General features: G+C 41.5%; 1 protein-coding gene across 1 annotated transcript; it reads left to right on the top strand.

The window, feature by feature from the left end:
* Positions 1 to 106,609: 106,609 nt before the first annotated feature.
* clvs2 (clavesin 2) lies at positions 106,610 to 237,882 on the top strand. The gene is made up of 5 exons (XM_060821199.1): positions 106,610 to 106,998; positions 165,361 to 165,535; positions 229,048 to 229,158; positions 231,566 to 231,786; positions 237,798 to 237,882. The coding sequence occupies exons 1-5, from the start codon at positions 106,610 to 106,612 to the stop codon at positions 237,880 to 237,882; spliced, it is 981 nt and encodes a 326-aa protein (XP_060677182.1).
* The last annotated feature ends 50,476 nt before the right edge of the window (positions 237,883 to 288,358 follow it).

The following is a 288,358-nucleotide window of genomic DNA, read 5'->3' on the forward strand; positions in this document are numbered from 1 at the left end:
AAAACCAGAAATACATGGGTTTGAGTAAGAAAATAAATGCTTCACACCTGAACACTGCACGCCACCAGTTCGCATGGTACAAACATGCCAATGTTTTTGCCACTATCTTCACTGCAGAATGTGCAACAGGCATTCCACCAAAAATGGTGAACCAATGGATGTATCAGAATTCGGATCTTAAAGGAAGTAGTATCACTAACTAATCAGTTTTGGAGAAATGAACAGGACTAAAAGCCAATAAATCTCCCAGAAACCTACACCCTAAGGTTTTAAAAGAGGTGTTACAGTGATAACGCTTTTGATTTTGATCTTCCAAATTTCTGTTTTCTAGAATGGTATCTATGGATTAGAATGTAGAAATTGTAACCTTGTTACAAGGAAGATTAAAAAAATAATCAGAACCATTAGTCAATTAAGACATCAACACTGGGAGCTACTAGAATTTATGAGACTATTTTTCCTTATTGTTTCATATAATTCTCTGGTCACTAGTGAGCTGCAAGGGTCTATTTTCACGCATAAGTATTTTATTCTTGTCTAAACTGGCCTGATTTATATGCAGGTTGGTGTCCTCCCAGGTAATGGTGAGAAACTAGTCAGCACCAGTTCCCAACTTGAAAGTCTGAGTGGCAACCTGGCAACTACAGTTCACTAGCAATTTTTCCAGGAATCCGACTTGGCTATCATTCCGCAACATCTTAGGGCATGCTCCATGGGCACTGATCACCTACACCCTCTAACCACAGAAGAGTAAAAAGTGAGGTCTGCAGATGCTGGAGATCAGAGCTGAAAATGTGTTGCTGGTTAAAACGCAGCAGGTTAGGCAGCATCCAAGGAACAGGAAATTTGACGTTTCGGGCCAGAGCCTCCTAATGAAGGGCTCTGGCCCGAAACGTCGAATTTCCTGTTCCTTGGATGCTGCCTAACCTGCTGTGCTTTAACCAGCAACACATTTTCAGCTCTAACCACAGAAGTCAACATCAGTAAATTATCAGCCTTATCACATCATTATGGCACATTTTGGACTAACTGGCATAATCCAGTTCAGCATTTCAATAATGCACTTTGCAGTTTACTGACACCTTACTTTGTAATGCTGTTGCCAGGTTGTGTTGCATTCTAGGTCACAGACCTAACTCATCCACCCATACACAAGGCACCTCAAGACTGTTAGCATGCTTTCTTCAAGTTCAGTCACTTTGTGTTTATCTGGATGCTCACAGCATCTTTGCCTTGTCTTGCTTTTTAGCACAGACATAAAGCCAGGCAGCTTGCCATGTTTGCCAAAACTGAGCAATGGAGTAGGTATTCATTTGGACATGTTGCTGTATTGCACTGTGCTGCTTCAGTATCTTACCTACACTGTGTCAGCAGCTAACGTGGCGAACTCACTGCATTTACTTCACCCAAATGGTCATTGTTGCTAGTTTAAAGGGAAAAGTTGGAGAAATTTGGAAAGAGAAGAGTCAGGAATTGGAGCCAGTGTGCTGGGATGTAGAGGATACCCACTGGGAAAGGGAGTAATTCTAGAGGTAAACGTGGGTGCTAAAATAACATGGGGGAGCACGGGTTACTGTGGGAGGACACCCGCCACTGAAGGAGGGACAGTGGATCACAACATTAGGCTATGCAATCGAAGGTAAATCGGAGAGGTAAGTAGTTAACTAAAAGTAGTGGGTTGGAATGTGAGGAGCCTTAAATTTGATGGGGTTGAGCAGGATTACTACACCGCTGAAGTTTAAATGTGGAACCCAAAAAGTAAACACTGGTAGGTCCCAGCACCAGTGAATTGACCTCTCCCACTTTCCTGAACACAAGATTGAATGAGAGAGTTGCCATGGAGACAAAACACATAATTAATGAGGTAAGCAACAGAGAATTGCGACAGAAAAATCACCAGGTCTTAACAAAAATATGGGAAAATTCAACCCATGGTCACCAGACTAGTTTTTAAAAATATGGGAAAATTCAACCCATGGTCATCAGACTAGTTTTTAATTCCAAATTTAATAAGTTTACCATCTGCTATAGTGGTATTTAATCTCATGACCCCAAAGCCAAAGCCTAGGTCTCTGGATTATTCATCCAGTAGCAAATACCATAGTGTACCAATACCTCCATCTCAGCATCCAGGGTCCCAAAATAATACTCTGTAGATGTGTTCAAATCCAACCTCAGCAGCCAAGGGGGATTTAAATTCAATTGATTAATCTTCAACATAAACTTATTTTCAATAATGGTGACCAAAAATACTACCATTGACTGTTGTAAACCCCATTGGGTTCAGTAAAATCCTTTAGCAATCCTTACTTTTTCACCAATACCCAACAAATCTGCCATCCCAGGAATCATTCTGGTGAACCGTTGCTGCAGTCTCTCAGTGGCAAGTATATCTTTTGTTGGATATGATTTGGAGGAGCTGGTGTTGGACTGGGGGGGCAAAGTTAAAAATCACACAACACCAGGTTATAGTCCAAAAGGTTTATTTGGAAATACTAGCTTTCGGAGCACTGCTCATTCATCAGGTGGTTGTGAAGCAGGACCATTATCTTAAAAGCTAACCTATAAGGATTATTGCAGTACACGGATGAGGAAGTCAAAGACAACACAATTCAAAATATGGCTACTTATGTGAATAAATGAGTCATTTCTGTATGTTCAGAAGCCAATAACTAGTCAAAGATTTTGATCCTAAAGTACTGTGTATTCACAAGCTCATTGTTCTGATGTACACTGAATGTTTCATTCATCAGATAATACAAAACGTTAATCAAATACCATTTGTTGTCATAAGCAACAACATAAGATTTAATGTCTCTCCCACCAAAACCTCTCACATCCCCTCCCCCACCCAGCTGCCACCATGCCCCTCACATCCCCCACTCATTTTGGTCCCTCTGTTCACTGCCTTTTTTCCGTCAATGAACTGATGTAACCCCAACTAACTGGCCATGCCCAGTAATCCTCATTAGCAAAGATTGCTATAGATTTGCTCTGCTGCAAATCCTGATTAATTAAATACTGAAGGGTCAAATTCTGATTCGTATTTTAAATTCAGACAATTTGGCATAGCTCAGTGAAGCAACCAAGTACATAGTAACCAGCCAAAATTTTGACTGTCAGAATTTCTGCCTTGTTCTGCCTTGTTTCCCTCTGTACTTTTATTTTATACTGTTATTTGCCAGCCAGGGAAGAGAAGACAGATTGATGAATTAAATGATTCAGTCTATTGTAACTGTGTACACAAGGAATGTTGATTTGTTTCCCACATGATGTCATTGAAGAGTAGGCAAAGACTGCACACTTGGTGGGATATCCTTGAGTCTCATGCTTCACTGCAGATCTGACAGTCTATGAATACTTTCCTTCAGCTTGCTTTGTTTGCAAGGCCTTTAGCTGGGCTCTGATTTAGTCCTAAGCGGATTGTACCTCAAGTAGACTGAGCATGACCAGTTTGGATGTAGCCACTCAGTGTGTGTTTTGCCAGTTACATCACCATCAGACGATGGATCTATACAGTAGTTACCACCTCTTTATTCTTTACGATTAGCACTGAGGAAGCCTGGGAAAAATGCAGTCTCGGCCACTTTGAGACTGTTGTGAACATGGATTGCATTCTAATGAACACAACTGAAAGCGAGCTTTCTTCAAGAAGGCACTGTAGCAAAGCTTTCAGGTCCACCCACTTGAAGTGACTTGTTCGGTGTATTTTTAACTGGTTAAAGCCTTGGAATGAGTACCCTGTAAAACTCCAAACATTACATTAGCTGGAAAATCATCAAAATCTCAATTTAAAAAATAACATATTAATTTGATTAATTTTTGATACTAATTTTGCATATTCTTTTTGAAGTATGCAGACAGCAGAGCAGTCTGTTTTATCTATGCAGGTAAAGTGGGAAAGTAAATTTGAATACAAGATTTGCAGAAAACAGAAATTCAGCTTGTACAGAAATATAACTTACAGGAAAGAAAGGATTTCCTAAAGTACAGACAAAAGGGAAAACTGCAAATCTGAAATAAGAGAAGTATTGGAATTCCAAACATCCATCAATGTCTGAAAGGGAAGAGATATATTTGGTGGGATGCCCATCAGAAAACTTGAAACATGGACTAGAATTTAACTGTAGCAGTGAGTGACACAACATTGGAAACAGAGGTAAGGGAACCTCTGCTCAGAAATAAGTTGGCTGGCTATAAGCAATCACATGGTGACCAGACCATTAGATATTGATAGTCTAGGGGTCCAGTCAATTACACAGTAGGGCAGGCAGCAGGTCTGTTAAATCACAGCATCAATGATCTGTGTGACATAGTTAAACAGCATCAATCTGCCCATCTGAGAGGAGGATTTTGAAGTGGAGTTGTCACTACCTGCCGATCTGTGGATCACGAGCTGCTGCCACAACATTCACTAATGGATACATGACTCAGTGTTGCCTCAAGATTAGCAATGCCAGCCATTAAGTTCTCCTCCAGACCACATGGGAATGAGAGGTGGTCCTGCCTCACCATCGCCCCCTGCCCTCCCCCCGTCCCCCCAGCAGAAGCAGCAGGAGAACCTCCCAACCTGAGTGAGATAGCCTCGGCAAAGAGTACGGAGGAGACTAGCAGCTGTGACGTCCACAGGTGAACGCTGCAAAGGGCATAAGAACATCCTGCACTCTTGCAAGGATGAGTGATACAATGTAGTCATTGCAAAGTTGCACTAATCTTATCACTAAGCAATGTAAAAGTGCCAGCAGAGAGTTATGCCAGAGAGATATCTGGGCCTTCAGGGGTCATTGTAGTGGAATGAACATGCAGTGCCAGTTCATGCTGTGAAATTGCAGGAAACAGCATGTGTGGAATGTTTACTTGTGAGGTGACACCAACTGTCATAGCCCTGTATGCTCTTAAGTGTCCTCTGCCTTTGTCAGGTGGGAGTCTGTCCCACCACTCTTCCTGGGAAGCAGGACCTTCCAGTGTTTTCAGATGCTTTGCTATCCATTGAGATGATACTTAATTTATTTGCCTGAAGAACAAGATGGTGCATAACACTTGAAGCCTGATGGTGTTCCTGACTCTTGCATATTGGCTCCTACAGAAGAGAAGGCATTGGAATTAATTAGGAATTGGGGCAGAGGCTGAGTTGAGCACCATAGAATCATAGAATCTCTGTAGTGTGGAAGCAGGCCATTCAGCCCATTGAGTGCACGCTGACCCACCGAAAAGCATCCCACTCAGCCGCATCCCCTACCCTATCCTTGTAATCCTGTATTTCCCATGGCTAACCCATCTAGCCTGCATATCAATGAGACACTCATGGACAATTTAGTATGGCCAATTCACCTAAACAACACACCTTTGCTCTGGATAAACCTTTGGTGCTGAATCAAGTGTATCACAGGATGTTGAGGTAGGAAGGCTTGAAGTAGGAGACAGGAAAGAAATTGGGGTGCCCCTAGATTTCTATCATCGACTGCCATGAGTGAGGTGTCCAAGGAGTGGAAAGAGGCTAATGTTGTGCATTTATTTAATAAGGGCTGTAAGGAGAAGGCTGGAAACAGGTGAGTCTTTGGAGCGGATTCTGAGATGTAGGATCTACATGTATTTGGCGAGGCAAGAACTGGTTACAAATAATCGGCATGTCTTTGTGCGTGGGAAATCCTGGGAAACTTGATTGCATTTTTTGACCAAACAGATAGATGAGGGCAGAGCAATATACGTTGTCTACTAGTAAAACCTTTGACAAGGCTCCGTATGGTCAACTGGTGAGTTAAGTTAGATCACATGGGATTCAGGGAGAGCTTGCCAATTGGATACAAGATTGGCTTGAAGGTAGGAGACAGAAAGTGGTGGTAGAGGGTTGTTTTTCAGACTGGAAGTCTGTGACCAATGATGTTCTGCAGTGATTGTTGCTATGTCCACTTTTGTTTGTCATTTAGATGAGAATTTAGGATGTATGGTTAATAAGTTAGTGAATGACACCAAAATTGGTGGTGTAGTGGTCAGTGAAGAAGCTTATTAATGGTTACAAAGAGATCTTGATCAATTGGACCAATGGACTGAGGACTGGCAGATAGAGTTTAATTTGGATAAATGTAAAGTATTGCATTTTGGTAAAGTGAACAAGGGTAGGACTTCTACAATTAATGGTAGGGCCCTGGGTAGGGGTTCAAGTTCATAGTTCTTTGAAAGTCGTGTCACAGGTAGGCAGGGTGGTTAAGAAGGCATTTAGCACACTTGCCTTCATTGCTCAAACTCAAAAAATGTGGTGCTGGTCAGGCAGCATCTGAGGAGCAGGAGAGTCAATGTTTCGGGCATAAGCTCTTCATCAGGAAACACTTTTTGACTCTGATCTCCAGCATCTGCAGTCATCACTTCCTTCATTGCTCAGACTATTGAGTATAGGAGTTGGGATGTCACATTGAGATTGTACAGGACATTGGTGACAATATGTTTGGAGTACCGAATGGGGTGGCACGGTGGCTCAGTGGTTAGCACTACTGCCTTATAGCACCAGGGTCCCAGGTTTGATTCCAGCCTCGGGCAACTGTCTGTTTGGAGTTTGCACATTCCCCCTCTGTCTGCATGGGTTTCCTCCCACAGTCTGGGTGGGTTACTCTTCAGAGGGTTGGTGTGGACTTGTTGGGCTGAAGGGCATGTATGGAATCTAATCTAATCTACTGTGTACAGTTCTGGTCATTCTTCTATGGGAAGGATATCATTAAATTGGAAAGGGTTCAGATAAGATTTACCAGGGTTGTTGCTGGGACTGAAGGGTTTGAGTTATTGAGGAGAGACTGAATAGACTGGGACTTTATTCCACTGGAGCAAAGGAGGTTGAGGGGTGACTGAATGTTGGTTTACAAAATCATGAGGGGCATAGACAAAGGCAATAGCATAGCTCACTTCCCGAATGTAGGTGGGTTTGCAACTAGGAGGCATATTTTTAAGGTGAGAGGAATAATATTTAAAAGGGGCCTGAGGGGCAACTTTTTCACACAGAGGGTGGTTTGTGTGTGGAATGAACTGCCAAAGGAAGTGGTAGATGCAGGTACAGTTATAATATTTAAAAGACATTCTGACAGATACATGAACAGGAAAGGTTTAGTGGGATATGGGCCAGATGCAGGCAAGTGGGACTATATTAGTTTGGAAAACTTGGGTCAGTGTTGACAAGTTGGATCAAAGGTTCTGATTCGATGCTGCATGAATCTATGCCTCTATAAGTGGGATTAGGCTGCGGGGCTAATTGATTCAGTTGGCACAGGCAAGATGGGCTGAATTGCCTCTTTCTAAATTTTCAATGGCATCTGTGGGTTCTAACTATCCCTCCTGGTGAATGGAATTACCAAAACTGAATCTCCAACCATTCATATCCTTGCAGTTAACATTTACAAGAAACTTACACAAATCAGCCAAAGTAACACTGCAGCTACATCACCAGGTCAGAGACTTGGAATTCTGCGGTAAATTAGCTCACCTCCTGATTTCCTAATGTTGGCCCAATATTCACAAGTGTTATGGACAACAGCTACTCACGATACATATTAACAATCTGGACAAAAGACATGAGGGCATTGTTGCTAGGCTTGCAAATGGCACAAAGGTAAGTGGAGGGACAGGTAGTGTTCAGGAAGCAACAAGGCTCTATAAAGACTTTGATAGGCTAGGGGAGTGGGCAAAGAAGTGGCAGGTGGAATACAATGTGGGAAAATATGAGATTATGCACATTGCTAGGAAGAATAGAGATGTAGACTGTTTTCTAAATGGGAAAAGGCTTCAGAAATCTGAAGCTCAAAGGGGTTCGGAAGTCCTAATTCAGGATTCTCTTACAGTTAACATGTAGATTCAGATGGTAGTTAGGAAGCTAAATGTAATGTTAGCATTCATTTTGAGAGTGCAAGAATGAAAGAGCAGAGATGTACTGCGGAAGCTGTCTAAGGCTCTGGACAGACTGCATTTGGTAGTTTATGAGCAGTTTTTGCCCCTGTATCTAAGGAAGGATGTGCTGGCCTTGAAGGGGATCCAGAGGAGGTTTTCAAGATTGATCCCAAACATAAAGGACTTGTCATAAGAGATGTAGCTGAGGACTCTCAGTCTGTATTCATAGTCACAGAGTCATAGAGATAGCACAGAGACAGACCTTTTGGTCCAACTCATCCATGCCAACCAGATATCTTAAACTAATCTAGCTCATTTGCCAGCACTTGGCTCATATTTCCTCTAAACCCCTCGTATTCATATACCCATCCAGATGTCTTTTAATGTTGTACCACCACCAGCACTTCCTCTGGCAGCTCATTTCAGAAATGTACCACCCTCTGTGTGAAAAGGTTGCTCCTGAGTTCACTTTCAAATCTTTCCCCTCTCACCTTAACATAAGCCCTGTAGTTCTGGATTCCCCCACTCAGGGAGAAGACTTTGTCCATTTATCCTATCCATTCCCCTCATGATTTCATAAATCTCTATAAGATCACCCCTCAGCCTCCAACGCTCCAGGGAAAACAGCTCCAGCCTATTCAGCCTCTCATTATATCTCAAATTCTCCAACCTTGGCAAGTCCTTTCCCTGGGATTGGGGATTCAGAACTAGAGAGCATAGGTATAGGGTGAGAGGGGAAAGATATAGAGACCTAAGGGGCAACTTTTTCACGCAGAGGGTGGTACATGTATGGAAAGAGCTGCCAGAGGATGTGGTGGAGACTGGTACAATTACAACATTTAAGAGGCATTTGGATGGGTATATGAATAGGAAGGGTTTGGAGGGATATGGGCTGGGTGCTGGCAGGTGGGACTAGATTGGGTTGGGATATCTGGTCGGCGTAGACAGGTTAGACCAAAGGGTCAATTTCCAAGCTGTACATCTCTATGACTCTATGACTTTATTTCTCAGTTCCACTCAAATAGCTTCCCTGGATGTATTCCCAGGAATATCCTCCCTAAGCACAGTCAAAAATGCCAATCCCCCTCCTCTCTTGCCCCGCACTTTCTATCTTTCTTATAGCATTTGTATCCTGGAACATTAAGCTGCCAGTCCTGTCCATCCATGAGCCACGTGCTCTGTAATTGCTATGTTACCCCAGTCCCATGTTCCTAACCATGTGAAAGAGTTGAGAAGGATTTAAGGTGAACTTCATTGTAATTTACAGAATACTGTGAGCCCTGTACAGAACAGACATGGACAAGATGTTTCTATTCATAGGAGGGACTAGGTCCTGAAGTCACAGACTCAGAGTGAAAGGATGATCATTTAGAACTGAGATGAGGACAAATTTCTTTAGCAAGAGGATGGTGAATCTTTGAAACTCATTCCTCCAGAGGACCATGGAGGCCAAGACACACAGGTAGATAGGTTCTGGATTGGCAAGAGGATCAAGGCTTACAGGGAGAAGGCAGGAGAATAGAGTTGAGAAATGGTCAAATGGCAGTACAGACCCAAGGGGCCAAAGGGCCTAGTTTTGCTCCTAAACCTTACAGTCCTGTAGTCTTAAATTCGTGCTGAATATGCAAAGTCAGATAATTCTAGGCTAGGCACCCAAAACAAAGGAAGAACATCTTACCTGCATCTACCCTGTCTATCCATTTAAGTATTGTGTAATTTTCAATGAGATTATCTCTCATTCTTTGCAACTCTAGGTAATGGAAGGCCCATCTTGTGCAAACCCCATTGATTAGGAAGTCCTGTCATCGCATGATAGAATAAATCTGGCGAACTTTCATTGCACTCTCTCTGCAGCAATAACATCTTTCCTAATGGATGGAGATCAAATCTGTACACAATACCCCAGGTGAGTCTAACAAAGCTTCCATACATTTGAAGTATGACTTCACTACTCCTCTACTCAAATCCTCTTGCCCTGAAGTCCAACATTCCATTAGCCTTCCTAAAAGCTTGCTGTACCTGCATGAAGGCCTTCAGTGACTTATTCACAAAGACAACCAAGTCCCTTTGCACATCTACATTTTCCAACCTCTCACCATTTAAAAAATACTCTGCACTTCTGCTCCTCCAACCAAAATAGATAATTTCATAATTTTTCCACATTATATTCCATCTGTCATGTTATTGCCCCATTAACTAAGTCCAAATCCTCTTGAAACCATCTCCTATTGGAAAGATGTTGTGAAACGTGAAAGGGTTCAGAAAAGATTTACAAGGATGTTGCCAGGGTTGGAGGATTTGAGCTATAGGGAGAGGCTGAATAGGCTGGGGCTGTTTGCCCAGGAGCGGCAGAGTCTTCGGAGAAACTTTATAGAGGTTTATAAAATTATGATGGGCGTGGATAGGCTAAATTTTCCCTGGGGTGGGGGATTCCAGAACTAGAGGGCATAAGTTTAGGGTGAGAGGAGAAAGATTTAAAAGGAACCTAAGGGGCAACTTTTTCACACAGAGTATGGTGCGTGTTTGGAGTGAGCTGCCAGAGGAAGTGGTGAAGGCTAGTACAATTGCAAAATTTAAAAGGTGCCTGAATAGGTGTATGAATAGGAAGTGTTTAGAGGGATTTGGGGCAAATGGAACTAGATTAGGTTAGGATATTTGGTTGGCATGGACGAATTGGACCGAGGGGTCTATTTCTGTGCAGTACATCTCTATGACTCTATGACCCAACGACATCTTTCTAACGAGATACCTTCCTGATTAGCATTATATCATCTGCAAATCTGGAAATATCTGTACTTGGTTTGGTTTTTGCATTAAAATCTCTGAACAAGTGAAGCTCAAGTACTACCCCTAAACTTGCCAATGTGAGAATGACTCATTTATTCCTGCTCTCTGTCTTCTAGCCAATCATTGATCCATGCACGTTTCTGCTATTGCATATGTTTTTGTTTTGCTAATAAGCCTCCTGTGCTGACATTATCAAAAGCCTTCTGCAAATCCAAATATAATGCATACATTGACTCCCCTTCATTAATCTTATGCATAACATACTCAAAAAAATTCAAAATGTTTGTAAACATGATATTTCCATACACAAATCAATGCTGAATATGCCAAGTCCGATATTTTTTATCGAAGGGTCCATTTATCATATTCTTTCTGACAGATGCTAGTATTTTCCCTATTACTGATGTAAAACTGATAGCTCTGTAGTTCCCTGTCTTCTCTCTTGCTCCTTTCTTAAATGGGGTGGCATTTGTTCCCTTTCAATCTGCAGCAATTATTCCAGAATCAGTGGAAGATGATCACCCATACATCGATCATATCTATAGCCACCTATATTGACTTAAGAACTAATATATTTCCTTCATCCATTACACTGGTCATTTGTGCAAATAAAATTTATCAGGCATTTCAATTAGCGTCAATTTTCCTGCAGTCATGTTAGCTAATTATTTCTCCATGAAAATATTCAACAATTTTAATTTAAATTAAAGATCCCAAAAGTTACCCTCATGACTTGAACTAACTGGTTTTGATTTATTTAGGTGCATTGTTTCGTTTTTAAGAAAAGAATTATATTACTTCAAGCATTCTCCAATCTTTCAACACACATTCACTCTTTATGGAACTCTGAAGTATAATTTCCAGTGTCTCTGTTATTTCTGTCTTTTGGATTAATCATTTTTCTAATATTTTCCTTTTTCCAACATAAAATCTCACTTTTAACCAATTCTGAAGTTAGTTTCTCATATATACCCTTCTCTTCTATAAAGTAATGCAAAACACTTGCTAAGTATCTGTCTACCAATTTCCACTTATCCTTCACTAACTCACTATTCTCCTCCTGGAGTTCTCACTTCACAGTTAACATTTCACATAGTTGGTTAAATTCTTGTTTCTCCTCAATTAAATAAATTTAAAAAGTGCAGTAAATGTGCTGAACGAGAATGGTTGTCAACTTATCAATACCCTACAGTGTTGTCATTCAGAAATTCAGCTCTGCTGTCAATGCCAGCATTGTAAAGCTATCACTTTCTGTATTCCTGACAAGAGTACACTGGATATTTTTGTAATTAGGAACCTTGTAATCTTTAACATGACCCATTTTTCTGAATAAGGAAGCCATTTTTATTGTTGCTAATAGTCTTTTTACAGCAACACATGAAAGTACTATGAATATTTTATCTTGGGAGTCCAGGACTCTCATTTGATGTGCTTTTGATGAATGATGTGGAGGATATAATATGATGTCTGTGTTTGCAATTGACATCAATTTGGATACTGTGACTAATGACATTAAGCAATGTACAATTCCTGAATGTGATTTGTACAGATTAAGTTAACAGGCAGAGAAATGGCAAATGGAATTCAATAGAGATAAATGTAAATTATGAGATTTTGGCCAAGATGTTAGAACATGAATTAAATAATAGGCAGACAGGATTTAACTTGGTAGTAAGCAGATGTCATGACTTTGGAATGGAAAGCTGTTAAAACTGTCATTGTGGCTGGTGAATAAATTAAATGAAATATTCTGAGGAGGTGATGTTGGAGATTAATTTACTCTTCCTGGGACCCTGTCTGGAATACTGTGTACAGTTGTGGTTGAGTTACATGGAATGATTGTCCATCCGTGGACTTTCTGTAGATGAGGAGGATAGGACCAGATATGATAAATGTCTTTAAGATTTTAACTGGAATAGAACATTTGAATCAGAGAGTGTTTTTTTAAAGTGCAAAGAGAAACATGCATAGCTTAACACAAATTGCATCAGGAAAATAAAAAGATCAGGCAACATTTTATGAGTAAGTGTATTACAGATAAACAGAAAATCATCATAAGCTTTAAAAGCCTGGACAAATTCTTGTTGGAAAAGGAAATTTGGGGCTATTAAATCAAAGGATTACGTAGTGAAAATGATAAAGTGAACTTTAGAACAGCAAACTAGATATGTGTTTATCGATGCATAGAAACACATGAAATTATATCAAGAAAACAAATCACTTGGACCACAGTCCATGCTAATCTTTTACCCTCAAAGTGAACAAATAGTTTATTCACATTTACCAGCTCTGGTCCCATATTGTGCCAACCTACCAAGCTAACTTTGAATATCAATACAGTTCTTGCTTCAATCACTGATCTGGAAATGAATTCCTTAGTCTACATACTATAAAGACAAAAAACAGTATATGTTGGAAATCTGAAACATAGACAACAACTGTTGGAGAAACATTGTGGGTCTCACAGCATCTGTATAGAGAGAGACAGAGACAGAGACAGGGAGTTTCCTCCCACAATCCAAAGATGTGCAGGTTAGGTGAATAGGCCATGCTATAGTGACCATGGATTTGCAGTTGAGGTGGATTAGTGACAAGAAATGCGGAATGGGTGGGACTGGGTGGTATGTCCTTTGGAGGGTTGGTGTGACCTTGATAAGCAAAATGGCCTTCTTCCACATTGTAGGGATTATGTGAAAGAAGCAGAGTTAATATTTTGAGTCCCGTGACCTTCATTAAAGTTTATCAAGCACTTTTTGTTGGTTTGTCCTTAGGTATACAGCTTTCTGTTTAAAAACATATTTTCTCCTCTTATTGAAACATTGAACTATATTGTACAGAAAGCAGCCCCCTCCCCACCCCACAATGTGTCCATTGTGCCTGCTCTTTGAAAAGCTAGTCCTGCTCCCTGATACTTCCCCGTATTCATGGATATTTTTTCAGATTTATTATATACCTAGTTTTTTTTTAACATTACAATATTATTTGATTCCAGTAATAAATTCCAGGTCATGACATATAGTTTTGTGGGAAACAAAATCACCTCATTTTTGCTTCCTAACTTTAAATCTGTTACAACTAATCTTTTATTTATATCCACCCTCATTCTAGCCCTTTCAAGTATGGAAAAGTCTGGTCTACTTTACTAATTGCATACTTTCACAATTAAATACATCTATCATATTGACAAGTAAACTGTGCTCTAACAAAAGGAGTTGCAATTTTGCAATATTTTTTCATATTTGCATTTGGTCATGGCCTCTTCAAAGCATCGATATGTTTCCAATGGCAGAAAGCTCAATACTATGCATAGTACTCTAAATGACTTCTTGTTCTACTAGCTCACTGTTATTTCCTGGTTTTACTTTTTACTCTAAATGTAGAATTCCAGCAGCTTTTCTTAATATAGCTATCAAACTGAATATCTGCTCTTAATGTCCTGTGAAGCTACCCCTCATAAATCTCCAAACTCTCCCACAGCACCACCTGAACTTACTTTCAGAATAAAGCTATTATTTTTAATCAAAATGTAGCCCTACCATTTATTGACAATAACCTGAAGTAACAGCACAAAGGCATCAATGTAGCTGTTAAAAACTATAAGTTACAGTATTATAGAAGGAAATTACAGTTCCCCATTTTTAGTGACTCATCAAAATTTGACTGTGATAACTGGAAGAATTGTGTTGCAGTTTCTGTTTTCTTAGTGCAAAAATATAATTAGCTGAAATCTCTCTCTCTCTCTCCCTCTATATATGTATTTATATATATAGATGCAAAAATTAGAATAAGAGCATTTCATGAAGAGGAGCCAAATGGGACTAGTTTGGTTTAGGAAACTTGGTCAGCATGGTATGATGTTAAAAGACTTCCTACAGTATGGAATCAGACCCAACCTCCTATATTTACGCCTGATTAATGTACCTAACACAATGGGCAATTTAGCATGGTCCGTTCACCTGACCTGAACATCTTTGGATTGTGGGAGGAAACCAGAGTACCTGGAGGAAGCCCACACAGACACCATGAGAATGTGCAAACTCCACACAGACAGTCACCCAAGGTGAGAATTGAACCTGGGTCCCTGGTTCTGTGAGACAGCAGCACTAACCACTGAGCCACCTTGTTGACCAAAAGCTTACTTCACATTTTGATAAGTGGGTTCTGAAGAAGAGTCATATTGGACTCAAAACATTAATCTCATTTCTACATATGTTGCCAGACTTGTGAAGTTTCTCCAGCATTTTCTATGTTTGTTTCACATTTCAATAAGTGAAACCCACTGAATCACTCTTTCACCATTGTACTTCTTGCTCGTCATCACAAAACACCACAAAACAAATGCTTGAAACAAAATCCAGCTAAATGTTTTAGAATTCTATTTATACTTCTCATTTTGAAAGTTGTTGATTTGTTTCAGGATAAATACATAACAGTTAATGTTTGTGGGACCTGAAATCCCTAACCTTTCTGGAATATTAATAGCTTAGCTCCATGGGTTTGCAGGTGAAGGGCTGGGAATTAGGTTGGGACTCAATCGTGGGAAGTTGTTTATCAATATACAGTGCAATGTTTTGAAGGCTTTCAAGCAAGTAACAACACTAATATATTTAATCTTCTTTGAAATTTTGCATTCCTGCATTAACCTTTCATAGCCCTTCTAGCCACTGATGAAACTGTTGCTGTAACAATTCCTTTCATTTATTGTTTCATTTTTAAGTCAAACTCCCTAATCCTCCAGCTCCACAATCCTCTGAGATATTTATGCTTTTATTCTGGTCCTTTTTGTGCTCCCAATTTTAATTATTCCACTATTGATAACTGCGCCTTCAGTTGCAAGGACCCTAAGTTCTGGAATTCCCTTCAGAAATTTGTCTGTCCACTTCATTTTTCTGTTTTAAGACACTGCTTAAAACCTACCTCTTTGACCAGATTTTGGTCATCTGGTCTATAATTCCTTTGCGGCTTAATGTCACAATGTTCCAGTGAAACATCTTAATTGGGACACTTTATTATAATACGCAGGATAGTGTATAACTGCATTTTTGATGTTGTAGTTGTAAAAAAGAGAAACCTGTGTGGGTGGGATGGGAATGTCATAATTCGCTGCAGGAGTGAAAGCCCTTTATTCAAATTTTGTAAGCAGCATTCTCCACATATTGAGAACTTTTGTTGTTACTATGACTCTTTGGTGCCACCTACACAACCTTCTGACATCCTGTGCTGTTAAACTAAATAAAACAAATTTCAGGAGTTATTGGCACAACAGAAATATAATGCTTCAGTCCAGAGGAGGAAGATCAGCCCTCAAAATCCAACACACCATACTCCTATCAATTACAATAAAGCATGGTAGGGCTGCTATATGCAGTACGAAGCTGATTTTAGTTATTTATAACCATGTTTAAATCATAACAAATTGCTAATGTTATGTCTCAGAAGCAGAATAATAATTGTCCCAGATTTGTCTCTTCACAGTTTTCTCACAATTCTTACCACAGTCTGATATTAAGAACAAAGCAAAGTTCTCCTTTGCCAAAGAATAAGGTATTAGGTAGGCAGTGGATAAAATGTTTAAACATTTTGAATGCAGTGCAAAGTTACAGATACATATTCCACTATTGCTGACCAGTATATCCTGTTCCCTCTTTGCTTAGAATTATTGAACCATACACACTGAAAGAGGCCATTCAGTCCAGTGTACATGTACTAGGTTTTTGAAAGGGTTGTTCAAATAATCTCCCTCCTCTGCTCTTATCTTTCAACTCTGAATATATTTCCCCAAACTTTATTTGTCTAATTACAATATGATGCCCTTTGTTAATGTTAATTCAGATTTATATCCTTGTTGAGATAGATGTCTTGAAGTTTACTAATAACACTAACTATTACTATAGCTACGATATTACAGACTTACAAACAAACAATTAACTTTGTTTTCACAGCACTTTATGAACTGGCACTCTCAATAAACTGGCAAAAATTATATACCTGAACTACTGGAAGGTCACTGTGTTATCACAACCTCCGTGAAGTCTGAGTAGTCAGTTGAGGATGAGAGTGCGAAGGCTCTCTGCCGTTTAGTAAGCTTCATTACTATTTAAGTGATTTATGCTATAAATAAAGTATGATAGTGATGTGTATATCCCTGACATTATATTTCTAATAGTTAGTGTTGTTTTTACATTGATTATGTAGATCTCTTGATCATCTGGAATATTTGATCAAAAGGCACAGTCCTGGTCCCATAGGTGCCGGTTAATAAAACATTTGCCGTATTTCAGGATCCATGCTTACCGACATTACATACACATAGCTCACTGTCCAAAAAAAAACACACTAAACTATAGTACACAGATAGTGACTGGGGGTCAGGCAAGTATTGTGAGATTTGACCTTACATGTCCTGATGTCATATAGCTGTCTTGAATCTGCAGACCTATCTTGTCTGGGACCTATGCCATATTTTAACACCTTTTCAATGATATTACCAAAACTTCTGCCACCCACCTTCCAAGCAATGCATTCCATTTTACAACAGCTTTGCATTATTTATTTTTCTTCATACCATTTTTGGTTATATTGTTGCTTATCCTAAAATTGTACTCTCTAACCAATATATCTCCCATCGTGGGATACTGTTCAATTTTATTTATACTTTGTGATTTAAACCATCTGAGGTGCTAGCATTGCTAAATGCTGATTTATTAAATTTATGAATGCTGAATATATTAAATGTATCACCTAAAGAGCAAATAAAAACACTGGGATAGCAGTGTAATTATACCAAATATACATGACCTTTGATTCTTTCCAAATTGCAAATTGTATCTATATAAAAAAAAGTTGTAACCTTTTCTGATAGGTAATTATTCATGTTTTTTTTAATCCATGCTCAGTAAGAGTACCTGATTCTTTTCTCATCTCTTACTGTCTCTAAATTATTGTTTCTGCTGTCATTCCTGATTTGACTGAACAGGTCACTGCTCAGCCTGCTGATCTAGAGCACGTGGTGTAGTATGTTCCCAGTGGGTAGTGGGGACAACAGCTCAGTATTCACTGACTTCCTGTAGCCACTCTGCCTAATTGTTAAAATGTTTTAACTCAAAGTCTGGTGCAGCTTGACAGACAAATGTTGCACAAGTGATAGCAAGCTCCTTGTGGTCAAGATGGCAGTCTCAGCATGTTAAGTAGTGTTTGGGCTTGCAAGCCTATCCACTCCAGGCCGGTTGCATCCTTCTTTCTCTCTCTCTCTTTCTCTCACTCTCTCCTTTTAATTTTCTTTTTTCTGTTATTCATCTTCGGACATCACAGGGAAGCCAGAATGGTATCGGCAGGGCGTCGACTGCAGCAGTGGCAGTGCCTGAAGGAAGGACTCTTGGCAGTGGGAGACCCGGAGTGTGGACTCAGTGGGTTGTTGGTTGCAGCAATTGCGGTGCCCAGAGCGGGCACTCCGGGAGGGTGTAATATACCTGAAGCATGGTTGTTGTTGCAGCACTTGGAGCAGAAAATCCTTGAGGCCTAAGAAACCTGCAGAGACCTCATGGAAGCCTTGGAGCTGTGTTCTAAGACTCCTTGTACAGAAGATGTACACTATGGAAGTAACTTTTTTTTATGCTCTTTGGCGGCACGGTGGCACAGTGGTTAGCACTGCTGCCTCACAGCGCCAGGGACCTGGGTTCAATTCCCACCTCAGGTGACTGACTGTGTGGAGTTTGCACATTCTCCCCGTGTCTGCGTGGGTTTCCTCCGGGTGCTCCGGTTTCCTCCCACAGTCCAAAGATGTGCGGGTTAGGTGAATTGGCCATGCTAAATTGCCCGTAGTGTTAGGTAAGGGGTAAATGTAGGGGTATGGGTGGATTGCGCTTCGGCGGGTCGGTGTGGACTTGTTGGGCCGAAGGGCCTATTTCCACACTGTAAGTAATCTAATCTAATCTTGTCACTCAAAATGGCATCAGATTGCAGTGACAAAACATTTTTAACTGTATCTTCAAACTATAGGTGATAACAAATAACTCAATAAATAAATACCTCAATATTGAGATTTCTATTACCAATGATTTCTTATTCTTAGGTGTTAAGCTCCAAATGTTGATACATAATCTTCTTTCTCTTGTATTCTCAGTCTTAAAATTATTGCATCATATCTTACTCCAATTCATTCTTTGTAAACCTCTCCTTATCTCACTCAGCTTCAATTCTCCTAAAGAGTTTTAGATCCAAGCCTGGCATCATCTAAACTTCAATTTCTGATTTTCCTTGCTCTCTTTCTTCATATTATTTAACTGTGTTGACGCTTTGCATTGTTAGCCATGCCTTTCATTCAGTCTCCTCAACGGAAAAAGAAGGACAAAATAAGACTGAAAATAAACTGAAGAAAAAATTACAGCCAAGTAATCATAGAATAGTATCTCTTTAACGTGGAAGCATTGAATATGGGATCTCCATATTCCTATCCATCTCCATATCTTGTTGACTGAGTATCATTATATTCTTGACCAACAATATATAAAGTTTTGGCAAAGTAAAACAAGTTTGTTAAGCTTGGATAGGCATTGATAGGTTACTGATGGCACTACATTTATTTTGACAGTACACCATACACTTGTCATAGCTTCTACTAAATGCCACATTGGGAATATTTATATTTTTTGAAAATTGAAATGCAGTCTGTAGAAAACTCATTTGTAATATTTTCTGAAACAGGGAAAGAATTAATATTATCTTGTTGACAGAGTTGTACATTAAACAAATAGTTAACCCATCTTATTATTAAGCACAGCCTCGTAATTCTGTATGCCAGAAACATCAGAGGATGCACAAATATTGTTTGAGATGTTGGCGCCCTTTACTGGTTCAATGTGTGCATTGCAACTTGGTGTGCCATTTTATATGTTTTCAGCATTTCAGCTGACTTAAATGAACACAAGAATGAAGTATTAGAAAGTATACTTTAGTGTAGAAATAATCAGCTCTGGCTAGAGTAGCATAAATGTTCCACACAGCAAAGATATCCCTGTAATTTTGAAATACCATCTTCGATCTTTGTTACTTCCCTCCACTTGGGAGTCTGAATGTGGTGCAATGGTCATTCTGCTGAATTGCACCAATAAGAATTACAAAAAATTATGAAGTGTCATTAACAGATGCAAACTATATAAGAAAGACTTCCTGTTCTACTGCATAGTCACAAAGCTTGTGGATACTACAAAAATGCTTTTATAAAATAGGTTATGTGGGTCAAAGTTATCAGGAAGTGCACTGTGTTTTCATACTGGTTATTTGTACATGAGATCATTTTGGCTGGTTCATGATCTTAGCCCGTACCTCATTGACATGTGATCCCTATTACTAAATTTCCTAACGGTCTTTGAGATTTGAATTTTGCAAGTGTTTATATTTTACTTTTATATGTAATGGCATTAATCTCTTGGCTGAACTTTATCAAAAATCAACTGTCAATATTGGGCATTTTTATGAAGGGATTCTCTCTGTGAGCTCTAGCGAGTTATTTCACACAATTATTTGCCTCATTATATATGTATTATGCCTTAAGATCCACCTCAAGGAGCTGCCTGGGATTCCTAGGACAGGCACCATCTTTAAATTGCAGCTGTGCACCAGGTCATGTGCTGCCAGTCAGGAGCTGTCCATCACAGTTGCAATATTGGAACAATTGCCCTGGAGATGGCCAACAGAGACAAGGTGGCTTATGAAATTGCTGGCTAGGACCTCTAGATTCTGGCGGAGGGAGTGGTGCAGAAGAGTCTGTCCTGCTTCTTCAGGTCCTTGAGGGGAGACCATAGCACCAGACCCTGCAAGCTTGGTCTCAGGTTAGTAGAGAGTCCCAAGTCCAGAGGAACTCCTAGCAGTGTAGGAAGAAGGTTAATGACCAATTGTCCTCTTCAAAAGTAAGTGCCCTATGTCCTCTTTGCTACCTCATACTCACTCTGACATTCCTTCTGTACCTATCTCCTACCAAGTCTCATTGTCTACCATCTCTTTATTGTGTGCAGCATCTTCCATCGCTCACTGTCACCCCCTAACAACTCCCCCACCCAACTTGTTTGCTACCTGCTCCAGCACTAATGGCTATGCTATTAACTTCTATTTCATTCAATTCCTCCCTTTCTCTCATTCCAGGAAAGAAACATCCCACAACAGAACAGACAGAACCAAGGCTCACTCAACTCCTCACTCTGAGGGTCCTTGCCTCAGCAGGAAAGTGCTGTGACTGCTCATGTGATGATACCAATAGCTCCCTGTACTGGCAACCAAGTCAGACTCATTATCAAATGCTATGCTGCACTCCCATTACTGCCACTGTGAATGTATTCTTAACATGCTCAAACTTCTGTCACTATTTTACAACTCATTGTCTCTCTGCATTGGCAGCTGCACTGTTTCTGCCCTAAAACAGAGGCTTCCCTCTGAATGTCATCTCTCTCCTCCATCACCTTTGAGGAAGAAGCCACAGATGCCTCAGTGGATACAATAGTAAGGCTGCATCCTGCAGCCTCCACCAGCTCAGATATTGACACTTACTTTAGCAAGGTTAGAATTGTGATTCCATGCTGGTTATGTCTCCACAGCTGATCGAGGAAGAACCAGCTCAGGTTGCTGACACTTAGAGAACTGCCGTTGACCAGCTCAGGCCCAAGTGGGAGAAGAGACCTTAGGCTTGACCGCTTATAACTTCATCCAGATGCACAAGCAGACCCAAGGCAGGGGACTGGATAAACTGGCTCAGAGGTTGGATAAGTACACCAATATTGTCTTTCCCTTGTTACCTCTAGGGTGTGTGAGTTGCCTCCATGGACAGGTTGGTAGTTGCCATGGGCAGCCAGGTCCAGTACATTCAGACTCTGCTGGTTACACACACAGTTCCAATCATCCCATTTATTTAATGTCTCGTCTCCCCACTTTACCCCTCGAGACCCAAGCATATAGCTTAGTCATGGAGTCAGAGATAGAGACCTCTCATCTCATTGTGGTCATGCCAAATATAATTGTGCTTCCACCCCCACGGTGATGATGACTGTTGATGACACCCCAGCTGTAGCACCCTTTTCTTTCTCGTGCTCTATCATCCCCACACTAATGTATTAATTTATTCTCTCACACAATTATTATCCTCTCTGCATCCTAGCTTGCTGCTTCTAATCCCCACAACTGATTTGTCCAGTATTCCCACCACAGCGGTGGTTCCAACATAGCCCTTTTAGATAACTCCTCAGCATTTAGTGAACAGAACCCCTTGGACTCAAATGGCCCATGTCCCCTGAGTAAGACAGCTTCAACTGGTGAATGACCAAAGCCTTGACTGATTCCTGTCTGAGACACCAATAGCCCTCGGATTGGCTGAACTCATAGTACATAGTGCAGATGTGATATTAACATAGTATGGTGCTGTAAACATTATGTACACTACCTCTCCTAATCATTGATGCTAACCAAGTCAACCTCTGTGGCCATACTACAGTGCAAGGCAAGGCAGAAGTATTACAAACCTATAAGTTCTGAATGAGGTGGCAAAACACCAGAAGACCAGGCAAGATGGGGCAGAGATGCTGTGATCGTCAAAGTAGATGCAAAAGTCAGTGCTAACAGAGCAAGTGTCAGCATCTCTCGTGCAGCTTGTTCCAATCCACCCCTGTACTCAAATCTGGTCTGGTGGCAGCATTATCATGAAAAGTGCTGGTGAGCTGCAAAGTGTGGCATTGATGTGGAGAACTCTAAGTAAGTTGGAGATGTACCACGAGGATGTGGTGAGGACAATGTCCGTTGATGGGGAGGAGGGGGAGACAGGCAGTCACTGCCCGTGGAGAGAAAGCTGAGATATATCCCTGACAAGCAAATAGTGAATTTCAGTCTCGAGGTACCTGGCCTGTCAGGGATTATCACTGTCCAGTTTCTCTCAGGAAGAATAAATAACTGAATATAAAAGAGGTGAGATTAGTACTATTGAGATGTAAATACATGCAAAGAGGCCTCTTGCAACTCACTAACAAGATTCTTGTCTCACAGTTGAAAACATGGTTGTAGAATCTGTAGAATTTTCTCATAGAAGTTTTTGTCTCAATGTTGAGAATCTTGTTTTTCTGATCTTCATAGAATCCCATAGAATCCAAACAGTGTGGAAGCAGACCATTCAGCCAATCGAGTCCATAATGACCCTTCAAAGAGCATCTCACTTAGACCCACCACCCTACCCTATCCCTGTAACTCCACATTTCCCATGGCTTACTCACCTAGCCTGCACATCACTGGACACTATGGGCTAATTTAGCACGGCCAATCCACCTAACCTCCACATCTTTGTCATATTTTCCCCAAAAGACTTGCTAGTGCTCATGTTGTTCAGAGGCTGGGAAAGGTCTGCACTATATATTCATGGATTACAATCAGGTGAGATGAGACAAATCAACTTACCACTCACTGACCTACACAACTTGCAATAACACAAGTTTAAAATTCTATTGAGCATGGGGCTATACCTCACTCCAATTTAAATAAAGTTAATTCATTCACAAAAAATAAATAAGGATTCAATTTGAAGGTTTCATGTGTAAAAGGAAGCATGATTTAATTTCTTGCTAACACTGAGAAAAATCATAAAGAGGCAACATCAGTCACCCACAAACCTGGGTTACATGAAGTTAAAAAGGAATAGCGCTGGCACTCCATTTCACTGTAGCGTGCTGGTCCTGAAGTGATTATCTGCTTTAAACTCAGTAGTTTAAAGTAGATACTGAGATAGAAGCTCAATGAATAATTGTAAGCCCGCAGCAGCAGTAAACCCCCAGGGAAACCAACGTGCACTCAGCACAGAGAGAGATCACTGGCACTGGGCCCTGCATGGTCCACAGCAGACCCAGAGCTTTATGGCCTGTATTCTGTTTCCTGGAGATGAGTGACATGCAGTGTTAATGCAGACTGCCTATGTCCTGTGACACAGCAATGGATCTCTGCAGGTCCTGAGGACTGCTGGAGTGGGTGGCTCTCCTCTTTTGGTGGCTGTGAAGGTCACAGCTGCCCTGAGCTCCTTTATGATTGGCTCCTTCCAGAGAGTGACATGTGACCAGTGTGGGATCCCTCAGCCATGTACCCACAACAGCATCAGTCAGTGATCAATGCCAACTATGCATAGTCACACCAACTTGGTTCACCCCAACAAAGTCAGTGCTGTAGCCCAGGCAGTAGGAATCGGAAACATAGTTGGATTCTCCAAGGGAAGGCTACCGTTGACTGCACATACGTGAGTCTGAGAGGGCCATATCACAAAACTGCACAATTCATCAACACAAACGGGTTCCTTTCCATATCGTTCAGGCCATCTTTGATCATTGTTACCACTTCCAGGAGGTGCCATGACTCCTCTATTCTGGTGTGCTCTCATGTACCTTATGCTCTTGGGAATCCAAGTCCCTTACAAGTCTGGTTACAGGGGGACCAGGGCTAACCACTGCGACCTCAGGTCATGACACCACTGCACACATCTCTAGCTGGTGCAGAGCACAATGTGCTGCATCACCCTGGTGTATTGGACTCCCAACAATTACAGCAGGCATCACAGTAATGTGCTGGATGCTAAGGAACTGGGAAAATGTGGGAGTCTTCCTAAGAGGAAACGTTGGGCAGGAGAATATTCTCCTCATCCACAATAGAGCTGAGTTACACTGGGTCCTATTAGGGAAACAGGACCTCATTAACAGCTCGTTCCAGTGACTGACCATAGTGGAATATGAAATAGTCATTGGCCATGATGCAGAAATTTGTGGCGATGAATTGTAGCCTATATTTGTTTTATTTGTGTTCCCTTTTGTTTTCTGTAAATAAAAACTCCTGTTTGAAATTGCTTGTATGTTTGTGATGTTCCCTGACAGGACAATGACAATAATGTGGGTAATCAGTAGGCCTGGGTCAAATTAACGGTGAGGCCGAGAGAGTGTTAGCTAATGAGCTGAGCTGTGTAGCCTGGTGGTTAATCAATGGTTAGGCTGAGAGGATGGGGAGTTGTACTTGTGAGATGGTGCCAGCCGTGTTGTCGATGTGGCATGAGCAGCACAGTTTTATAACTGCTCTGTCATTACAGTGCTGGTGACGGACAATGCTGGATTTCCAATTCATGCCAGGGTGCACAGCAGCCTTTCAAGAAAGGCATGCCAATCTTTTTCCACATACCAGCTGAGCGACGAGTTATTCCCAGAACGGCACATGTAAGGTAGGGATGGAATCAGATATTTGTAATACCAAAGGAATGGGGTAGTTAATTAATGAGGAGCAATTGGTAAGATGTATTGAGAAAGCTCAGTAGGCCTTTTGGTGAACAACTCTCCAAAAAACTCCAATGCAGCTTGCACTTCACCAATAACACATAAGATTCAGTCTCTAAGTTTTCTCATGAGTGCTGAGATGGTAGAATAATGGTTATATTACGGGAATATAATCGAGAAACACAGGTTAGTTCTGTAGGGACATGGATTCAAATCTCAACATAATATCTGGTAGAATTCATATTCATTTAATATATCATGAACAGCCTCAGTACTGTGAAGAGGAGGAATTTCTTCAGCCAGACAGTAGGGAATCTGTGGAACTCATTGCCATGTGGAGACCATGTCAATGGGTTTAAGATAGAGATAAACAGGTTCTTGGTGAGTAAGGGGATCAAAGATTACAAGGAAAACGCATGAGAATGGGGTTAATACACATCAGATGTGATCAAATGGTAGAGCAGACTCAATGGGCCTAATAGCCTAATTCCACTCCTACATCTTATGGTCATACAAGACCAGTCTCAGTATAACAACTATCATTAATTGTTATTTAACCCCCCCATCTGGTCCACTACTGTCCTTTCAGGAAGGTATTCCGTTGTCCCTACCTGGTCTAGCCCACATTTGACACTGGACCTACAGCAATATCTTGACTCTTAACTGATCATTGAAATGGCCTAAAATGCTGCTCTTTTCAAAGGCTATTTTGGGGGAGGGTGACAACTGCTGACATTAGCAGCTCACCCACAAACCATGAAGGATTAAAAGCAAGTTCTCCCATGACCTATTCTAGGCATTCAACACAGCATACCACTTGATGATTCTCATTCTTTTCTCTTGATTCCTTTCTTTCTGATCTTTATGACATTGTATACACTTGGTTCCATTTTTGTGTTTATCATTGCAACCTGTCAGTTTTTCATCTTGTTCTTATTTGGTCACACTTGCTGTGGGAAAGGCTCCATCCTTGGCCCCTTTCTTATCTTTATCTGTATTCAGCTTCTTGCCAACGGTATTGTCAGATGGGGGTGATAAGGTGGTGGGGGGGGGGAAGTAGCTGTGCATGCGTGCTGATAGTTACCAATTGTGCTGTTCTGTCCAGTTCTTAAATATTTTTTCCATCTTTTTGCTCTCTAAAATCGCCAACATCAACTCTGAGACCAGGAATAAGTTTCTTTATATGAACATCATAAAGACCAAAACATTGTTTTCAGTATTTGCCTAAAAATTCAGGCTGAACAGCCATCCACTCGCTTACATCTTGCTTATACATTATGCAATTTCAGCATCCTGTTTTGTTTCTGATCTGAGCTTTCAGTTCTCTATATTTGCCACTATGGGGCAGCAGTGGACAATATTGTCCTTACAAATACTTAATCCAAAAAAACTATAAAAATTATTTCATAACTCAATTAATTATGATTAATTGTTTGGTGAAATAGAAAACATGTAAAACATTAAAAATGTACAATTCATTTATAAAAATGTACATATGTTGAAAGATATTGCTGTTGGGAAAGTAATGCATACTTTGCACATCTAATCACTACCCAACAATATGGAAAATTGCCCAGATATGTCTGTCCACAAAAAGCAGGATAAATCCAACCCAGCCCATCAGTATTCTATCAGTTAACTGCCAGTCATCAGCAAAGTGATGGATGGAGTGGTGATGGTAATATCAAACAGCACTTGCAATGCAGTAACTTGCTCAGTGATGCTCAGTTTGAGTTCTGCCAGGGCCACACAGCTCCTGACCACATTACAGCCACAGTTCAAACATAGAAAAAAGAGTTGAACTCAAGAATGGATGTGAGGGGAAAACCCTTGACAATAAAGCAACATTTGACTGCAAGTGGCATCAAAATACCCTAGATTTCAACCAATCAGAAGCAGGGATAGTTCTCCACAAGTTGGAATTGTAGATAGTACAAGGAATATGTTTATGGGCTGTTGGAAGTTATTTATTTCAGTCCTAGTTTCTTAGGGTAATGTCCTAGGCCCAACCAGCTGTAGTTGCTTCATCAATAATCTTCACTCCAAAAGTGGGATGTTCACTAATGAGTAGCATAATGTTCAGTACCATTCATGACTCCTCAGATGGAGAAGCAGAAGCAGTCCATGATCATATTGAGCAGGATCTGGACAAAATCCATGTTTGGTACGCTTGGCTTTAATGGCCAGTGCATTGAGTATAGGAGTTAGGGGGTCATGTTGCGGCTGCACAGATCTTGGTTAAGCCACTTTTGGAATGCTGTATTCAATTCTGCTCTTCCTGCTATAAGAAGCATATTGTGAAACTTGAAATGGTTCAGAAAGATGTTACTAGGGTTAGAGAGTTTGAACTATAGGGAGAGCCTGGATAGGCTGAGGCTATTTTCCCTGGAATGTCGGAGGCTGAGGGGTGATCTTATAGAAGTTTATAAATCATGACGGGCATAGATAGTCTTTTTCCCAGGACCAAGGAGTTCAAACTTAGCATAGGTTTAAGGTGAGAGGGATAAAATTTAAAAGGGGCCTGTAGCAATTTCGGGCAACACAGTAGCGGGGAGCAAGCAGTGGAACCTGGGAAAAACAGCTAAAATGGACAGAGCAGCCACCTTGTGTTGCCCTCCTCTGCTATGTTGATACGGTCCGAGCAAGTCTGGACTTATCGAAGGGGCAACTGTAGCAATTTCGGGCAACACAGAAGCAGGGAGCAAGCAGTGGAACCTGGGAAAAGCAGCTAAAATGGACAGAGCAGCCACCTTTTTCTGAAAGCTTGACATGATTTCCCAGCAGGCTCAGCTGGCTGCTATCTCTGTGCCTGTACAAAAGAGAGCCCAGCCCCCAAGGTGTTCTGGCAGGAATCGGCCAGACACCTAAGTGTATTGGAGGGGGGAAGTGGCCACTATGCAGGCCTGATAAGCCAACAAAGCCTGGAGTCACGATGTCTGGGCTAGGCTCAGGAGAACAGAAGAGAGCCATTAGCACCTACGTGTTAGCAAACGGAGAGATTATGAAACAATGGACACAGCCACCGAGGTCATTTCACCTGCACAGTAGGGAGGTGTAAAACACATCGGACATTGCCAGTGCCCTGGGGGCATTTCCAGACTATAACTGCAGAGGTACCTGGGCTCTCTCGGGGGGGCTCTCCTGACTGCTGGGACAGATCTCTCTCTCCCTCTCTCTTTGCTGGCTGCTGGGACAGGTCTGCTGTTCACCCTCGCACTCAATTTCAAGCCTGGCTGTAAGTTTCTTACCCAGAAGCGTGGCGTTTTCCGAGAACCATATCAGTGGTTGAGGCTTTGTGGGAAAGGGGGTTCTCCACTGTCATAGTTATAAGCATTGCTAACTTGTGTAAAGTAAGGCCTTACGTTGTGTGCGTTAGCATCTTGTTCCCATAGTCATAGTAAACTGTATAGTGTCTAATGTTTGTCTTTCTTACGGGTTCTGGTGGGTGTTGATAATAAAATGGTGTTGGACTGTCGCTCTGCGTCTTGTTTGCTCCATTGCACCCTCACCACGGACCTCTGGTAAAGTCACGGTGTTTCAAAAGGCCTTGCCATAATTCCGGAGTCAAGAATCTAGGGTTTTTCCTGGGACACCTCGAAGCCGTCCACTCAGGACTGGGTCTGGTCAGGCATAAACAGCCCAGTCCTTTTCTCTCTTCCGGGGAAACTGCCCGAGTGGGTAGACAACGGGGTGGCCATTAAACCACTGACGGAAGGGAGAATCGCCTGAGTATTGGTGGCAGTGGGTTACCTGGGTGATATAAGGGTCAGACTTGCTGTGCAGCCTGCAGCAGTTTTGACTCAGCGCTCTCCCCAGAGGGAATCCCATAGTGTGGGATTTCCCCGGTTCCTAGAACCAGCTGGTGCGAGACACGCGCAGGTGGCCACCCTGCCAGACACCGACTCAGCGCGGAGTAAAGCAGGAACAGGACCCGCTACAGGCCTAAGGGGCAACGTTTTCATGCAGAGGGTGGTGGGTGTATGGAATGAGCTGCCAGAAGGAGTGGTGGGGGCTGGGACAATTACAACATTTAAACTGCATCTGGATGGGTATATGAATGGTAAGGTTTTAGAGAGATACAGGCCAAATGCTGGCAAATGGGACTAGATTAATTTAGGATATCTGATGGGCTGGAAGGAGTTGGATGGAAGGGTCTGCTTCGATGTTGTACATCTCTATGACTCCATGACTCTAAGCTGCAAATATTCTGTACCACACAAGTGCCAGGCAATGGCCATCTCCAACAAGAGGGAATCTAATATTCACCACTTCACATTCAGTGACATTGCCATTACTGAATCCCCTGCTGGCAATATCTGGGGTCTACCACTGACCAGAAATTGAACTGGACTAGGTGTGTGTCCCACATTCGTCTGCCTGATTACCTTCTCCTCTCTCAATTCATGAATCAGTTGCTCTGTGCTTCCTGCATGAGAAGGGATCTTATTTAAACTATATCCCTAGGCGGCAAGCCTAGAACAAAACGATGCAGCCTCAAGATACTGGATAGGCCATTTTGACCTGAGATGAGGAAACATTTCTTCGCTCAAAGGGTGGTGCACTTGTGCAATTCTTTACCACAGAAGGCTATGGAAATAAAGTCACTGAGTATATTCAAGAATGGGATACATTTTCTCTTTTAGATTTTAAAGGCATAAATGGATATAGGGAGAAAATGGAATTATGGCATTAAGATAGAGGATAAGACATGATACAATTGAATGGTGGAGCAGGCTCAAAGGGCAAAAGGCCCATTTCTGCTCCTAGCTTCTATGTTTCTAATCATAGGTATCATTGATAGCACTGTTCTTTTGGGAATCCAGCAAAACGATAAAACTGTATGGATTTTTCAATGCTCTGTTGTATCAGCCCATGTTCAATTCCCCAGCATTTCTAAAATGTTATCTTTATTTAACAAATTTACACTAGATGAGCACCTTATACAATAGACAATTCAATGTCACAAACAGAAAATCAGCAGCAACTGTGACACCAGAGCTGAACAGACTGACTTAATCTCAAACTGTTGCCAAGTAAAGGGATACAGTCAGTTGCTAGGAAACCAAATTTATACAAGTGTGGTTTTCCCAATATCTAATTGGAGGAAATTTCAAAACCAAAACAAATGCTGGATAATGGAAGTGTCACAGGAGGTAGTGGTGAGGTAGAGCTAGGTGTTGTCAACGTACATTTGAAAACTAATGCGATGCTTTTGAAAGATGATGATGTGGAGATGCCAGCATTAGACTAGGTTGGACAAGTTCAAAAATCACATGACACCCAGGTTATAGCCCAACAGGTTTATTTGAAAATACTACCTTTCGCAATGTGCTCCTTCATTAGGTGCTAGTGAGAGAGGATGACCTTAGACACATGTCTAAGGTCATCCTCTCTCACCAGCACCTGATGACAGAGCATGCTCTGAAAGCTAGTGTTTTCAAATAAACCTGTTGGATTAAAACCTAGTGTTATGTGATCTTTGACCTTGAAAGGTGATGAATGTCGGCTAATGTGAGATCCAATGGGTAACCTGGATTCTTAGCAGTTTAGTGGGAACAGGGTTGTGGGAATAGGAGATAAGTCCTATGTCATGGAAAAGAGGCATAAGGAAGATAGAAGAGAAGCTATAGAAAGATGTGAGTTCAGGGTTATGGGGTTAGGTCAGTAGGGAGCATTAGAGAAAGTTTGGTCGGGTGGGCTAGTAGAAAGGAGGCATGAGGCACAGGCAAGTGATTAGACAGCCTCAGTGACAAATACATCCATGAGTTCCTTGCACCTTTAGGAGGTGAGGATGGAGCAGATGGCATTTCAGGTTAATGATAAAGTCTGGAGCTGAGAAAAGAAGCCAGGATTCTCTTCTATCTACAAAATCCTTGAAAAAAGTTTCAACAGATGTGAGCAAATGGGGAAAAGTTTTGTGTAGTCCAGCCAGATGTAGTAGTGGATGGCTTAATGAGTTGTCCGCCATACCCTTTCAAATCTGTCTCCCTTAATTTTAATTGGGTGAAGATAAGGCTCTCAATGGGAACATGCATGGCAAAATGGAAGAATAATTTAATTGAAGATGGGGACATCAAAATGGAGTTGAAGTTGTAATTGAACAGATTTGTAGCCTGATTTGACAAAAGATGGATCAATAAAACAGGAAATTATTTTACACAAGCCAAAATAAAAAAAATAGAGTCCTCTAAATGTAGCACAAGTGGATTGATAAAAGATTATGACAGATGATGTTGCACATTGCTAATCTCATGTCATCATGTGAAAGCAGTGAGAAAATCATTAGGTCTGCAGTTGTCATAGCTGCAAGTATAAAGAACATTTTTAACTTTCGTCTCCTCTTCACTGATGTTAATCTGGTTGCCAGGGGAACAGTTAGTTCTAGCACAGATTTTCTGTATTTTGTGGACAAAATGAAAACAGCTGTTGAGTTTAAAGATTCAGCATCTTCTCTGATGTTCATGTAAGACATTTGAATGCTTCTAAAAAAATCATGTTGAATGTTGCTTCTTAGGCAACTTATAATGGAAGACCAAATTTCGCGAATAAAATAGCATAACAATCAAGTCTATCATTTAGAATTTCCTGTATTATCAGCAGAAAACATTGTTCGACTGTCTTTTGGTCAGTTTTTTTTAACAAATTTAAAGTAAATGTTTAATACCTCACTCAATTAATCCATTGAAATGCCATATGAAGAAGTTGAGCTTTTGTATGTTAGTAATTGTGAATGGAAATTATTAGGTGTATGAGTCCCATCATAAAAGTGACTTCATAGGAAGTCTACAAGTTCATTGGCTGGTATTGAAAAGGGAGCATTTGAAGGCAGGAAGGACAAATACCTCAAGAAGGAATATTTACCAGTGGGATTCAGGAAGTTTGAAGCTAAAATGTGAGGGGACTAGGAGCTGATGCAGGGAGATAGTAGAGAGGAAACAGGAGCTCAAAACAAAAAACAGAATCAGAAATAAGATTCTGGATGCTGCCTGAACTGCTGTGCTCTTCCAGCACCACTAATCCAGAATCTAGATTCCAGCATCTGCAGTCATTGTTTTTTACCTAGAATCAGAAATAAGAAAAGTGATTGGCAGAAATTTCAAGCAAAATAATGTGAACAAGACAAAAATGTTAAGAAAACAACACTTGAGGCTTTATGTCTTAATGCATTGAGCATTCACAATAAAATGGATGATTTAGTTATGCAAATGGACATAATTAGGTCTGATATAGTTGGGATTATGGAGACGTGGTTGCAGGGTGACCAGGGATAGGAACTGAATATCCAGGGACATTCAGTTTTTAGGAAGGACAGACAAAGAAAAAGAGGTGATATGGCAAGGCCATTAAAGAAAACATTAAAGCAACAAGGAGAAAGAATATTAACTCTGGTGAAGTGAAATCTGTCTCAATAAAGCTTCAAAACACCAATGGGAAGAAAATTATAGTGGAGGTCATATATTGACCCCTAAACTGTAGTAATGTATTAAGTTGGAAAAGGAATTAAAAAGGTAATTAGAGATGTATGCAACAAACCTGTGGCTGCAATTATGGGTGATTTTGATCTGCATATAGATTAGGCTAAACAAATCAGGAAGGATACAATTGGAGAATCCATGGAGTATGAGTGGGATGATTTTCTGGTCAATATATTCTGGAATCAGCTAGCAGACGGACAATGTGTAATGAGAAAGGAATAATTAGCAATCCATCTGTACAAGTTCCTTTGTGGAAAATTAACCATAATATGATAGAATTCTTTATTGAGGTAGAAAGTGACATAGTTGATGCAGAGATTCCAGGTCCTTATGATGATAGATTGGGAAAGGGGTTGATGCAGTAAACCTGGGTGTCCTTGTAACCAGTCACTGAATGAACGCATGCAGGCACAGCAGGTGGTGAAGAAGAGAAAACTTCTGTTGGCTTTCATGGCAAAAGAATTTAGATACTGGAGAAGGGATGTTGTGCTGCAATTATAGAGTGCCTTGGTGAGTATTGTGTTTTTTTTTGTCTCCTTATCTGAAGAAGGATGCATTGGCTATGGAGGGAGTGTAACAAAGATTTACCAGACTGATTCTTGCATTGGGAGGATCTGATGAATAAAAAGAGACTGGATCACATAAAACTACATTCACTGGGGTTTAGAAGAAAGAGACAGGAGTTTCATAGAAACCTATGAAGTGCTAACAGAACTAGGCATGTAAATCCAGGAAAAATGTTCCTGTTAGTTGAAGAATCCCAGATCAGGGATCACAGCTTAAGGATGTGGGGTTGGCCATTTCAGACTGAGATGAGAAATGTCTTCACCCTGTCAAATTCTCCGCCACAGAAAACAGTTGAGGCCAAAATGTTGAATGTTTTGAAGGAGGAGATCAAAATGATTCTTATGTCAAGGGACCAAAGGTTATGGGACAAAAGTAGGATTAGGATAATGAGAAGGATGACCATCCACCCTCATAATGAATGGTGGAAGAAACTCAAAGGCTGAACAGTCTAATCCTGCTCACATTTTCTAAGTTTCTTTCCTTATGGATTGTCAGGGATCAAATGCCATGAACACAACCAGATAGATGGACATTTGACAATAAAGGTCACCAATTAAAGAGATGGTTCTTGGCATCAACCTGGTATCCATGTTCTTAGGCTGATCAATGACATGATGTGAGCCATGCTTCAATAGAGAAAGGGAAGGCTGGTAGGTACAGGGAATGCTGGATGACTAAAGAAATTGAGGGTTTGGTTAAGGAAAAGAAGGAAACATAATAGATCGAATGAATCCTTAAAAGAGTATAAAGAAAGTAGGAGTATACTTAAGAGGGAAATCAGGAGGACATGAGATAGCTTTGGCAAATAGAATTAAGGAGAATCCAAAGGGTTTTATATTAAGGACAAAAGGGCAACTAGGGAGAGATTAGGGCCCCTCAAAGATCAGCAAGGCGAACTTTGTGCGGAGCCACAGAAAATGGGGGAGATACTAAATGAATATTTTGCATCAGAATGTGGAAAAGGATATGGAAGCTATAGACTGTAGGGAAATAGAAGTTGACACCTTGCAAAATGTCCAGATTACAGAGGAGGAAGTGCTGAATGTCTTGAAATGGTTAAAAGTGGATAAATCTCCAAGGCCTGATCAGGTGTACCAAAGAACTCTGTGGGAGGCTAGAGAAGTGATTGCTGGGCCTCTTGCTGAGATATTTGTATCATCGATAGTCACAGGTGAGGTGCCGGAAGACCGGAGGTTGGCAAACATGGTGCCACTGTTTAAGAAGGGTGGTTAAGACAAGCCAGGGTACTATAGATCGGAGAGCCTGACCTCGGTGGTGGGCAAGTTGTTGGAGGGAATCCTAAGGGACAGGATTACATGTATTTGGAAATGTAAGGACTGATTAGGGAAAGTCAACATGGCTTTGTGTGTGGGAAATCATGTCTCACAAACTTGATTGAGTTTTTTGAAGGAGTAACAAAGAAGATTGATGAGTGCAAAGCAGTAGATGTGATCTATATGGACTTCAGTAAGGCATTCGACAAGGTTCCCCATGGGAGACTGATTAGCAAGGTTAGATCTCATGGAATACAGGGAGAACTAACCATTTGGATACAGAACTGGCTCAAAGGGAGAAGACAGAGGGTGGTGGTGGAGGGTTGTTTTTCAGACTTGTGACAAGTGGAGTGCTACAGGGATCGGTGCTGGGCCCTCTGCTTTTTGTCATTTACATAAATGATTTAGATGCGAGCATAAGAGGTACAGTTAGTAAGTTTGCAGATGACACCAAAATTGGAGGTGTAGTGGACAGTAAGAGGGTTACCTCAGATTACAAGAGGACCTGGACCAGATGGGCCAATGGGCTGAGAAGTGGCAGATGGAGTTTGATTCAGATAAATGCGAGTGCTGCATTTTGGGAAAGCAAATCTTAGCAGGACTTATACACTTAATGGTAAGGTCCTAGGGAGTGTTGCTGAACAAAGAGACCTTGAAGTGCAAGATCATAGCTCCTTGAAAGTGGAGTTGCAGGTAGATAGGAGAGTGAAGAAGGCGTTTGGTATGCTTTCCGTTATTGGTCAGAGTATTGAGTACAGGAGCTAGGAGGTCATGTTGCAGCTGTACAGGACATTGGTTAGGCCACTGTTGGAATATTGCATGCAATTCTGGTCTCCTTCCTATTGGAAAGATGTTGTGAAACTTGAAAGGGTTCAGAAAAGATTTACAAGGATGTTGCCAGGGTTGGAGGATTTGAGCTATAGGAAGAGGCTGAACAGGCTGGGGCTGTTTTCCTGGAGCGTTGGAGGCTGAGGGGTGACCTTATAGAGGTTTACAAAATTATGAGGGGCATGGATAGGATAAATAGACAAAGTCTTTTCCCTGGGGTCAGGGAGTCCACAACTAGAGGGCCTAGGTTTAGGGTGAGAGAGGAAAGATATAAAAGAGATCTAAGGGGCAATGTTTTCACACAGAGGTTGGTACGTGTATGGAATGAACTGCCAGAGGATGTGGTGGAGGCTGGTACAATTGCAACATTTAAGGGGCATTTGGATGGGTATAGGAAGGGTTTGATATGGGCCAGGTGTTGGACTAGATTGGGTTGGGATATCTGGTAGGCATGGATGGGTTAGATTGAAGTGTCTGTTTCCATGCTGTACATCTCTATAACTCTATGACTCTATGACCATTGGGCTTTTGCAAGTGAGATTTCAATGCCTAGACAAAGTGCTGATCCCTTGCAGTGCGTTTTCACTTCAGTCTGCCTGTTTGTTGTTGCTTGCTTTGTACTGCATAATCAAGAGCTGTGGAACTACAAGATGACATCATCATGGAGGAATTCAATGATGACAGTACTGCATAATATGAGGACTAACTAAGTTGGGCCACCTGTGAGCAAATACTACCTCAATGCTAAACGGGAAGGTATTGCATGTCAATACCATATCTCGCTTGGAATCATTATGTGGCAACATCTTAGATGATAATAGCTAGATTTGAGCTGTAGGGAAAGGCTGAGTAGGCTGGGGCTGTTTTCCCTGGAGCATCGAAGATTGAGGGGTGACCTTATCGAGGTTTACAAAATCATGAGGGGCATGGATAGGATAAATAGTCAAGGTCTTTTCCTTGGGGTGGGGGAGTCCAGAACTGAAGACATGGGTTTAGGGTGAGAGGGGAAAGTTATACAAGAGACCTAAGGGGCAACTTTTTCATGCAGAGGGTGGTGCATGAGGTTGGTACAATTACCGCATTTAAAAAGCATCTGGATGGAAATATGAATAGGAAGGGTTTAGAGGGGTATGGGCTAAGTGCTGGCAAATGGGACTAGATTAGATTAGAATATCTAGTCGGTATGGACAAGTTGGTCTGAAGGGTCAGTTTCTGTGTTGCACATCTCTGTGACTATATGATTCAATGATTCCCTGAAAGCTATGGCTTGGCCACATGACCATTTACAAGGCTAACCCACTTTTAAGAGTTGATGCAAAAGTGCCAGTTTGGAGACGAAGTTATTCTCCAATCTTCTTAATAATTTATTAGTCCAAAGACAAACCTAAGATCCGGTATATTAGTGGGAAGTGAGGCACCTTTGGTAGTCCTCATTTTATCTTCCAATGGATGTAACCTGGTCTTGTTGACTCTGTAGCACACACATTTTGTCTGGGTGCTGGAACACACAGTTTTTCCTTCTGAGGTTTGTGCCAACCTGGGAAAAACATCTAAGGGCTATGTCCAAATTCTCCACGTGCTCCTTAATGGTCTTCCCTGTTATTAGCACATCATCTAAATAGATGGCAATCTGGGGTAGACCTTGTAAAATGTTCTCCATCATCCACTGAAAAATTGTATAGGCCAGCGATACCCTCAATGGCGGTCTCATATATTGGTGCAAACCTTTATGGGTATCAATTATAGCATACTTCTGGGAATCCTCATCTAACTGCAATTGCAAGTGTTACGACACAGGGTAAACTCCCTCTGTTAATTTAAACCAGCAACACAGAAAAGATTTATCCCGTGCAGTAATCCGTTAAAATAAAAAGTAACAACTTTATTTCTTAAAATATAACAGAGAATAACTAACTAATAACTATTTACAACTCCTATCTTTACTTTACCTTCTATAATACTCATCCGATAAAACCCCTGAATTTACCAAAATTCAAATTTCAAAACCAGGCAGCTATTGAATCTTCCCTTTGTATCTTTGTTTGCAGATTTTCTTCTCCTTGGGATTTCTCTTTCACAGGTGGTTGATAGGTTAATGTATCTTGAAGAGACCTATTCTGTGGGCAGTCTGCATTTGTTGGTGGCTTGGCTGTTCTCTCTCAACTGTGTACGTTTTCCCAGTCCTATACCCCAAAGCATGGGATTGTGTCATTGGTTTTTAATATTATCAATATACTCAATTCGACCTCGAATGGACTTTGGTATTTTTTGGGGATATAATTTAAACTGATTGGCCTATTCAAATTTGTTTTTGACTCCAATCAATCAACTACACTAGCTGCTTAAATCAAAAGGTTACACTGTATCTTGTTCAGAACACTTGGCGCTGTCAGGCATTTTTGCTAGCTTTTAACCCCGTTAAAGGTACAGTACATCCACATCTTCATAACACCAGACTCTCCTGAGAACTCAAACAATCCAGTTCTGATTAAATACTTATAAATATTTCCTGCATTCTCTCCAACTTAATAATATCTTTCTTACTTTTATGTTTTGATAGGTCACTTTTTTCTGTAAGGTACAGTACACTTCTTCACCTTCATAACACCAGTACGCACAGCTCATGTCCAGCTTCGTGAAGTTCAGACCCCGCCCCCAGCTTTGCATATAAATCCTGTAAGCGAGGGATTGTTTATTTATTCAGCTGCAAAAAGAGGTTTACCATTTGTTTAAAATCTCTATAAAAGTCAACCAACCGGCTGGTCTTCACAATCAATAAAACCAGCGCTGCCCATTCACCAACTGTATTGGTTTGATGATTCCTTCACTTTCCAGCTTTCTGATCTCTACCAAGGCACTGGGTGGGCCTTTCACTATTGTGGAATTGCTTCCTTGTCAGCTGGCAAGGTTGCCTTGGCTCTAGGCCTTGATTGTCCTTAGACCTTACTGAAAATGTCTGGGTATTTAATTAAGACTTTACTCAAGCAGCCATTTTTTAAATCAAAACGTATTGAGCCCAATTTTTCTCAACCAATTACATCCCATCAAGCTTGGGCCTGAGCCTTTTACTACAATCAGTGGGAACTTACACAGCTGCTTCTCGTAAGAAACTGGAACCAAAGTTGTGCCCTTAATCTGTCAAGGCTCCCTAGTATAGGTTCTCAATCTAGCCAAGGTCTTGCACTAATTTAAGATTGGAGTCCAGTGAGAACCTTGTTAAAGACTATTGTGATCATTGAAATGGCTATGCCAATATTGACCTCCATTAGGACTGGATGACCTTTTAACCAGACATTTATTTTGATTGGTTCTGATTTGGATGTACTAAGCTATTTAACTGTTCCAAACTAGATGTAAGTGAACTTTCCATGGTGTACACTCTCCTGGATATCAACTGATGCGTTCTCTTACTCAATTTAGATTGAGTGGAACTCTACTGCAGTCTTGAGCCCAAGTACCAGCAGCAACTGCAAAGGCTTGTTGGCCCAGATCCTCAAGAAAATTTTAACCATTTGGCCAAGGCAGGGCTTTCTTTTGGTGTTTTGCTGACCTAGAGTCCCTCTGTTCAGGGTATGTCCTGAGTGAGACTGTATAATTGCCTTCACTTAAGTCATGTTCCCCAAGCTTAGTCAGACAGGTGAGGGTGTGCACTTGCATCAGAGTACCCTGCAACTCATATTAAGTCATAGTGATGTACAGCATGGAAACAGACCTTTCGGTCCAATCTGTCCATGCCGACCAGATATCCCAACTCAATCTAGTCCCACCTGCCAGCACCCGACTCATATCCCTCCAAACCCTTCCCATTCATATACCCATCCAAATGCCTCTTAAATGTTGCAATTGTACCAGCCTCCACCACATCCTCAGGCAGTTCATTCCATATACGTTCCACCCTCTGCGTGAAAATGTTGTCCCTTAGGTCTCTTTTGTATCTTTCCCCTCTCACCCTAAGTCTAGGTCCTCTAGTTCTGGACTCCCCAACCCCAGGGAAAAGACTTTGTCTGTTTATTCTATCTATGCCCCTCATAATTTTGTAAACCTCTATAAGGTCACCCCTCAGCCTCCAATGCTCCAGGGAAAACAGCCCCAGCTTGTTCAGTCTCTTCCTATAGCTCAAATCCCCCAACCCTGGCAATGTCCTTGTAAATCTTTTCTGAACCCTTTCAGGTTTCACAACATCTTTCCAATAGGAAGGAGACGAGAATTGCATGCAATATCCCAACAGTGGCCTAACCAATGTCCTATACAGTCTCAACATGACCTCTGAAATCCTGTATTCAATACGCTGACCAATGAAGGAAAGCATACCATACGCCTTCTTCACTCTCCTGTCTACCTACGACTCCACTTTCAAGGAGCTATGATCCTGCACTCCAAGGTCTCTTTGTTCAGCAACACTCCCGAGGACCTTACCATTAAGTGCATAAGTCCTGCTACGATTTGCTTTTCCAAAATGCAGCACCTTGCATTTATCTGAATTAAACTCGATCAGCCACTTCTCAGCCCATTGGCCTATCTGGTCCAGATCCTGTTGTAATCTGAGGTAACCCTCTTCGCTGTCCACTATACCTCAAATTTTGGTGTCATCTGCAAACTTACTAACTGTACTTCTCATGCTTGCAACCAAATCATTTATGTAAATGACAAAAAGTAGAGGGCCCATCACGGATCCTTGTGGCGCTCCACTTGTTACAGGCCACCAGTCTGAAAAATAACCCTCCACCACCACCCTCTGTCTTCTACCTTTGAGCCAGTTCTGTATCCAAATGGTTAGTTCTCCCTGTATTCCATGAGATCTAACCTTGCTAATCAGTCTCCCATGGGGAACCTTGTCGAACGCTTTACTGAAGTCCATGTAGATCACATCTACTGCTTTGCACTCATCAATCTTCTTTGTTACTCCTTCAAACAACTCAATCAAGTTTGTGAGACATGTTTTCCCACACACAAAGCCATGTTGACTATCCCGAATCAGTCCTTGCCTTTCCAAATACATGTACATCTTGTCCCTCAGAATTCCCTCCAACAACTTGTCCAACACTGAGGTCAGGCTCACCAGACTATAATTCTCTGGCTTGTCTTTATCGCCCTTCTTAAACAGTGGCACCATGTTTGCCAACCTCCGGTCTTCCGGCACTTCAGCTGTGACTATCGATGATACAAATATCTCAGCAAGAGACCCAGCAATCACTTCTCTAGCTTCTCAGAGTTCTCGGGTACACCTGATCAGGTCCTGGAGATTTATCCACCTTTACCCATTTCAAGACATCCAGCACTTCCTCCTCTGTAATCTGGACATTTTGCAAGGTGTCACCATCTATTTCCCTACTGTCAATATCTTCCATATCCTTTTCCACAGTAAAAACTGATGCAAAATACTCATTTAGTATCTCCCCCATTTTCTGTGGCTCCACACAAAGGCCACCTTGCTGATCTTTGAGGGGCCCTATTCTCTCCCTAGTTACCCTTTTGTCCTTAATATATTTGTAAGAACCCTTTGGATTCTCTTTAATTCTATTTGCCAAAGCTATCTCATGTCCCCTTTTTGCTCTCTTGATTTCCCTCTTAAGTAAACTCCTACTTCCTTTATACTGTACTAAGGATTCACTCAGTAAAGGATTCACTCCTTTATTCCTCATGAAGGGCTTTTGCCCGAAATATCGATTTTACTACTCGTTGGATGCTGCCTGAACTGCTGTGCTCTTCCAGAATAAGGATTCACTCGATCTATCTAGTTGGGCTTCAGCTAGTAGGAAATTTTGCATAGTTACATTATTAATTCCACATGCCAACCGGTCTCTCAGCATCTCATTAAGGGTAAACCAAATTGGCATATGCTTCCTTCTTTTCCTTAACCAAACTCTCAATTTCTTTAGTCATCCAGCATTCCTTATACCTAGCTATCACTCTGACAGGAATATACTTTCTCTGGATTCTTGTTATCTCATTTCTGAAGGCTTCCCATTTTCCAGCCCTCCCTTTACCTGCGAATATCTGCCTCCAATCAGCTTTTGAAAAGTCTTGCCTAATACCGTCAAAATCGGCCTTTCTCCAATTTAGAACTTCAACTTTTAGATCTGGTCTATCCTTTTCCATCACTATTTTAAAATGAATAGAATTATGGTCACTGGCCCCAAAGTGCTCCCCCACTGATATGTTCCACTTGCTGCATTTTCCAACAAGAAAGCCTGTTGTAGTGCCTGTTTGAAGTCTAGTTTGCATAGTTACATTATTAATCCCACATGCCAAACAGTCTCTCAGCATCTCATTAAGGGTAAACCAAATTGACATGCCTCTGCCAGTTATTCTTAACTTCATCAAAAACCCGATAAAGATTCCCCTGGTACTTGATTTTCTGAGTTAAATCAATAAATCTGTGAACTCTTGAAACATTTTAGTATCTGGTGCCTCAGGAAATATTAGCTTCCTAACAACTGAAAAATGCTGTGGGTCCACCAGCTGTCAGGAGAATTACTTGCCACCTTTCATCTACCCCAATGTAAATTGTCCAGAAAAAATAATGCATTCTTTCCTCATACTGGTCCCAATCTTTCAAGCAGGATCAAACAAGTCAAGCTCCCCAAATGAGAGCATGATGCCAGAAATGCTTACTCCAACTCAATAACCACTGTTTTGAGAAGTCACTGAACGTGAAACATTAACTCTGATTTCTCTTCACAGATGCTGCCAGTCTTGCTGAGCTTTCCATCAATTTCTGTTTTAGTGTCAATAACTACTGTTGCGAGTGAATTTCTTCAGGAACTTGCTTTATTCTCATTGGTACTGAAATAACTCCACAGAGGCCAGTATCGTGTCACCAAAACACCCTTCATTTACATGTGGAAAGTCCTTGACATTGATCTAGTTTCCTCATAGCCACCTCTCAAAGAGGACAGGATGTATGTTTTTATCTGTTAGCCAAGGCTCCCTAACTGGACTGGATTAACAGCTCCAATCAGGGAACTGATATTCTACAAGGTCAACCTGACTGACCTCATTACAATCGCGACAGTCTCTTTTTCCCACTCCATACAAGGAGAAGTTGCTGTTGTTCAATTATCGAATGTAGGAGGCCATGCATGCAGTTATCGTCGAAGTGTGGCAACGCCCATGATGGGTCCTCTGCAACTGTTCATTTTGCTTTTCTCAATCAATACAGGTGAGTGAAGATTTGGAGAATAATGGGAACACCGCAGCAAGATTGAAATTGACATGCCTCTCTCTGCAACAAATTTTTAATGCATTTCCCTGCATTGTGGCTTGTCGTCCTAAGCAATCCCTGCATTGTTCTGGAGCACATTGCAAGCTGTTCTTTAACTCACCCAATGGTGGCTGTTCCCTGCTATGTGCCCACCCCTGTTGCAGCCTGATGACCTGCCCTAGGCTTACAATTTGTCCACAGTCCCACTGGTCATCTACTAGTTGGCTGACTAGCACTTAATCACAGCCAGAGCACAGATATAGTGAGTGTGCCCTCCACTGCTTCTGTTTTTGCCAATATCATCTCCTCCTGGTATAAAATTCTGCCCATGAGAAGAGCCAAGGTGACAGTAAGTGTAGAATGGGAAGTATGAAAAATTGACAAATGGAGCAGGGTTTAGCAGAATGACAATGTGTATTTTCCCAAATTAAAGTGTAGGATCAACTATATTTTGGGTGAGCATTTCTTCCTGTCCTTTTCTTTTCCACGTGAGTCATCTCAGTAATTTGTTTTACACTTTGTGAAATGCAAATAAAGTGTACCCCATCATATTATGATTTTGATTTTTTAAATTCTGGTTTACTCTCTTGTCTTCCTTATCAGGTTTTTTTTGCCTTTTATCAGCATCAGAGAATAAGGGCAAGAGTGAGGACTTACAATGACTTTGAGTATGTATTGCGTCGGCCTGAATAAATACCACAAAATTGCTCTTGTCAGCAATATAAATACTTCCTATTTCATATCTGGGGCAACTTGCTCTTCATTTGTCCTTAGTTGCCACATTGATTTCTCTTGATGGTCTGTCGTGACCATTACCTGTATTCAATCTGCTCATTTTCAAACACTAGTAATTTAAAGTGCATATCATGTCTTTTTTTTGGGGACAGCTGTCAGCACTTTTATTCTGCCTGTCGAATGCAGAATACGCTTCAGTGTTTTTGTATTAGAAAAGGCTACCCTTTGGCCGTGAATAAATCTATAAAAGTTTCTGATGCAAACCCATCTTACATGATGCTAAGCTTTTATTCCATGAGGTATTATAGATCTAATAAGCACAGTACACAGTATGACACATAGTCATAAAGTCATACAGCATAGAAATAGGCCCTTCCTTTCACTGTGAATGTGCCTGCCAACAAACTACCATTTACTTGCACTTGGCCGTAGCCTATTATGATCTGGCATTTTAAGTTCTCATCCAGATGCTTCTTAAATGTTGCAAGTGTACTTGCCCCTACCACCCTCTCAGGTAGCAAATTCCATATTTCTACTAGCCTCTGGATAAAAAAAAAATTTCAGAGTGCCTCTGTACCTAGTCCCTAGTCTTGGCCACACCTGCCATGGGAAAGATATTCTCATGATTTAGTCTGTCTGTAACTCTCATAATTCTGTATCGCTCAATCAGATTCCTCCCTCAGCCTCCTTTGCTGCAAGGAGAACAAGCCCTTCCCTTCCAGTTTCTCCTCATAACTGAGACTTTTCATCATAGGCAATATCCTGGTGAAACTCTTCACCTTCCCCAGTGCAATCACATCCTTCCAATAGTGTATAGTGATCAGAACTGTACACAGTGTTTCATCAGTGGCCTAACCAATGTTTTATGAAGTTGTAACAGAACTTTCTTCCTCCTTTATTCTGCATCCTGAAGAAGGTCTTATGCACAAAACGTCGATTCTCCTGCTCCTTGGATGCTGCCTGACCTGCTGCGCTTTTCCAGCAACACATTTTCAATCCTACTAATGAAGGCAGGCATCCCATATGCGTTCTTTACCATCCAGTCTGCCTGTGCTGTTGCCTTCAGGGATCTATGGACTTGTATGCCAAGGTCCCTTTTCCCTTCTGTATCCCCGAGGGATCTACAATTATTGAATATACCCTTCCTTTATTAGACCTCCCAAAATGCATCAACTGATATTTATCAGGATTAAAATCTGCCATTGCTCTGCCCTGTTGACCGACAGCAGACTGTAGTCTAATACCATTCTCCTCAGTATCAACAACAACAACAATTATCATATCACCAGCAAACTTACTACATTCACATCCAAGTCATTAGTGTACATTACAAACAGCAACGGTCCCCGTTCTGAGCTCTATGGTACACCATTGTTCACAGGCTTCCAATTGTAAAAACAATCCTGCAGCATCATTCCTATTCGAAAGCCAATTTTGGATCCAGTTTGCTAGTTTGCCTTGGATCCCATGGACTCTTACCATTTGGACCAGTCTTCCATATAAGACCTTGTCAAAGGCCTTACTGAAGTCCATGAAAACCATATCAATATACTCAAAACTCAATTTAATTATTTAGACAGGATCTTCCTTGAACAAATCTATGCTGACTATTTCTGATCAATCTCTGCTTTTTCAAGTGTTGATTAATTCTGTCCTTCAGAATTTTTTCCAATCATTTCTCTGCCACTGACGTCAAACTAACGGATTTGTAATTACTTGTCCTCTCCCAGCAGGGGGGGAGGGGGGGGAGTAGGGGACACACTGGAAATTTAAGAAGGAAGTTAAAGGGAAAGTGAGAATAAGATACGTTAAGAAAGACAACAGAATCAATGGAACAGAAGACACAAGAAGGGATCATTTGGTATGGTCAAGTGAAATAGGGATTGCTAGAAAGGGTGAGGGGAGTAACAAATTAAGAATATTATATATGAATGCACAAAGCATAAGAAATAAGGTGGATGAGCTTGAGGCTCAGTTGGAAATTGGTAGGTACGATGTTGTGGGGATAACTGAGACATGGCTTCAAGTAGACTGTGCCTGGGAAATGAATAGTCAAGGCTATACAAGCCATTGAAAGGACAGACTGACGGGCAGAGGGGGTGGAGTAGCCCTGTTGGTGAGGAATGATATTCAGTCCCTTGCAAGGGGGGACATAAAATCAGGTGATGTAGAGTCAGTATGGATAAAGCTAAGAAATTCTAAGGATAGAAAGTCCCTGTTGGAATTATCTACAGGTCCCCAAACAGTAGTCTGGATGTAGGGTGTAAGTTGAATAAGGAGTTGAAATTGGCCAGTCGCAAAGGTATTGCTACAGTTGTTATGGGGGATTTCAACATGCAGTTGGACTGGGAGAATCAGGGTGGTACTGGACGCCAAGAAAGGGAATTTGTGGAGAGCCTTCAAGATGGATTCTTAGAACAGCTTGTACTGGAGCCTACTAGGGAGAAGACAATTCTGGATCTGGTGTTGTGCAATGAACCGGATTTGATCAGGGACCTTGAAGTAAAAGAGCATTAAGAAGTAGTGATCATAATATGATAAGTTTTAATCTGCAATTTGAGAGGGAGAAGTGAGAATCAGGAGTGTCAGTATTGCAGTTGAACAAAGGGGACTATGGAGCTATGTGTGAGGAACTGGCCAAATTTCAATTGTTCAGTACCCTAGCAGGGATGGCAGTGGAACAACAATGGCAGGTATTTCTGGATATAATGCAGAAGGTGCAGGATGGGTTCATTCCAAAGAGGAAGAAAGATCCTAAGGAGAGGTAGGGGCAGCCGTGGCTGACAACAGAAGTTAAGGCCAGTATAAAGATAAAAGAGAAGAAGTATAACATAGCAAAGATGAGTGGGAAGCTGGAGGACTGGGAAACTTTTAAAGAGAAACAGAGGATAACTAAAAGGCAATATGCAGAGAAAATATGAGGTACAAAGGCAAACTGGCCAAAAATATAAAGGAGGATAGTAAAAGATTTTTTAGGTTATGTGAAAAGAAAAAAATGGTTAAGACTAAAATTGGGCCCTTGAAGACAGAAACGGGTGAATTTATTAATAGGAACAAGGAAATGGTGGAAGAGTTGAATAGGTACTTTGAATCTGTCTTCACTGGGGAAGATACAAGCAATCTCCCAGGTGTAATAGTGGCTGAAAGACCTAGGGTAATGGATGAACTAAAGGGAATTGATATTAAGCAGGAAATGGTGTTGGATAAACTGTTAGGTCTGAAAGTTGATAAGTCCCTGGGACCTGATGGAATGCATACCGGTGTACTTAAGAAGGTGGCTCTAGATATCGTGGACACATTGGTAATCATTTTCCAATGTCCTATCAATTCAGGATCAATTCCTGCGGATTGGAGGGTGGCTAATGTTGTCCCACTTTTCAAGAAGGAAGGGAGAGAGAGAACAGGGAATTATAGACCAGTTAGCCTGACATCAGTGGTAGAAAAGATGCTGGAGTCAATTATAAAAGATTAAATTATGACTCATTTGGATAGCAATAACAGGACAAGTCAGAGTCAGCATGGATTTATGAAGGGGAAATCAGTGCTTGACCAATCATCTGGAATCTTTTGAGAATGTAACTATGAAGATGGACAAGGGAGAGCCAGTGGGGATGTAGTGTACCTGGACTTTGAGAAAGTCTTTGATAATGTCCCACATAGGAGATTAGTGAGCAAAATTAGGCCACATGGTATAGGGGGCAAGGTTTTAACTTGGATTGAAAATTGGCTGACTGACAGGAAGCAAGGAGTAATGATAAACGGGTCCCTTTCGGAACGGCAGGCGGTGACCAGTGGGGTACCACAAGGTTCGGTGCTGGGACCACAGCTGTTTACAATATACATCAATGATATAGATGAAGGCATTAAAAGTATATTAGCAAATGTGCTCATGACACAAAGCTGGGTGGCGGGATGAAATGTCAGGAGTGTGTTATGAGAATAGAGGGTGACTTGGACAGGCTAGGCGAGTGGACAGATGCAGGGCAGATGCAGTTTAATGTGGATAAATGTGTGGTTATCCACTTTGATGGTAAGAACAGGAGGGCAGATTACTATCTAAATGGAGTCAAGTTAGGTAAAGGGAAAGTACAAAGAGATCTAGGTGTTCTTGTACATCAGTCAATGAAAGCAAGCATGCAGGTACAGCAGGCAGTGAAGAAAGCTAAAGGCATGCTGGCCTTCATAACAAGAGGAACTGAGTATAGAAGCAAAGAGGTCCTTCTGAAGCTGTACAGGGCCCTGGTGAGACTGCACCTGGAGTATTCTGTGCAGTTTTGGTCTCCAAATTTGAAGAAGGACATTCTGGCTATTGAGGGAGTGCAATGTAGGTTCATGAGGTCAATTCCCAGAATGGCAGGACTATCATATATTGAAAGGGAAGAGCGACGGGCTTGTATACATTTGAGTTTAAAAGGATGAGAGGAGATCTGATTGAGATGTATAAGATTATTAATGGACTGGAGGCACGAAGCATGTTTCCACTGATGGGTGAGTCCAGAACCAGAGGATACAATTTAAAAATAATGGGTAGGCCATTTAGAACAGAGTTGAGGAGAAACTTCTTCATCCAGAGAGTAGTGGATATATGGAATGCTCTGCCTCAGGAGGCAGTGGAGGCCAACTCTCTGGATACTTTCAAGAAAGAAATGGATAGATCTCTTAAAGATAGTGGAATCAAGGGTTATGGGGATAAAGCAAGAACAGGATACTGATTGTGGATGATCATAATGAATGGTGGTGCTGGCTCGAAGGGCCGAATGACCTACTCCTGCATCTATTGTCTATTGTCTGTAATCTCACTTTCCAAATGGCGACTTACCTAAAAGTAGCTGCACCCAGTCTATGTTTGCCAGATCCTGTCTACTGACATTGAAATCGGCCTTTCCACAATTTAGACATTTCACTTGTGCACTGTCCTTATCCCTTTCCATAGTAACTTTGAAACTTACAGAATTATGGTCACTATGTCCAAAATTCTTGCCACTAAAACATCCAATACATGGCCAGCCTCATTCCCTAGGATTAAATCTATAACTGCCCCATCTCTAGTTGAACTATCTGCATACTGGCACAACAAGTACTCCTGGCTATACATAAAAATCCCATCCCAGCTAATCCTTTCACACTAAGGTGATCTCAGTTAATGTTAGTAAAATTGAAGTCCTCTACAACAATAACCCTGTTTCTCTCACACCTTTCTATGATTTGCCTACCTATCTGCTGCTCTATCTCCCTCTGACTGTTGGGAGGCCTGTAGCATAGTCCCAGCAAGGAAATCATCCCTTACATTTCTGAACTCTATCCAGAGGGCCTCATTTGAAGATCCTCTCGGGCATCCTCCCTTATTGCAGCAGTGATGATTTCCTTTATCAATAATGCAATGCCCCACCTCTTTTACTTCCCTCTTATTGTGTCTGACATTTCCATACCCTGGAATGTTGAACAGACCTGTCCTTCCTTCAACCATATCTCTTCAACCAATCAGTGATTGCAACAATATCACATTCCCATATGTTAATCAGTGCTCTAAGTTCATCTGCCTTACCGGTCAAACTCTGTGCATCAAAATACATATAACTTAGCTTTCTAGACCTGCCATATGCTTTATCCTGCCTATGTCTTCTCCACCTACTGGACTATCCTAGCATTCCTTCTACATCTGATTGTACCTTGTTCTTGACTTTACATCTACTCTGTGCCCCACCACTCCCTCCCAGAACAGTATAAATCCTCCCCACCAGCATGAGCAAGCCACCCAGCAAGGATATTGAATCATTCCAGTTCAGGTTCAACCCTTCCAGCTTATACAGGTTTCACCTATCCTACTGCCGCAGGACCTCTTCTTTTTTAACCCATATTGTTGGTACCACGACTACTGGCTGTTCACCCTTCCCCTTCAGTCGTCTTGCAGACATTCTGAGACATCTCTGACTCTACCACTTGAAAAGTAACATACCATTCAAGAGTTTGATAGAATATACTCAGTAAGTATCTGTTAAACCCTGCTGAGAGACATTGTCAGTCCTGCAGCAAATAACGCACCAGCGAGTACCTCAAAGCATTTCCACTTCAAGACACAAGTGGGACTATTTTGTACCTACAGTAATTGCTTTGTATTTGAATCATACATCAACAACAAATAATTTAAGTACAAAGTTATTGTTCACATTTCTGAGTAGTTCATGATACAAAACATTCAGGTGATTGATAAAGCAGTGATGCAATAGAAATGTTAACCAAACCAAATCTCAATGTACCACATTTGAAAATGGTGCATATTGTTTAGTGCCTGGTTTGTGATACCTATTTACCTTAAATGCCAGATCACTAATGGAAGAATTTATGGACCAAGGCAGGTTTAAAAACAGGATGAAAGGAAAGTAGGAAAGGAGCCCTTCGGTTGTCCCAAAATGGGCAGATCAGCCTGGAATTTACAAGTTCCGTCCCTGAACATGGGACTTCCTATTTTTATAGGGGCGGCAGTGAAGACTTTTGGAATTTGTGCACGTACAGTTCACGGATGTAGTTGCCAATTAAATCATCCATTCAATTCAGAGTTTGGCAGCTCAGGAGAGTGAAACCCAAAATATGCAGGATAAACCTACTATAAACAGACCAGAAGTTTATTTTATTGAATAATCAGTGAACATCTCTGGATTTGATCCAGAGACACCTTTAGAAGAGGTGTCATTTGGAGAGTTACGGTACTCTTTGGTGCAAAAACCATGCACTTTGAAATGGTTAAAAATAGACATGAATGTGTATAAATATGAATAAACTCATTAACTGTCAAATACATTGGAACTGTCAACACGTACATCATATTCAACTGTCAAAAGCAACTGACAAGGGATCTGTTAAAGGGAGCTGCCAAACTGTCAAGGCTAAAAGTCTTATTCTTTAAATCTTTTAAAATAGATCTCTCCAGTGTTTCAGTAAATAAAAACATAATTGCCAATTAACTCTGTGTGTCGACATAAGCCCGAGGGTTTTCATGACTGGTTTGCCACTGCATTATTGATTTCACAAATGTCTCTTATCATTGTAAGGTGCCTACTATTTCACAGTTTGACAGACAGGTTTAAGTGTCATAGCCAAAGTCATAGAGTTGTATAGCATTGAAACAGACCCTTCAGTCTAACTTGTCCATGCCAACCAGATATCTTAAATTAATCTAGTCCCATTTGCCAGCATTTGGCTGCAATCTCTCTATTCATATTCATATACCCATCCAGATGCCTTTTAAATATTGTGATTGTACCAGCCACCACCACTTCTACCAGCCACTGCATGAAAAAGTTGCCCCTTAGCTCCCTTTTATATTTTTCCCCTCTTACCCTAAACCTATGCCATCTAATTTTGGATTCCCCTATCCTGAGAAAAATGCCTTGATTATTCACCCTATCCATGTCCCTCATGATTTTATAAACCTCTATAAGGTCACCTCTCAGCCTCCAACACTCCAGGGAAAATAGCCCCAGTCTTTTCAGCCTCACCCTATAGCTCTCCAACTCTCCAACCCCAGCAATATACATGTAAATCTTTTCTGAACCCTTTCAGGTTTCACAATATCTTCTCAACAGCAGAGACACCAGAATTGAATGCAATATTCCAATAATGATTTAACCAATGTCCTGAACAGCCATAACATAACATCCCAACCACTACAGTCAATGCACCGACTAATAAAGGCGATTGTACCAAATGCCTTCTTCACCACTCTGTCTACCTGTAAGTCCACCTTCAAGGAGCTATGAACTTGCAGCCCAAGGCCTCTTTATTTGGCAATACTCCCCAGGAGTGTATTATTAAGTGAATACATCCTGTCCTGATTTGACTTATTAACATACAAAACCTCACATTTAACTAATTATACTTCTTTGGCCATTCCTCGGCCCAATTGCCCATATGATCAAATAGTTATAGATTTATTGTGATGGAACTATAAATGAATTTCAGTGATTGTTATCATAAGTGATTCTGCATTTGAATTAAATATGTTTTCTAACAGAGCATTATGTGATTGAAAGAATGCAAGCATAGTAAAAGCTTTTTTTGTTAAGAATATAGCGAAATCTAAATATAAACCTAAAATTTTACTTATTGGAATCCTATCTCATCTCTATTTGATACTGAGGTCTACCCCTAGCATATACTAGGTGGGTTGGTGTAGGAACGGTGGTGGTGGGGAACCATAATTGTTCTCAGATTTGCATAGCGGCTATAAAGAGCCTTGGGGTGAATAATGTGGCATTGATTAACTTGGAGAATGTGAGGGCTTCTAGGTTTTGGAAAAGAGACATAATTATGTAATGGGTCAAGGGGATAGGTACGGGAACATAGATTGGCATGGAGGTTGTGAAGAGATCACTGGTAGAGGAGCACAAGTTGGCAAGGTGGATATGAGGAAACATATGGATGGGTGCAGGGGATAGTTTGGAATGAAGGATATGAGGCAAAATTTGAAATACCAATTATTTTTAGAAATTAACTGAACTGCTGCAATGTTTTGTACTGGTTTTAAAATGTTACATTAGAATTAAGTCCTGTGACAAAACTGGCCATGCCCCACTAGGTGAATGTAGGACACTAGGGTACAGTACTTGGAAGAGGGGCTGAGATGAGTAAAAATAATTTCACTCAAAAGGTTATGATGCTTTGGAATTTTCTACCCCAGAGTTTAATGTTGCTCTATGTTGAAAAAATCTGGAGCATTTTGATGGGTTTGATTTCCTTTCTCGAAAAATCATGTAATCTTTTTAAAGGTGATAGGTGGCTGTTAGGTGGAATAGGTCTACATCCATTGGAGTTTGCAAGAATTAGAGGTGACCCATCAAAATGTATATGTAGGAAGGATATTATTAAATTGGAGAGAATGTAGGAATGATTTATAAGGATGTTCCCAGAACTGTATGGTTTGATTTATAAGGAGAGGCTGGATAAGCGAGGTCCTTTTCATTGGAGCATAGGAGGCTGAGGAGTGCTTCATAGAGGTTTATAAAATCATTAGTGGCATAGATAAGGTGAATAGCAAAAGTCTCTTCCCTAATGTGGAGGAGTTCAAAGCTAGAGGGCACATTTTTAAAGTGAGAGGAGAAAGATTTAAAGGGGACCTAACTGGCAACTTTTTCAACAGAGTGTGGTTCGTTTGTGGAGCGAACTGCAAGATGAAATTGTAGATGCATGTACAGTCACAACATTTAAAAGAAACTTGGATAGGTACATGAATAGTAAAGGTATAGGGGGATATGGGTCAAATGCAGGCAACTGGGGCTAGTTTAGTTTGGGAGACTTGGTTGTCATGGACCAGATGACTGGAAGGGTCTGTTCCATGTTGTATGACTCTATGATTCTATATAACATATTGAGTGAACTGGATAAAGTTGATACCTGGAGGATATTTTCTTGTAGGGGAGCCTTAAACTAACATAGTTCAAGAGGTCTCCTTTTTAAGCCAGAGATGAAGAGAATTTCTTTCTCTCAGAAAGTCATTAGTTTGTGGGAATCTCTTCCCCACAAGATAGTGGAGAATGAGTCTTTGATTTTATTTAAGGCTGTATAAGATAGATTTTGATAGACTATGGAATCAAGGGTTATGGGGCACAGAAAGGAAAATGGGGAATTGGGCTAGAACAGCTGTGATCTCATTGAATAGTGGAGTATGATTTTCCTGCTCCTCGGATGCTGCCTGACCTGTTGTGCTTTTCTAGCACCACTCTGATCTTAACTCAAAGGATCAAATAGTCTAGACCTGCCCTCAAGATCAATATTCCTACAGATTTATTTAATTCTACAAACCAAAGTTCATTCTGGCTGTAGTGAGGAGTCTCTGTCATCCTGAAGTCAAGATTGTCACTACCTTTCTTTTCAATTAAGGCTGGTTCTAGCCATAAAAGCAAAATAAATATATCACAGAAAATGCTGAGAACTGGAGAGTGGCTTGCTTTAATCTGTTCTTTGCATTTGCAGACACAGGTCACAGGGGTGAAATGAATCGCTTCTTATACCTGGGGAAAACTCAGTTTCATGTGTTTTTTTAAATATACGATCTTGCAAACCAATGCTGTTGCTGCTAACTGGGAAATAATCTGAGGATGTGAGTCTCTTGCATAAAAGCGCAGTAATCCTTGGTGCATTCATGGACAATGAACTGAATGAGATGACAGAAGTTCCTTTAAATAATTTAGAACTATAATAATTGAGTGCCTCATAGACCTTTATGTCCCTGGCAGGATGGTCCAGAATGTAAACTTATTGGAAGATCCTCTTGTCCAAGATGGTACCGGTTATTCTCCCTCTTCAGTAATTAAGCTGAGTATTTTTCACCCACTCACAGTGTAGAATAATTCCTGGGCAGTCCAATTTTGGTATCACTTAACATCTCTGAAATTTCAAATCTGTTTTTTTTCTCAAGTGTGCAGGATAGGGTGTGGCATAGTTCTAACCCACATTGTGTTGTGTACAGTGCAAGAAAGCAACAATGCCTAGAAATTCAAATAAATTGTATTTAACTATTCAATCTCTTCTATAGCTGACAAGAGTTATTAAATGGATGAAAGGAATACATTAGATGTGGAGCATGGAAGTTCTGCAATACAATGCATTCAATCCCAAGTTATTTCCCTGTTGTGTCAATATTACTAAGCTTAATTAGCCCAGTATGCATATAAGGGGGAGTTTTATTTTAATCTCTGCATAAAAAGCTGATGAATACAGTACCAGCAAGTGTAAAATGGGCTATGGATTTTTGATAGGTTTGTTTTATTTTATAGAATCCCCACAATGTGGAAAGAGACCATTCAGCCCATCGAATGGACAACAGCCTTCCGAGGAATATCTCACACAGATCCATCCCCCTATCCTATCCCTGTAACTCTGCATTTTCCATGGCTAACTCACGTATTCAAAACATCCCTGAACACTATGAAAATTTGGCATGGCCAACTCACCCAACTTGCACATCATTGGACTAAGGGAGGAAATCAGAGCACCCAACGGGAACCCATGCAGACATGGCGAGAACATGCAAACTCCATACAGATAGTCGTCTGAGGCTGGAATTGAACTCGGGTCCCTGGTGCTGTGAGGCAGCAGCACAACAGGATATAAGAGTTTGATTCTCTCAGTGTGTACTTTAGAACATAGAATGCTCCATTTATAGCCAGCTATATTGAATACTCCTGACACTGATCAGGTCATGTGAGGCACATTTCAGACTTTGCTGCTCTTATTATGCTGCATTACTGTCTGACTAAGTTTCTATACTCGTCGCAATATCTATGTTATGTACAATTTTCATGGTGTCTGCTACTTTGAGGTTCACACATGTTCTACATTTACAAAAGGACATTGTTTTCCACATCATGCTACACTTCATGTTTTGATTCACTTCAGTTGCTTATTCAGCAAACCATTACTCAATTTTGAAGTAAAGCAGCCGAACGTCTGGAGATGCAGCAAAGCAGAATATGTTCTGAGATGAAGTCTGAATAATAATATCTTGCAGTTGCCATCAGTAGACTTCACAAAGTCTTTGCACTAGTTTTCCAGGATAGCTGACTATGTAGGCTACGATTTGGAGATGCTGGTGTTGGACTGGGGTGTACAAAGTTAAAAATCACACAACGCCAATTTGTAGTCCAACAGGTTTAATTGGAAGCACACTAGCTTTCGGAGCGACGCTCCTTCATCAGGAGATAGTGGAGGGCTCAACCCTAACACACAGAATGCAGCTGTTAGCTTGGCAGTCTGAGCACTCATTTTATCGGGGTGCTTTAGCACTACCTCTATTAGGGTTTCTCTATGATTCTCCACATACATCACATCCTATCTTTCAGTGTCCATCCTCCAGCGTAGAATATTCTGACTGTAATATTCTGTTCCACAGGCTCCCTCGGGTCTTCCCCTATCTTGTTTTGCCACAAATGGTCCACAGATTCAAGAACAGCTTCTTCCCCTTTGTTATCAGATATTTGAATGGACCTCATCGAGTCATAGAGATGTCCAGCACAGAAACAGTCCTTTTGGACCAGCTAGTCCATGCCACACGGATATCCTAAATTAATCTAGTCCCATTTGCCAGCATTTGGCCCGTCTCCCTCTAAACCCTTACTATTCAAATATCCATTCAGATGCCATTTCAATGTTGTGATTATACCGGCCTCCACCACTTCATCTGGCAGATCATTTTAAACACAAACTCTCAAATGTTAATTCTGATCTCTCCCTCTGCACGGTGGCTGTAACACTAAATTCTGCACTCTGTTCTGCCACCCTCATGCACTTTGTATGGTACAATCTGCAGTACCAGAAGAACACTTTTCGCTGTATCTCGGGTGTCAACAATATGTCAATCAAATGATCCCTTGGGGACATTTATTGCCACTACCAGACATTCATGGGATTCTCCTCCATAGTTCAAATTGTCAGTTAGGAAGACAGGCGCTTTGATATATTTGACCGGACTGTCATGATCATATAACATTTGAGTCCAGTGTGCTATGTGGTTTTGGCTGACTGTACTGTCTTTAATCTTGCTGAGCAGCAAAAGTTGAATGAGGGTTTGCTCTGTCAGAATGGTTCGGTGATTCTGGTTAATAATGTTGACAGAATGGTGCATTTCCCAGAACATGGCTTTCTGACATGGAAAGAAGTCCTGCCCTACTGGTGAGAGAGTTTAGGGGGCATAGGCTACTGGTCTGCTTTTATTGTGCTTTTTTGAAGTACAGCTGCCAGTATGGCTTCTGTGGCTACAACTTCGAAGGCGAAGGAAAAGTTGAGTACTTGCAATACAGGGGCCTGTGCTAGGCCCTGTTTTAATTCAGCAATGACAACCCACTAATATTCTTTTTTGGGATGGGAAATCTGTTGTCCTTGCCTGTGACTCCAGATCAATGGCAATGTGTCTGACTCTGAATTGCCCTCTGAAATGATCTAGCAACTCAATTGGTTCAAGACCAACTAAGTCAGGCCAGCTTTACTAGCATTGGCTACATTGCAATGCCTCCATGGGAGGATTCACCCCAGGGGTTGCTGGGACCTGCCTGCCTGCCAAGCCCTGACACAACATTTTTTAACCAGCTCTTTAATCTGCCGTGATAGCCTGTTAATTGACCATTGTTGGTTAAATCGTTTTACCACTTCCTCCATCTACCCATGTGTACTTGCAACTTATATTGGTTTCAATGGCAGGAGATGCTGCTTCTCAGTAAGGCTTTTAATTCCATTTTATTGCAGTCTTCCTTAATATATCAATCCTGTCAGCCGAACATCCATCCTGCCGCCCGTGTATGGAAAGACTAATCGGTTAACACTATATCACTGGGGTTCAGAAGAATGGGGGAGAGATCCTATGGAAAACAATAAAACTCTTAACAGGACTAGAAAGGATAAATTCAGGAAAGATGTTCTCATCTTCTTTCCAAATCTCTCCAATGCATTGCCCTTTTGAAATTTCCTCCAACCATTAAAACCAGAGATCCTCAAAATCTGGCCCTTGCACATTTCTGGTTTTTATCCCTTCACCAATGGAGGGAACTGCATTCAGCAACTAAAGCCCTGTGCTTTGAAACTCTCCCCTTCAATATGTCTATCTTTTTCCTCCTTTAAGGTGCACATGAAAACCTCTCTCAAAACTAATTTATTATTAATGTGCTCATTGTAAGTTTGTTTAGAACCATTTGTGTGCACATATTGCCTTAAAGGAAAAGTTAATAGAGTATTTTAGAGTGTGTGCTTCATCTTTAAATTACCTCTATTTAGTTTTAACATGTTTTAAGATCCAAGGTCAATAAGACCCTGGAGATATTTTGTTTATTTCCTTCCCACAGTCTGTTTTTGAACACTTTTAAAACAGAAAGTGTACATAAAAAAAAGTGGTGGAGATCCTATCTTTATTAGTCACTGATTATTAATTATTATAGTTCAATTAAAATAAAATTAAGTTATTGTTTCTTATCAATTATCCATTGTTGGGTTTAGCTACTTTATGATACTAGTGGTAGGCCTATTGTGGTAGAATGGCAATGCCCCTACTTCTGAGCTGGAGCCTGCATGTAACTCCCACCAGCTCCAGAAGTATGTAATAACATTTCTAAACACATTAATTAAAAATACCAATAAAACCCATGATCATGAGGTGCTGCATTTTGAGAAAGCAAATCTTAGCAGGAATTGTACACTTAATGGTAAGGTCATAGGGAATGATGCTGAACAAACAGACCTTGGAGTGTAGGTTCATAGCTCCTTGAAAGTGGAGTCACAGGTAGATAGGATCGTGAAGAAGGTGTTTGGTATGCTTTCTTTCACTGGTCAGCGAATTGAGTATAGGAGTTTGGATGTCATGTCGTGGCTGCACAGGACATTGGTTAGGCCACTGTTGGAGTATTGCATGCAATTCTAGTCTTCATCATATTGGAAAGATGTTGTGAAACTTGAAAGGGTTCAGAAAAGACTTACAATGGTATTGCCAGGGTTGGGGGATTTGAGCTATAGGGAGAGGTTGAATAGATCAGGGCTGTTTTCCCTGGAGCGTTGGATTCTGAGGGGTGACTTTACAGAGGTTTATAATATCATGAGGGGTATTGATAGGATAAATAGTCAAAGTTTTTCCCTTGGGTGGAAGAGTCCAGAACTAAAGGGCATAGGTTTATGGTGAGAGGGCAAAGATATAAAAGAGACCTAAGGGGCAATTTTTCACGCAGAGGGTGGTAAGTGTATGGAATGAGCTGCCAGAGGAAGTGGCGGAGGCTAGTACAACTGCAACATTTAAAATGCATCTGTTTGGGTATATGAATAGGAAGGGTTTGGAGGGATAGGAGCTAGGTGCTGGCAGGTGGGACTAGATTGGGTTGGGATATCTGGTCGGCATGGACATGTTGGACCAAAGGGTCTGTTTCTGTACTGTACATCTCTATGACTCTGTGACTCTATGACTCTAATATAGATAAATGTGATCATTGCATACATTGTAAGGTCCCACAATCAGCTTTGAAGTAAATGACCATTTTAAAGACTTTTAATCTTTTTTATCTTTAAGGAAAAGATTTAGGAAACAGAATTTATGCATGATTAAAAACAGTTGTAGGTTCTGGGCATTGAAGATGCATCAGGGGCAATTTCTTTACAGAGAGTGGTTTGTGTGTGGAATAAACTTCCAGAGAAAATGATAGCTGCAGCTACAACATTTAAAAGACATTTAGATAAGTATGAATAAGAAATGTTTGAAGAGAAATTGGCTGGTGGGACTAGTTTAACTGAGGATTATAGTCGGCCTAAAGGGTCTGTTTCTGTGCTGTATGACTCTATGTTGAAGCCAAATAAACCAATCTGCTATAACAGTTATTATTATTGCCTTTGTCAACCCACTAAGCCTGGATGGTCATTGTTTATCTTGAAAATAGCGAAAGCTATTTTATTTAAAGCCATAGTCCAAGATAGTGGCCACATTTATTAACAGACTTAGTACTAGATATCTGATAAGAGGAAAATGGATAAGTAGAACAGCAGAATTGGAGTTAATTCTCATCATTAACAGAATAGAGAAACATCGACAAATCCTAGAATTGATGCTAAGCTCCCTGGATTATTGATCACAAAAAATACACATAAGAATGCTGGCACACAGCTCCCTTTCTCATGGAGGCTCTGGATAGACTTGCAGTGTGGAGTGAACATGAGGCTTAGTCTTTAACAGAGGTGTAGAATGTAAAGCTCATGTTCAGGTGGGTTGTCTCCTGCTGTTGGTTGCAGAAAGATACTGGGTGGTATCTTGTAGGGGTCTATTTGATTGACATGGGCTGTTGCGAGACTTGTAATAGAATCAGATGAGAAGTCTGGGAAGACCTATATTAATGTCAATAATGCCTTGCTCTATCATTTAATTTTTGACAAGCTGCCTAGTGAGTTTCTCTCTTGGCAGTAGCAAGTTGCCAAATGGGGGACAATGTTGATTGTTAAGGGGCTTGTTAATGGCCCGATTTGTCTTATTAATGCTAAGATTCCCATCTAACCAAATATGACAAACAAGCTAGATATTGAGAAAACCCAACATAGAAATTGAGCCAGTGCCTGTCCACTTCAGCTTGCTGCTTACTCTGAGGGACTGTGTGGCTTATGATCACTTTGCCATCTCATGACCATCATGATATTTTTTCAATATTTTTAGAGGATGCTTAGCAAGAACAGATTTGCATTGAAAGACATTGGAGAAACAAATACCCAATGAACACAGTGCCCCGATTTCTCAGCAACAAACCCAAACAAGCAGACAAAATGCATCCGGCAATCCTAGCCACACTCCCCTACATCAAAGACATCTTGGAAATGACTGCCAGACTACTCAGACCCCATGGCATCATGGTAGCCCACAAACTCAGCAACACACTAAAACAGCAGCTAATGGACTTGAAAGATCCTATACAGACAACAAGCAAAACTAATGTCATTCACAAAATACCATGCAAGAACTGCAACAAACACTACATTGGACAAACAGGCAGAAACCTAGCCACCAGGATACATGAACTACAACTAGCCAGAAAACGACATGACCTTATGTCACTCGTATCCTTACATACAGATAAGGAAGGACACCACTTCGAATGGGACAACACATCCATCTTAGGACAAGCCAAACAGAGACACGCAGGAGTATTCCTAGAAGCATGGCATCCAACCAGAACTCTATCAACAACCACATCAAGTTAGACCCCATCTACTATCCCCTGAGAGAAAGAACAGGAAATGACATCACCACAGGAAACGATATCCCGGACCTAAAGAAACCCAAGCATATAAATAGAAAGCAGGAATCATGCACACTACTTCGCCTGAGGCCCACTGACATTCTTACCTTGTACGGTGACAAAATGTCTTGAATGAACCTCCCAGCTCAGCCATCCTCTCCCAGAGACTGTGAAAGTCAGTGTTGCCACTGGCCCCTTCCAGGGACTGACGGGTGGCCTGTGTGGAATCCTTCAGCCTTGCACCTGCAGATGTATCAGGACAGTGAGATTAAACTGGTTCTTTTGTTCCCCCATGTGGAGGTCAGTGCCGCAGCCCAGGCATTAAGATTCAGAAAGATAGCTGCCTTGTCCCAAATATAAGGTGCTATCAATCACACCCATATGTGGTTCTGACAGGGACATATCGAAACATTAATGAGAAAGGTTTCCACTAGTTTAACATTTGGGTAATGTGTGATCACCATTACAACTTCCTGGAGATGTGTGCCCACTACCCTGGCATCTGCTATAATTGCTACATCCTGGAGCACTCTCAAGTACCTGGTGCACTTGGGAGTCTAGGTCCCTTACAACTGGTTACTGGGGGACAAGGTAAAAACAATGACTGCAGATGCTGAAAACCAGATTCTGGATTAGTGGTGCTAGAAGAGCACAGCAGTTCAGGCAGCATCCGAGGAGCAGTAAAATTGATGTTTCGGGCAAAAGCCCTTCATCAGGAATACAGGAACACTGGGGGACAAGAGCTAACCACTGTAACTATGACTCAAGACCCCTTTGTGTAACGCCCTAACTGCTGCTGAGTGCAGATACAATGCGGCCCATGCCATGACTAGGACTGGGGTGGGCAGTAGGACTACTGAAGGTGTGGTTGCACTGCTCGGGCTCTGCAGTATACTCCAGGCAGAGTGTGCCACATCCTCTCGCCATGCTGTGCTCTGGACAATTGGAGCGGGCAGTGAGGCAATACACTGGATGCTGAGGAACTGGGGTAATGGGAGTAGTGTTATGAGGATACTGGGGAGGAAGAAGCTCTTTTTATCCATGAGAGAGCTCGGATTGGGTACTAGAAGCCAGATGGAACCTGATTAACACCTATTCCAGTAGATGACAAATGGGTGCAGCAGACAATAATGGTCACTAAAATAGTCATTGGCAATGGTGGTGCATTCTGGTTTGCATCATGCAGGGGTGGGGGGGCCGGGGGTGAACTGCAGCCTCTACCAGCTTTGCGTTTCCTTTCACTGTCTGTAAATAAATGGGAGAATAAGGTCATATGTGCAAGGGAGTGTCAGCCATGCTGGCTATGTGTTGTGGGCAGTGTAGCTCTGTGGCTGCTGTGCAATTACTGTCTGGTGGGTGGCGGGGGGGTGTAACATGGATTGCCAACCCTTGTCTAACAGTGGTCATTCAATGATTAGAAGGCACAAGGGATGCCAGTCTTTCAGCGAAGTATCTCTTGAGTGATAACTTGTTCTGGAAAAGGAATGTGGCAAGATGGATCTGGAATCAGAAGTAATGGATAACGTAGGGATGGGATAAATGACTGATGAGGCAAGTTTAATATGACAAGAAAAATCTCACCTCTAAAAATTTTCAATGTAACTCAAATTCAACCAAAAGACATTAGATTCAGTCCAATAAGTTGCTGGCGGCCATAAATACAACATAGTAAAAGAGAAATATTGTATAGAACTTGTGGCAAAAGTGGCAGAAAGATGTCAGAAGGGCATTATAAGGATAATTGCTGCCTCCAAGGGATTAATTAAATATTCTTATAATACTCTACCCTGGAGATTTCAGGGCTTCATTTGGACTATTTGAGATATTTCATTTCAGACTGTTTGTTCAAATGAGCCAGTGCTGCAAATAGGTTCCATGGAGTGGTTACAGATGTTGCCTTTACATATGGCTGCATGATCTAGAATCTCTGTCACTAGTATAAAAAGTTGCTAGTGGCCTGAGGCATATAGATAATGAATGGAAAGGTGACCTGATATTGATACGATATCAATGAAAAAAACATTACTGAGATGAATGCTCCCTCAATCACTGAGGAATGTAACAATGCTACACCTGACCACCCTCTGATTTCCCTAGCTAAAAATGGAAAGAACTGTGGATGGTGTAAATCAGAAGCAAAAACAGAAACTGCTGGAAAAGCTCAGCAGGTCTGGCAGCATTTGGGGAGATAAATCAACAGTAACATTTCAAATTCTGAGGAAAGGTCACTCGATCTGAAATGTTAACTCTGATTTCTTTCCACTGATGTTGCCAGACCTGCTGAGCTGTTTTCGCTTCAGAATTTCCAAGTCTTGAGATAGCTATAGGAGTAAGAGATTAGGCCCATGAAGTGACAGGAAATAATAGTAAGACATAATGAATAGAGAATCAGGAGACCTCCAGCAAATTGATGGGTTTTAGGCATTCAATTGACTTTAATTTCTTGAGGGCAAACAATAAATGTGGCTATGTCGCATGTTTAGTTTAATGAATATTTACATTTTCTGAATGGTCACATGGAAAATTGCACAGGTATACCTTATCCACAATGAGCAGACAAAATCCAACTCAGTCAGTTTATGCCCCACTAGTCCATTCTCAAACATCATATTTGGACTAACAGTTAAGTTTGAAAAGCAATCTGATAGCAGACAACTTGCATGGACTCATTTTGTTTTTGATATCTCTCTCTATCCAATATTTTTTGATACAGAGAAGATAATTTCTCAGTCTCTTCTGTGACAGTCTATTGAAGAGACATTGTTGCAGAGCAAACAATTATCAACAAAGCATGCTGTAGGCAAAATTTTCACTGATTGTCCATCACATAATCATTTCTCTCAATGCTTGATAAATACGTAGTCATATCTAATCATAGCTGTTACTTCTATGAGCACAATTGCCTCTGCAACTGATGTGTTTTAAACTACTCTTTTAGCTTATTTAGATAATCAGCAATATTTATGGCGTTTTCCAATTAAATTCATGCTGAAGTTGAATAAGGGAAGATTAACATAAGGCATCATTAAAAGTGAATAATTTCATTCTTTCTGGGTCTTCCCAAAGCAGAATTCTGAATGTATACTGTAATAAACTTAATTTCTTCAATATTTTATTTGGGGTTGAGTCAGTGGCAAAGTATTAACACAACTGAACTAGTCATCCAGAATTGCAGTCTAACAGTTTGGGGCCTTGGGTTTGAATCTCATCATGACAAATGATGAAATTTGAATGCAATAAAAATCTAGAAAGCAAAAAAATTTGTGAGCCTAATGTCAACCATGTAAGAACTGTAGATTGTCGTTAGTAGAAAACATCTAGGTTCATTAATGCTATTTAGGGATACCTGTCATCCTTGTCTGGCCTACATGTGACTCCAGACCCACAGAAAAGTGGTTGACTCTTAACTGTCCTGTGGGCAGTTAAGGATGGACGACTAATACTGGCTTAGCCAATAAGACCCTCATCCCATGAACAAATAATTAATACAAAAAATGCCTTCTCCAACAGTAGCATACTTCAACATTACGGCATGCATCGGGCCCAGTTTTTGTGCATAGCTAGTTCAATTGCCTAATTAAACTTCAAAATTGATCTTCTTCTTTTATTGGAGAGTTTTTCTTTCTGATGTGGCTTTTGATAGATGTGTTGGGCTTCTATTAACATTCTGTAAGTAAAACTGTTGATTAAGGGTATTCCCAACTCAGCATGTTTTATGTCCTATCCTATCCATCTAAAAGCTCCCAAAGCCTCAAGTTGAATTTTGCATTTCTTAATAATTGTACCTACTATTAGTTTTTCAAATGCCTCAGATCCTCCCAACAGGAAATCATCAACATGCACTTAAAAGATGACTTTTCTTCACTGTTCCATTAAAAGTAAAAGCAAAGTCACCATAGTCTTATCAGACCATAGAGTTGTTGTCTCATTAGAGACAGATGACTGACAGTGGTTTAATCTGAGAGTCACTGTACCTCAGTTAAGGGGCAAGGTTAAGTAGGAGAATCTTCAAAGTAATCTCAGCTGTTTTGGGAATTGAGCCCATGCTGTTTGTGTCACGTGACATTGCAAATCAACTAACTAACCCCCTGCTATTTGAAATTGTTCCTCTTGCAAAAATGCAGTTTTGACATCAAAGGATTGACATAGTCATTAGTGTAAAAGTGATAGGAAAATCCTCAAACACACTTTTCCAGCTTTTGGGGCATCATCTCTCACTTCTTCATCACATGGTTGTTCCTCAACCCCCAAGTAATGAATCTTGCCTTCGCTTCATATGTGTCATCAGGAAGTACTTTCTCTGCACATATCCACCATGGGACAATGGTGGTTGTGTTTTTGTGGCTTTTCTGCGTTTACCCTAAACTATCCCCAATCATCAAGCTCTTTTTGTTTTGCTCCCTTCACCAATTTCCTATCAAACTTTTGATAGCTATTAGATTTTTTTTACACTTTGTTTCAGTAATTTGTTTTACACTTTGTGAAATGCAAATAAAGTGTACCCCATCATATTATGATTTTGATTTTTTAAATTCTGGTTTACTCTCTTGTCTTCCTTATCAGGTTTTTTTTGCCTTTTATCAGCATCAGAGAATAAGGGCAAGAGTGAGGACTTACAATGACTTTGAGTATGTATTGCGTCGGCCTGAATAAATACCACAAAATTGCTCTTGTCAGCAATATAAATACTTCCTATTTCATATCTGGGGCAACTTGCTCTTCATTTGTCCTTAGTTGCCACATTGATTTCTCTTGATGGTCTGTCGTGACCATTACCTGTATTCAATCTGCTCATTTTCAAACACTAGTAATTTAAAGTGCATATCATGTCTTTTTTTTGGGGACAGCTGTCAGCACTTTTATTCTGCCTGTCGAATGCAGAATACGCTTCAGTGTTTTTGTATTAGAAAAGGCTACCCTTTGGCCGTGAATAAATCTATAAAAGTTTCTGATGCAAACCCATCTTACATGATGCTAAGCTTTTATTCCATGAGGTATTATAGATCTAATAAGCACAGTACACAGTATGACACATAGTCATAAAGTCATACAGCATAGAAATAGGCCCTTCCTTTCACTGTGAATGTGCCTGCCAACAAACTACCATTTACTTGCACTTGGCCGTAGCCTATTATGATCTGGCATTTTAAGTTCTCATCCAGATGCTTCTTAAATGTTGCAAGTGTACTTGCCCCTACCACCCTCTCAGGTAGCAAATTCCATATTTCTACTAGCCTCTGGATAAAAAAAAAATTTCAGAGTGCCTCTGTACCTAGTCCCTAGTCTTGGCCACACCTGCCATGGGAAAGATATTCTCATGATTTAGTCTGTCTGTAACTCTCATAATTCTGTATCGCTCAATCAGATTCCTCCCTCAGCCTCCTTTGCTGCAAGGAGAACAAGCCCTTCCCTTCCAGTTTCTCCTCATAACTGAGACTTTTCATCATAGGCAATATCCTGGTGAAACTCTTCACCTTCCCCAGTGCAATCACATCCTTCCAATAGTGTATAGTGATCAGAACTGTACACAGTGTTTCATCAGTGGCCTAACCAATGTTTTATGAAGTTGTAACAGAACTTTCTTCCTCCTTTATTCTGCATCCTGAAGAAGGTCTTATGCACAAAACGTCGATTCTCCTGCTCCTTGGATGCTGCCTGACCTGCTGCGCTTTTCCAGCAACACATTTTCAATCCTACTAATGAAGGCAGGCATCCCATATGCGTTCTTTACCATCCAGTCTGCCTGTGCTGTTGCCTTCAGGGATCTATGGACTTGTATGCCAAGGTCCCTTTTCCCTTCTGTATCCCCGAGGGATCTACAATTATTGAATATACCCTTCCTTTATTAGACCTCCCAAAATGCATCAACTGATATTTATCAGGATTAAAATCTGCCATTGCTCTGCCCTGTTGACCGACAGCAGACTGTAGTCTAATACCATTCTCCTCAGTATCAACAACAACAACAATTATCATATCACCAGCAAACTTACTACATTCACATCCAAGTCATTAGTGTACATTACAAACAGCAACGGTCCCCGTTCTGAGCTCTATGGTACACCATTGTTCACAGGCTTCCAATTGTAAAAACAATCCTGCAGCATCATTCCTATTCGAAAGCCAATTTTGGATCCAGTTTGCTAGTTTGCCTTGGATCCCATGGACTCTTACCATTTGGACCAGTCTTCCATATAAGACCTTGTCAAAGGCCTTACTGAAGTCCATGAAAACCATATCAATATACTCAAAACTCAATTTAATTATTTAGACAGGATCTTCCTTGAACAAATCTATGCTGACTATTTCTGATCAATCTCTGCTTTTTCAAGTGTTGATTAATTCTGTCCTTCAGAATTTTTTCCAATCATTTCTCTGCCACTGACGTCAAACTAACGGATTTGTAATTACTTGTCCTCTCCCAGCAGGGGGGGAGGGGGGGGAGTAGGGGACACACTGGAAATTTAAGAAGGAAGTTAAAGGGAAAGTGAGAATAAGATACGTTAAGAAAGACAACAGAATCAATGGAACAGAAGACACAAGAAGGGATCATTTGGTATGGTCAAGTGAAATAGGGATTGCTAGAAAGGGTGAGGGGAGTAACAAATTAAGAATATTATATATGAATGCACAAAGCATAAGAAATAAGGTGGATGAGCTTGAGGCTCAGTTGGAAATTGGTAGGTACGATGTTGTGGGGATAACTGAGACATGGCTTCAAGTAGACTGTGCCTGGGAAATGAATAGTCAAGGCTATACAAGCCATTGAAAGGACAGACTGACGGGCAGAGGGGGTGGAGTAGCCCTGTTGGTGAGGAATGATATTCAGTCCCTTGCAAGGGGGGACATAAAATCAGGTGATGTAGAGTCAGTATGGATAAAGCTAAGAAATTCTAAGGATAGAAAGTCCCTGTTGGAATTATCTACAGGTCCCCAAACAGTAGTCTGGATGTAGGGTGTAAGTTGAATAAGGAGTTGAAATTGGCCAGTCGCAAAGGTATTGCTACAGTTGTTATGGGGGATTTCAACATGCAGTTGGACTGGGAGAATCAGGGTGGTACTGGACGCCAAGAAAGGGAATTTGTGGAGAGCCTTCAAGATGGATTCTTAGAACAGCTTGTACTGGAGCCTACTAGGGAGAAGACAATTCTGGATCTGGTGTTGTGCAATGAACCGGATTTGATCAGGGACCTTGAAGTAAAAGAGCATTAAGAAGTAGTGATCATAATATGATAAGTTTTAATCTGCAATTTGAGAGGGAGAAGTGAGAATCAGGAGTGTCAGTATTGCAGTTGAACAAAGGGGACTATGGAGCTATGTGTGAGGAACTGGCCAAATTTCAATTGTTCAGTACCCTAGCAGGGATGGCAGTGGAACAACAATGGCAGGTATTTCTGGATATAATGCAGAAGGTGCAGGATGGGTTCATTCCAAAGAGGAAGAAAGATCCTAAGGAGAGGTAGGGGCAGCCGTGGCTGACAACAGAAGTTAAGGCCAGTATAAAGATAAAAGAGAAGAAGTATAACATAGCAAAGATGAGTGGGAAGCTGGAGGACTGGGAAACTTTTAAAGAGAAACAGAGGATAACTAAAAGGCAATATGCAGAGAAAATATGAGGTACAAAGGCAAACTGGCCAAAAATATAAAGGAGGATAGTAAAAGATTTTTTAGGTTATGTGAAAAGAAAAAAATGGTTAAGACTAAAATTGGGCCCTTGAAGACAGAAACGGGTGAATTTATTAATAGGAACAAGGAAATGGTGGAAGAGTTGAATAGGTACTTTGAATCTGTCTTCACTGGGGAAGATACAAGCAATCTCCCAGGTGTAATAGTGGCTGAAAGACCTAGGGTAATGGATGAACTAAAGGGAATTGATATTAAGCAGGAAATGGTGTTGGATAAACTGTTAGGTCTGAAAGTTGATAAGTCCCTGGGACCTGATGGAATGCATACCGGTGTACTTAAGAAGGTGGCTCTAGATATCGTGGACACATTGGTAATCATTTTCCAATGTCCTATCAATTCAGGATCAATTCCTGCGGATTGGAGGGTGGCTAATGTTGTCCCACTTTTCAAGAAGGAAGGGAGAGAGAGAACAGGGAATTATAGACCAGTTAGCCTGACATCAGTGGTAGAAAAGATGCTGGAGTCAATTATAAAAGATTAAATTATGACTCATTTGGATAGCAATAACAGGACAAGTCAGAGTCAGCATGGATTTATGAAGGGGAAATCAGTGCTTGACCAATCATCTGGAATCTTTTGAGAATGTAACTATGAAGATGGACAAGGGAGAGCCAGTGGGGATGTAGTGTACCTGGACTTTGAGAAAGTCTTTGATAATGTCCCACATAGGAGATTAGTGAGCAAAATTAGGCCACATGGTATAGGGGGCAAGGTTTTAACTTGGATTGAAAATTGGCTGACTGACAGGAAGCAAGGAGTAATGATAAACGGGTCCCTTTCGGAACGGCAGGCGGTGACCAGTGGGGTACCACAAGGTTCGGTGCTGGGACCACAGCTGTTTACAATATACATCAATGATATAGATGAAGGCATTAAAAGTATATTAGCAAATGTGCTCATGACACAAAGCTGGGTGGCGGGATGAAATGTCAGGAGTGTGTTATGAGAATAGAGGGTGACTTGGACAGGCTAGGCGAGTGGACAGATGCAGGGCAGATGCAGTTTAATGTGGATAAATGTGTGGTTATCCACTTTGATGGTAAGAACAGGAGGGCAGATTACTATCTAAATGGAGTCAAGTTAGGTAAAGGGAAAGTACAAAGAGATCTAGGTGTTCTTGTACATCAGTCAATGAAAGCAAGCATGCAGGTACAGCAGGCAGTGAAGAAAGCTAAAGGCATGCTGGCCTTCATAACAAGAGGAACTGAGTATAGAAGCAAAGAGGTCCTTCTGAAGCTGTACAGGGCCCTGGTGAGACTGCACCTGGAGTATTCTGTGCAGTTTTGGTCTCCAAATTTGAAGAAGGACATTCTGGCTATTGAGGGAGTGCAATGTAGGTTCATGAGGTCAATTCCCAGAATGGCAGGACTATCATATATTGAAAGGGAAGAGCGACGGGCTTGTATACATTTGAGTTTAAAAGGATGAGAGGAGATCTGATTGAGATGTATAAGATTATTAATGGACTGGAGGCACGAAGCATGTTTCCACTGATGGGTGAGTCCAGAACCAGAGGATACAATTTAAAAATAATGGGTAGGCCATTTAGAACAGAGTTGAGGAGAAACTTCTTCATCCAGAGAGTAGTGGATATATGGAATGCTCTGCCTCAGGAGGCAGTGGAGGCCAACTCTCTGGATACTTTCAAGAAAGAAATGGATAGATCTCTTAAAGATAGTGGAATCAAGGGTTATGGGGATAAAGCAAGAACAGGATACTGATTGTGGATGATCATAATGAATGGTGGTGCTGGCTCGAAGGGCCGAATGACCTACTCCTGCATCTATTGTCTATTGTCTGTAATCTCACTTTCCAAATGGCGACTTACCTAAAAGTAGCTGCACCCAGTCTATGTTTGCCAGATCCTGTCTACTGACATTGAAATCGGCCTTTCCACAATTTAGACATTTCACTTGTGCACTGTCCTTATCCCTTTCCATAGTAACTTTGAAACTTACAGAATTATGGTCACTATGTCCAAAATTCTTGCCACTAAAACATCCAATACATGGCCAGCCTCATTCCCTAGGATTAAATCTATAACTGCCCCATCTCTAGTTGAACTATCTGCATACTGGCACAACAAGTACTCCTGGCTATACATAAAAATCCCATCCCAGCTAATCCTTTCACACTAAGGTGATCTCAGTTAATGTTAGTAAAATTGAAGTCCTCTACAACAATAACCCTGTTTCTCTCACACCTTTCTATGATTTGCCTACCTATCTGCTGCTCTATCTCCCTCTGACTGTTGGGAGGCCTGTAGCATAGTCCCAGCAAGGAAATCATCCCTTACATTTCTGAACTCTATCCAGAGGGCCTCATTTGAAGATCCTCTCGGGCATCCTCCCTTATTGCAGCAGTGATGATTTCCTTTATCAATAATGCAATGCCCCACCTCTTTTACTTCCCTCTTATTGTGTCTGACATTTCCATACCCTGGAATGTTGAACAGACCTGTCCTTCCTTCAACCATATCTCTTCAACCAATCAGTGATTGCAACAATATCACATTCCCATATGTTAATCAGTGCTCTAAGTTCATCTGCCTTACCGGTCAAACTCTGTGCATCAAAATACATATAACTTAGCTTTCTAGACCTGCCATATGCTTTATCCTGCCTATGTCTTCTCCACCTACTGGACTATCCTAGCATTCCTTCTACATCTGATTGTACCTTGTTCTTGACTTTACATCTACTCTGTGCCCCACCACTCCCTCCCAGAACAGTATAAATCCTCCCCACCAGCATGAGCAAGCCACCCAGCAAGGATATTGAATCATTCCAGTTCAGGTTCAACCCTTCCAGCTTATACAGGTTTCACCTATCCTACTGCCGCAGGACCTCTTCTTTTTTAACCCATATTGTTGGTACCACGACTACTGGCTGTTCACCCTTCCCCTTCAGTCGTCTTGCAGACATTCTGAGACATCTCTGACTCTACCACTTGAAAAGTAACATACCATTCAAGAGTTTGATAGAATATACTCAGTAAGTATCTGTTAAACCCTGCTGAGAGACATTGTCAGTCCTGCAGCAAATAACGCACCAGCGAGTACCTCAAAGCATTTCCACTTCAAGACACAAGTGGGACTATTTTGTACCTACAGTAATTGCTTTGTATTTGAATCATACATCAACAACAAATAATTTAAGTACAAAGTTATTGTTCACATTTCTGAGTAGTTCATGATACAAAACATTCAGGTGATTGATAAAGCAGTGATGCAATAGAAATGTTAACCAAACCAAATCTCAATGTACCACATTTGAAAATGGTGCATATTGTTTAGTGCCTGGTTTGTGATACCTATTTACCTTAAATGCCAGATCACTAATGGAAGAATTTATGGACCAAGGCAGGTTTAAAAACAGGATGAAAGGAAAGTAGGAAAGGAGCCCTTCGGTTGTCCCAAAATGGGCAGATCAGCCTGGAATTTACAAGTTCCGTCCCTGAACATGGGACTTCCTATTTTTATAGGGGCGGCAGTGAAGACTTTTGGAATTTGTGCACGTACAGTTCACGGATGTAGTTGCCAATTAAATCATCCATTCAATTCAGAGTTTGGCAGCTCAGGAGAGTGAAACCCAAAATATGCAGGATAAACCTACTATAAACAGACCAGAAGTTTATTTTATTGAATAATCAGTGAACATCTCTGGATTTGATCCAGAGACACCTTTAGAAGAGGTGTCATTTGGAGAGTTACGGTACTCTTTGGTGCAAAAACCATGCACTTTGAAATGGTTAAAAATAGACATGAATGTGTATAAATATGAATAAACTCATTAACTGTCAAATACATTGGAACTGTCAACACGTACATCATATTCAACTGTCAAAAGCAACTGACAAGGGATCTGTTAAAGGGAGCTGCCAAACTGTCAAGGCTAAAAGTCTTATTCTTTAAATCTTTTAAAATAGATCTCTCCAGTGTTTCAGTAAATAAAAACATAATTGCCAATTAACTCTGTGTGTCGACATAAGCCCGAGGGTTTTCATGACTGGTTTGCCACTGCATTATTGATTTCACAAATGTCTCTTATCATTGTAAGGTGCCTACTATTTCACAGTTTGACAGACAGGTTTAAGTGTCATAGCCAAAGTCATAGAGTTGTATAGCATTGAAACAGACCCTTCAGTCTAACTTGTCCATGCCAACCAGATATCTTAAATTAATCTAGTCCCATTTGCCAGCATTTGGCTGCAATCTCTCTATTCATATTCATATACCCATCCAGATGCCTTTTAAATATTGTGATTGTACCAGCCACCACCACTTCTACCAGCCACTGCATGAAAAAGTTGCCCCTTAGCTCCCTTTTATATTTTTCCCCTCTTACCCTAAACCTATGCCATCTAATTTTGGATTCCCCTATCCTGAGAAAAATGCCTTGATTATTCACCCTATCCATGTCCCTCATGATTTTATAAACCTCTATAAGGTCACCTCTCAGCCTCCAACACTCCAGGGAAAATAGCCCCAGTCTTTTCAGCCTCACCCTATAGCTCTCCAACTCTCCAACCCCAGCAATATACATGTAAATCTTTTCTGAACCCTTTCAGGTTTCACAATATCTTCTCAACAGCAGAGACACCAGAATTGAATGCAATATTCCAATAATGATTTAACCAATGTCCTGAACAGCCATAACATAACATCCCAACCACTACAGTCAATGCACCGACTAATAAAGGCGATTGTACCAAATGCCTTCTTCACCACTCTGTCTACCTGTAAGTCCACCTTCAAGGAGCTATGAACTTGCAGCCCAAGGCCTCTTTATTTGGCAATACTCCCCAGGAGTGTATTATTAAGTGAATACATCCTGTCCTGATTTGACTTATTAACATACAAAACCTCACATTTAACTAATTATACTTCTTTGGCCATTCCTCGGCCCAATTGCCCATATGATCAAATAGTTATAGATTTATTGTGATGGAACTATAAATGAATTTCAGTGATTGTTATCATAAGTGATTCTGCATTTGAATTAAATATGTTTTCTAACAGAGCATTATGTGATTGAAAGAATGCAAGCATAGTAAAAGCTTTTTTTGTTAAGAATATAGCGAAATCTAAATATAAACCTAAAATTTTACTTATTGGAATCCTATCTCATCTCTATTTGATACTGAGGTCTACCCCTAGCATATACTAGGTGGGTTGGTGTAGGAACGGTGGTGGTGGGGAACCATAATTGTTCTCAGATTTGCATAGCGGCTATAAAGAGCCTTGGGGTGAATAATGTGGCATTGATTAACTTGGAGAATGTGAGGGCTTCTAGGTTTTGGAAAAGAGACATAATTATGTAATGGGTCAAGGGGATAGGTACGGGAACATAGATTGGCATGGAGGTTGTGAAGAGATCACTGGTAGAGGAGCACAAGTTGGCAAGGTGGATATGAGGAAACATATGGATGGGTGCAGGGGATAGTTTGGAATGAAGGATATGAGGCAAAATTTGAAATACCAATTATTTTTAGAAATTAACTGAACTGCTGCAATGTTTTGTACTGGTTTTAAAATGTTACATTAGAATTAAGTCCTGTGACAAAACTGGCCATGCCCCACTAGGTGAATGTAGGACACTAGGGTACAGTACTTGGAAGAGGGGCTGAGATGAGTAAAAATAATTTCACTCAAAAGGTTATGATGCTTTGGAATTTTCTACCCCAGAGTTTAATGTTGCTCTATGTTGAAAAAATCTGGAGCATTTTGATGGGTTTGATTTCCTTTCTCGAAAAATCATGTAATCTTTTTAAAGGTGATAGGTGGCTGTTAGGTGGAATAGGTCTACATCCATTGGAGTTTGCAAGAATTAGAGGTGACCCATCAAAATGTATATGTAGGAAGGATATTATTAAATTGGAGAGAATGTAGGAATGATTTATAAGGATGTTCCCAGAACTGTATGGTTTGATTTATAAGGAGAGGCTGGATAAGCGAGGTCCTTTTCATTGGAGCATAGGAGGCTGAGGAGTGCTTCATAGAGGTTTATAAAATCATTAGTGGCATAGATAAGGTGAATAGCAAAAGTCTCTTCCCTAATGTGGAGGAGTTCAAAGCTAGAGGGCACATTTTTAAAGTGAGAGGAGAAAGATTTAAAGGGGACCTAACTGGCAACTTTTTCAACAGAGTGTGGTTCGTTTGTGGAGCGAACTGCAAGATGAAATTGTAGATGCATGTACAGTCACAACATTTAAAAGAAACTTGGATAGGTACATGAATAGTAAAGGTATAGGGGGATATGGGTCAAATGCAGGCAACTGGGGCTAGTTTAGTTTGGGAGACTTGGTTGTCATGGACCAGATGACTGGAAGGGTCTGTTCCATGTTGTATGACTCTATGATTCTATATAACATATTGAGTGAACTGGATAAAGTTGATACCTGGAGGATATTTTCTTGTAGGGGAGCCTTAAACTAACATAGTTCAAGAGGTCTCCTTTTTAAGCCAGAGATGAAGAGAATTTCTTTCTCTCAGAAAGTCATTAGTTTGTGGGAATCTCTTCCCCACAAGATAGTGGAGAATGAGTCTTTGATTTTATTTAAGGCTGTATAAGATAGATTTTGATAGACTATGGAATCAAGGGTTATGGGGCACAGAAAGGAAAATGGGGAATTGGGCTAGAACAGCTGTGATCTCATTGAATAGTGGAGTATGATTTTCCTGCTCCTCGGATGCTGCCTGACCTGTTGTGCTTTTCTAGCACCACTCTGATCTTAACTCAAAGGATCAAATAGTCTAGACCTGCCCTCAAGATCAATATTCCTACAGATTTATTTAATTCTACAAACCAAAGTTCATTCTGGCTGTAGTGAGGAGTCTCTGTCATCCTGAAGTCAAGATTGTCACTACCTTTCTTTTCAATTAAGGCTGGTTCTAGCCATAAAAGCAAAATAAATATATCACAGAAAATGCTGAGAACTGGAGAGTGGCTTGCTTTAATCTGTTCTTTGCATTTGCAGACACAGGTCACAGGGGTGAAATGAATCGCTTCTTATACCTGGGGAAAACTCAGTTTCATGTGTTTTTTTAAATATACGATCTTGCAAACCAATGCTGTTGCTGCTAACTGGGAAATAATCTGAGGATGTGAGTCTCTTGCATAAAAGCGCAGTAATCCTTGGTGCATTCATGGACAATGAACTGAATGAGATGACAGAAGTTCCTTTAAATAATTTAGAACTATAATAATTGAGTGCCTCATAGACCTTTATGTCCCTGGCAGGATGGTCCAGAATGTAAACTTATTGGAAGATCCTCTTGTCCAAGATGGTACCGGTTATTCTCCCTCTTCAGTAATTAAGCTGAGTATTTTTCACCCACTCACAGTGTAGAATAATTCCTGGGCAGTCCAATTTTGGTATCACTTAACATCTCTGAAATTTCAAATCTGTTTTTTTTCTCAAGTGTGCAGGATAGGGTGTGGCATAGTTCTAACCCACATTGTGTTGTGTACAGTGCAAGAAAGCAACAATGCCTAGAAATTCAAATAAATTGTATTTAACTATTCAATCTCTTCTATAGCTGACAAGAGTTATTAAATGGATGAAAGGAATACATTAGATGTGGAGCATGGAAGTTCTGCAATACAATGCATTCAATCCCAAGTTATTTCCCTGTTGTGTCAATATTACTAAGCTTAATTAGCCCAGTATGCATATAAGGGGGAGTTTTATTTTAATCTCTGCATAAAAAGCTGATGAATACAGTACCAGCAAGTGTAAAATGGGCTATGGATTTTTGATAGGTTTGTTTTATTTTATAGAATCCCCACAATGTGGAAAGAGACCATTCAGCCCATCGAATGGACAACAGCCTTCCGAGGAATATCTCACACAGATCCATCCCCCTATCCTATCCCTGTAACTCTGCATTTTCCATGGCTAACTCACGTATTCAAAACATCCCTGAACACTATGAAAATTTGGCATGGCCAACTCACCCAACTTGCACATCATTGGACTAAGGGAGGAAATCAGAGCACCCAACGGGAACCCATGCAGACATGGCGAGAACATGCAAACTCCATACAGATAGTCGTCTGAGGCTGGAATTGAACTCGGGTCCCTGGTGCTGTGAGGCAGCAGCACAACAGGATATAAGAGTTTGATTCTCTCAGTGTGTACTTTAGAACATAGAATGCTCCATTTATAGCCAGCTATATTGAATACTCCTGACACTGATCAGGTCATGTGAGGCACATTTCAGACTTTGCTGCTCTTATTATGCTGCATTACTGTCTGACTAAGTTTCTATACTCGTCGCAATATCTATGTTATGTACAATTTTCATGGTGTCTGCTACTTTGAGGTTCACACATGTTCTACATTTACAAAAGGACATTGTTTTCCACATCATGCTACACTTCATGTTTTGATTCACTTCAGTTGCTTATTCAGCAAACCATTACTCAATTTTGAAGTAAAGCAGCCGAACGTCTGGAGATGCAGCAAAGCAGAATATGTTCTGAGATGAAGTCTGAATAATAATATCTTGCAGTTGCCATCAGTAGACTTCACAAAGTCTTTGCACTAGTTTTCCAGGATAGCTGACTATGTAGGCTACGATTTGGAGATGCTGGTGTTGGACTGGGGTGTACAAAGTTAAAAATCACACAACGCCAATTTGTAGTCCAACAGGTTTAATTGGAAGCACACTAGCTTTCGGAGCGACGCTCCTTCATCAGGAGATAGTGGAGGGCTCAACCCTAACACACAGAATGCAGCTGTTAGCTTGGCAGTCTGAGCACTCATTTTATCGGGGTGCTTTAGCACTACCTCTATTAGGGTTTCTCTATGATTCTCCACATACATCACATCCTATCTTTCAGTGTCCATCCTCCAGCGTAGAATATTCTGACTGTAATATTCTGTTCCACAGGCTCCCTCGGGTCTTCCCCTATCTTGTTTTGCCACAAATGGTCCACAGATTCAAGAACAGCTTCTTCCCCTTTGTTATCAGATATTTGAATGGACCTCATCGAGTCATAGAGATGTCCAGCACAGAAACAGTCCTTTTGGACCAGCTAGTCCATGCCACACGGATATCCTAAATTAATCTAGTCCCATTTGCCAGCATTTGGCCCGTCTCCCTCTAAACCCTTACTATTCAAATATCCATTCAGATGCCATTTCAATGTTGTGATTATACCGGCCTCCACCACTTCATCTGGCAGATCATTTTAAACACAAACTCTCAAATGTTAATTCTGATCTCTCCCTCTGCACGGTGGCTGTAACACTAAATTCTGCACTCTGTTCTGCCACCCTCATGCACTTTGTATGGTACAATCTGCAGTACCAGAAGAACACTTTTCGCTGTATCTCGGGTGTCAACAATATGTCAATCAAATGATCCCTTGGGGACATTTATTGCCACTACCAGACATTCATGGGATTCTCCTCCATAGTTCAAATTGTCAGTTAGGAAGACAGGCGCTTTGATATATTTGACCGGACTGTCATGATCATATAACATTTGAGTCCAGTGTGCTATGTGGTTTTGGCTGACTGTACTGTCTTTAATCTTGCTGAGCAGCAAAAGTTGAATGAGGGTTTGCTCTGTCAGAATGGTTCGGTGATTCTGGTTAATAATGTTGACAGAATGGTGCATTTCCCAGAACATGGCTTTCTGACATGGAAAGAAGTCCTGCCCTACTGGTGAGAGAGTTTAGGGGGCATAGGCTACTGGTCTGCTTTTATTGTGCTTTTTTGAAGTACAGCTGCCAGTATGGCTTCTGTGGCTACAACTTCGAAGGCGAAGGAAAAGTTGAGTACTTGCAATACAGGGGCCTGTGCTAGGCCCTGTTTTAATTCAGCAATGACAACCCACTAATATTCTTTTTTGGGATGGGAAATCTGTTGTCCTTGCCTGTGACTCCAGATCAATGGCAATGTGTCTGACTCTGAATTGCCCTCTGAAATGATCTAGCAACTCAATTGGTTCAAGACCAACTAAGTCAGGCCAGCTTTACTAGCATTGGCTACATTGCAATGCCTCCATGGGAGGATTCACCCCAGGGGTTGCTGGGACCTGCCTGCCTGCCAAGCCCTGACACAACATTTTTTAACCAGCTCTTTAATCTGCCGTGATAGCCTGTTAATTGACCATTGTTGGTTAAATCGTTTTACCACTTCCTCCATCTACCCATGTGTACTTGCAACTTATATTGGTTTCAATGGCAGGAGATGCTGCTTCTCAGTAAGGCTTTTAATTCCATTTTATTGCAGTCTTCCTTAATATATCAATCCTGTCAGCCGAACATCCATCCTGCCGCCCGTGTATGGAAAGACTAATCGGTTAACACTATATCACTGGGGTTCAGAAGAATGGGGGAGAGATCCTATGGAAAACAATAAAACTCTTAACAGGACTAGAAAGGATAAATTCAGGAAAGATGTTCTCATCTTCTTTCCAAATCTCTCCAATGCATTGCCCTTTTGAAATTTCCTCCAACCATTAAAACCAGAGATCCTCAAAATCTGGCCCTTGCACATTTCTGGTTTTTATCCCTTCACCAATGGAGGGAACTGCATTCAGCAACTAAAGCCCTGTGCTTTGAAACTCTCCCCTTCAATATGTCTATCTTTTTCCTCCTTTAAGGTGCACATGAAAACCTCTCTCAAAACTAATTTATTATTAATGTGCTCATTGTAAGTTTGTTTAGAACCATTTGTGTGCACATATTGCCTTAAAGGAAAAGTTAATAGAGTATTTTAGAGTGTGTGCTTCATCTTTAAATTACCTCTATTTAGTTTTAACATGTTTTAAGATCCAAGGTCAATAAGACCCTGGAGATATTTTGTTTATTTCCTTCCCACAGTCTGTTTTTGAACACTTTTAAAACAGAAAGTGTACATAAAAAAAAGTGGTGGAGATCCTATCTTTATTAGTCACTGATTATTAATTATTATAGTTCAATTAAAATAAAATTAAGTTATTGTTTCTTATCAATTATCCATTGTTGGGTTTAGCTACTTTATGATACTAGTGGTAGGCCTATTGTGGTAGAATGGCAATGCCCCTACTTCTGAGCTGGAGCCTGCATGTAACTCCCACCAGCTCCAGAAGTATGTAATAACATTTCTAAACACATTAATTAAAAATACCAATAAAACCCATGATCATGAGGTGCTGCATTTTGAGAAAGCAAATCTTAGCAGGAATTGTACACTTAATGGTAAGGTCATAGGGAATGATGCTGAACAAACAGACCTTGGAGTGTAGGTTCATAGCTCCTTGAAAGTGGAGTCACAGGTAGATAGGATCGTGAAGAAGGTGTTTGGTATGCTTTCTTTCACTGGTCAGCGAATTGAGTATAGGAGTTTGGATGTCATGTCGTGGCTGCACAGGACATTGGTTAGGCCACTGTTGGAGTATTGCATGCAATTCTAGTCTTCATCATATTGGAAAGATGTTGTGAAACTTGAAAGGGTTCAGAAAAGACTTACAATGGTATTGCCAGGGTTGGGGGATTTGAGCTATAGGGAGAGGTTGAATAGATCAGGGCTGTTTTCCCTGGAGCGTTGGATTCTGAGGGGTGACTTTACAGAGGTTTATAATATCATGAGGGGTATTGATAGGATAAATAGTCAAAGTTTTTCCCTTGGGTGGAAGAGTCCAGAACTAAAGGGCATAGGTTTATGGTGAGAGGGCAAAGATATAAAAGAGACCTAAGGGGCAATTTTTCACGCAGAGGGTGGTAAGTGTATGGAATGAGCTGCCAGAGGAAGTGGCGGAGGCTAGTACAACTGCAACATTTAAAATGCATCTGTTTGGGTATATGAATAGGAAGGGTTTGGAGGGATAGGAGCTAGGTGCTGGCAGGTGGGACTAGATTGGGTTGGGATATCTGGTCGGCATGGACATGTTGGACCAAAGGGTCTGTTTCTGTACTGTACATCTCTATGACTCTGTGACTCTATGACTCTAATATAGATAAATGTGATCATTGCATACATTGTAAGGTCCCACAATCAGCTTTGAAGTAAATGACCATTTTAAAGACTTTTAATCTTTTTTATCTTTAAGGAAAAGATTTAGGAAACAGAATTTATGCATGATTAAAAACAGTTGTAGGTTCTGGGCATTGAAGATGCATCAGGGGCAATTTCTTTACAGAGAGTGGTTTGTGTGTGGAATAAACTTCCAGAGAAAATGATAGCTGCAGCTACAACATTTAAAAGACATTTAGATAAGTATGAATAAGAAATGTTTGAAGAGAAATTGGCTGGTGGGACTAGTTTAACTGAGGATTATAGTCGGCCTAAAGGGTCTGTTTCTGTGCTGTATGACTCTATGTTGAAGCCAAATAAACCAATCTGCTATAACAGTTATTATTATTGCCTTTGTCAACCCACTAAGCCTGGATGGTCATTGTTTATCTTGAAAATAGCGAAAGCTATTTTATTTAAAGCCATAGTCCAAGATAGTGGCCACATTTATTAACAGACTTAGTACTAGATATCTGATAAGAGGAAAATGGATAAGTAGAACAGCAGAATTGGAGTTAATTCTCATCATTAACAGAATAGAGAAACATCGACAAATCCTAGAATTGATGCTAAGCTCCCTGGATTATTGATCACAAAAAATACACATAAGAATGCTGGCACACAGCTCCCTTTCTCATGGAGGCTCTGGATAGACTTGCAGTGTGGAGTGAACATGAGGCTTAGTCTTTAACAGAGGTGTAGAATGTAAAGCTCATGTTCAGGTGGGTTGTCTCCTGCTGTTGGTTGCAGAAAGATACTGGGTGGTATCTTGTAGGGGTCTATTTGATTGACATGGGCTGTTGCGAGACTTGTAATAGAATCAGATGAGAAGTCTGGGAAGACCTATATTAATGTCAATAATGCCTTGCTCTATCATTTAATTTTTGACAAGCTGCCTAGTGAGTTTCTCTCTTGGCAGTAGCAAGTTGCCAAATGGGGGACAATGTTGATTGTTAAGGGGCTTGTTAATGGCCCGATTTGTCTTATTAATGCTAAGATTCCCATCTAACCAAATATGACAAACAAGCTAGATATTGAGAAAACCCAACATAGAAATTGAGCCAGTGCCTGTCCACTTCAGCTTGCTGCTTACTCTGAGGGACTGTGTGGCTTATGATCACTTTGCCATCTCATGACCATCATGATATTTTTTCAATATTTTTAGAGGATGCTTAGCAAGAACAGATTTGCATTGAAAGACATTGGAGAAACAAATACCCAATGAACACAGTGCCCCGATTTCTCAGCAACAAACCCAAACAAGCAGACAAAATGCATCCGGCAATCCTAGCCACACTCCCCTACATCAAAGACATCTTGGAAATGACTGCCAGACTACTCAGACCCCATGGCATCATGGTAGCCCACAAACTCAGCAACACACTAAAACAGCAGCTAATGGACTTGAAAGATCCTATACAGACAACAAGCAAAACTAATGTCATTCACAAAATACCATGCAAGAACTGCAACAAACACTACATTGGACAAACAGGCAGAAACCTAGCCACCAGGATACATGAACTACAACTAGCCAGAAAACGACATGACCTTATGTCACTCGTATCCTTACATACAGATAAGGAAGGACACCACTTCGAATGGGACAACACATCCATCTTAGGACAAGCCAAACAGAGACACGCAGGAGTATTCCTAGAAGCATGGCATCCAACCAGAACTCTATCAACAACCACATCAAGTTAGACCCCATCTACTATCCCCTGAGAGAAAGAACAGGAAATGACATCACCACAGGAAACGATATCCCGGACCTAAAGAAACCCAAGCATATAAATAGAAAGCAGGAATCATGCACACTACTTCGCCTGAGGCCCACTGACATTCTTACCTTGTACGGTGACAAAATGTCTTGAATGAACCTCCCAGCTCAGCCATCCTCTCCCAGAGACTGTGAAAGTCAGTGTTGCCACTGGCCCCTTCCAGGGACTGACGGGTGGCCTGTGTGGAATCCTTCAGCCTTGCACCTGCAGATGTATCAGGACAGTGAGATTAAACTGGTTCTTTTGTTCCCCCATGTGGAGGTCAGTGCCGCAGCCCAGGCATTAAGATTCAGAAAGATAGCTGCCTTGTCCCAAATATAAGGTGCTATCAATCACACCCATATGTGGTTCTGACAGGGACATATCGAAACATTAATGAGAAAGGTTTCCACTAGTTTAACATTTGGGTAATGTGTGATCACCATTACAACTTCCTGGAGATGTGTGCCCACTACCCTGGCATCTGCTATAATTGCTACATCCTGGAGCACTCTCAAGTACCTGGTGCACTTGGGAGTCTAGGTCCCTTACAACTGGTTACTGGGGGACAAGGTAAAAACAATGACTGCAGATGCTGAAAACCAGATTCTGGATTAGTGGTGCTAGAAGAGCACAGCAGTTCAGGCAGCATCCGAGGAGCAGTAAAATTGATGTTTCGGGCAAAAGCCCTTCATCAGGAATACAGGAACACTGGGGGACAAGAGCTAACCACTGTAACTATGACTCAAGACCCCTTTGTGTAACGCCCTAACTGCTGCTGAGTGCAGATACAATGCGGCCCATGCCATGACTAGGACTGGGGTGGGCAGTAGGACTACTGAAGGTGTGGTTGCACTGCTCGGGCTCTGCAGTATACTCCAGGCAGAGTGTGCCACATCCTCTCGCCATGCTGTGCTCTGGACAATTGGAGCGGGCAGTGAGGCAATACACTGGATGCTGAGGAACTGGGGTAATGGGAGTAGTGTTATGAGGATACTGGGGAGGAAGAAGCTCTTTTTATCCATGAGAGAGCTCGGATTGGGTACTAGAAGCCAGATGGAACCTGATTAACACCTATTCCAGTAGATGACAAATGGGTGCAGCAGACAATAATGGTCACTAAAATAGTCATTGGCAATGGTGGTGCATTCTGGTTTGCATCATGCAGGGGTGGGGGGGCCGGGGGTGAACTGCAGCCTCTACCAGCTTTGCGTTTCCTTTCACTGTCTGTAAATAAATGGGAGAATAAGGTCATATGTGCAAGGGAGTGTCAGCCATGCTGGCTATGTGTTGTGGGCAGTGTAGCTCTGTGGCTGCTGTGCAATTACTGTCTGGTGGGTGGCGGGGGGGTGTAACATGGATTGCCAACCCTTGTCTAACAGTGGTCATTCAATGATTAGAAGGCACAAGGGATGCCAGTCTTTCAGCGAAGTATCTCTTGAGTGATAACTTGTTCTGGAAAAGGAATGTGGCAAGATGGATCTGGAATCAGAAGTAATGGATAACGTAGGGATGGGATAAATGACTGATGAGGCAAGTTTAATATGACAAGAAAAATCTCACCTCTAAAAATTTTCAATGTAACTCAAATTCAACCAAAAGACATTAGATTCAGTCCAATAAGTTGCTGGCGGCCATAAATACAACATAGTAAAAGAGAAATATTGTATAGAACTTGTGGCAAAAGTGGCAGAAAGATGTCAGAAGGGCATTATAAGGATAATTGCTGCCTCCAAGGGATTAATTAAATATTCTTATAATACTCTACCCTGGAGATTTCAGGGCTTCATTTGGACTATTTGAGATATTTCATTTCAGACTGTTTGTTCAAATGAGCCAGTGCTGCAAATAGGTTCCATGGAGTGGTTACAGATGTTGCCTTTACATATGGCTGCATGATCTAGAATCTCTGTCACTAGTATAAAAAGTTGCTAGTGGCCTGAGGCATATAGATAATGAATGGAAAGGTGACCTGATATTGATACGATATCAATGAAAAAAACATTACTGAGATGAATGCTCCCTCAATCACTGAGGAATGTAACAATGCTACACCTGACCACCCTCTGATTTCCCTAGCTAAAAATGGAAAGAACTGTGGATGGTGTAAATCAGAAGCAAAAACAGAAACTGCTGGAAAAGCTCAGCAGGTCTGGCAGCATTTGGGGAGATAAATCAACAGTAACATTTCAAATTCTGAGGAAAGGTCACTCGATCTGAAATGTTAACTCTGATTTCTTTCCACTGATGTTGCCAGACCTGCTGAGCTGTTTTCGCTTCAGAATTTCCAAGTCTTGAGATAGCTATAGGAGTAAGAGATTAGGCCCATGAAGTGACAGGAAATAATAGTAAGACATAATGAATAGAGAATCAGGAGACCTCCAGCAAATTGATGGGTTTTAGGCATTCAATTGACTTTAATTTCTTGAGGGCAAACAATAAATGTGGCTATGTCGCATGTTTAGTTTAATGAATATTTACATTTTCTGAATGGTCACATGGAAAATTGCACAGGTATACCTTATCCACAATGAGCAGACAAAATCCAACTCAGTCAGTTTATGCCCCACTAGTCCATTCTCAAACATCATATTTGGACTAACAGTTAAGTTTGAAAAGCAATCTGATAGCAGACAACTTGCATGGACTCATTTTGTTTTTGATATCTCTCTCTATCCAATATTTTTTGATACAGAGAAGATAATTTCTCAGTCTCTTCTGTGACAGTCTATTGAAGAGACATTGTTGCAGAGCAAACAATTATCAACAAAGCATGCTGTAGGCAAAATTTTCACTGATTGTCCATCACATAATCATTTCTCTCAATGCTTGATAAATACGTAGTCATATCTAATCATAGCTGTTACTTCTATGAGCACAATTGCCTCTGCAACTGATGTGTTTTAAACTACTCTTTTAGCTTATTTAGATAATCAGCAATATTTATGGCGTTTTCCAATTAAATTCATGCTGAAGTTGAATAAGGGAAGATTAACATAAGGCATCATTAAAAGTGAATAATTTCATTCTTTCTGGGTCTTCCCAAAGCAGAATTCTGAATGTATACTGTAATAAACTTAATTTCTTCAATATTTTATTTGGGGTTGAGTCAGTGGCAAAGTATTAACACAACTGAACTAGTCATCCAGAATTGCAGTCTAACAGTTTGGGGCCTTGGGTTTGAATCTCATCATGACAAATGATGAAATTTGAATGCAATAAAAATCTAGAAAGCAAAAAAATTTGTGAGCCTAATGTCAACCATGTAAGAACTGTAGATTGTCGTTAGTAGAAAACATCTAGGTTCATTAATGCTATTTAGGGATACCTGTCATCCTTGTCTGGCCTACATGTGACTCCAGACCCACAGAAAAGTGGTTGACTCTTAACTGTCCTGTGGGCAGTTAAGGATGGACGACTAATACTGGCTTAGCCAATAAGACCCTCATCCCATGAACAAATAATTAATACAAAAAATGCCTTCTCCAACAGTAGCATACTTCAACATTACGGCATGCATCGGGCCCAGTTTTTGTGCATAGCTAGTTCAATTGCCTAATTAAACTTCAAAATTGATCTTCTTCTTTTATTGGAGAGTTTTTCTTTCTGATGTGGCTTTTGATAGATGTGTTGGGCTTCTATTAACATTCTGTAAGTAAAACTGTTGATTAAGGGTATTCCCAACTCAGCATGTTTTATGTCCTATCCTATCCATCTAAAAGCTCCCAAAGCCTCAAGTTGAATTTTGCATTTCTTAATAATTGTACCTACTATTAGTTTTTCAAATGCCTCAGATCCTCCCAACAGGAAATCATCAACATGCACTTAAAAGATGACTTTTCTTCACTGTTCCATTAAAAGTAAAAGCAAAGTCACCATAGTCTTATCAGACCATAGAGTTGTTGTCTCATTAGAGACAGATGACTGACAGTGGTTTAATCTGAGAGTCACTGTACCTCAGTTAAGGGGCAAGGTTAAGTAGGAGAATCTTCAAAGTAATCTCAGCTGTTTTGGGAATTGAGCCCATGCTGTTTGTGTCACGTGACATTGCAAATCAACTAACTAACCCCCTGCTATTTGAAATTGTTCCTCTTGCAAAAATGCAGTTTTGACATCAAAGGATTGACATAGTCATTAGTGTAAAAGTGATAGGAAAATCCTCAAACACACTTTTCCAGCTTTTGGGGCATCATCTCTCACTTCTTCATCACATGGTTGTTCCTCAACCCCCAAGTAATGAATCTTGCCTTCGCTTCATATGTGTCATCAGGAAGTACTTTCTCTGCACATATCCACCATGGGACAATGGTGGTTGTGTTTTTGTGGCTTTTCTGCGTTTACCCTAAACTATCCCCAATCATCAAGCTCTTTTTGTTTTGCTCCCTTCACCAATTTCCTATCAAACTTTTGATAGCTATTAGATTTTTTAAATTGTAAATGATCCAATGTCTTCTGTTGCTCTTCACTTGTTCTTTGGTCTTTGTTCTCATTAAATGATACCCCTGACTAGGTCTCCAGTCCCTATCTGGACTCCTGCTACTCAATCTACCATTCCTGCTATGAAACTTCCTTTCAGAAGTTATTGACTTTTAACTTGATCTAAGATCAGCATTAGATTCTTTGTTGCAAATGTGTTGCTGGTCAAAGCACAGCAGGCCAGGCAGCATCTCAGGAATAGAGAATTCGACGTTTCGAGCATAAGCCCTTCATCAGGAATAAGAGAGAGAGAGCCAAGCAGGCTAAGATAAAAGGTAGGGAGGAGGGACTAGGGGGAGGGGCGATGGAGGTGGGATAGGTGGAAGGAGGTCAAGGTGAGGGTGATAGGCCGGAGTGGGGTGGGGGCGGAGAGGTCAGGAGGAGGATTGCAGGTTAGGAGGGCGGTGCTGAGTTGAGGGAACCGACTGAGACAAGGTGGGGGGAGGGGAAATGAGGAAACTGGAGAAATCTGAATTCATACCTTGTGGTTGGAGGGTTCCCAGGCGGAAGATGAGGCGCTCCTCCTCCAGCCGTCGTGTAGTTGTGTTCTGCCGGTGGAGGAGTCCAAGGACCTGCATGTCCTCGGTGGAGTGGGAGGGGGAGTTAAAGTGTTGAGCCACGGGGTGATTGGGTTGGTTGGTTCGGGCGGCCCGGAGGTGTTCTCTGAAGCGTTCCGCAAGTAAGCGGCCTGTCTCACCAATATAGAGGAGGCCACATCGGGTGCAGCGGATGCAATAGATGATGTGTGTGGAGGTACAGGTGAACTTGTGGCGGATATGGAAGGATCCCTTGGGGCCTTGGAGGGAAGTGAGTGTGGAGGTGTGGGCACAAGTTTTACATTTCCTGCGGTTGCAGGGGAAGGTGCCGGGGGTGGAGGTTGGGATTCTTTGTGTCAGTTTACACTAATTTTCCTGACTTTCCACATTTTCACTTCTTTCTTCCAATTATAAAACTCATATTGCATGTCTACAAAATTTCTTTATCTCACATATAAAGGCCCATTGCTATGTTTTCTTTAAAACCTCTTGTTAATGGAGTCTTACTATTTGTTTTGATGGCATTCCTGTGTACTTCCTACCAATGTCACAACTTTCATTTGTTATGGACTAGGCAAGACCACTCAAAACATTCTTAAGCAGGCAGCCCAGACCATAAGTTCGCAATTTGTTTCGGTAAGTATACAGTGAAAATTACCTGGAGTAAGTTAGCTAGGATGACTACTAGATTTTAAAACAAGCAAAAATTTATTCACAAAATTACACAATCAAACACAAAGAACAGAATAAAGAACCCCTACAGGAACCAGTCTATCCAAACTACACTTAATTATGTTGTTCCAAATATACACAACCGCCCCAGTAAGCAAACTCCCTTTAAAAAACAGTATAAATGGAACACATGCCAACAGGTTGAAGTTGAAGGGCAGAAAGGCACAGCGAGAGAGAGTTTCCACACAGCTCACTGTTGAACTCCTCACCAGTTCAGGACTGAACTAACCTCTCAGCTAGACAGCTGACCACTCCCCTTTCATTATACAGGTCACTTCTAAAACATGACCACTTCCGCCTGAAGTCTCATCTGTTTACATATAAACAAAAGGCCTCTCAAAATCCTTTTCATTCCTGTACCAAGCCAGACTGATCAGAGCCCGGCCTGGTTTATTACACCTCTGAGAGAAATCAAGGACAGAGAATCCTTGAGCCAAGGAACAGCTTTTAGAAAGAAATGGATTAGTTTTGTGATACATTTGTATCCCTGATAGGATTAGTGTGGTCCTCATTTAGTACTCCTGTAAGCTTTTACTGAATTTTAAATTTGTAATGTGATGACATGTAAACTGTTAAAGCAGTTTGGAAAAATTCTGTTTCTTCCCTTTAAATCCTTATTCCCTGATGCTATCAATATTTCCTTAACATTTGGTTTAGAAAAGGTGGATCTCATTAAAGGAATGTCTCAAAATCCTGACTATGTAAATTGAAAATCTACAGATAACTCAAAAACATTTGCTTTATTATGTTCCACATCTAATTTCATTTGGGCTTTTTTCATTAAAGATTTATTTAATAAAGTTGATATTCACTTGATATTACATCAGTAATTATGAAGTGATTTAGCCTTGTTACTTTCCACGGAATTACCACTCTTTCTAATAATGTCCATGCATTGCCATCACAAAATCTTTAATGAGTGGCACCATCATATTTTGTGAAGTTGTTTTGGCCCCCCCCCTACTTAAAGAATATACGTGGCAGTTTACCCAATCCACTTTACATGTTATGAGTGTTCTCTCACTGTCTGAAATTGTGCAATTGAACAAATTTACTTTAGGACATGCATTAACGGATTAAATACTCTAGTGACCAATGTGATTCCTTCTATTCATCAGTATTGTCCTTCGCTCCTTCTGTATCTATATGTTATTTCAATGTTTTAAAACATTCTGTTTGGGCAATTCCATGCATAATGTATTAACTAGCCCCGCGATTATTCATGCGGTTCATCCATTTTGCACAAGTGCCCAACCCCTGCTGCAGTTATATCTGTCAAAAGGGTGTCTTTCATCATTCTTTGTAGGAGTGATTCTTCTTTAATACAAGCTTTGAGCCCTATCTTTCACTGGGATCAAATTCTGCTCACATTGTATCCTCCATTTTTGCTGCCACTGCTGATGAGTCTGTTTGTGCCATGAAAGTGACCAGAAATGACAGCTTTCCCAAAAATTTCTTATAGAGCTGCAGACAGCTGATCTAAAATCAAACTGCAGTTAAGACCAAGGACCTATCCATGTTTGATGTTATTGCACAATGCAACAACTTGAAGGGAGTGGGATCATTGTAATCTCTCAGACAATCAATTAAACTCCATGATGTACTCTTTGATGAAAACATTATCCAAGTCATCTTTCCTTTTATCTGTAAAGGTTAAGAGAATTTTCAAATCTTCTTCCCTTACAAACTGCTCAGCTTCTCATTCCAAAAGTAATTTGCAGCTGTACTTCCAGCAGGATTTAAAATTGCTAAGGCTATTGCTTGCTTTTCCTTTGATACAAATGGAACCCATACATTGACTTTATCCTTCCATTGGTTAGAAGGGTCTGTGCCACAAAACAGTGCTGGAAAATCATATTCTGATATCTGATTTCCATCACCATCCTTCGAAGACTTTCCTTTAACTGTCTTATCAAATGAAAGATCAATTCAAAACTTTTATCTGAAATTAAATTTGTCTTTCAGCTTCACTTTTAAGCAAACATCGTCTTGATAGAGATTTTCAAGATCATGAGTGCACTGGAGGGAGGTGACAAGGAGGAGCAGTTTCTGCTTGTAAAAGAACAAGAATGAGAGGGCATAGTTTTAAAGTGATATGTAAAAGATGCAAATGTGATGTGAGATAAGCAAAATCTTCTCATGCAGCAAGTAATTAGGTTATAGAATGCACTGCCTGGAAATGTGGTGGAAGCAGTCCAACTGAGGCATTCAAGAGACCATTGGATGATGGTTTGGCTAGAAATAAGGAGATGGGAAGAAAGCAGGAGATTGGCACAAGGAAATTATGCTTGTTTGAAGAGCCAGTGCAGACATAATGAACCAAATGATCTCCTTCTAACTATTACAATTCTATGATTCTGTGCTACCAACTTTCAGGTACATTGAGCCTATTTGGAAGCACATGCAAAACCAACATACTTCACAAGAGTTTCCATGTTTCTCTACAATTAGCTTGCTACTGCATTCAAATGCACTCAGCCTCTCTCTTGTTTAGCTCTTCTGTAAATACATTTTTATCCAAATGTCTAATTACTTCCTAATTTCCAGATTAGCTTTAATTCCAAGGTATTCTGTATCCTATTAACAAAATTAGATGTTCGTATTGGGTACCATTCACATCACTTCAAATAATGAAAATGATACTGTGCCCAAAATCAACACAATCTGGGTAACATTCAGGCTTCAACTTGAAAGTGACAAATGGAAATTGGGTTACATGAAGAAAATGCTTCTTTTTGGCATTAGGTGTCATTATCATTATCAACTACACAGCATCACTATTCTGGGGGTAACTAAAGATCAAGAGCCCAACTGGATCAGCTATGTAAATAGCCACAAGCGAGCTCAGAGACTGGGAACTCTGTTATCAGTGATTCACTACCTAAATTCCAAAAGCTTTTTGACCAACCACAAGACACAGATCAGTAATGATGGAACACTGAAACCAAAACAGAAATTGATGGAGAAACTCAGCAGGTGTGGAGACAGCTGTAAAGAGAGAAAGCAGAGCTAACATTTCAGGGTTAGTGATCTTTCTCATTCAATCATGAAAACTCTTCACTTTCCTGGATGAATTCAGAGCTCAACATTCTTAAGAGCCATAACATTGTGTCACAAAATGATAGACGGGCATCCTACAGCTGGAAACCATGTTCAAATGCAAGAACAACTGAATTAATCCCATTAATCTTCTTTTTCCCTCTTGCACATAAATATGATTTCTTCAGATAATTATCCAATTCCATTTTGAAAGTCAAAGTTGAATCTAACTCCATTGTATTTTAATATATCACAGACCAGATCCTAACTACATACTGTATAAAAATATTTTACCTTAATATACTTCTGGTTCTTTTGCCAATGATTTTAAACTGATGTGCTCTGGTTTCCAATTCTTGTTATTTCAGTAGGATTCATTTCTCTCCCTTTACAGTGTCTCAAAACTTCTGATTTGGAACAGCTCTACTAAGTCTCCTCTCCACCTTCTCTTGAATAGCCCATTTCTCCAAGTTGTTCACAAAGTTAAGGTCCATAAGACCATAAGATATAGGAACACTCTTCTAAAACTGCTCTGCACCCCTTCCAACACCAGCACATCATTCTTTAGATACCAGGTCCAAAACTGCCACAATATTGCAAATGCACTCTGACCAATGCTTTATACAGCCTCCGCAGTGCTTCTCTGCTCTTGTATTCTAGCCCACTTGAAATTAATGCTAACATTGCTTTGGCCTTCCTAACTGTCAACTGACTCTGCATGCTAACTTTAAGACAATCCCAAACTAGGAATCCCAAGTCCCTTTGTGCTTCTAATTTCTGAAGCCCTTCCTCATTTAGAAAATAGTTTACACCTCTATTTTGTCTTCCAAAGTGCATAAGGTCCCATACATTCCCACATTGCATCATACCTGCCATTTCGTTGCTCACTCTGCTAGCCTTTCCAAGTCCTTCCCACTTCTTCAACACTACTTGTTCCTCCAACTATCTTTGTGTCCTCTTCAAACTTAGCAACAGTGTCCTCAGTTCCTTCATTCAGACCATTAATGTATTACATGAATTCTTGTAACACTGACCCCTGAGGAACTCCACTTGGCTCCAGCTGCCATCCTGAAAAAGACCCTATTATCACTACTCTCTGCCTTCAGCCAGTCAACCAATCCTCTAACCATGCCAATGTTGCCCTGAACAACATGGGCTCTCATCTTTTCCTGTGCAACACCTTGTCAAAAACCTTGCTCATCACCTCCTCAAAGAATACTAACAGATTCGCCAGGCATAACTGCCCCTTGATGAAGCCTTATTAATTCAGCTCTATTTTACCATGTACTTCCAAGTACTCTGCAATGTCAATCTTAATAATTGATTCTAAAGTCTTATCAATGGCCAAGATTAGGTCAACCAGTCTATAATTCTGTCCTCTGCCTCCCTCCCTTCTTAAACGAGGTGTCACATTAGCCATTTTCTAATCCTCTGGGATCCTTCCTAACTCCAATGATTCCTGGAATCAATGCCACTACAATCAGCTAACTCCTTCAGACCCTTGGCCTGGACTTCTTCTGGTATAAATATTCTGCATCCCTTCTGCAAAGCCTTCACATTCTTTCTAAAATGTGTGCCTGGATACTCAATCCTCAATAAACAGGATACTCAATTTGAGGCTATATTAATGCTTGCAAATGTTCCTTAAAACTTTCTTTTGCACTCTGTGCCTTAATCCAGAAAACTAAGAGCCTGGATGTCTTTCTCAACTTGGCTCGCCACCTTGAATAATTTGTACACATGTCCATACTTCATGTCTCTCTGCTCCTGCACCTCCTTTAGACTTGTATCCTTTACTTTATATTGTCTCATCTCGCATTCCCCTCATCAAAACTGATCAAATTGCACATTTCTGCTTTACACCAAATCTGCCACTTGCTCACCCATTCCTCTAACCCGTCTATGCACTCTCGATGAGTCATAGCATTCTCCTTACATTTCAAGGTGGAAAGAATGAATTTAGTGCCAGAGCCATACCTCCTGCCTCATACAAAGATTCCTTTTTGGTTCCTAAATAGCTTTACCCCTTTTCTTACTACCGTTTTGATATTGATATGTTGCTGGGAGATGCTTGGATTTGTTTTTATATAATAGTTGCTGTCTTCTCTCATTGTCTTCTCTCTTCTTTATCTCCTTTTCTTCTTCAAATAAATTAACAGGCTGACATCAGGTATACACATCATTTTTTCTGCTTGATCTTGATCTCTACCTTTTACACCAAACATGGAGCTCTAACTTTGGCTGTCCTATTTACCCTCTTGGGAATGTACCTTGGTGGAACTTGCATCATCTCCTCTTTAAAGGCAGCCCTATTTTTTAATCTGTTTGACTGACATTCAGTCGCTGCACCACAGATGTACTATGTCTGCAGCACGTCATCTATAATGTGAATTCGAACAATTTACAAAGAAGAACTAGGACAGGAGATAGATGGGAATGAACATCTTTAGGACCTGATAAAACACACAGAGCACCCTAACTTGAACATATATATAGCCATTCTTTTATGGATCGATATCCTAGAACTCCCACATGAACAGCACCGTGTCTTATTTTGTATTTCACTTTTGAGATTAGATCAATTTAACACTGAACTTTTTGCTTTCTTAATATTTTGGAACAATTTGCCAATTAACTCACTCTGAGTAGTTTGGGAACCTAGTGACCTCCTGGACCTTTTCATTGCCTTCTATCCCAGTACATTAGATATTTTCCTAATCCACCTGTTCAGAGCTATTGCTACCTCAGGAGCAGGTAGGAGTTGAACCTTGGCCTCTGGGCTCAGAGACAGGGACACTACCATTGTATTAAAAAAGCCCACGAACAGCACTGAGTGTACCTTCACTATTCAGACCATTTGCCATTCACCATCACCATCTCAAGGCCAGTTAAGGATGCGTAATAAATGTTTGCTTTATCCTGTGAGCAAATTTAAAGCATTTTAGTGTAATCATGTATAAGCAGCATAGAGCTCAGCTTCAATATCACATTTCATATTATTGTGGATTTTTGCTGTGAATTTTAAATTGTTAAGGATTCTATTGTGGAATTATTCCAAATGAAGTCACTAGACATTAATTTTGAATCCTATTGGCTGTTTGTTACCATGCTTTCTTCACTAAATTGAGGAATTAGGATGATGTAGTGATTTCATACAAAAGAAAAGCATAGAAAAATGGCCAGATTTACAAGAAGCACATTGAATTTGCCTATAAAATAGACTTCAATATGCATCTTTAGGCAGTCTCCTGTGTAATTCCAACATGTATTTTCAGGCCTGGAGGAAAATTGAATCGAGTGGATCTTGGTGACAAAAGTAATACCTTCCAAATTATGAATTGGTAGCTATCAATTTTTGAGGTGAGTAAAGAGCAGATAATGGTATGGAATTATTCTAAATATGTTACTTGAACCCTGTCCTCAACTTGGTGAAAGTTTGCTCCGTGCATCAAAATGGATCTTTTCTAAACATGCACTCCCGACCTCTCTGCCCCCACCCTCTCTCCGGCCTATCACCCTCACCCTCACCTCCTTCCACCTATCGTATTCCCAGCACCCCTCCCCCAAATCCCCTCCCCCCTACCTTTTATCTCAGCCCACCTGGCACACCAGCCTCATTCCTGAAAAAGGGCTTGTGCCTGAAACATCAATTCTCCTGCTCCTCGGATGCTGCCTGACCTGCTGTGTTTTTCCAGCATCACATTTTTCAACATGTATTTTTACAAACCAAATGGAGAAAATCAAAAACAAATTCCCCTTCTCCACTTAAACACACCATTCATTCAGAAATCACAAAGTAGTGATATGCTGGGACATATTGTGTTTTTTTTCTCCACTCTCCCTAACCCAGGGAACACTGGAAGCTATTGCAGTCCTACACTGACTGCCCCAGCTGAGACTTGGCATAAATCTGGTATTGAAGTTGGGAACTCTGGTGTTTTGGGCCTTGTATCCAAATAGGTGGTAGTTATCTGTATTGACCAGGAGATTAAATAAATAAAACACTGAAACCCAGCTGGTCCGCCTGTATCTCTGCAGAGAGAGAGAATGGTAGACATAATGTTGCAGGTCAATGCTGTCTGTTTTGCAACATATTGTGAGTATGTTCTTTTGTGATTTCAGCTTTCTAGCATCTGCAATATGTTTCTTCTACAGTAGGCTGTCAAAAAAGCTTGATCATCATTGTTAAAGAACCCTTGTTTGTTTTTATTGTTAATTGTTGTTCAGGTAATTTTTTTAACATACTCAAATTATTGACTGACTTGTAAGGGATTTAAAGAGCAGATTTTGGGAGATTGCACAAAAATTGCACAATTTTAAGAGAAAGGACACACAATCGGGCTGCTGGAGCCCAATTGTTGTGATTGTAATCACATCAGCCAGATAGACCTTATAAAATGTGAGCTCCCTGACTGAGGCTGTAAACCTGGTCCAGTCAGGGAGTCCTGGCTGACATATAAGAACAGGAGTGTCAGACATGCTGCTTACTCTGAGAGCTGACTCGGAGGGAGTTTGATTAGTATAAATAAAGGGTGATTTGGTGAAGGAATGTTAGCCTCTATGGAATTATTTCACCAATGTATTATCTTCATTTGAAACATCAGGAGTATTTCCCAGGTTCGATCTCCACCAGAATAAGACATTGAGCAACAGAGCATATCCTCAGGGATGCAGCCAACTACGATGCTATCTCAATTTGAATGAATGATTTATTTATTGTTACTTGCACTTTATAATACAATGTAAAGCTTCAACAGTCACTGCAATCCAGTGCCATTTTGAATAGTTCAAAAATAAAAAGGATAAAAGACATAACTAAAAGCGTGACCTGAGCCAGCTCCCAAATGACATCAGTGTTGCCACCCCTTTTCCACTGCTTCATGGCCGCCTGCGCCAGACTAACCCAATGCCACTCTTTTGGTGACATCTCTTCACCTCTGGGCCCATTTTGCCGATGCCGCAACAGTGCTGAATCCACACTCATCCAGCAACCAGGAGTCCCTGGCTTCACTGCCGTCTCAATGTCACCATGAACGCCAGTGACTTTCACTGATCAATTCATAGTAGCAGATGGAATCAGGAGGTGGGCCAAAGTTGGAAGTCTATTGAAAGTGGGACTGGCAATCTGCTCTGTATCTAGAAATAGCATAAAAATGCTGTCCAAGTGGTATGCCCAAGAAAAGCAGAGTTGAAGGCATGCATGGAACAGCAATCTCACAATTTACTGACAGCTATCTCAGCCATTGTTACCTGGCCTGGCCTACATGTGATTCCAGACCCAAAGCAATGTGATTGATTGTTAAATGCCCTGGAAGTCACTCAGTGCAAGATACCACTACAAGTTCTATAGAAAGGAATGAAACTGTACAGGCCTTTGGATAAAACTAGATACCAGAAATGACAACCGAAAACCCAGCACTGCTAACTCTGCAAAGTCCTTACTAACTTCCGAGGTTTAAGCTAAAGGTGGGAGGACTATCTCACAGATTGATCAAACCATAGGCAGACAGAGGTTAATTCTGGTTGTTTGACATACAGAACATGTATATTGCTAAATAATAAATACATTTTGTTAAAGCTTTTTACCTTGTACTCAATAGGACAATTTGCATGAAAAGAAATTAAAGAAATTTATACTGTATGAGGGGTGAATGCTGATTCATTGGCAAGTGGACTATGATTAGTAGAGTCATTACTATGGAGAATGCACCAGTTAGCAATAATTGAGAGTTAACTGCCAGGCTTCACTTCGATTCTCAACCAGACAGGCTTACTTTGATTAGTCAAAACATTGCCCTGAGATATGAAACAGCAAATGGTTTTCACCTATTTTATTGATTTGGAGCAGATGCAGAGTGTGTACATGTTTTTTTCTGTCTGCAAATAACAGGGCACTGTCTATTAATTTCTGTAGCTTCCAGTATAAGCTGTTATTGGAAAACAGTGTGAGTTCCACTGATGATGCTAACTTGGTTGTGAGCACAGTTTTTGACAGAGTCAGGATTATCCACCAGCTCAATCACAGCTACTCTTGGACATCGTGTTGAACATTTTGCTATCTTCACTGTCAGATATAGCTTTGATGATTGTTCAATGTTCATAACATCCCAGGTGATGAAGCACACGCCAGGCAATGATCATGTCCAATAGAAGAGATTCTAACAATAATCCTAAGACATTCAAAGCATTGCCATCAGTAAATCCTCCACCATCAACATGCTGGGGTTTACTGCTGCACAGAAACTTAATTTGATGAGCTAAATAGAAAATGTTGCTACAACAGTAAGTAAGAAACTAATAATTCTTCAGTTGAACAATTCACTTCTTGACATATCAATTCAGTCCAGCAAGTCTCCAGTCAGTAGTTTGATAGAATGGTCTTTGCTTGCCAGGACAAAAGTAGCTTCAAAGCTACCCAGGCCAAAGTAGCCTGCTTGATCCACACCCTATCCACCACCGAGTATATTCTCTCTTTGCCTCACCTTTGCACTACAGTGAATACCACCAGCAATATAACATGGTTCTTTCATATTCACTGGATGAAGATTCCAGAATTTGCCCCTTGACAGTTCTTCAAATGTTTAATTGAAGGAAATTTCAACTCACTTTGGATTAGATATTGGATAATTCTCTCCAAGTATCTGCCTTTGAGCCTATCTTCAAATTTAACCTACTTTAAACTGGAAGTTAATCTAGTGGATTTCCACTGTACCCTATCTGAAGCCTCAATATTCTTTAGTATGTGTGGAAACCAAAGTTGGAAGCAGTTTCTAAGACCTAACTGAGGCCTTGTGCAATTAGATTTTGTTTTAAAATGAATTGTTCTGTAAAACATTTGGGATTGATGAACTGAAGCATATAGATCTATTTCTTTCAACATTGAATTTAATTATGTTTCTAACATTAATGTATATAATTTAATTTCCTTACTTGTAAACAAAATTGCACTTTGGAAGTTAAATGCCATTTTCTGATATAATCTTCACATTTTATCACCACCTGTTTGTATTAGTTAAACACTTTCTACAGATTCACATATATTGTAGTTTTGTACTCAAGTCTAAAGATCATTACTAAAAAATTACACTGACATAACTGATAAAAAATAATGAATGACAAAAGCCATAACATTGATTGCTGTAGAATCAACGGATAATCAGTCTCCAAATTGATCTAAGCCTACTGATCACTATTTTTGCCTATTGGTATTCAACTAATTCTCAATCTCCCACAGCAGATTACCACTAACACCATCGAATTCCCCTCTGTATGGAAACCTCTTAGACTGCATTTAATCAAAAAAATTATAAAAATCCAGGTGTACAGTATTTACCCCCAGGTTGCCTTCATTCATTAGCTAGATGACATCTTCAAAATATTCATAAACGTGCGAAACGTGGAAGCCAAATTGGATGTCCCAAAAACAATCTCTGTCTAAAAACTATATAGTGCATGCTCTGTGATTCTGTCTCACATGTAATCTTGCTGATGTTGCATGAATGGGTCTATAGATATATTTCTGCTTTACTTGTATTTCAGAATAAAATATTACTATGTTAGCCTTCAGCCTAAAGGAACCAATCTCCACACCAGCAAATTATTAGCAACTTAGGCAAGGAGCATGCACCCCATCTATCCCCTTTCCTAAAGGATCGTTAGGTGGACATCTTCTGTGTTACCATTCAGGTTAAGATGCTGTATTATTTATAAAAGCATCACAGTCTTCCATTTTCTTGTCAACAACCTTATATTAACAACAGTATACTATGATGTCAGTTGTACATCATCTTCACTTAGTATCTCTGCCACTCACGAGTATCTTTTCTGACCTGTCCTTGAGCATCTTTCAATGGATCAGAAAAAGTCTTTGATAGCTCTCAGACAATTCATAAAGCTTTAAAAAATGATCGCTACACTGCCACAGTTGTTTGTAATGCTGATTTCAATTACCTTTTAGCCAATCTTATACCAGCCAATTATTTCTAACCACAGTTGGGTAGGTTTTTGTTTTGCTCTTTATTATGTATTTCTTAATGTTGGAAGACATGAGCCACAAGGCGAGAGAAACTTGAATTATTCAGCATGGTACAGAGACATCTTAAAGTTGTTAATGAAAAGGATTATTAGATATGTTAAACAATTGGAAACAATAAATTGTCTTATTTAATTTTATAAATGATGTAACTTAAAGTTTAATGGTGAAAATTGGACAAGAGGGTATATATTTCATACAAAGAAAACTCAGAATTAATGACGGGAATAGTTTATTTGCACTTGAATAAAGTGTCCAGGGTAGAAAAGTTGTACTATCTGAAACCTTTTAAGGAAGGTCATGAAATGGATGAACGATAAGAACTGAAACAAAAAGAAATTGCTGGAGAAAATTCTGATGAGGAGTCACTTGACATGAAATGTTTACTCTGCTTTCTTCCCATAAATGCTGCCAGACCTGCCAAGTCGCTACAGTAATTTCTATTTTTGTTTCAAATATCCAGAATCTGGAGTTATTTCTTTTACTCGAGAATTATAAGAACTGCCTGGCCTTGTGAATGAAGAAATAAGATGTGATTGACGTTTTTTTTTCTGGTCTATAATTATTTTATACTGTTGAGCATTGCATAGCATATATATAAAAAAACCTTTTTTTTATTATTAGATTGGAGATGAAAATGGGAAAAGGGCAATGCTTTAAGTCAAGGAAACTAGACAAAGGAGATGTTGTAGTTTTAAGGCAAGATACTGGAACTCATTATGAGTTGTTTTCACCCTAGTGCTTTGAGCAAGCTGGAGGTCAAGATCACTGGACTTGTTGGCATCATGAGGGCTGTTTTACTCAGAAAGAATGTGTTGATTTTTTTTTTAATCAAGCCCAGTTGTGTTCAGCATGACAACAACTATCTGATTGGCTCCTGTAAAGATGCACAGTCTGTGAGAGAACAATACTGGGGCAAAATTGGAAATGGTGAAATTAGGTTAGTGACAGCTGTTTGAGGGTAAATCCACATCTGACATATGGGAGTCTTTCAAACCCAGTTGATCAGAGTTCAGGACCAGCATGTTGCTGTAAGGATGGCAGGATTCAGGAACCCTGGATGACAAGTGATATTGCTTATTCAAAAAGAATACTAAAGGTTGAGGAAACCAAAATCAGACAAGGCTCTTGAGGAATACAAAGGAAGCATGAAAGAACTGAAACAAGGAATTAGCAGAGTGAAAATAGGCTATAAAATGCCCTTGGCGAGTTCAATTAAGGAGAATCCCAAAACATTTTATACACATTTTAGAATCAAGAGGGTAGATAGGAAAGGGCAGGTCCTCTCAAGGTCCAAGGAGGGTATTTATACATGATGCAAGAAGAAATAGGTGAGGTCCTTAATGAGCACTTTGCGTCAGTATTCACCAAGAAGAGGCATGCTGATATTCTGGTGGGTGCCAATATTAATAAGAACAAGGTGTTGCTAATAAGTGAAATCATTAAGATAGATCAGTACCCAAAATCTGATGGGATCTATCCCAAGATTCTGAGGGATGAAAAGGAGACATTTGCTGGTGCCTTGACAGAGATCTTTGTATCCTTTTTAGCCTCAGATGAGATCCTAGATGAATGGAGAATAGCCAATGTTGTTTCTTTCTTTAAGAAGAGAATCAGAGACTTGTGAGCCATATTGAAAGAGATTATTAGGGACAACATTTACTTGTATTTGGAAAAGAATTGACTTAATAGAGATGGTCAGAATGGCTTTATGCAGGGAAGATCTTGTCTCACAAATTTGATTGAGTTTTTTGAGGAAGTTAAGATCATTGGTGAAGGTTGGGCAGTAGAAATTGTATGCATGAATTGCACTAAAGCATTTGACAAGGTCCCTCATGGTAATCTGGTTCAGAAGATTAAATGGGATCTATGGTGAGTTGGTAAGTTGGATGCAAAATTAGCTTAGTCATAGAAGACAGAGGGTAGTTTGGTCTGTGCTTAGTAGTGTTCTGCATTGGAATCTCTGAAATTTGTAATATATATAAATGATTTGAATGGAAATGCAGGTGGTCTGAGTGGTAAGTTTGCAGATGACATGAAAATAGATAGTGGAGCTATAGATAGTAAGAAAGGTTGTCAAATGATACAGCAAGATAAAGATCAGTTTGAAAGTTGGGCAGAGAGATGGCAAATAGGCTTTAATCTGGATGAGTATGAGGTGATGCATTTTCAGAGCTCAAATGCCAGAGGAATGTTTACAATAAATGGCAAGAGCCTTATAAGCATTGATATACAGAGGCAAGTTGGGGTGCAAGGCCATTGCTCCTGAAAAGTGTTAACTCAAGTGGATAAAGTGGCAAAGAAGATGTACAGCATGCTTGCCTACACCATTTGAGGCAGAGGAGAAAGTGAGGACTGTAGATACTGGAGATCAGAGTCAGAAAGTGTGGCACTGGAAAAGCATAGCTGGTCAGGCAGCATCCAAGGAGCAGGACCATTGTCATTTTGAGCATAAGCTCTTCATCACAGTTATTGACTCTACACCATTTGAGGTATTGAGTACAAAAGTTGGCAAGTCATTTGGCAGTTGTATATGACTTCAGTCCAGTCACACTTAGACTGCTACACACACTACCAGAATGTTGCCTGGATTAGACCGTAATAGTTGTAACAAAACGTTGGACAAACTTGGATTATTTTCCTACAGTCTTACAGCATGGAAACAGACCCTTCAGTCCCACTAGTCTATGCCAACAAAGTTTACCAAGCTAAACTAACCCCAGTTGCCTGCATTTGGCCCATATCCCTCCAAACCTTTCCTACTTACGTACCTGACCAAATGTCTTTTAAATGTTTGGAACTGTAGCTGCATCTGTTATGAATGAACCACCTTCTGTGCTAAGAAGTTGCACCTCAGGTCCCTTGTAAATCTTTCTCCCCCATGCTAAAAATATGGTCCCTAGTTTTGAACTTCCCCACACTAGGGCAAAGACTTAACTATTCATCTTATCTTTGCCCTTCATGATAGTATAAACCTTTATAAGGTCACCCCTCCCTCTCTGAGACTGGAGGTTTTGAGTTATTGGGAGAGACTAGATTGGCTGGGACTTTTTTCCCTGGAGCATCAGAAGTTGAGGAGCGACCCTACAGAGGTTTACAAAATCATGAGGGGCATAAATAACGTCAATAGCCAAGGTCTTTTCACCAGGGTAGGGGAGTCCAAAACTGAAGGCGTAAAGTGACAGGGTAAAGATTTAAAAGGTGCTGGAGGGGTAACTTTTCTCACAGAGGATGGTGTGTAAATGGAACGAGCTGTCAGAGAAATTAGTAGGTGCAGGTACAATTACAACATTTAGGAGACGTTTGCACGGGTAGGAAAGGTTTAGATGGATATCGGCGAAATGCAAGCAAATGGGACTAGTTCAGTTTCAGAAATCTGTTGGCATGGATGAGTTGGGCTGAAGGGTCTGTTTCTGTGTTGTATGATTCTCTGACAATGATGCTATGACTTCTACACTCCAGTGATTCATCAGCCTATCCAGCCCAACCTGATGAATCAAATCTTCCAGTCCCAGCAAGGTCCTGGTAAAACTTTTCTGAACTGTCTCCAATTTATTAATATCCTTCCTATAGCAAGCAACTAAAACTGTACATTAAACTCCAAAAATGTCCTCACCAACATTTTGTACAACATCAACATAATGTCCCTACTCCTTTACTCAATGGTCTGAGCAATGAAGGCAAGCATGCTAAAGCATACTTCTTAATTACCCTGTCTACCTGTAATGCCACTTTCATAGAACTATGTAACTGAACCCCTCGCTCGCTCTGTTCAACAATCCAGGGACCTGCCAATATCAGTATAAGTCCTGCCCTTATCTGTTTTACCAAAATGCAATATCTCACATTTATCCAAATTCAGCTCCATCTACCACTTCTCAGTCCATTGGCCCAAATTATCAAGATACCTTTGGAATCTTAGACAGCCTTCTACTCTATCTACTATACCATCAATTTTGATGCCATCTGTAAATTTACTAACCATGCCACCTAGCTTCTCATCCAAATCATTTGCATAAATGACAAACAAAAGTGGACCCAGCACTGATTCCTGTAGAACACCGCTTCTCAGGCCTCCAGATGGAAAAACCAACAGTCCACCATCACCCCTCGACTCCTTCCGTCAAGCCAATTTTGTATCCAGTTGGCAAGCTCTCCCTGAGTCCCACATGATTTAACTTTACTAATTATTCTACCATGTGGCACCTTATCAAAGACTTTACTAAAGTCAACGTGGGCAATGTTTACCACTCTACCCTCTTCAATCTTTTTTGGTTACATCCTCAGAAAACTCAATCATGTTTGAGACATATTTCCCACACTAAAAGCCATGCTGATTATCCCTAACACTCCTTGCCTTTCCAAATGCATGCAAATCCTATCTCTCTCAGAATCTCGTCCTACAACTTACATACCACTGATGTCAAACTCACAGGTTTTATATTTCCCAAGCTTCTCCTTACAACCTTTCTTACATAAAGCAACAGCATTAGCTAACCTCAAGTCCTCTAGTACCTCACCGGTGGCTGTGATGACACAAAAAACACTGCTAGGAGCCCTGCAACCTCTTCCCTAACTTCCCACATCACCCTGGGATATACTTGATCAAGTCTCGGAGAGTAATCTACCTTTATGTTTTTTAAAACCTCCAGCACCTCCTCTTCTGTAATTGTGAACTGTTTTCAAGGGATCAATATTTAATTTGCCAAGTTCCTTTGCCTCCATTTCTTTGTCCACAGTAAAAACTGATACAATATATTGGTTTAGTATCTCTCCCATCTCCAGTTGTTGCACACATACATAACCACACTGATCTTTAAGGGGCTCTATTCCTTCCTTAGTTGCTGTTTTGTTTTTAATGCACTTGTAGAATCCATTTGGATTATCCTTAACCTTATCTCTCAAGGCTTTCCCATGTCCCCTTTTTGTCCTTCTGATTTCCCTCTTAAGAACGCCCCTACACCCATTATACTCTTCAAGGGATGCACTTGATCTCAGTTGTCTATACCTAACATATGCTTCTTTCTTATTCTTGCCAAGAGCTTCAGTTTATTTATTTATGTTATTCCCTACTCTTACAGAATTACCCTTCACTTTAATAGAATCATAATGCCTCTGAACTCATGTTATTTTACTTTTGCTGGTCGTCTCTTTACTTTCAAAATCCTGTGTCAAAATTTGTCTTACTCCAGTTAAGAACTTTAACTTTTATACAAGGCCTATCATTTTCCATAACTATTTAAAAACAAATAGAATTATGATCACTGATCCCATAGTCCTCCTCCACTTACACTTCAATCATTTGCCCTGCCTTATTTCCCAAGCAAAGGTCAAATTTTGCTCCTTCTTTAGTATTGATGTAAAGAAAAAAACTCCTGAACATAAGTTAACAAATTCCTCACCATCTAAGCCCTGAACACTATGGCAGGCCCAGTCAACAGTTGGAAAGTTAAAATCCCCTACTGTTACACCTCTATTATTCTTACATATAACTGAGATCTCCCCACATATTTGCTCCTGAATTTTCCTCTGACTGTTGGCGGGGCGGGGCGGGGGGTGTCTATTGTACAATCCCATCAAGGTAATCATCCCCTTCTTATTTCTGAGTTCTGTCTTTACAGCTTCACTGAATGACCCCTCAGAAATATCCTTTCTCAGTACAGCAGTGATGCTTTCCTTAATCAAAAATGCCATTTCCACCCTCTCTTGTTTCCCTTTCTATCCTTCCTATAGCATTTCTACCTACCCAGTGACAAACCTTCCTAAACCCTAGAACATTGAACTGCCAGTCCTGTCCCTCCCTCAGCCATGTTTCTGCAATAGTCTAATGTCCAGTCCCAAGTCTTGATTCATCTGCCTGACCTGTAAAAGCCCTTTACAATGAAAGAAATGCAGTTCCGTTCTTCAGATTTACCTCCTTCTCTGATTTGCTTTTCTCTCTTTCCTTACTAATTTTATTTTCTTCACACGAGAGCATCAGAGGCAGAGGAGTGACCTGAAACAAGTACATAAAATTATGAGAGGCATTAATAGGGTGGATATTCAATGTATCTTTCCCATGGTTTAAATGTCAAATACTGGGGAGCAAAGCTTTAAGGTGAGAGGTGGAAAATTTAACAGAGATGTGCAAGACAATTTTTTAATACAGAGGGCGGTAGGTGCCTGGAATGCTAGGTAGAAGCAGATACAATAACAAAGTTTAAGAGGCATTTAGACAGACACATGAACAGACAAGCAATAGAAGGATACAGACTATGCACAGCTAGCGAGGATTAGTTTAGAATGATATCATGGCCAGTGCAGACATAATGGGCCAAAGACTCTGTTCCTTTGTTGTCCTATTTAATGTTCTGAGTTCAAAAGCCTCTGGACTCTTAAAAAAAAGACATCAGATCTGAAGAGGGGTCACTGGATCCAGAACGTTAACTCTGCTTTCTCTCCACAGATGCTAACCTGCTGAGTTTTTCCAGAATGTTCTTACTTTTGTTTCTGAGTTCCAGCATCTGCAGTTCTTTTTTTTACTAAAAAGCCATCATGTCTCTCTGTTGAGAAGTAATAGGAGGGTACCTTGCTATTCTCATTCATCATTTGTCCATAAGCTACTGCCTCTTAACTAATAACTGATAGATTGAACCATTAGTGTGCCTACAGCCCTGTGTTGCAGAAAACAAAATCGAAGGGACTTGGAAATTAAGAAAATCAGAGTTCAGAATGACTTAAAAAAGCAAAAGGACATCTAATTGAATCCGGAAAGCTGGTGCTATTGAACTGTGTTCCCCTATTTTCTCCATATATAAAATCTGTTTTATTTTTATCCATATCTGTCAGTATGTGCATGTAGAGATTTAGCAAAGTTTAGTTATAAATTGGCAATTAATATTCTGTTTGCTTGTGGTTAAAACTGATTTTGTTGTTGTCAATGTTTGTTTCCAGTTAAGTACAGAAAGCTGGTCAATACTTCCAATCAACCTGAGTGCATCAGGAATATTGAGGATTTTCAGTAATTTGATTAAATCTCTCAGGTTTGTGATGACCCGGGGGTGGTGGGCTCCAGTATCAACGCATTTTCCTAAGTGTCCTTGTCCCAAGAGAACGATTTGGTCCATCGACTCTATGGGCTCTTTCGAAGGGGAACATTAGTTTATTGCTGCCTTGCAGTCATGACAACTGGAAACCATGATATATATTTTTTAATAAATGGTGTTTCTGGCAAGAGGCCGGAGCTCAATGTTAGCTCACGTTGGATTATGTTCAATTGCGCCTTATAAGTAACACCTAACGCGTTGCATTGATTTAAACCGAATGGATGTGATCCAACCGCAAACGTTTGCAGGTGCATCTAGTGCTCCGTGGTACAGTCCAGGGCGCCGGCTCTGATCCGGACTTCATCCTCGAAAGCAGAAATCACGCTTTCAACTATTGGGAATGTTCCAACTTCAGCTTCATTGCTGAGATTTTATTGGAATTATGTGACCGTCAAAGAAAAAAGTCCGCAATTTGAATATTAAACGCACGCAATGAAATGCTGGTAATGTATTCGACTGCACCAGGGAGGGGCACCTGTTCTATGGAAGATATAGGTCATTAGGGTTAAACATTTCTTTCGCTGCAATAAAATCCATCCGTAATAAAAATGTCTGGAAACGATTATAATTGATAGCCATCGCGTTCATTAAGAGAAACCAGGTATTTAAGCCAAGGAGGAGTGAGGAATGAAATGTATTTTTGAACCCAGATCTGTGTCAAATTGATCAACATGAATAATAGCAAAAGCTTTACCGCCCGCGAAAGGTCACCCTGTCATTAAATCGCAGATTCATTTTCCAAGTGGGAACCTGTCACTCCTGACTGAGTTGATTTTTTTTCTGGTGGTGAGGATGTAAAAACAAAACAAGGGAGGGGATTGGGCTCTTCGCTTTAAGCAATAAACGAGATGAGCAGTGGGGCTGCTGGCGGTGAGAGCAGGTGCTGAGCATCTGATATCCTGCTCGCTTTCTGTCTCCAGCCATTGTGTCCGCCCAGCTTTCCGATCCTCACTTTCCCCAGCACCTCCAGCACTGACGTAAAGCCGATAGGACGCAGCAGCAGGACGCCGAGTCATTCAAACAAAACAACAGAAAACACACACACACACATGCACACACTGGTGAAGATGTACAGCACGAGTGAACCGCTGAAAGTCGACGTTAAGCTGTGAGCAGCCACCGTGTGAGCAGCTTGTGATAACACAGTGGCTGGGAATTGAAATGACTCTTGCTGCAGGGTGCCGCATTGCCTGGATAATGGTAGGAACCGTATTCTGCAATTTGAAGCTTGTTATATTGATCTGAGTTACATCCAGTAACACCACATGCGTGGGACTGCGCCTGGGGTTTTAGCCTTGGGTTAACGCGACTACTGGGGAACCGAGTACCGTTATTTTTTTTGGACATTTCGATCGGATCCACTCGTTTACCAAATCAAAAATAAAAGGACAAGAAATGATCATCGGAAGCTGAAAAGGCAGATTGGCTCGCCGCTCGCTCCCCGCATCAGGAAAGCTCTAACCCTGCACATCTCACAAAGGGAATAGGAGAACAATGACTCATTTGCAAGCCGGGCTGTCTCCAGAAACTCTGGAAAAAGCTAAGGTGGAGCTGAATGAGAATCCAGACACCTTACATCAGGATATCCAGGAAGTAAGAGATATGATTATCACCCGGCCGGACATCGGCTTCCTTCGGACTGATGATGCTTTCATCTTAAGGTTCCTCAGAGCTCGAAAGTTTAACCATTTCGAGGCATTCCGCCTCCTTGCTCAGTATTTTGAGTATCGTCAGCAGAACCTGGACATGTTCAAGAACTTCAAAGCCACCGACCCAGGGATCAAACAGGCGCTGAAGGATGGCTTCCCTGGAGTGCTTTCTAACCTGGATCATTTTGGCAGGAAAATCTTGGTCCTCTTCGCTTCCAACTGGGACCAGAGCAGGTACAAGGCTGAATAGAAGATTCTGATCACCCTGAACGAGCACTATTGGGTGTGACTTAGTTCCAGTTCAGCTTGAATGACATTAAAAATTTCCCAGTTAATATTAGGCTTTTGTACAAATGTGTATCACCGCTACCTCTGGCCTACCTCCAGTCGAATTGTGACAGGGTAAAACAAATCATTAAATAACCGCCCTTTAACGATTATATAAAGGGAAAAAACCTCCCAAAATCCTGATAAAAAAATTCGAGGTGTAAGTTACTAAAAAAAAACGTATGTATTACTGAACTCAACCTATTAATAGCAAATGATGCTCATATGAAATAATACAGTACAATAGACTTGGCAAGGAAAATGTACCTGGGTGATTTAAAATCCAGTCGTCAAATTAGTTAGAATGCTTTATTATATGACATCAGCAAACCTGTATTAATCATCACTCTCATACTAACATTCCCTCTCCTCCACCCTCATTCTATCACCCACACTCTCTCCACCCTCATTCTATCACTCTCCTTCTCTCCACCCTCATTCTATAAACCAACACACTGTCCCTCCACCCTCATTCTATCACCGACACTCTCTCCCCACCCTCATTCTATCACCAACTTCCTTCCACTCTTATTCTATCACCAACACTCTCTCTCCACCCTCATCTATCACCAACACTCTCTCCACTCTCATTCTATCACCGACATTCTCTCACTATCCTCATTCTATCACCAACACACTCTCAATCTTCATTCTATCACCATCACTCTTTCCCCACCCTCATTCTATCACCAACTCTCCCTCCACTCTTATTCTATCACCAACACACTCTCTCCACCCTCATTCAATCACTGACATTCTCTCTCAACCCTTATTCTATCACCAAGGGACTCACCAACCTCATTCTATTACCGACACTCTCTCCCTCCACACTCATTCTTTCACCAACACTGTCTCCACTCTCATTCTATCACCGACACTCTCTCGCAACCCTCATTCTATCACCAATGCACTCTCTACCCACATTCTATCACTGACACTCTCTCTCCACCCTCATTATATCAGCAACACTCTCTCCACCCTCATTCTATCACCAATACTCTCTCCCTCCACCCACATTCTATCACCAACAATCTCTCTCTCCACCCTCATTCTATCACCAACACACTCTCCACTCTCATTCTTTTACCGATACTCTCTCTCCACCCTCATTCTATCACCGACACTCTCTCCACGCTCATTTCATCACCAACACACTCTTCACCCTCATTATATCACCGACACTCTCCCTCTCCACCCTCGTTCTATCACCGACACTCACACCACTCTCATTATATCACCGACACACCCCCTCCACCCTCATTCTATCACCAACACACTCTCTCTCCACACCCATTCTATAACCAACACTCTCTCCACTTTCTTCTATCACCGACAATCTGCCTCCACTCTCATTCTATCACCAACACACTCTCCAACCTCAATCTATCACCAACATTCTCTCTCTCCACCCTCATTCTATCAAAGACACTCTCACAAATCTTACACTATCACTGACACTCTCTCCACCCTCATATCACCAACACTCTCTCCACTCTCATTCTGTCACCAACACTCTCTCTCCATCCTCATTCTATCACTAACACTCTTTCTCCACCCTCATTCTATCACCAACACGCTCTCTCCACCCTCATCATATCACCAACACTCTCTCCGTGCTTATTCTAACACTGCCATTCTCTCTCTCCACACACATTCTATCACCAACACTCTCTCCACCCTCATTATATCATCAACACTCTCTCTCCACCCACATTTGATCACCAACACTCTTTCCACCCTTATTCTATCACTGACACTCTCTTTCTCTCCACCCTCATTCTATCACCAACTCTCCCTCCACTCTTATTCTATCACCAACACACTCTCTCTCCACCCTCATTCTATCACTGACATTCTCTCTCAACCCTTATTCTATCACCAATGGACACTCTCTCCCTCCACCCTCATTCTTTCACCAACACTGTCTCCACTCACATTCTATCACCGACACTCTCTCGCAACCCTCATTCTATCACCAATGCACTCTCTACCCACATTCTATCACTGACACTCTCTCTCCACCCTCATTATATCAGCAACACTCTCTCCACCCTCATTCTATCACCAATACTCTCTCCCTCCACCCACATTCTATCACCAACAATCTCTCTCTCCACCCTCATTCTATCACCAACACTCTCTCCACTCTCATTCTTTTACCGATACTCTCTCTCCACCCTCATTCTATCACCAAAACCATCTCTCCACCCTCATTCTATCACCAACACACTCTCTTCACCCTCATTCTACGATCAACACACTCTCTCTCCATCCTCATTTTATCACCAACACACTCTCCACCTTCATTCTATCGCCAACACTCTCTCCACTTTCTTCTATCACTGACACTCTCCCTCCACTCTCATTCTATCACCAACACACTCTGCAACCTCATTCTATCACCAACACTCTCTCCACCCTCAATCTATCACCAACATTCTCTCTCTCCACCCTCATTCTATCAAAGACACTCTCACAAATCTTACACTATCACCAACACTCTCTCCACCCTCATTATATCACCAACACTCTCTCCACTCTCATTCTGTCACCAACACTCTCTCTCCACCATCATTCCATCATGGACCTTCTCTCTCCACCCTCATTCTATCACCAACACTCTCTCTCCATCCTCATTCTATCACCAACACTCTCTATCCACCCTCATTCTATCACCAACATACTCTCTCAACTCTCATTATATCATCAACACGCTCTCTCCACCCTCATCATATCACCAACACTCTCTCCGCCCTTATTCTAACACCGACATTCTCTCTCTCCACACACATTCTATCACCAACATGACCTCCACCTTCATTATATCATCAACACTCTCTCCACCCTCATTATATCACCAACACTCTCTCTCCACCCACATTTGATCACCAACACTCTTTCCACCCTTATTCTATCACCGATACTCTCTCTCTCCACACTCATTCTGTCACCAGCACTCTCTCCACCCTCATTATATCACCAACACTCTCTCTCCACCCTCATCATATCACCAACACTCTCTCCACCCTTATTCTAACACCAACACTCTCTCCACCCTCATTTGATCACCAACACTCTCTCTACCCTTATTCTATCACCGACACTCTCTCTCTCCACTCTCATTCTGTCACCAACACTGTCTCCACCCTCATTATATCACCAACACTCTCTCTCCATCCTCATTCTATCACCAACACACTCTCTCCATCCTCATTTTATCACCAACACTCTCTCTCCATCTTCATTCTATCACCAATATTCTCTCTCCACCGTCATCATATCACCAACACTCTCTCCACCCTAATTCTAACACCAACACTCTCTCTCCACCCTCATTATATCACCAACACTCTCTCCACACTCATTCTATCACTGACACTCTCTTTCTCCAAACCTCATTATATCAGTGACATTCTCCCTCTCCACCCTCATTCTTGCACCGACACTCTCTCCACCCTCATTCTATCACCAACTCTCTCCATCCTCATTATATCACCAACACTCTCTCCAAACCTAAATCTATTACCAAACTCTCCATCCTCATTATATCACCAACACTCTCTCTCCAGCCTCATTCTATCACCAACACACTCTCTACCCCCATTATATCACCGACACTCTCCCTCTGCAACCTCATTCTATCATCAACACTCTCTCCACGCTCATTTCATCACCAGCAGTCTCTCCACCCTCATTCTATCACCGACACTCTCCCTCCACCCTCATTCTATCACCAACACTCCCGCCACCTCATTATAACACCGACTCTCTCTCCAAACCTAATTATAATACCAAACTTACCACCCTCATTATATCACCAACACTCTCTCCACCCTCATTCTATCACCGACACTCTCTCTCCACCCTCATTCTATCACCGACACTCTCTCTCCACCCTCATTCTATCACGGACACTCTCTCTCCATCCTCATTCTATCACCAACTCTCCCTCCACTCACATTCGCTCACCGATATACTCTCTCCACCCTCATTCTATCACCAACACGTTCTCTCCACCCTCATTAGAACACCGACACTCTCCCCAAAACCTCATTCTATCACCAACACTCTCTCCACCCTCAGTCTATCACCAACACTCTCTCCACCCTCAGTCTATCACCAACACTCTGTCCACCCTCATTATATCACCGACACTCTCTCCACGCTCATTTCATCACCAACACACTCTTCACCCTCATTATATCACCGACACTTCCCTCCACCCTCATTCTATCACCAACACACTCTCTCTCCACATCCATTCTATAACCAATACTCTCTCCACTTTCTTCTATCACCGACAATCTCCCTCCACTCTCATTCTATCACCAACACACTCTCCAACCTCAATCTATCACCAACATTCTCTCTCTCCACCCTCAATCTATCAAAGACACTCTCACAAATCTTACACTATCACTGACACTCTCTCCACCCTCATATCACCAACACTCTCTCCACTCTCATTCTGTCACCAACACTCTCTCCACCCTCATTATATCACCAACACACTCTCTCTCCACCCTCATTCTATCACTGACATTCTCCCTCCACCCTCATTCTTTCACCAACACTGTCTCCACTCTCATTCTATCACCGACACTCTCTCGCAACCCTCATTCTATCACCAATGCACTCTCTACCACATTCTATCACTGACACCCTCTCTCTACCCTCATTATATCAGCAACACTCTCTCCACCCTCATTCTATCACCAATACTCTCTCCCTCCACCCACATTCTATCACCAACAATCTCTCTCTCCACCCTCATTCTATCACCAACACTCTCTCCACCTTCATTCTATCACCAAATCCATCTCTCCACCCTCATTCTACGACCAACACACTCTCTCTCCATCCTCATTCTATCACCAACACACTCTCCACCTTCATTCTATCACCAACACTCTCTCCACTTTCTTCTATCACCGACACTCTCCCTCCACTCTCATTCTATCACCAACACACTCTCCAACCTCATTCTATCACCAACATTCTCTCTCTCCACCCTCATTCTATCAAAGGCACTCTCACAAATCTTACACTATCACCAACACTCTCTCCACCCTCATTATATCACCAACACTCTCTCCACTCCCAATCTGTCACCAACACTCTCTCTCCAGCATCATTCCATCACGGACCTTCTCTCTCCACCCTCATTCTATCACCAACACTCTCTCTCCACCCTCATTCTATCACCAACATGCTCTCTCAACCCTCATTATATCATCAACACGCTCTCTCCACCCTGATCATATCACCAACACTCTCTCCGCCCTTATTCTAACACCGACATTCTCTCTCTCCACACACATTCTATCACCAACACGACCTCCACCTTCATTATATCATCAACACTCTCTCCACCCTCATTATATCACCAACACTCTCTCTCCACCCACATTTGATCACCAACACTCTTTCCACCCTTATTCTATCACCGACACACTCTCTCTCCACACTCATTCTGTCACCAGCACTCTCTCCACCCTCATTATATCACGAACACTCTCTCTCCACCCTCATTTTATCACCAACACTCTCTCTCCATCCTCATTCTATCACCAACACTCTCTCTCCACCCTCATCATATCACCAACACTCTCTCTCAACCCTCATTTTATCACCAACATTCTCTCTCCACCATCATTCCATCACGGACCTTCTCTCTCCACCCTCATTCTATCACCAACACACTCTCTTCACCCTCGTTCTACGACCAACACACTCTCTCTCCATCCTCATTCTATCACCAACACTCTCTCCACTTTCTACTATCACCGACACTCTCCCTCCACTCTCATTCTATCACCAACACACTCTCCAACCTCATTCTATCACCAACACTCTCTCCACCCTCAATCTATCACCAACATTCTCTCTCTCCACCCTCATTCTATCAAAGACACTCTCACAAATCTTACACTATCACCAACCTTACACTATCACCAACACTCTCTCCACCCTCATATCACCAACACTCTCTCCACTCTCATTCTGTCACCAACACTCTCTCTCCACCATCATTCCATCACGGACCTTCTCTCTCCACCCTCATTGTATCACCAACACTCTCTCCACCCTCATTATATCACCAACACTCTCTCCACACTCATTCTATCACTGACACTCTCTTTCTCCAAACCTCATTATATCAGCGACATTCTCCCTCTCCACCCGCATTCTTGCACCGACACTCTCTCCACCCTCATTCCATCACCAACTCTCTCCACCCTCATTATATCACCGACACTCTCTCCAAACCTAAATCTATTACCAAACTCTCCATCCTCATTATATCACCAACACTCTCTCTCCAGCCTCATTCTATCACCAACACTCTCTCTACCCCCATTATATCACCAACACTCTCCCTCTACACCCTCATTCTATCATCGACATTCTCTCTCCACCTTCATTATATCACCGACACTCTCTCCACGCTCATTTCATCACCAGCAGTCTCTCCACCCTCATTATATCACCAACACTCCCCCCACCTCATTATAACACCGACTCTCTCTCCAAACCTAATTATATCACCAAACTCTCCACCCTCATTATATCACCAACACTCTCTCCACCCTCATTCTATCACCGACACTCTCTCTCCATCCTCATTCTATCACCAACTCTCCCTCCACTCACATTCGCTCACTAACATACTCTCTCCACCCTCATTCTATCACCAACACGTTCTCTCCACCCTCATTAGAACACCGACACTCTCCCCAAAACCTCATTCTATCACCAACACTCTCTCCACCCTCAGTCTATCACCGACACTCTCTCCACGCTCATTTCATCACCAACACACTCTTCACCCTCATTATATCACCGACACTCTCCCTCTCCACCCTCGTTCTATCACCGACACTCACTCCACCCTCATTATATCACCGACACTCCCCCTCCACCCTCATTCTATCACCAACACACTCTCTCTCCACACCCATTCTATAACCAACACTCTCTCCACTTTCTTCTATCACCGACACTCTCCCTCCACTCTCATTCTATCACCAACACACTCTCCAACCTCATTCTATCTCCAACACTCTCCCCACCCTCAATCTATCACCAACATACTCCCTCTCCACCCTCATTCTATCAAAGACACTCTCACAAATCTTACACTGTCACCAACACTCTCTCCACCCTCATATCACCAACACTCTCTCCACTCTAATTCTGTCACCAACACTCTCTCTCCACCATCATTCCATCATGGACCTTCTCTCTCCATCCTCATCATATCACCAACACTCTCTCTGCGCTTATTCTAACACCGACATTCTCTCTCTCCACACACATTCTATCACCAACACTCTATCCACCCTCATTATATCATCAACACTCTCTCTCCACCCACATTTGATCACCAACACTCTTTCCACCCTTATTCTATCACTGACACTCTCTTTCTCTCCACACTCATTCTGTCACCAACACGCTCTCCACCCTCTTTCTTTCACCATCTCTCCCTCCACTCTTATTCTATCACCAACACACACTCCACCCTCATTCTATCACTGACATTCTCTCTCAACCCTTATTCTATCACCAATGGACACTCTCTCCCTCCACCCTCATTCTTTCACCAACACTCTCCACTCTCATTCTATCACCGACACTCTCTCGCAACCCTCATTCTATCACCAATGCCCTCTCTACCCACATTCTATCACTGACACTCTCTCTCCACCCTCATTATATCAGCAACACTCTCTCCACCCTCATTCTATCTCCAATACTCTCTCCCTCCACCCACATTCTATCACCAACAATCTCTCTCTCCACCCTCATTCTATCACCAACACACTCTCCACTCTCATTCTTTTACCGATACTCTCTCTCCACCCTCATTCTATCACCAAAACCATCTCTCCACTTTCATTCTACGACCAACACACACTCTCTCCATCCTCATTATATCACCAACACTTTCTCTCCACTCACATTTGATCACCAACACTCTTTCCACCCTTATTCTATCACCGACACACTCTCTCTCCACACTCATTCTGTCACCAGCACTCTCTCCACCCTCATTTTATCACCAACATTCTCTCTCCACCATCATTCCATCACGGTCCTTCTCTCTCCACCCTCATTCTATCACCAACACACTCTCTTCACCCTCGTTCTACGACCAACACACTCTCTCTCCATCCTCATTCTATCACCAACACACTCTCCACCTTCATTCTATCACCAACACTCTCTCCACTTTCTACTATCACCGACACTCTCCCTCCACTCTCATTCTATCACCAACACTCTCTCCACTTTCTTCTATCACCGACACTCTCCCTCCACTCTCATTCTATCACCAACACTCTCTCCACCCTCAATCTATCACCAACATTCTCTCTCTCCACCCTCATTCTATCAAAGACACTCTCACAAATCTTACACTATCACCAACCTTACACTATCACCAACACTCTCTCCACCCTCATTATATCACCAACACTCTCTCCACCCTTATTCTATCACCGACACTCTCTCTCTCCACCCTCATTGTATCACCAACACTCTCTCCACCCTCATTATATCACCAACACTCTCTCCACACTCATTCTATCACTGACACTCTCTTTCTCCAAACCTCATTATATCAGCGACATTCTCCCTCTCCACCCGCATTCTTGCACCGACACTCTCTCCACCCTCATTCCATCACCAACTCTCTCCACCCTCATTATATCACCGACACTCTCTCCAAACCTAAATCTATTACCAAACTCTCCATCCTCATTATATCACCAACACTCTCTCTCCAGCCTCATTCTATCACCAACACACTCTCTACCCCCATTATATCACCAACACTCTCCCTCTACACCCTCATTCTATCATCGACATTCTCTCTCCACCTTCATTATATCACCGACACTCTCTCCACGCTCATTTCATCACCAGCAGTCTCTCCACCCTCATTATATCACCAACACTCCCCCCACCTCATTATAACACCGACTCTCTCCAAACCTAATTATATCACCAAACTCTCCACCCTCATTATATCACCAACACTCTCTCCACCCTCATTCTATCACCGACACTCTCTCTCCACCCTCATTCTATCACCAACACGTTCTCTCCACCCTCATTAGAACACCGACACTCTCCCCAAAACCTCATTCTATCACCAACAGTCTCTCCACCCTCAGTCTATCACCAACACTCTCTCCACCCTCATTATATCACCGACACACTCTCCACGCTCATTTCATCACCAACACACTCTTCACCCTCATTATATCACCGACACTCTCCCTCTCCACCCTCGTTCTATCACCGACACTCACTCCACCCTCATTATATCACCGACACTCCCCCTCCACCCTCATTCTATCACCAACACACACTCTCTCCACACCCATTCTATAACCAACACTCTCTCCACTTTCTTCTATCACCGACACTCTCCCTCCACTCTCATTCTATCACCAACACTCTCTCCATCCTCATTCTATCACCAATATTCTCTCTCCACCCTCATTCTATCACCAACACACTCTCTTCACCCTCATTCTACGACCAACACACTCTGTTTCCATCCTCATTCTATCACCAACACACTCTCCACCTTCATTCTATCACGAACACTCTCTCCACTTTCTTCTATCACTGACACTCTCCCTCCACTCTCATTCTACCACCAACACTCTCTCCACTTTCTTCTATCACCGACACTCTCCCTCCACTCTCATTCTATCACCAACACACTCTCCAACCTCATTATATCACCGACACTCTTTCCACCCTTATTCTATCACCGATACTCTCGCTCTCCACACTCATTCTGTCACCAGCACTCTCTCCACCCTCATTATAACACCAACACTCTCTCTCCACCCTCATTTTATCACCAACACTCTCTCTCCATCCTCATTCTATAACCAATATTCTCTCTCCACCCTCATCATATCACGAACACTCTCTCCACCCTTATTCTATCACCGACACACTCTCTCTCCACCCTCATTGTATCACCAACACTCTCTCCACCCTCATTATATCACCAACACTCTCTCCACACTCATTCTATCACTGACACTCTCTTTCTCCAAACCTCATTATATCAGCGACATTCTCCCTCTCCACCCGCATTCTTGCACCGACACTCTCTCCACCCTCATTCCATCACCAACTCTCTCCACCCTCATTATATCACCGACACTCTCTCCAAACCTAAATCTATTACCAAACTCTCCATCCTCATTATATCACCAACACTCTCTCTCCAGCCTCATTCTATCACCAACACACTCTCTACCCCCATTATATCACCAACACTCTCCCTCTGCACCCTCATTCTATCATCGACATTCTCTCTCCACCTTCATTATATCACCGACACTCTCTCCACGCTCATTTCATCACCAGCAATCTCTCCACCCTCATTATATCACCGACACTCTCTGTCCACTCTCATTCTATCACCGACACTCTCCCTCCACCCTCATTCTATCACCAACACTCCCCCCACCTCATTTTAACACCGACTCTCTCTCCAAACCTAATTATATCACCAAACTCTCCACCCTCATTATATCACCAACACTCTCTCCACCCTCATTCTATCACCGACACTCTCTCTCCATCCTCATTCTATCACCAACTCTCCCTCCACTCACATTCGCTCACCAACATACTCTCTCCACCCTCATTCTATCACCAACACGTTCTCTCCACCCTCATTAGAACACCGACACTCTCCCCAAAACCTCATTCTATCACCAACACTCTCTCCACCCTCAGTCTATCACCAACACTCTCTCTACCCTCATTACATCACCGACACTCTCTCCACGCTCATTTCATCACCAACACACTCTTCACCCTCATTATATCACCGACACTCTCCCTCTCCACCCTCGTTCTATCACCGACACTCACTCCACCCTCATTATATCACCGACACTCCCCCTCCACCCTTATTCTATCACCAACACACTCTCTCTCCACACCCATTCTATAACCAACACTCTCTCCACTTTCTTCTATCACCGACACTCTCCCTCCACTCTCATTCTATCACCAACACACTCTCCAACCTCATTCTATCTCCAACACTCTCCCCACCCTCAATCTATCACCAACATTCTCTCTCTCCACCCTCATTCTATCAGAGACACTCTCACAAATCTTACACTGTCACTGACACTCTCTCCACCCTCATATCACCAACACTCTCTCCACTCTAATTCTGTCACCAACACTCTCTCTCCACCATCATTCCATCATGGACCTTCTCTCTCCACCCTCATTCTATCACCAACACTCTCTCTCCATCCACATTCTATCACTAACACTCTCTCTCCACCCTCATTCTATCACCAACACGCTCTCTCCACCCTCATCATATCACCAACACTCTCTCCGCGCTTATTCTAACACCGACATTCTCTCTCTCCACACACATTCTATCACCAACACTCTCTCCACCCTCATTATATCATCAACACTCTCTCTCCACCCACATTTGATCACCAACACTCTTTCCACCCTTATTCTATCACCGACACTCTCTTTCTCTCCACACTCATTCTGTCACCAACACGCTCTCCACCCTCATTCTTTCACCAACTCTCCCTCCACTCTTATTCTATCACCAACACACTCTCTCTCCACCCTCATTCTATCACTGACATTCTCTCTCAACCCTTATTCTATCACCAATGCACTCTCTACCCACATTCTATCACTGACACTCTCTCTCCACCCTCATTATATCAGCAACACTCTCTCCACCCTCATTCTATCACCAATACTCTCTCCCTCCACCCACATTCTATCACCAACAATCTCTCTCTCCACCCTCATTCTATCACCAACACTCTCTCCACTCTCATTCTTTTACCGATACTCTCTCTCCACCCTCATTCTATCACCAAAACCATCTCTCCACCCTCATTCTACGACCAACACACTCTCTCTCCATCCTCATTCTATCACCAACACACTCTCCACCTTCATTCTATCACCAACACTCTCTCCACTTTCTTCTATCACCGACACTCTCCCTCCACTCTCATTCTATCACCAACACACTCTCCAACCTCATTCTATCACCAACACTCTCTCCACCCTCAATCTATCACCAACATTCTCTCTCTCCACCCTCATTCTATCAAAGACACTCTCACAAATCTTACACTATCACCAACACTCTCTCCATCCTCATTATATCGCCAACACTCTCTCCACTCTCTTTCTATCACCAACACTCTCTCTCCACCTTCATGCTATCACCAACATTCTCTCTCAACCCTCATTATATCATCAACACGCTCTCTCCACCCGCATCATATCACCAACACTCTCTCCGCCCTTATTCTAACACCGACATTCTCTCTCTCCACACACATTCTATCACCAACATGACCTCCACCTTCATTATATCACCAACACTCTCTCTCCACCGACATTTGATCACCAACACTCTTTCCACCCTTATTCTATCACCGATACTCTCTCTCTCTCCACACTCATTCTGTCACCAGCACTCTCTCCACCCTCATTATATCACCAACACTCTCTCTCCATCCTCATTCTATCACCAATATTCTCTCTCCATCCTCATCATATCACCAACACTCTCTCCACCCTTATTCTAACACCAACACTCTCTCCACCCTCATTTGATTACCAACACTCTCTCTTCCCTTATTCTATCACCGACACTCTCTCTCTCCACCCTCATTCTGTCACCAACACTGTCTCCACCCTCATTCTATCACCAACACTCTCTCTCCATCCTCATTCTTTCACCAACACACTCTCTCCATCCTCATTTTATCACCAACATACTCTCTCCATCTTCATTCTATCACCAATATTCTCTCTCCACCATCATTATATCACCAACACTCTCTCCACATTCATTCTATCACTGACACTCTCTTTCTCCAAACCTCATTATATCAGTGACATTCTCCCTCTCCACCCTCATTCTTGCACCGATACTCTCTCCACCCTCATTATATCATCAACACTCTCTCCAAACCTAAATCTATTACCAAACTCTCCATCCTCTTTCTATCACCGACACACTCTCTCCATCCTCATTCTATCACCAACTCTCCCTCCACTCACATTCTATCACCAACATACTCTCTCCACCCTCATTCTATCACCAACACGTTCTCTCCACCCTCATTAGAACACCGACACTCTCCCCAAAACCTCATTCAATCACCAACACTCTCTCCACCCTCAGTCTATCACCAACACACTCTTCACCCTCATTATATCACCGACACTCTCCCTCTCCACCCTTGTTCTATCACCGACACTCACTCCACCCTCATTATATCACCGACACTCCCCCTCCACCCTCATTCTATCACCAACACACTCTCTCTCCACGCCCATTCTATCACCGACACTCTCTCAACCCTCATTATATCACCGACACTCTCTGTCCACCCTCATTCTATCACCAACACTCCCCCCACCTCATAACACCGACTCTCTCTCCAAACCTAATTATATCACCAAACTCTCCACCCTCATTCTATCACCAACACGTTCTCTCCACCCTCATTATATCACTGACACTCTCTCCCAAACCTCAGTCTATCACCGACACTCTCTGTCCACCCTCATTCTATCACCAACACTCTCCCCACCTCATTATAACACCAACTCTCTCTCCGAACCTAATTATGTCACCAAACTCTCCACCCTCATTATATCTCCAACACTCCCTTCACCCTCATTCTATCACCAACACACTCTCTCCACCTTCATTCTATCACCAACACTCTCTCCACCCTCAGTCTATCACCAACACTCTCTCCACCCTCATTCTATCACTGACACTCTCTCCACCCTCATTATATCGCCGACACTCTCCCTCTCCACCCTCATTCTATCACTGACACTCTCTCTCCACCTTCAGTATATCACCGACACTCTCTCCACGCTCATTTCATCACCAACAGTCTCTCCACCCTCATTATATCACCGACACTCTCTCTCCACCCTCATTCTATCACGAGTACACTTAGATTGAAAGTAGACAATCATCAAAACTCTCTCTCCAACCTCATTATATCACCAACTCTCCCTCCAGCCTCATTCTATCACTGACATTCCCTTTTGCAAACCTCATTCTATCACCAACACACTGTTCACCCTGATATCACCAACACTCTCTCTCTCCAAAACTCATTGTATTACCAACACAGTCTCCACCCTCATTATATCACCGACACTCTCTTCACCCTCATTCTATCACCAACACAATCTCCACCCTCATTATATCACTGACACTCTCTCTCTCCACCCTCATTCTATCACTGACACTCTCCCTCCACACTCATTATATCACCACACCCTCCACACTCAGTATATCACCAACATTCTCTCCACCCTCATTCTATCACCGACACTCTCTCTCTCCACCCTCATTCTAACAGCAACAGGCTCTTTTCACCCTCATTCTATCACCAACACTCCCCCCACCTCATTACAACACCGACTCTCTCTCCAAACGTACTTATATCACCAAACTCTCCATCCTCATTGTATCACCAACACTCCCTTCACCCTCATTCTATCACCGACACTCTCTCTCCACCCTCATTCTATCACCAACACACTCTCTGCAACCACATTCTATCACCAACACGTTCTCTACACCCTCATTATAACACCGACACTCTCCCCAAAACCTCATTGTATCACCAACACTCTCTCCACCCTCAGTCTATCACCAACACTCTCTCCACCCTCTTTCTATCATGACACTCTATCCACCCTCATTCTACCACTGACACTCTCTTCACCCTTATTCTCCCACCGACACTCTCCCTCTCCACCCTCATTCTATCACCGACATCTCTCCACCCTCATTCTATCACCGACACTCTCTCTCCTCCTTCATTCTATCACCGACACTCTCTCTCCACCCTCATTCTATCACCAACTCTCCTTCCACCCTCATTCTATTACCAACACACTCTTTCTCCACCCACAATCTATCACCAACACGTTCTCTCCACCCTCATTATAACACCGATATTCTCCCCAAAACCTCATTCTATCACCAACACTCACTCCACCCTCATTCTATCACTGACACTCTCTCTCTCCACTCTCATTCTATCACCGACACTCTCTCCACCCTCATTCTATCACCGACACTCTCTGTCCACCCTCATTCTATCACCGACACTCTCTGTCCACCCTCATTCTATCACCAACATTCCCCCCAACTCAATATAACACCGACTCTCTCTCCAAACCTAATTATATCACCAAACTCTCCACCCTCATTATATCACCAACACTCTCTCCACCCTCATTCTATCACCGACACTCTCTCTCCACCCTCATTCTATCACCAACTCTCCCTCCACTCTCATTCTATCACCAACATACTCTCCCCACCCTCATTCTATCACCAACATGTTCTCTCCACCCTCATTCTATCACCAACACTCTCTCCAGCCTCATTCTATCACTGACACTCTCTCCACCGTTATTATCCCACCAAGACACTCTCTCCACCCTCATTATATCACCAACACTCTTTCCACCCTCATTCTATCACCGACACTCTCTCTCCATCCTCATTCTATCACCAACTCTTTCTCCACCCTCATTCTATCACCAACACGTTCTCTCCACCCTCATTAGAACACAAACACTCTCCCCAAAACCTCATTCTATCACCAACACTCTCTCCACGCTCATTTCATCACCAACACTCTCTTCACCTTCATTATATCACCGACACTCTCCCTCTCCACCCTCATTCTATCACCGACACTCACTCCACCCTCATTATATCAACGACACTCTCTCTCCACCTTCATTATAACAGCAACAGGCTCTTTTCACCCTCATTCTATCACCAACACTCCCCCCACCTCATTATAACACCAACTCTCTCTCCACCCTCTTTCTATCACTGACACTCTATCCACCCTCATTCTACTACTGACACTCTCTCCAACCTTATTATCCCACCGAGACACTCTCTCCACCCTCATTATATCACCGACACTCTCTCCACGGTTATTTCATGACTGACACTCTCTCCACCCTTATTCTCCCACCGACACTCTCCCTCTCCACCCTCATTCTATCACCGTCATCTCTCCACCCTCATTCTATCACCGACACTCTCTCTCCACCCTCATTCTATCACCAACTCTCCTTCTGCTCTCATTCTATCACCAACACACTCTCTCTACACCCACATTCTATCACCAACACGTTCTCTCCACCCTCATTATAACACCGACACTCTCCCCAAAACCTCATTCTATCACCAACACTCTCTCCACCCTCAGTCTATCACCAACACTCTCTCCACCCTCAGTCTATCACCAACACTCTCTCCACCCTCATTCTATCACTGACACATCTCTCCACCCTCATTATATCACCGACACTCTCTGTCCACCCTCATTCTATCACCAACACTCCCCCCACCTCATAACACCGACTCTCTCTCCAAACCTAATTATATCACCAAACTCTCCACCCTCATTCTATCACCGACACTCTCTCTCCACCCTCATTCTATCACCAACTCTCCCTCCACTCTCATTCTATCACCAACATACTCTCTCCACCCTCATTCTATCACCAACACGTTCTCTCCACCCTCATTATATCACTGACACTCTCTCCCAAACCTCAGTCTATCACCGACACTCTTTGTCCACCCTCATTCTATCACCAACACTCTCCCCACCTCATTATAACACCAACTCTCTCTCCGAACCTAATTATGTCACCAAACTCTCCACCCTCATTATATCACCAACACTCCCTTCACCCTCATTCTATCACCAACACACTCTCTCCACCTTCATTCTATCACCAACACTCTCTCCACCCTCAGTCTATCACCAACACTCTCTCCACCCTCATTCTATCAATGACACTTTATCCACCCTCATTCTATCACCGACACTCTCTCCACCCTCATTATATCGCCGACACTCTCCCTCTCCACCCTCATTCTATCACTGACACTCTCTCTCCACCTTCAGTATATCAACGACACTCTCTCCACGCTCATTTCATCACCAACAGACTCTCCACCCTCATTATATCACCGACACTCTCTGTCCACCCTCATTCTATCACCGACACTCTCTGTCCACCCTCATTTTATCACCAACACTCTCCCCACCTCATTATAACACCGACACTCTCTTCAAACCTAATTATATCACCAAACTCTACACCCACATTCTATCACCAACACGTTCTCTCCACCCTCATTATAACACCGACACTCTCCCCAAAACCTCATTCTATCACCAACACTCTCTCCACCCTCAGTCTATCACCAACACTCTCTCCACCCTCATTCTATCACTGACACATCTCTCCACCCTCATTATATCACCGACACTCTCTGTCCACCCTCATTCTATCACCAACACTCCCCCCACCTCATAACACCGACTCTCTCTCCAAACCTAATTATATCACCAAACTCTCCACCCTCATTCTATCACCGACACTCTCTCTCCACCCTCATTCTATCACCAACTCTCCCTCCACTCTCATTCTATCACCAACATACTCTCTCCACCCTCATTCTATCACCAACACGTTCTCTCCACCCTCATTATATCACTGACACTCTCCCACTCCACCCTCATTCTATCACCGACACTCTCCCCACCCTCAGTCCATCACCAACACACTCTCCACCCTCATTCTATCACCAACACTCTCTCCACCCTCAGTCCATCACCAACACACTCTCCACCCTCATTCTATCACCAACACTCTCTCCACCCACATTCTATCACCAACTCTCCCTCCACTCTCATTCTATCACCAACACGTTCTCTCCACCCTCATTATATCACTGACACTCTCCCCAAAACCTCATTCTATAACCAACACTCTCTCCACCCTCAGTCCATCACCAACACACTCTCCACCCTCATTCTATCACTGACACACTATCCACCCTCATTCTATCACTGACACTCTCTCCACCCTCATTCTATCACCGACACTCTCCCTCTCCACCCTCATTCTATCACCGACACTCTCTCCACGCTCATTTCATCACCAACAGTCTCTCCACCCTTATTATATCACCGACACTCTCCCACTCCACCCTCATTCTATCACCGACACTCTCCCCACCTCATTATAACACCGACTCTCTCTCCAAACCTAATTATATCACCAAACTCTCCACCCTCATTCTATCACCAACACACTCTCTCTCCACACCCATTCTATAACCAACACTCTCTCCACTTTCTTCTATCACCGACAATCTCCCTCCACTCTCATTCTATCACCAACACACTCTCCAACCTCAATCTATCACCAACATTCTCTCTCTCCACCCTCATTCTATCAAAGACACTCTCACAAATCTTACACTATCACCAACACTCTCTCCACCCTCATATCACCAACACTCTCTCCACCCTCATTATATCACCAACACTCTCTCTCCATCCACATTCTATCACTAACACTCTCTCTCCACCCTCATTCTATCACCAACACGCTCTCTCCACCCTCATCATATCACCAACACTCTCTCCGCCCTTATTCTAACACCGACATTCTCTCTCTCCACACACATTCTATCACCAACCCTCTCTCCACCCTCATTATACCATCAACACTCTCTCTCCACCCACATTTGATCACCAGCACTCTTTCCACCCTTATTCTATCACCGACACTCTCTTTCTCTCCACACTCATTCTGTCACCAACACTCTCTCCACCCTCATTATATCACCAACACTCTCTCCACCCTCATTCTATCACCAACACTCTCTCTACCCTCATTCTATCACTGACACTCTCTCCACCCTCATTCTATCACTGACACTCTCTCCACCCTTATTATCCCACCGAGACACTCTCTCCACCCTCATTCTATCATCGACACTCTGTCTCCATCCTCATTCAATCACCAACTCTCCCTCCACTCACATTCTATCACCAACACGTTCTCTCCACCCTCATTATAACACCGACACTCTCCCCAAAACCTCATTCTATCACCAACACTCTCTCCACCCTCAGTCTATCAGCAACACTCTCTCCACCCTCATTCTATCACCAACACTCCCCCCACCTCATTATAACACCAACTCTCTCTCCAAACGTACTTATATCACCAAACTCTCCACCCTCATTATATCACCAACACTCCCTTCACCCTCATTCTATCACCGACACTCTCGCTCCACCCTCATTCTATCACCAACACACACTCTCCAACCACATTCTATCACCAACACGTTCTCTACACCCTCATTATAACACTGACACTCTCCCCAAAACCTCATTCTATCACCAACACTCTCTCCACCCTCTTTCTATCACTGACACTCTATCCACCCTCATTCTACCACTGACACTCTCTCCAACCTTATTATCCCACCGAGACTCTCTCTCCACCCTCATTATATCACCGACACTCTCTCCACGCTTATTTCATCACTGACACTCTCTCCACCCTTATTCTTCCGCCGACACTCTCCCTCTCCACCCTCATTCTATCACCGTCATCTCTCCACCCTCATTCTATCACCGACACTCTCTCTCCTCCTTCATTCTATCACCTACACTCTCTCTCCACCCTCATTCTATCACCAACTCTCCTTCTGCTCTCATTCTATCACCAACACACTCTCTCTCCACCCACATTCTATCACCAACACGTTCTCTCCACCCTCATTATAACACCGACACTCTCCCCAAAACCTCATTCTATCACCAACACTCTCTCCACCCTCAGTCTATCACCAACACTCTCTCCACCCTCATTCTATCACTGACACATCTCTCTCTCCACTCTCATTCTATCACTGACACTCTCTCCACCCTCATTATATCACCGACACTCTCTGTCCACCCTCATTCTATCACCAACACTCCCCCCACCTCATAACACCGACTCTCTCTCCAAACCTAATTATATCACCAAACTCTCCACCCTCATTATATCGCCGACACTCTCCCTCTCCACCCTCATTCTATCACTGACACTCTCTCTCCACCTTCAGTATATCACCGACACTCTCTCCACGCTCATTTCATCACCAACAGTCTCTCCACCCTCATTATATCACCGACACTCTCTCTCCACCCTCATTCTATCACCAACACTCTCCCCACCTCATTATAACACCAACTCTCTCTCCGAACCTAATTATGTCACCAAACTCTCCACCCTCATTATATCTCCAACACTCCCTTCACCCTCATTCTATCACCAACACACTCTCTCCACCTTCATTCTATCACCAACACTCTCTCCACCCTCAGTCTATCACCAACACTCTCTCCACCCTCATTCTATCACTGACACTTTATCCACCCTCATTCTATCACTGACACTCTCTCCACGCTCATTTCATCACCAACAGTCTCTCCACCCTTATTATATCACCGACACTCTCCCACTCCACCCTCATTCTATCACCGACACTCTCCCCACCTCATTATAACACCGACTCTCTCTCCAAACCTAATTATATCACCAAACTCTCCACCCTCATTATATCACCAACACTCCCTTCACCCTCATTCTATCACCAACACACTCTCTCCAACCACATTCTATCACCAACACGTTCTCTACACCCTCATTATAACACCGACACTCTCCCCAAAACCTCATTCTATCACCAACATTCTCTCCACCCTCAGTCTATCACCAACACTCTCTCCACCCTCATTATATCACCGACACTCTCTCCACGCTCATTTCATCACCAACACACTCTTCACCCTCATTATATCACCGACACTCTCCCTCTCCACCCTCGTTCTATCACCGACACTCACTCCACCCTCATTATATCACCGACACTCCCCCTCCACTCTCATTCTATCACCAACACACTCTCTCTCCACACCCATTCTATAACCAACACTCTCTCCACTTTCTTCTATCACCGACAATCTGCCTCCACTCTCATTCTATCACCAACACACTCTCCAACCTCAATCTATCATCAACATTCTCTCTCTCCACCCTCATTCTATCAAAGACACTCTCACAAATCTTACACTATCACCAACACTCTCTCCACTCTCATATCACCAACACTCTCTCCACCCTCATTATATCACTGACACTCTATCCACCCTCATTCTATCACGGACACTCTCTCCAACCTTATTCCACCACCGAGACACTCTCTCCACCCTCATTCTATCACTGACACTCTCTCCACGCTCATTTCATCACCAACACTCTCTTCACGCTCATTATATCACCGACCCTCTTTCTCTCCACCCTCATTCTACCACCAACTCACTCTCTCCACCCTCATTCTATCACTGACACGCTATCCACCCTCATTCTACCACCGACACTCTCTCCACCCTCATTATGTCACCGACACTCTCTCCACACTCATTCTATCAACGACAATCTCTCTCCACCTTCATTCTATCACCAACACACTCTCGCCACCTTCATTCTATCAACAACACGTTCTCTCCACCCTCATTATAACACCGACACTATCCCCAAAACCTCATTCTATCACTGACACTCTCTCCAACCTCAGTCTATCACTAACACTCTCTCCACCCTCTTTCTATCATGACACTCTATCCACCCTCATTCTACCACTGACACTTTCTCCAAACTTATTATCCCACCGAGACTCTCTCTCCACCCTCATTATATCACCGACACTCTCTCCATGGTTATTTCATCACTGACACTCTCTCCACCCTTATTCTCCCACCGACACTCTCCCTCTCCACCCTCATTCTATCACCGACACTCTCTGTCCACCCTCATTCTATCACCAACACTCCCCCCACCTCATAACACCGACTCTCTCTCCAAACCTAATTATATCACCAAACTCTCCATCCTCATTCTATCACCAACACGTTCTCTCCACCCTCATTATATCACTGACACTCTCTCCCAAACCTCAGTCTATCACCGACACTCTCCCCACCTCATTATAACACCAACTCTCTCTCTGAACCTAATTATGTCACCAAACTCTCCACCCTCATTATATCTCCAACACTCCCTTCACCCTCATTCTATCACCAACACACTCTCTCCACCTTCAGTCTATCACCAACACTCTCTCCACCCTCAGTCTATCACCAACACTCTCTCCACCCTCATTCTATCACTGACACTTTATCCACCCTCATTCTATCACTGACACTCTCTCCACCCTTATTATCCCACCGAGACTCTCTCTCCACCCTCATTCTATCACCGACACTCTCTCCACCCTCATTATATGGCCGACACTCTCCCTCTCCACCCTCATTCTATCACTGACACTCTCTCTCCACCTTCAGTATATCACCGACACTCTCTCCACGCTCATTTCATCACCAACAGTCTCTCCACCCTCATTATATCACCGACACTCTCTGTCCACCCTCATTCTATCACCGACACTCTCCCCACCTCATTATAACACCGACACTCTCTTCAAACCTAATTATATCACCAAACTCTCCACCCTCATTATATCACCAACACTCCCTTCACCCTCATTATATCACCGACACACTCTCTCCACCTTCTTTCTATCACCAACAGTCTCTCTTCACCTTCATTCTATCACCAACTCTCTCTCTCTCCACCCTCATTCTATCACCAACTCTCCCTCCACTCTCATTCTATCACCAACATACTCTCCCTCTCCACCCTCATTCTATCACCGACACTCTCTCTCCACCTTCATTATACCACCGACACTCTCTCCACGCTCATTTCATCACCAACAGTCTCCACCCTTATTCTCCCACCGACACTCTCCCTCTCCACCCTCATTCTATCACCGTCATCTCTCCACCCTCATTCTATCACCGACACTCTCTCTCCTCCTTCATTCTATCACCTACACTCTCTCTCCACCCTCATTCTATCACCAACACGTTCTCTCCACCCTCATTATATCACCGACACTCTCCCACTCCACCCTCATTCTATCACCGACACTCTCCCCACCTCATTATAACACCGACTCTCTCTCCAAACCTAATTATATCACCAAACTCTCCACCCTCATTATATCACCAACACTCCCTTCACCCTCATTCTATCACCGACACTCTCTCTCCACCCTCATTCTATCACCAACACACTCTCTCCAACCACATTCTATCACCAACACGTTCTCTACACCCTCATTATAACACCGACACTCTCCCCAAAACCTCATTCTATCACCAACATTCTCTCCACCCTCAGTCTATCACCAACACTCTCTCCACCCTCATTATATCACCGACACTCTCTCCACGCTCATTTCATCACCAACACACTCTTCACCCTCATTATATCACCGACACTCTCCCTCTCCACCCTCGTTCTATCACCGACACTCACTCCACCCTCATTATATCACCAACTCTCCTTCTGCTCTCATTCTATCACCAACACACTCTCTCTACACCCACATTCTATCACCAACACGTTCTCTCCACCCTCATTATAACACCGACACTCTCCCCAAAACCTCATTCTATCACCAACACTCTCTCCACCCTCAGTCTATCACCAACACTCTCTCCACCCTCAGTCTATCACCAACACTCTCTCCACCCTCATTCTATCACTGACACATCTCTCCACCCTCATTATATCACCGACACTCTCTGTCCACCCTCATTCTATCACCAACACTCCCCCCACCTCATAACACCGACTCTCTCTCCAAACCTAATTATATCACCAAACTCTCCACCCTCATTCTATCACCGACACTCTCTCTCCACCCTCATTCTATCACCAACTCTCCCTCCACTCTCATTCTATCACCAACATACTCTCTCCACCCTCATTCTATCACCAACACGTTCTCTCCACCCTCATTATATCACTGACACTCTCTCCCAAACCTCAGTCTATCACCGACACTCTTTGTCCACCCTCATTCTATCACCAACACTCTCCCCACCTCATTATAACACCAACTCTCTCTCCGAACCTAATTATGTCACCAAACTCTCCACCCTCATTATATCACCAACACTCCCTTCACCCTCATTCTATCACCAACACACTCTCTCCACCTTCATTCTATCACCAACACTCTCTCCACCCTCAGTCTATCACCAACACTCTCTCCACCCTCATTCTATCAATGACACTTTATCCACCCTCATTCTATCACCGACACTCTCTCCACCCTCATTATATCGCCGACACTCTCCCTCTCCACCCTCATTCTATCACTGACACTCTCTCTCCACCTTCAGTATATCAACGACACTCTCTCCACGCTCATTTCATCACCAACAGACTCTCCACCCTCATTATATCACCGACACTCTCTGTCCACCCTCATTCTATCACCGACACTCTCTGTCCACCCTCATTTTATCACCAACACTCTCCCCACCTCATTATAACACCGACACTCTCTTCAAACCTAATTATATCACCAAACTCTACACCCACATTCTATCACCAACACGTTCTCTCCACCCTCATTATAACACCGACACTCTCCCCAAAACCTCATTCTATCACCAACACTCTCTCCACCCTCAGTCTATCACCAACACTCTCTCCACCCTCATTCTATCACTGACACATCTCTCCACCCTCATTATATCACCGACACTCTCTGTCCACCCTCATTCTATCACCAACACTCCCCCCACCTCATAACACCGACTCTCTCTCCAAACCTAATTATATCACCAAACTCTCCACCCTCATTCTATCACCGACACTCTCTCTCCACCCTCATTCTATCACCAACTCTCCCTCCACTCTCATTCTATCACCAACATACTCTCTCCACCCTCATTCTATCACCAACACGTTCTCTCCACCCTCATTATATCACTGACACTCTCCCACTCCACCCTCATTCTATCACCGACACTCTCCCCACCCTCAGTCCATCACCAACACACTCTCCACCCTCATTCTATCACCAACACTCTCTCCACCCTCAGTCCATCACCAACACACTCTCCACCCTCATTCTATCACCAACACTCTCTCCACCCACATTCTATCACCAACTCTCCCTCCACTCTCATTCTATCACCAACACGTTCTCTCCACCCTCATTATATCACTGACACTCTCCCCAAAACCTCATTCTATAACCAACACTCTCTCCACCCTCAGTCCATCACCAACACACTCTCCACCCTCATTCTATCACTGACACACTATCCACCCTCATTCTATCACTGACACTCTCTCCACCCTCATTCTATCACCGACACTCTCCCTCTCCACCCTCATTCTATCACCGACACTCTCTCCACGCTCATTTCATCACCAACAGTCTCTCCACCCTTATTATATCACCGACACTCTCCCACTCCACCCTCATTCTATCACCGACACTCTCCCCACCTCATTATAACACCGACTCTCTCTCCAAACCTAATTATATCACCAAACTCTCCACCCTCATTCTATCACCAACACACTCTCTCTCCACACCCATTCTATAACCAACACTCTCTCCACTTTCTTCTATCACCGACAATCTCCCTCCACTCTCATTCTATCACCAACACACTCTCCAACCTCAATCTATCACCAACATTCTCTCTCTCCACCCTCATTCTATCAAAGACACTCTCACAAATCTTACACTATCACCAACACTCTCTCCACCCTCATATCACCAACACTCTCTCCACCCTCATTATATCACCAACACTCTCTCTCCATCCACATTCTATCACTAACACTCTCTCTCCACCCTCATTCTATCACCAACACGCTCTCTCCACCCTCATCATATCACCAACACTCTCTCCGCCCTTATTCTAACACCGACATTCTCTCTCTCCACACACATTCTATCACCAACCCTCTCTCCACCCTCATTATACCATCAACACTCTCTCTCCACCCACATTTGATCACCAGCACTCTTTCCACCCTTATTCTATCACCGACACTCTCTTTCTCTCCACACTCATTCTGTCACCAACACTCTCTCCACCCTCATTATATCACCAACACTCTCTCCACCCTCATTCTATCACCAACACTCTCTCCACCCTCATTCTATCACTGACACTCTCTCCACCCTCATTCTATCACTGACACTCTCTCCACCCTTATTATCCCACCGAGACACTCTCTCCACCCTCATTCTATCATCGACACTCTGTCTCCATCCTCATTCAATCACCAACTCTCCCTCCACTCACATTCTATCACCAACACGTTCTCTCCACCCTCATTATAACACCGACACTCTCCCCAAAACCTCATTCTATCACCAACACTCTCTCCACCCTCAGTCTATCAGCAACACTCTCTCCACCCTCATTCTATCACCAACACTCCCCCCACCTCATTATAACACCAACTCTCTCTCCAAACGTACTTATATCACCAAACTCTCCACCCTCATTATATCACCAACACTCCCTTCACCCTCATTCTATCACCGACACTCTCGCTCCACCCTCATTCTATCACCAACACACACTCTCCAACCACATTCTATCACCAACACGTTCTCTACACCCTCATTATAACACTGACACTCTCCCCAAAACCTCATTCTATCACCAACACTCTCTCCACCCTCTTTCTATCACTGACACTCTATCCACCCTCATTCTACCACTGACACTCTCTCCAACCTTATTATCCCACCGAGACTCTCTCTCCACCCTCATTATATCACCGACACTCTCTCCACGCTTATTTCATCACTGACACTCTCTCCACCCTTATTCTTCCGCCGACACTCTCCCTCTCCACCCTCATTCTATCACCGTCATCTCTCCACCCTCATTCTATCACCGACACTCTCTCTCCTCCTTCATTCTATCACCTACACTCTCTCTCCACCCTCATTCTATCACCAACTCTCCTTCTGCTCTCATTCTATCACCAACACACTCTCTCTCCACCCACATTCTATCACCAACACGTTCTCTCCACCCTCATTATAACACCGACACTCTCCCCAAAACCTCATTCTATCACCAACACTCTCTCCACCCTCAGTCTATCATCAACACTCTCTCCACCCTCATTCTATCACTGACACATCTCTCTCTCCACTCTCATTCTATCACTGACACTCTCTCCACCCTCATTATATCACCGACACTCTCTGTCCACCCTCATTCTATCACCAACACTCCCCCCACCTCATAACACCGACTCTCTCTCCAAACCTAATTATATCACCAAACTCTCCACCCTCATTCTATCACCGACACTCTCCCTCTCCACGCTCATTCTATCACCGACACTCTCTCCACCCTCATTCTATCACCAACACACTCTCTCCACCTTCATTCTATCACCAACACTCTCTCCACCCTCAGTCTATCACCAACACTCTCTCCACCCTCATTCTATCACTGACACTTTATCCACCCTCATTCTATCACTGACACTCTCTCCACCCTCATTATATCGCCGACACTCTCCCTCTCCACCCTCATTCTATCACTGACACTCTCTCTCCACCTTCAGCATATCACCGACACTCTCTCCACGCTCATTTCATCACCAACAGTCTCTCCACCCTCATTATATCACCGACACTCTCTCTCCACCCTCATTCTATCACCGACACTCTCTGTCCACCCTCATTCTATCACCAACACTCTCCCCACCTCATTATAACACCAACTCTCTCTCCGAACCTAATTATGTCACCAAACTCTCCACCCTCATTATATCTCCAACACTCCCTTCACCCTCATTCTATCACCAACACACTCTCTCCACCTTCATTCTATCACCAACACTCTCTCCACCCTCAGTCTATCACCAACACTCTCTCCACCCTCATTCTATCACTGACACTTTATCCACCCTCATTCTATCACTGACACTCTCTCCACGCTCATTTCATCACCAACAGTCTCTCCACCCTTATTATATCACCGACACTCTCCCACTCCACCCTCATTCTATCACCGACACTCTCCCCACCTCATTATAACACCGACTCTCTCTCCAAACCTAATTATATCACCAAACTCTCCACCCTCATTATATCACCAACACTCCCTTCACCCTCATTCTATCACCAACACACTCTCTCCAACCACATTCTATCACCAACACGTTCTCTACACCCTCATTATAACACCGACACTCTCCCCAAAACCTCATTCTATCACCAACATTCTCTCCACCCTCAGTCTATCACCAACACTCTCTCCACCCTCATTATATCACCGACACTCTCTCCACGCTCATTTCATCACCAACACACTCTTCACCCTCATTATATCACCGACACTCTCCCTCTCCACCCTCGTTCTATCACCGACACTCACTCCACCCTCATTATATCACCGACACTCCCCCTCCACTCTCATTCTATCACCAACACACTCTCTCTCCACACCCATTCTATAACCAACACTCTCTCCACTTTCTTCTATCACCGACAATCTCCCTCCACTCTCATTCTATCACCAACACACTCTCCAACCTCAATCTATCATCAACATTCTCTCTCTCCACCCTCATTCTATCAAAGACACTCTCACAAATCTTACACTATCACCAACACTCTCTCCACTCTCATATCACCAACACTCTCTCCACCCTCATTATATCACTGACACTCTATCCACCCTCATTCTATCACGGACACTCTCTCCAACCTTATTCCACCACCGAGACACTCTCTCCACCCTCATTCTATCACTGACACTCTCTCCACGCTCATTTCATCACCAACACTCTCTTCACGCTCATTATATCACCGACCCTCTTTCTCTCCACCCTCATTCTACCACCAACTCACTCTCTCCACCCTCATTCTATCACTGACACGCTATCCACCCTCATTCTACCACCGACACTCTCTCCACCCTCATTATGTCACCGACACTCTCTCCACACTCATTCTATCAACGACAATCTCTCTCCACCTTCATTCTATCACCAACACACTCTCGCCACCTTCATTCTATCAACAACACGTTCTCTCCACCCTCATTATAACACCGACACTATCCCCAAAACCTCATTCTATCACTGACACTCTCTCCAACCTCAGTCTATCACTAACACTCTCTCCACCCTCTTTCTATCATGACACTCTATCCACCCTCATTCTACCACTGACACTTTCTCCAAACTTATTATCCCACCGAGACTCTCTCTCCACCCTCATTATATCACCGACACTCTCTCCACGGTTATTTCATCACTGACACTCTCTCCACCCTTATTCTCCCACCGACACTCTCCCTCTCCACCCTCATTCTATCACCGACACTCTCTGTCCACCCTCATTCTATCACCAACACTCCCCCCACCTCATAACACCGACTCTCTCTCCAAACCTAATTATATCACCAAACTCTCCATCCTCATTCTATCACCAACACGTTCTCTCCACCCTCATTATATCACTGACACTCTCTCCCAAACCTCAGTCTATCACCGACACTCTTTGTCCACCCTCATTCTATCACCAACACTCTCCCCACCTCATTATAACACCAACTCTCTCTCTGAACCTAATTATGTCACCAAACTCTCCACCCTCATTATATCTCCAACACTCCCTTCACCCTCATTCTATCACCAACACACTCTCTCCACCTTCATTCTATCACCAACACTCTCTCCACCCTCAGTCTATCACCAACACTCTCTCCACCCTCATTCTATCACTGACACTTTATCCACCCTCATTCTATCACTGACACTCTCTCCACCCTCATTATGTCACCGACACTCTCTCCACACTCATTCTATCAACGACAATCTCTCTCCACCTTCATTCTATCACCAACACACTCTCGCCACCTTCATTCTATCAACAACACGTTCTCTCCACCCTCATTATAACACCGACACTATCCCCAAAACCTCATTCTATCACTGACACTCTCTCCAACCTCAGTCTATCACTAACACTCTCTCCACCCTCTTTCTATCATGACACTCTATCCACCCTCATTCTACCACTGACACTTTCTCCAAACTTATTATCCCACCGAGACTCTCTCTCCACCCTCATTATATCACCGACACTCTCTCCACGGTTATTTCATCACTGACACTCTCTCCACCCTTATTCTCCCACCGACACTCTCCCTCTCCACCCTCATTCTATCACCGACACTCTCTGTCCACCCTCATTCTATCACCAACACTCCCCCCACCTCATAACACCGACTCTCTCTCCAAACCTAATTATATCACCAAACTCTCCATCCTCATTCTATCACCAACACGTTCTCTCCACCCTCATTATATCACTGACACTCTCTCCCAAACCTCAGTCTATCACCGACACTCTTTGTCCACCCTCATTCTATCACCAACACTCTCCCCACCTCATTATAACACCAACTCTCTCTCTGAACCTAATTATGTCACCAAACTCTCCACCCTCATTATATCTCCAACACTCCCTTCACCCTCATTCTATCACCAACACACTCTCTCCACCTTCATTCTATCACCAACACTCTCTCCACCCTCAGTCTATCACCAACACTCTCTCCACCCTCATTCTATCACTGACACTTTATCCACCCTCATTCTATCACTGACACTCTCTCCACCCTTATTATCCCACCGAGACTCTCTCTCCACCCTCATTCTATCACCGACACTCTCTCCACCCTCATTATATGGCCGACACTCTCCCTCTCCACCCTCATTCTATCACTGACACTCTCTCTCCACCTTCAGTATATCACCGACACTCTCTCCACGCTCATTTCATCACCAACAGTCTCTCCACCCTCATTATATCACCGACACTCTCTGTCCACCCTCATTCTATCACCGACACTCTCCCCACCTCATTATAACACCGACACTCTCTTCAAACCTAATTATATCACCAAACTCTCCACCCTCATTATATCACCAACACTCCCTTCACCCTCATTATATCACCGACACACTCTCTCCACCTTCTTTCTATCACCAACAGTCTCTCTTCACCTTCATTCTATCACCAACTCTCTCTCTCTCCACCCTCATTCTATCACCAACTCTCCCTCCACTCTCATTCTATCACCAACATACTCTCCCTCTCCACCCTCATTCTATCACCGACACTCTCTCTCCACCTTCATTATACCACCGACACTCTCTCCACGCTCATTTCATCACCAACAGTCTCCACCCTTATTCTCCCACCGACACTCTCCCTCTCCACCCTCATTCTATCACCGTCATCTCTCCACCCTCATTCTATCACCGACACTCTCTCTCCTCCTTCATTCTATCACCTACACTCTCTCTCCACCCTCATTCTATCACCAACACGTTCTCTCCACCCTCATTATATCACCGACACTCTCCCACTCCACCCTCATTCTATCACCGACACTCTCCCCACCTCATTATAACACCGACTCTCTCTCCAAACCTAATTATATCACCAAACTCTCCACCCTCATTATATCACCAACACTCCCTTCACCCTCATTCTATCACCGACACTCTCTCTCCACCCTCATTCTATCACCAACACACTCTCTCCAACCACATTCTATCACCAACACGTTCTCTACACCCTCATTATAACACCGACACTCTCCCCAAAACCTCATTCTATCACCAACATTCTCTCCACCCTCAGTCTATCACCAACACTCTCTCCACCCTCATTATATCACCGACACTCTCTCCACGCTCATTTCATCACCAACACACTCTTCACCCTCATTATATCACCGACACTCTCCCTCTCCACCCTCGTTCTATCACCGACACTCACTCCACCCTCATTATATCACCGACACTCCCCCTCCACTCTCATTCTATCACCAACACACTCTCTCTCCACACCCATTCTATAACCAACACTCTCTCCACTTTCTTCTATCACCGACAATCTCCCTCCACTCTCATTCTATCACCAACACACTCTCCAACCTCAATCTATCATCAACATTCTCTCTCTCCACCCTCATTCTATCAAAGACACTCTCACAAATCTTACACTATCACCAACACTCTCTCCACTCTCATATCACCAACACTCTCTCCACCCTCATTATATCACTGACACTCTATCCACCCTCATTCTATCACGGACACTCTCTCCAACCTTATTCCACCACCGAGACACTCTCTCCACCCTCATTCTATCACTGACACTCTCTCCACGCTCATTTCATCACCAACACTCTCTTCACGCTCATTATATCACCGACCCTCTTTCTCTCCACCCTCATTCTACCACCAACTCACTCTCTCCACCCTCATTCTATCACTGACACGCTATCCACCCTCATTCTACCACCGACACACTCTCCACCCTCATTATGTCACCGACACTCTCTCCACACTCATTCTATCAACGACAATCTCTCTCCACCTTCATTCTATCACCAACACACTCTCGCCACCTTCATTCTATCAACAACACGTTCTCTCCACCCTCATTATAACACCGACACTATCCCCAAAACCTCATTCTATCACTGACACTCTCTCCAACCTCAGTCTATCACTAACACTCTCTCCACCCTCTTTCTATCATGACACTCTATCCACCCTCATTCTACCACTGACACTTTCTCCAAACTTATTATCCCACCGAGACTCTCTCTCCACCCTCATTATATCACCGACACTCTCTCCACGGTTATTTCATCACTGACACTCTCTCCACCCTTATTCTCCCACCGACACTCTCCCTCTCCACCCTCATTCTATCACCGACACTCTCTGTCCACCCTCATTCTATCACCAACACTCCCCCCACCTCATAACACCGACTCTCTCTCCAAACCTAATTATATCACCAAACTCTCCATCCTCATTCTATCACCAACACGTTCTCTCCACCCTCATTATATCACTGACACTCTCTCCCAAACCTCAGTCTATCACCGACACTCTTTGTCCACCCTCATTCTATCACCAACACTCTCCCCACCTCATTATAACACCAACTCTCTCTCTGAACCTAATTATGTCACCAAACTCTCCACCCTCATTATATCTCCAACACTCCCTTCACCCTCATTCTATCACCAACACACTCTCTCCACCCTCATTCTATCACCAACACTCTCTCCACCCTCAGTCTATCACCAACACTCTCTCCACCCTCATTCTATCACTGACACTTTATCCACCCTCATTCTATCACTGACACTCTCTCCACCCTTATTATCCCACCGAGACTCTCTCTCCACCCTCATTCTATCACCGACACTCTCTCCACCCTCATTATATGGCCGACACTCTCCCTCTCCACCCTCATTCTATCACTGACACTCTCTCTCCACCTTCAGTATATCACCGACACTCTCTCCACGCTCATTTCATCACCAACAGTCTCTCCACCCTCATTATATCACCGACACTCTCTGTCCACCCTCATTCTATCACCGACACTCTCCCCACCTCATTATAACACCGACACTCTCTTCAAACCTAATTATATCACCAAACTCTCCACCCTCATTATATCACCAACACTCCCTTCACCCTCATTATATCACCGACACACTCTCTCCACCTTCTTTCTATCACCAACAGTCTCTCTTCACCTTCATTCTATCACCAACTCTCTCTCTCTCCACCCTCATTCTATCACCAACTCTCCCTCCACTCTCATTCTATCACCAACATACTCTCCCTCTCCACCCTCATTCTATCACCGACACTCTCTCTCCACCTTCATTATACCACCGACACTCTCTCCACGCTCATTTCATCACCAACAGTCTCCACCCTTATTCTCCCACCGACACTCTCCCTCTCCACCCTCATTCTATCACCGTCATCTCTCCACCCTCATTCTATCACCGACACTCTCTCTCCTCCTTCATTCTATCACCTACACTCTCTCTCCACCCTCATTCTATCACCAACACGTTCTCTCCACCCTCATTATATCACCGACACTCTCCCACTCCACCCTCATTCTATCACCGACACTCTCCCCACCTCATTATAACACCGACTCTCTCTCCAAACCTAATTATATCACCAAACTCTCCACCCTCATTATATCACCAACACTCCCTTCACCCTCATTCTATCACCGACACTCTCTCTCCACCCTCATTCTATCACCAACACACTCTCTCCAACCACATTCTATCACCAACACGTTCTCTACACCCTCATTATAACACCGACACTCTCCCCAAAACCTCATTCTATCACCAACATTCTCTCCACCCTCAGTCTATCACCAACACTCTCTCCACCCTCATTATATCACCGACACTCTCTCCACGCTCATTTCATCACCAACACACTCTTCACCCTCATTATATCACCGACACTCTCCCTCTCCACCCTCGTTCTATCACCGACACTCACTCCACCCTCATTATATCACCAACATACTCTCTCTCCACACCCATTCTATAACCAACACTCTCTCCACTTTCTTCTATCACCGACAATCTCCCTCCACTCTCATTCTATCACCAACACACTCTCCAACCTCAATCTATCATCAACATTCTCTCCCTCCACCCTCATTCTATCAAAGACACTCTCACAAATCTTACACTATCACCAACACTCTCTCCACCCTCATATCACCAACACTCTCTCCACCCTCATTATATCACTGACACTCTATCCACCCTCATTCTATCACGGACACTCTCTCCAAACTTATTCCACCACCGAGACTCTCTCTCCACCCTCATTCTATCACTGACACTCTCTCCACGCTCATTTCATCACCAACACTCTCTTCACGCTCATTATATCACCGACCCTCTTTCTCTCCACCCTCATTCTACCACCAACTCACTCTCTCCACCCTCATTCTATCACTGACACGCTATCCACCCTCATTCTACCACCGACACTCTCTCCACCCTCATTATGTCACCGACACTCTCTCCACACTCATTCTATCAACGACAATCTCTCTCCACCTTCATTCTATCACCAACACACTCTCGCCACCTTCATTCTATCAACAACACGTTCTCTCCACCCTCATTATAACACCGACACTATCCCCAAAACCTCATTCTATCACTGACACTCTCTCCAACCTCAGTCTATCACTAACACTCTCTCCACCCTCTTTCTATCATGACACTCTATCCACCCTCATTCTACCACTGACACTCTCTCCAACCTTATTATCCCACCGAGACTCTCTCTCCACCCTCATTATATCACCGACACTCTCTCCACGGTTATTTCATGACTGACACTCTCTCCACCCTTATTCTATCACCGACACTCTCTGTCCACCCTCATTCTATCACCGACACTCTCTGTCCACCCTCATTCTATCACCGACACTCTCTGTCCACCCTCATTCTATCACCAACACTCCCCCCACCTCATAACACCGACTCTCTCTCCAAACCTAATTATATCACCAAACTCTCCATCCTCATTCTATCACCGACACTCTCTCTCCACCCTCATTCTATCACCAACACTCTCCCCGCCTCATTATAACACCAACTCTCTCTCTGAACCTAATTATGTCACCAAACTCTCCACCCTCATTATATCTCCAACACTCCCTTCACCCTCATTCTATCACCAACACACTCTCTCCACCCTCAGTCTATCACCAACACTCTCTCCACCCTCAGTCTATCACCAACACTCTCTCCACCCTCATTCTATCACTGACACTTTATCCACCCTCATTCTATCACTGACACTCTCTCCACCCTTATTATCCCACCGAGACTCTCTCTCCACCCTCATTCTATCACCGACACTCTCTCCACCCTCATTATATGGCCGACACTCTCCCTCTCCACCCTCATTCTATCACTGACACTCTCTCTCCACCTTCAGTATATCACCGACACTCTCTCCACGCTCATTTCATCACCAACAGTCTCTCCACCCTCATTATATCACCGACACTCTCTGTCCACCCTCATTCTATCACCGACACTCTTTGTCCACCCTCATTTTATCACCAACACTCTCCCCACCTCATTATAACACCGACACTCTCTTCAAACCTAATTATATCACCAAACTCTCCACCCTCATTATATCACCAACACTCCCTTCACCCTCATTATATCACCGATACTCTCTCTCCATCCTCATTCTATCACCAACACACTCTCTCCACCTTCTTTCTATCACCAACAGTCTCTCTTCACCTTCATTCTATCACCAACTCTCCCTCCACTCTCATTCTATCACCAACATACTCTCCCTCTCCACCCTCATTCTATCACCGACACTCTCTCTCCACCTTCATTATACCACCGACACTCTCTCCACGCTCATTTCATCACCAACAGTCTCTCCACCCTTATTCTCCCACCGACACTCTCCCTCTCCACCCTCATTCTATCACCGTCATCTCTCCACCCTCATTATATCACCGACACTCTCTCTCCTCCTTCATTCTATCACCTACACTCTCTCTCCACCCTCATTCTATCACTGACACTCTCTCCACCCTCATTCTATCACTGACACTCTCTCCACCCTTATTATCCCACCGAGACTCTCTCTCCACCCTCATTCTATCATCGACACTCTGTCTCCATCCTCATTCAATCACCAACTCTCCCTCCACTCACATTCTATCACCAACACGTTCTCTCCACCCTCATTATAACACTGACACTCTCCCCAAAACCTCATTCTATCACCAACACTCTCTCCACCCTCAGTCTATCACTGACACTCTATCCACCCTCATTCTATCACGGACACTCTCTCCAACCTTATTACCCCACCGAGACTCTCTCTCCACCCTCATTCTATCACTGACACTCTCTGTACCGTCATTATATCACCGACACTCTCTCCACGCTCATTTCATCACCAACACTCTCTTCACCCTCATTATATCACCGACCCTCTCTCTCTCCACCCTCATTCTACCACCAACTCACTCTCTCCACCCTCATTCTAACACTGACACGCTATCCACCCTCATTCTACCACCGACACTCTCTCCACCCTCATTATGTCACCGACACTCTCTCCACGCTCATTTCATCACCAACACTCTCTCCACACTCATTCTATCACCAACACACTCTCTCCAACCACATTCTATCACCAACACGTTCTCTACACCCTCATTATAACACCGACACTCTCCCCAAAACCTCATTCTATAACCAACACTCTCTCTACCCTCAGTCCATCACCAACACTCTCTCCACCCTCATTCTATCACTGACACTCTCTCCACCCTTATTATCCCACCGAGACTCTCTCTCCACCCTCATTCTATCACCGACACTCTCCCTCTCCACGCTCATTCTACCACCAACTCACTCTCTCCACCTTCATTCTATCACCAACACTCTCTCCACCCTCATTCAATCACTGACACTCTATCCACCCTCATTCTATCACTGACACTCTCCCTCCACCCTCATTCTATCACCAACACACTCTTTCTCCACCCTCATTCTATCACCAACACACTCTCTCCACCTTCATTCTATCACCAACACTCTCTTTCCACCTTCATTCTATCACCAACACTCTCTCTCCACCCTCATTCTATCACCAACTCTCCCTCCACTTTCTTTCTATCACCAACACACTCTCTCTCCACCCTCATCACCAACACACTCTCTCCACCTTCATTTTATCACCAACACTCTCTCTCCACCCTCATTCTATCACCGACACTCTCTGTCCACCCTCATTCTATCACCAACACTCCCCCCACCTCATTATAACACCGACTCTCTCTCCAAACCTAATTATGTCACCAAACTCTCCACCCTCATTATATCACCAACACTCCCTTCACCCTCATTCTATCACCGACACGTTCTCTCCACCCTCATTATAACACCGACACTCTCCCCAAAACCTCATTCTATCACCAACACTCTCTCCACCCTCAGTCTATCACCAACACTCTCTCCACCCTCATTCTATCACCGATACTCTCTGTCCACCCTCATTCGATCAGCAACAGGCTCTCTCCACACTCATTCCATCACCAACACTCCCCCCACCTCATTGTAACACCGACTCTCTCTCCAAACCTAATTATATCACCAAACTCTCCACCCTCATTCTATCACTGACACTCTCTCTCCACCCTCATTTAATCATCAACTCCCCCTCCACTCTCATTCTATCACCAACACACTCTCTCCACCTTCTTTCTATCACCAACAGTCTCTCTCCACCTTCATTCTATCACCAACACTCTCTCTCCCCCCTCATTCTATCACCAACTCTCCTTCTACTCTCATTCTATCACCAACATACTCTCCCTCTCCACCCTCATTCTATCGCCAACACGTTCTCTCCAACCTCATTATATCACCGACACTCTCCCCAAAACCTCATTCTATAACCAACACTCTCTCCACCCTCATTCTATCACTGACACACTATCCACCCTCATTCTATCACTGACACACTATCCACCCTCATTCTATCACCGACACTCTCCCTCTCCACCCTCATTCTATCACCGCGACTCACTCCACCTCATTATATTACTGACACTCTCTCTCCATCCTCATTCTATCACCGACACTCTCTCCACCCTCATTATATCACCGACACTCTCTCTCCACCCTCATTCTACCACCAACTCACTCTCTCCACCTTCATTCTATCACCAACACTCTCTCCACCCTCATTCAATCACTGACACTCTATCCACCCTCATTCTATCACTGACACTCTCTCCACCCTTATTCTCCCACCGAGACTCTCTCTCCACGCTCATTTCATCACCAACAGTCGCTCCACCCTCATTATATCACCGACACTCTCCCTCATTCTATCACCAACACTCTCCCCACCTCATGATAACACCGACTCTCTCTCCAAACCTAATTATATCACCAAACTCTCCACCCTCATTATATCACCAACACTCGCTTCACCCTCATTCTATCACCGACACTCTCCCTCCACCCTCATTCTATCACCAACAAACTCTCTCTCCACCCTCATTATATCACCAACTCTCCCTCCAGCCTCATTCTATCACTGACATTCTCTTTTGCAAACCTCATTCTATCACCAAGACACTGTTCACCCTGATATCACCGACACTCTCTCTCTCCAAAACTCTTTGTATTACCAACACAATCTCCATCCTCATTATATCACTGACACTCTCTCTCTCCACCCTCATTCTATCACCGACACTCTCCCTCCACACTCATTATATCACCACACCCTCCACACTCAGTATATCACCAACATTCTCTCCACCCACATTATATCACCGACACTCTCCCTCTCCACCCTCATTCTAACAGCAACAGGCTCTTTTCACCCTCATTCTATCACCAACACTCCCCCCACCTCATTATAACACCGACTCTCTCTCCAAACGTACTTATATCACCAAACTCTCCACCCTCATTATATCACCAACACTCCCTTCACCCTCATTCTATCACCGACACTCACTCTCAACCCTCATTCTATCACCAACACACTCTCTCCAACCACATTCTATCACCAACACGTTCTCTACACCCTCATTATAACACCAACACTCTCCCCAAAACCTCATTCTATCACCGACACTCTCCCTCTCCACCCTCATTCTATCACTGACACTCTATCCACCCTCTTTCTACCACTGTCACTCTCTCCAACCTTATTATCCCACCGAGACTCTCTCTCCACCCTCATTATATCACCGATGCTCTCTCCACGCTCATTTCATCATCAAAGGTCTCTCCACCCTCATTATATCACCAACACTCCCCCCACCTCATTATAACACCGACTCTCTCTCCAAACCTAATTATATCACCAAAGTCTCCACCCTCATTATATCACCAACACTCTCTCTCAATCTTCATTCTATCACCGACACTCTCTCTCCACCCTCATTATATCACCAACACTCTCCCTCTCCACCCTCATTCTATCACTGACACTCTCTCCACCCTTATTATCCCACCGAGACTCTCTCTCCACCCTCATTCTATCACCGACACTGTCTCCACCCTCATTATATCACCAATACTCTCCCTCTCCACCCTCATTATATCACCGACACTCTCCCTATCCACTCTCATTCTATCAACGACACTCTCTCTCCACTTTCATTATAACACCAGCTCTCCCTCCACTCTCATTCTATCACCAACACACTCTCTCCACCTTCTTTCGATCACCAACACTCTCTCTCCACCCTCATTCTATCACCAACTCTCCCTCCACTCTCATTCTATCACCAACATACTCCCCCTCTCCACCCTCATTCTATCACCAACACGTTCTCTCCAACCTCATTATATCACCGACACTCTCCCTCTCCACCCTCATTCTATCACCGACACTCACTCCACCCTCATTGTATCACTGACACTCTCTCTCCATCCTCATTCTATCACCAACTCCCTCTCCACCCTCATTCTATCACCAACACACTCTCTCTCCACGCCCATTCTATCACCGACACACTCTCTCCACCCTCATTCTATCACGAGTACACTTTGTCTACTTTCAATCTATCACCAAAACTCTCTCTCCACCCTCATTATATCACCAACTCTCCCTCCAGCCTCATTCTATCACTGACACTCTCTCTCCACCCTCATTCTAACAACAACAGGCTCTTTTCACCCTCATTCTATCAACAACACTCCCCCCACCTCATTATAACACCGACTCTCTCTCCAAACGTACTTATATCACCAAACTCTCCACCCTCATTATATCACCAACACTCCCTTCACCCTCATTCTATCACCGACACTCTCTCTCTCTCCACACTCATTCTATCACCAACACACTCTCTCCAACCACATTCCATCACCAACACGTTCTCTACACCCTCATTAAAACACCGACACTCTCCCCAAACCTCATTCTATCACCAACACTCTCTCCACCCTCATTCTATCACTGACACTCTATCCACCCTCATTCTATAACTGACACTCTCTCCAACCTTATTATCCCACCGAGACTCTTTCTCCACCCTCATTATATCACCGACACTCCCCCCACCTCATTATAACACCGACTCTGTCTTCAAACCTAATTATATCACCAACACTCTCTCTCAACCTTCATTCTATCACCAACACTCTCTCTCAACCTTCATTCTATCACCAACACTCTCTCCACCCTCATTCCATCACCAACTCTCCCTCCACTCTCATTCTGTCACCAACACATTCTCTCCACCCTCATTATATCACCGACACTCTCTCCCAAACCTCATTCTATCACCAACACTCTCTCCACCCTCATTCTATCACTGACACTCTATCCACCCTCATTCTATCACTTACACTCTCTCCACCCTTATTATCCCATCGAGACGCTCTCTCCACCCTCATTCTATCACCGACACTCCCCCCACCTCATTATAACACTGACTCTCTCTCCAAACCTAATTATATCATCAAACTCTCCACCCTCATTATATCACCAACACGCTCTCTCAAACCTCATTCTATCACCAACACTCTCTCCACCCTCATTCTATCACTGACACTCTCTCCAACCTTATTATCCCACCGAGACTCTCTCCCGACCCTCATTATATCACCGACACTCTCTCCACGCTCATTTCATCACCGACACTCTCTCCACCCTCAGTCTATCACCAACACTCTCTCCACCCTTATTCTATCACCAACACACTCTCTCCACCTTCTTTCTATCACCAACTCTCCCTCCACTCTCATTCTATCACCAACATACTCTCCCTCTCCACCCTCATTCTATCACCAAAACGTTCTCTCCAACCACATTATATCACCGACATTCTCCCCAAAACCTCATTCTATCACCAACACTCTCTCCATCCTCAGTCCATCACCAACACTCTCTCCACCCTCATTCTATCACTGACACACTATCCACCCTCATTCTATCACTGACACTCTCTCCACCCTTATTATCCCACCGAGACTCTCTCTCCACCCTCATTCTATCACCGACACTCCCTTCACCCTCATTATATCACCGACACTCTCCCTCTCCACCCTCATTCTATCACCGACACTCACTCCACCCTCATTGTATCACTGACACTCTCTCTCCATCCTCATTCTATCACCAACTCCGCCTCCACCCTCATTCTATCACCAACACACTCTCTCTCCACGCCCAATCTATCACCGACACTCTCTCTCCACCCTCATTCTATCACGAGCACACTTTGTCTACTTTCAATCTGTCATAAAAACTCTCTCTCCAACCTCATTATATTATCAACTCTCTCTCCAGCCTCATTCTATCACTGACATTCTCTTTTGCAAACCTCATTCTATCACCAAGACACTGTTCACCCTGATATCACCGACACTCTCTCTCTCCAAAACTCATTGTATCACCAACACAGTCTCCACCCTCATTGTATCACCGACACTCTCTTCACCCTCATTCTATCACCAACACAATCTCCACCCTCATTATATCACTGACACTCTCTCTCTCCACCCTCATTCTATCATCAACACTCTCCCTCCACACTCTTTATATCACCACACCCTCCACACTCAGTATATCACCAACATTCTCTCCACCCTCATTATATCACCGACACTCTCTCTCTCTCCACACTCATTCTAACAGCAACAGGCTCTTTTCACCGTCATTCTATCACCAACACTCCCCCCACCTCATTATAACACCGACTCTCTCTCCAAACGTACTTATATCACCAAACTCTCCACCCTCATTATATCACCAACACTCCCTTCACCCTCATTCTATCACCGACACTCTCTCTCTCTCCACCCTCATTCTATCACCAACACGTTCTCTCCAACCTCATTATATCACCGACACTCTCCCCAAAACCTCAGTCCATCACCAACACTCTCTCCATCCTCAGTCCATCACCAACACTCTCTCCATCCTCAGTCCATCACCGACACTCTCTTCACCCTCATTATATCACCGACACTCTCCCTCTCCACCCTCATTCTATCACCGACACTCACTCCACCCTCATTGTATCACTGACACTCTCTCTCCATCCTTATTCTATCACCAACTCCGCCTCCACCCTCATTCTATCACCAACACACTCTCTCTCCACGCCCATTCTATCACCGACACTCTCTCTCCACCCTCATTCTATCACGAGCACACTTTGTCTACTTTCAATCTATCATCAAAACTCTCTCTCCAACCTCATTATATCACCAACTCTCCCTCCAGCCTCATTCTATCACTGACATTCTCTTTTGCAAACCTCATTCTATCACCAACACACTGTTCACCCTGATATCACCGACACTCTCTCTCTCCAAAACTCATTGTATTACCAACACAGTCTCCACCCTCATTATATCACTGATACTCTCCCTCTCCACCCTCATTCTATCACTGACACTCTCTCTCCACCCTCATTCTAACAGCAACTGGCTCTTTTCACCCTCATTCTATCACCAACACTCCCCCCACCTCATTATAACACCGACTCTCTCTCCAAACGTACTTATATCACCAAACTCTCCATCCTCATTATATCACCAACACTCCCTTCACCCTCATTCTATCACCGACACTCTCTCTCTCTCCACCCTCATTCTATCACCAACACACTCTCTCCAACCACATTCTATCACCAACACGTTCTCTACACCCTCATTATAACACCGACACTCTCCCCAAAACCTCATTCTATCACCAACACTCTCTCCACCCTCATTCTATCACTGACACTCTATCCACCCTCATTCTCTCACTGACACTCTCTCCAACCTTATTATCCCACCGAGATTCTCTCTCCACCCTCATTCTATCACCGACACTCTCTCCACGCTCATTTCATCACCAACTGTCTCTCCACCCTCATTATATCACCAACACTCCCCCCACCTCATTATAACACCGACTCTCTCTCCAAACCTAATTATATCACCAAACTCTCCACCCTCATTATATCACCAACATTCTCTCTCAACCTTCATTCTATCACCAACACATTCTCTCCACCCTCATTATATCATCGACACTCTCTCCCAAACCTCATTCTATCACCAACACTCTCTCCACCCTCAGTCTATCACCAACACTCTCTCCACCCTCATTCTATCACTGACACTCTCTCCACCATTATTATCCCACCGAGACTCTCTCTCCACCCGCATTCTATCACCGACACTCTCTCCACCCCCATTCTATCAACGACACTCTCTCTCCACCTTCATTATAACACCAGCTCTCCCTCCACTCTCATTCTATCACCAACACTCTCTCTCCACCCTCATTCCATCACCAACTCTCCCTCCACTCTCATTCTATCACCAACACGTTCTCTCCACCCTCATTATAACACCGACACTCTCCCCAAAACCTCATTCTATCACCAACACTCTCTCCACCCTCAGTCTATCACCAACACTCTCTCCATCCTCATTCTATCACTGACACTCTATGCACCCTCATTCTATCACTGACACTCTTTCCACCATTATTATCCCACCGAGGCTCTCTCTCCACCCTCATTCTATCACCAACTGTCTCTCTCCATCCTCATTATATCACCGACACTCTCTCCACGCTCATTTCATCACCAACACTCTCTTCACCCTCATTATATCACCGACACTCTCCCTCTCCACCCTCATTCTATCACCGTCACTCTCTCCACCCTCATTATATCACCGACACACTCTCTCTCCACCCTCATTCTACCACCAACTCACTCTCTCTACCCTCATTCTATCACTGACACGCTATCCACCCTCATTCTGTCACTGACACTCGCTCCACGCTCATTATATCACCGACACTCGCTCCACGCTCATTTCATCACCAACACTCTCTCCACCCTCATTATATCGCCAACACTCTCTCTCCACCCTCATTCTATCACCAACTCTCCCTCCACTCTCATTCTATCACCAACACACTCTCTCCACCTTCATTCTATCACTGACACTCTCTCCACCCTCATTCTATCACCAACACTCCCTCTCCACCCTCATTCTATCACCAACACTCACTCTCTCCTCCCTCATTCTCTCACCAACACTCTATCCACCCTCATTCTATCGCCAACACTCTTTCCACCCTCATCACCAACACTCTCTCTCCACTCTCATTCAATCACTGACACTCTCTCCACCCTCATTATATCACCAACACTCTCTCCACCCTCATTCTATCACCAACTCACTCTCCACCCTCATATTACCAACACTGTCTGTCTCTCCACCCTCATTCGATCACCAACACTCTCACCACTCTCATTCTATCACTGACATCTCTCTCTTCACGTTCATTCTATCACCAACACACTCTCCACCCTCATATTACCAACACTGTCTGTCTCTCCACCCTCATTCGATCACCAACACTCTCACCACTCTCATTCTATCACTGACATCTCTCTCTTCACGTTCATTCTATCACCAACACACTCTCCACCCTCATTGTATCTCTGACACTCTCTCTCTCCAAACCTCATTCTATCACTGAAACTCTCTCTCCACGCTCATTATATCACCAACACTCTCTCCACGCTCATTCTATCACCAACACTCTCTCTCTCCACCCTCATTCTATCACCAACACTCTCTCTCTCCACCCTCATTCTATCACCAACACTCTCTCCAGCCTCATTCTATCACTGACACTCTCTTCACCCTCAGTATATCAATGTGACTTTATCTCCAGCCTCATTATATCACCAACACTCTCTCTCCACCCTCATTCCATCACCCACATTCTATCTCCAAACCTCATTCTATCACCAACACACTCTCCATTCTGATTTTATTACCAACACTCTCTCCAGTCTCATTCTATCACCAACACACTCACCCCCCTCATTATATTACCAACACTCTCTCCACCCTCATTCTATCACTGACCCTCTCTCTCTCTCCAAACCTCATTCTATCACTGAGACTCTCTCTCCACGCTCATTATATCACCAACATCTCTCCACTCTCATTCGATCACCAACACTCTCTCCACCCTCATCCTATCACTGACATCTCTCTCTCCACGTTGATTCTATCACCAACTCTCTCTCCACCCTCATTATACCACCGACACTCTCTCCTAACCTCATTCTATCACCAACACTCTCTCCACCCTCATTCAATCACCAACACTCTCTCCACCCTCATTCTTTCACCAAAACAGTCTCCATCCTCATTATATCACCAACACTCTCTCCACCTTCATTCTGTCACCTACACTCCCTCCACCCTCATTCCATCACCAACACTCTGTCTCCAAACTCATTCTATCATCAAATCTCTCTCTCCTCACCCTCAATATATCACCGACACTCTCTTACCCTTTATTCTATCACCAACACACTTTCTCTCCACCCTCATTCTATCACCGACACTCTCTCTCTCCATCCTCATTCTATCACTAACACTCTCTCCACCCTCATTATATCACCAACATTCTCTCTCCACTCTCATTATGTCACAAACATTCCCTCTCCCCACACTCTTTTTCTACCTTCATTCTATCACCGTCACACTCTCTCTCCACTCTCATTCTATCACCATCACACTCTCTCCACCCTCATTCTGGAAATATAAGTACATATATACGTAATATAAATCCCTTGTATCTAAATTAAACTTCATCTGTCATTCCTCGGCCCATTGGCCCATCTGAGGTAACCTGAGGTCCACTATGCCACCCGTTTGGTGTCCTTTAATAATAGCTTCAAATGCTTTCCCTATGACAGCTATTAAACCAATTAATTGGCATGTAGTTTTCTGTCTTCCTCCTTTTTGGAACAAAGGAGTTGCATTTGCTCTCTTTCAATCTAATGGGATCTTCCCTGAATCAAGGGAGTTTTGGAAAATTAAATCAGTGCATGAACTACTTCACTAACTACAATTTTTAAGGCCCCTGGATGAAGTATATCATGTCTCAGTTCCACCTCCTAATTTACTCTGTACTACTACTCCTCTGGTCATTGGATTCTTACTCAGTGCCTCTTTCCTTCAGATTTCCTAATTTATGGATGTTTCTGGGATGTTACTTGTATTAATTGTAGTGAAGACTGATGCATATCTGCTGAACTCATCTGCCATATCTTATTTTTCATATTTAATACTCTAAACTCACTCTCTATAGGACCAATGCTCACTTTCTTGACTCTTTTGCTTATTAAGTATTTACAGAAACTCCTACTATTTATGTTTATATTTCTGGCTAGGTTTTTCTTGTTCCTGAAGTTTTCCTTCATTTGTTAAAATATTTGGTCATTCTTGCATTTTTTAAAAAAAATAGTCCATCTAATCTTCTGATTCACAATCTCTCTTTGCATAATATATGGTTTATTTAAGTTTGATACTTAGAACATGGAGTCATAAGAAGTCCATCAGCCCATTTAGTCTGTTCCATCAAAAGCACACGACTACACTAGCCCCTCTTTCCAGCATTAGGCTCAGTCTTAAATGTTATGATACTTCAAGAGTTCATCCAAGTACTTTTAAAGGTTGTGATGTTAACCACCTCAACTACCTTCCTAGTTATTGCATTTCAGACCTCAGCACCCTCAGGGTGATTTTTTTTAACCTTAGATCTCCTCTAAACCTCCTGACTTGCACTTTAAAATTATGCTCCCTTGTTACTAACCCTTTGATTAGGTAGAACAGCTGCTTCCTATCCATCCTGTTCATGCCCCTCATAATCTTATACACCTCTATCAGGTCCCCCTGTCAATCTTCTACGTTCCAAGGAAAGCACCCCGATCTTATTGATCCTTTTTTCATGGCCAAAATGCTGCATCCCAGGTAAGGTCCTGGTGAATTTCCTCCACACCACTCCAGTACAATTACATCCTTCCTACAATGTGGCACCTGAACTGCACACAATACTGAAGCAGAGGCCTAGCTAAAATCCTGTACAGCTCCAACATGACCTCCCTGATCTTCTAATCTATGCCACAACTGATAAAGGCTTATGCCCAAAATGTCGACTCTCCTGTTCCTCTGATGCTGCCTGATTGGCTGTGCTTTTTTTCAGTGCCACACTTTATGACTCTGACTGTCCAGCATCTGCAGTTCTCACTTTCTCCTGATAAAGGCAAGCATGCTGTATGCCTTCTTATCTACCCTATTAACCTATCGTGCCGTCTTCAGGGATCTGCAGAGAAACAGGCCAAGATCCCCCTGTTCTTCTGAGCGTCCTAGCGTCTTTTCATTCATTGAATATTCCCCTTGTTATTTCTTCTAAAGTGCATCACATTTATCAGGGTCAAATTCCATCTATCACTGATCTGCCCATCTAACAAACCCCTTTATGTCCTGCTGTCACTTAAGACCTTCCTCTTCACTTTCAACCAATCAGCCTCAGTTATAATCATCCTCACATTCTCATTTACGTGATTTATGAATATCACAAACAGTAACAGACACAGCAGTGATTCTTACGATACGTCACCATGCACTGGGTTCCAATCACACAAACAGCCTTCTACCCCTACTTCCTGCCACCAAGCCATTTTGCCTAATTACCCTAAATCCCATTGGTTTTTACCTTTTTTGTCAGTTTCCCAGGTGGAAAATTTGTCAAAGGCCTTGATGAAATCCATATCAACTACATCAACTGCACTAACCTCATCTATTCACTTAGTTACTTGCTTGAAAAATTCAATTGCATCAGTTAGGCATGACCTCCTTTTGACAAAGCCATACTGACTATCTGTGATCACATCTTGTCTCCCTAAATTATAGTATCTTTAACCTTTCTGGTTAACCATAGGTACTGTTCTGTCCTTTGAAATTTTTCTTACCTTTTGGAATGTATCTATTCTCTGTATTCTGAAATATTCTCGTAAACATGTTTTTCTATTGATCTATCCTGTAACCTAGTTTACCAATTCACTTGAGTCAGTTCCGCTTTAATAATTGTCACCATTTAAATTTTTTAGAAAGTAATCTTAGACCCACTCCTCTCTCCTTCAATCTCGCTATAAAATTCTATTCTATTGTGGTTGTTGCTACCTAGTTTCATCACTAGGATATCGTTAATTAATCACATCTCATTGTATAACGTCTGGCTGAGTTATGGTTTGCTCTCTGGTTAGTTCCAGAACATGTTATTTTCAGAGACTATTCCAAAACATTCTTTGAACTTCTAATCTCGGCCACTTTTGTCCACATAAGTGACTTTTCCAATCTATGTGGAGATTAAAATCCCCAATGATTGTTGCCTGGACATTGCCTGGGAATGATAATATAGGATAGAAAGAGGCTTATAGCAGCAAAGCTCATTTGGGCTAAATGCCCTTTTTTTGTTCTATAACATTCTATGCAATATATTTAATAGTTTGATGTTATTTTAAAAGAAAATCTGTCTTTCTGTGTAAAGTGTCCTTCAAATCCAATGTTTTATTGAACCATCTCTTTACTGTCTACAAGTTTAGCTAATCAGACAGTCTCTTTGTCAGTGCCTAAACTTTAACTCTAATGAATTCTAATTCGTCCATATTTCTGTAATTAGATTTCTTTTCTTTGTTAAGCTGTGTTCATCCATTTATTCTGCCTTTTCAAACCTACATGGTGTCTCTCCACTTGAATACTTGTCCTCATTACCTCTCTGGTTTTTCAATTCCCCTAGTCGTACAAATCAGACCATACCCTCCATCCTTCCAATTGTAGGCCCTTATATAACTTTCCTCCCTTTGTCCACCTTCACTCAAGTCTTCAACTGTTTTAGCATGATTTTCCGAAGCTGTTTTCTGAACCCCACTATTCTGCCATTACTGCCCTTGCCCTCCATCCCTATTCTATAGAAACTTCAAAATATATCTGAACAAGTGTCATTCAATTTCTCTATTTAGCATCACTTCAATGAAATGCCATGGAGCACTTCTGCATTGAAAGGCGATATGAACATAAGCTGCTCTTAAAGTCATTAATCATTCTGTATCTTTTGACCAAATTATGTTAATGACTGTGTTAAATTATTTTCTAAAATATGAATATAAAATACCAAACCTTGTAAGATTATTACTTTTCTCTTGCTCAGTGGAAGTCCAGGTGAAGATCCAAGACCAGAAGTCAGAATACATTGATTGCAATGTTGTGATTGTGGCACCATTTCTCATGTTCAAGCTGGAATAGAATTCTTTTGCAAAAGCTTTGCCAAACAAGCTACAAACTTACTTATCCAGTGAATTCCCTCTCCACTCCTTGAAGAAGTTGTATACATTTGTCAGGCTCAAATCCCATTCAGTGAAACTGACTCCTTTTGTATTAGGTCACATTAAGCCATCCAGGGCAAAATGGCACACTTAGAGTCATAGAGTCACAGAGATGTACAGCATGGAAACAGACCCTTTGGTCCAACCCGTCCAAGCCGACCAGATATCCCAACCCAATCTAGTCCCACCTGCCAGCACCCGGCCCTTATCCCTCCAAACCCTTCCTATTCATATACCCATCCAAATGCCTCTTAAATGTTGCAATTATACCAGCCTCCACCACCTCCTCTGGCAGCTCATTCCACACACGTATCACCCTCTGAGTGAAAATGTTGCCCCTTAGGTCTCTTTTATATCTTTCTCCTCTCACCCTAAACCTATGCCCTCTAGTTCTGGACTCCTGGGATCCCATCCATCATCTTCCATGTTCACTCCTTTGCTACTGATGTTCAGTGATAGCAGTGTGCATCATCAACAGGATGCACTGCAGCAATTTATCAAGGCTCCTTCAACAGCACATTTCAAGCCCTCAACATTTAACACCTGGAAGGGCATTAACAGCAGGTATGTGGAAACAGTGCCATCTGCAAATTCTCCTCCAAGCAATATTCTCATTAAGTTTTCCTGCTGCTGTATGGATTTCTGATGTCTGTGCACCAATGAGGCTTCTGAAACCAGAAGTCATTACATCCACATGCAAATTGGGATGGACCCTCCAAGTGGTGGCCTCACTAAATACAGGAAAAATTGCTTCTAATCACACACCATCCTATGTGGAGATAAATAGCTGTTCTTTCGCTGTTGCTCTGTAAAATGTTTGGAACCATGAATAGGAAGAGTTTGCAGGATATGGGCCGAGTGCTGGCAGGTGGGACTAGATTGGGTTGGGATATCTGGTTGGCATGGATGAGTTAGACCGAAGAGTCTGTTTCCATGCTGTACACATCTCTATGACTCTATTTACACTGCACAGACTGTAGTAGTTCAATAAGACAACCAACTATGATCTTCTTAAACGTAATTAAGTATGGACAATAAATATTGACCTAGTCAATGATGTCCAAATTTCATGAAAGACCAAAACATTTTTTTTCAACATGTTTCAATGTTAATGTCTGTTTTTTCTATTCTTTTAGCAAGTATGTGGAAATAAGAATCCTAAAAGCTTAAAGTACAGAAGGAAGCCATACAGCCTGTGCAGTCAGTGCTAAATATTTATGTTGTGCAACAGGCAATATTGCTCTCTGCAACTTATAAGTTCAGTTTGCAACATTTGCCAACTGCATGGGTTTTCTCCGGGTACTCCAGTTTTCTCCCACATCCAAAGATATGCGGGTCAGGTGAATTGGCCACGCTAAATTGCCCATACTGCTAGGTGCATTAGTCAGAGGGAAATGAGACTGGGTGGGTTACTCTTCGGAGGGTCAGTGTGGACTTGTTGGGTTGAAGGGCTTGTTTCCATTCTGTAGGAGATCTAATCTAACCCTCTTAAATTTAAATATGTAATCTATTTCTGCTACATTTTGAACTGGAGAGTTCCAGATCTTGACAATTCTGTGAATGAAAATATTTGTTTTCATATTATCTGTGTATCTTTGTCAATGATATTTACTCTGGTCACTGACCAACACACTAAAAGCAGTATTTTTCCTTTGTCTATATGGTACTCTTCAAAACCACAATTAGGTAATCCCTCAATCTTCTCTGCTATAAGGAAAACATTCATAACATTGCCAAACTCTCATTCTTGACTAAAGTCTCTTCTAAATTGTCTTTGTGCTGTTTTTAAAGATTTTACATCTTCTTTGAAGTACAATGCTCTGAATTAGCCACAATATTCCTATTGCCGTCTAACCAGTAATCTATAAACTTACAGCATGATCTATTTTCATTTATGTTCTATGCCTGTAATTATAAACTAAAGTAACTCAAATGCTTTTTTAACCACCTAATAAATGTATGCAGCTAACAGTAATGATTTGTATATATGGACACCAAGACATCTCTGATTATCTACATTTTTCAAAATAACGTTTTTTTTATAGGGTATTGCCTTTCCATGACAGTTGTTCCAAAGTGCATCACTCCACACTTCTCCACAATGAATTTCATCGACAAGCTTCTGCACATTTTGTCATCCTGTCAATTTTGCCTTGCCAAGTTTTGTGTCATCTTCAAACACTTGACTCTAGGCCGGTTATAAACATTGAGAAGAGCAAAGAACACAAACTGACCTTACAAATCACCTCTGTGTTTAAAAATCCACGCACCACTTCTAGTTCCTATCACTGAGCAAATTCCGCATCTGTTTGTCACCTTCCTCTTAAATCCATGAGCTTTCATTTTCTTTAAATAAAGCTTTCTGAAAGTTCTTGCATAAATACCTGTTGCACTTCCTTCATCAGACTTCTGAGCTATCACATCGAAAAGATTGATTAATTTGGTTTGACATAATTTGCCTTGAACAAGCCCATGCTGGCTATCCTTGATTTAACTATGCCTTTCCAAATGAAAATTCATTTTGATACTATTGCTGGAGTATAGAATTCCAAATTTGTAACTTGATGGATATAGACAGTAAGTACGTGAAGGAAAAGGAATAGAAAGATAATCTTGAAAGATTGAGATGTCATGGATAGAATAGGAGGATCGCAGGATTCAAAAAGGCAGCTCCCACCCACCTTCTAATGGGCAACTGGGGATGGACAATAACTCCTGACCCAGCTAATTATACTCACATTCCTGAGTGAATAAAAAAGTGGAGGATAAATGCCTGATCAGATTTGTTAAGCTGACTGACTTGTTTCAGTGCTCTATGTTATACTTACTTTAATGGAACACTTCACAGAATTAATTACACCAAAATGCATTGATTGTTGTCATACAGAGACGTACCACAGCCATTCTTTACAGTGAGATGCCACAAACCAAAGTCTATTTGTATTTTAGGAATTTTAAACAAGTATTTATTTATTCATTCATGGAATGTGAGCATTGCTGGCCACGTTAGTACCTTTTCCCATTGTGAGCCGAGAAAATGCTGAGCTGCCTTCTTGAACCACTGCAGTACATGTGGTGGAGCTACTGGGCAGCTCTCTTAGATAGGAAGTTCCGACGGTTTCAACCCAGCAACAGCAATGTATTTCTAAGTCGGGATAGTATGTGAATTGCTGGGGTTTGCATTTGCATGTGAGTGTCAGCTTAGTCCTTGTGGGAGAAAGTGAGGACTGCAGATGCTGGAGATCAGAGCTGAAAATGTGTTGCTGGAAAAGCGCAGCAGGTCAGGCAGCATCCAAGGAGCAGGAGAATCGACGTTTCGGGCATGAGCCCTTCTTCAGATTTCCTGAAGAAGGGCTCATGCCCGAAACGTCAATTCTCCTGCTCCTTGGATGCTGCCTGACCTGCTGCGCTTTTCCAGCAACACATTTTCAGCTCAGCCTAGTCCTTCTAAATTGTAGAGTTGAGAGTGTGGGAGGTGCTATCAAAAAGCAAGTTAAGTTATTTTACTGCATCATATAGATGGTAAATAGACAATAGACAATAGATGCAGGAGTAGGCCATTCAGTCCTTTGAGCCAGCACCACCATTCATTATGATCATGGCTGATCACCACAATCAGTATTCTGTTCCTGCCTTATTCTCATAATGCTCAATTCCACTATCTTTAAGAGCTCTATCCATCTCTTTCTTGAAGGTATTCAGAGACATGGCCTGGTCTTCTGGGGCAGAGCTTTCCATATATCCAGTACTCTCTGGGTGAAGAAGTTTCTCCTCAACTCTGTTCTAAATGGCCTAGCCCTTATTCTTAAACTGTGTCCTCTGGTTCTGGACTCACCCATCAGCAGAAACATGCTTCCTGCCTCCAGAGTGTCCAATCCATTAACAATTTTGTAAGACTCCATCTGATCCCCTCTCAGCCTTCTAAACTCAAATCTATACAAGCCCAGTCGCTCCAACCTTTCAACATATGATAGTCCCGCCATTCCGGGAATTGACCACATGGACCTACGCTGTACTCCCTCAATAGCCAGACTATCCTTCCTCAAATTTGGATACCAAAACTGCACACAGTACTCCAGGTGCAGTCTCACCAGGGCCCTATACAGCTGCAGAAGGACTTCTTTGCTCCTATACACAATCCCTCTTGTTATGAAGGCCAGTATGCCATTAGCTTTCTTCACTGCCTGCTGTACCTGCACGCTTGCTTTCATTGATTGATGTACAAGAACTCCTAGATCACGTTGTACTTTCCCTTTACCTAACTTGACTCCATTTAGATAGTAATCTGCCTTCCTGTTCTTGCCATTAAAGAAGATAACCACATATTTATCCACATTAAACTGCATCTGCCATGCATCAGTCCACTCATCTAGCCTGTCCAAGTCACCTTGTATTCTCATAACATCCTCCTCACATTTCACCCTGCCGCCCAGTTTTGTGCCATCAGCACATTTGCTAATATTACTTTTAATGCCTTCATCTATATCATTGATTCTAGAGCCACTGAGCACAAGAGGCTGTGTCTCCCAGATAATGCCAATTGTTTTTCAGTTTTGATCTAACTGCATTTATCCAGACAAGTAAGAAATATTCTACCACTCTCCATGAAATAACTGTACTGTTCCCAACACCTTCCTGTCTGTCCTTACTTAATCACAGTTTCACAGTGTATTTGGGAGGTGTTGGAAGACCCATTTGCCAATTGGTCAATTAAAGGCAATCCTAGCTACCATTAGATTCAACCCAGGTGTGTTCAGGGGGCGTGGGGTGCTTTGTTTCCCCCACCAACTCTATTTTGATTTGACCCTTGCCCTCCCTTCACTTTTTTGGTCATGCAGGCTTTGCCCTTAAAGAATGCCCTTAACTCTTGTCACTGGTCATTCCAGTGTCTTTTCTTCCTGGTGGTGGAATAGGAATGAGGTTTTCTGCACTCAATGTTTCTTCACTGTGTCCTACACCTATATGCATGTGACATGGGTGCTGGGAGAAATCAGCACTACTGCTATTTGGCAAAGAAAACAATAACTAGGAGATAAGAATCTTTTCAATTGAGAAAGAAAATGTTACCAGAAGATTTAGAATCTCCTCAGTTCAGGGGGACTGACTCCAAGCCAGCTGGCCACCAGCAGTGTATTATGCATAAGTAAATGAAGAGTTACCTGGTGACAGAATACCGGCCTCTGTGCTGTCATTTCAACTGCTAAACAGCAACTGGTCCAACATACTAACATGCCATAAACACACCTTTGGCAAAGGCAAATTCCATAATATAGTTCGTCTCATATGCAAATCCACCAGCAGGAAGAGAAACCCAGCGTTTATCTGTAACAGAGAGAGGAATAACAGCTTCCACATCCAGCTTCAAGGCCCAAGCCCAAAGGTTAGAACTAAAGTCCTGGTTCTGTAGAAGCTTGACCCCACCCCTTCATTCTGCTTCTATTGATCCAACTTAAAAAGAAAACAAAGCTAGCTAGGCTCAGAGCAGACAGCTCATCTCCAATTTTATTAAAAAAAAGAAATTTAACCCAGCAGTAACAGAGGTCATCACCAAGTATGCAGTCAGGCTGATGGTTGTGTGTGTGTGTGTGTGTGTGTGTGTGTGTGTGTGTGTGTGTGTGTGTGTGTGTGTGTGTGTGTGTATGTGTATATGTGTGTGGTTACCTCCTTCACAGACCTCCTTCCCATTTTCATGAATTTTCCCAGCACCCTGTGTCCATCCCAGACCCCAACTTGTGAGAAACTACCATGAATTAATAAAGGTTAATAAAAATTTTAGTTTTAAAAATCCATTAACATGAGTAGTTCAGTAATAATTATGGCGGCACGGTGGCACAGTGGTTAGCCCTGCTGCCTCACAGCGCCAGAGACCCGGGTTCAATTCCCGCCTCAGGCGACTCTCTGTGTGGAGTTTGCACATTCTCCCATTGTCTGTGTGAGTTTCCTCCGGGTGCTCCGGTTTCCTCCCACAGTCCAAAGATGTGCAGATTAGGTGAATTGGCCATGCTAAATTGCTCATAGTGTTAGGTGAAGGAGTAAATGTAGGGGAATGGGTCTGGGTGGGTTGCGCTTCAGCGGGTCGGTGTGGACTTGTTGGGCCAAAGGGCCTGTTTCCACATTGTAAGTAATCTAATCTAATATCACTATTGTCTGCATCCTGAAGACATTGTTATCAGATTGGGCTTGCAGAATTTGGTGAGAGAATCAATATGAGGTAAAATCCTGCTTGACCTAGCTCTTCACAGTCATCCTATCACACATACGTCTGCCTATGTCGTTATCATGAGGAGTAACTCCTCCATAATACCTGTGAATCAAAGACTTATCTTCAGACTGAGCCCACCCATCCATCATTCTGTGCAGCAATACCTCTGTGTTACTTGGAATATACTCAGATCAGATCAAACAGCTCAAAACTGGGCATTTTGCACCATCAGCAACAGAATTTTTTATTATTATTTATTTGCAAGATGAGGGCATTGCTGGCTAGATCAGCATTTATTGCCCATCTCTAAGTACCCAGAGAGCAGTTAAGAATTAATCACATTGCTGTGGGTCTGGAATCACATGTAGGCCAGAACAGGTAGTTTCCTCCCCTAAAGGGCATTAGTAAACCAGATGAGTTTTTTTCCTGACATTCATTAGTGGATTCATGGTCATCATTAACTTGTTTAATTTCAGATTTTTATTGAATTCAAGTTCTACCATCTGCCACGGTGTGATTTGAATACGCGTCCCCAGAACATTACTTGGATCTCTGGGTTAACAGTCCAGCAATAATGCCACTTGGCATCATCTCCCCATTCCATTCCATCACATCTTGGCCAGCATATTCCTCCATCTACCATTACTAATAATCCAGGTGATAAACCTTCAATAGGAAATATGGAAGATCATGCCATGAGCAATGTTGAATATACTTGAACATGTGTTAGTCTACAAAATAGGCATGCTGAATTGTTTAGAGCATATTCACAAGTAAAAGCAGCATGCCATAGATGGAACAACATGATCTTACAACCAATAGATCAGTCAGAAGCTCTATCATATTCAGCTGTGAATTGCTATGGGACAACAACAATTGTTTTATTGTATAAGATGCTTTTGATGTAATAAAATATGCAAAAATGCTTCAAAGGAGCTTTGTAGCATTTAAAATGTGACACCAAAGCAGAAAAGGAGATAGTAATTCAGATGAACAGAAGTTTGATTGAAGTGAAAGTTCTGAAAATCCTTAAAAGAGAAAGTGTGTCAAATGTTTACGAAAGGATGTGCAGAACTTTAGCAACTGAAGGTATGGGCACCAGTGGTGGAGTAATTAACATCCGGGATCCTCAAGAATCCAGAATTAGAGGAGGACAGATATTTTAAAGGGTTATGAGGTTCAGGAGAATACAAAGATAGGATGATAGGATACATACAGACAGTGTCATGGAGAGTTTAAAAATGATGATGCAAACTTTAAAGTTGAGGCATTTTTAAATCATGAGCCAATATTTGACCACAGGAGTGAATGGAAATAAGTTAGGACACAAAGAGCAGAGCTTTGAATTACATCACTGTACAGAGACTACAGTGTGGAAAACCACCCAAGAATGTATTGGAATAATCAAGTCAAGAGGCACGGGTGAGAGTTTCAGCAATAAATGACTTAAGGTAGGGACAGAGTCAAGCAATATTACAAAAGTGGAAGTAAGTGATTTTAATGTGGTACAGATATGTGATCATAAGTTCATCAGAGCAAAACATTACATTCTGGCTTAATCTCTGACAGTGGCAACGAGAAATTTGAAATAAGTGACTTGGGAATGCTATTTGTGACTTTGGCCCTTCTACTATTTAGTGAAGGAACATTGCTAATCCAGTAATGGACATCACACAAACAGTTTGACAAAATAACAACACAAACATCTGATCAGAAGAGAATATTTCAAAAAGCATTCTCGGTGTTTGCACCTACCAGATGAAAGGATAAGACAGGCCTTTATTTATGTAATAATCTCAGGCCAGAATTTTGAAGTGGATGATCCATTTTGATCCCCTTCCAAGAAAATAAACTACTTGCTATATAGTGCTTTAGTAAACAGTTTACCATTTAGCTGGAATGGTAGTTTAATTGTCCAGAGGATGTCACTGACGCTGTTGGTGAAGATTAGCTCCAAGCACTTAAGTTAGCTAAACTGTGTCCAATCTTTGACTGCCAATTTTGAAAGTTTGCTGTTCATTCCTTTAAAATGCCCTGATGGTTAATGGCAGTATTTCTCTTTAAGGTACACGTTGATAGATATCTTGCGTGCCATATTGCTATCATTGGAAGCAATGATTGAAGACCCAGAACTTCAAGTGAATGGATTCATTTTGATCATCGACTGGAGCAACTTCACTTTCAAACAAGCCTCTAAACTCACCCCAAGTATGCTTCGACTGGCTATTGAGGGACTGCAGGTACAAATATTTATTGTTTCTAATGGAAATATTTAATCAAGATACAGACATTTTCAGTTCAATTGTTATATTTATTCTTGAATCACATCACTGCATTTTACACAAATATATTATTGCTCAAGATTTTCTTTCTTTTATATGTGATAATTATATTTTGAAAGCAAATGACTTTATATAAATAATTGGATATTCCCCAGGGGGAATGTTTGGTAATCAATATGTGAAGGGCATTGCTCTTGCAGAAAGAAGCAGTGCAAGATGAAGTGATTTTATGGAATGAATATACTGCAGTACTAATCAAGAATAATAGCTTTATCAAAGCTATGCACTCATTTCCTATGTTTTGTCTATCTTAACAATCTAGCCATTGATTGCTATTATATCCCATTATGTTAGGCTAACTCTCAAAATATGTTTGTGCATAGATAAATTTAAAATAAAATCACTTTGTACTGCAAAATGCAAGATGTAAGAGGGTAAATTAAAATGTATTGTTTAATTTTTACTTGGCATAGGTCACTCATTGAAGCTGGGAATTTAGTTCCCTGAACTAATTTCCTTGAACATCTGAACATTATAAAAATAAAATAAAATTGCATTTTGAATGAAGTTATTAGGGCCATAGAATCCTCCATTGCCAGCAGACACATATTTGAGTTTAATAGCCAGTTAGATAATCACCTTTTTTTAAAGTCAGACTTTACTTATGCATGATGAATAATTACTATTTTATTGAGAATAGCAAACATTTCATCTTCAGTTTTGAAAACAGATGTGCCCATTTTTATTTTAATTATTAAGGACCCAAAATTTGAAGTGTATGATTGCTGACAATGGGTTTTGTTGGGAATGGATTACTAATGAACAAAACGGTCATTATGATACACCTGCAACTAATTATCTTATAAGCCATTTAAATGATATAAATGTTTATAAGTTCATAATTGCAGTTGAAGATTGTATAATAAGGCAACACATAACCTATTCTCTCCACATCCCATGAAAGGTTGAAAAAAATATGGAGAATCACTCAATAAAAATGATGGAAAACTCAATTTCCTAATCAAGCCTTGGTTGTACTAGTAAATTCTATAATGGACTGTTGCAAAAGGTTTTTCTATGGGCAAAAGCAATGCCAATGTGCCAGAGATAGTAAATGTTGAAATATGCCATTGAGATGTAACTGAAGTGCCACTTATTCAGATAATCTGGTAGAAAGTTTGGAAGAAGTTAGAGAGCTTGCAGAAGGATGGAAAGTTGGGAGATAACTATTAAAGTGAAGTTGCAGTGCATAGATTTCATGAACATTTTTGGAATCTTATTGGTAAAAAAATGCATCCTGCTAGGGTTTCTCCCAACATAAAGTCGAATTAACAAGGATATGATTTATAGGAACTGTTAATAACTCCAAAATGGAAGGAGTGCAAAGCTGGATGTTTTGGAGGAGTAGACAAGAAAATCTTGGTCCTCCTGGCTCCGAGCTAAAGCTGCAAATATACTTACTTCTTCCAATTTCTGGGAGAGATCTGGGAAATCCAGCACTCAGTGTCCTAAAAATAAAACATAAAATGGTCATGAACAGTCTCTTCAAAATATTTTAATGAATAACTTACAATGAGAGAGTGGGTTAGTTACCTATTTTATCTGTTAATGGGCGATAGTGGCTTAATGCTAATGCAACTGGGCTAGTAATCCAGAGCTCATGATAATCCTCTGAGACATGGGTTCAAATCCTCCCATGGCAGCTGGTGGAATTTAAATTCAGTGAATAAATCTGGAATTACAAAGCTATAAACATCCATCTTGCCTTTAGTGAGTCTTTTATCCTTCCCTGGTCTAGTCCACATGTGACTCCAGATCCAGAGCAGTGTTGTCTCTTAACTGCCTCCTGACATGGCCAAGTATGCCATTCAGTTCAAGGGCAACTGGGCATGGGCAAGAAATGTTGGCCTTGACAGTGACTCCCATGACCAATGAAAGAATAAAGAAATAAAAAGCTAGATATGGAATGGTTTCAAGACAGATTTGGGTTGCTTATCAATCAAAGGGATGGACAGAGTGTCATAGTCATATAGTCATACATCAAGGAAATAACCTTTCAGTCAAACCAGTCCAGGCTGGACATAATCCCAAACTAAATGATTCCCTCCTGCCTGCTCCTGGCCCATATCCCTCCAAACCTTTCCTGTTCATGTACTTATCCAAATGTCTTTTAAAGATTGTAATTGTGCCCACATCCACCACTTCCTCAGGAAGTTCATTTCACACGCAAACCACTCAATGTGTAAAAAAATTGTCCCTCATGTCTTTCTTAAATCTCTCTCCTCTCATCTTAAACATGTGTCCCCTACTATTGGAATCCCTATCTCAAGGAAAATACACCTACAATTAACCTTATCTGTACCTCTCATGATTTCATAAACTTCTATAAGGTCACCTCCCAACCTCCTATGTTCCTGTGAAAAAAGTCCCAGCCTATCCAGTCTTCCTTTATGACTCAAACCTTTCATACCCAGCAACATCTTGGTAAATCTCTTTTGAACCCTCTCTGGCTTAATAATACCCTTCCTCCAACTGGGTGACCAGAACTGGGCATAGTACTCCAGAAGACGGCACGGTGGCACAGTGGTTAGCACTGCTGCCTCACAGCGCCTGTAGACCCGGGTTCAATTCCCGACTCAGGCGACTGACTGTGTGGAGTTTGCACGTTCTCCCCGTGTCTGCGTGGGTTTCCTCCGGGTGCTCCGGTTTCCTCCCACAGTCCAAAGATGTGCGGGTCAGGTGAATTGGCCAAGCTAAATTGCCCGTAGTGTTAGGTAAGGGGTAAATGTAGGGGTATGGGTGGGTTGCGCGTCGGTGTGGACTTGTTGGGCTGAAGGGCCTGTTTCCACACTGTAAGTCTAATCTAAAAAAGACGCCTCTCCAATATCTTGTACAACCTTAACATTATGTCCCAACCCCTATACTCAAAAGATGTGAGCAATGAAAGTTGTTGAATGGCACAGTGCTACATCAGTCTTACATTTGCACCAAGTGCTAGTTGTGTATGTGGCAAACATGCTGCATATTTTCTTATTTTAAATTTAAGATTGACATTTTTTACTTTATTGGGGTATTGAATCAGCTGTTTGTTAGACACCACAAACGGTTTACTTTCATACGCCGTGTGTAATAGGCAGCAAGTCCATTATCTGTCAATTTTACTTACACTGCAAGCCTGTCTTATACAGGCATTTGCTTCCAGAAACATTATAAAGAAGCAAACTTAGCTAGCTTGTGCCAACTGCTTTTTGCGGTCTGTAATAGGCAACATCAGTAGCCTATGTTGTAAAGGTCTCAGCAAGTATGGTGTGGTGAATTAGGTGGCTTAATGTTTGGCACAACCACTTCAATTCAGTCAGAGAACGGTTGGGAGGAGCTATAATGGAGGGCTTCTCAGACTTCATTAAATTTCCAGTAGTCCTCATATGCCTACACCAGTAGTCACAGAGGGCAATATCTTACAATAATTGCATTTGTGGTGACTTATTGTTGCCAGTTTTGTCATATCATTGAAATTTTAATCATGGGACAAAGGTAGTGGCTTTGAAACCAATAATCCAATGGCAGTTAAGGAGACATCTAGTAAATATTTTAGGTTCAGAAGGATTTGTAGTTGATATAGATAGTTGTGTATTCATTGACTGGTGGCAGCCTTCCATCTCAATGACAATGGTTTGTGTTGTGGTAGTCAATAATGTGAAAAAGTATTAATAATAAGCAGTAATAACAACGTTGTAAGTTTATATCAAAGTCCATTGCAAAATTAAAAATATAGAGCTGAGCTGACTAATGCCTGTTGCTCCATCATAAGACCATAGGACAATAAGACATAGGAGCAGAAATTAGGCCGTTCAGTCCATCGAGTCTGCTTTGCCATTCAATCATGGCTCATAGGTTTCTCAATCCCATTCTCCCGCCTTCTCCCCATAGCTGTTGATCCCTTGACAATATCTCCATCTTAAATATACTCAATGATCTGGCCTCCACAGCCTTCTTTGGCAGTGAATTCCATAGATTCACCACTCTCTGGCTGAAGAAGTTTCACCTTATCTCCATTCTAAAAGGGCCTCCCTTTATTCTAAGGCTGTGCTCTTGGGTCCTAGTCTCTCCAGCATCTGCAGATCTCATTTTTTACTCCTAGTCACTCCTACCAATGGAAGCATATTCCCAACATCCACTCTGTCAGGCCATTCAGTATTCAGTAAGTTTCAATTAGATCCCCCCTCATCCATTTAAATTCCATTGAGCATAGTCCCAGAGTCCTCAAACGTTCCTCGTATGTTAGGCTTTTCATTCGTGGGACCATTCTTATGAACCTCCTCTGAACCCACTCCAGGACCAATACATCATTCCTGAGATATGGGACCCAAAACAGCTCACAATACTCTAAATGTGATCTGACCAGAGCTTCATAGACCCTAGGAAGTACATCCCTGCTTTTATCTTTAAGTCCTTTCAAAATAAATGCTAACATTGCATTTGCCATCCTAACTATTGACTCAACCTGCAAGTTTACTTTGAGAGAATCCTGGACTAGAAGACCCAACTTTCTTTGCATTTCAGACCTCTGAATTTTCTTCCCATTTAGAAACTAGTTTATGCTTCTATTCTCCCTGACAAAGTGCATGACCTCACACTTTCCCACGTTGTACTCCATCTGCCTGTTCTTTGCCCACTTTCCTAACCTGTCCAAAACTTGTTCAAGTGGCTGATATCTACATCTGAGCCATTCATTTGATGCATTCTGAGTTACTCATAAACTGTCACTCAGTGCCACTCACTGATATTTTTGATATCACTCACTCGAGCAGGGTTAACTCCAATTTTAACCTTTAATAGGATCATGAACTAAAATTTGGACTCAAGAATTCAAAATTTATTTTCAATAGTGTAATTCTATCCAAGTGTTTTTCCATTAATTACCTTTAGCAACTATTATATACACCTTCTCATGCATAATCCATCCCAAAACAAATAAGGAAAGAAAGATAAACGAGTTTGGGAGGTCCCCAGAGAGATCAATTTGAGGAAACTTTAAAAAGGGAAAAATAGTAGACTTTATAAGTATAATTTGTTATCTCTCTCAGCTTTTGTTAACTAAGGTTTGGATTAGTATGTTTCTTAAATGATCAGTGTGAAAAATAGTTTCTTAGGGAAGAATTTCCCAGCCTTTCAACAATATAGATTGGGATGAGGGGGGGGTTGGAAATTTGAGAGAATTACGTGAGTGTCGATTGGGGCCTTCCCTGATATCAAGAGAAACAAGTCACATTTTCCAACTCAATTCTGAACATTGAGATGAGATTCTTGGTTGTGAGCAGAGGGAAGCATATTAACAGTGATTAGCTCTTGTTATCACCTTTATTATTACTGAATCTCACCTCATTAATACATATTCTTTTATTCTACCACTTAGAGTCAGAAAGTCATAGAGGTGTACAGTATGGAAACAGACCCTTCGGTCCAATGTGTCCATGCCGACCAGATATCCTAACCCAATCTAGTCCCATCTGCAAAACCCTTCCTATTCATATACCTATCCAAATGCCTCTTAAATGTTGCCATTTAAATTGTACCAGACTCCACCACTTCCTCTGGAAGCTCATTCCATACACATAGCACCCTCTGCGTGAAAAAGTTGTCCCTTAGGTCTCTTTTATATCTTTCCCCTCTCACCCTAAACTTATGCCCTCTAGTTCTGGACTCCCCGACCCCAGGGAAAAGACTTTTTCTATTTATCCTATCCATGCACTTACTGTTAGAATGCTGAGATACTGAGAATTCCTGACCTGAAAGTCAGAATGGGTACCCAGTGACCCCGACTTGCCACTTGCTCCTTTGGATCTCCATCTTGGAATTTCCAGTAACGATATTTCAGGGCATGTTGACAGTGACATGCATCCAGAGTCCACAGACACTGGCACTCAAAACAGTAAGGAGAAATTTCTCAGATAAATAGCAAATGGTTGGAAATTATAATCTGCACTATTAGTGACTAAACACTTAACTTCTGCATATGATAGTCTCTATTTTAACCTTCATTAAAATAAGGCAGGAATAATGAAATGGACTGCATGTACTTGATATCACCAATAGAAGCAAATTCATTTTGAAGAAAATTGCTCAGAAAAAAACTTAATAAATAGACGTTCAGCCTAAACACTTCTCATCCTAATTATAATTTTCTGATTTACAGATTATTTGCCTATGTCTGATGAGGCAGATTTGCTTGTTGCTGCATCTGAAATTACTGTACTTGATTACTTGGTTGCAACACATAGTTGACCACTGGGGAGAGTCCTTTATAAGTGTAAGGATCCAATTTTGCTCTATGCACTGCAACAAATTCTTTCTGGTGTAGGGACAGAAGCATTCTGTCCATTGTCTATTTATCAAATTTGCTATATTCAATTTCTTTTATCTGATATGTTCAACCATCTCAGAGAATTTAGTGCAGTGTTAATAATCACTCATGTGAATAGTGTAATGCTTACATAAACTATCACCTATTATTTTAACTTTTTAAAATCATTGTCTTAAGGTGGCCAATAATGGTAGTTTATGTAGGTTACTTCAATGTAAAGTGATCTAATGGAGATTACGATATTCACCATACAGGTCTACATAACCTGGTTGATCTCAGGTATAGAGGTACTGTCTTTGGAGGAGTGGTTGAGTAGGTTGGACATGTACTCTTTGGTGTTGGGAAGAATGAGTGATGATCTCATTAAAACACTCAAGATTCTAAGGGGACTTGACAAGATAGATGTGGAACGTTGTTTACCCTGTTGGAAGAGTCTGGGACCAAAGGGGACAATCTCAGAATAAGGAGCTGTGCATTCAAGACAGAAATGAAGAGGATTTTTTTCTCCCTGAGGGTAATGAATTTATGGAATTCTTTACTGCATAGGACTGTTGATAATATATTCAAGGCTGAAATAAACTGATTTTGAATTAGTAAGGGAATCAAGGGTTATGGGGAAAAAGCTGGAAAGTGAAGCTGAGATTATTGGATCAGCCATTGAATGTCTGGCAAACTTGGACTAAATAACGTACTTCTGTTCCTATGACTTTCATCTTCCTATATTCCAGGTATAAACCTAAACAGCAGACAATTTGCTCATAATTTTTGTTGACTTCAGTCCTGTCAGAACCCAAACTGGGCATCAGGGAGCAGTTTAATGCTGGACAATTGCTGCTTGGTAGCACTGTTGATCACACCTTCCATCACTTTATCGGTGATCGAGAGGAGAATGATGTGGAGATAATGAATTGTCCTGTTTTTGGTGTACAGGATGTTCTGGGCTATTCTTCACATTGCTGAGTAGATGGAAATGTTGTAACCGCATTGGAATAGCTTGGCTAGGGGTATGACAAGTTCTCCAGTGTTCAGGAATATTGCCAGAATGTTTTCAGGACTTGTAACCTTTGCAGTATCCAGTGTCTCCAGTGACTTCTTGAGATCATGCTGATTTGGTTGAAGACTGGCATTTTTACTGCTGGGGACTTCTAGAGGAGGCTGAGATGGATCATCCACTTGGCACTTCTGGCAGCAGATTATTGCAAATACTTCAGTTTTATCTTTTGCACTAAAGTGCTGGGCTTCCACATCATTGAGGATGAGCCTCTTCCTCCAGTGAGTTGTTTAATCATCCACCACCATTCACGACTGGACGTCGCATGACTACAGAGCTTAGATCTGATCCGTTAGTTATGGAATTGCTCAACCCTATCTATCACCTGTTGCTTTTGCTGTTTGCATGTAAGTAGCCTTGTGTTGTAGCTTCACTATGTTGACTCCTAATCTTGTTCTCTTCATTGAACCAGAGTTGTTTCCCCTGGCCTGATGACAATGATCGGATTGTGGATATGCCAGGCCATGGGGTTACAATTCTGTGGCAGAGTACAATTCTGCTGATGCCCCACACAGATACATAGTCTTGAGTTGCTAGATCTGTTCAAAGTCTATCCCATTTAGTCATGGTTTGGAAATGCCGGTGTTGGACTGGGGTGTACAACGTTAAAAATCACACAATACCAGGTTATAGTCCAACAGGTTTAATTGGAACTCTAGCTTTCAGAGCGATGCTCCTTCATCAGGTGGTTGTAGAGCAGCACTCTGAAAGCTAGTGCTTCCAATTAAACCTGTTGGACTATAACCTGGTGTTGTGTGATTTCTAAACTTACCCTAGTTAGCATGGTGATAGTGCCTCACAAGTTAATGGAAGAAATTCTCAGTATGAAGACTGGACTTCATCTCCTCAAGGACTGTGCGGTGGTTACTCCTACTGATACTGACATGGACAGATGTAACTGTAGTAAGCAGATTGGTGAGGATGAGATTAACAATGATTTTTCCTCTTGTTTGTTCCCTCACCACCTGAGACTGACTACGTCTAGCAGCTATTCCTTTTAGGACTCATCCAGCTTGGCTAGTGGTTTCACCACTGGTGGGAAATATTGAATACACTCAGCCATAGTACATTTTGTGCTCTCTCCAAATGGTTTTCTACACACAGGAGTGTTATTGTTTCAACTGGGGATGTAGCGGAGTTGGGGTGGGGGGGGGGGGGGTGTGAGGGGTGGGGGGTGGGTGGTGGTGGTGGGGTGGGGAGGGGAATGATGCGGGGTGGGAGAGGGAACTGTGGAAGTGGTGGTAATTAGCAGGAGCTTTCGCTGCCACATTTGACCTGATGACATGAGACTTCATAGGGTCAACGACCAGTGTCAGGCAATTGGCCACTCTCACTCTGTCCCCTCTGCTGGGTCTGTCCTGCTGGTGGAGCAGCGCATGTCCAGTGTTAGTGATGGTGCTGTCTTGGACATTGTTTACATGATATTACCTTGGCATATGCCTTCATTTTTTCAGTCTCACTGATTGATGAAATGCAAAAAATGGTTTCAGTAATTGGCAGCAATTTGCTACATGTCTTATGACACTGAATCGAAACTGTAGAGCAGTATTCATGTTGTTTTACTGTTTGCTGGTGAATATTTGCAATTTTGTTGAACTGACGGGCACAAAATTGAGCCTGCTGAAAATTCTTAATCCGTGATATGGGACAGCATGGTGGCTTAGTGGTTAGCAATGTTGCCTCACAGCACTCCGGACTCCAGTTCAGTTCTATCCTCGGGTGGATCATGGATCATAGAATCCCTACAGTGTAAACAGGCCCTTTGGCCCAAAAAATCGACACTGACCCTCCAAAGAATCACCCACCCAGACCCATTCTCCTATTACTCTACATTTACCCCTGACTAATACACCTAACCTACACATCCCGAACACAACTGGCAATTTAGCATGGCTAATTCACCTGACCTGCACATCGTTGGACTGTGGGAGGAAACCAGAGCACCCAGAGGAAACCCACACAGACACAGGGAGAATGTGCAAACTCCAGACACAGTCATCCAAGGCAGGAATCGAATACAGTTCCCTGGTGCTGTGAGGCAGCAGTGCTAACCACTGAGATGCCCCAGGGAGTTTGCATGTCCTCCCTGTGTCTGTATGGGATTCCTCCAGGTACTTTGGTTTCCTCCCACAGTCTAAAGATGTACAGGTTAGATGGATGACCATGCTAAATTGCTCATAATGTGCAGGCTAGGTGGATTGGCCAGAGAAAATACATAGATTTGATGGGCTGAATGGCCTGTTTCCACATTGTAGTGATTCTATGTAAAAGCAAATATTGAGCTGACATAAGTTTGATAATGATCACAAGGTGGCGAATGTGACAACTACTTTAATTTCACAACAAAAGTGTTTGCAGGATGCCAAAATATTACAGAAGGTGATGTGAATTTATCTTCTCAATATAATTCAGTAGTAAACTGTTAATACAGTTTCCAGTGCTAGTTTCCTGAGATCATATATCCTTGAGCTATTATTATTGGTCAGGTTCTGTTTACTTTAATGTAATGTTATGGCTATACCGCACATGATTTTGGAAGATTGTGTTAGTATCTCATAGATTTTGAGCTCTCACTTAAGGTCACACTTTTGATTTGTTCTAGGACACAATGACAACTGAAGTAGGTACAGCTGCATTTTACAATAACAGGCTGTGTGCTGCAAAATGTAAGCTGTTGTTGTTTCTCATATGGCTCACTGTGTGAGAGGGCAGCATCAGGGTACAGAAAGATGGAAGAGAAGCAAATAGTGATGGACAAAATCACCAAAAATAAACACCATCAGAAAAAGTGAAACAAGTACCAAGAAAAACAGGGATAGTACAACTTGATACTTGGTAGAGGTAGAAATTGGGCAAACTTAGTTTATTTTCACTTGAATGTCAGAGGCTGAGGGGTGAACTGATCGATGTTTACAAAATTATGAGAGGCATAGAATACATAGTCTTTTTCTAAGGGTAAAAATATTAATTACTCAGGGACATAGGTTTAAGGTAAAAGCAGGAAAGTTTAAAGGAGATGTGAGAGGCAGGTTTTGACACAGAGAGTGGAAAGTGCACTGCCAGAGGTGGTAGTAGAAGCAGATACAATAATAAAATTTAAGACATGTCTTCAAAGACCTGTGCATAGGCAGGGAATAGAGGGAAATGGCACTCATAGAGGCAGAAGGTTTTTAGTTTAGAAAGGCATCATTTGTCAGCTAAGGCTTGGTGAGCCAAAGGGCCTATTCCTGTGCTGTGCTGTTTTTTCTTCTCTATTGTTTGTACAAAAAATAAAGAAAGCCACAATAGATATAAAAAAAATGGACCAGATGGAAAATTAGGCAATGTACTCTGAGTTCCATTCCTCCTCCTTGGCACTTGAGTCTGTAAAATCTCTCTGATACAAAACACCAGGGACTGAGAAAAGACCTGGAGAGCAATAAACACGTGCAGACCATCTTGTTCTGGAGTATAGGGTCTTGTCTTCAGACCAGAGAGCCAGGGTGAAACCTGCAATGCCTCTAGTTGGTAAGGCCTGTGGTGATGCCACTGTGAGACCCACTCCTGAAATCAAGACCCCAGGGTGACCTGCCAGGCAGAGGCTAGTATCTACAGAGATCAGCAGCATCACTTGGGAAGCTGGTTGCTGCTGGATGGGGATATTCTAGAAAGACAGGATCTTGCAGGATCCAGGTTATAGGTAAACAATGTGGGATCGATAAGTGAGGTTATTTGGCGAGGAGGCAAGAGGATCAGAAGCAAGGGGTAGAGTGCATGGCTCTGGATTGGGACTCTTACTCTACTTTCTAATTATTCAGTCCCTTGACCTGACAGCAATTGTCATTCATTGAAGAATCCTCCCCAAAGAGGTATCAGACAACCCACAACCTCCATACAAGCCATGCACACCAAATGGTAACAGATCCATTTAAAATATGGTTAGTCCAGCAGTGGTAACATTTCACTCATAAGTGGTCCTTCATTGACAACGAAGAGCTTTAATTGGCTGCAGGGTGAGTAGGTCATCCAGAGGCCCTCCTGCCCAGAGTTGAAATGGGGTTACATCATCACTCCATTCAATTAAATGTTTTTCCTGCCTTCTCCACATACTCCATGCTTCTCCTATTGTCAGTGTCTGCAGTCCTCCATACACTTCATTTGTTAGCTTTGGTGCGAAACAATCATAGAATCTATATCACCTTGGGTTCATTCTAATCGTTTCACATGGAAAAGAATATCGCTAGAATATCAAAGCATTAAAATAATCTAGCAAAGGAAGACATGGTAAGAGAATAAACAAAAATAAAGATACAAATAAGAGAAAGAGGAAGATTGGAAAATTAAATATTTATAGGTGAAGAATTCAATAAAATAAAGAAAAACAGAAGAAAAGTAATCATAAATCCTCATGAAATAGTTTCAAAACAATGTATTGAGTTTTCTAATCCCATTGCTCCATTTTGTGTGTATTTAGTCATCATAGTCTCCTGTATATTTTATAACATTCATTACTTTAGCCACAGCCAAGGCAGAAAATTCCATGCTGTTCCTGATTACTTTACCTAACCTTGCTTTTGGTTTTTAGTGCATTTTTATGGGGTTCCATTAGTCCTAATCTTGTGATTTCAGGCAGGATTTTTCTGGAGTCTTGATGATTCAGGAAACCCTTGCAAACAGCAGCCGGGACCTGGATATGGATGTTTGGTCTCCATTTCCAGCCAATAACAGGCGGGAAAGAGGATGGGGAATGAATTACACAGGCAGGAAACAGGAATCAGTTCAGCCATTTGGAAATATGTTGAGTTGAAACAGACTAATTTTTGATGCTGCAAGTGTCTTAACCTGCAGTATGTGAGTTGTGAATTTATAGTGAATACATAAACATTTCTGAAGGCTTCATAAAAGATGATACCTTTCTGCAAAACTCTACAAAGTAACATTTTAAACAAAGAAGCTTTACTTCAAAGACAGAAGTGGATAAGAGGGGGAGGAAGAGGGAGAGAAGAGTAGAGTTGTGAAAAAGGAAAGGCAGATACGTATGGCACTTCTGGTTTATTTCCAGCTTTAGCTGGATAATTAGGAGTCAGAATACGCTGCCAAAATGGGTTAAAGTTGTCTGTTGTGAAGAAAGAAGCTGAGAAAAATTGACCCAACACCTTCCCATGCATGGGAGACATAGAGTGGGCAGTGGCAGCCAGCACAAAGGTACCCAGGCAGGATTAGGAACTGATAGAGCCACTAAAATGGTGTCGTGAGGAGGTGGCAGGAATAATATCCTGAGAGAAGGACCTTCCTTCTCCGAAGACATTTTCTCACCATGACTGAAGGGCAATGCAATCAATGATTATGAAAGGACAGGCCAATGGTCTGTCCTATGGTGGAGGAAGACTTTGCTATATGATCATCTGATCCTGTACCCTGACCCTTACTCCAGCTGGCTCTTTCTAGTGCTTTTTCCCTCTTTAACATGTCTAAGCGAGCCACCCTCCAATGCATCCCCACCACCATTGATACATTCTTTGCTTGGCTAGTGGAATGCTTACCCATAGAGATGGCAGGAGAAGGTGAGGACTGCAGATGCTGGAGTTCAGAGTCGAGAGTGTGATGCTGGAAAAACACAACAGGTCAGGCAGTATCTGATGAGCAGATTCCTGATGAACGCCTTTTGCCCAAAATGTCAATTCTCCTGCTCCTCGGATGCTGCCTGACCTGCTGTGGTTTTCCAGCACCACACTCTCGACCCATAGACCCACAGATGAAGAGGGCAGTGGGCTTCAATTCCAAAGCCAGAATCCCACAAGTTTAGGAAGTGACAGATGATGCCGTTTTGCTGCCAACAGGGTATTTTAGCCAATATACAATTGCTTAAGAGACCTCCCACAAGGTAAAAAAAATTGGGCATGGATATTGTGGTATTGAAGAGTCCAAAATTAATACAATTTTATTATAGCTCATTATAATCTACAAGATTGTAAGACATAGAAGCAGAAGTAGGCCATTCAGCCCATTCAATCTGCCCTGCCAATCAATGAGACCAGGGCTGATCTGTTAATTCTCAACTCCACTTTCCTGCCTTTTCCCTATAATCCTTGATGTCCTTATTGAATAAATATGTATCTGACCTTTGAATATCCTTAATGACCCAGCCTTGACAGCTCTCTGCGGTTAAGAACTCCACAGATTCACTACCCTTTGAGAGAAAAAATTCCTCCTCATCTCTCATGAAGTCTTAAATGAGTGACCCCTTGTTCTGAGATTATGCATCTGGACCTAGACTCTCCCATGGGGGAAACAACCTTTCTGCATTAGAACTGTCAAGCCCCTGAAAATTCTTTTGTGTTTTACAAACATTGCCGCTTATTTTTCTAAGTTCTAATAAATACAGGCCTAACCTACTCAACCTCTACTCATAAGACAGTTTCTGCATGCCTGGTATTCACCTAGTTGACCTTATCTGGACTGTCTCCAATACTAATATGTCTCTCTCTAGATAGGGGACCCAGAACTGTTCACAGTATTCCAGATGTGGTTTAACTAGTGCCTTGTATAGTTTTACCAAAGCCTCCTTACTTCCAGACTCTATTCCCTTTGATACAAATGCTAACGTTTCATTTATGTTACCTATTACTCATGGAACTTGAACGGTAGTCTTTTGTGATTCATACTTGAAGACTCCCAGATCATTCTGCTCTCTAGCTAACTGTAGTCTTTCTCCATTTAATTAAAATTCAGCGCTCTTTTCTTTCTGCCGAATACATGACCTCACATTTTCCTATGTTATATTCCATCTGCCAAGTTTCTGCCCACTTGCTTTTGCCTGACAGTCTATATCCCTCTGCAGACTCTGTCATTCTCAGCATTTTCCTTTTCACCTATTTTGGTGGCACCTGAAAAGTGGGATATTTAATTTCTTCATCCATTTTGTTATATTATATTGTAGATAATTGCAGTGCCTGCACTGATCACTGCACACCATTGCCTACCTGGTCCACACAGGTTAGAATCATAGAGTCACGCAGCACAGAAACAGGCTCCCTCACCACCAGACGCCTGAAGGAAGAACGCCTCATCTTCCGCCTCGGAACACTTCAACCCCAGGGCATCAATGTGGACTTCAACAGCTTCCTCATTTCCCCTTCCCCCACCTCATCCTAGTTTCAAACTTCCAGCTCAGCACTGTCACCATGACTTGTCCGGACTTGTCCAACCTGCCTATCTTCTTTTCCACCTATCCACTCCACCTTCTCCTCCCTGACCTATCACCTTCATCTCCTCCCCCACTCACCCATTGTACTCTATGCTACTCTCTCCCCACCCCACCCTCTTCTAGTTTATCTCTCCTTGCTTCCAGCTCACTGCCTTTATTCCTGATGAAGGGCTTTTGCCCGAAACGTCGATTTTGCTGCTCGTTGGATGCTGCCTGAACTGCTGTGCTCTTCCAGCACCACTAATCCAGAATCTGGTTTCCAACATCTGCAGTCATTGTTTTTACCCAGCACAGAAGCAAACCATTCCGTCCAACTTGTGCATACCAATAATGTTTCTTAAACTGAACTAGTCCCATTTGCCTGTGTTTGGCCCGTATCCATGTACCCTGTCCAAACATTTTTAAGTGTTGTATTGCACTCTCCTCCGTCACTACCTCTGGCAGATTGTTCCGTAAACACCACCCTCTTTGTGAACAAGTTCCCTTCAAGTCCCTTTTAAATCTTTCCCCTCCCACCTCTAGTTTTGGATTTCCATACCTTCGGAAAAGACCTTGGCTATTCACCTTAATGATGCCCGTTATGATTTTATAAATCTCTGAGGTCACTCCTCAGCCTCCTACACTCCAGTGAAAAATGTCCCTGCCTATCCAGCCTCTCCTAATAAATTCAAAATTTTCAATTTCAATTACATCCTTGTAAATCTATCTTGCACCCTTACTTGTTTAATAATGTCCTTCCTAAAGCAGGGCAACGACCATTGCACTCAGTATTCCAAATGTGGCCTTACCAATGTCTTGTACAGCCGTATCATGACATCCTAACCCTTGTAACTAGTGCTCTAACTGATGAAGACAAGTATGCTAAAGGCCTTCCCCACCCTGTCTAATTATAATGTCACTTCCAAGGAACTATGTACCAGCATCCCTAAATCTCCCTATTCAACAACATTTCCCAGGGCCCTACCATTGAATGTGCAAGTCCTGCCCGGGTTTGTCTAACCAAACTTCAACACCTTGAATTTATCTACATTAAATTCCATCTGCCATTCTCGGCTCACTGGCCTAGCTGATCAAGATTACTAGATAACCTTCTTCTTTGCCCACTATACCACCAATATTGGTGTCATCTACAAACTTACTAACCATGCCTCCTATATTCTCACCCAAATTGTTGATATAAATAATGAACAACAGTTGACCTAGCACCAATCCTTGTGGCACCCCACTAGTCACAGGCCTGCAGTTTGAACAACAACTCTCTACTACCATATTCTGGTCCTCTACTTTCAAGCCTATTTTATATCCAATTGGCTAGCTCTCCCTGGATCTCACGTAATCTAACCTTACTAACCAGTCTACCATGCAGAACCTTGCTAAAGGCCTTGTTATACTCCATGTAGACAATGTCTACTACTCTGTTTTCATATACCTTCTTAGTCACCTCTTCAAAAAACTCAATTAAGTTTGTGAGATACAATTTCCCATGTACACCTCCATGCTGACTATCCCTAATTAGTCCTTGCATTTCCAAATGCATGTAGATCCTCTCTCTGAGAATCCCCTCCAATGTATCTGCCACTGATGAGTTTCCTGGCTTTTCCTTGCAACCTTTCTTAAATAATGACACAACATTAGCCACCCTCCAGTTTTCCAGCACCTCATGCTTGGCTGTCTGTGATACAAATAAGACTGCAAAGGGTCTCACAGTTTCTTCATTAGCTTCTCAGAATGTCCTGTGATATACTTGATTAGGTCCCAGGGATTTATCTGCCTTTATGAGCATTAAGACATTCAGCACATCCTCTTCTGTAGTGTGGATGCTTTTCAAGACATTACTACTTATTTCCTCAAGTTACCTAGCTTCCAGGTCTTTCTGCCCAGTAATTACTGATGTAAAATATTTGTTTACGATCTCACCCATCACCTGTGGTTCCACACAAAGATGACCTTGTTGATCTTTAAGGGGCCTTATTCTCTGCCTGGTTGCTCTTTTGTTATAAATATACTAGTAGAATCTCTTTAGATTCTTCTTAACCTTATCTGTCAAAGCTATCTCATGTCCCATTTTTGCCCTCCTGATTTCCCGCTTACACCCTCATAGTCCTCAAGGGATTTATTTGATCCCAGCTATCTATTCCTGACAAATGCTTCCTTTTGTTTTTCACCAGAGCCTCAATGTTGCTAGTTATCAAGTGTTCCCTACTCCTACCAGCTTTGCCCTTCACATGACCAGGAACATGCTGACCCAGAACTCTCATTATCGGGCTTTTGAAAGCCTCCCACTTGCCAGGTGTCCCTTTATCTATGAACATCCTCCCCCAGTCAATTTTTAAAAATTTGTCTAATACCATAAAAATTGGCCTTGACCCAATTTAGAACTTTATCTTGTGGACCAGGCCTATCCTTTTCAGAGCAGAAAATGTGTTGCTGGAAAAGCACAGCAGGTCAGGCAGCATCCAAGGAGCAGGAGAATTGATGTTTTGGGCATGAGCCTTTCTTCAGGAATGAGAAAAGTGTGCCAAGCAGGTTAAGATAAAAGGTAGGGAGGAGGGACTTGGGGAAGGGGCATTGGAAATGCGATAGGTGGAAGGAGGTTAAGGTGAGGGTGATAGGCCGGAGTGGGGATGGGGGCGGAGAGGTCAGGAAGAAGATTGCAGGTTAGGAAAGTGGTGCTGAGTTTGAGGGTTGGGTCTGAGACAAGGTAGGGGGAGGGGAAATGAGGAAACTGGAGAAATCTGAGTTCATCCCTTGTGGTTGGAGGGTTCCTAGGCAGAGATGAGGCGCTCTTCCTCCAGCCGTCGTGTTGCTATGGTCTGGCGATGGAGGAGTCCAAGGACCTGAGTGTCCTTGGTGGAGTGGGAGGGGGAGTTGAAGTGTTGAGCCACGGGGTGATTGGGTTGGTTGGTCAGGGTGTCCCAGAGGTGTTCTCTGAAACGTTCCGCAAGTAGGCGGCCTGTCTCCCCAATGTAAAGGAGGCCACATCGGGTGCAGCGGATGCAGTAAATGATGTGTGTGGAGGTGCGGGTGAATTTATGGCAGATATGGAAGGATCCCTTGGGGCCTTGGAGGGAAGTAAGGGGAGAGGTGTTGGTGCAAGTTTTGCATTTCTTGCATTTGCAGGGGAAGGTGCCGGGAGTGAAGGTTGGGTTGGTGAGGGGTGTGGACCTGAAGTCACGGAGGGAGTGGTCTTTTTGGAACACTGATAGGGGAGGAGAGGGAAATATATCTCTGGTGGTGGGGTCCGTTTGGAGGTGGCAGAAATGGCGACGGATGATACGATGTATATGGAGGTTGGTGGGGTGGTAGGTGAGGACCAGTGGGGTTCTGTCCTGGTGGCGATTGGAGGGGCGGGGCTCAAGGGCGGAGGAGTGGGAAATGGAGGAGATGTGGTGGAGAGCATCGTCGATCATGTCTGGGGGGAAATTGCGGTCTTTGAAGAAGGAGGCCATCTGGGTTGTATGGTCTTGGAACTGGTCCTCCTGGGAGCAGATGCGGCAGAGATGAAGGAATTGGGAATATGGGATGGCATTTTTACAGGGGGCAGGGTGGGAGGAGGTGTAGTCTAGAGAGCTGTGGAAGTCGGTCGGTTTGTAGTAAATGTCCGTGTTGAGTCGGTTGCCCGAGATAGAAATGGAGAGGTCGAGGAAGGGGATGGAGGAGTCTGAGACGGTCCAAGTAAATTTGAGATCAGGGTGGAAGGTGTTAGTAAAGTGGATGAACTGTTCAACCTCCTCGTGGGAGCATGAGGCAGCGCCGATACAGTCTTCAAAGACCGCAATTTCCCCCCCAGACATGATCGACGATGCTGTCCACCGCATCTCCTCCACTTCCTGCTCCAACCACAAGGGATGAACTTAGATTTCTCCAGTTTCCTCATCTCTCCTCCCCCCACCTTGTCTCAGTCCCAATCCTCGAACTCAGCACCACCTTCCTAACCTGCAATCTTCTTCCAGACCTCTCCGCGCCCCCACCCCACTCCGGCCTATCACCCTCACCTTAACCTCCTTCCACCTATCGCATTTCCAACGCCCGTCCCCCACGTCCCTCCTCACTACCTTTTATCTTAGCCTGCTTGGCACACTTTTCTCATTCCTGAAGAAGGGCTCATGCCCGAAACATCGATTCTCCTGCTCCTTGGATGCTGCCTGACCTGCTGCACTTTTCCAGCAACACATTTTCAGCTCTGATCTCCAGCATCTGCAGTCCTCACTTTCTCCTATCCTTTTCAGAGTTGTGGTCACTGGTCCCAAAGTACTCCTCCGCTAACACGTCAGTCACTTTCCCTGCCTCATTTCCCAAGAGGAGGTTGAATTTTGCCCCTTCTCTAGTAGGGTCATCTGCATATCGATTGAGAAAATATTCTTGAGCTCACTTAACAAATTCCTTCCCATCCAAGCCCTTAACACATGTGGCAGTCCCAGTCTATGTTTGGAAAGTTAAAATTCCCTGCCAATAGAATCTTCTTACAGCTATCTGCAATCTCCCACATATTTGCTCCTTGACTTCCCAGTGACAATTAGGGGGGCCCAAAATGTAATCCCATCAAAGTTATCATCCCCTTTTTTATCTCACAGTTCCACACATACAGCTTCACTGGATGTGTCCCGGGAATATCCTTTCTACGTACTATTGTGATGTTTTCCTAAATCAAAATGCCACTGCCCTTCCTCTCTTGCCTCCCCTTTTATCCTTCCTATAACATTGGTACCCAGAACATTGAGCTGCAAGTTCTGTCCCACCCTCAGCCATTCTTGAAGGGATCCTCTTATCCCAACTCTCTGTAATCTATTGATTAGCTAATTATCTTTTCAGGCTAAGATGCTACTTCAATACTACAAGTTCTTATTAGGTCACCAAAAGTGTAGTATCTCATCAATTGCATTTGTTCTACAACTGCTGCCTTCCCTTTATTTATTCTGCTTGTTACCTCTTAAAAGATTTCTGGTTAATTTTCAGGCATAATTTCCCCTTTGTAAAGCCATGCTGACTCACTTGATCATATAATGTATTTTTAATGCTCTGCTTTTATACCCTTTATAACAGCCTGCACCATTTTCCCAATAACAAACGTTAAGATAACTGACCTGCTTTTTGTCTCCTTTCCTTTCTAAATTAAGGGAAGAACGCAATGGCGGTTTTCCAATCCTCGGAGACTTTTTCAGAATATAAGGATTCCTTGGAGATACTGCCAATGCATCCATTATCTCTGAAATGTCTTTCTCTGATATCCTAAGGTACTTCCTATCTGGTGCCAGGGTCTTTCACCCCATTCGTTTCCCTGGCATTTTTTTCTTTATTAATAATACTTGTATTTGTTTCCTCTCCTTTTTCCCTTGAATATTTGCTAAGTTTGGAATGCTATTAATGTTTTCTACTGTGAAGACGAATGCAAAGCATTTATTCAACACCTCTGCCATTTTCGGGTTCCAGATAATTATTTCCCCAGCCTCAGTCTGTAAAGGCCCTATCTTCACTTTAACTTCCCTCTTCCTTTTAATGTATTTAAGTAACCCTTGCTGTCCTTCTTGATATTGCAGGTTTACTCACAAAGTGTATTTTCTCTCTGTTTTATTATTTTATGTTACATTTCTCAGCTAACTAGGTTTCTAAGCTAATACTAAATTATTGTGTCAGGGCAGCATGCATCCATCGGCCTGTCAAGCTTCAATGATGTACAGCAAAAGTTGTTTTACGTGTACAGCAAAGCAGTGTGCTAATGTGAGGACTTCACTGGAGAGAACACAAGATGTCTTCTTATATTGTGTTCTCCATGACAATGGTCACATTAGTGTGCTAGATCACGAGATGCATTTGTACATGATTCCATCTCAATCCAAACTTTCCCCTTCTGATTAAAATAAAAGAAAAATGAGGTATGTATTATGTACATTTTGAGTTACCCAAATTATCATATGTATGCACAATAGTTGTCAAAGATCATAAAATATTTGTTATTCCAACTAGTTCCACTTTTTTGTTTATTTATTCACATACATGGCACACAGTCTGCAAAGTGTCTGTAACTCACGATGCTACACACATGGATTGTTGGCTGTTTCTTCAACATTTGCTGGTTGGCATGATTTGCTCTCTGGCTCAGTTTCAAACTGTTCTCTGCTAATTCTGTTAATGTATGCTGCTACAGAAGCTCATATTTCCTATGATTGCATTTGCTACATCGAGCAAGGCAATCTGTTTTGGGACTTCAGCATTAATATTCTTCTGTGTTCTTGTAGTCAGACCCTCAATGTCTTACGGCTGTTTGTTAGTCAGTAGAGCCTGTGAAATACTGTAAATCTCTTCTGGAGCATTTCGGGTCATTATTCTGAGGTTTCAACTTGATGCTGCTGAGATGAGTGGCTTTACCATTGTGTCTGAAATCTGGAATTCTCAATCTTCAGATTTGAATTAGCACTGGGCTCCCAGATTAATTTGCTGTCATGGGTGAGTGTCATTCCGTCACAGAGTGACAAATTCACCTTCCAGGATTTCAAATCACCACCTGGGAAAACTTTTTACAGGTCTGCAAAGCTTACAGTTTGTCAGCAAGCACCATTGTCTATCTGGTACTTTATGTTAATTCATCGTTGTCATTCTGCTGTCCTTGTAAGAACGGTTATATTCTTCATCTTTAAATTTGATGTAGACGGCCTCCTCTAAGGTGTAGATTGAATCGTCAGAATCTTCATCCACTGTATCTCCAATACCCACAGCTGATTTGCCCATAATATTGTCTGATATCTTTGTAGCAATTGACTTCAATGCTTTTATGATCCTGTTTGCCTTCTTCCTGGCTAAACACTTGCATGCAAAATGGTTTGGCTTCTTTAGTTAAAACTTTATTTTTTCCACTTGTAAGCCAAATCACTTAAGCGTGTCAGGTTTCCATTCCAAACATACAGGCATCGCCGGCATTTATTGCTCATCCCAGATTGCCCTTGAGAAGGTGGTGGTGAGCTGTCTTCATCAACTGCTGTAGGTAGACCCATAATGCCATTAGGGAGGGAATTCCAGGGTTTTCACCCAGTGACACTGAAGGAGCAGTGATGTATTTCCAACTCAGGATGGTGAGTGGCTTAGAAGAGAACTTCTGTTGGGTTTCAAACCCATGTTCCCAGATCATTAATCCAGAGCTCTGGATTTCTCATCCCTTGACAGAGCCATGAAGAACGCTGTAACGATGAAGATTGTAAGATGCTGTTGAGTGACATCAACCAGCAGCAAGGCAACCAGGTATTCAGACAAATGCAACAGAAGACAGCATGTACTTCTCCTGACAGGTGTGTAATCACCTGGTAATGAGCTGTCAGCCCTCCAAAGTGTTGAATTGAACTTTTGAAACGTTAGTCTTGTTAACTTTGTTTTACCTATTTGTGTAATTGTTGAATTGATAACACCTGTTTATGTACAACCATGTGTACGTGTTTGAGATACATCATTATGTTGAGAAGGTCGGGTTTGAATGCTGCCACAGCAGATGGTAGGATTTGATTTCAATAAAAATCTGGAATTAAAGAGTCTCATGATGACCATGAAACCGTTGTCAATTCTCAGAAAAACTCATCTGGTTCACTAATGTCCTTTAGGGAGGGAAGCTGTCGTCCTTAACTGGTCTGCCCTACATGTGACTCCAAGCCCACAGCAATGTGGTTGACGCTTAATGTCCTCTGCACAATTGGGGATTGGCAATAAATGCTGACCTGGTCAGCGGCACCCACATCCTGTGAATAAATAATGAAAAGGAAAGTGATATTGTGTTACATCTCATGATCCTTTAGACAGTATATCCTTTAAGACATACAGTATCTGAAAAATGTGCTGCTGGAAAAGCACAGCAGGTCATGCAGCATCCAAGGAGAAGGAGAATCGATGTTTCGGGCATAAGCCCTTCTTCAGGAATGAGGAGGGTGTGCCAAGCAGGCTAAGATAAAAGGTAGGGAGGAGGGACTTGGGGGAGAGGCGTTGGGAATTCGATAGGTGGAAGGAGGTTAAGGTGAGGGTGATAGGCAGGAGAGGGGGTGGGGGCGGAGAGGTCAGGAAGAAGATTGCAGGTCAAGAAGGCAGTACTGAGTCCGAGGGTTGGGACTGAGATAAGGTGAGGGGAGGGGAAATGAGGAAGCTGGAGAAATCTGCATTCATCCCTTGTGATTGGAGGGTTCCTAGGTGGAAGATGAGGCACTCTTCCTCCAGGTGTCATGTTGCCATGGTCTGGCAATGGAGGAGGCCAAGCACCTGCATGTCCTTGGCGGAGTGGGAGGGGGAGTCAAAGTGTTCAGCCACAGGGCGGTTGGGTTGGTTGGTGCAGGTGTCCCAGAGGTATTCTCTGAAACTCTCCCCAATGTAGAGGAGGCCACATCAGGTGCAGTGGATGCAGTAAATAATGTGTGTGGAGATGCTGGTGAATACAGTATGCCAACATGCCCTGAAGAGAATGCTCATCGTTTCTTTGAATTGGAAGGCAAACATGTACAAATATCTGACGGGGTCTGCTATAGTCATGTGACCTGGATGATGCGGTACCTACTCTGAAGGTAGGCATCTTATGTTCACTTCAAAAAGTTCTCATATTAAGCACTGGCTGTATTTTGCACTCTAACAATGGCGTTAGAAGAGATATTGAAGTGAGTACTGCAGAGTTGTAAAAAAATGGAGCCACTGACAGGGAGACATAGGATAAGCAGAACTGTGAGTTGCAGTACAAAAAAAGTCAACAAAGTAAACCACAGATAAAACATTGCTTAATACAAAATATCTGTGGCTTTCCCCATTCCAACTCCTGTTCAGATTACTGGAGATGTAGAGCAGAATTGAGAATTCCCCATGCACAATGGCAGAATTATGCAATAGTTATGACCTTGCTGAGTAAAGCTGAGCAGTAGAAGTTGCTATACTTTTCTCATTGTTAGGAAGAGGCTGTTTCAAAGTAGTTTCCATTTGAAATCTCTGAGAAGAGCAAAGCAAACACAAGGCTGAAATTTTAAACATTTTCAACCCCAAGTGAATGGTACATATTAACCATAGAAATTCAATGTTAGTAACCAAGGAAAAAAAAACGTGCCCATTACTCAGTTCGGAAATGATTAAGCCAGCTTGCTGAAACTTGCAAATTTGCACAACGAGAAGATGCGCTTCGGGACCTTCTTGACACTTACTTTGCTGCTAGTATTGTGGTCTTGTATCTTGATGTTGGTCAGCTGTCTTTTCTGTTCTGGGGCTTAGCTTGGCTTTGGAAGCAGAATTCCTGCACATGTGTGCCGATGTCCCATGGTGCCACATGCTTTAAAGATATCAAGAAAAGCTGGATAATATTTGGATAGGTACAACAAGCCACATAGGTCACAACCATTGATGGTTTGTTGCACTTGACTGGGCTGCAGCAGCAGTGTTGCCTACACTGAAAGCATATCATTACGTTCCAAGATGGCTGCAGCAGAGTAGCAGCATTCAGTGTCCTACTCGCCCACTGCTTTCATCTTCCCATTTCTCTTTTTTTCTTCTTTTCTTTCTACTTTTCTTGACAGTTCTCTCTTCCCTTTTGCCCTTGGGGAGCTCGGCAGAACTGGCAACATCAGCGACAGGGATGAGTGTGCACCCAGTGTTGAGAGATGGTGCCGGAGCATGGCGACTTCAACATTAGTGGACCCAGTGCAAGACTCAAGGCGGGTGATAACAGCACCAGCACCAGCAGCTCTGGTGTCAATGCTGGTTCAAAGAGTTACACCTTGCATTTGTTCAGGCAGTGAGTGATGACGCCAGAGCGTGGTGATGGCATTACTGGTGATGAGCTTGACCCAAGACTAATTGTGGCAGTGGCAATGAGGCTGATCTGGACATTTTCTTTTCCTTTTGTTTCTATTTCTTTAACTTCAGTTTTTTAAACATTCTAACTAATGTATTCTGAGATGACGCTGGAGAATGGCAGCCCTGTGCATGTTTCACTATACTCCTGTTCTGTTGTACTCGGGTACACATGACAATAAAATCTAAAATCTAATCTAATCTATGGTTTCAGACTTCTGTTCATGTCAAATAATGTGTCAATGGAATGACCCTTTTTCTCACACAAAAGAGTATTCCGAAAGACTTCAATTGGTGTAGAGGTGATGACCAACTCAGGAAACCTCTTTGTAAGTTCTTCTTTGGAATAGTCACACTTATGTCTATTATTGTGTTATCTTGTGATAACAGACTCCTAGGGATTGCTGTCTGTGTGACATGAGTTGGAGCCTGTTGATTCTGAAATTAGCTTGTACCTTGGGTTGGACTTTCTTGAACTCGTCTCGATCTTTCTGATTCTCTACAGAAAGACTGGATGTGTTAATTCTGTGAAGCCAATGGCAAGGAGATTCAAAAAGCTCTTTCCTGTGGACTAGCATGTAGTTGGAAACTGAATGACCAAATGAACAAGTTCACCCTGCAGGAAACACCCACTGTAAAGACAGGAGTGGAACTTTCACACCTCACTGGGGAGGAAGTCCCACCCTCAAGAACTGAAACTAATCTAACCCTCAGGAAGGCAGCAATGTAACCTGCACCAAGATAAGTGAGGGAGAATTGGGCAGCTTGGGAGGTGGAGAGGTAAATCAAACGTTGCAAGCTTATAAAGGAAAGGCTCCTTCAACCAGAGCTCTATTGTAGTAGCAAAATAGATATGGTGGTTTAAATGTTATCACCCTCTTGTTATCTGAAAACAATGTTTTATCTGACTTACTGAAACTTCAAGCCGTACATACAGGTGAGTTTTGGAGTGAAGGGGTGAATGCGTGACAGGATAAAAGGGTGCAGAGTGAGAACTATTTGCTTGCTTCGGAAGCCAGCCTCCTAATTAAGTCTGGTGTGGGTTTTACATTCCATTCCTGCCCAAGTGTCAGTTGCGGCCATTAAATGGGTAACTAATCAAACAGCGGTGGGTGGGCTTGCAGCCTGTCAGGGGGTTCTCAGATTCAAAAGTGTGTGCTCAGTCCTTAATCCAGCTTAATCCAGAGCGAAGCCACCTTTCCCTTTCCTGCAACACCACCTCCTCATTGTCATGACTCAGTGGGGTAATGCACTGATCAAGAATTTGTTTTTTTATAAGCTTTGAAGATGTTTCATTCCTCTTTTAACTGGGAATTTGCAAGAAAGGTGAGCGAAAGACAGCTCTAGCTGTTATTGGAGATTTTCTGGTACCTCTATCCAGGAAACAAATACACAGATATTTTTTTGAAGCTTTCTCTACTGCACTGGCTCCACTTGGTCAGGAGCAAACCAAAGCATTGTGGTCAAGTTGTTTTTCTTAATTCAAAACCTATCAGCTCCATGCTGTCTTGTTTTTACTGTCAACATTGCAAGATAGTGCATCATTGTATATAACTCACAATGTACAAGTATATTTTGAAACTGCAACCACCTGTTTGCAGTCTTCTTGATTTAAAGCAGTGTCTTCCTTTTTAGTCCATTGTTCACAAATAAAGGAAATTTTAAAAATGTGGGGCTGAATGTTAGAATATTTTGTCAAAGTATAAAGTTAAAAATCACACAATACCAGGTTATAGTCCAATAGGTTTATTTGGAAGCACTAGCTTTCAGAGCACTGCCCCTTCATCAGATGGTTGTCAAGGAGCAATGCTAAGAAAGCTAGTGCTTCCAAATAAACCTGTTGGACTATAACCTTATGTTGTGCGATTTTTAACTTTGTAAACCCCAGTCCAACACCAACATCTCCAAGTCTTGTCAAAGTATCACTTTTGTCAAGGTTTGTTGAGAGTTTTTCAACTAGTTTCTCAATTACCCCAAATTGGCCTTATTAACTATCCAACACAACTCAAAGCTCCCCTCTCATTCAATGCCAACATGATTTTCCCAAGTACCGTAGCTGGAAGAACTCATTACTTCTGTAATATCCCAATGTTCCTGGCTCTGGAACTACTTTGGAACCCCAGCCATGCACCTAGTCAGGCATTGGCAGGACAGAGTTGCCCTTCACTATTTATGTAATGGTACGGCAGCTAAACATAACTAAGACAATAATAATGGCATTAATTATGGCATTAGCAAAATTGAAAAGAAATCAGATAAACAGAATCTACCTTTGCTTCTCCGAACAGAACAAACTGCTTGCATGTTGAACACCCCAACTTTACAGTCAATGATGGATCACTGCAGCTAACACATGCTCAGGGTCCTTTCAGCTGTGACCTCTTCATCTGGAGCCTGTTTGGTGGTTCCTTCTGGATATTGTTGTTGCTCCTGAACTTGCTGATACATTCCCAACTCAGGCGACTGACTGTGTGGAGTTTGCACGTTCTCCCCGTGTCTGCGTGGGTTTCCTCCGGGTGCTCCGGTTTCCTCCCACAGTCCAAAGATGTGCGGGTCAGGTGAATTGGCCATGCTAAATTGCCCGTAGTGTTAGGTAAGGGGTAAATGTAGGGGTATGGGTGGGTTGCGCTTCGGCGGGTCGGTGTGGACTTGTTGGGCCGAAGGGCCTGTTTCCACACTGTAAGTCTAAAAAAGTCTAAAAATCTACCATTGGATCACAGTAACAGCAGCAATCACATCTGCTGTGGCTGGACCCATCAGTTGTGCTTACAATGACCCTGTGTGGAAGCAGAAGCAAAAGTACAGACCCTGAGTAATAACCGCAATTAGCATTTATAATTCCATCTCATCCTGGAACTTTGACATTGGACCTTATTTGGATGAATACATCAGTCAAGTTGCAAACAGATAGTAGCAGAATGTAAGTGCAACATGAACACTGAAACCTTCTCTTCCAATCCCCACATCACCTACACAAGGTTTCATTGTGTATAAGAGAATCTTGACCCATACTGACAGTTAAGGTGGAGAGAGAATCAATTCCACATCCATCTGTATTCTAGGAGGTTTTACATTAATTGTATGTGATGTGGCCCACACATATATTTCTTTAATATCGCCTGTGATTACTGATAAAAATATCTATCTGCAGCCTGTAAGGACCAATAATATGATCAAAATTGTTTGTGACCAGCATTTGCACTCCATATATAGTACAATGTTTCAGTATTATTGGTGATGGTGATTGTAAATGATTTCAATCTGTGTCCAGCCCCTCGAAAGGCTTTCTGTCACAGGGAAGTGGAGCCTGTGTTTTTGGCCATCAGGAAGTAACTTGGCCCACTGGACCACCATTTTCCATTTGCTGCTCGCATTTAGCAGTTGGCAGATTGCGAAAAGCAACACAAGTTGAGTTGGGCATTGCAGGTACCAGCCTGGCCTGCTTGTCCAATTGTCCACCCAAGTCTCCAGGCCCCTTTCTGCCTAACATTTGCTGGACAGCCTAACTCTACTGAACTCCTATCTGTTCACACCCCCTGCTTCAAAACTGAGATTACAACTTTCTTCCTTACCCCTGATCCTCACCAATACAGCTTGGTCCTGCCCACTATCGTGCTGCACAGTCCTGCCATCAAGGCAATGGTGGCAGTCACCAACTGTCAACACCCATCTCCTGCAGGATCTCATGGTTTCCCAAACATGACCAGCTTCCCCATTTATACATTAAATTCCCTCTCTCAACTGTCCTTCTACTGTGTGCATCCCAGGCTGAGTTACTTGATCTCCCTACAGTAACAGAGTCTTCTAATACCCATTCATGACATTCCAGGTTCCAACAATGCTCCCTGGCCAACTTGGATGGACAGCCACAGTGATGACACTTCAGACCCCCGTCCAATCTCCTTGAAGCTCCCCATTGACAGTTTGTACTGTATTAATAGGACTGACTATGGCTCAGTTTCCAGATTATGGTGGGAATCATCCTCTGACCTTCTCAAGTGAATGACTGACTGTACCAAAGCCCTTGGATGGCGATGGGACTCTGCCGGCATCTCGCACCCCCTGACTGAAGGAGATCTCCTGAGACCTGACTGGGGATTATTCCCCTTTGAAACATCACCATTGTTTTTGTTCATGGTATGGGAGTGTAACTGGCTAGGCCAGAACTTATTGCCCATCTCTAATTCCGCACGGGGCAGATAAGAGTCAACCACATTTGCTGGAGTCACACATAGATCAGACCAAATAAGGCTAGCAGATTTCCTTTCTTAAAAGGACTTAATGAACCAGATGTTTTTCCAACGACAATCAGTACAGATACATGATCACCATTAGACTAGTTTTCCTTGCACAATTTAAAAAAAAATCAAATTTCTCCTTCAGTCTTGTTGGAATTCAAACCATTGTCTCCAGAAAATGAGCCTGGCGTTCTGGTTTACGAGACCAATGACCTTACCACAGTGCCACTGCAAACCCTAAAGTTTGTTGGCTCATACTGGAGGTACAGTTTGACAAAGCACTGAGCATACAAGCAACCTGGTACTTCCTTTTATCGCCCCCATGGCTGATGAGCGCTGACAGGCAGGACATGCTGCCTGGCTTTGTGTCTGCTCTCAACAGTAAAACAGGACGTTGGTACTTGTGGACTTTTACAGCATGGCTGAAAGGGTGAAGCAACAAAGGGGAAGGTAAAGCAAGGCAGAGACACCGTGAGCATCCAGGAAGGTGGTAAGTGTGTGAGTGGTGAGAAAGCATGCGAGCATCCCAGAGAATGAGATGGTCCAGTCTGTGATCTGGGTGCTTGTCCATACAAACAGTGACCTTGAAGCAGCTTTACATGATAAGTGCCAGTCTACTCCAAATTGCAGTATCAAAGCGCAGAAGCATGCTCCAAGTGGATTTTTATCCCAAACTGTTTTAACTTTAATTCATTTTATTCCAATGTGTCATTGCTTGGAATACCTGTTCTCTGTTATCTAAGTTCAAATGAAATGCTAATTTAATGCAAAAAACAAAAAAAAGCTTAAGAATGCTTGGATGTAGCAACAAACGATGTTCACAGTGCGCGCACCAAAGACGAACTGAATGAGATCATGCGGGGCCCGAGAGCTTTTGCGTTCAAAGTGCACGTAGCAAAGCAGAACAATGAAACCACGTGATCGCACACGGGCTTTTTGTCAATAGTTTGTATTATGGAGCAGTCAAGTTATCTCAGGCTGAATCAGTTAAAGTGTAATTATTGTGACTACTTAATTCACTTGGGCATGAACAACACAGCTGGAAAGAGAACAGCAATGACCCTCAGCAAAATGAATCTGACCTTGTGGACAAGAGGAACGAGCTGGCAAAGATGAGCTGCAGATGACTTAGTGCACAGCCTTGGTTGATCAACTCCAGTGGATGGGGATTGTTGGTGGCATATCATTCCTGGTGGTGGAACTGGAGGGGGCTGCTCCATTTCAGCTTTCTTGCTGCATGCCTGTTTCTCACACAATTACAGTTGAAATGTAAAGTGTTAGTGATATTTATGGAGAACATGTGAAATTCTGTGGGGAAACGTGCCATTAGTTAACAATGCTGCAGCTTTGGGTGGTTGTACAGAGTGCCCTGCTCAAACAGGGAGTCCCTGCATTAATGTCAAATTGTTTTTGCCCAAATCCATTGACATTATTGCAAGATTTGTGGAGAGTGCAAAAATGGCGCTCGGTATCTTTTCAAATTTAAATTGCAAATTATACGTACTCCACTTTACTCATAATGTATTGTTGTTATTTATCAAGACTGGTTTACTCAGGGATCTAGATGTACAAGCACACTTCATGGTTGGCATACATTGATGGTTAGCGGGGAGTTAGAGACATTTCCTTTATTTTAGAAGAAACAATATTGTGTCCTTTTGTTTGCTTTCTGTTGAATGTCTATGCTCGTGCTCAGTGTTGAATTTGCTGCTGTGTGGGACACGACTGAAATTGCAGGCACAGCTGGTTCTCCCTTCTGTGCATTGCAAAGGGACATTTTCTGAGATCACTATCAGCAGGGATAATTCAGATGTTGAAGTGAACTCAAAGCACCATAAGGACACTTCCAGGCAATACCCTGAGGTGAAGCAACATTCGAACAGTATTGATACTGTCATCCATACCATTCATTTTCTTATTTCAACTGTCTGTCACCAGTAAAGCCATACCATGCACAGAATTCCACACATTTCCCTCTGCCCTCCTTCATGAATTGCCACCATCTGTTCTCCCACCTCCCACTTACAGTCCTCCTTGTCCCCAAAACGACTCCACGTCCCAGATCCCATCATTGACTCACTGGTGCTTGTCCTGAGTTTCTGTGCAAGCTTCTATTCTCCTCCTCCCCTCCTTTCATGCTGCAGTCTTCAACCACTGACCTCATGCATAGATGCTCAAAACTGACTGGTGCACATGCCTTTAAATAAACGTGAACAAGATTCTCTTGTGTTGCTAATTTTAGCTTGAATGTGGGACATTATTGAAAAAAAACTTTTCGGCTAATGAGTATTCATGCCATGCAAATGTATTACGAGTATGGACCTGCCACAGGCTGCGTGAGGCTCGACACGCCACTGACTTTATCTCTGCATCTCATTGTACCACCGGGACATCAATAATTCACATCCTGCCTAATTTAATCGCGCTGAACACTAGGTTTCTTGCTTGATAAAATCTCAATCTCCACTGGCAGTAACATACGGAATAGCTGTGGTTGAATCATGACATTTCAACCCAGAGAGAAAGGCAAGTGGGAAAGTAAGTTTGGGAAAGCGAAGGAGCTCAATTCTGCTCGACTTTTAGAATGCACTTAGAACAGTACTCTTAGTAACGTTGCTTAAAAAAACGAACAGTGACTAAAGAGCACATCGATGGCCTATTTTTGATCTGTCAGAAGACTCCCTTCAGAGCTGGATATCCTGCTACAACATAGTGTTCCACAGTGCACATGGAAATGATTCTGCCAGAGGTGTACAACGTGTTAAAAAAATCTGTTGCCTTTGCTCCTGAAGTGCACGCCTTCTAATTGTGATGAGATTAATGTTGTCTGTAAGTGTTTTCTTCACTTCTAATGCATATCTCGACCAAATACAAAAAGAAGAAATTCAACTATTGTTTGCTGCAATAAATACAATCTGTCAGTAGTGAGCAAATTATGAAATGCTCATTGTTTTCCAGGTAAGTCAGTCTGAAATTGTCACCTTTGACACAGGACGGCACATTGATAAGAAGCAAGTACAGAGTCTGGACAAAAATGTTGACATGATTTTGACAAGATAATATTCGCTCTGAATACAGTACTATAGCTATAGACTGTCATCTTGATATGAAGCCAAACTGGGACATGCTCACAACAATGGAAGATTATTCTAACCTGCACTAAATTATTTATCAGAGACTGCAAGATGGCGTCTCCCGATGGGGTCTCCTCTACACTGGGGAGACTGGGTGCCTCCTAGCAGAGCGCTTTAGGGAACATCTCCGGGACACCCGCACCAATTAACCCCACCACCCCGTGGCCCAACATTTCAACTCCGCCTCCCACTCTGCCGAGGAAATGCAGGTCCTGGGCCTCCTCCATCGCCGCTCCCTCACCACCTGACGCCTGGAGGAAGAATACCTCATCTTCCGCCTCAGAACACTTCAACCCCAGGGCATCAATGTGGACTTCACCAGTTTCCTCATTTCCCCTCCCCCCACCTTATCCCAGGTTCCCACCTTCCAATTCAGCACCATCCTCATGACCTGTCCAACCTGCCTATTTTCCTTCCCACCTATCCACTCCACCCTTCTCTCTGACCTATCACCTTCTTCCTCACCTCCATTGTACTCTTTGCTACCTTCTCCCCAACCCCACCCTCTCCCATTTATCTCTCCAGCCCGGAGGCTCCCTGCCTTCAGTCCTGATGAAGGGCTTCTGGCCGAAAGGTCGATTTTCCTACTCCTTGGATGCTGCCTGACCTGCTGTGTTTTTCCAGCACCACTCTAATCTAGACTCTGATATCCAGCATCTGCAGTCCTCATTTTTGCCTACAGTAATGTAGAGCCTATTCTTATAATGTAAATAGATGCTGAGATGCAATAAACCACATCTTGTTTACTCTACAAGACTGTTTTTATTGGATCACAATGTGGCTATCCTTACATACCACCCAAACCACTAAGGTACCCAAACACTTTGAAGATATACATGGCAATGCAAAACATGATAATTAGTGGGAAGACTTAATTTGGCAGTACCAATCTTAATGAGGCAAACAAGACTTCAAAGAAAAGAAACACTACTGATTGCTGAGGATAGAAAGCATCAAAAAACCTCACAACAACATTCAGCACTGAAGTATTCGAGACCTAATCAGAGACATGGAATAATCTGTAACTCCAATGCACCAGGGTAGGCTGCATTGTGAGGCGGTGTTCTATGAAATGGTCCCAAGTCTGAGTATAGATGGTGAGTGAACCATCAAAGATTGCATGAGTCAAAACTAAAAAAAAATCCTTGGTACAAAAAGCAAACTTTAAATGGGGGCAGTTATTCAGACCAAAGGGACAAATATTTTAATAATAAATTGAAACAAACATTGATTTCACTGTCTTAGCAAATGGATAGTACAAAACTCAGTAGGAAAAAATAAAACCAACAAGACTAAGAGAAAAGTAGAACTGCCATTACAGCAAAATAAAAAAAAGATAAAATACTTAAATCGTTTTAGGAAAACAGAGATCTACAGATAGACGGAAAACAAAAATGCATTGACACAAATTGAAATGTGGTGCATAGAACTCCATGAAATACACCACTAAGAAGAGACAAACATTGTCTCAAGATTGTTGACACTGAAAAGAAGAAGAAAAGTACCTGCTGCAGCAGTAGCGACATCTATTTGGAACATATAGAAGAGAGTCACGGTCTTGCAGTTGAAAAGAGAACCTTAGACAGTCCAGGACAACTACTTTATATCCAACAAACTACCATTCTTCCAATTCTGAAAAGAAAATATTCAGGGAGGATAGTGAAACCTCTTGATCATCAGAATTTGTAAAGGCAAATACTTGTGGGAAGATGAGCTAGTCGTAAATGTAGTCACATAAACAAATATATAGCAATAATAGTTAGCAGAGAAATGCTTGTGAGTTGTATGTGGTCTGAATGGATCTTGAATGAAACTTAATTGAGTGCAATAAGCACCATCTACTAAATTTATGTTAAGAGGATGTGGTGAGAGAGTAAAAATAAGATCTTGCGGGAGACGCCTACGGCAAGGTCCTCCAGCCAGATTGTGTTGTAACATCAAGCCAATAATTATAACCTTCAAATAGTTGAAGAGATGCAAAACACTACATCTTGGGAGGCCTCTCTTGTGGTGTAGAGGTAACATCTCTACCTCTGAGTAGAGAGGCCTGGGTTTGAGTCCCACCTGCTCCAGCAGTATGTAATAACATCTCTGAACAGGTTGATTAGGTAAGATAGATTAAATAAAAATTAAACTACATCTTGGTTATTCTACAAGGCCCTGCTTGTTAGACCTCTCATGCATATTATACCTCATTAGCCCTTAAATAACTCATACACATTGAAGAAATAGATGGTAGCATACACGATGAGGTAGAACAACAAAGATATCTTGAAATACAAATCACTAACTACTAGAAGTTCTTCTATAAGTCATAAAAAACAAAGTGAGCACAAGACTTTAGCTACGCTAACATGAGCACAGTCTGGTTAAGCCAATTGGCCTGTCTCTGTGCTGCATAACCCAATGTATCCTATGCATTAAACAGCATCTCAGTTGGGCCAAGTGAGCTATTTCTGCACTGTACACCCAATGTATCTTGATGTATGCTAGAAAATTAAATGCTCGCATATTGTCTGCATTCACGCTTGATAGGGTGAACTTTCTAACCCACATTTGTGTCAATTAATCTAGAATTGAGCTATGAGGTACTGTTTGAAAGAGCAGCCCTTTAGTGCCTCAATCTACAAATTTTGAATTCCCACTTGAGCGATTGAGTGGCTTTATGTGGATGATTTTATGATTCGAAGCAGTATTCTTTGTGTATGAATGTATCTGTAAACTCTTTCTGAATTTCTACTATTGTCAGACAAAGCATAGCTCACATTAAAATTTATTATATTGCTGCACAACTTAATGATGTAATTCTTCTTCTCTAGAGATCAAGGCTAATTAGAGTCAATTATGAACAGGTTAATACCGTGATCTGAACCTACTCAGAACTGACTTCAAATGGTTGCAAACTCTTCAAAGTGGAAACTTTCAATCGAATGAGTCTGATTTTGGCAAGCCCAGTTCCCAGAAGTGACCATCTCCCTGACCTACTTTAGCTAAATAATTATTACTTTCTACAAGAGTCAAAGGACAATGTAAGATCCAAATAAATCACTGCTATTTCCCCAAAGGAAGCTCTCTTCCTCCCCTGCTGTCAATTAAAATCTTAGAGAACACCCAAACAGGTGACCTATGTTTAGAAATCCAAAACTAATTGAAGGCAACATCTGTTCAGACAGCATCTGCTCACTGTAGAGCAACAGAATGTGCAGCAATTGGCATCAAGCTGGTGAAGGCTCTTTGTGATAGATTATTATTCGATAACAGGTTTCACTCTCGAGATAAAATGTCACCCAGGCAGTCATAACCTCTCAGTCCAAATTGTCATGATTTATGATATCTTCAGAACCCTGCTTTTCACGGGAGGATTGTCAGGTGAACTTAAAGGCATGTAAAATTCTTTGATGAAATGTTTCGGACTTTCTTCTAGTGTGCCTGTTGGGTCAAATCTGAAATATGATCTAAATTTGTAAACCTGATGAAAACTAAGATGAAAAATGTGGGAGTGGAATGCTAATGTGATGGCTGATTGAAGAGTTATGGCAAAGCCAACTTTAATTATAAATGAATGATGAAGTCTCCTGTATATGAGCTACTATATAGATAAAACTTGGCCTTCCCTCTTTGATATTCCAACGGTTTTCTATTACTTTTTATCTAATGACAGAGATAAGGTGGGTAGAGTCATTAGCATTGAATTAGATTGATGCAATACTCATCAGCTTAAGACAATGAAAGACTATCGTTGGTCCAGAAATAGGCCATTCATCTCCTCAAGTCTGCTATTGCATGAGATCATGGCTGATGTGATAATCAACACAATTTTCATGCCTTTTCTCTATAACTCTTAATTCACTTACTGATTAAAAATCTGCCTTCCTTAGCTTTGAACATACCTAACAACCCAGTCTTGACAACCTCTTATGGTTAAGAATTTTGCAGGTTCACTGTAAGCAGAAAGTCCTCCTCATTTCTGTCTTGAATGTGCAATCCCTTGTTCTGAGATTATGCCCCCATGGTCCAAGATTCCCTCAAAAGAAGAAACATTTCTGTCAAGTCCCCTAAGAACCCTGCATATTTCAGTAAGGTCACCTCTCATTCTTGGAGAAAGTGAGGACTACAGATGCTGGAGGTCAGAGTTGAGAGTGTGGTGCTGCTTTGGGATGCCAACTTGTGGATCATTTCAGAGAACATTTCTGGGAAACCCGCACCAGCCAACCCCACCACCCTGTGGCTGAACTCTTTAACTTCCCCTCCCACTCCACCAATGACATGCAGGTCCTGGCCTCCCTCCATCGCCAACCCTAACTACCTGACACCTGAAGGAAGAACGCTTCATCTTCTGCCTTGGGACCCTGCAACCACATAGGATCAATGTGGATTTCACCAGTTTCCTCATTTCCCTTCTCTCCACATTATCCCATTAACCTCTAACTCAGGACCACCCTCTTGACCTGACCACCTCCTTTCCTATCTATCCGCACACCCTCCTCTCTGACCTATCACCTTCTCCCGCACATTCATCCACCTTTAGCTACCTTCCCCCCAACCCCACCCCTCTCCCGTTTACCTCTCAGCCCCCCAGCCTACAAGCCTCATTCCTGATGAAGGACTTATGCCTGAAACATCGATTTTCCTGCTTCTCAAATGCTGCCTGACCTGCTGTGCTTTTCCAGCACCACACTCTCAATTTTGATCTCCAACATCTGCAGTCCTCACTTTCTCCATATATGACAATAAATCAAATCAAATCAAATCACATCACCTCACATTGACCCATATTATCATTAATCTGCCAAGTTTTTGCCCACTCCCTTAACTTATCTGTATCCCTGTTTGTGTTCTTGTCACCAGTTACCCTTCAACCTATTTTTGTATTATCTGCAAATTTGGTTCCAGTACATATACTTTCCTCATCCAAGTCAATAATATACATTGTAAAGAAGTGTGGACCCAACACTGATCCTTGTGGCATACCATTAGTTATCAATTTCCAACTTAAAAATATCCTTCTTATCCCAACACTCTGTCTTTAAAGAGTTAACCAATTCTCACCCATGCAAATACGCTACCTCCAACACCATGGGCTTTTATCATATTAAGTTGAATAATGTGTGGTACTTTGGCAAAAGCCTTCTGAAAATTCAAATATATTACATCTACTATTTCCCCTTTATCTACCCTGGTTACTTTCACGAAGAATTCTAGTAAATTTGTCAGGGAGAAGGTGAGGTCTGCAGATGCTGGAGATCAGAGCTGAAAATGTGTTGCTAGAAAAGTGCAGCAGGTCATATAATGTCCTCTCTCCCCTCTGCTGTCCCATTGGGAGTCCTTTCAAGTCTGGCAGGGGACACACCATTGTTCTGTCATTCTCACATTCCGATCACTTAATCTGAACTATCAAGACCTTTTCTCCACCGGCACCCTACACCCAACACCTCCCTTCCTTCCCCACCCCAGCCCCACCAAAAAACTATAGCATAAATGCTGTCCCCTCCACATTTCACTTCAGCTCTGATCAAGAGTCATTTAGACTCAAAACATCAGCTTGCTCTCTCCCCATAGATACTGTCTGACCAGTTATGATCTCCAGCATTTGTTGCTTTCAGTACAGATTCCAGCATCTGCAGTAATTTGTTCCTATGATTTCCCCTTCACCACATTTCTATCCTGTGAAACTTACACATTCACCATTTCTACAACACTTACTAATCATTCAGATCTTAAACAATGACTATAAGCTGATCTACTGTCATATCCCACCATTAAGTGAAACAGGCGAGCTTCTTAATTTCACCGCGTCCTACAGAAAGAACTGGAGAATAAGAAAGAAAGAGACAGTTGCGGTGAGAAATAATTGAAATATGATAAAATGCCAAGTGTTTCCTTGCAATTAATTATGAGAGAAATCCAGTAACTGTTGTACCCATTCCATCTTCTTAAATTGAAAGGATGCAATTGAAAGCAGTTGAAATATTAAAGAGCCAAGGCTGAATTTTAGCAAAGTGAACTTCACATGCAGGGGAGGTCATTCATCTTTTATTTGAACTTGAAACAGTCTATGCCATGGCGTTTTGATCAGCTACAGCATGAGCATTCCGCTTCCAGATTATGCCCAAAACATCGATTCAACTACTCCTTGGATGCTGCCTGATCTGCTTTTGCAGCACCACACTCTGGGCACAAATGTGGGTGTCCACATGGTTAGTCTGGGTCTCAAGCTTAGTTTAGGATTCCCTTTTGGCATCTCTGATAGCCTTATGAAGGTCATGTGTAGATTTCCAGTAAATGTCATGGTTGAACGCTTCAGACCTGGACTTCAGTAGGGAGTGGATCTCCTGGTTCATCCAAGGTTTCTGGTTAGGAAACATTCAGATTAACTTCTTCAACATAGTTTTCTGTACACTTATTAATGAAGTCTGTAACGGTAGTGGCATACTCTTTAAGGTTGGCCACTAAGTTCTTGAATACAGACCAGTCCACCAACTCAAAGCAATCTCTTGGAGCCCTTCCATCATCTTAGACCAGCACTGTATTACCTTCTGTATTGGATCCTCAGGCTTCAATTTCTGCTTGTAAGCAGGAAAGATGAGTGCAGCGTTGTGATTGTGATCAGTTTTTCTAAAATGCAAATGAGGGATGGAGCGATAGGGCACTTTTGATGGCTGTATAGCAATAGCCTCTTAACATCTGGGGACAAGAACGTGTTGGTGGTATTTTGGGAGCACATTCCTGAGGTGGTCTGGTTGTAGTCATCGCCTGTGATGAACACGGCCTCAGCGTACTCCATGTCAAGACTGTTTCACACATTGTATACTTTGTCAAGTGCTCACTTCATTTCTCCATGGAGTGGGATGTCATCCTACGTCAGGATAACGGCGCAGTAGTCAGAATGACACTTCACTGGTCCAGGGAGCAGTAACATGCCAGGGAGAAGTCCAGCACAACTCTTACATTTCCTAGATGGGTGACTGCTCCTGTTCGATCCCAGGTGTTGGTGAGGGAGATCTGTTGCTCTGAGACGTAAGCCTATGCACCTGATAGTGTCCTGGGCACCAGTTGCAACCTTGAGCGTTCCTAGGGACCATGTGGTCAGTTTGATCGGGAATCCTTGATGTCGGGTCACTGTGAGGTCAGATTGTGTTTCCGGACTGGGTGGGCCTCAGTTCCGGGATTCCACAAGGTTGGCCCTGTGAGAGGTTCAACAAGCTCTAGTCCCTCTGGGTTTGTGGGGAAAGATAAAAAAAATACCAAATGAAGGATTTCTAGTTTCTATGACCAGTATATTTTGAATCTATGCCCTTGTTGTTGATCGTTCCAATAATGGAACAGTTTTTCCCTTTCCACTCTGCCCAGAGCCACCAATATTTAGAATAACTCTGTCAAATTTTCTCAAAGGAGAACAGTCCCAGCTTCTTCAAATCATTTCTGTATCTGAAGCTCCCCATCTCTGTGAACATTTTTGTGAATCTTTTCCGCATTTTTGTGCCTTGCACTTTGCTTAAATGTGGCAAACATAACTGGATGCAATGCAGCAATTTCATCTGTATGTCAATAACATCACTTCCATGTTTTTATGTTCTGTGCTCTTACTAATACAAGTTAGGATGCAGTTTGCTTCATTAACCCCGTCTCAACTTGTGTTGCCACTTGAATAATTTAATTATGTTCAACTCAGGTCCTTCTAGTCCTGCATCTCTTTAGAGTTGTATTCTTCATTGTATATTATCTCTGCATCCTTCCTACCAACATGAACTACTTCATATTTCTTTAGTGCCTATTCCACAAGCTTTGTTTGTTTGAGGTATATGTTCTGAAGGAGTTAATATTCATGCTGCAATAACTTCACAATTCTACTAATGTCATAGACAGTTTGTGGATAGAGACGAGAAGCTCTGCTCTTGCTTTCAGAGGGAACCAATGTCTTTGTACCATCTTATTAAGATCCTGGTCAAATGTACTTATAGCTATCACAATAAATCTTATTATCTAAGAACAGCTCCTCTTTGACATATTTTCTTTAATGATGAGCTATAATTTTTCATAAGGTTTGTTGCACAGCCAATTTATCAAATTCATTTTGGATGCCTATGTACATCACATCCACAGCATTTTGCTCATCAGTCATCCCTGATACTTTGTATGGAAAAATTAAGTTTTTTTTTGCACAGACCTATTAAGGGTAAACATGATTTACCCTTAATAGGTCTATGCTGGCTTTCCTTAATTAACAATAAAAAATGAATTTTTGGAAATTAAAATGTCATTGATTTGTGTCTTTGATTAAAATTAATTGTTTTCTAATATTTGATGCGTCCTGTACTAAGTCACTATTAATTATCAAGTAAATAGTCTAGAAGTTAATTTTGACGAAATCTCAGAATGGGAGTGCATTTATTTTATCCACTATGGGAAACAGGCATCGCTGGCTTGTCGAACATTTATTGACAATCCCTAGTTGCCCTTGAAAAGGTGATGTTGAGCTATAAAGCCAATTACTGAATGAAATTTCTAGGCCTTAATTTAGAACTGATGCCAATAGCTGGACAAATATCCAGCAGTTAAATTGTCAGTTAAATGATGCAAAAGCTTTGTTGGCTAAAGGTATCAGCAACTCAGAATTGCAGCATTAAAATGATTGAATACAGAAACAAAATACTGCCCACACTAAAAATTTGAAAAGTAAACAGAAAATCTTGGAAAGACTCAGTAGATCAAGCAGCATCTGTGGTGAGAGTTAACATTTCAAGACTGATCTTATGTTGGAACTAGAAAAAGGTAGTTATTTGTTAAACAAGGAAGTGTTTAAGGAAGTGTAGTGACAGGAAAATGTTGCAGGGAAGAATTAATGAAAAGGTCCATGATAGGGTAAAAGGCTGGAGAGATTAAATGATAGGGATGATGGGGCAAAGCAAAAATGTTATAATTGAGACAAATGATGAAATTAAAGGTGAATCTAGACCTTTGGTCATAAACATTGCTCCCATTGTTTCAGACAGTGAGTATGGGAAATTGATCCTCTTCTTGCCATTTGCACTTCCTGTTATAAGACCTCACTCTATATCCTTTCTGTTAGTGTATATCAACAAGTTTAAGGAGCAATAGAGTTTATGGTGAAATACTGACTTGAATATGCTAACCAACGTACTTTCTGCCTACAACTGCAAATGATGCCCTAGAGCAATTTAGTTTTCCCTATGGGGATGTATTCCTGTTTACAATTTCATTGAAGAGGGGACAGAAAGAACAAAGGAAAAGTGAGCCTGCAATAATGGAAGGAACAAACCAGTTTCTCAGGATTCCAATTTGCTACAATGTATCTCCAGTTCCTAGAAACCTTCTGTGGAATTGTATGAGGATCAGATTCTTTAGTTTTGCTCCATTAAAAAGACCCTGAATGATAGGGGCACTTTCTGCCTGAGGATTCACAACCCAGAGAAATGATGCACATGACTAGAAATAACTATTCATACCCTTTCTCTGTGATTAAAGGACATTGATATTACACACAAACAGAAGAGATGGCTTCTGGACAAAGGGCTAGGAAGTTACAGAAAGTTTCTTGGGAACTACGGAGCACTTCAGAGAAAGTTTCTCCAACAACAAAACATACAGAGTGGGTAATAAGGACAGTGCTGGTTTCCAAGTCTTCAACTGTTTTCCCTGTTCTCAGGGTTAAGCCGAAGGCTACACTTATGCAGATTTTCCAGAATACAGATAAGGTAATCTGACTTGCACTAACAAAATAGTGGCCCACTGCAAGAACTGATCATAGATGTCATTATCTTCAGTTCCAAAGTGCTTGAATTTGTACTGTCCTCCTAAATCTGCTTCAATCTTCCATAAATTTTCTTATTTATCACCCTGTATTCAGGTTTTTTCCCTCCCATCTTACCCAAACCACTTATTTTTAAACAAATTTACAAATGACTTCATATAGAATTGTGAGAAAGGCAAACCAATGCTTATCATTTTTAAAAAAAATCATCGCAAGAGGTTGTTAACTGTCTAGGACAATATGAATCGGCCAAACTTAATTGTCTAGTTGGAAGTTGAGAGTCAACTATTGGAAGTACTGGAATTATATACAGGCTAGACTAGGGAAGGATGGCAGACTTACTTCCTAAAAGAACATTAGTGGTAAACCAGATTTTAAAAAAAAATGACAGTCAAAATGGTTACTATTAGCTAGTTTCTTATTCTAGATTTTTTTGAGTTCAAATGTCACCATCTATCATAATGAGATTCAAACCAATATTCCCAGAATATTGGCGTGGGGTGCTGAATTGCTAGTCCAATTACATTTCCCCTACACCACTACTGCCCCCTGTCCACAGTCTTTGATATTGTTAGAAGTCACACAACACCAGGTTATGGTCCAACAGGTTTATTTGAAATCGCCTGATGAAGGAACAATGGCCCAAAAGCTCGGGATTTCAAATAAACCTGTTGGACTATAACCTGGTGTCTTGTGATTTGTGACTTTGTCCACCCCAGTCCAACACTGGCGCCTCCACATCTTTGATGTTGTTGACCACGTAAAATGCCTTTTGGACCGGTTAAAAGCAGGCATGAATGTTTGAACAACGATTCAAGGAATCAGTAATCGCTTAGCTGATTGGAAATTTTAACAGACAAAATCAACTCTCAAAGTGTCAAAAGCAACTATCAAAAGAACTTGCTACAACAGTCAAAAGGGTCTGTCAAAGGGACTTGTCAAAAATGTCAAGAGAATTTTCAAGAGGGTTGACAAAACAACTGTCAAAGGGATCTGTCAAGATGTCAAGGCATTCAAAATCCAGCACTTTAAATCTTTGAAACAAAGGTCTGGAATGTTATTTCTATTTCAGACTGTCCGTTGACATAATCGCGAGGATCTCCATCACTGAATTCCTGTTGCATGACTGATTTCACAACCATCCATCATCACAGAAGGATGCCCAACATTTCGACTGGCAGTTGCAAGTGATTGTGGACAATTTGAAGTGCGGCTATAAATCAATTCCAAGGCTTGTTATAGAATAGCATATTATGATCCCTACAGTGTAGAAGCAGTCCACTTGGCCCATTGAGCCCATACTGACCTTCTGAAGAGCATACCATGCAGACCCATCTCCTATTCTATGCCTGTAATCCTGCTTTCAGCATGGCTAATCCATCCCTGAACAGTAGGGGCAACTTAATTGACCAGTCCACCTAACCTGCACATAGAGTCATAGCCATAGAGTCATACAGCATGGAAACAAACCCACTGGTCCAAATAGTCCAAATGAACCATGTGCCCAAACTAAATTAGTCCTACTTGCCTGTGTTTACCCCTCATCCTCCTATGCTCCAGTGTAAAAAGTCACAGTCTTATTCAATCTATTTTTATAACTCAAATGCTGCAATGCCAGCACCCTCCTGGCAAATCTATTTTGAGCCCTCTCCAATTTAATAATATCCTCCTTAAAGCAGGGTGACCAGCACTGCACATAGTATCTGGAAGAGGCCTCTCCAAGGTCCTGTAGAACCTTACCATGACATTGCAACTCCTGTTCTCAAAGGTCTGAGCAATGAAGGCAAGTGTGCTAAATGCCTTCTTAACCATCCTGTCTACCTATGATTCAAATTTCAAAGAAATTATACACTTGAGCCCCTAGGTCTCTCTGTTTTACAACATTACTAAGGACCTGACCATTAATTGTATAAGTCCTGCCCTCATTTGTTTTACCAATATGCAATGCCTCACATATATCCATACTAAAATCCATCGGCCACTCCTCAGTCCATTGACCAAGATCACATTGTAATCTTAGAACTGTGAGAGGAAATCCACACAGACACAGAGAATGTACGAATCCCACATAGACAGTCAGCCAAGGATAGAATTGAACCTAAGTCCCTGGTGCTGTGAGGTGGCAGTGCTAACCACAGAGCCACCTTGCTGCCCTCGCTGTTAAAAGGAATTGTGCAATCGAACAAAACGCCAGTTTTATTTTAAGACAATGTGTAATTGAATGAAAGTAAATGTTGTAAATGGATCTTTACGATTGCATTTTTTCCAATAAAGTACAGCCTGAAATACAAGTTAAAAATTTATTCAATACAACTTGATTTTATTTTATTTCTGCATGGGTCCTCAGTTTTGTCCATGGTAACTACTTTTTGAGTTAGCTTGGTAGGTGTAAGGGCAATGGACAGTGTGTAAGGGGTATTGTTTGGAATAAGTTGGCATTAAATTGAGATAGAGCTTATAAAGGGGTCATTTGTGTGGACAAAGGGGCATAGGTTGATAGTGAGGGTATGGGCTGTGCCGGTAAATATGGGTGACAGAGGTTGGCATGGAGTCTATGAGGGATTAGGCTTTGAACTCAGGACAGTGGTGGTGTAGAGTGTATGAAAGGTCATGGGGATGGATACAGAGGTCTGAGATGGTATGTTCGGAAATGAGGAGTGTGTGATAGCTGAGATGGAGTGAGGAGTGAGTGCTGGAACTACAGTGGCAATGTATTCAGGTGGACCTTCCACTCAGCCACCATGGACCTGGTATCTACCACTCTTTCTACAGGTCACCCAATCTGCCTTCCAGAATAATCCATCATTCCCCAGATTAAAAATCTAAGATCTAGACGACCATTTAAGTCAGGATCCTGACTCTGCACACAAAAATCTAGGCTCCAGAGATTAACAATGCTCTGAGGGAAGATGTGGTTCAGGGTCAAATTTTGTTTCATAATGCTTCTTAAAGTACATCTGGAGCTCTTTTGCATTAAAATGCTCTTCACAAACGCAATTATAGGTGTAATTTCAGAGAGTGGAGCTCCTTGTCATATCTAGAAAACTTCATTCATAGGTCCTGACCCTATTCCTGGAACAGAAAGGTGTTGGCGAATGACTCTTCGAGCACAGCAATTCCCCTGAAACAAGCATAAGCCAGGACCTAAAAGGATCCAGTAAGACAACCTCAGTCAGATTATATAAAGTATCTAGCAGAAAAGTTGACAACATATTTAAAAGTGTTTTGATATGGATCTATTGATGTATTGGCAACTTTTGATCAACGCTGGGTGTGTATGTGTGAAAATAAATGATATCTTCCTTCTGGTTTGTTCCATGCTCCCTCCTTTCTTTCCACCCTCTCCATGCAATTGGCATTAAGGTTCTATTTTCAGCTTCTCAATGTGACAAGCATTTGTTCATTGTTATATGATCCAACAGCAAACTGCTTTGATTCTGGAGTGTGGCCCTGACATGGATTGTAGATTTCAACAGTTATCAAGACATCAAAAATCATACCTGCACACTTTAATTTCATTGCTAAATCACAAGTGTCATCCCAGTATGGGCCTCATTATGCCAGTTGTCTCAGTCAGTCTCAGTAATAACTGTCGCGGCAGCCATGACTATAAGGGATATCCTTGATAAACAAATAATCATCTTAATTCATAGCTTTAAGTCACCTTGGAAGTTATGCTACATGAGAAAATACCATAACTACTTTATGTCGTATCATTGGAGGTGATTTGCATCACCCATTAACTACACTTTAATGGAATGAAAATCTTCCCTGTCCTCAAAACTAGAGTTGAAGACTTTTGAGTGTCTCATACATTCAGTAATTTCCTCCTGGTACCTCTGGGAGCCCTGCCAGCCAGCAGAATAGTTTAGCTCCCTATTTTTTTTTGCTCTGATTCTTTTGGGAAGTAAATGTGAGGCATATGTCAAAGAACTATCGGTCTTCTTTATCCAGTTTTGAGTTGCTGTCTACAGAAAGTCGCAAAGGTGAACAGATATCATAAAAAAAAATTCAAGGTAATGTTGACTTTGACTAGAACAAACACTTGTTCCCAGTGGAAATGGGGAACAGACAGTCAGTCAGCAGGTGACACACCTCAGCTATATACTGACAGAAAACATTGTCTGTAAGATACTGATATGAAGAAAAATCCAAATAAGATCCTCTCACATTAGGGAATTTGTTGATCTGTGTGTTTGGAGCAGACAACACAATCTAAATATCTTTGAATTAATCTTCTTCTATCACTTCCTGTTCAAAACATGACAATGAACTTTTATTGGGAAATCTATGTTTCCAGTCACAAATATATTTTAAATGTGATTTATATGGCCTTCAGTAACGTGTTTGACAAGGTTCCTCATGGGAGACTGGTTAACAAGGTTAGATCTCATTGAATACAGGGAGAATTAGCCATTTGGATACAGAACTGGCTCGAAGGTGGAAGACAGAGGGTGGTGGTGGAGGGTTGCTTTTCAGACTGGGGGCCTGTGACCAGTGGAGTTCAACAAGGATCGCTCATGTTTGGGTATTTGGGTATAAAATTATTTGGGTATGAACATAGAAGGTATAGTTGGTAAGTTTGCAGGTGACACCAAAATTGGAGGGGCAGTGAACAGCGAAGAAGGTTTCCTCAGAATACAATGGGATCTTGATCAGATGGGCCCTTGGGATGAGGAGTGGCAGATGGAATTTAATTTAGAAAAATGAGAGGTGCTGCAGTTTGGAAAAGCAAATCAGAGCAGGAATTATACACTTAATGATAAGTGGGGAGTGTTGCTGAATAAAGACACCTTGGAGTGCAAGTTTATAGCTCCTTGAAAGTAGAATTGCAGGTAGATAGGATAGTGAGAAGGTGTTTGGAATGCTTTCCTTTATTGGTCAGTGCATTGAGTATGGGAGTTGGGAGGTCATATTGCAGCTGTACAGGACATTGGTTAGGCCACTTTTGGAACATTGCGTGCAATTCTGGTCTCCTTCCTATCAGAAATTGTTGTGTAACTTGAAAGGGCTCAGAAAAGATTTGTAAGGATGTTGCCAGGGTTGGAGGATTTGAGCTATAGGAAGAGGCTGAATAGGCTGGGGCTGTTTTCCCTGGAGCGTTGGAGGCTGAGGAGTGACCTTACAAAGGTTCACAAAATCATGAGGAGCAAAGGTCGGATAAATAGACAAGGTATTTTCCCTGGGTGTGGGAGTCCAGAACTAGGGGCATAGGTTTAGGGTGAGAGGAGAAAGATATAAAAGGGACCTAAGGGGCAACGTTTTCACACGGAGGGTGGTGCGTGTATGGAATGAGTTACCACAGGTAGTAGTGGAGGCTGGTATAATACAGCAATTAAAAGGCATCTGGATGGGTGTATGAATAGGAAGGGTTAGAGGAATATGGGCCAAGTACTGGTAAATGGGACCAGATAAGGTTAGGACATCTGGTTGGCATGAAGAAGTTGGACTGAAGGGTCTGTTTCCATTTTGTACATCTCTATCACCCTATCAAGCAGTAACTTTCGAATGTACAGATAGGAGCAGAATTGGATTTTTTGGCAGCCCAAGTGTGCACTGCTATTTAATACAATCGTGGCTAATCTGTTTGTTTTAAATTCCACCTTCTCATTTATCCCTCCAGTATGCTCGATTTCTTGCCTAACACATATTGATCTCTGACTTGGTCAATACAATTGTAAATATTCAATGACCCTGTCTTCACCACCTTCTGAGGCAGAGAGTTTAAAAGGCTTCTGAGAGAAAAAGTATTCTTCTCATCCCTGTCCTGAAAAGCAATCCCTAATGTTGAAACAGTATCCCTTGCTCTGGACTGACTCACAAGATGAAACAAAAGAAAATTCCAAGCACCAATCAATATTATTCAGGCCAAATAGGACCTTTAGCTCTCAAATATTTTTCTTGCCTCAGAAATCCTTCTGCTTTTCTCAAACTGCCACTTATATATTCTTGGTATTAATTAGGTTGATATATTAGGTTGGAATATTTAAAAATGGTGGCAGTCACTCACATTTTAGTTCATTTAAATATATCAGGTTGTGCTCTAGCTCAGGGTATTCATGGGAAATGGTGTATGGTCTGAAGAAAGGTTGTGGTGCAATTTTATTTTGTTTAGGGGTGTGAGCCTCGTTACTTAGGCCAACATTGATTGCCTCAGCCTTATTTACTTTGAGAAAGTGATAATGAGTTTTTTTTTAACTGCTGCAGTCCACATTGTGTAGATTCACCCACAGTGTTGATCCAGGAATATGCCCCAGCAACGATGGGGTTAGGACCAGACAGGGAAGGCTGAATTGACTCCAATCTTTTTCCATCCCCTTCATCAGCTTTTAACAAAGACTTTTAATTCTTTTTAGCATTTGTCTATACTGTGGAGTTGAACAAATAACCATTTACTGAATTTGACCCCCAAAGCTGATTTGAAAATGAGTGGTGAATAAACCGATAAACAGATATTATTTTGCGAAATAGTTGTTTAACAAGTTTAGTCCCACGTAGAGGGAGGACAGGGAAAATGGATGAAAGAACTTACAACATGATTGTACCACACTTCTAAACTCAATATTGACAATAATTAAAGCAAAATACTGTGGATGTTGGAGACCTGAAATAAAAACAATAAGTCGTGGAGAAACTCAGCATCTGCAAAGAGAGAGAGAGAGATACAGAGACAGGGTTAGCAGTTTGAGTCCATTGTTTAGTAGTCATCAAGAGTCATCAGAGTTGAAGTGTAACTGTTTCTCTCTCCACAGTTGCTGCTCAACCTGCTGAGTTTCTCCAGCAATTTCACTTCGTAGTTTAGTATTGACAATGCCTTCTACACATCCCCTGGGGAACAGAGCAAAAGTTATCCTACAGTTAGGAAGAATCAGAATTATTGTAGGTTACCAACCCCTCCCACAACCCACAGCCCTGTCCACCCACACATCTATACCCTCAATTTGTCTGACACATGAACCACGGTTCTGTAAAATACCTTGGAATGGATCATCATAAAAACTTGGTATTCTGATGAAGTATTTTCTGCTGTCTGTCAAGTAACTAACAAATTATACTTGATTTTATTTATTTTAAGTGACTACACTTCTGCAGGGAAGTTCATATAGAAAGAAAAACTTTACATGGGAGGATTTGAATCCATTACCATAAGTAGAATATTGAATTCTTGGCTGGATTAATCTTGCAGGTAGACATTTCTCATTTTATTTTACTTCTATCAGTTTCTAATTTTGCATTGAAATGAGCTGATTATTCCAGAACTGGGGCTTATGCAGTGTTTGCAACTGTTGCTGCTAATATAGTGAGTACCACAGAGAAAAAACAATCATAAGATATTGTGGATGTTGCTAAGGCAATATCTCCAGACATTTAGAGAGGTGAAACCTTAATTTGTAGTGTAAAAAGCAGACTGTTCATAAAGGCTTCAGCTAATATCATTGTGAAAACATCTTAAGTCTGATTTCAGGAAAGATTTTAAAAAATCAGAAAGGAATTGTTCCATGTTTTCACAGTTGATCACCACCACCTCCAGGACATTCTGTCAGATATGATGCTTAAACTGCTCATCACTAATGCTATCATGTTACTGCCTAACAGATGTTGCAAAGGGTGAGTGGAAAGTTTCCTTAAATTTCAAATTCCTTCCTGCAGAAAATAGTGAATTGCTCCCCAGATGAGCAATAGCACGGGATATTCAACTTTTAGAATTAAAAATGGATGCCACTTGCCTGTCCCGTAAGCATGCGGGTCAGCTCTGAACATTGAGAGTGGCACAGCTACCGTTTTCCTAGCCCTGCCACCCCAACCCTCCCACACAGCTACCCTTTTTCTAGCCCTGCCATCCCAACACTCCCACAGCTACCCTTTTCCTACCCCTGCCACCCCACCCTCCCACAGCTATCCTTTTCATACCCCTGCCACCCACCCTCCCACAACTATCCTTTTCCTAGCCCTGCCACCCCATCCTCCCATAGCTATCCTTTTCCTACTCCTGCCACCCTACCCTCCTACAGTTACCCCTTTCCTACCCCTGCCACCCCGCCCTTCCCAATCCTCCCACCGCCTTCAGAGCAGTTTCTGCAGCCCAAATGTTGGTTAATTGGGAAGACAGTCTTGGTGCTATTCTCTGAGATAGTTTTATGAAACCAAGGTTTTGATGTCCAGCCCGGACAGATTTGACATTTCAGCAATAATGGAGCTAAACTTGCTGCAGAGTCAACGACCAATGTGAATTGGAATCATGCAACATAATATCGCTCAGGGCGAAGCATTTTTTAAAGTATACACATGAGTAACCACAAAGTGGTTCACTTACAAGGAGGTGATTGCCGATCTAGGGTTACCCAGATAACTACCTAAACTATTCAGTTCAGGACAACCTGTGTTGAAATTTCAGCAAAGAAGGACCACTCCTGTAAACCTGCCTTCACTGGGCATTATACATATTGAATTCCTACAGATCCATGTCCTTTAAGTTTAGATTTAAGTTATGTAAAAAGCTGTGCTCAGCATCCAAGCTTGTTATTAAAATAGCATGCATCATTATTATCCTGTGAAATAATGACAAGCTTGATCAGAACCTTTCTTGTAAATCCCCCAAAATCATGCAGTGGCCTTGTCTGGAAAAGTCAGTCCTGAAAAGTACCCAGTTTACCTCAGATCAGCTTGGAAGGGAACTAAAAATTTGAGCAACGGATGAAGTTAACCTTTTCATGCTATTGCTATGTAGAAGTAATACAAGTGGTATCTGCCACTTACAGGATATTACCAAGATAGGTAATACAGAACATTATCAAGACAATAAGATATTCTGCCTCTCCAATTATACGTAAGTGATATATGAACTTCAGGGTCAGTGTGATGCCAGTTTTGTAGACCATATGTTCCAAAGCCATCGCTATCAAAGGACATGTCTTTTAGCTGTTCTCAACAGGCAAGAATACTGACCATACACAATTAGCTCATGTTTGCAAAACACTAAACGCTGTTTGCAACATTAAATGTGATTCCACAATTGACCAACATTTGCTAACAAATCCTGATAATTCCAATTCTGTGTACTTGTGCATATGGGAAGTGATATATGTTAATACACTGGAACCTGCTCTTTGCAGAGCAAAAGAACATGTACACACACTGAACCCATTTCAAATGAACACAAAAGGTGATGGCCATTTTCTCATTCATTTCCCAGGACAAAGCTTTGACCAATTGGAAGTTAGGTATTTCATTCAAATTTAAACAAAACTTGGTAGTCTATATCATCTGCATGACAATGCCTCTCAATCTGAATTCACTCTTCTAATTCATTATTAAAAAGTTGTTCCCCGTTAGTTTAGCTTTTATTGCACATTGCTTTGATAGCAAGGCAAAAAAACTGACAAATGTGCCATTTTTTTCAGCAATACTCAGATTTCACAGTTCTATTTCGCCTGATTGTGCAATTTTTTGCTTCATTCATGGAATGTGGGCATGGGTGGCAAGGCTAGCATTTATTGCCCGTCCCTAATTACCTAGACGGTATGAAGAGTAAATCACATTCCCGTGGGTCTGGACTCACATGTACTTTGGTTGATATCTACAACAATCGCAATGATGAGGCTAGTTTTAAATTGGGATAATCACTGAATTGAAATCTGACCATCTGCCTTGGTTGGTTTCAAGCTTATTCCCCAGGACATTAGGTTGGAGTCTGCATTATTAGTCCAGTCATATTGCCATTACACCACTGGCTCGCCTTAAATGCTGATGTTAATTGCATAATTATTTTTAATTAAACAGAATCACAATTGCTGGATTTCAGAATTAAAGTAAAAAGAAATGCTGGAAATAAACAGCAGGCTTGTTAGTTACTGGAAAGAGAACGGATAGAGGAATGTTTTAGGTGTAAATCTTTTTCAGAAACCAAGTGTAATCTCCAAATCTGGCTTGGAATGAATAAAAACAAATGTGTTCGCTGTTCAGACATTTGATGTCTGCACTGAGAGTTGATGAGTGAGAAGATTATAAGGGTTATTATCTGTCTAAAGCCTAGTCTCCTCTTTAATTCAGCAATTAACCAATATGTCTAATTTAGGACATAAATCAGGATAAGGCAACAAGTAGCTGCAGCTGTTAAAACATGGTTTTCAGAAACTTGAAACAGTTGTCTGCAGTGTGTGCCTTCTTTAGGTGCTCTGTGTGAACTGAAAGTTTGTTGAGTGAATGAGCAAGTTTAGTGAAGAGTGGAAGAAGGTGCTTTTTCTTCAACTTTATTCCGTCTGTAGTCGTTGGTGTTACTTTGCTGGAGGGGAAGAAACTGATAAGCAAATAATTGCTGAGTTATTTTTATTCTAATTGTAATAAACAGTTTTTAAAGATTAGGTACTGAAGATCAGCTTGGCAAAGTAGAATATCTATCCTGACGTATGTCTAAATTCAGAGATATTGAATGCACCACGTGTTCCAGATGAATGTGTTTTCCATAAGTGTCATTGGCTGCACACGCTTGCTATCTGACTTTTAGAATATGGGTGGTGGCAAAAGTCACTACTGTGCATCCATGAGGCAGAGGGCTACCTGTCCAACATGTTTGGGAAGTTGTTGCAACATAGGTTAGTGTACAGACAAAGAGGAAATGATTGGCCACCAGGGAGTCAAATGGAACCAAACAGACACGGACGAGGGTCTAACTTGCATGCTAATCACTTTTCCATTTTGGATTCTGATGAGGCTAATAGTTCCTCAATGGAGTGGAGCCAGAGCCTAGTCTATGGAAATGAAGAGGAAGAAGAGATGAAGACAATGGTGATAGAGGATTCCATACTTAGATAATCGGTAAGTTTTTATTGCTGCAATAAACATATATCCAGGATGATGGACCTCCCTGGTGCCAGAGTAAGGATGTCACAGAGTGACTGTAGGCCATCCTTATTTGAGAGGGTGAATAACCAGATGATGTGGCCCACATTGTTATTAACAACATAGATAGGAGGAGGTATGAGGTCCTGAAGACAGATTTTAGGGAGTTAGGATGGAAATTATTAAAACAAAAAGGACCTCAAGCAATAATCTCAAGATTATTCCCAGGATAACACTTTAACAGGTCTGGTACTGATAGCCTTGCATGAAGTTTTGCCAGTGCTGTTGGGGAAGAGATTAAACTCATTTGTAAGGAAAAAGAGTAGCTCTAAATAAAATGAAGCCGATAAGTAGCAAAGTGTCAAATGAATTTAGAAGGCAATTGAAATGAAGGCAATGATCAACAAAGCTTAGAATGCAGAATATTAACAAAAATATAAAGTTAAAGGCACTCCATTTGAATGCACACAGCAACAATGCAATAAGATAGATGATTTAAAGGCACAAAAATATGGGAATGATCCAACTGCCATTACAGAAACATGGTGCAGGGTTACCAAGACTTGGAACTGAATATTCAATGAAATTCAACATTTAGAAAGGACAGGCGAGAGGTTAAAGATGGTATTGTGAATAAGGATAAGATCAATACATTAGCAAAGGAAATTCTCTCAAAATGTGAAATCTGGGCGGAGCTAAGAAGCAGCAGGGGCAACAAACATTAATAGAATTAATTTGTAGGCCACTGGATATTAGTGGGAGAGTGGGGCATGGGATAGGGTATGGTTATTAATCCAGAAACTAGATAAATATAATGTAACAGGAGTAATTCAGTAATCATGTGACTTGGATCTGCACATAAATAGGGTAAACATGAGCACAAAAGCTGATCAGTTTCTGGAGTTTGTTACAGATGGTTTTCTGGATGAGTGTGTTAAGAAACTGACTAGGCTATTTTAAATCTATTATTATGAAACAAAAGGAGGGTAAATAATAATTGTGTTGGTTAGAGCTGAATAACCATCCTATGATAGAATTTGCATTATCATAGCTCAGTTGGCTGAATGGTTAGTTTGCAATGCAGAGTGATGTATGGCTTCAGTTCCTGCACTCACTGACGTCACTATGAAGGGCTCTCCTTCTCAATCTCTCCCTTCGCCTGAGGCAAGTTGACTCTCTGGTTAAACCACCACCAGTCATCCCTATCTAGTGGGAGAACAATCCTTTGGGCCAGCAAGATTATGGTGACTTTACCTTATTGTACAGAGGCAATGATGGATTTAAAGAATTATTACATAATTTACAGCAACTCTACATTCCTTCAAGGGGCAAAGATGCTTAAAAAAGTCAGTCAACAATAGATAAGCAAAAGAATTTCAGGATCATATAAGATTAACAGAAAAGGCTTACCATGATGTTCCCAGCTGACAGTAATCCTGAAAAAGACAGATCTCAGAGTAGAACATGACTTGAAATACCATAAGTTTCACTTTCATTTTTAAATCATGGATATTAATCAGTAAACATTCACAAAAGGTTCCCAATGTATTTTTACCAAGAAAAAAGATGAATGTTTATAGCTTGAAAGAACGTTAGCTATATTATACTAGACAAGAGTTAACTCAGAGTTGAAAAATGTGGTGCTGGAAAAACATAGCAGGCCAGGCAGCATCTGAGGGGCAGGAAAATCGACGTTTGGGCAAAAGCCCTTCTTCAGGAATGAAGAACTAACTCAGTACAAACTCAGTACAAACTCAGTACAAACATCAGAATGAAAGGTTTACCCCAAACTTCATTGAATAGTCACTCCTGTCTCCATGCTAAAGCTTTTGTTCAGATGGCATGATTATAATCAGTTTACTTTAGGAAAATTGCTGCACAATTACTAAATGCCATTTGCTTCATTTAATGTATCTGCTTAAGAGACTTAAAAATAACTCTTTACTCATTATTACTTAACATGAGCTCCTTAAGTATGTCTTCAATAGCCTGGAGGGATAGCTTGCTTACTGATAACACTGCAGTCTTCTGCTCCTGGAGCTTTCTTCTCACTGACTTGTAAGTACCTCAAGACCTTTCTCCAAGCCTGATTACTTGGAAACTTGCAATAGCACCAATTCTGCTGTTAGGGGCCTCTTCTCCCTCTGCTATGAATCTACTTCTGCCTTGTCTCTCTCTCTCTCTCTTTGTCTCTCGCTCGCTCGCTAGTGATCGTAAAACTCAAGTCAGCAAATTCTTTTGCCGATATCGGGAGAGGTGGCTTTCTGGGATTTGAACTAAAATCACATGACTTCTTATAAAACAAAAACAGAAATTGCTGGAGAAACGCAGCCACTCTGGCAGAATCTGAACTGAGAAAACACAGTTAACATTTTAATTTCAGTGGCCCTTCTTCAGAACCAGACTCCAAACATCAATTTTGCTTTGTCTCCCCAAATGCTGCCAGACCTGCTGATTTTCTCCAGCAATTTGTTTTTTTTTGTTTCAGATCTTCAGCATCTCCAGTTATTTTTTATTTTTCTTTTGACTTCCTGTAAATGTTTTAAACATCTTGCTAAAATGACTTTCTGACCCTTAAAAAAAACCAAGTCAGAACAGAACTGACACTAAAATCCAGTTCTTCTCCACTTCAGAATCTAAGATCTCAAGTGAAAATAATATATTACGAACTAGCTAAACACCATAAAATTGTCTAAAATCATATTAAACCAGGAGATTTGGAGGTTTTTAAAATAAAGGGAAGGCATGAAAAGAAATTGATTTTTAAAAAAGAACAGGATATGAATGTAAACTAACAAAAAAAGCATTCTAAAAGCTTCTAGTGATACAAAGGGAACATTTGGCTAAGACAGGTGGTGCATCAATTACAAGCAGATTCAGGAGAATTTATGATGGGGAATAGAGAAATCCAGAGAAGTTAAATAATTAATTTGAGTCTGTTTATTCCTGAAAGGTGTGAGAAATCTCCCAGGATTAGAGATCCAAAAGAGTAGGTAAAATGAGGATTTGAAGAAAATTAGTAGAATTACAATTAGCTTTATTGTCACATATTCATATGAGTACGGTGAAAAATTTACAAGTTGCCACTTACGATGCCATCTTAGGTACTAAGGTACTTTGGTACAGATTCTTAAGTACATATTTTTAGGGAAAAAGATTAGAAAAATAAAGGAGTAAAAAGTCCAGCAATAAATTAGAAAAGTAGAGAAATAAGAGTTCAGACTAACTATCCTTCCAAACCAGTCTGCGCAGGGCTTCACCTCGAGACCAGGAGTTGAGTCCACACTGAGGCCATGGTAGTTTAAGTAGTAAGAAGGTTGCTTTGGAGATAGCAATCAGATTGAAGGAAAAAAATCCCTGGGTCCAGATAGGCTACATCCCAAAATGTTGAAAGACAGCTTTGGAGATAATGGTTGCATTGGTAATCATTTTTTTGAAATTCTCCAGATTCCAGAGTACTTCCAGCTGCTTCAAAGGTGGCAAATATCACCCACTATGTAAGAAGGAAGGATGAGAGAGGCCTGGGAGTTACAGACCTGCTAACCTCTCAGCAATAGTAGTGTGCATGCTCGAATCTATTATCAAGAATGCAATAAAATGGACACTGCAATGTTAAGGATCTGATCATGCACAGAATGGATTTGCAGTTGAGAAAACATATTTAATAAATATTTTAAAACGCTGGAAGGGATAGACAGGGTGGATGTGGGTAAAATGTTTCACCTGGTTGTAGAATCTAGAACCAGACCACAAAATTTCAAAATAAAGAAAGCCACATGGGACTGAGATTAACCCTTTTTTCCTCAGAGGGTTGTGAATCTTTGGAATTCCCTACCCCAGATATATGAAAGCTTAGTTATTATCTATGTTCAGAGATTGAAGATTTCTAATTCAGTTAGTTCTGTTATAACCCAGTGATTCTATTCCCATGCAATCCTGTGTTATAAGAAAATTGAGTAATAGCAGCACCATTTTAACTAATGGGGCCTGAATCGCGTTATAATCAATACAAGCTTTAAAAGTTCACGCTTTAGAAACAGTGTCCCCAATTCTTCAATTACTTTACAGTGAATTCACATTAATGAAACATTCATTATGGCAGAATGACCTGTACCAATATCATAAAGGTATATGGGGAAAGTTTGGGAGAATGGTATTGAAGTGGATGATAAGCCATGACTGTTTGAATGGTGGACCAGGTTCAATGGGCTGAATAGCCTATTCCTGTTCCTATGTTGATATATTATTCTCCTCCCATGTTGCTCTGCCTGGTCAAAAGATATCAAGCACATAAAATGGTACAATCACTTAGTCCTGTGGGAAGAGTGAGTCTAAGCTTTAAAATACTCTGAAGGCTGCACTACTCATCTGGCAACATGTTATCATCTCAGTGCTTGGCAAAAAATTGCAGACAAGTATTACCTTCCTTATAACAGGCAGACATTAGTTGAGCCTTTCTCAGCATTGATCATGAGATTTGTTACGTGCATTTGCTGAAGTGGGAAGCGAATTTGGAAGACAGCACCTTGTGGGCAGAATTTAACTGGTTCTCATGAATGGTTGGGAAGTTAGGTGGGGAAAGGAATGTGGTTTGGTAGGTGGGCAGGGCCACAGAATCAGGACAGAAAATAGAGAGTGTGACATCTTCTGAACTCACAGAAATTCAGACTCGAGCATGGAAAATTGAGAACTTTTGTTCCAAAGATGTATCATATTTCATATTTATTGAAAAACACCTTGAAGGATTGTGGAAATTGAACTTATTTCAAACTTCATGGAAATGAAGTGTAATGGTTTCTTTAAAAGAGATAATTGAAAAATCTCTGTGGATATTGAAGATTTTTTAAAATCAAGACTTCCCAGAAAACATGAATAACTACTTGAGCTGCTGTGGACTCCTGCTGAGGCTGCTCAATGACTGTGTGAAGAGTGATCCAACATCTAGAATAAAGACCATAAGACATAGGAGCAGAAATTAGGCCATTTGGCCCATTGAGTCTGCTCTGCCTTTCAATCATGGCTGAAAAGTTTTTAATCCCATTTTCCTGCCTACTCCCCGTAACTTTGATTCCCTTGGCAATCAAGAACTTATCTTTCTCTGTTTTAAATATATGCAACAACGTGGATTCTATAGCCTTCTGTGGCAATGCATTCCATGACTAAAAAGATTTCTCTTTATCTCTGTTTTAAAGGGTCTTGCCTTCACTCTTTCTTCAGGTCCTCATCTCTCCTGCCAATGGAAACATCTTCCCAACATCCATTCTGTCCAGGCCATTCAATATTCTGTAAGTTTCTGTCAGATCCTCCCTCACCCTCTAAACTCCATGGAATACAGCCCAAGAGTCCTCAAACATTCCTCATATGTTAAGTCTTTCATTCCTGGGATCATGCTTGTGAACCTCCTGTGGACCTACTGCAAGGCCAGTGCAGCTTTCCTGAGGTATGGGGCCTAAAACTGCTCACTACACTCTAAATGTGATCTTCCCAGAGCTTTATAAAGCCTCAGAAATATATCCCTGCTTTTATATTCTAGTCCTCTCGAGATGAATGACAACATTGTATTTGCCTTCCTAACTACAGACTCAGGAGAAAGGGAGGACTGCAGATGCTGGAGTTCAGAGCTGAAAAATATGTTGCTGGAAAAGCGCAGCAGGTCAGACAGCATCCAAGGAGCAGGAGAATCAATGTTTCGGGCATAAGCCAAATTCCTGAAGAAGGGCTTATGCCCAAAACATCGATTCTGCTGCTCCTTGGATGCTGCCTGACCTGCTGCGCTTTTCCAGCAACACAGCTCTAACTACAGACTCAACCTGCAAGCTCACCTTAACAGAAACCTGGACTAGGATTCCCAAGTCCCTTTGCACTTCAGACTTATGAATTTTCTCCCCATATAGAAAATAGTCCATGTCTCTATTCTTCCCACCAAAGTGCATGACCTCACACTTTCCCACATTGTATTACATCTGCCACTACTTTGCCCACTCTCCTAACTAGTTTGAGAAGAAGTCTGTTAGGAAAGGTGCCCATCTAATCTCCCCATTGCTGAAAATAATGGGACTGAGATTAACCGTTTTTTCCTTAGAGGGTTGTGAATCTTTGGAATTCCCTACCCCAGATATATGAAAACTTATTTATTATCTATGTTCAGAATCCCCAATCTCTAATTGAATTCAGGTTGAAACCTATTTGATCTTCAAGGATAGTTGAAGGAACTTTTCAATAATGTATATTTTGAGCAAGCTGTGTCAACCAAGACTTCAGATATAATTGTATGTGAATAGTGATTAACATGCCAGAACATCACAGCTGCCAATTTGGAACATTCTATGACTATTTCTTTTTGCCTTCAATAATCATTCTAATCGTTAGAAGCTGCTTATTTGTATTATGAATCTAGGCAGAAAGAAAGCTGTTTCTGCTTCTGTTTTCTGACTGTGGGTGCGTGTGGGTATATTGGTGTGCACATGTTTTGGGTTATTTAAAAGATGTAACATATATGTTTACATGTTACCAATTTTGTATGTTAACCAGTTATTGCATCTTCCTTGAATAAGTTTTGATTTTGAATAATTTCATTTATTAAGGAAACCTGTCTGATAAATTTATTATTTAATACCTAGTTAGTGTGTTTAATTGGCCACTTTGGTACCTGTGCAATATTTTTAGGTTATATTGTGACTAATGGAGGAATGGGATGGATACAACAATGCACTCCTTGGTTGTAGTAGCTTCCAAAAGCTAATTAAGTGGCCACCTATGCTTCCATAGGCATTCTGCCAGTGGTAATGTGACCAGGTACTGTGTGGGAAAGCCCCTCGTACGCAATGTTTGCAGGCCTGGGATGAGGGGAGTCCTCCTGACTGGGTGCACCATTATCCACAAAGGCTCCCTGACTCCAGGCAGCAAGGGGACTCTAAATGACTGCCTTGTCCATAGTGATGACCTAACCTTGCCCCCCACCACTCCCACCTCCCCACCCCTCACTCAACCTTCCTGTCCTCCCCTTCTGCTCTCCCATCTCCCTACCCTCATCTCTCCCTCCCACAACTGCCCTCCTTTCCCGCATCTCTCCTCCCCTCCCTTACGTTCGTGTCTGTTTCCCCCACCCCCAAGTTACAGTTGCAGTCCCACTCCTGGAAACACTGCCAGGTAAATATGGCTGGGACAGAAGAGCTATTGTCTGGCAATATTTGGCTATGGGATCTTTGTTATCGAGTAGTTTAAAACCTTGACAGCAGGCAGTTGACTAACTACCTGACAGGCTTAGAATTGAATCAGGAATCCTGGATTCAGGCACCATGGGGTTACCCTTTCTTGACTGCTTTCTCAGCCACTGCTGTAAGCATTACATTCAGCCATGGTTAGTTATAATCATGCCTGCTTTAACTGCTTGGCTTTGCACCTGCCTGGAAAAAATAGCCACTTTCCTGAATGATTTCTCCTTAAACACAGACAGCAAGCTGTTCTCCATGAAGAGGGCAGTTCCTGTTGCATTCTCTGCTATCTTTTGTGCACAGCAGTCAGCCTTCGAAGAAAATATTGCGCACAGGTTTAAGATAATGATTACATAATCCAGATGACTCAGCAAGCACAAGTCATGTAAAAATGGGCAGGAATCTGAGGCAAATGTTTTAAATTAGCCTGTTAAATGCAACAAAGCAAAAGCCAACTATAAAATCAGCGTCGCTACAAATGAGAGTACAGAGAGGAATAAGCATCTTTCAATCCAATAATGGGAGCAGTTCTTATAAAAAACAAAAATATATCAACAATGTTATGACCCCAAATGATGGTAATACTGAAGAAGTTGAGCTCCACAATGAAATGTGGCTTGTTAGATTGTTTCTTATTTTTCGTTAGCATATGGTGGGTAGTCCTGAAAATATTTTCACAATGAGGCTGCACATGTTCATCAATAACAGAACGTACTGTTATTACATAAATGAAAAAAAATCAAACAAACAAAGCTACATGTACTACAGTTAGAAAGGCGTTAACACAAATATCAAAGCTAAGTTTCAACATGTTTTCCAAACCTATCCACTGCAGCCATTCAAGTCCAAAGAAATTATACCCCATCTCAATCTTTAATTACAGTCGATTCTGCTATAAAGTTAATTTCTTCAATGCAAATTGGCTATAACACGATTGAATAATTTAGACTATTATCTGTAGACCACGAACTTTTCTCACCTGTATTGGCGATAATGCAATTCCAGTCCATTGTTTAAATGGTGCTGCTATTACCTGATTTTCTTACAATGTGGGATTGCACGGGAATGGAACATTCGCATTATATCAGAACAGACTGTAACTGACTCCTTCCAGGATTTACTTGTAGACTGCAGATGATTCACAAATCTGACAGCTTGAACTTTCTCAATTCTTATAGCTTCCAGATTTCAATTGAAACTTTCCTGGCCTGGCTTCATAAACTCAACGTTTGTTCTCAGATAATTTGACTTCCGTCAACTTCTGCTAGGAAATAAAACTACAGCTTGCTTCTGAACTCAGTCCTGGTGTGTTCAGAATGGAACTGAAAAAGTTGCCTCTTAATTCAATCCCTGCATCTTTTGAAATAAACTGCAAACAAAGCCAATAGCCATAATGGTTACCCTTCTTGTCATAAATGCAACAAGATAAGCAACTTTCCATTGATACCATGGGGGACTGCAGTCACATACTTTCAGAGCAATGGTGAATTTAGGTAATTGTTCTAAAATGATATGCTGATATTTTAAAAATAAATCTCCACAGCAGTATCCCACATAAACTGGCCTCTGTTTTTAGAGCAATACAACTTATATTGCAACACCTTCCATCTCACTATAACGTGCTCTATTATGCACTTGAGCACAGTCATTCCTATGACCTGAAGGTTTTAGTTTGCAGCAAAGCAGTACACCTTCTTGCTGTCCATGAAGATTTTCCTGATCTGGTACTACTGTCCATTTCTTCCAGCATCTTCCAATCCAGAAGCAATGGATGTAGGCAGAGCAGTATCTGCCAGGTCACAGTAGAATCAGGGGGGAGAGAACACACCCCTTTTAATGGTGCTAGCTGTCATTTTCAGATCAGTTTGAAGATTTGGACTTTGAGCAGGGCTAGAATGGGTGAATAAATAGGTGAATGAATTAGTGAATGGTAGAATGTTGAGTTAACAAATGGGTAGCCAGGTGATGTAGGTGAGCGGATAAGTGTGACAATGGGATAGATGAATAATTTGTAGGAATTGGTAATTGTGTTAACCATGTATAATACCAGGTTTTAAACAGTCTGACATCTCCTGACATCTCAAGTTTCAGCTGACTGCAAAATGTCAGATGGACAAAACCTATGTAGATTGTCATGTTAGCATTAATTCATATCACTGGATTCTGATAGTCTGGAGATCAGAAGAGTTGGCCTATGGTTGACATCCCATGGAACCACAGATTGGTGATTTCCTTATAGCTCTTCCTGATGTATCATTGAAACCCTGTATCCACCACACTTCTTGCAGAGTTACATTATATGGCCTGCCAACATTGCTTACTAGGGGCTTTCCCACACAATACCTGGTCACATTACCACACTTCTTGCAGAGTTACATTATATTACTTACACTGTGAAAACAAGTCCACCCAGACCCAGACCCTTTCACCTAACACTAGGGGCAATTTAGCATAGCCAATTCACCTAACCTGCACATTTTTGGACTGTGGGAGGAAACCGAAGCACCCGGAGGAAACCCACGCAGACACGGGGAGAATGTGCAAACTCCACACAGTCAGTCGCCTGAGGTGGGAATTGAGCCCGGGTCTCTGGCGCTGTAAGGCAGTAGTGCTAACCACTGTGCCACTGTGCTGCCCACAAGGTTAGAATGATATTGTGGGAGTAATGTTGTGGAATTCTGGGCTCACAGAATATCGGAATGATAAGGCCACATTACTAATATTACACTCTAACCTCCAATGTTTCTGAGTCATTGTGTTAAGAGATTTTTCTGGTTTGTATGCAACCAATAAATTGCATTTTGCTATTTGGTCGTTTGACTTTAAGGGGAAGAGCAATTGGAATTGAAACAGAAACTTAATGTCATTTATGGAAATTCCTTCTCAGTACATTCTACCAAGTTGACATTTGAATAATGTTTGTGCAATCCAGCAATTATAGCTTGTACACCAAAAAAAATGACTGTTCCTAATATTAATGGACAAATACTAACATCTGCCCATTGGCAAATATTAACTCATTTATTTTAAATGGGTTAATGTCTGTGTTATGATAACATGCAGAGATTATCATAAACATGTGTTAAGTAGTTACTGCTGATATCGCCAGCAGCATATTTCTAGGCTATAATTATCTTGCTGCATCCTTGTGAACATTTCTCAGCCAAAAAAAAACATTTTTAGATGCTTATTTTCCTAAACTAATAATTTACACTAATTATAAATTCCCTCCATGCTCTAAACTTTATGAAATGTTCGCTCCTTTCCTCTCAGGGTTGTTTAATTTGCAAACTGCATTTGTTAGTACATTTTCTATTTATTTCTGACCTTTCCTTGCCCTCCAAAATTGTTAACCTGGTGCTTCATTATAACTTCCAACAGAGCTTGAAGTCCTTTGTTATTGAAATATGCTGTTCTCTGCTGGCAATCAGCCATTTGTGCCTATAATTGCACACTCTTATTTGAGATTTAGACATAATTGGCTTATTAGGTGCTTGAGAAGTGTTAAAGAATTGTTGTTTGAGATGTATTGTGATTGACTGATATTTCTTATTACAATTAACATCAATTTTTTGGTAGAATCATATTACGGAATTATGGGCTCTTATGTTATGCAGTTAAAGCTGGCCTCGATCATTTCGAATATTTTGTTCAAGAGTAATTTGAGGCCACAGTTCCTGATGGAGATACTAATTAAACACATTATTTGAAAAACACTGTACTTTGAATTCAGAAGCTTTGCAATTTTGTGATTGTCCCCATATGCTGCATGCATATATTTTGAAGGGGAAAAACAATATTATCCATTGGAATTATGTACACATTGAGGCATTGTAAGATTCACCCCTTTCTAAGTTTATCAATTTTATTACAGGACAGCTTTCCCTCTCGTTTTGGAGGAATTCATTTTGTCAATCAGCCTTGGTATATTCATGCACTTTATACTGTCATTAGGCCCTTCCTCAAAGAGAAGACCAGAAAAAGGGTAAGACAAACAGATTGATATCTAAAGCACATAATGCCATGTTCAATCTCTACATTAAAAGTATCTGTGTCATATACTTGAAAATTTGCTATTTATTATGTTCACTAAAAGGTAATAGATTATTCAGAGCGATGGGTCTTACAATAATTTAAGAGGACTATCTTTATGCAGTTTCTTTAAGCTGTACTCTATTCAAGTACAGCTGCCCACTGGGAGTACAGAATCAGTTCATTTATCTTGTGTGCACAGGCACAGCAATGAATTTTGATCAGAGTTGCTTCATTGTGCCACATACATAAACAAAAAGGCTTTGCCAAACAAGTCATCATGTTAAACGGTGTTTGTTTAACATGACACTTTGCTGTTCAGGGTGGGTTTATGACTTTGCAGTCTCAGTAGGAAGCCTTATCTACTGATAGCACATATGGGAAACTCTGGTGTGCTCGGCACACATTACAATACATGACTGTGTCTATAATACGTGCTCTCAGCATGCAAGGCTCCCCACATGGAAAGCTGAGTTGAAAAATCATCCTTTATAATATTTCTTCCATGAAAGCATGGATTTACACTGAATTATTTTGTTACTGAATGTTATCTTTTCCCTACGTCCCTGTTGCAATGTATATCTATTTTTCAGCAGCAGTCATAAATATGAGTAGGAACATTGAAACTTATGTAACATCATTGTGCATATTTTGACAGATAATCTTTGATGGATTTATTCCTTTAAGAATCCAAGTGAGGTATAAACTTGGAAACTGAATACTGATTCTGCACGAGGGAAGGCTCCTACCCTCACTGTAAATTGCAGGGGCAACCCTGCCTCTAATTGGCCAACTCAACTCACTTTAACTTTTCAGGTACTGTCCTTTTAATTAATATAAGGTGGAACTTCTATTGGCATCCAGGAGGAAATGCAGACAATCAAATGTCAGCAACTCTATCCCACACCAGAAGTGGTGGTCAATGCTGGAATGATGAAGGCCTGGGAGGAAGCCCCCAAATCTAGATAAGTCCAGGTTCTCACTGGAGTTGGGTTGGCAAGGGGTTCGGTATGCATTCTGAATTATGCAGGGGAAGGGTGAAGATTGGGAGTCCAGCAGTGAGGAGGTGCCCCTGGTTGGCTGAGTGAGCCCTGGAAGTAGGAAACTCCACCCAGCCCCCAACCCATGTCCTTTCACTGACCAGGACCAGGATGCAGTAATGAAAAAAAAGCATCATTCATCACTGAGACTGAAACTAGTGGACAACAAAGAAGGAACAGGGTCCCTATTCAGACTAGACTGGCATTGGAAAAGCAGGGAGGATCACCAACTGCACGAGCAACATCATGAACCAGTCAGGCAACATCAACAGCTTGACCATCAACAATGTCACAAGCAAGTAACACGATATTAACAGCATTAGGTAAACTCATCCAAAAACATGCACAACATCACTGTGCAGAATGTGTGCAATTCACCAATGAGAGTAACAAATCCGAAATCTTCAAGATGGAGGTAGAACATCCTGCAACCTAAGAAAAACCCTAAATCATATTTTGAGAAAATAAAATAAAGCTAAAACAATTCCGAAAATGGACAAATTATTTCTAAAATCCATAATCTCTAATTTAAGAAAAATAAATGTTTTAAATTGTTATAATGATTAAGAGTGTTTTTGAAGAAAAATAAGTTTTATATTATTTATAGAGGTACGAACTAATTATTAGAAGATTGCACATTTAGGGTGACATATTACTGCTGCACAAGCATTATATAACAAGCAATAATGTTCAACCATCAATCCACTGGCCATATGGCAAAAGCTGCCATGTGATTATTTCTAATTAATGGGAGCCAGAAAACATAGTATAAATTAAATAAGCATTGGATTTAAACAAACAAATTTGAAGTGCTTGCACATTCTAGGGGAAAATGTATCTTATGCATATGTTTAACCTGAACTCAACGTTTAAGCTGATAGACTCTGAGATCTGCCTGGACTCGTTTGCACACAGGGGCTAATTGTTTTTTTTGTTGGTCATTGCTTGTAAATCTCAAGCTCCTCCCACTGGTTGGAAGGAACCAACAGGAAGTTAGTAACCAAAGTAGAAAGTGCAGGATGAATTCAGTAAGTCTGGCAGCATCGTTGCAAAGAGAGAAACAGAGTCATTGGAATCAACATTAATTCTGTTTCTGTCTCCACAAATGCTGCCAGACTTGCTGGGTTTTACCAGCAGTTTCAGGTCAGCAGTATATGCATGATTTTGCCCCAAGTGTTGCATAGAATTTGCATATGTGAAGAATGTTGAGTTCTGGTGCATGATATGATTATTATTTTTTAAACTAATAGTTTGAATCATATTGTTGTTTCATTATTTATGCTATCTATGTTTATTTGCTTTGCTGCATTGTCTTTCTAGATATTTATGCATGGAAATAACCTAAACAGTCTTCACCAGCTTATACACCCGGAAATCCTGCCATCAGAATTTGGAGGAATGCTGCCACCTTATGATATGGGAACCTGGGCACGAACTCTGCTGGAGCATGAATATGATGATGACAATGAATATGTCAGTGATTCCTATAATATGTCTTTCAAAGATGTAGAAAAGAGCCTCTCTCCAAAGTCTATGAAGAGGTGTGAATTCTTCTGTTTACCCAACCTGTGTGATCATTTATACATGGTTAAGATAAATTTATCATCAAATAGAAAACCTGCCAAGTAAATAAACAGGAGATTCTAAGCTCTGATAGTAAGTAGGTAACACAGATTGGAAGCAGTTCAGAGAAAGTTTACTAGACTAATACTAGGAATGAGAGGATTACCTTAAGAGGAAAGGCTAGACATGCTAGTCCTGTATCCTGTGGAGTTTAGGAGAGTGAGAAGTGACTAAATTAAAACATATAAGATCGTTCAGGGATTTGACTGGGTGGATAAGGAAAGGATGTTTTCACTTGTGGGAGAAACTAGAAGTAGTGTTAGGTTTAACACTAAAGGTAACTTTTATTGTCAAGATCATAGCAAACTCAATATGCATACTAGAAGATTGACATTTTCATATTTTATAAATATCCAAAGTGTAAAATAAATCAAAGATATAAATCTGTTTTATTAATATGAATGTAATTTATGAGAATGAAATAATTTTTTCATTGTTGTGTCATCATTCATGTATAATAATCCAGTAAGAAAGGGTTTACAGACATGATGAAATAACAATAATTATTTTTAACATTGAAGAGGTTCTGTAAAATGTTAAAGAAGAGGAGTTTTAAATACCTTGATAGCTTGATAGTTCCTCTTGATACTCTTGGCATTTCCTTTTGATAGTTCCATACATTTATGCACTCTTTATGCATATATATGGCCACTTTTAGTATTCAAATTATGCACCTAACCTCTCCCAAAAAAAATCTGACCTCCCCCAGATGTGTCCCAGGACATACGCAAAGGGATATCTTACCTCTTCAGAAGGTTACCTTGAGTTTACAAATTAATCCAGTGTTGAAATGTACTGATACCAGATCGACTCTGTACACATTATGTTTCGAACACCAAGAGCACACAGGAAAGAAGGAAGCTACTTATCTCTATGTGCAGATGCCTACAAGAAATGTACATGTGCAAAACACAATTTCCCATTACTGCCACTGCATAAATGGTAGGTGCTGTGCTCAGGGACAGGACTTCCAATTTTTAGAAACATCCACCATTTGGAAAGAATCTCCATTTGCAAAAGTCCAGACCAATCCGAGTCAATGCTACTGACCTAATTATCACAATGGCTTCCCACAAACCCAGAGCAAACATGTTGCTAGAAAGATTGACGCAATTATATTATTATAATGCTTGCACCAGAAAATCATTTTAGAGCTGCCAAAGATTCGCTTGTAAATTAATTCACAAGGCCGTCACCAATTAATTCTTCATGTGTGTTAGGTTTCTCATTGACTTCAGTTGGACCTTTCTGCCCAATTTTGCAAGATAAAACGTTGCAGTTCTTCAACAGGTGTTGATGCAGAAAATCATGCCCTATGGCCTCTGTGTAAACATGCTTTATGCAGCACAAAATAACATACTTTCTAAAGGATCTGACCTAGCATTAATTGTTGCAGCAGTTTCTTGAGACACTATCATCTTATGCTAAGATTTCAGTCTTACCTCTGATATTAAGAACTTAATCCATCTAACATGATTCATTAAGAAATCAGCTAGTGCTATGTAAAAGTAGGATGGGCAAAAATGTAGGTTAACTTATTATTTTATTCATTTATTAACTTTACTGATTTAAACTTCTGGTCTCTTTTCCACTTGATACAGGTTAGTGAAATAGTTTTGCTACAGTTAATCTTCAACAGTCATATTCTGCCTTCAAGGATTTTTACTCAGCATCATTTGGTATCAGGTTGGCCCTTAGTTCAAATAAATAGCACAAGCACAATCCTAGAAATTTCTCAAGGTTATATTTAGAATGTCAACGAGGAATAGTCCCTGTCCTGAAGTGGAGATTAAAAGATCACTAATTTTTTTTTAGTCCTCATTGGTATATTAGCTTACAGGCAACTTCCCTAATCAATAATTTCAACTTTGTGTTTGCTGCCTCACTGCCAACAAGCTTCAAAAGACTGTCAGGAGAGGGATTGGGTGCAGCCAACTGGCTCAACATTAAATAATGTAAAACATTTTCCTTGCTTTGTGGTAACAGCTTCTTGTTGAATCTATGGTGCCTGGAAACCCTAAACAGAACAGACTATTCATGGTCTGCACTACTCAGATCATCCCATTTGGCATAAAACTCTTCAACAGAGGAATTAACGCATGTAATGTCTGTTTTTAGGCTGCTGTCTGTAAAATGTTATCTGATGAATTTAGTCAGAGACCAAATGCTTCTAAAAATTAGGGACAAGCTTTTCTGTCATTAACAGGGTCAGCATTTTGCAATTCCTGCCCCATGCTGACAGTGCAATGCAAAAATGCTTTGTGACGGCATTGCATTTATAAAATTAGTTGTAATTCTTGTACCTTAGAAAGTGTAGCTTATTTGGGTTGTTTGTGACTGAATTTTGAAGTTAACAGGATGGAATATGAGTTTTCTGTTCAAATCAAGATTTCTGTTTGGTCCTGGAGAAACACTGAAAATGATATAATTTTACATTAATTGAAAAACAAAAGAGTCGAAAATGTTCAAAAACTGACCACATACATTCAACGAAAGCTGTCTTCACTAAGTTTCGTCTGTAGTGACCAGTGATGCAGTCTCATTTTCGCAGAGTAGAACCTCAGTAAGGCACCCACTGCTTGTTTTCCCAATTAAATTCGCCTTGAAATTGTAAATCTGTTCTTGGAAGCATGCAATTTGTTATCAATATTTTGCCAGCTTTTGTCAAATTCATTAAAATCATAAACTGACAGATGAGATTACTTAGTAACAAACACTCACTGCAGGGACAAGAAGCAGCTATTAATTCTATTTAATTATCCTAGTTTAGACCTTTTGTTCACAAATTGTGAAACCATTTTACTCATTGACGCCTTGAAGGATATAGCTCCAAAGGCCTCCAGTGGTACATTGTGCCTGTGACAGCTCTTTGAAAGTACTATCTAATTAGTTCCAATCCTTTTTTTTCCCTATTGTCCTGGGAATTTTCACCCTTATAATGGGTGCCCATCCAATTCCTTTTGAATATTCCTCTTGAATCTGCTCATATTGCCATGTCCCTCACAAACCCTCTTTCAGAATACTATTGAACAGTAGTGATGTATGTATATGTATACTCCTTTTCTGATGTCCCTTTTGTCATTCATCTTAAATCTGGTGACTCTCACCTCAACCACTGGAGCCAGTTTTACTTATTGACTCATTCATTAATATCCATGATTCAAAATATCTCTGTAAAATTTCCTTCATGTACTAAGAAAAACATCCCCAGCTTCTCCAGTAATTCTTTAAAAAGTGAAGACTCACCTTTGGTTCTATTTAAATAAAACCATTCCACTTCCTGTCTGTGGACCCTTGGCATCCTTTTTAAAGTGTGATGTCTAAAATTGAATATGATGTTACTGTAAACCACCACCCCCCCCTCCTTAACATAAACCAGCAACACAGGAAAGATTTATCCCATTCAGTAATCTGTGAAAATCTGAGAGGCTAAGGACTATTTAAAGTAAAAATTAACAACTTTATTTCTTAAAGTATAACAGAGAATAATTAGCGAGCAATTCTTTTCAACTCTTTTCTCTCACCTGTCTTTTCCTTTCCTTTCTATAATACTAGTCTGATAAAACCCCCGATTACAATTTTCTAAAAAATTCAAATTTCAAAACGAGCCAGCTGTGAAATCTTCTCTTTGTCGACTTGCTGTCCTGGTCAATGTTGATGTATTTCTCTGTGTCCACTCCTTCTCTAGACAGATACTACTCAGACAGTTCTGACTAGCAGTCTGCATATGTAGGTCTTGTGGCAGTTCTCCTCCAACTGTTCAATTTTCCCCAGTCTTCTACCCCAAAGCATTGGATTGTTTCATTGGTTTTTAATATTGTCAATATACTAAATACAAAGCTTGATTGGATGTTGATATTTTGGGGGATAATTTAAACTAATTGGCCAAATTTGAATTTGTTTATGTCTCTAGGCAACCAGCTACATTAATTGCTGGACCAAAACGTTGCATTACATCTTGCCCTGAATACTTGGTACTGTCAGGTAGTTCTGTTAACTTTAAATTTTCTTAAAGGTATAGTGCATCACATCTTCATAAAACTTCGTATGAAGTGAAACATTGTTTTCTACATGTCATTTGGTTTTATGCTCTATGCCTCTACTAATAAAACCAAGAATTTCTAAGTATGTTTATAATAGTTTTCTCAACTTACACTGGCACCTTGAAAAATTTCTGTACATTGAACCCAAGGTGATCCTGCAATAATACCCCCAACTTACCTGGTACACTTCATCCTCATCCACCTAACTTCTTCATATACTCTTTCAAAGAGGGTCTAAGATCTTGAAACAGTGTTAATTTACTGGAATAAAGCTAGTACCATAAAAGGGACATAGCTTCTACACAGATTGTCTGTGCCAATCCATGTGAGGATTACTGCACAGCGTCAGTCAGAAGGATTCCCTATCAGAAGCTGAGCCCAAAGAAAAGTGCAGGATTTTTTTGTCTGACCTGGATTATGTATTGAGACTTCAACCTAGGTTGGAAGATTTGGCCTGTTATATATTTAAAAAGGACAGCAGTCTTAATGCTAATCCATAGGGAGCATCAGTGGAGACTTCCCTCTAGTCTAAAGACAAATTATTCACTGCTACTTTCACCACCTTTAAGTTACTTGGGTAAAGTTGACTATTAATGGATAACAATCCTTTTTTTGGGCACAGATTTGTCAATTTCTGCCCAGTTTATAGAAACATCTATCTTTGTTCTGGTTGGTTCCAAATCCATCATAGTCACTTGTCCATTTCTGTCTTTGGATGAACATCACTGAACACAATTTACAGCCAGTACTGCAGGTTACTTCTTTATTTTCTCAATCAGTCAGTTTAACACTGCAACTTTAAAATGTATCAGGTTACAAACAAAGCTGCCTCAGACTCACTACTGAGATTTAAGTATTACTCATGCTGGTGAGGGATAGCTGGCTAGGCTCCAGTCACTCTGCTGGGTCTGTCCTTTTTATCTGAACTCCAAAATCAGGTTACTCCTTCTGCGGTGGTCCTAGGTTACACTGCCAATATCTTCAAAACACATATTTTTATCCATTTTCTCTTAAAGTTTGACTCTTGCCCAGGACCTTTGTGGCTCTAAGCTCACCCATCCAAAGGTTATATAGATGAGATACGTCTGTTTCATTGTCTTCCCTTCTGTGTTTTAATTGAATTTAATAGCCTTAATAACCTCGAAGATCAAACTATTTTTTAGGAGCCCTTATCACCAGATTTCTGTTTAACAACCTTGCAAACTAGGCTTATGATCCTGTGAAATTGGCTATTTCCTTTCTCCACATCCTTCTAGTGACTTCGATGTCAGCCATTCTGGTACAGTTTTGGAATTAAAGCACAGGCTTATGGCTACACACTTGAAGGAAAAATATTAATCATTGATGCTGCAATGCCCTTGATTCAATGATGATCAGGAATAAAGAAATGTCTCACCCTTAGGAAATGAATCTGCACACTCTTAAAGGATGCCTGAAACAGACATTACATGATCATTTTTAATATTTAAAATTCTGCAGATACAAGAGAAGATAATAAAGCATGCTACTGTGATGAAAGCTTGACCTGTTATGGACCTTTCACATTCAGCATTAATTATATTTGACAGTTATGTGCTGTTATTGATTTCAGAATCTGCTCATGTTCATTGTTCCAAGGTCAGTTCATAATATTCTGTTTGATTTTTCTTTATTTTCTTACCCCCCCCCCCCCAATTTCTCCCTTGTTTTTCTGGAAATGCAGAGTCATGCCAGGAATAATTCCACAGCCACCCACTGTTTTTCAGTGCCGTCCCTAAATGACCATTTTACAACTTTGTACCTATTTGCTTACTCATGATAAGTCTTAGAAAAATTTTTTAAAATGTCGCTCACAACATAGTTGTTGCCTAGTCCTCATGCTGAATGCACTTTCATTTTGCTTACAGGTCCCAGTCAGTGGTTGAACCTGGAGTTCTGAAACACATAGATAAAGATGATGAGAATACCCAACCATTACTTTCCCTGGACTGACAGCTTCCAGGCCACACATTAATCATGAAAGAGAAAAGCACTTCTTCAGGATGAGTAGAGTAACACAGAGGATTCTGTGTAAATTTATGATGGTAATATGTCACTTGGTATGAACATTTAAAATTAGAAATAGGCTGTAACATTTGCAGTACATCCTTGCCTGCCTGTTTGGGTGGTAGCTATTGGTAAATTATGTCTTTATTCAAAAAGTGGAAGTGCCAACTTTATTGTAAATACATTTTCTTATCATCATTGAAAAGTATTCAAAATCCACAAGTTTAGTCAGAATTCAATGTAAAATAACAGTGAAAAATATTTTCTGAGCCAAGTTTACATGTTATGCAGCCTGTACTAAATGCTGTCTGTTTAATCTTTTGTTCTGACCAACAGCCTTTTCCTTCAAAAAGGTTATATTTTGGTAAGAGAGAAGGAGCTTTGCCCAAGTAAAGGGTTAAGTACTTCTTGTCAGTTTGATTGTTTTATGGCAACACTATAAGAATAACACTTGCTTTTGTATATGGCTTTATCACAATGAGAATGCCTCAAGCCTGCCACTTAGAAGCGTTCTTTTATGATGCACAGTGCAAAACAGACACAATTTTCCATGATAAGTAATAGGTAGGAAGAGAATCCTGGGAAAGATCTGGGACCCTTATTCTAAAAATTTCACTTCAAATCTCCTTGCAATGACAAAATGTGAGAAATCTATTTGCGCTCTCTTACAATAACATCACTTTTTTCACAGAATTACAATTTATAACACAGAAAATGGCCGTTTGGTGTTTATGCCCCAACAAAGCATCCCCCCATCTTCATTCATCTTACTTAATAGTGGTAGAAAAAGACAATTTCCAACCGTTTAACTAGTCTAAAAATCACAAATCTTCTGTCCATTTCTTTCATTCTCTCAATAGCCCTGTCTACTGAAAACATACCCACTAACTTATTAAAATTTATATTTTTTGTTACTTTTTGGGCAGATCCTTTTGCGTGTTTATTTTCATTTATATATGTAAGTTATATTTCATTTGTGTTCACTTTTTTTCTCATGTAAATTACGCTTCCTCTATTACCCATTGATATATGTTTCCCTATCCCGTGTAACTGTTGAGTTTTGCTCTCAGACCAACTTTCTGTGTTGTGCAGCTTTCTCAAGTATTTCAATATGATCACACCTAGGCACCTTATTTTGAAAGATAAGCAACACAACGCTTACTTCAAAATACATTTAACTCTGTTTCATAACACTGTACAATCTTTGTACTTCCTGTTATTTCAGATCATCTTTTTGCAGCTTGATTCAGAACTGCACATATTCCTCAAGATTCAGTGTTTTATAGTAGCTAATAATTTCTCTCTCGGATTCATACTGTGTTCTTCAAGTGAGATAATCCAAAGTTCTGTTTGTCTTTTTGCTGACCAGTCCAGTGTTAATAATATCACAATTTTTTCTTTAAATATCCATTTAACTTGGGATGAAAGTAAATGAATTGTTCAAAGTTTGGGAGAAGATTTGTAGCTCGGGTGCTCGTTGTTGTGGTTCTGTTCGCCGAGCTGGGAATTTGTGTTGCAAACGTTTCGTTCCCTGTCTAGGTGATATCCTCAGTGCTTGGGGGCCTCCTGTGAAGCGCTTCTGTGATGTTTCCTCCGGCATTTATAGTGGTTTGCCTCTGCCGCTTCTGGTTGTCAGTTCCAGCTGTCCGCTGCAGTGGCCAGTATATTGGGTCCAGGTCAACAAACACATCGACCTGGACCCAATATACCGGCCACTGCAGCGGACAGCTGGAACTGACAACCGGAAGTGGCAGAGACAAACCACTATAAATGCCGGAGGAAACATCACAGAAGCGCTTCACAGGAGGCTCCCAAGCACTGAGGATGTCACCTAGACAGGGAACAAAACATTTGCAACACAAATTCCCAGCTTGGCGAACAGAACGACAACAGTAAATGAATTGAGTATATTGTCAGGATGGAGGCATTCTTTAGACTACATTTAAGATTTGCGGTTGTGAGTTCATTTTGATATCCTATATCCATCTGAGAGGACAAACATCACTTCAATTCAATATTTTATTCAATATATTGAGTCTGTGACTGTGTATCACTCCCTCAATGCTTCATTGGACTATCAATCTGGGTTCTCTGCTCAAGTAATTGGAATAGGGGATTGGGGTAGAACTTTCACAGTCAATGACAAGAGGGTTATGTATGTTGACATAAAATCTATAAATATTCTATAAGATGTTAAGGTTATGAGCTTAATTTTATATTTCTGTTGTTTATAAATAAAGTTGCCACCAAGTACGGGAATAAACTAGACACAACCAATGGACAGTAACACCAGAAACATCTATAATTGAAATTCATAACTTCCTTAAGGAGATTACAAAGTGAAATGCAGAAACAGCCCAGGCAGAGGATGGACATTAATTAGAAAATGTTGTTCTGAATTTAGTTAAATGAATGGATCATTTCAATTTAGTAGGATTTGTTAATTCCTAACCAGCTGAGATACAAATAACTGTGGTGGGGTTCATCCAGGAAACTAAGTGAATGTCATGTAATTTGAAAAAAAAGACAAACGTGAAGTTTGACTCAAATGCTGATTGAACTTTTATTCTGAGTTATTAAGTCAAAATTATGAATCCAAAATAGAGTCAACAGTGCTAAAGCTGAAACATACTGATAGAAGAAAATATAATGCATTATTGGAGAGAGGAGCAGAGACACCTGGGGAGTTAGTTTTCCACTGTGACTTCAATAAAGAAAAATCAGCAAGGAAAATTGTTGCCAATAGGCATGTTATGCCCTGCTGCAGCTGCAACTCTCAGCCAATAGTTTCCTTATTATAATACTTGAAATGTCAGTAAATAATCTTTAACAAATAGATTGTGTTGATAAATTTAATTAAGTATTTCTTGCCTGTAATATTTTCTGTCAGTCAATGTAATTTGATAATTATAATTTTCATAAAATATGTTTTCTTACATTGCTATTCTGATGAACAGAACAAATGCACTCTTTCCATGTGTAATTCAATCCTTCCCGATAAAACATTAGTGTAGATTGAGAGCGTAGGATGTTACCATACGTACAGTGGTCACTTTTGTACTCCATGCTTTAGTTTATTTTAAAGTAAGGATGCTGATTGGTCTATTGATTTTGTATTACTTCCATTCTTGTGACTCCCATTGTTATGATTTGTCCATGGGCTACCTTTATTTATGACTGGAATGTGAAGTACTTATTTAAACAAAAGTGTATTTTTGTTAAATAGATCAGGTCACTGAAATAATGAACAGCAGATAGAAGCTCTCAGGAAAAATAGAAGAGTTTGTTTTGCACAATATTTTGTTTTTATTGCAGCTTAATTTATTTTTCAGTATTACTTATAGAGTTATATAATAATTAGACAATTTTCACTATATTAATGAAAGAAAATAGAATATACAGAATCAAAGATGTAAAAACAAATAAATCATATAAAGCAAAATAATCTGGGAGCATGCATACAGTAAAGATACCACTGAAAGGTATTTTCTTACCTATCTGACAAAAATGATTTGTGCTAAAGCTACAGTGTTAGTTCTGAGACTGTCAACATAAGCTGCATCATACTGTAACCTTTTGAAGAGTACTGTATGCTTAAAAAGTTTCTCCCTTTATTGTGAATTCTCATTTCCTGTATTTATGATTCTTTATTTAAGGTTAGAAAAAATATTTTCTCTTCCATAATTCACAATGCTATTTTTCACATCTGAAACAAGGAGGTGCAAATTATTAGTCATTTGCTCTGGATACCAGATACCACAGATCTTGTTAAAGGGACAGACTCCATACTGGGTATCTGCTATATTCTCATCGTTGCAGGTTTTTTTTCTCCCAAATCTATCTTTTGAGACTTACTATGTAACTTCGCTTCGTGACTGTGAACATTGTGTAGAATATTTGAAGAAAAAGAATCGAGAGGAACAGCATGGAACTGATTTTAGAATGTTGTTGTGCTAGCAGCATTCTCTGTGTGGAGATTACATTTACATCTCAAAAAATACTTATTTTTAACCAATTGCAGTTTGAAGTCAATCACAACATCTGACACAATATAAATAATATGCAGGTATAGCATTCTTTTCAAGGAGGAAATCAGTAAGTTAAACAATCTTCTCTTCTTTAAAGTCATACATTGTCAGAGTCATTATGGGAGTAAAGAAGGCCATTCAGCCCATTGAATCCATGCCGAATGTCTTAAGAGCAGTAAAGTAAATTCCTTATTCTGTTCCCATAGCCCTGTACACTTATTTCTTACAAGCGCTGAAACATTTTCTTTTTGAAATTGTTCATTGTCTCTGCTTTCACTAACATTATAGGCTGTAAGTTCCAGGATTTATCATTTGCTACGTAAAATGTTCTTCCTCACATGCTCCCCTAGTGTCTTTTGCCTGGTCTTTGTACAATCAGATAGTGGAATTAACTTTTCTTGGTTTACCTTATCTAAACCTATCATAATCTTGTGTCCAGTATCAAATTCCCCTCAATTTCCATAGTTCCAAAGATAACAACCCCAACTTCTCCAGCCAAATATTATAATGAAAATCCATATTCCCTGGAATCATTCTGGTAAACTATTCTGCACACTTTCAAAGACTTTCATATCTGTCTTAAACTGTGTAGATAAAATCTGGACACAATACTCTAATTGTGGCTTCAATTGGGCATTACACAAGTTCAACATCATGTTCCTGCTTTTGTACTCTGAGCCTCAATGAAATTTAAGACTCCATGTTCTTTTATAACTGCATTCTCAATATACCCCAATACCTAAAAAGATCTATACACGTGAACTATTAACCTAAGTACCTTTTAATGAACTGTGCCATTCCAGCTATATTATCTTTCCCTATTCCTTCTGCCAATATGCTTCACCTCAAACTTTTTTGCATTAAATTCCATCTGTCATTTATCCAGTTATTATGTCAGACTATTTTAGTCTTTTTGCTGTCAGTTGACCCACTTCATTCCACGAAATCTAGCAATGCATCTTTTCTAGTTGGATTAAAAAGTGTTGGTCAAGGAAATTCCCTGAATATATTTCAGATATTCTTTCTCTTTTTTTTTACTCTAATATCATCATCACTCTATACTTCTTGCATGAGTCTGTAGGTTTGCTATTCTGTTTAAAGGCCTATAGTAGCATTAGCTTTATGCTTTGGAACTCTTAACTAACCAAATTATGTCCTTGGTCTCTTCAGCGTATCCTGTCTTTTCTAAATTACAATGTCCTTCTTATCAGCACTTCAATCTGACTTTCTTGTTATCTGTTCACTATCTATTCAGACTACATTGTGTCCTTGAAGACTTATTACCTGTTTTTAACCATTTTAAACCACCTTTACTTATTACCATTATGTCATGTTGGCACAGCTTCATTTGTACCTGAAGATTAAAAACAGTATTTCAGCATACTTTATGCATTTTCTTGCATGCATTGTAAACCTATCATTGTATATTTTGTAATCTTCTTCAAGTATTCTTAATTAATATGGTGCCTGTTTCCTCTATTACAATTGAATACCCTCCATTTTATTCCTTTTCTCTATGTTGGTTCCATTTTAATTTATTTGCCCTAATCATATTATAGTGAACCTGGCTTTGAGGACATCAGTCCCAGTTCTGTTGAGTGACTGTCGCTTTTGAATAGATGCCCCCTGACACAGAACTAGGCTCATCTCCCTCAGACTCTGAAAGCTTTTCCCCCTGCACCATGCTTCAAGCCAACCATTCATTGTCTTTCTCTATTGTTCCCTCTATTCCTAGCAGTTGGAACTGGAAGTACCTGACAGCTCACTACCACCAAGGCCTTACAAATAACTTTCTCCCTAACTCATGAAAATCTGACTATAGGACCCCAATACTTAAATTATTTATGCTGTTATATCCAATAAGCATGACAAGTTTTGAATCACTACCTTCCTCCTGAAGAATATTCTGTTCCCAAATGCAATGACTTTTACTCTCAAATTCATGACGTTTATAGAAATGCATGGTCACAAGTGATGTGCTAGAGATCTGGAGGACTGCCAGGGTAGTGCCATTATTAAGATGTGGAGGTGCCGATGTTGGACTGGGTGACCAAAGTTAAAAATCACCCAACACCAGGTTATAGTCCAATAGGTTTATTTGGAAATACAAGTTTTCTGAGCACTACTCCTTCGTCAGGTAGCTAGTGGAGCAGGATAATAGAACATAGAATTTATAGTGAACTTTTATGATAAATTCTGTGCCCTATGATCCTGCTCCACTAGCTACCTGATGAAAGAGCAGTGCACCGGAAGTTTGTAATTCCAAATAAATCTGTTGGACTATAATCTGGTGTTGTATGGCCATTATTAAGAAAGCGAGGAAGGGACAGATTTGGAAATTACAGACCAATTATTGTAACCTTGTGGTAAGGATGTTATTACAATGAATTCTAAGGGACAGAAGATATTTATGCTTAGAGAGACACAGATTAATTGGGGATAATGAGCAAGGATTTGTTTAGGGAAGATTGTGTTTGACTAATATGATCAATTTGTTTGAGAACGTAACTAGGAGCACTGAGTGTTATGCATTTGCAACAACTTTAGCAAAGTGTTTGGTAAGGTCTCTCATTACATACTGATTAAGAAAGTAAGAGCCCATGGAACCAAAGACCAAAATTAGCAGAGAGGCAGGAAGCAGTAGATGGCGGTAAAAGAATGTGTCTGTGACTGGAAATTTGTTTCAAGTGGGGGTCCATAGGGCTCAGTGCTGAGGCCCTTGGTGTTTGTGGTGTACATTGTTTATTTGAACTTAAATGTATGGAGTATCATGGATGATCGGAAAATGGTGGAGTGATAAATAGTGAAGAGATAGGCTGCAACAGAATATCAACAGGCAGCCCAAGTGAGCAGAACAATGGCAAATGAAATTCAACTTGGGAAAGTGAGATAATACACTTGGGAGGGTTAAAAAGACAAAGGATAATGCTATAAATGGTAGGACCTGGAAAGTACTGATCGGGGGAACCTTGGTACATATCCTCTCAGATCCCTGAAGGTAGCAGGGTAGATTGATAAGTTGGATAAGAAGGTATCTAGTGTACTTAACTTTATTAGGCAAGGCAAAGAATACAAGAGCAAGGAGGTTATACCTGGACTGTATAAAATGCTGGTTAGGCCACAGCTGGAGTATTGCACACAGGTTTGGTCGTATTATAGGAAGGATATGATATACTTGAGACAGTGCTGAGGAAGTTTACATGGATGCTGCCTGGACTGGAGGGTTTGAGCTATGAAGAAAGATTGGATAAACTGGAGTTGTTTTCCTTGGAGCGGCATAGACTATGAGGATACCTGATAGAGATGTATAAGATTATTAAAAGCATAGATTGGGTGGATAGGATTTTTCCATTCTAAGAGGAGTCGGCAAAAAGATGGCTTAAACTTAAAATGAGAGGTAGAAGGCCCAGAGGAGAGGTGAGGAGAATCATTTTCACTCAGAGTGTGGTGGAACTCACTGCTTGAAAGGGTGATTGAGTTAGCAATTCTTCAAATATTTAAGCAGTGTTTAGATAGTCACTTGTGTTGCTGTACCCAAATGCTGGAAAATGGAATTAGTGTAGTCAAATCTTTGTTGACCAGCATGGACACAGTGGGTCAAATGGTCTATTTCTGTGCTGTTAATGTCTATGAGCCTGACAGTCCATCTGACCATGGAACATTTTAAAACAACTGCCCTTCGTTCTTTGCCCAGAGGCATTCCCTTTGTCATCGGTATCTTGGGCTGGACTGACCTCCTGCAGTCTCATGGATATTATTCTGGTTGTGGCACACACAGCCCAAAGACTCTTGTACTTCCTGCCTCCTCTAAGTCTTCTGGACGCTGGCCCAACGACTCTCCTGCACTATTACTGTCTGCCGAGTGACCACTTCCTGGAGTGTATGGTCAAGGAATCTCACATCCTTATTGATATTCCACATTGACTCCATCTGTCCCCCCGTTTCAGAAATCGTGAACTCCAACGGAAGCAATTGGAAATACTTCCTACAGCCTAATCCACCAAGGGACATGGAGTGTCCTGAGATCCCCATGTGGCACAGGAATTTCAAGCAACAGATCCCAGTTGTCCATTCATGGTCTAACCAATTCATATTCCCTCTTCTAGAATCTGATTAAAATCTATATACTGAATATATTCTCATGATAGTCAATCCCATCTAAGAGTCAACCTTCGGACCAGAAATCATTTGTTTTGCATATATCATGTGCATAAGTAAACCTCAGACCTTTGGCCCCAAAAATCCTTCATTTTTCATCTACCATGTAACAGTTTTGGGAGCAGAGTTGTTGGAGACATTCTGTTGAGTTTTTGATTTTCAAAAGAATTTGCACTTTGCTGAGTGAAAGACGGAATACCAATTAACAACATTGGGACAGCCGTTAATGTTAAATCCAGAACCGTGGTCAGCATCCAGTGTTAGTGTTATTATGATGTGGAAAAACCGGTGTTGAACTGGGGCGGACAAAGTTAAAAATCACACAAGATGAGGTTATAGTCCAACAGATTAATTTGGAAGCGCTAGCTTTTGGAGCACTGCTCCTTCCTGATGAAGGAACAGCACTCTGAAAGCTAGTGCTTCCAGATAAACCTGTTGACTATAACTTCATGTCATGTGATTTTTAACAATATGATTATTGGTATTTCTGAAAAAAAGCGGCTTGAATTTCAACACCTTAAAAATATCTCTGCTCAGAGAGTCATAGAGTTTTTAACTGCACGGAAAGAAGCCATTCGGTCATTTTTTTCCGCACTGGTCATCAAATCTCCATTTATTCTAGTCCCATTCTCCAGCTCTTGGCCCATAGCCTTATATTCAATGGTGTTTCAAGTGTTCATCTAAATAATTCTTAAATGTCTTGAGGACTCCCACCTAAAGCACCTTACAGTCAGTGAGTTTCAGATACCCACCACCCTCAGGGGGATTGCTTTGTCCCCTTCAAATCCTCTCTGAACTTTTTTGCTCTTACTGTAAAACTGTGATCCCAAACATTGATCTCTTCACAAAGGGGAAACATTCCTACCTCATCTAAACCATTCAGAACTTTGCATACTTCAGTCAGGATCCCCTCAGCCTTTTCTGTTCCAAGGAAAATAACCCCGCCCATCTAGTCTCTTCATAGCTGATGCATTCCAGCCCAGGTAACATCCTAATAAATCTCTTCTGTACCCTTTCTAATACAATCACATCCTTCCGATAAGTGTAGTGATCAATTCCACACATAGTACTCTAGCTATGGCCTAGCTAATGTCATATACAGCTACATTATTACTTTCTTGCACCTGCCTTCAAAGCCTTGCCTGATATAGGCAGGTATCCCATATGCATTCTGAACCACCTTATTCTTTCATACTGCTGTCTTCAAGGAGCTATAGACATACACCAAGGTCCTCTGTACTTCCTAGGAACCTAGCATTAAACATGTAGCTTTTTGGTCCTTGCAAAATGCATCAACTCACACTTTACAGAATTAAATTACATTTGCTACGATTTAGTCCATCTGATGAGCTGTAGTCTAAGGCTTTGCTCCTCGCTATTTACCATAACACCAAATTTCATGTTGCAAACTTACTTATCATACTTTTTATATTCAATTCTAAGTTATTAATGTGCACAACAAACAGCAATAGATCCCGCAACATGTCCAGTGGTATGCTACTAGTCACAGACTTTCTTTCACAATTACATCTTTCAACCAGCATCCTCTGCTTCCTGCCAGTAAGCCAGTGTTGGATCCAATTTGTCAAAATGCCCTAGATTCCATGGGTTCTTTGCATCTGCCATGTGAAACTTTGTCAAAAGCCTAACAGAAGTCCATGTAGATTATATCAATGTAATGCCCTCATCTACCTCCTCAAGTAATTTCCTTGAAATATCAGTGAAATTTGTTAGACATCATCTCCTCTTTACGAAGCCAAGCTGATTATGTTTGATTAGTCCTTGACCTTTCATGTGGAGGTTAATTCAGTCCTTTAGACTTCTTTCCAATAGCCTCCCCACCACAGATGTTCAACTTACTGATCTTTCCATAGTTTCCATGTTTATCCCTACTACTGTCTTGATTAATATTGTATTAGCTATCCTCCGATGCTCTTTCACCTGTCCTGTAGCCAGATATATGAAAATTAATGTCAGAACCTTTTCAAACTCCTCTCTTGCTTCCCGCAGCAGCCTGGATTACATCTTGGGGATTTTTCTACTTTCAAGCCTTCTAAAACCTTATCCATCTCAATGTCAATGGGTGGTTTCTAACAAGACAATGGTTATCATTAGATTTTTAATTCCAGTCTTATTTTTAAATTCAGATTCCACCATTTGCTAGAATGAGATTTAAACCAGATCACTGGAATATTACCTGAGTCTCTGGATTTCTACTTCAGTAATAATATCATTGTGTACGATTGCTATAATAACATTAGTCTCAAGTTTGGCTTTACTAGTCCACTACATCACCACCTCTTGTAGATGTCAGTTCCTACTTTTTGCCAGAAAATTTGGTGTCAAGTCCTGACTTTTGTATGAGTATATAAAGTTGTATGAATTCTCAAGCATTATAAAGTTAAACACTTACTTATGGCTCTCTTTTATCTGGTTTGGAATATATATTGAGTTAAATTTAGTCACATTCCTGACATGAGCAGAGATCAGAGAATTAGACTTTCATGTTAAACCCCTACTTCCAACATTTGGCATGGTCTAGTTTCTGGTCTGCTCTCCATCCATCAAATGTCAGCACAGAAGAAGGGTTTTGCTTCTGTCATGTCTGCCTTGGCTCCCTGAATAAGTAATTCACCTTCTCTCTGCAAGTTTACACATGCTTGCTTTTTAGTTAATCCAATTCCCTCTTGAATGCCACACATGAACCTGCCTCCATTACATTCTCAGCCAGTGCCCAGAGACCGACCATTTCTTTGAAGTAAAACTCAGATGTAGGGCCCTGCAAAGATATGCTGTCATAATTTAATGTACAGGGTTAATGGCTTGTGTGTAGGTTTCTCTCCATGTTGTCCCTGGAGAAAACCTGTTGAGGGTCATCCCATTGCATTAAGAAAGTCAAATTCTAATAGGATACACGGCCTCCCCTCCTGACTTTTATATTGCTTTGAAGTTTTATTAAGTGACATTGTGAATGAAGAACCCATGTTCTTCTTTCAAAGCATCAGAAAGAATTACTCTTCATCCAAAGTATTTCAGGATTGCTTCTAACATGATGGAAAAACAAGTTATGCATGAAAACTCACTTTGTAGTCTATTTTCAACATTCATTTCTATTCTTTTATCCTCACTAAAATTAAATAATATTTCCTGATCACATCTTTTTATTTTAAACAAGTATATGAAAGTACCCTTTATTACTAAAATGTTGTCAGTAGGAGACTATAATATTTTCTAATAATTTTGCTTAAAACTGAACTTGTTAAAGTTGGTAGCCATGATGTGGAGGTACCAGTGTTTGACTAAGGTGGACAAAGTCAGAAGTCACACGACATCAGGTTGTAGTCTAACTGATTGTTGGAAATCACAGGCTTTAAGAGCACTGCTCCTTCGTCAGATGAAGCGACACCGAAGTGAGCTGGAGGGGTCAGTAAACTCAGTCAGTGGCCAAGTCTCTAAAGAGTGTCCATGCTTGGAGTAGGGGTTGTAGGGATTGGTAACATGCATTCAAGATGGGACTGCAGAATGATTGGGGAAACAATGGCCAACATAGGTCCTCCATGTTAATATGATGTTTGAAAGAGTCCCTGATTCCCCAGTAGTGTAAACTGAACTTTACCCTTCTCTTTAGGATGGTAAGTCCCAGAACTTCTTTTATGGACTGCTAGATTGGTTGTTGAGTACATGAAAAAAAAACTGACTGCAGTATATGCTGCAGAGGTTAGCAGAGAGACTTGAAATGGGTATTGGTGTCCTTCTTTATATCCCTGTTGAAAATGTGTGCCCTAGATACCTACTGAACTGCTGTAACCAATATGTGAATTTTAAATGCAGAATACACACATAAAATGGGTACAATTCGGAGTTAAGGTTGTTATTATTCTGATTTAATTACTGTTCAAATTTTTATCTAATGAAGAAGAGAAGGGAAGGTTTGAATCTACAGTGAGTGCCAAACATAGATTTAATTCGCAAAAACTGCATCTCCCAAGGACCTCCCAGGTGGCCTTTACAGCACATTACCAGCTGACTGCATCTGTAGTCATCACATAACCCATTAATTCATGTTACTATCTAATCTCTAGCACTGAAATATACTTTTGAAATTTGGCGCTCAAGTACCAATTTTTGTTTGAATCATGTATCAAGCAAAGGTTTAATAGCGCGAGTGAAATCTATTTTCAATCCACTGTGCTGACACACAACCAGTGGACAGGTCATGTTGTTTACTAACAGTGAGAAATGACTGAAGATGGAAGTTTAACTGCTTGAGCTGCAGCTGCAACTTCCTCACTGTTCATTTTTCAGTGTAATTTATAATAGTTAAAATGCCTCACAAGATTTCCAATCAATTTGTCAAGAATACTTTCCTGAAAATATGTTTGTGCTATTAGACACTCATTTTATGCAATGTTTTTTATTTCTGAGATAAAGTTCTTTTGGCCAATTTGATTGAATTTAGTGCATGTTCTAAATACCTTTAATGTGATGAAATTGTATAGCTTATCATTTATTTGAGTTACATTTAAAGGAGATTATCAGTCATTCATCATATTTCTTAAGATTTTTTTATTTTGGTTAGGCTAACATGACATCTCTCATTCAGTGGGTTGGGAGTTTGTGCCAACAGTCTATTCAAGAGAAAAAAATAAAGCTTCAAAATACAGCCACTGTTTATAATAAGACACTTGCCAAGCATGGGTATGAGCTTTCTAAATATTAATAAGCAATTGAAAAAGAATGAATTACTTCTGTTTCCATTTTTGTAAACCCTAGAACTTTCTGCTACCTGCATTAATCTATGGACATGGATGAGAGAACTTGTTTTTCATAGAACTTTGGCAGTTTAAGATGGAAAATTTGCAAGAAATGCCACAATACATTCATTTAAATATTTATAAGCAATCCCAAAAAAATTATAAATACAATGGGGTTCAAAATAAAATTTAAACATTTCAAAAATACATATTATTATGCTGATGGAAATTATATTTGCAATTTAAAACAAAGTCTTGTATTTTCGAGTTGTGAAATTGAAAAAGGGCAGGGCAAAGATAACATTCTTCATGAAGTTCATGGCATTTATCCCTCTTCTTGGTCCCCTTTAAATATTGCTTAAAATTGAAACGTTCCTTTAACACATCAAATGGACTTGCCCTTTATACAGCCAACTTTCAAGTTTAAGAACTTGCAGCTTCTCATGAACTATATATTTTTTCCCTCTGAATTAGGATGAATTGAAGCAAAAATGCAAACCAGTTACATAAGAAGTATAAGAATTTAAAGGGATTTACATGAATTAACTCAGCTTTGCTTTAAGTCTTGGAGGATGCTTCTGAATTTTAAGTAATGAAATGCAAACTTTGGCACAGGCAGCAAAAATAAAGTATCATCATGTTTATCACCATGCACCACTCTGAAGTGCATTACTTCTTTTAAGTGGAAAAAGCTCCTGTTGAAGGGAAAATAGAAGATATTATCATTTTAATACAATAAATAAAACCCTATTTTACTTTTTGCACTGGTTTGTTTTTGTTAAGCAGCTTTTAAAGATAGCTTTCTGATCTTTTGTCAAATACTAGGGCACAGAAATAAAATGAAAGCTTGTTGTTATGGTAACTATTATTTGGTTGCTGCTCACACTGCCAATATTTATTTTGTTGTCAAAAATTACATCTTTCATGTTTCCATCTGAAGCAATGGCTATAGGTGATGTTTGTATAAGAAAGTTACTGATTCTTTGATCAACATCATTTTTATTCCTTATCCATTGATACTGTTCTGATTATAAAATTCTAATATTGATGCCTTCATCTATTTTACACAATAATGTTGTAAGTTTACGAGTATTGTGTGCACCATTTTCATATATGCAGCATCTATTTTATGAACTGTAGAAAGATGCAAAATACATAGGACAATTGTAAAATTTGAAATCTGCATAACTTACCTCATTGAACACAATTTTATGTTACTATGTTAATTTATTTACATGTATTATTGTATACCATAATTTCATAAAAATCCCCTATTTTTAAACAAATTCTATGATTAAATTGTGTTTTGATTATTGTGTAAAGTTACACTAAAGGGCAGAGTTTATAGATAGCAGTGGTTTCATCCCCATTGATGATAACATCGCCATAAAAGCCATCCCTGCTCCAACAGGCCCAGAGCCATTTAATGCCCTATACCTTGAGGCAGGCCTTTGACTGGCACTCCATTGTCTCAGCAGCACTACTGAGATATCCAGTCGCCAAGAAGGTGAGGATGATGGAATTGTTTGTCCCTGGTGGAGCCAGGATCTGAAGCCCCATTAAAGGCCTGCAAGGATGTCAAGTGGGCCAGTGGGCTGAGAGGAGATGCATGGGGGTTGCTGATATGGGGAATGCCTCCAATTGGAAAAGGGAGTCCATGTAGGAGACACTTTTCCCACCCCAGATACTTTCCTGCCTGAGATCCAAAGAGTCTAATGTATCGGACTTTCACCATCATCTCTCCCATTCAAAACATTATGACTGAACAGAAAGTGTCCCTTAAGTGGCCATTAATTAGCCAATTAAGGGACTGAATTGACATGAGGGTGGATGTGCTACCTGAGGCCTTATCCACTGCCAACCATTATATCACAGGTAAACCTAGTGTGTGTGGTTAAGCAACAGGGAAGGCACCATAAGAAGTTTACTGACTTTGCCATCTGAAACCCCAATCCCAAAGTTGGACTGAAATGTTCTGCCCAAAGTGTTGATGACTATAAATATTTTACTTCCTGTTGGCATCACCATATTTGGGGCTTGTTCATATTTATAAGCTACCCTCTAAATATCCATTAATACAGACGATTCCTGCCCTCGTTTCTTCAATTCCTGAAGTGGAATGGGGAAGATTGAATAAGGAGAAACAGAAAAGACAACATAGGTGTGAAAGGAGAAGTAGACAGAGTCAGGAAACACTAAGTCAGCATCCAAAACAGGAATCAGAGAGATATTCTGGCAGAGCAAAGGACATGGTCAGCTGGAGCTCATTTCCAAAATTGACCAGAATGCTAGGAAAACCTGAGTTTGGATATTGTGGCAGAGGTAGTTCCTACAAAGGAGAGTCAGTGCCCTCAGGTATGTTGGTCTCCTTAAGAAAAGGTCAGCTTACTGACAGCATTGAATAAATCTTTAGAGCCAGTGGCACTAGCCATGGTTTGCAAATAGTTTATCACAATGTTTTCTCCTCCCTCTTACTCCTGTGGTTGTTGAAAACATAACCATAATGCTGTGGATGCCCACTGAAAGTCAAATAATAAGATAATGCCCTCCTGACTCCAGATATTCTGGAGCAATTAACCTCACCACTGCACTGAGATTGGTACAGCAAACCTAAAGATATCCAGGACAATCACAAGGAGAGAGGGCTATGTTTTGCCATTCCACACCAGTTACCATGGTACCTCTCCACTGCAACTCACAATGATCCAGTGAGTTAGTGGTCTCATTACTTGCCTATGCTCAGGAAGGTTACCGTCACATTCTACTTGTTGCCGATAGATAAAATGGTACTGGTCAGCTTACTGCAAGCATAACTGCCCACAAGTATATTTGCTGCAAGTGGAACATTTCAATTTGCAGAATAGGTTATTTTCATGAAATTATGGAAAATGTAAGCTATTGTTATGCAATATTTTCATGCAAAGTATCTGCAAAAATGTAATTCCAACCTTGTGTAAAAGCTTTCATTAAAATGCCATGCTATGTATAAGCTCTTTGTATTATGGTGTTAAACTTCAGAGGAGGCCTACGTCTGTTGAGTTTCAATCTTTTGGAGTAATACTCACTATTTTTGGCTAGAAAATGTAAACTTTCTGTACGTCCCACTCTTTGAAAATAAATGCATCTCTATATATTTAAATAGCCTCTTAATTTCATCACAAGGTGTCACTTTTGAATATTCCTAATTCCTCCCAAATCTGTAGGATAATGTTCCAGTCCAAAATAGTCAGAGGCATCTTAATTATATGAAAATGTCTTTGGACTGAAATATCAATACCATAAGCAATTCTTCGTCTGAGATTTCTACCTAACAGATTCCCAAAATGTTTACTCAGAGAATATGAGACATTAAGACTGCAGTCAACTAGATCAGAAATGGAGAATTAGAAAAGTAATTCTGGATTAATTAATTAACTGATCATCAATAGATTGTCAAGGTAGGTAACCTGTAACCTCAGGATATGTGCTATTGTAATATGGAGTACCTGCCGGGTTATTGTGAAAACATGCCATGTAGGTTAACTGAATGTTTTTAAAACAGCCTGAATTTTCACAGTGGTAGAAATTCAGGTCTGCTCATTTTTAATCCCCATTCCTCCAATCCAGGCTCGATAATTCTTCTGAGAACAAATGATGAGGTGTGCAATTCCTGGACAGTCAGCCTTCATTAGACTGTGGTAAGTAAGACCTTTAAGTATGGGCCAATGGTAAGTATGTAATGCTTTTATGGTTATTCTTATTGTGGATTTGCTGGAAGCAATCAAGACCCTTAATTGGGGAAGGGAATATACATCTGATTGTGAGTTAGGACGAAATCAGGGACTTAGAGAGAGGAGGAGGAGATTGGGGATGTCGATAGCCTGAATGAGATCTTTCTAAACTGTAACCGTTCTCTGATTCTAAACTTTATCAGTATCAGTTGCATCCTGTAAGCTGGCAGCTGTGTTTCAACGTTCTTGTATTCTGTTTTCCACCCTTTTTAACAAAACAGTTCCTGATGGCCTGAATTGCAGTGACCAAATCTTTAATACCAGAAGGTTTCTTGATCAAGTGGTGCAGAAAATGTCATAACTCAGCACAAGTTACCTTGCAATCATGTGAAGATCATACTCGGATGTTGGCACTGAGAAATGCATTGGCTTTTGGTGAAACCCTTTCACCTATTTTTAACTCTCTGAGATGGTCCGTAGTATCTGTACATCAGATCTTACTGAAGAAATAAAAGATACTCATATTAAAGAAACTGTAGCATGCAGCTTATCTTGTATGCTATGGTCAGTTGCTAAACTTCATGCCATGCAAATTAGTTAATAAGGTTTAATGATTTAGTTGCCAGTATTGAAATCGCTTCCATTCTTAGAGGATGTACAACATTCCTGATAATCTCCAACCCTTGCTCCTAAACATAATTTTTTTGCTTCCATACTCCTGTTCAGAGCTTCAGCTTTCTAAAGTCTACTGATCATTTCTTCAATGTGCCACCACTATTCTTCCTGTGCTTCCATTGATCCTTTAAGCAGTGGCAGGTTTTAGATTAAATCCGTACGTTGACTCCAGATACCTTTTGCGTCCTTCCCCCATTGGTGACCACTTGAGATCTAACTTTCAATCTGTTTTTAATTCACACAGTCCTCCCCCACTGTGTGAAGTATGCAACCTTCTATTTATACAACCTGCCTGTATCTATGTAAATTGGCTAACCCCACGATGCATAGCAAGTTTCAAGTGTTCAGAATTCCTATCCTGCCAACAGTGTAATGACAATTGGAATTTTAGCTCCATTCTCTTTTAAAAGGGGATTGGTTATATCATGTGTTCATCATATTCATCTATTAGTACAGGAAACAAAATCATTCGTTTGTGACGACATCACTTGACTAACTACTTTCTCTTTCCCTGGAAGACTAGCTTTTAAAACAATGGCTAATTTTTTTGTGTGTGTTGTCCAGTGTTGTCCTAGAAGCTGTATTGGATCTTATAGATCCAATGACAGGAGCGAAGATTACATGTCTGCACATCCTTCCACTGATTTTTGTGATTTGAACACATTACAGTCACTTGCAGTGCATTGCAACATTCTTAGTGACGAAATTTATTTCATGTTCATACTCACTCTAATTGCCATTGCACTCACATTCAACCAAGGCTCATGATTTATCACTCTTACAATTGCAGCATTTTCCTTACTCACTCCAACCCCCAGCCAAACTAATTACCCTATATTGCCTCTGTGCTGCCTACTCAGTCAGGGCACCTCACCATTTTTACCCCACCTGTGCCAGTGCTTACAGCTATGCCAGACATTTACATCTCACTCAATCCCCCCTTTTGTCTCATTTTTGGGGAGAATGGCACACAATATGGGAAGAGAGCCAAAACAGATAGTGGACTGCCCAACATTCATCTCTTCATCTCATAAAAGAAGAGGATCCTTTTCTTAGCAGGAGAGAACTTTGACCATTGATGGGAGAGCCCCCTGTCCTGGCAACAAAGTAAGATTCATTTTGATGTTGCACTGCACTTCAATCACCAGCAATGTGCAAGTATTCCTAACATAACCAACCTTCTACTCCTATTTCATAACTCATTCATTCGCTTGTCTTTTGCAGGCACAAGCAGCATCACCGGCCTGAAGAGATTAGCCCTTCTGGACATCATCTCCTCCTCCACTGCAGAGGAAGCAGGCACAGATCCCTCAGAGAATGAACTGTCAAGGCTAACTCCTGATTCCTTCACCAGCTTAGATACTGACATCTTTGGTAAGTACTTTAGAGTACTTGGAGTTAAGAGCACCTCACTGCCATTTCTCCATAGCTGACTGAGGACAAATTGTCCCAAGTTGCTGACATTCAGCAGTTTGTCAGAGACCATATACTTGTTGAATTCCAGGTAAGGTAGGACCCCATGTCTCGGTCATTATTAAGGAGAGCCAGGTCCAGCAATCTTGGAGTCTGCTGCACAGTCCTGCGCTCCATCCATTCTTGCTCAGCACCATTAGCAAGGTGGCAGGGAGATGGGAGACCTTGACCTTGTTCCATGTGCCCCTTCCACACAAGAGGACAGATGATGCTAAATAGGCACCCGGCAGAGGAAGAACCACAATAATGCAACCTCCCCCACTCCCATACCAACCCCAAGGCCTCCTCACAACACTCACCAGCCCCTCCACTTCCACCCCAACTGTAATCCCCAACCTTATGAGAGTGCAGGCTGAGGGGAGTAAACCTGCATCTAGCCAGGAGATTCTCAACACATCTTCACCCTATAGCCATAACCACCTCCAGGATTGCCTGCCCAAAAAGCCAAGGCCAGTGGGTTCCATTATAGGACAATCTCCCTCCACTCCAGCTGCAGACTATGGCACCGCATCCAGGTGTAATGGGAGGGAAAGAGAAATGAAAACTATCTGAAGGTATGTAGATGGCATGAATAAAACTTGATTGTAAAAATATCAGTCCATTTAAAAATTAATATTCAGTTTTCATCATCTGCTCTGTGAGCAGCTATCACTATAGTTCTGAAGAAAGATCAGTGGACCCATAACATTAACTCTGAATTCACTCCACAGATGCTGCCAGACCGGGTGTGTTATTCCAGCAATTCACGTTTTTGTTTTCTCACTGTAGTTGTTCCTCCAAGAATGAAGAAAGGGAGGCACGCCATTTGTGGTATCATACAATGTGATGTTCTAACCATGGTCTAATGGGAGTTATCCTTTGCATAGCGCCCATACTAGCATGAAACTTTGTCATGATCAAATGAAGGAACAACAGTTGTTGTGAAGGAATCCATCACTTTGTAACATTAACTTGTAGTAAGCCACAGGAAAAGCATAAAAAGAGCAAAGCATTAAGCTGTATTTGAAATCAGGATTGCACACAAGATGTTCGTCTCTCCAGCATCAAAACATTTATAATATGTGAAAGATGACTTCATGCTACTCAGGGAATAAGGTTCACATAGAAGCCGCTGTGTTACTTTGGCTGACATTTCTGCATGTAGGGTGCTGAAGGTGCCATTCCTTCTGAACAACATCCTCACTACCTTACTCAGGGCATTGCTGCAGCTCTCAGAGATCCTCAGTTTCCATCACATAGCCTTTTGTATTCTCTTGTTGTTCAGAGCAAAGTGTCCAAGGATTAAGTTGTGTCCCCTATCTGCATTACTCTGTCTTCTACCACAATGAACCTTGGGCCTGACTTGTATGAAAACCTGATGTGGAGGAGACATCTTATAACTTTCACTGGCCTCAAAAATGTTGCATTGCATATACACTGGACATCTTGACATAGCGTTCTGATTGCCCCTGCCATTAGCATGGCATTCGATAGAAATTAAGCTTCTGTGATGTCTCCTGCACTTTGCAGCTTTGTGAGGGTCAGAATGGCTGGAAACTCTGCATGAGGAGACTGTCTCACATCCGTTAGAGGTTGCAGCTAGTCCTGAGCTTCCAGATGTGTTATCTGCTCCCTTCCATCCTCATTCAATTTGAAAGTGAGGGGGGAGGTGTGGGCGCAAGCTTTGCATTTCTTGCCGTTGCAGGGGAACCTCACTTCCCTCCAAGGCTCCACGGGATCCTTCCATACCCGTCACAAATTCACCTGCACCTCCACACACATCCTTTACTGCATCCGCTGCACCAATGTGGCCTCCTCTACATTGGGGAGACAGGCCACTTCCTTGCGGAACGTTTCAGAGAACACCTCTGGGACCAACCAACCCAACCGCCCTGTGGCTGAACACTTCAACTCCCCCTCCCACTCCGCCAAGGACATGCAGGTCCTTGGACTCCTCCATCGCCAGACCGTGGCAACACAACGCCTGGAGGAAGAGCGTCTCATCTTCTGTCTAGGAACCCTCCAACCACAAGGGATGAATGCAGATTTCTCCAGCTTCCTCATTTTCCCTCCCCCCATCTTATCTCAGTCCCAACCCTCGGACTCAGCACTACCTCCTTGCAATCTTCTTCACAACCTCTCTGCCCCCACCCCTTCTTCAGCCTATCACCCTCATCTTAACCTCCTTCCACCTATCACATTCCCAATGCCCCTCCCCCAAGTCCCTCCTCCCTAACTTTTACCTTAGCCTGCTTGGCACACTTTCCTCATTCCTGAAGAAGGGCTTATGCCCGAAATGTTGATTATCCTGCTCCTTGGATGCTGCCTGACCTGCTGCGCTTTTCCAGCAACACATTTTTCAAGAATGGACATTAGACCACTAGAAAATAAGGAGAGAGTAGTAGAAATGGGGAACCAAAGAAATGGCAGAGGAACTGAATAGGTACTTTGCCTCAGTCTTAACAGTGGAAGACACCAGTAGAAGATACCAAAACTTAAGAAGAATCATGGAACAGTGGTGAGTATAATAGTAAGTTTTTTTGATGAAGTGACCAGGAAGGTTGATGAGAACAGGGCAGTAGATATAATCTTTTTGGATTTCAGTAAGGCTTTTGATAAAGTTCCACATGGTAGGCTGCTCTGAAATGTTAGATTGCATGGAGTCCAGGGTGTGGGATATAGGTAAATTAATGTTACTTCAGCAATTATAATTGCTTATATAAAGTAAAAATGAACTCACACCAATGTGTAATTGTTTCAGCCAAGAGCTGAGTCAACAAGAGTGGAAACTATGTGGAGGAAATGCATAATTGTTTTTTTGTATTAGCTAAAAATGTATGCAAGAAAGAAACAGGACTGCAAAACGATGGTAGCTATTATAGGCACTAGATAAGATGCTGTGAAGAGAGGCAGATATGCCTGTATAAACAATAGGTATAAACATCTGTTTCCCACTTTACAGAAAAACAGGAACAAACCCCAATTAAAAGGGCTTAGTGATAAGATGCTGTGAGGAACAGAACAGATGGAAGGAGTAGATACTGGTAAGGCAAGGATGTGCCCACAGCAGGATGAGGTCAAGCGGCCTTGTGAGGCCAGAAATAAGCATTTTGTCACAGACAAGGCCGGATAAGACAAGAGATAGACAGGAGTAATGGGTACCGGTCTTAGGGAAGTGGAGGATGTAAACGGGGGGGAGCAGTGAAATAAAAAATATATCTAGGAACCAAATTATATAAATATCGAGTATTTGTTGAATTCAGTGTGGTTTGTCACTGCCTTGTGGACATCACACCCACTTGCAAGTGTGAAATAAATGACACTACTGATTCAGATCTTGTCTCGGACTGAAATTATTGAAGTGAGTGAGCTTTGTTTCTCACAAGGGGGAACTGGCAAATGCGATACACAATTGGCTTGATGGTAGGAAACAGGGAGTAATAGTAGTAGGTGCTTATCAGACTGGAAACCTGTGATTTGTGGAGTACCTTAGGGGTCGGTTCTGGGCCCATTGCTGTTTGTTATCTATATCAATTATTTGGATGAAAATGTACAAGGCATGATTAATAAGTTTGTAGATGACACTGAAATAGGCAGTATCGTGGACAGAGAGGAAGGTTGTCAGAATTTGCAGTAGGAGATTGATCAGCTGGGAAGTTGGCTGAGAAATGGCAAATGGAGTTGAATATAGACAAGTGGAAAATAAAATCAAGGTAGGAGTTTCGTGGTGAATTGTAGGGCCTTAAGAAGTGTAGTGGAACAGTGGGACCTTGGAGTTCAGGTTCATAGTTCTTTGAAAGTGGAGTCACAGGCAGACAGGGCAGTGAAGAAGGCCTTTGGCATACTGGTCTTCATCAGTCGGCGCACTGAGTATAGAAATTGGGAAGTTATCTTACAATTGTACGGGACATTGGTGAGGTCACACTTAGAATATTGTGTTCAGTTTTAGTCATCTTGCTATGGGAAGGATGTTGTTAACCTGGAAATATTGCAGAAGAAATTTACAAGTTAGGACCTTATTCTTTAGAGTGTGAGAGACTGAGGGAGGATCCTATAGAAGTGTATAAGATTGTGAGAGGCATTGGGTGAATGCACTCAGTCTTTTCTGCAGGGTTGAAGCATCAAGGATGACAGGACATCAGTTTAAGGTTAGAAGGGAAAGAATAAAAGGGAATCTGAGAGGTAACATTTTTACACAGAGGGTGGCATGCATATGGAATGAGCTGCCAATGGAAGTGGTTGAGGGGGGTACATGAACAACATTTAAAATACATTAGGACAAATACATGGATAGGAAAGGTTTAGAAGGATATGGGGCAAGTGCAGGGAAATGAGGTTATTGTTGGTGGACATTTTGGTCGGCACGGACCAGTTTGGGCCAAAGAGCCTGTCACTGTGCGGTAGGAACTCTATGCTTCTGTGACTCTAGAATCATAGAGATGTACAGCATGGAAACAGACCCTTCGGTCCAACTCGTCCATACCAACCAGACATCCCAACTCAATCTAGTCCCACCTGCCAGCACCCGGCCCATATCCTTCCAAACCCTTCCTGTTCATATACCCATCCAGATTCCTTTAAATGTTGCAATTGTACTATATGACCCCAAGCACTAGTATGTACTCCCCTGAATTACTATTGATTCCTGTTTTACAAAAGCTCTTTGACGTTATTTTTTGTTCAAACGTGACCTTGATGTCAAGGGCAATCATTCTCACCTCACCTCTGGAATTCAGCTCTTTTGTCCATGTTCGAACCAAGGCTGTAATGTGGTCAGGTACTCAGTGGTTCTGGCAGACCCCAAACTGAGTGTCAGTGAGCAGGTTATTGCTGAGTAAATGCTGCTTGATAACACTGTTAATGATCCCTCTCACCCCTGTTACTGATGATCATGATTTCTTGCCACAAAATGGTTTCATGCCTTTTTGTCTTCAGCTGCTGTCATCCCTCTTACTTGATTCACCAATTCCTAACTTAGAATGAAGAAAGGGAGCTTTCTGGCTGTCACGTGGCTGTGCAGTAAGTTTAATCTTAGCAAATAATTTTCCTCTGATCTGACAAAACTCCTCAACAACTTCATATCAGTGTTTTGCTTCTGAAACTGGCATGAGCAGTTTTAGTCCTTTTACAGGTAGTTCTTGTATAACATGATGGTTACATTCTTGTGCAATCCCACATTATAGAAAAATCACACCTTAGAAACAGCACTTGAATAGTTGGTGATGTCATCACATTACAGCTAACATATGTTTTAAAAGTTCATCTGACAGAAACTGTGTCCCCAATTCATCAATCATGTTATAGGTAATTCGCATTAATGAAACACGTTATATCAGAACAACCTGTATCTAAGGAAAGATTGGATGCAGTCCAGAGAATATTCACTAAATTGATCTGAGGAATGGAGGGACTATCTTGTTAGTAGAGTTTGAGTGGTACAAATTGGAGTTCAACAGAATGAGAGGTGACCTTATTGAACGTATAAAATTCTGAGGGTGATTTAACAAGGTAAATGCAGAAATGTTGTTTTCCCCCAGTAGGACAGTCCAGGACCAGAGGGCAGCTTCAGAATAAGGGGTCATCCATTTAAAACAGAGATGAGGAGGAATTTCTTCTCTTAAAGCTAAGTGAAGCTATGGAATTATTCATTTCAGAGGGCTGAATTGTTATCGTTCAGTTAGAGATCATGACTATCCACTAGACATCATGTACTCTCAGTCGGAGTAAAGTTTTAAAATCCTTGAGATCTTGGTGAAAGGATGTTTCTGGCTTGCTTTTTTGCCAGTGCTGGCTTTTAAGATGATGAGAAGGAAGCAGATAAAAAGAATCCTTGGAGTTAGCAATCCATTTTTAATTATCTCTGTCTGCTCCCCTGCCAAGCAACTACTGAAAAATAGATCATTTGTATATTCCTGAGTCAGGCATCATTGTCTGTAAAACTGTATCTTTGCAAACAACTTTTCATATCAAATGTGCGCAACTTATCAGATAAGTGTGAAATAAAACAGGCATTGTGAGTTTCTTGATGACTGACTCAGTTGACTGTTTCAATATCTTTAGATAAAATGGTAATTTCAGATGACGATTAAATTTATTCCATTTTGATTTCCAGACCTTGCTTCATTCTGTGATCAGGTGATCATTTTATGTTTATGTTTCTTTCTTTTAAAGAAAACCATTTTGTCCATGAAGATTTTGAATATGAAATTCAGATGATGGAAGTTAAAGATTGATAGTCCATTTTTGTCACTTTTGAGACACATTTGAATTCTACAGGTTAAAGATTTTCAACTGTTGCTATTACTTAAATTTGTTTTGTCTTGCGTTCCCTGCAGGTGCAGGCTGTCAGCTTCAATAAAAGAACTCCTCAAGTTTTCAAATTCAGTCTGAGTTATAATCTTGATGATGTACATTGCATAAAAGGAAAATGGAACTGTGATTACTTTGTAATGCAAAGCTGTATCTGTGTAGATAATAGCCCAGGAATCTCATAGTTCACACCAAAGCCAAGGTTTTATAATCTCATAGTTCACACCAAAGCCAAGGCTGCAGAATAGTTCCTTTCAACCATACAAGAACGTTTTGTTTAATATTTGACAGAACAATCCTATTCCTCTGCCAGTGCTTTCTTTTTGACTGGAGACTACACTTGCCAGACCATGAACTGAAATATTAATTTCTAAATAAAAAAAACATAAACTTGCCTACCTTTGCAAAGTCATTAAGACAGATTTCACTTGGTGGGTCTTTTAATGCAAATATATAGCAAGTTAAATAAGACCTATGTTGATGAAAGTTTAATCTCGGAATCAATTGGCAGTATTTAATGAAGTTGATAAAGATCTCACTGGCCTTCTGTACAGCCATAAAGAATCCCATGTAATTTCTTTTTCAGAAGTCTCATTGCATCTTGTAGCACTCAGGCACTTAACTAGACAGAGACAAGTTTTTGCTGCAATCAACGACCAAAGGGTTCCATTCAGCAGACATGTTTGGCCAAACAGAGGCCAAGAATAATTGCTGAATTCCAGACCAATGGTGAGTGATGGTGGGAGAGTGGTCACAGGTGAGTAGGATGGTTTCAGCAGAAGCTGCTCTGGCTATTAGTGGGCCTGTTTCTGTTTCTGGTCCCTCAATCAAATCATCTTTAAACAAGGGTTAAACACAGCAGTAGTAGCTTAACTGGGCATTAATTGTCCAAGTATTAATGTGATCATCCTGCAGCTGGACAGTGTACTGGAAAAGAGAAAATGGATGACCACCAGACAGCTGAAGGGAAGCAAGCAGTAGCACAGGAGACTCCCAAGTGCAACCCACTCTCCAACCAACATTCAGTTTTGAATGTTAATGAAAGCTATGGCTTCACCAAGGAGTAAAGCCAGAGCTAAGTTCATGACTCCACAGGTAGCTGGGCGCTGCTGTGCAGGGTGGTAAAAAGAGCAGTAGTGATAGGTGATTCAACAGTTAAGGGAATAGACAGGCATTATTGTGACTGCATATGTGAGTTACAAAGTGGTGGGCTGAATCTTACCACATTTTGTCACAGTGTTTTTGTTGGGTTTCATGTACAATTCCTGTCCATGAGACCCAGTGGTTTTTCTCACACTATCGTCCCAAGCCTGCCTCATTAACTGCCTACCATGCCCCTGGTGCATCTCTCTCATCCAATTCACCCACTCACTGTCATCAGAAGTATTCCTCACTGCTGGGATATCCCAGCATCTCTGGCTCAGAGACATCTTTAATAGGCTATTGTGCACCCAGTCAAACAAACATTGTCAGTACAGAGATGCCCTGCTCAGTTTGTGACATTTGCTCTGGATTTGGTAGATCAGGGGGAATTGGTGCTATGCTTTTTAGGCAAGGACCTGGAAGTGTTGGTGGATACTGATGACTGCTGACAACTAGGACAATCTGCCTGGCCTTGTGCTGAAAGGCAAGACCATACAGATATATTGTGATTCTTTAGGGTTTACTGAGGGACTAAAGCACAAAAAAAGTCAAGGCAAGGCAGGGATGCTGTGAGCATCCAGGTAGGCTTAAAATGAGGGAGCACAGAGTGAGGATCCATGCAGCCTTGAGATGCAGCCTGGCCTCAACCATGAGCTTGGTGTTTATCCAAGAGCAGAAGATGTCCTCTCAATGATTGGTGTCAGTGCCTGTGAAGTGCAGCATTAAAGTGTCGAAGTGTACTGTAAGTGGATCAGAGGCATGCCATGAGTTCACAATGAGGCTGGCGCATGAGCTGCCTATGAAGCATAGCCTATACGTTGGTGCTGAGAATCCACAATAGAGGTTGGAACAGCAAGTGGCTAACTTGGACTCAGCAAGTATCCACTTCTGACTTTCATGTCGGTATTCTCGTTGTCCACCTTGTATCCACTGGGTGGGAGAATTGGAGACACCATATTAATGAGGTGAGATTCCATATTAAAAGGGCTGTAATCCTCGCTAATAAGCCCTTTCACTGTTCAGTGGCCTTGTCCTATCATCCAGAATTTAGTTGGAAAATGTGACAGGTCAGTCCCGATGTCTCCATTCAACATCTCTTGCAATTATTCCAATTTTCTCACCGGTGTTCATGTGGTTCAGGGCCTGGGAAGACTCCAACTGGAACTTTGCTTCCGTGGAGGTGTGATTCCAGGGGGGCGTATGTCACTGAATAGCTGCAGAGCTTCCTGAGAGGGCAGGATTAACAGCCAGCTGTTGTGGTCCACATTAGTATGCACAATGTCAACAGATTGATAGATGTAGTCAGAATTTAGGGAACTAGGCAGGAAATAAGCAAACAGAAATTCAAAAGTAGTAATCGCTGAATCTCCGAATCGTGTTTGCTTCAGGCTGAAATAGAGAGATTCTTGATCATTTGGGGAATCAAGGGTGTGGGAAAAGGGCAGAAAAGTGGACGTGAGGAGCGTGGGATCAGCCATGAAACTATTGGATGGTGGAGCAATGTCAGGAGGCCGAATGTCGGAGCAGAAATAAAAAAAACCTGTTGAATGCTTTGCTAAAAAGATGGTGCAGGAAGGAGGGCTTTAATTTCCTGGGAAAATAGGATCAGCTACGGGAGAATGAGACATTGACAGGCTGGATGGTTATTCCAAGTGTGAATATTCCAAGTGTGGTCTGACCAGGACTTTGTAGAGCTGCAGCATAACCTCAAAGCTCTTAAACTCAATTCCCCTGCTAATGAAAGCCAACACACCAAACACCTTCTTAACAACCCTATAAATCTGAGTGGCAACTTTGGGGAATCTATGGACGTTGACCCCAAGATCCCGCTGTTCTTCCACACTGCCAAGTCCTGTGTTTCTAATTTCCTAAATATTCAGAATCATCAGGAATCCAAGCAAAATACAGATCCCATTGATTGAAAGAGGAAGAATAAGCAGGCACACATTTAAGGTAACTAGCAAAAGAAACAATGGGAACAGGATGGAAAACATTCTTATGTGAGTGTCTACAGATTGGAATACACTGTGTGACTGTGTGTTGGAGACAGGATCAATCAAACTCTTCCAAAGTGACAGGTAATTATCTGAAAAGAAAGAATGTGCAGTGAGAAAATGGGAAAATGGCACTAGGTGAACTGTTCATTAAGACGAGTTGTGCAGGCACCATTCCTGTAATGCAACAACTCTGCAATATAAGTCTTTTGTAGGTACAAAGGTTGATAGTAAGAGAATATCAATAGAGGAGAAATCAAAAGTTATTTTCAATAATTTCCACAAAAATGATTGCTGTTGCTGTACATATTGATTGAGGGCAGCACAGTGACTCCGTGATTAGCACTGCTACTTCACAGTGCCATAACCTGGGTTCCATTCCAACCTCAAGCAAATGTCTGCGTGGAATTTATCTATTCTCCCCACATCTCCATGAATTTCCTCCTGATGCTCTGGTTTCCTCCCACAGTCCAAAGATATGTGAGTTGGCTGGATTGGTTATGTTAAATTGCCCAGAGTGTCCAGGGATACACAGGCTAGGTGGATTAGTCATAGGAGATGCAGGGATAGGGTGGGATGATCTTTGGAGGGGCAGTTTGAATCGATGGGCTGAATGGCCTGCTTCCAAACTGTGGGGTTCAAGTTATTGAAGAAAATACACTTGAATAAAGAAATATCAATCAGTGACAACAACAGCTCAAGATTTATTAGATCCACTAATGTTTAGGTGAGAAATTCAGAGATTTCCAGCTGGTGGATTTTCACATTCTGTTCTCTTTCAAATGCTTTCCAGTTTTTCTTTTTTACTCCTCCTGGTGTCTGGTTTTATTGAATGTGGCCGACTTCCAGGAAAGTACAATGCCTTCACAAAAATTGGGTTTACAATTCTGTCTTGCTTCCTGCACAATTTATTTCTCCTTCGTGAGCATGCATACTTTAAAGGCTGAAATCAGAAAAGCTGCCAGATTATAATATTTAAAGGACCAATCAGCCTCTAGTGAGCAAAGCAGTCTATTCTACCTCCGCTGAAACTGGAAATAAATGGTTTCTCATTTCAGATGTTTTGAATTTTAACCTCTGGTCCAACTCATTTTTGTGAGTTAAGATTCAGCTGTTGTTCGCTCCATAATTTTAAACACCTTCATCAAGCTCATCTGTTCCAGTATACTTCAAATTCTCAGTCTTTTTATTTTAGTTACCTAACATAAGATGACATATGTGCCGTACTCATTCCATTTCCTCAACATCAAAAAAAGTTGTTTCAATGAAAATGTTATGTTCATTCACCTTCTTTGTAACTTTTTTTAAATTCAATATTCTTTGGCATGAAATACACTTTGCATTTCTTTAATTTTTATCCCAGTTTACTTACTGCAATTAAAGTTTTGTGAACTTGAATATCTATAACAATATTTTGTTATTTTCCCCCTTTCACCTTAAACCCTTTAATTATTTTAATGCTTATAAAGTTTGTCCCTTTCCATCATACTCTGGATATCATTATCAATAGAGTTGCCTGGTAATGTCACCATACCCTTTTGCTTTGTAAGTAAACATATCCCTGCTTCCGAACCCTTCCCCACTCGAGTTAGTTTACAGCAGTTTCTAATAGCCCCAGTAATTCCATTTTCTACTACACTGGTCCCACAAGTGAAGCCTACCCCACTAGTACAGCTCCCTTTTACAGTTGTATTGGTGCCACTGCTACATGAACTGAAAACCATCCCACCCTCACAAATCTTTGAGACATGCATTTTTACTCCTTTGGTAGTAGCTTACCTGGAGATCCTGGGATTATTAACTTGAAAGTTTTGCTTTCTTAATTTAGTTCCTAACTGTTCAAAGTCTTTCAGCAGAACCTAATTTCCAGTCCTAGCAATGCTGTTAGTACTAACACACAAACAATGACAACTAGATTCCTCCACCCCCAATCCAAGTTCCAAGTTTCTCTATCCTTAATCCTAACACAAAAACAGACAATACAGCCTTCATACTCCCAGCTGCAGGGAATCATTTCTATTCCCCTAATAATACGATCCCTTACAACCGCCATGTTCCTATTGCCACCCCACCTCCCACTTGACTGGCTGGACAATACCTCATGAGTAATCCTCATGAGGAACAGTAACATACTTGATGTCTCACTTTATGTTCGATGTGGTTATGTCATCATATCACAACAAGCTAAGAATGCACAAACTATCACTGGATCATTTAGAAAATGCAGCATACCTAGTTCCAGGGAATTGAAACCAAAAGTAGGAATCTTATCCACAATAATTTTATGATGATGCCATAACCAAAATGACTCAGAATGAATAAAGTTTCCTCTTTGTATGTGATATCAAAGGTGAGAAATATGATAGTTTTGGAAATGTTTTAAATGTGATTAATGATATGCTAGTAGAATGAATTAATTCAATAAACATGTCACATGATTTAGTTTAATTACCAAGGTTATGTTTGTCTTTCATATTTCAAAATGGCAACTCCCTGCACCAACATTGGTACTTCACATTCTGTATTCGATGGGTAAGCCCACCCTTGGTTTTGAAAGAGTTTGAAACATCAGAGGTTAACTTGTAAATTGCAATCCATGGGTAATTCTTTATTTTCAACAGAGTTTTTAAAAGAGTTTTATTTTTTCTTATTATCCTTGGTTTATATTTTTTTTCCAACCTGATTTTTGTTCTTATTTATCCACTTATCCTAGAACTGTATGATTATGCTCTAAATTACAAATTAATTAATCTGAATCATGTTGATTTCATTTTAAAGTACATTCCAGTGCTAAGTGTTTGTTTAATCTGCTATTTTTCTAACCAATTAATCTAAGCTTCATCTCTTTCAAGTCACTGAAACCAACTAATTCCCAGACCAACACTTTTATAGTGACTCTTCTTTCTCATTATCTATTTTCAATAGTAACTTAGTTAGATTTGTATCTTTATTTCCCAAGTGGTCTAACCCATGATGCTTAACCATCCTATTTCTTATTGAACAACAGCTCAGTTCCAACTTTTATTTGAACCTGCATCATTGTGGTTTAAAAATTAATGTATTCTAAGTGTCCCTATAAATGATAACTATAACTATTCTCAGACAAAAGGTTTGAGTCTGCTGTAATTAAAATACTACTGAAAACTTCTTCTCAAAAGTCCTCTACAATTTACTGTAGTTTTTAATGGTTTCTCAGCACCTTTTTGTTAATTAACTGTGTTCAGATACAAGAACCTATCAGTGCATCACAATCAATAAAAGCTTAAACACATTACAGCAATAGAAATTAAGTGATAACATCATCCTTTCTTCCTCTTTCCTCTCTGACCTGATAACTGTAATGACAGGATTGTATACACTTCTGAGTCATGCACTAAAATTGGCCTATGCCCCACTAACAGCTTCATTACACCGTTATAGGATATAGAGTCATGACAACACTCCAGTTAATCTTGCCTCTATAGAACTATTTTCAAGAAATTTGGTTTTAAAGAGACTGTTAATTTTAGTCTTTAGCAATTTTGAAGAATGCTTTTCATCTCTGCTTCACTTATCACTGCTCAGTTTCTATGAGGGACTCAAACTATTTATTTACATGTAAAAACGAACTTAACAACACATTTGGATGGCCATCATGGATGCCTGAAAAATGTCCTGACCTAGTTTTAGGGGGAACATTTTTCCAGTGCTCTTAGGATACAGAACCTCCATCTCCAGCATTGGCTTCTTGACATAGAAGGTTCAATTTCAACCCAAGATCAGGGTAATGCCACACTTGTTGAAGTATTGTAATAAATATAGTTTTAAAAAATTGGTTCTAATGAAACCTGAACTACTCACTGAATCAGCTATTGTTGAGTGAGTATTATCTGATTATCTTTTTGATAACGTCATCCATCGTTTGGCTGACAAATTGGGATGAAATTAATATACTGGTAATTGAACAAGTTAAATTTCACCAGTGGTGAGAACTGAATATAGCTAGTCTTTCATACTGTCATAGTTTGATAACTCTTCAGGAACTACCCAGGGGACAGCTAACTACAGTGTGCAAGACTTCAGCATTAATGTTGTTAAGGTCAAAGAGTTTTCACTTGTAATAGTTATCCAATTTTTATCACATTATTGAGCAATTTTTATCAACTAAATTGACAATGAGGCTATTACAGAAGAATTAATAGTCAATGATGTAGTCGGATACTGGAGCCAAATGTCAGCCAGACTCTGCGGAGGTAGCAGTCTATCCTCCCTGAAGGGTATTTATGAGCCAGATGGGTTGTGATAAAAATATGGAAAATTTTATGGCTGATCTTTCTGGTGTTATCTCACAGATTGCTAAATTTTTGAAGTTCAATTTCACAAATGTTTGAAAATTGAACTCTAAACTGTTGGAGTTTCCAGTTCAGTACTAAAACCACTAAGATACCAGCTCAATCTCTATGGTCCTGATTTTTCTTGGGGCTTCACTTCCTGTTAAATATTTATTGACAGTAAAGGTATCCTGAGAATAGTGTGATAGTGTTTAAGTCACAAATTTAGCAAGTTAAAGGAGAATCATTCCATGTAGAATGAACTTGGTGAACAGTTAACTAAAATGAATTAAAAACAAACACATTGAATGGCAATCTAATTTTTAGGTTTCTTCCCAATACCAGTGAGGTAAGGGAGTGTCTGTCTTTGACATCAAGAGATCATTTGATAGAGTGTGGCTGCAAGCAGCTCATGCAAATTTAAAGGTAATGGGAATCTAGAATAAACTCTCAGCTGTCTGGTGTCAATCCTAGCACAAAGGAAGATGTTTGTGGGTTGCTGGAAGATAATCATTGCAGGACGTCACTGTTGGAGTTCCTCAGAGGAGGGAGGGGAAGTCAGAGAGTGATCCAGGAGAGGAAATAACGGGAGATCAGGGAGTGATTGAAGAGAGGAGAGACGGGGGGATTAGGGAGTGATTGGGGAGAGGGGAGACCAGGAGATCAGGGAGTGATTGGGAAGAGGGGATACTGGGGATGAGGGAGTGATTGGGGAAAGGGGAGACTAGGGATCAGGAAGTGATTGGGAAGAGGGGATACTGGGGATGAGGGAGTGATTGGGGAGAGGGGAGACTAGGGATCAGGAAGTGATTGGGGAGAGGGGAGACTGGGGATCAGGGAGTGACTGGGGAGAGGGGAGACTGGGGTTCAGGGAATGGTTGGGGAGAGGGGAGACCAGGAGATCAGCGAGTGATAGAGGAGAGGGGAGACTGGGTATCAGGGACTGATTGGGGAGAGGGGAGATTGGGGATCAAGGAGTGATTGGGGAGAAAGGAGACTAGGGATCAGGGAGTGATTGGGGAGAGGGGAGACTGGAGATCAGGGAGTGATTGGGGAGAGGGGAGACTGGAGATCAGGGAGTGACTGGGGAGAGGGGAGACTGGGGTTCAGGGAATGGTTGGGGAGAGGGGAGACCAGGAGATCAGCGAGTGATAGAGGAGAGGGGAGACTGGGTATCAGGGACTGATTGGGGAGAGGGGAGATTGGGGATCAAGGAGTGATTGGGGAGAAAGGAGACTAGGGATCAGGGAGTGATTGGGGAGAAAGGAGACTAGGGATCAGGGAGTGATTGAGGAGAGGGGAGACCAGGAGATCAGGACTGATTGAGGGGAGGGGAGACTGGGAGATCAGGGAGTGATCGAGGGGAGGGGAGACCTCAGAATCAGGGAGTGATCGGGGAGAGGTTAGACTGAGGATCAGGGAGTGAACTGGAAAGGGGAGACTGGGGGATCAGGCAGTGATCTGCAGAGGGACTAGGGAGAGACTGTGTAGGAATCAAAAGGAGACAGCAAGAGTATCAGGGGAGTCTAGGGAGAAACTCAACACCATCCAGGAAAGAAAGCAACCCCATTTTGATCATCATCCCATCTACCACGCTAGTGAGAGTAGTATTTAAGCATGTGTAGAGGATTGGCTATTGGATAGAATGCTATGTATCAGAAGAAAGGGGGCATTTTTAAATTGGCAGGCTGTGACAAGCAGAGAGCTGCAAGGATCATTAGTGTGATGCTTGTCATTTACAATTCATATTAATAACATAGAGGTAGATACAGAGATCAATGTATCTAAGTTTGCTGAACATATTAAGCCAGATGGGAATGCAAGCTGTCAGGAGGACAGAGACAATAAAGCAGGATTCAAAATAGCAAGAGCTTCGTTTTGATTTTCAGGGACAATGTTTTGGATTTTGGGTGTTACTTTGTTATTCTCATTAACTCATTTTGTACTCACAGTTCATTCTATACTTGTGATGACATAAAAGTTACTTGGAGTCATATACAATCAGAATTAAAATAATTCATCAATATTCTCAATAAGTGTCATCTTTCCATTAAACCTATGACTCAAAATGCAAGGAAAGCATTCATTTTCTAGACAGTAGTATTTACATTCTTACAAGATTATTGGTATTCTTTTTCCAAAGTAACTGACGCGCACATGTACACACAAAAAGCCATCCCCATAAACATACCTTCCGCCAAATGACAAAATCACAGTTCAAGTTTTTTCTATTGCTTATGCACAAAATTGGAACATTTTATTCAGAAAATTATAAACCCAGGAATTACATCTGCACAACAATCTAAGATTTAATCTTAGCAATTGACAATGTTTTTTACAGTAGAAATCGAATAGATATTTGACTGTGAATTCATCACATGGCAGAAAATATATTTATTGGGATGGCTATTTGTTTGTACAAGTGCTTGGGAAATAAAGCTGGGCAGGTTTCAATCGGTGGGCACTTTGGGCCCAGTGACCATAATTCTATTAGTTACAAAATAATGATGGAAAAGGATAGATTGGATCAAGAAGTTAAAGTTCTAAATTGCGGGAAGGCCAATTTTGACAGTATTAGGCAAGAACTTCCAAAAGTTAGTTGGATTAGATTACTTACAGTGTGGAAACAGGCCCTTCGGCCCAACAAGTCCACACCGACCCGCCGAAGCGCAACCCACCCATACCCCTACATTTACCCCTTACCTAACACTATGGGCAATTTAGCTTGGCCAATTCACCTGACCCACACATCTTTGGACTGTGGGAGGAAACCGGAGCAAACCCACGCAGACACGGGGAGAACGCGCAAACTCCACACAGTCAGTCGCCTGAGTCGGAAATTGAACCCGGGTCTCAGGCGCTGTGAGGCAGCAGTGCTAACCACTGTGCCACCGTGCCGCCCACAGTGCTGCTGATATTCACAGTAAAAGGATGGCTGGGAAGTGGGAAGCCTCCAAAAATGAGATTACGAGAATCCAGAGACAGTATGTTTTCGTTAGGGTGAAGGCAAGGCTGGTAGTTGTAGGGAATGCTGGATGACTAGAGAAATTGAAGTTTTGGTCAAGAAAAGGAAGGAAGCATATTTTAGGTATAGACAGTAGAGATTGAGTCAATCCCTAGTAGAGTATAAAGACTGTAGAAATATAGTTAAGAGGGAAATCAGGACGGCAAAATGGGGACATGAGATAGCTTTGGCAAATAGGGTTTAGAAGAATCCAAAGGGATTCTACAAATACATTAAGGACAAAAAGGTAACCTTGGGAGAGAATAGAGCCCCAATGTGTGGAACCACGGGAGATGGGGGAGATACGAAACAAGTATTTTGCATCAGTGTTCACTATGAAGAAGGATATTGGAGCTAGAAAACTTGGGAAAATAAGTAATGGCATCTTGAAAAATGTCCATATTACAGAGGAGGATGTGCTAGATGAATTAAAATGAATAAATGTGCACAAATCCCTGGGATCTGATCAGTTGTACCCGCAAACTCTGTGGAAAGCAAGGGAGGTGATTACTGAGCCCTCTGAGATATATGTATCATTGATAGTTTTGGTGAGATGCCTGAAGACTGGAAGTTGGCTAACATGGTGCCACTATTTAAGAAAGGTGGTAAGGAAAAGTCAGAGGACTGTAAACCAATGAGCCTGACATCAGTAGTGGGCAAGTTGTTGGAGATGATGCTGAGGGTTAGGATTTACAGGTGTTTGGACAGGCAAGGACTAATTAGGGATAGTCAACATGGTCTAATGAGTGTAAAATCATGTTTTATTGACTTAATTGACTGTTTTGAAGAAGTAACAAAGAGGATAGATGAAGGTAGAGCAGTGACGTGATTGATATCGACTTCAGTAAGGCACTCAAGAAGGTTCCACAAGGTAGATTGGTTAGCAAGGTTGGATCACATGGTATAAAGGGAGAACTAGCCATTTGGATTCAGAACTGGCTTGAAGTTAGGAGACAGAAGGTGATGGTGGAGGGTTACTTTTCAGCCTGAACCAGTGGTGTGCCACAAGGATTGAAGTTGGGTCCATTACTTTTCATCGTTTATAATTTCGTCATGAAATAATTTGGTTGCAGAAATAAGAGGTATGATTAGTAAGTTGCAGATGACTCCAAAATTGGTGGTGTAGTGGACAGCGAAGTAGGTTACCTCAGAGTACAATTGGATCTTGATCAGATGGGCCAATGGGCTGTGGAGAGAGAGATGGAGTTTAACTTAGATAAATGTGAGGTGCTGCATTTTGGAAAGGCAAATCAGGGCAGGATTTATACACTTAATGGTAAGTTTCTGGGGAGTGTTGCTGAACAAAGAGACTTTGGAGTGCAGGTTCACAGTTCCACGAAAGTAGAGTCACAGGTAGATAGGATAGTGAAGAGGGCGTTTGGTATCCTTGCCTTTAATGGTCAGTGCATTGAGCATAGTTGTTGCGAGGTCATGTTGTGGCTGTATAGATATTGGTTAGGTCACTTTTGGAATACTGTGTGCAGTTCTGGTCTCCCTGCAATAGGGAGGATGTGAAACTTGAAAGGGTTCAGAAAAGATTTACAAGGATGTTGCCAGGGTTGGAGCGTTTGAGCTATAGGGAGAGGCTGAATAGGCTGGCGCTACTTTCACTGGAAGATTGGAGGCTGAAGGGTGACCTTATAGACATTTATAAACCTCTATAAGGGTCGGGAAGTCCAAAACTAGAAGGCATAGTTTTAGAATGAGAGGGGCAAGACTTAAAAAGGGACCAAAAGGGCGACTTTTTCACACAGAGGGTGGTGTGTGTATGGAATGAGTTGTCAGGAGAAGTGGTGGAGGCTGGTACAATTACAACATTTAAAAGACATCTGGATGTGTATATGAATAGGAAGGATTTAGAGGGATATAGGCCAATTGCTGGCAAATGGGACTAAATTAGGTTACGATATCTGGTCAGCATGGATGGAAGGGTTTGTTCCCATGCTGTAAGGCTCTATGACTGTAAGTATTTAAGTCCAGGACAAATATAGCCATAAACTAGAGATTCCACATTTGTTTGCAAGATATTCATTATCTTGCTTATTTGAAGTTTTTTTTGGTTTCCAATTAGTGGAGTATCCCTTTGCTAAAATATTTACATCTCTCCCCATTTCAGCATCCTTCTCCTCCATCCTTGCAAATCCCCTCTCCCCGTATGCACTTCTTGCAGCTTTCTTCTCTTCCCATGTTCCTTTTTTATACCTCGCCTATATTTAGCTTCATTCTCATTTAAGCAATGATAGCTGTATGTAGGTCCACTCTCTGACTCTCACGTTCCCACCTGGCTCACTAGCTCATTCTCGCCCGCCAGCTCTTGCTCTACCCCACCCCCCCAACCCCCATCTCCAGCTGCCACCCTCCCTCCATCAATCCAATCCCCTCCCTGCAAGCTCAGCTTCTCTGCACAAAGACCCTGTACCTTACAACCTGTGTCACAAACTTTCAACCCACTGCAATGCCAGCAAAAAAAAAAGCAGAATGATATGTTGCTTCCCTGGTGCCAGGATCAAGGATGTCTCAGAGAGGGTGCAGAATGTTCTCACTCAAGAGAGGAGCCAGCAAGAGGTCATTGTCCACATTGGAACCAACGACACAGGAAGGGCAAAGGTTGAGATTCTGATGGGAGATTACAGAGAGTTAGGCAGAAATTTAAAAAGGAGGTCCTCAAGAGTAGTAATATCTGGATTACTCCCAGTGCTGTGAGCTAGTGAGGATAAGAATAAGAGGATAGAGCAGATGAATGCATGGCTAAGGATCTGATGTATGAGAGAAGGATTCACATTTTTGGACCATTGGAATTTCTTTTGGGCTAGAAGTGACCTGTACAAGAAGGATGAATTGCATCTAAATTGCAAGGGGATTAATATACTGGCAGGGAAATTGGCTGGAGCTGCTTGGGAGGATTTAAACAGTAAGGTGGGGCGGGTGGGATGCAGGGGGATAGTGAGGAAGGAGATCAATCTGAGACTGGTACACTTAAGAACAGAAGCGAGTCAGTCAGGGCAAGTAGGGACAAGGTAGGACTAATAAATTAAACTGCATTTATTTCAATGCAAGAAGCCTAACAGGGAAGGCAGATGAACTCAGGGCATGGTTAGGAACATGGGACTGGGATATCATAGCAATTACAGAAACATGGAAACACGGCTCAGGGATGGGCAGGACTAGCTTAATGTTCCAGGATACAAATACTACAGGAAGGATAGAAAGGGGGGGTGGGGGCATTTTTGATAAGGGATAGAATTATAGCTGTGCTGAGGGAGGATATTCCTGGAAATACATCAGGGAAGTTATTTGGGTGGAACTGAGAAATAAGAAAGGGATGATCACCTTATTGGGATTTTATTATAGACCCCTGAATAGTCAGAGGGAAATTGAGAAACAAGTTTGTAAGGAGATCTCAGCTATCTCTAAGAATAATAGGGCGGTTATGGTAGGAGATTTTAACTTTCCAAACGTAGACTGGGACTGCCATCGTGTTAAGGGTTTAGATGGAGAGGAATTTGTTAAGTGTGTACAAGACAATTTTCTGATTCAGTATGTGGGTGTACCTACTAGAGAAGGTGCAAAACTTGACCTACTCTTGGGAAATAAGGCAGGGCAGGTGACTGAGGTGTCAGTGGGGGAGCACTTTGGGACCAGCGACCATAATTCATTTAAAATAGTGATGGAAAAGGATAGACCAGATCTAAAAGTTGAAGTTCTAAATTGGAGAAAGGCCAATTTTGACAGTATTAGGCAAGAACTTTCAAAAGCTAATTGGGGGCAGATGTTCGCAGGTAAAGGGAGGGCTGCAAAATGGGAAGCCTTCAGAAATGAGATAACAAGAATCCAGAGAAAGTATGTTCCTGTTAGGGTGAAAGGGAAGGCTGGTAGATATAGGGAATGCTGGATGACTAAAGAAATTGAGAGTTTGGTTAAGAATAAGAAGGAAGCATATGTAAGGTATAGACAGGATAGATTGAGTGAATCCTTAGAAGAGTATTAGGGAAGTATACTTAAGAGGGAAATGGAGAGGGCAAAACGGGAACATTAGATAGCATTGGCAAATAGAATTAAGGAGAATCCAAAGGGTTTTTACAAATACATTAAGGACAAAAGGGTAACTAGGGAGAGAATAGGACCTCTCAAAGTTCAGCAAGGCGGCCTTTGTGTGGAGCCGCAGAAAATGGGGCAGAAACTAAATGAGTATTTTGCATCAGTATTTACTGTGGAAAAGGATATGGAAGATATAAACTGTGGGGAAATAGATGGTGACATCTTGCAAAATGTCCAGATTACAGAGGAGGAGGTGCTGAATGTCTTGAAAGGGGTAAAGGTGGATAAATCCCCAGGACCTGATCAGGTGTACCCTAGAACTCTGTGGGAAGCTAGAGACGTGATTGCTGGACCTGTCGATGAGACACTTGCATCATCGATAGTCACCGGTGAGGTGCCAGAAGACTGGAGGTTGGCTAATGTGGTCCCACTGTTTAAAAAGGGTGGTATGGACAAGCCAGGGAACTATAGACCAGTGAGCCTGACGTTGGTGGTGGGCAAGTTGTTGGAGGGAATCCTGAGGGACAGGATGTACGTGTATTTGGAAAGACAAGGACTGATTTGGGATAGTCAACATGGCTTTGTGCTTGGGAAATCATGTCTCACAGACTTGATTAAGGTTTTTGAGGAAGTAACAAAGAGGATTGATAAGGGCAAAGTGGTAGATGTGATCTATATGGACTTCAATAAGGCGTTCGACTAGATTTCCCATGGGAGACTGATTAGCAAGGTTAGATCTCATGGAATACAGGGAGAACTAGCCATTTGGATACAGAACTTGCTGAAAGGTAGAAGACAGAGGGTGGTGGTGGAGGCCTGTGACCAATGGATGCCACAAGGATCGGTGCTGGGTCCTCTACTTTTTGGCATTTACATAAATGATTTGGATGTGAGCATAAGAGGTACAGTTAGTTTGTAGATGATACCAAAATTGGAGGTGTAGTGGTCAGCAAAGAGGGTTACCTCAGATTACAACAGGATCTTGACCAGATGGGCCAATGGGCTGAGAAGTGGCAGATGGAGTTTAATTCAGATAAATGTGAGGTGCTGCATTTTGGGAAAGCAAATCTTAGCAGGACTTATACACTTAATGATAAAATCCTAGGGAATGTTGCTGAACAAAGAGACCTTGGAGTGCAGGTTCATAGCTCCTTGAAAGTGGAATCACAGGTAGGTAGGATAGGGAAGAAGGCGTTCTGTATGCTTTCATTTATTGGTCAGAGTATTGAGTACAGGAGTTGGGAGGTCATGTTGCGGCTGTACAGGATATTAGTTAGGCCACTGTTGGAATACTGCATGCAATTCTGGTCTCTTTCCTATCGGAAAGATGTTGTGAAACCTAAAAAGGTTCAGAAAAGGATGTTGCCAGGGTTGGAGGATTTGAGCTATAGGGGGAGGCTGAACAGGCTGGGGCTCTTTTCCCTAGAGCGTCGGAGGCTGAGGGGTGACCTTATAGAGGTTTACAAAATTAAGAGGGGCGTGGATAGGGTAAATAGGCAAAGTATTTTTTCTGGGGCCGGGGAGCCCAGAACTAGAGGGCATAGGCCTAGGGTGAGAGGGGAAAGATATAAAAGAGAACTAAGGGGCAACTTTTTCACACAGAGGGTGGTATTTGTGTGGAATGAGCTGCCAGAGGAAGTGGTGGAGGCTGGTGCAATTGCAACATCTAAGAGGCATTTGGATGGGTATATGAATAGGAAGGGTTTGGAGGGATGTGGGCCGGGTGCTGTCAGGTGGACTAGATTGGGTTGGGATAGCTGGTCGGCATGGACGGGTTGGACCGAAGGGTCTGTTTCCATGCTGTACATCCCTATGACTCTATGACACTGACATTCAAAATTGCTTGTTAGTCCTTCCATGAGATACTCATTCTCTCCCAGTTGGCACGAGTAAGCCTATGAACAGAAAGCACAGAGCAAAATCAGCCTGTGATTGGTGGAGCACTGCCCCACCATTACCTAATATTTTATTCAAGGAGGCACCATTTCTGTAATTGATTAGCCTGTGAGAAAACCTATGAGTGCAATTTGAGGACTTTCAGGGCAAATACTCTCACTTTGCTGTTTATTTTGAATGTTTCCCCAAAGAAATATGAAAAGGCTAAATAAGTGATCAATGAGATTGCAGGTGGTGTCAAATGCAGTGACGTGTAATGTTATTCATCTTGATGGTAAGAATAGAAAAGCAGAATATATTTTTTAAAAAGGTGTTAAAATTCTAGATGTTAACATTCAGACAGGAATGCACAAAGTTAACATGCAGGTACAGCAAGCAATTAGGAAAGGAAATGTCATGTAAGCATTTTACTATGGAGGACTTGGAGGACTAAAGGGTTTTTGATAGATGACAGCGAGAAGGCAGAGTGTGGTTTGGCTCTCCATACTTAAGCAAGTACTTAATTGCAGTGGAACTAGTACAGTGAAGGTCCAATAGGTTGATCCCAAGGATGAGTCAGTAAACCTGAGAGGCTGAATAAGTTGGGTCAGCATCCTCTGGAATTAAGAAGAATGAAGATTGATCTCACTAAAATATACAACTTGAATATACAATCCAGTCTTGGGATGTCAGAAGTTATTTCCCCTCTCCTGGCTAGGGAATCTACAATAAGGGAGCATAGTCTCAGGATGAGAACATGTCAGTACACTCTTCGGATAAGGAGTGAATTCTTTCTGTCTGATCCAAGGAAAAAAATATTAATTCAGTATTTTGAGATCTTTAGAATTATCAAGCCCGGAGGATTGTGAATACTTCATCATTAAATATGTTTAAGGTCGAGATATCTAGTTTTTAGGAAATCAAGAGTAATGAGAAGTGGGTGGGAAAGTACAGTTGAAGCTGAAGAAAGGCCATAATTATATTGTATGGTGAAACAGGCTTGATGGTGGACTTCTGCTTCTATTCTTTGTGTCCTTATAAAATCTGCAGCTGCTTGGAGTGAGTTTGCCTCCAACAGGCTGTTCTTTTTTCCCCCTCGTGGCAATGTTTATTTAATCGTCTATAACATTAAAAAGCATAGATATTGTGGCATTGATGAGTCCAACATAAATTTATTCTGTGCGATTAGTATTATTTTTATTATTTTATTATGTACAAACATGACATTCTTCAGGCACAGAAGTGTCTGGGCTAATCCTAAAAACTAGTAGTTTACAATAGAAGAGGCTGCCTGTACTGTCAAGTGATCCAAAGTAAGATGGGGTATGAGTTCTTCTTGCCTTCAGGTCACATGATGCACTGATTATATCATGATTAGAATAATTTTATTTTTTGTTTGTACCATATACAGTGGTACAATAAAAACGAAACGGCATTCCTCACGGATCAATATGAAGACAAGACTACACAGCAGTACAGTCATACACAGGGCAGAAAAAAGTGCAAAGAAAAATGCAAAATATGCAAGACAGCACAGTAATTCCTGAGAAGACAAGACAATAGGCACAAATTACAATGTAACAATGAATGATCATTAATAAAACATTGTTTTCACAACAATTTCAATAAGTCACCCAAGAATTGCAAATGGAATAGAGTGTGATCATATAGTGTTAAGGAGCCTGATGGCTTGGGAGAAGAAACTATTGCAGCCTGGCCATGAGAGACTGAATGTTCTGGTACCTTCTGCCAGTAGAAAGTGAGGACTGCAGATGCTGGAGATCAGAGTCAAGAGTGTGGTGCTGGAAAAGTGCAGCAGGTCAGCAGCATCCAAGGAGCAGGAGAATCAATATTTCGGGCATAAGCCTTTCATCAGGAATGAGGTTTGTCAGCCAGGGCGGCTGAGAGATAAATGGGAGGAGGAGGTGGGCTTGGGAGGGGAAGATAGCTGAGAATGCGATAGGTAGATGAAGGTGAGGGAGAAATAGATCTGCAAATAGGCATCCTGTCTCCCCAATGTAGGATGCCTACTTGCAGATCGTTTCAGAGAACATCTCTGAGACACCTACACCAAACAACCCCACCACCCTGTGGCTGAACTCTTCAACTCCCCCTCCCACTCCATCAAGGACATGCAGGTCCTGGGCCTCCTCCATCGCCAAACCCTTATCACCTGACGCCTGGAGGAGGAGCACCTCATTTTCCACCTTGGGACCTCAACCACTTGGGATCAATGTGGATTTCAGCAGTTTTCTCATTTCCCCTCCCCCCACATTATCCCATTCCCAAGCCTCCAACTTGGCACCACCCTCCTGACCTGTCTATCCCCTTTCCCATCTATCCACTCCACCCTCCTCCCCAACCTATCACCGTCTCCTTCACCTTATTTCGCCCCCAACTCCACCCCCCCCTCCCATTTATCTATCAGCCCCCGGCCCACAAGCCTCATTCCTGATGTAGGGCTAATGCCAAAACGTCGATTCTCCTGCTCCTCGATATCTTCTGCCAGTTGGCAGGAGGGAGAAGAATTTGAATGAAGGATGTGTAAGATCGTCGACAATGCTGTTAGGCTTGTGAATGAGCTTATCCCTTAAATGTGTACTAACCGTGAGACATAACATGACACCTTTATTATAGGTAGAGCCTCCTTTTCTCTGACTCTTGAGGTCCTTCAGCTCTGTTCAATTATGCAGGGCCATGTTCTACATCTTCCTAAGGGGCTTTTGACAGCTGTCTGTGCCTCTAAGCTTCTACCTGTACCCGACTGCTACACTGAGCAGAGTGCCATCCTATCAAATCACACCTAACTACTGAGGTAACTGTGCCTGCACTGAAGGATGCATTCATAAGACTTGATGATGCCTCTCCTGAGCCTTGCTGCTTCTTCTCTTGACCCAGAAATTGTCAGAGGCCTGCCCTGATGATTTCATTTTTTACTCACCTTGTTAGATCAAATAAATATCATTAAACTTATTCTGACACTAGACCTATTGTATGTGTATTAAAGTCCATCTCCAATCTGGCTGCTCTCTCCATTCTTGCCAACTTACACTTGGAGGGTAGCCAACTCCTATCATTCTTTATGTGGAGGATCTGAGTCCTTACCCTCAGGGGATCAAGAACCTCAATGTTCACATTCACCAATTCAAGGGCTACCCTGACCTGGTTTACAGACCTCTAACTCTCCTGAGATATTGTTCCAATGGCAGCCACAACAATGCTAAGTCATGAACCGTTTAAACTTGCACAGTTCTAACACTGCCTCAACTGCTAATTGGCTCCTGAAGCTGTTTCCAATCATGTTATAAGGTGATGCCTTATAGGGTCAGTGACTGCTCTCCACCAAAGAGGGGTTCAGTATTTGGAAACTGCCCTGACATCAGTGCTCCCTGTCTCTTACACAACCACAGCCCTCTTCCCCCTCAAAAAATCCTGGTCAAAATACCAGTATAGAAGTGATGTGATTGTTGCCATGGCATTCAATTGTTCATATGTCAGTGCTGCTTTGACTTTTTTTTTCATTCATTATCATGTACATGCAGAATAATTCTACACAGGGAAGCAACTGTAGTGCCATTCCACTGTTATGTGCCTATTGGGCACCATATAGTAGTTTGAAGCCAATGTAGAAGATTAGTGCTGATCCCTTTTTATTTGTTATTTGTCTGTATTGAAGAAAAAGCCCTCACCACAGGACAAAGTTAATGACGTATTGTGTGAACCAGTGGGATCACACTCTCTCAAAACTTTTCATATTCAGTTAGTCATGAATAGCACAGTAGCAGCAATTTCAAGGTTATGAAGACTAACATTGGAATCTAATAATGTTGCATTAATAGGATGATTGTCAGTCAGGCTACATCATAAAATTAATCCATTATTTTCTGTTATTGAGTTCAGCCTTCTTATCAACCAGCTATTAGTGAAGCAGCAACATTCAATAAGATGCTTCTTGTTCAATGAAACGACAGATTAAATAATTAGATTTTGTTGTTGTAAAATAATTTCTGTATACAGTCATTCATTACAAAATTAGATTCAACCATTTTGAAAAGCAGGACTTAGAATGGCAATTTTATGTTGTTGATAGACAGCAAATTTAGATTTCATGCTTGTACTAGCACCTCAAATCAATAAAATAACAAGCTGAACAAACTAATCAATCGGGAATTCACTTTTCACTTCATTTGCTTTTGGGATGCATGCAGAGCCTGAACTAGTGACAAACTCACAAGCTGAGGCCTACAGAGACTCTGATTTCTGAGTCTCATTTGAATAGTTAGGCTCAGTTTCCAGCCCTATTGAACCTGCCAAACTAGCAGGTGAACGATATAGGCCATCACTGGATTCCTACATTCGTGATATCGAGCCACTCATCAAGTAGGAAAAGTGTCGGGATACTTGGAGCAATGGGGAGTCGCCCAGCATCCTGAAGTAGGATTCCTTCTCCTTAGTCCATGAGCAGGAGGCCTTTTAAAGTGTACTTCCTTCTTACGTGACTGTGTGTCACCGGCGTGTCAGTTATGCTCCCAGTTAGTCAGATGTTCCCCTCCTTAATGCTCAGTTTGAAGATGCAAATAAGGCTCCGATCAAATTATTGGAATTTGGCATATTTAATTAGAGCACTTTCCTGTCACATGTGGTAGTCTACGCAAGTGAATGGCCTAAAGTGTATTTTCCCCATAAAATTCTCGCAACTGTTTGAGCAGCTGTAAAACAGGGGTCAAAGTGTTGTGATGCAGCATCATGTCCCTGCCATTAATTAACCGGAGATACGGGAGGAGAAGAACGTAGCTTGGTGAGAGAAAAAAAAGTGCTTTGAATATATGGGCAGAAACAAATATACACTACCAAATGTAATAATTACAGTTATTGCACAGCTATGACTTTTGTGGGGCTTGGAATGGGTAGAATAGATAAACTTATTAAGACTTAGATCCTGGTCTACACTTTAAGACAAAGGTAAGCAGCTTTGTCACAATTGGATAATCTCAGCTGCAACAGCACATTATATTCACTTCATGAACCATAACTATTAACCAGTCAGCGATGGTCTATGGTGTCTCCTGAGCTGGTCAGGCAGGTGCAACAGCCAACCACGCAGCAAGCACGATTGAACGTGTAATCCACTTAAAATGCACATATACATGAAGGGCAGATTAAGTCAGCCGTGCAGATAAGGTCTGTGAGCCTTTTGTGATTGCAGCAATTACCGAGCAGTCTGTTAAAGCTTCTCTAAGGCATCAACTGCTTTGCTCTTTACTGAAAATTAGGGGGGAAAGAAGCACACAAACAGTCAGTATCCAGGCAACAGAAAAACCAAAATCCTGCTGTTACTCATGAACTGCCTCCCAACACTGCATTAGTGAAATAAAATTATTTCAAATATAAAGATAAATTGATTTGTGTAATATTTGTGTGTGCATTGCCAAAGATCTAATTTTCTCTTTCACTTCAACCAAAATGTACTTTAATATAATTTCATGATTAGAAAGTGTCTCAAATGCTGTTTTATTATGCAAATGCTATCTATAAAGAACACTTTTAAGTTGTATTTCCATAATAATTCAGCAAAAAAAGGCAAAAAGCAAAACAAAATGGCTGATATAGTAGATTGGTCTATCTTTGTTTCAGCCTAAACACTTGAGTATGTTGATGGTTTTTATTTACAACTTAAGAGCTTATTTTTCTAACCTGCAGTTTCATGATGTTATGCTTCATGACAGTACGATTAGGCTCTATCGATAGCCTGGAGTTAGCTTGCACTGATTATATCTAAGACTAATACATGCTGTGACCTTTAGAGTTCTGGCAGGATCAAGGAATTGAATGCAATATGAGCCATCTAGTCTTAGACTGCAATCTGTAAATACCATTATATTTGGGCTTAAATCAGGTTCAGAATTACAAATGGAGCATTCCCCTCACTGCCAGCTGGTAGACCAGATCCTGTATGAAATAAGGTTGGATAAACTGTAAGGTAAAGACATATACCAATGAATAAGTGATGCAGCAAGGTTATTTTGGACAGTTTGGGTTCCACGTCAATTTTATATTAGGTCACTTAGTAACAGGTGAGATAATACAAACTACAGAACATAATCGTAGGTTTGAATGATCTATTTTATAAAGTTGGGAGAAGTATGGAAAAGCAACATTCCAATGGGATTAATCTGTATTCTTAATGGTATCTCTGAGCTGCATGTACTCCAGCTTGCTGGCAGTTAGACTGAAGTTACAGAACTGACAAGCACATTCACATTTAGTTTTGTGAATTTGCACTGATGTTCCTTCAGCCTCAACAAAACCAACCTTGGAATCTAATGCTCTGAGATCTTATCCTTCTGCAAGTCACAGATCCAACCTTCACCTAAACCTCTTATGCATGCCTTTTGTGTATCAGAGGTATGAATAACTGGTAGTACATGCTGAGAGATGCTCTGGGCACTTGTTTCTTGCCTCCAGTCTGCTAATGTACCCCAAGATTCTTCATTTTAATAGGGATTATAAAGTAGCCTTTCTTGGTGTATGATGACGGGGTGTAGCTGATCTGATATTGTCCATTTTACACTCCTATTCAAGTTTAACCTTTTGGTTGCAAATTCAAAAACCAGTGCCAGTTCAAATAAAAAGTTGGTGATAATCTAAAATTAAATTTATGTAGTACTTGGAGCCAATACTGATGATCACAATGGAAGTTGGGTTTCTCAGAGCTGTGATGACTTTGAGAGCTGTATAAATTTATCAGTCAGAACTCTGTTCAGGATCCTGACCCCATTTTCATGCTTCCGTATTTTAACCGGGCACTTTTAAGAACTCAGGCTAATTCAATTCGGCAGCCTGCAGGTGTTACACCTAGCCTCACTGACTCCATTGCAAAGAATGGCATGGTCTAAATCTTCAGAATTTTCATGGAGTTGGGCAATGGTTTTTAAGGGTGATAATTCAAACACCTCAAAGGAATCATGGAATATAGTTTGATTGAGGGATCCTTTCAAAACAAGATCCAACAAGTCTTCCTTAAGCAAACCCCTCCCCCCCATCCCCCCCCCCCCCCCCCTCACCGACCATTGTCTGTTCCCTCAAACAACCCGTCAAATCCCTCAGGCTTCATGTGTGAAGCTATGCCCTCTACTAGACCTCTATTGCTGTTAAAGTTCCAATGTCAGGCTTTGGCTCTTCCATGCCCATTCACCCACTATACACTTTACAGAAGTAATGAACACTTTACAGTAATACTGTTGCTCAGTGGGTTAGCACTGCTGCCAAACTATGCCAGGGATCTAGATTTGATTCCAGCCTTTATGCAGTGTGTGTGTGTGTGTGTGTGTGTGTTTCCTCCTGGTACTCCGTTTCCTCCAATAGTCCAATGATGTGCAGGTTAGGTGGATTGGTCATGGGAAACGTGGGGTTATGGGGATAGGTACAGATTCTTTTCAAAGGATTGGTACAAACTCAATGGGCAGAATGGCCTCTTTCTGCCCTGTGGGGATTCTATAATACTGTGGTGAGACTTACAGGTATAAAAAAATCTTTTAAAATGTCATTGATAATTTTTAGCTATCTTAAAAAAAACTTTTCTCAACAACACAAATGTCAACCAATCAGTTCCATTAAGCTTTTAAAGATAAGACCATGGGTACTTTATTATGTCTTGACCTTGTATAAATAAATAGTGTGAAATTACTACCTGAGTTCAATTAGCAAGACATGTTAAACAAACAGGGGCTGAAGAATTTCAAGAGACCCCAATGTACACCTCAGTTCTCAGCCGAGCCTTAATTCCTGTCTTCTGCAACCCTTTCAAATGATCAAAATCTGGCTCAAGATTTCTGCTTTGGAATACAAGAGAATACCTTTCTTCAAAGACATGTTGAAGTTTTTTTACTAGTTTAATTCTTTTGCTAATTTCTGCTCAGAGTTAACATAATTTTAAATTGATAAGAATAGAGACTGCTTAAGTGCTGCAAAAACTTAGAAGTTATTTATGAAATAAAAATGGAAGACATGAAGGAATTTACTGAAGGCTCTTCCCTAATCAAAGCTAAATAGAAACTTACGACTTAAGGAGGTGCCAGGCCATTTTGGCACTGTGATAGTCTGCAAAATCTAACATCCACAAGCATCCCCTAACCCTTGTGAGGAATGGTGAATATTTGACGCACTTAAGAATCAATAGATGTTCATGGAGGATTGCATTCGGAGAAGGAGTTTAAAGTGCTGCTGTCTATAAGGCAACAATTCAGTTCTCTTTAAGCTAAGAAACACTGGGTTAGTTACATAGCATGTGTGATCAGCTGCTGCAGTAAGTCTCTGGCATTCTTTTTTGTGACATTCGTGCAAGATTTTCCTGATTACTCTTACCTTGTATGCTTTAGTACGATCAATAAACTTTCTGAGGTGCTCCTTTTTGTAGCAAATTCCCACCACAGCTGTAGTGCTTTTATGGGAGTTTTGCATTTCTGCAAAACAATCCATGTTTCTATACTATTTTGAGAAGAGAAGAAAAATATTTAACAAAACACTTATTATCATAATTTTTAAAATGACAGTGAGCAACAGAAAGCGAACATCAGGAGTGAATATCATCTCACCCAGATCCTACATTTGCCCAAAGTGGTAGTTTATCAGCAAGACTTGAGAAGAGGAGAGGAAGATGGAGAGGTAGAGAGACTGGAGTTAGGTGGAGTGTAAAGAGGTTGGAGCGTGGTGGGTGGAAAGTTAGAGACTTTGGGGCATGGGTGGGTGAGGGGGAGACTTTGAAAGGAGTGGGTGGAAGGATGGAGAGGTCAGAGTGTAGGTGTCTTGGTGGAAACATTGGAATGTGGTTGAGTGGAAGAGAACGATGTTGAAGTGAGGGTGAGTAGCGCTTAACAAAGAACATAGAGTATGTGCAAGAGGTCATAACTAGAGCAACATAGACACCTCAAAGTCTTACTGGGCTGGAAGGGTCACAAGGGCAAGGCCATGAA

This window comes from Hemiscyllium ocellatum, chromosome 3 (genome assembly GCF_020745735.1).
Source record: "Hemiscyllium ocellatum isolate sHemOce1 chromosome 3, sHemOce1.pat.X.cur, whole genome shotgun sequence".
Lineage (NCBI taxonomy): Eukaryota > Metazoa > Chordata > Chondrichthyes > Orectolobiformes > Hemiscylliidae > Hemiscyllium > Hemiscyllium ocellatum.

Excerpts from the sequence above, each read along its gene's own strand:
- clvs2 (XM_060821199.1), top strand. The coding sequence starts at position 106,610 with ATGACTCATTTGCAAGCCGGGCTGTCTCCAGAAACTCTGGAAAAAGCT. Across the intron at positions 106,999-165,360 it reads TCCAACTGGGACCAGAGCAG|GTACACGTTGATAGATATCT; the intron begins GTACAAGGCTGA and ends TTTCTCTTTAAG. Across the intron at positions 231,787-237,797 it reads TCTCCAAAGTCTATGAAGAG|GTCCCAGTCAGTGGTTGAAC; the intron begins GTGTGAATTCTT and ends TTTTGCTTACAG.